Below are 276,300 nucleotides of genomic sequence, written 5' to 3' on the forward strand. Positions count from 1 at the left end.
TTTCTCATTTAGTGCTCTGAATATATCCTGCCAGTCCTTTCTGGCCTGCCAGGTCTCTGTGGATAGGTCTGTTGCCAATCTAATGTTTCTACCCTTGTAGGTTACATATCTCTTCTCCCGAGCTGCTTTCAGGATTTTCTCTTTGTCTATGAGACTCGTAAGTTTTACTATTAGATGTCAGGGTGTTGACCTATTTTTATTGATTTTGAGAGGGGTTCTCTGTGCTTCCTGGATTTTGATGCCTGTTTCCTTCCCCAAATTAGGGAAGTTCTCTGCTATAATTTGCTCCATTATACCTTCTGCCCCTCTCTCTCTTTCTTCTTCTTCTGGCATCCCAATTATTCTAATGTTGTTTCATCTTATGGTATCGCTTATCTCTCGAATTCTGCCCTCGTGATCCAGTAGTTGTTTATCTCTCTTTTTCTCAGCTTCTTTATTTTCCATCATTTCATCTTCTATATTACTGATTCTCTCTTCTGCTTCATTTATTCTAGCAGTTAGCACCCCCATTTTTGATTGCACCTCATTAATAGACTTTTTGATTTCTACTTGGTTGGATTTTAGTTCTTTTACTTCTCCAGAAAGGGTTTCTCTAATAACTTCCATATTTTTTTCAAGCCCAGCTAGTATCTTTAAAGTGATGACTCTGAACTCTAGATCTGACATCGTACTAATGTCCGTATTGAGTAGGTCCCTGGCAGTCGGTACTACCTCTTGTTCTTTTTGTTGAGGTGATTTTTTCTGTCTTGTCATTTTGTGCAGAGGAGAATAGATTAATGAGAGAACAAAATGCTAGCAGAGTAACAACGTCCCCAGAAAATATACTCTAAACAAATCAGAAAAGACCTGAAGCAGTGGGAAAAGAAAGGGAAAGAGAGAAAAAAGAAAAAGAAAAAGATAAAGATAAAAACAAAAACAAACAAAACAAAACAACAACAACAACAAAAAAACCAGAATGTGATCAAATATGATCAGGCTGGTATATAGATCAGTGCCACACACTAGATTTGGGGTGTATTTTGGTCTTTTAGAAGAAAGTGCCTCCCAAAATTTTAAAGAAAGAAAAACTTATATATGTACAAAAATAAGGGTTGATATGATGAAGGGATGGAATATGATTGTAAAGATGGAAATTATAAAAAATTTTATAAAAGGAATTGATAAGAAGTTGTTTGAAAAAAGAAAGAAGAGGATTTAAAAAAAGAAAAAAGAAAAAAAAAGGGAAAGGATGTGATCAGGCAGGGGAATAGAAAACACCATATACTAGAGATTTAGGGTATATTTTAATCTGTTAGAAGAAACTATCTCAAAATTTTAAAGAGAGAACAACTTATATATATATATAAGCCAAAAATACGGGTAACTACTATGAAGGGATAGAATATGACTCTAAAAATGAAAAATAAAAATATTTTTTTTTAAAAAAGGGATTGATAAGATGTTGGTTGAAAAAGGGAAAAAGAAAAATTCAAAAAGAAAAAAAAAGAAAAAAAGACAGTTAAAAAAAAATTAACTTTGAAAGACTACAGAATCATGGTAAAAAAGCCATGAATTCTATGTGCAGTATTCCCCTAGCGCTGGAGTTCTGACGTTCTCATTGATCAGTAAACTTGGTCTTGGCTGGCTGTTCTCACTGATCTTCTGGGGAGGGGCCTGTTGCCGTGGTTTCCAAATGTCTCTGCCGGAGGCGGAATTGCCCCGCCCTTGCCCCCTCCCGGCTAAGTAATCTGCTTGGGTTTGCTCTCCGGGGCTTTTGTTCCCTGCGAGCTTTCCGTACAGCTTTGGAGGCGGAGAGTGAAAATGGCGGCCTCCCAATCTCTGCCCCGGAGGGGCTGAGAACTCGGGGCCCCGCTTCTCAGTGAGCCCCCAGAGAAAAGCCGTCAGTCACTCCCGTCTCCCCGGTCTCCGGCTATACTCCGTGCTCACCGGCCTGTGACCACGCGTTTCTATCTCTGGCACCCGACCCCGGGTGGAGTCTCCAAACCCAGCAGATCCCTGCGATGCACTCCCGCGTGGCTCCTCCCGGGGGAGGAAGGTGAGTCTCCCCGGATCTGCCGCTTGTTGGGTCCCTGCTGGAGGAGCAGTGGCCCGACTGTGCCGCGGATCACGGTTTACAGCAACTCCGAGCTGAGAGCCCGCGCCTGGGCTCCGCCTCTGCAGCCGGCTTCCCTGCTCCGTTACCTGGGAGCTCTGCCACACTCAGGCACCCCAGGTCTTTCTGTGACCCCGAGGGTCCTGAGACCACACTGTCCCAGAGGGTTCCACCCCCCGCTTAGCCACCAGAGTGACGTCCCTCGGCGGAGTGACTTTTAAAAGTTCCGGTTTTGTGCTCTGCGGCTCTATCACTTGCCAGAAGCGGCCGCCGGAGGCCCCTCCCCCGCCGTCTATCCTCCCGAATATCGCCTCGGATTCCCTTCTCCGCACGTCCTACATTCCAGAAAGTGGTCGCTTTTCTGTTCAGAGAGTTGTTGCTATTCTTTTCTTCGATCTCCTGTTGAGTTTGTAGGTGTTCAGAATGGTTTGATCCCTATCCAGCTGAATTCCTGAGAGGAGACGAAATCCAGGTCTCCTACTCCTCCGCCATCTTGCTCCGCCCCCCCCCCTTTTTTTTTTTGAGAGAGAGAGCAATTGTGGCTGGTGGGGAGAGGAACAGAAGCTCCACGTTCCACACAGAGGCCGACTCAGGGCTCAATCTCACCACCCCGCGATCATGACCTGAGCTGAAATCAAGAGTCAGACGCTTAACCGCTTAACCGATGGAGCCACCCAGGTGCCCTGTGTTTAACATTTCATAGCTGGAACAGGGCAGTATGATAATGAGGTCCAAGGACATGGTTTCAGATTGCTAAATTAGATTAGAGGGGAAGAGTGTTGGCATAGGGATGTCAAGTCAACTGAGCAGCCAAGTTGTTGGATGTACTGTCCGTGTGGCCAAGGAAGATCCCTATGAGAAGAATGAGAGGAACAGGGGGAAACTGGTGCCAAAGTCTTCAGTGAATTAGGGCAGCTTTGGAGGATGACTAAAAATGATGATTGTGGATGGGACGGTAAATGTAGGGCTGAATGGTATAAACCTTGAAGGACAGATGGTATTTGAGAGCAGGAGTCAAGATCTTGAAGGAGCAAGAATGCCAACTCCACCTCAAGGCCCTGAGAGATTCTGGGATACATGAGATGGAGCAGAAGGGCTTCTCTTCTAGAAGGCTGCCATGAAGAGCCAGACCCCAGTTAGGACTCGTACTCATACTAGATTGAGATGTGGCATTTATGACTTAACATTATAATATAAGCATCGTCATGACCTTAACATCTCTATGACATCCAGTTTAGTGAATATTCATAACTGGCTTTGGTCATTTGCCCTATTGTTTGTTATTTGGGTTGCTTCCAATTTTCCTTATTATAAACAATGAAGTAATGAGCATATTTATGACTCAGGTTTTTCAGCACTTATGAATGTTTCATTTAGATAGTTTCCTAAAAAGGGACTTCCTACCTTAAAGCATATGAACATTTTCCCAGCTCTTGATGCTCATGGTTCCATACTCATCTTGGATTTTCTCTGCTCCAGCCCTGGCACCAAGCATTTCTCCAAGAATTCCTGGTTCCTTTAAGTAGAAATTAGTATTCACATGTCAAGATCTGGGCACTGGATATGTTCATTGAACCGGCATGTCACTGTCATCAGGCCCTCTCGGTGGACAAACACAGAGAATATATCGAGGGCCTAAGTGTCTGTGCATGCAATATACGTATACATATGCACACACACACAGATGCTATTTCTCATCTGTAGGGGTGGTCACAGGAGTCCTGGAGAGTCTGCCTGCCCTCCAGGGGACATCCTCTTCCAGGTGCAAGCAGGATCATGTGGAGAGTGACCAGGTATGGAAGGGCTGGGCTGCTCAAGCATATCAGATGCCTCTACTCTAGGCCTTCAGGACTCCCTGGGGAAAACCAACAGCACCACCACCAAATGAACTATTTCAAACAGCGGCATTACAACCCAGTTGCCTCAGTCAGTGTCTGCTGAAGGCGTAGGTTATGTACGCACGCTGGCGGAACGTAGCAGAGTGATGTTTATTCTTAGATCTACTTTCTCTATTCTTTGGGCATTGAAATGTCCTTTCTTCTATGAAACAAGGTGATGATAGATGGTAGCATTCCTAAATCACCTTCTATTGTTGAATTTTAAACTTTCTAGTCCACAAAATAAAAAAAAGAAATCTAGGAGTGAGTTGGCCATCCTTTCTAACCTGTGAGAAGCCTGCCTTGGGCCTCAACAAAGAGAGAAGTCTGTTCTGGTGGGAGTGGGCTGCCTCTGAAGGATTCTAGAGGGGACAAGAAAGGGGACATGTTCAGGTCTGGAATTTGGAACAGGCACTCCGCAGGCTTCAGTTTGTGAAAAGTGAATGGTGAGAGAAGATCCTAGAGACAGGGAAAGCCCTCCCCTCACTTCCGTAGAGTGATGGGCACGAGCAAGGAGAGCCTGAAGAAATGCAAAGGTCAAAGAGAATGGACATGCAGGAAGAGGGACCTCTTTAGTTTAGAGGCTCACTTTCTAAGAAGAGTTTGAGCACATCTTTTCCCTAAACTGCTGGAGCTTCTTTGCTATTGTTTTTTCCCATAATTTCAGTAAAATAAAGAGTCTGCCCTTCAGGGCAATCTTTCTAAGAATGGTAGAGAAAAGGGTACAGTTTTTTTTCCCTAAAAAATTTTTCTTCTGCTGCTAGCCAGACGAGTCTATTTTGGCGAGTCATCCATTGGTAATAGCTGCTTTCTCCATTCTGTATTCACGTATCAACTGTATCTGAACTCTAGTAATTATCAGGTGTCTTCTTTGAATCCTCAGTGTCTCCCATCTGGCCCTAATGCACACCGCACCTTAGTAACTACCTGACATGACTGGATTAAGAATGAATGGTGAAGATTTGTACAGAAGGGAAAATCATTCTTCCCAAAGGGCTTCTAAACCAAGGGTTGAGAAAAAAACAGACAGATGCACATAGCCAAAGCGAGAGCTGAGGCTTTCATACTCCTGCCCCTGTGAAATCCATCTGATGATAGCATCTGTGAGGAGGTTGCGATGCTAAATGAGGACCTACTAAGAGTGTTCAGCCACAGTAGGGATGCAAATGTCTACTGAATCAGCTGGAACTCCGCCCCCCCTTGTCTTCTAGTGTATTCCTATTGCCAGATTTGAGGAGACAATCTTTACTTCCCTGTCCTTGGTATATACTAGTCTTTCCTGGAAGACTAAGTCTGGTCAGGAACAAACGGTCTTGTGGGACAATCGGCAGGTGTGCGCTCTGCATCAAAGGGGCAAGAGCTCTCCTGTACCCCTGACTGGTCTTGTCGAGCTGGCAGACACTGAGCTTCCCCAGTTAGTCCTTCTTCCCCAGATGGATGTGGGGCTCGAGTCCGGGACCCTAGAATCATGACCTGAGCCAAAGGCAGGCACTTAACCGACCATGCCCCCCAGGCGCCCCCGGACTCACACTTTCTACGCCGGGAAAGAAACATTCGTCTCACCTGGTGTCACTTCCTCATCACAGCTTCCCAAGGGTCCTCTGGGCTTTTCCAGGTCTGCATATTGTGTGATCCTCAAGGTGAAAGCAGCTTTGTCACCAGGATAGCAAGTGAGCAACCTAAAAGGAGGAATGGAGGGGCCTATAACATAGTGATTAGCAGAGGGGGCTCTGGAGACCGACTGCCCAGGTTCAAATCCCAGCGCCACCTCTAGTCAGCTGCATGACCTTGAAGAGGAGACTTACTCCGCAACCTCAGTTTCCTCATCTGTAAAATGGGAGTAACAACAATGGTGTCCACTTCACAGGATGGTGGTGAGGAATAATTCAGATATTCCAACTCAAACGCTTGGCATGATGCCTAGCACCGGATGACAGTGAGGACTGTCCCTGTGTGAGCTCATCACCGCTGCCCTGCACGCAGCCGCCCTCCCTCTCACCTCTGGAATGGTTGTCACCAGTAACTCCCTTGAAGAACGGTTGTGAGAACCGGGTGGAGAATATACATCAAGTACCAAGAACTGTGCGTGGCAGAAAGTAGATTAATTCCCAGCCCTTCTCCCCCCAACATGCCTTCCTAATTCCCCTGAAAGCTCTCAGCACAGCCAGTTCTTACCAACACAGCGCCTCGGAATCGATGAGCAGCAGAAGAGGTTCAGGCAAAAACCACCTCATTTCTTTTCCCTTCTTCTTTGCAGTAGGGGAGGTGCTTTAGTATTTTCCTCTCACATTTCTCTATCCAAGTAGCACAGAGTCTCTTTGCAGTCCCTTAGGAGGGATAATGCAAATTCCAATGAAATGTCATGAGCCCAGGGCAGCACAATCCTTTTTCTGAATGCAAACAGACCACATGGCAGAGACTGGCTTATGGCTCTTAGGGACTTTGTGGACTTGTAGTTTTTTATTTCTTTTATTTCAAACCCATAGGCTCACAGAGTTGTGGCAAATTCACTGTCCAGAGAATGCTCTGCCAGTTTGTAATAACAAAACTGTACCTGATGTTATCTGCACAACCTCAGGAATCTCGTGCCAAGGTCAGAAGTGTGAAATGGAACTCACCTTTTGAATGACTTTTCTTTAACTTCCATGGTTCAATAGTTGGTGAATCTAATGATTTACTATTTAAAAACAAAAACCAAAAAACACCTCCCCCACTGCCCCTCTCTTGACAAATGCTGCCTCCTTCTATATTCTGTAGTTGAATCATTTTGTGGACAATGTCCGTGAAGCCCTAGGAATGGGAAGGTACAAGTCATTCATTTCCTCACAGCATATCTATTTCATTCAGCCTTAAAACACAGGCTGGGATTACTTCCTGACATAGTAAAGATCTCCCAGTGGAACAAGGAACTAGAGAACATTTATGGTCTGCATAACTCCTGGTGACCTCAAAGGAGTCAGGTGGAATGGAATAGGATGCTGCTTTTCAAATGTAATGTGATTCCTATTCATTTCTCAATTAGTCCATGGAATATGTGCATTAAGAAATGTCACAGCCATGTAGTGCTCTCTAGCCTCTTGGTTACATATTTCTTAATTGTTCACATAACCGTATATTTTACATTACAGCTGAAGAATTAATGCCATTTAATTTCTTTAGTAGAGAAAGAAAATCAGCAAAAATTAACTGATAGTTCTGCGAACTTCTTTATTTTTTAAATTAATTTTTTAAATTTAATTTTAGAATTTTTGAATTAAAAAAGTTTTTTTTCAGTTCTGCAAACTTCTTATGGTCAAGGCTAAGATCTGCTTTGGGTGTTTATTAATTCTTTGTTTTTTTTTTTAAAGATTTTATTTATTTATTTGACAGAGACAGAGATAGCGAGAGCAGGAACACAAGCAGCGGGAGGGGGAGAGGGAGAAGCAGGCTTCCCCCCGAGGAGGGAGCCTGATGTGGGACTCGATCCCAGGACCCTGGGATCATGACCTGAGCCGAAGGCAGACGCTTAACGACTGAGCCACCCAGGCGCCCGGGTGTTTATTAATTCTTAAAAGTCTGCTAGTTTTCCCCTAAGGATGAGTGAAATGTATGTTTTTTTTCCCATCTCATAGCAGGGAGCAAGACCTAGACATTTCTTAGGTACCATTTTAATTGATCATTGAACACCTTGCTCCCACTGTGATTCCTCCTGGACTCAGATGGTCTTCCTGTCTCCTGCCCACTCACAGACCCCATCCTGGCCTCTGGTCTTACTCTCACACCACTCAACACTTTGTGGACTAGCCATTCTGACCTTCTTGATGTCTCCCTGTTAGATCCATTGTCCTGCCTCATGTCAGACTCAGGGTCCACTTTGTGTTTGTGAATGCTGTGCATCTTGTGAATAGAAATACTTGATGATCTCAGTTGGACTGGTCATAGAAGCACTAATGCAATCACACTGACAAATGACCAAAAAGAAACTGAAAGCTGAATTGCTCCACCACACAGAGCCTGTGTCCATAGAGAAGAAGATAATCTGAAGAAGAGCTCAATGCCTAGAGGGTGAAGGTGTCTCCTGTGGCTAAGAGTGAGGGCTCTGGAGCACACCTGAGGGGCGTTAAATCCTAGCTCCATCCCCTTACTTGCAACTTTGGGCAAATTACTTGGGTAACCTTGATTGTAGAGATAAACATGGATAGCCAACCTCACAGGGCATTGAGTAAGATTATCCATGTAAAATGCTTAGAGTATATTTAAGTCTATAGTATACACTTAATAAATGTACACTTCCTGGTGTATCATCAAATTAATATTATTATATATTGCTTTTAATTTATTTCTCTTTGATAGCAGACCTTAATTAGACACCTATCTGCCATTAATTCTATTCATTCATTCATTCATTCATTTATCAAAGGTTTATTAAGCATCTACTGTGTGCCAGACACTCTCTTTTAGGTGACAGAGATAGAGATCCCTGATGTGAAATTTATATTCTAGTGGGGTGGGGGACAGACAAGAAACAGTAATAAACCTAATAAATATCATATAATATAAATTATATAATGTATATATATATTTACATATTGTGTATATATATGATTTATATAAACACTACAGGAGAAGGAAAATTTGAGCAGAGAAAGGGAGCTCAGGAATCCTGGGGAGGATGGGGGGCAGTTGTGATCGGTAGGGGCCTCAATGAGAAGGTGATGCTCCAGCTAGAACTTGAAGGGGGAGAAGGAATTGGCCATGAGCCTATGTGGGGGAAGAGCATCCAGGCAGGGGAACACCTGGACAGAGGCCATGAGTGTGAGTGTGCTCAGCATGTGCAAGTCCAGCCGGGAGGCCCGGGGTGTAGGAGTGGAGGGAGAAAGGGGCAGCTGAAGCTTTAGCAGAGTGCAAAGGGGGGCATTGTAGGGTTTTGAGCAGAGAAGGGGCTAGGTTCTCATCCACCGACAGGGCAGGGGTAGGCAGCCCAGTTCTTCACTTCCAGCCAATGTGAACTTTTCCCACTAGGCTTGATCGGTCTAAAAGGCCTCCACATCTTTACCAAGATTTTGTCTTAACCACAGACTCACGTGGGTCAAGTATCTCTGTTGTACCTTCATGTGATTAGACTTCTGATAAGACAAACCCTAAGTAAAATAATTAACCTTTAGATAGATCAACAAGTCACAGTTCACGAATTTTCTGAACGCTGCTGCCTCTTGTGGTTCCGTCCACATGCAGTTTTTAGCAGTATCAAATACATCATCGCAGAGACCTATATATGCACAGTCAGAGCACAGTTACTTGTAACATTGTTTCTGAGTTAGTTAACAGAGGATTCTGTTGATACCTTTCCCCCTCTGTGTTCTACATAGTTCTTGAAAATGCTTTCAAGACTCTCTTTGCTGATCTGATACTATGTGAGATCATGTCTCAGTTGTATGATAGAATTTCCTCTGGAGCAGATATTAAGCTTCATCTAGTGCACAGTAATACAGTTATAAACTCAATCAAGGTTTATTTAGATCGGATTTCCTCATTTAGTTTTTAATCTATTAAGTACTGGGAATTTGTGCTTGGTTTTTGTGTTCATGAAAACTCAGATGAGGAATGCTGCATTAAAACAATGAGAAGTTTCCATTAACACACTGTGTTCTGCTGAAATCTACTTCACAAAGAAAAAGTAGAAAAATAGGATAAAAGATATAATTGTTATGAATGACACTACCACTGCTTTTCAGTGACTTTTTATCATTTTGGTCAATGGAGCATTGAAGTTTGCCTGGAAGCAGAGCTGAAGTTAAGAATTTAAAATAATTGAAAGTTGGATAGGTGTAGTGATCAGCTTAATGTCCACGGGAGTATCTGGGTGGAGGGACTGAAGGCACCGGATCTGAATTTATTATCTTCTAGAACAGTTTACTATTTATTATCAGGAATACAGTGTAGGCTACTAGAAAGAACAACGTAATATAGCAGGTAGTCAATATGTATAGGGATCAACTTGAAAATTAAAGGCCTCTCTAGACACCGTGTAGCAGGGGCTGCCACCTGAAATGCCTTCAGGGGAGTGGCAGGAAACGGGAGGGAGCAAGAGAAACCTACCAGCCTCAGAGGACAATGGCAACTGACAGCCGTGTGTCTGGGACGCAGTAGGGAGTGGTGAGGACATTGGTAAATTGGAGAGAACATGCTCCATCTAAATGGGTCCACCACTTCTCAGCCAATTCCTGCCACACGAAAACAAAAGCCCGGTGTTGCCAGATCTTCTGATTTTGTAAGAGGAGCCAGAAATTCTGATTTTTAGGCATCAGATTTCTCAATTTTTTAGATGTTGGCAGCTAGTTAAAAAGAAGAAAAACAAACTGTGTCAGTCTAACAAAACGTGCCTGCAGGCCACATTCCGTCCATAGTCTGCCTCTCTGTCACATCTCCATGTACATTTCAGACGGTGGAACGGAGAAGTAGAGGAACCCTTTATATTTGTGCTGGGGTTCCAGAAGCCTCATTCCTCACCACCCTCTGTCTAGAAATCACCTCATCACAAACAGCTTTTGTCAGACAGAGTATTCGATTGTTGCTATTAGCAACAGTGGCTGTTATTGGAATCACAATTACTCTAAAGTGGCTAGAAATGTACTAATAACATATAAATATATAAAATGTATATATTTGTTTCCCAGACATGTTAATACTTTTATATTATTTTGCAAAAATAATTATAAGTCATATAGGAATAAATCTATAAGCAGTTGAAGTTCAGAAATCTGAGGCACAGAACAATTAAATATACTACTCAGGGTCTCACAAGGAAGGCAGTGGCAAACCTGAGGTTAAAACTCAGGTTTATTTACTCTGATTGATGAACTATTTCTCTAGTCAAGATTTATTATATTTATACACAAGGTTGTCATCAAATTTAGTATTGAATCCTACTGCAAGAAAAAATACACACCACATTCATCTGTGGAGCAGCTAAACTATATGCATGACGTACCCTCCTGGGAAAATCTGAAAAGTGTAAAGGAACTTCTGTTAGAATACAAATATGTGCATGTGTGTTCTCAAACACATTTTGAATTACTTTTTGTAGAATTAACTGTTTTCTTTTCATTTACCTGCTCCAAGACCACTGCAAGACGAAAAACATACCTGTGAAAGAAATTAATTTGAGCACACACAAAAAAGACAGGTGATGGTTATGTGTCTTTTATTTGTGACATTTGAATTCCTAAGCTCACATGAACTGATTTCATAAATATCCTTTCATTTCCTCTTGCTTTTCTAATTGATGTAATTGTATTAGTTTGTTCTTATAGTCAAATCTTTAATCACAAATGGAACTAAAATATAGTAAACATCTTTTTTCTGATGCAATTAGAAAAGATACAGGAAAATCTTAAAATTAGAACACTAAAAACTAGTAACACAGCTTAAATGTCAGATTAGAAATAGACTCTCCCCTCTAAAAGTTACAAAAATCCTTATTTATTCATCAAAAAATTCCTACCCAGAATTAATAACTTCCCAGAGGGAAACAACCTGTTAAAAGTTTTTGGCTGTTAACATACTTTTTAAAGCAGGGGAAAAAAAATCCTTCTATTTCCAAAACACTTTGTTTGGCTAATTCTAGGAGAGAATCACCTATTTTATCAAGGACCAAAATGATCCAAGCACAAATGACAACAGTATTATCCAAATGACACATCTGACTCCTTCTTGTGATTTTGCCTCTGTACACATTTCTTGAAGACATGGCTCTACTTGTCCCATGATATTTCTTTGACTCACAGTGTGATACCCATGGGGTGTGAAAGTGATAGAAGGTCAGAGACCAGAGGGAATGATGTACTTCTATCAATGACCAGATGACGACTTGGCCTACATCACCACAAAAAGATGAGAGGCGCTCCCTCCAAGTCTCTTAAAGCTATGCCAATTAAAGAAGGGATTAAAACAAAACAGCATGATCTGATGAGGCCTATTAAAGGTAGAAATGAAGGCAACTCAGGAAGATAAACCAAAATGGTTGAATATAATATAGATATGGATTTAGTGTGGACAAATAGAAAATTTATAAAGCAAGTCAGGACTTAGCAAAGCCACAATAAAGTTTGGAGAAAGCATGCGGTAATTTCTTACACATTCACTGTTGGTTACATCCGTAATGCACAGTGACATGGAAAGCCTGGGGAAGGGTTCAAATGGAGGTGCAGAAATGTTAGCAACAGGGCAACAAGTCTTCCAAGAGAATTCTGCCCCTGGGAGAGCGGAAGGGAAAGGAGGCTGAAGGCCATTTGCTAACAGTCTTCAAATACTTAACGGATATGCAAATAAGGCTCTCATTTATTATGCTGCTTCTTATCCTAGATAATCCCTGGATCTCTCTTAATGTGAGACACTAGGAAAGGTATGCTGAAACCCAAAGATTTGGCTCAGGTTAAATGGGAGGATTTCAGATGTTGTGAAGTGTTCAGTGGGGTATACCAAAGGATGCTGTGGAATGTCTATGCCTGAGGTCTTCGAGAGGAGAATGGGGTTTTCACGGGGAATGTTACTGATATGGTTTGGGAGGGTAGAAGGAATGGATTAAGAAATCTCTTGAAGTTGCTTCCACTCATCCTAGTCCTCAGAAATGAAAAAAGAGCCCAGGAAGAAAGAATTAACACCTAAGAAGCAGAATCTGACTCTAGATGAGTATTTCTCAACCTTTTTTTTTTTTTTTCCATTATCATCCTCCTAAGGAGCCCTTTAAGATATTTCATTCTTAATCATCCTCCTGAAATTTTAATACCACATAGAAACTTTATACCTACTATGGCCCTTTGAAGGGCCACAACCCACTGTAATATCTAAGATTCCTCCCCCCCCCCAAACACACACACAAAACCCCACAATTTTTGCACCCTTGAACAATCACCTTCAATGAGAATACATGCTCTCTAAAATAAACCATGGGTCTGAACAGGAAGTCATTGAGGATGGGAGCAAAAAAAAAAAAAATTATACATATTTCAACTCTGGCTACAGGGACCATACAAATTCTCATTAGCCAGCATACTAATGTAGTGCCCCCTTCCTCCTTCCCCATCCCTCTGTTAAATGGGAAGTTATGAATCCTTTATCATTGCTATATCATTTAACTGCAATGGTAATAATCTTTTGGAGATCCTACACCTCTTTGAGAGTATTAAGAAAAGAACGCACATTTGCATAGCCTCAAACTCTATAATATGTGTGCATGCTGAATTTCAGAGCTTCCTAATGAATTATTTACCTTTATAATAAATGGATCAGGCCGACAACACCTGAACCCACTGGTCAACCTTCATATCATGAAAAGAGACAACTAGACATTATATGCTTCCTGATAAATGCAATAGGAAGGAAACATCGCTTATGTAGTATTTTTCCTTAAAAAAATATGTTTAACTGAGTCTAATAAAGAGGAAACAACCAGAAAAAAAAAAAATCCATATTGTGGAACATTCTACAGAAAACCAGCCTGAAATCCTTAATAACGTCAGTGTCATCATACGCACACACACACACACACACACACCCCATCACCACCACCACCACACCAAACACATACCTAACAGGAGAACTCTAACCCATTAACTAAAGAGAATGACAGCAAATGCCATGTGTGATTCCTAATTGGATCCTGGATAAACAACCACAACAAAAAACTATAAACATTTTGGGGGCAATTGAGAAAGTATTTTAAGGTTTTATGATGTCTGCAACGTATTTTGAAATGGTTCAGCAATAAGAATGTATATTTACAGAGAAAGAGAAAATATATGGGAAAAGTCAACAATTAAAAAAATGTTAACAACTGATGCATGTAAGTGAAGGGGACATGGATGTTCATTGTAATCTTTTCTTTTTGAAATTTCCACTTTGAAACGTCTTGAAATAAAAAAGACAGTGGATACATGTATTACCCAACTAAAAAAAAAAAAAAAAAAATAGTGGGAAATAAAGGAGGAGGAAGCAGGAGGTGAGGCTCAGACCCAGAGAGTTGGAGGTGCCTGAGCCACTGCCAAGAGCTCAGATCGCCCCTCTTTGCAATGAGAGGTACTTAGGATGTCGTCAGGTCAAAGAGATAAAAATTACCTGTGATAATTTTCTTTAGAATTTGCCAAACAAAGTTCTGCAGGAATAGGAATACTCTAATTAAAAAATAAGAGTAGTTTGCCGGCACTGATCCTAGAAGAGTTGATGAATGCAATTAGAAATATAACCAGGAGGAAACTGTGCCAAGAAGTTTAAAAAATATTTGGACTTTTAAATTGAATGGGAATTTAATATGCACAGTCAACAGAAAAGAACCTTAAAAAGAATTAATAACAAATGTCTTCAGAGTCCAGCATCCTGCTTGATTAGGCATCACTGACATGCAGGAACATGGTCAACTTTTTAATGCAAAAATCCTGTGGTTTTTCCATGGCAGCAGAGTTTCAGAGTTCCTCCCAGGGCATGGGCTCCACGATCTCATCTCTCTGTCCCTCTGCTTGACATCCCCACACAGCACTTACTGCGTATTGCATAGGTTGGGAAGAGGGGGTCTTATTTCTTTGTTCTCTGGATCCTTAGGACAGTCAGATATTCTTTCAGCCCAAAATGATGCTGAGAAGAATCTTTGCCTATCTTGTTCTCTCAGAGTTACTTAGGAAGCCAAAAAAGGGGAGAGGGTATGTTTGTTGGTGACCAGAGCACAACACGATGGAAAGAGGTAGCAGCATTTGGATTCCATGAGACGACTTGGACAAGATGGGAAGCAAAGGTGGCTTTGCCGGGTCAGGGCAGGATGCCACAGCGCCCAGACAGTCAGCCCTTTCTTTGGACAAAGAAAGATTTCATGTTCTCTAGGCTCTTGTAGCAGCCACGAATGGCTTTAACGCATTAAATATAATGAAACAAGATCAGGGTTGTTTAGTTATTCTTTAATTGGTGTTACATTAAAATACACTAATACATTCTTATCTACTTCCCTCCACCAACTGCTACTTTGTCAAATTCAAAGGATCACTGGGAGTATCATCAGCCCTTCATTACAGGCTCTCGGGACCACCACCAGGTCTGTGGATGAAGCAGAGAAGGCAACGTTTCTGCAACTAAGACTCACTTGGGTTTCAAAAGGCAGGATGTAACACAGACTGTGCTATTTTGTTGACTGGAATGGGAAAACCGGGAAGGAATGGAAGAAGGAAGTTAGCTCCAGTTCCACTGTTACCTTGGCAACGGTGGCACAATCATAGGGACAGAAATTAATTTGTGCCACAACACAATCCGACCGGGGGGGGGGGCTGGCGTGTAAAGGAAGAGAAACAAAACAGGGGCTGGACGAAGGAGCTCAGAGGGCCAGCTGGGAAGGCTACGAGCCAATGAGCCAGCTGGCTGAGTTATGTGCACCAAATAACCAATTGCACTTCTGTTTTTTTGTTTTTTTTTTTTTTTCACTGAAATTTTAGTATTATGTGGAGACAGCCACAACTCCCTCCCCTTTGGTCAAGAACAAACGCTGCACTAATCTATCTGGCTCAGGGCTTCGGCTGATCATTCTTGGTCATTTACAATTTCCTTTTCTTCCACTCTTCTGGGAAACAGGAAGAAAATATCTTGAAAAGAAGAGACAAGAAATGGTGTGGTTGTAAAAAAAAAAAAAAAAGCACATTCTGTTTGGAGTTAACTGGTAACTTGTCAGCTTTCTGCTCGCGACCGGTCTCCTCCCTGTAGTTAAGGTTTGTTCGGGGTCATGGAGTGGTCCCTGAAAGAAATCTGCCTCTCAGGGAAAACGTGTTGAGGCTGCGGGGTGGGTCTCAGATCTCTTGTGGCTACACGGCCCTGCATGAAGTTAAACCACAGAATCAGATCAGGGCGGGAGGTCTGAAAGGAAGGCTTGTTATAGAAAAACTCGCTGCTCATCCAGAGTTCCAAAATTCACCCGGTACTTAGAAAACACGTGACAGAAAAGTCGGCCAGTTGACAAGACAGAAGTGGAAAAGTACAAGTGTCTCAGTCTCAAAACCTGAATTCCAGTAAAGCTTAGGTGGCAGGTCACAGGCAGAGCTGCGACATGCATGGAAGTGCAGAGGCTTCCTCGGGGCGACTCAGAGCCAGAAGGGGCCAGGGGGCAGTCCTTCTTGCATGCTGTGGTCGGACAGGTCCACAGGTCATGGCTAGCAGCACTCAGAGGGTTAAGAGCACACGGGGTGAGTGGGGAACGTCTCTCAGGAATCACCGTTGTCTCCACCTCTCCTGCTCCTGGAAGTAGGCGTGCCATTTCAGCCAGGGAGGTCTCCCTGCTCAGCACTCCAGAAGCAAAGAGCTTTCCTCTGTCTTCCAAAGATAAGGTGGGGCGTCAGTGACACATCCTGCTCGTCATCTCTTTCTGGAAAGCAGGGAGAGAAGGCTGGTTAGGAGTAACTAGAAGCAATGACTTGTTGAAGGATTCTAAAAATACCCTCAGAACCTCTGGAGCCTTTGACCAAGGAACTGCAAGCACGGTCCATGGATAAGGCTCAGCATGCAAATGTGCTCCATTTGGTCTGCAGGTCTGTTTTTTTGTTTTGTTTTGTTTTGATCAAGCAATGTTAAAAACAACAACAACAACCACCCAAAAACACTTGGCTAACTTGCCGAAACTCCAGGTTGTTTATTTTTTTGGAAAAATCGCAAGAGTTGGAGCCACTGGACAGCTGGAGTTGAAGAACAGCTGTCCTCTTCAGATGGAGAATGTGCTCTTCAGTTGGCCCCAGCCCCCATTACTCCCAGTTGTCTCCCCAACAGGAGCCAACTATCACTTATTGATTGATATGATCATTGGATTTAGACTGCTATTTTTCTTATAGAATAGTTTCTCTTTACCTACGTTTCAAAGATGGAAAAATGAAGGACAGCCTAAGTGGGTATAAGGCAAGGGAAGTGGGAGGGAGGACTTTTCTGAATGGGCATGAACAATATACCAATGTGTCTGACATGCTCCCACCTGGCCTTTCCCTCAACTCCATCACCTGCCTGGCTCCTGTGGGCATTTGCAGATCCCAAATGTACCATCTTTTCTCTTTCTCTGGACCGCTGCAGAGGTGAGACCCTTGCCTGTGGCCTGCTCCTCCCTGCCCCCCTGAACTTAGCTAATTGCCATTCCTTTTCCCAGCTCAGGCAAGATGACTTGCAAGGTGCCTGGAAGGCCTCCTGTTGCTCCTGCCCCCACCACTGTGGAGTCTGCCACTTCTTCCACTGGTGCTGGCCTCTAGTCCTGCTTACAGTGAGCCGGTTTGTACATCTGCATGTGTGTGTGTGCATGCGCGCATGGACCGAGGGCATATCTGCAGGCCCTACTGGATGGAGGGCTACTGCATGTCAAGAAAAGAAACACTCATGGGCTCACCATATGTGCACTCGTCTGTCTCCCCCGCCCCAACACAGTGCCTGGCACAGGACGGCCACTCCACTTTCAGCTCCAAAAATGGCCTGGAGAGCAGGCCAGAAGGAGCCATGTGCCATGCAGCATCTGGGAGGACACGCTTAACAGCACTTGATGTAAATGAATGAGCTGCTTTCAAGTCCCACCTCCTGCAGAACTGATGGTAGGTGCCCCCTCTCTCACATGCTCACCCCGGATCACCCCAGCCTAGAGAATAGAAAACATCGGAGTAAAATGAGTTTGAGAACAGGAGCGTCCCGGTGCTTGGAGACTCTATTAGAAAACCATACCAACGCACTGGTTAAAGAAATGTCAGAATATACACAGCATATTCTAGGCACTTTTGCATCCTTATAATATTATTAAGCACAGGCAATCACATGCAGGTACATACAGTGAAACACAAACTGACCACTTCCTTCTACTTGTGACTTGTCCTATGTACCAGGTACCTGGGAGATGAGGTTGCTGTTTGCAAGGAGCTACACTCCATCAGAGAGAAAGAAATGTAGATCACATGCTAAAAGACAAGGACATAAATGCAAATATTTGGAGGAAGGGAGACCATGAGGCATGGTAGCTCCAAATTCTGGCCACAGTTAGAGCCCACTTCTGCCCTCACTACCTATCTGTGTGACTGCCTTGAGTCTTTGGGTCTTAGCAGACATGCCTTTTCTTTAGGGATCCCCTCCCTAAGCTCTGACATAGGGCATATCCCTCTTTCCTGCCTTTCACAGGACCCTTCTTCACAACTGGAATAGCCTATTATTTCTTTCTTTCCTGCCTCCTGGATTCATCCCATGTCAGATCCTATAATATCCACAAAGGAAGGGGCTGTGTCTGCTCTATTCCTAGTGCCTGGCAACTGATATTCAATAGATGTTTGTTTAATGAAGCAATGAATGGGCTCTCAGTCTCCTCATCTGTAAAATGGAACTGTGAGATGACCTGAGAAGGTGACCGGGAAGGTTAAAAGTATTAAGATATACCTGGACTTGATACACATTAATTCCTTCTCCTCAAAAGCAAACACATGGCAATAATCACTTCATGCCAGAGCAAGAAAGGGCTTGAGAAGACTTCCCTGATAATATATCCACTTAGATGGACCCCAAAATTTAAAGGAGGACCCTGATGATGAGGCGGGGAGAAGGGGACTAGATAGCTGGGGCGGGGGTGGGGGGCGGCGGGGAGAGTGGCCGAGGTGGAGCCCTCCGTGGTCTGGTGTTGCTGCGGCTGGAGAAGAGAGGCCAGGCCGGGAGGGCGTGGGGGTAGGGAGACAGGTAAATGCACAACTGCCCAAATATGGACCCATGCAACTGGTGTGAGGACTGGAAAGACATGATGACAATCTTAAAATGAATTTGCTGTCCCTTTGATAAGCTTCCAAAAGTTCTTGTGCTTTTGGTTAACCTTTGGTGACAAAGATGGGGAAAGTAAGGTGGGAAAGCAAATGTGCACATGTGTGTATTTGAGTTAGTAAGAGAGACAATTGGCAGTGGGGAGATCACAGACTGAACACAATTTGGCCTTATAACTAATTCCGTCACTATTCGCAATGGGTTAATACTTTTGGAAAGAAAGGAACTAGCATTTGTGAAGCACCTATGAGGTGCCAGGTGCTTGGCGGAGGTGTTACATCATCGCATCTGTAAAACTCTAAGAGAAGGAACTGTGACCCCATTTGACAGCAGAGGAATCCAGGCTTCAGAGCAGAAGGGATTTGCTCGAGAACAGGGAAGCTGCAGAGCCCGACCAGTAATAGTTACTTCCACCCAACAAAGCGCAGCTCTCCCTTAGTCCCAGGGTCCCTCGAAGCTCTGCAGATATTACACCCTGTAACTCTTACACTAACCCTGTGAAATGAGACTGGTTGTGCTCACTGAAACAGGCTCAGAGACAGACAGTGTCTTCTAAAAGTCACACAGTGAGTGGCAGGGGTGGGACTTAAACTCAGGTCTAACTGAAGGCAAAGGGCAGCTCTTTCCACTTACACCATGTGATTTGTGGTTTAAAAGCCCCTGAGACATTCTTAGGAAGATACACTCCGATGACACTGATATTAATTGACATATATTCATTATAAATGGTTGCAGTCATTCCTGGATTTTCAAAATGTCGAAGGTATTTTCTCATTACTCAGACAGATGGGACTTGGAATTACAGGTGCACTGGGTAAATACTAAAACAGTTATGCCACTAGAAATATGGAAGAGTTAAACACACACACACACACACAAGGGAACACTTTGATAGAGGACATGGTACTTATCTAAAGCCACTGAGTTAGTCTGTGAAAAGCCAGGACTGGTGCTTTCCTCACTCCAAATGCTTTCTCGCCTCCAAATGAAAGAGAAAAACTGTTTACGGGGATGTCTCCTAACATTCTTATAGGGAAAGAATGGTTGAAATAGCAGACCAGGAATTCCCAGATCCTTCCCTGAGGAAGAACAACTCAGAGCCACCCTTCAAAGCTGTATTCTAGCACTTTCCCACTGGGTGGTGCAAATGAGCTGGTTAAGAAATAACTGGCCAAACCAAAAAACTGGCCAATATTGGCTTCCAAAGCGTTCATCATCATCAAAGCCCTCCCAAAGGCATCTAGCAGAACCAAACACATTCCTTCCTATCGCGGAGAGGGGCCTGAACAACATCTACCCAGGTTGTTTTTTAAGAATGAATTTGCTAGGGCGCCTGGGTGGCTCAGTTGGTTAAGCAACTGCCTTTGGCTCAGGTCACGATCCCAGGGTCCTGGGACAGAGTCCCGGATCAGGCTCCCTGCTCCATAGGGAGTCTGCTTCTCCCTCTCCCTCTGCCTGCCACTCCCCCTGCTTGTACTTTCTCTCTCTCTCTGTCAAATAAATAAATAATCTTGGGCGCCTGGGTGGCTCAGTTGGTTAAGCGACTGCCTTCGGCTCAGGTCATGATCCTGGAGTCCTGGGATCGAGTCCCACATCGGGCTCCCTGCTCAGCGGGGAGTCTGCTTCTCCCTCTGACCCTCCCCACTCCCATGCTCTCTCTATCTCATTCTCTCTCTCAAATAAATAAATAAAATCTTTAAAAAAAAATAAATTAATTAAAAAAAAATCTTAAAAAAAAAAAAGAATGAATTTGCCATTATAGGAGTGGTCTAAATGCATCATGCACTAAGGCAGACTGCTAAAGAACTCCAAAAGGTGCTTGAAAAGCTTCTGCAGAGGTGATGAGAATTTTCTGAGAAAGGTTCATAGGGACTGTATTTGGCTGTCTAGGAAGATGTTTTTAAGCACCTGGATTTAAAAAAAAAATCCACCCTTCAGGAAAGAGGAAAGCTGGGTTTTGGCTGGCTCACTCAGTATTCTTTGCTTTAATGTAAGGAAGTAATTGATTTTGTAAAGTCCCTGGTTCCCCACTGTCAACAGAACACATTCCATACTCCAGGGCCTGGCAAACAAAGCTTTTCATAACAGAGACTCATGCCCTCTGCTCATCTCCTGTTGAACCCCCACCCACCCACTCATACACCACACCCACCAGGCAAACTGGACTCTTCCCCTGTTCCCAACAGGACATGGTCTATCCAGGTTTCTAGTAGTTTTTCTAGCTGTTTCTTCTATCTGGGAAATGCTTTCTGCTCTTCTGTGCCTGGTAAATATTGACATCTTTCAAGATCCAACTGTCAGCTCCCAGAAAGGGTTCATTAGCAAACTGCTTGGTTTCCCCCATTGCACACCCATATCGTATCACTTTCTACCAGCAGTGGAATTCATCATTTCATTTTTGCCTGAATATGAGAAGACCCTTACAACTTTGTTGTATATTAGTGTATGACGAGAAATATTTTGGTCAAGTCATTGAATAGTACATATGATTTGATATAATTATTCGGGGAAAAAATACAAGCAAAATATGAGTCCACTGTGATGAGTTTATCTCTGGGTGAATGAAATGATGTATGTGTTCTCTTCCTGCTATTTGCCCTTGGCATATCCTCTTGGATTCTGAGATATTTTTAATACACATGTAATTTTTTTTCTAAGAAAATAAGCTCCAGTAATTTAAAAAAAACAACAAAAATAGAAGTAGACCAAACCTCCAAATTGAAATCATATTTAGTTTTAAAAATAAAGTTAAAATGACTTTTGGCTACTTTTCTATGGAATGGGGGTGGTGGCTGAAATCAGCATATCTGCATAAGATATTCAAGCTCTTCGGTTCTAATCTCAACACTTTCAAACTGAAATAGAGGTATCTCTTAGCCATTGCAACAAGTGTTTGATATCTGTAGGATAAACCTGCATGAACTCTAAAAGTCTAAACTTATTCTTATCTGTCAGTTTACCCATTTTTAGAACTGGTAGTGGAGGACAGGGAGTAGGTGGACACAAAGAGAAGTAAAATGACTTATTCTAGGTCATGCAAATAATTTCTGACCCAGCCGTGACTACCAGAGTCCAACTGACTCTTAGCTTACTGTATATCCCATCACACATTTTTTTTTAAAGATTTTATTTATTTATTTGAGAGAGAGAATGAGAGAGAGAGAGAGAGCATGAGAGGGGGAGGGTCAGAGGGAGAAGCAGACTCCCCGCCGAGCAGAGAGCCCGATGCGGGACTCGATCCCGGGACTCCAGAATCATGACCTGAGCCGAAGGCAGTCGCTTAACCAACTGAGCCACCCAGGCGCCCCCCCATCACACATTTTAATGATCTATTTTTCACATAAAATAAAGGGAAAACATTGATGAATACTAGGTGTCGGTCATCATGCTAGCATGGCAATTTTACTAAGTTAACATCAGAAACCAGAAAACAAGCTCCAAAAAATGGTGGCATGATCACAGAATCACGGACTACTGTTGAAGCCGGGAGGACACTTGGGTATTGTCTAGTCTAAGACCTTCACTTCAGAGACTGAAAACCCAGATTGTGAGAGATGTGACTAGCCTGAGGTGGCGCAAATAATTAGCGGCAGAGCTAGCACCCCTGGCCTGTGGGCTCTGGACACTTGGTGTGGATCTGAGAGAGGCAATTTGTGCAAACAAGGATGTCTCAGAGTTGGCTCAGTGTGCTTCAGGTAAAATCCAGCCTGCGTTACTGGCTTTCCCTAACTGATACTCCTTCAACAGCTCTGCACAGTTTTCAAACTAAGTCCCCAACCCTAGCGTTCAACGCTCTTCTTGATCTGGACCCCCCAACCTCTCTGCCACCCTGTCACTCCCCAGCTCTCCTTCTCTCCTGCTGAACCCATGGCATCCAGAATCCTCTCGTGTATCTGCTTTTGTTCATTCCTCTTTTCCCAGAACACCTTTCTCCCAACTCCAGCATCCTTCAAGGCTCTTGTGCAGTGTGGCCTCTTCTGGGACACCTTCTCCCACCTCCCTCCCTACCCTGACCCCAAGGAGTCTTCGGTGCTCCTCTTCTGGTTTCCTGTGGTGCCCGCCGCACCCTTCACCATTGTTCTGTGACAGTTTATTCCTTCCCTGGCTCCAGTACAGGGCTGCCACTGAAGAGATGAACCACATCTTGGGTCTGTTTGGACCCTGGTGCACCAGCCCTGACACATAGCAGATGCTGGCAAAATGTTTGTTAATTAGACTAAAATCCAATGAAGAAAAAAAAAAGACTAGGTCTACAAACCCAGTAAAACGAGTGGTGGAGGGAAAAATGTGTTGAGTACCTACCATGGTAGAGGCACTTAGGTTTATTTTGTGGACTTCTTTTCAAAACTCTGTGAAGTAGGCATTGCTTTTTCTATTATACGGATGAGGAAAAGGAGGCTCAGAGAATTGATGTAACTTGCCCACGTTCACATAGTGAACAAGCGGGAGAATCAGGATTTGCACCCGGGTGGACTCAAGAACAAAAATAAGCCAAAAAACTAAAAACATACTGTTTCCATTACTCTGCTGGGGTGAGAAATAAAAGTAGCGAGGCCTTTTGTTTTTCTAGCGTTTTAGTGTATATTAGGGCGAGAGGTGCTATAACAACAGCATCCTGAAGCCTATGGTTTTAAATTCCCCAACTCTGCTAATTCTGAGAAACAAGAAGGAGAAAGAGGAGGAAGAAATGTTGAAAATAGAGAAATAACTGAGGAAGAAGAGGAGCACAAAGAGATGAAAGGAAGGTGGGCGTAGAAGCTCCAAAGTTCCAAAGTGTGGTAAGAAGAGCACACTGGGCTAAAAACTTTCTGGAATGACCTTTATGTAACCCCCCTCTTCCGCCCGCCCCCGTTGGCCACCATTAAAAACCCAACGGCTTAAAACGGGGTGGTTTGAAGTACACGACTTAGTGTTAGATTTGGCCCTAAAAGGGCAGTAAATTGCCTTCAGTTAAGAGCGCTCGGGCGCGCGCGCACACACACACACACACGCGCGCACGCAAGCACACTGGTGCACACATACTCACGCGCAAACGCGCGCACGGATGCAGTTGCCCTTTTCAGTAACGGAGTTTCATCGACACATTTAAAAGGCAATATGTTAAGGTAATGGTTGCTGAAAGAGCACCAAAGAGGAACGGCGAGTCCACCTGGGTGAAGCATCTCTGGGGCTCTGTACCGATTATTGCTCGCGGGCTCACCGCCCACCGCCCAGCAGCCTGGCCTCAGCCCCCCAGGGCCCCGCCCCGGGCTGGCGCGTGGCTGCGCCCCGCCTCTCATCAGCCCCCAGTCTCCTCTCAGACAGACTTGGGAACATGGGTTTGAATGCAGCATGAAGTACAGGGACAGCATTTCTGGCTGGGCTGGAGGGTGAGGGTATGGGGAACATACCGGGAAGAATTTCCTTCAACGAGGCTGGGCCTTCTGCAGGTGTTGGCCCGGTCAGAAAGCAAGCTTTCTGCGGGGCCTTTCATCCTACACGTGCCATTTTTTTAGACTTGAAAACCTCCAGGTTGTATCCACATTATCCATTTGCTTCTTTTGTTATTGGCTATTTTTTTCTTCCCGTACAAAGTGGGTGCTTTGAGAATGTTAACCATCCTGAAAATTCTATTTTTCTCAGGAGTCTTGCCCCTTTCCCTCCTCCGTTCCAAACAACTGTGCTGGTGGTGTCTGCGCCAAGATTTCACCAGAACCACCACAATCTCCCTGCCTCTCTAGGGTCCTCAGCTCCTGCCAACACCCATTTCCGGCAGGTCATGTTGCTACACTGGAGGTCAAGCAGATTATGTGCAATTTCCTTATCTCCAGATCTAACCCACTGGTAGCAAAAGCAAGTCCCTTTGGGACTGGCAGCTTTCCTGGAGGAACAGGGAGAGTGAGTACCAAAGTCAGCTAGACTGCGTGGGTCAGCCTGAGGTCATTTCCGACTGTATACAGGGACAAGGACTCAGTGAGGTTTCTTCCGGCACCAAGACGCTACGAGGAAGAATTCCAGGAATGGGCAGGTGCGGCTCTCCAGGCTGTCGATTCAGAAGAGGAAGGGGTATTGTGCTAAGGCATTAGATTGTAAGAATCAACCTCAGCTGTTGTCTCCGAATCATCCAGTTTGAAGGACTCAGAATCGCCTGTGATATGACAGTGCCCTGTGATTCCAGTGTGCAGGACACGCTCTAATCCCCCCAGGTATCATCAGCACCGCCGATGCACCGTTGATCTCCAACCAGGTAAAGTCCCAGCAAGTTAAAGAGACTGCACATATCTCGGATCTACCTCCTCCTTCTCTCCTGCCTTGCACACACCTTGCTTCTGGCTGTTTCTGTATCTTTGTACACTTGTTTCTTCTGCATGGAGAGCCCCATGCCCTTCTCCTGCCCAGAACACTCTTGTTGACTTTTCGTGCTCTTATTACCAGTCTGTGAGGGTTATACGCTGCCTCAATGGGAGACAGAGTGATTCAGAGAAAGGGACCAGGACTCAGGGAAAGGAAAGAGAGAAAGAGGATCTCGGTGGCTCTAAAGCTGGTTGCTGAGAATGTGGTCTAGCAGCTAGCTCTCCCTCAGACGGGGGTGCAGTGCAGTTCTGCTCTGAAGGGCAGTGTCAAGGGGGAGCCCAGGAAAAACAGCAGGCTGCTTGCTGAAGGGACATCTCCGGACCAAGAGAGAAGAAAGAAAAACAAGCAAATGCAAAATACCCCAATCTATTCTGCCGCCCATCCCCTGTGGGAAAGCTGGACTGTTGACAGGGGGGCGGTGGACAGCAGCTCCTACCTGCCCTCGGGGCACAGGGAGGCTGCGGTGTCTCAGGACCACAGCCCTTGAGCCCACCTTAGAGAATCTCTGTGACACCCTCCCCCTGACCTCTCCTGCTCCAAGCACTTGTTTCACCCAGAGCCTTTGAAGCAGGTGGATGCAGCTTCTCTCCAGGGTCCTGTAGGCAGGGAGCTTGTGTTCAGGAGGGCAGCTTCTGACCAGGGAGTGAAGAGCAGCTGCCGCCTTGCACAACGATCAAGCATTGGGCCTAAACATTTTCTTAAAACTTTTTCTTAACATAGTTGTGTCTCTTTAATCGAACTGGGAGAAAGAATTCCAGCGGGAGGCTGATACCAGACACCTTAAATTATTTTTGGAACAAGTCTTCATACATAATAACTAACTTAATGAATGAATGAATGAATGAATGAGTGTGAGGTCACAAAAGATGGAGTGAACAAGATGGGGCAATGATGTTAAGAGCCTCAATGAGTCAATAATATTGTGTTCCTAACAGAGTAGTATCTATCACTTCCTGCACCCTTTCTATGCCGGACGCTGTGCTCAATGTTGGCTGGACACTCATTATTTCATTCAGTCCTTACAGCAGTCTTAGTGGTATTATCTTCGTCTTACAGATGAGGGAACTGAGGTCAAGTACTTTGGTCAAAGTCACATTGCTAGTAATGAGGGTAGCCAAGGTGGAAACTTGAAAACCTGTCTTCCTAACCAGTTACACACCACAAGGCCTTGTGCTGAACAGATCTTCCTGCATACCTGCAAATACTTTGAGCTGAGTCTATTTGAGTCAGGGGGCACACAAAGCCAGCACTGACCCTGGAACAGGGACGTGGCTGGGAGAACCATTCATGGGAGGCCCACATTCAGGGCCCTGCTAGCATCCCAAAGTCTGAATTCTTGTCAGGGTGGGCAGGCAGGGCTACAGAATTTTTAAAAGAATTCTCCCAGTTCAAAGTGTACATGGGATCCAACCAGCACACAGGAATTAAAAATGTTCTTTCTGCTTTCTTTTAGGAATGTGGGTGGCAAATAAGCCAAAAGAAATAAAAATAGAAACAGGGCAGGCCAGACCTCCCTAAACAGGAAAGAACAATATTTATTTGATTAATTCTGTTCCTAAATAGCAGTCCACATTACCGACATGGAGGGCGTTCCCAAATGGAGGGGTGTGTGTGTGTGTGTGCGCACACACACACATATATGCACGCCTCCAAGTACATGTATACATATGTATGGATAGATAAACACACAGACCTGCCACCCACAGAGAATATTTATTCATATGATATAAGAATCAAACTGCTCTTCTTTTCCCAAATCCTGCAAGCATTAAAAATAAGTCGCTTTATGTAAACATACTCTCAGTCTCTTGATTTATACTGATTCTCATAAAGGCAGAGCTGCACATTTTTGAAACTCTCTCATTTAACCACAGGAGATGGGTTACGGACACACTCCATATGGGGAGACAGGCTGCCTTAGCAGGCATCATGAAAGCAGGCGCATGAATCAAAATGTTTCATCATCACTGCATTTCTCCAGATCTCCTCACCAAAGCCCCGCAGGGCCCCCTTCTGCTCCTCCATGCATTTGAACATCTTGAGTTATTCTGGAGATGGAGTGACCATGTTCTCCCCATGCCATCCTTCTTGCTGGTGCACCATGAGCTCCTGACCATGACAGTGCGTGCGTGCATCCAGCCTGATTCCTGCTCAAAGTGATGCCCCGTATAACCCAATGAAGCACAGTCCTGGCCTCTCTGGCTGGCAGTTGCCCCTCCCTCCTCCTTCCCCTCTCTGCCAGCCCACGTCCTCCACAGCCTGGCTTGAGGACCACACCGCTACAAAAGGTCTGACCCCCTCCCTCCCACACCCTGCATGTGTCAGGACAGCTGGACTGATTTCTGGCAGATGCTCCTCGTGCCCCTGGTTCTGGGATGAGCGAAGGGTGGCTGAATGCACCCACGCCCTAGGAGGGCTGTGACAGACTTCAAAATGGCCCAGTGGCCACCTATCAGGTTGCAGCTCTTTGAAGACTGGATGTGGGCGGTGGACAGGGTAAGGAATTCCCTTGTTTGCTTCTGTCACTTGGCCTTTTCATGGGGGGGGAGGGGGGAGGGGAGGCTGGCTGGTGAGGCCCTTCAGTCTAGGTTAGGCTGCTGCAGGCACAGACTCATGAGTTCTGAGAGAAGCTTAATGGGCCCAACTCTTACAGACATTCAAGAAGCCCTAAAGAAACAGGACTTGTCATTTTGGGTGTGCCCTGAACTTTCAGGGCATGGGTCCCTGAAGAAAGAATTTACCTCCCCCAGGAAAACAAAGAATTCATAGAAGTCATTCAGCTGAGCTGACTTCACCACAGGACAGAGCCTGCCATCACTTAATAAGACCTCTATTGTGTGTCTGATGAAAACACAGGGAGATTTTCTTCCTCAGGGAGCCTATAATTTAGGAAGTTTGTAGCGTCTTAGCAGTCCCATTCCTTCAGAAGGAACAAAATATTAGGTTAATGAAATAAATGGACATGAAACAAACCAAATCTTCATTTTAGCAAAATAAGACTGCTTGCTAGGAGTTAGACTAGCACCAGCTAAAACACGGGCTCAAACTCCTGAGAGCTTTAGGGGCTGATCTTGGTGTCCCGACTCTGTCCCACTTTGTCACTGACTCTCATCTCTATGGGGAGGCCACTATGCTTCCCCCATAGAGAAACTGAAGCTTGCAGAGGTTGGTGGCCTGCCCATGGTTAATACCTGGCAGAGCGAGTATTTGCCTGACATCTATCATTTGGATCTCCTCAATGGGCCTCAGAATCCCATTTTTTCCTTTACATCAGGGAACTGGAAACCACAGCGCACAGGTCAGATCCAGTCCACACCTGTTTTGTATGGCCCATAAACTAAGGATAGTTTTTACATGTTTAAGTAGTTGGAAAAAAAAAAAAAGAAGAAGACCATTCCATGACACAGGAACATTCTACGAGGCTCGAATTTCAACGTCCATCAGTAAAGTTGTACTGGGATGACAGAGTCACGCCCATTCATGTCTGCATTGTCTCTAGCTGCTTTCCCGCTCCAAAGGCAGAGGTGAGCAGTTGTGACAGAGACCATTTAAGGCCCACAAGCTAAAATGTTTGGTGTCTGGAGCTTTTCAGAAACAGTTTGCTGCACCCTGAGGATACCACGGCCAGTGTGACTCTGTAGGATTAAGGCCCATGGGATTATAAATGGGTCCCCAAGCTACCAGGCTTGTAAAGTTGACCTAGCCATAAAGAGTCCAATGTTTTTCCTGCTGTGGGCGAGCAGTGATGCTCCATCAGGAAGAAAACACAGGTAGTAAAGCAAGAATAAACTCTGCACGTTGGAACGCCTGGGTGGCTCAGTCGGTTACGCATCTGCCTTCGGCTCAGGTCATGATCCCAGGGTCCTGGGATCGAGTCCCGCATCGGGCTCCCTGCTCCGCGGGGTGCCTGCTTCTCCCTCTGCCTCTGCCTCTCTCTCTCTCTGTCTCTCATGAATAAATAAATAATATCTTTAAAAAAAAAAAAAGAATAAACTCTGCACGTGCCTGCAGCCTCTTAGAACAGAACTGGTATGGCTTTCAGAGTATGGGAGGAGACAAGCTCCTTTCTTTTTGTAGTCTCCGATTCCCAATTAATGAACCATGAAAACAACATGGATTTTACCTAAAGGGAATGTGCTTCAGAGAGCTAAAGCAATTTTTACATGTGAGGGCTCCTTCCTCACTCGTTTGGCTGATACTTTAGGACAAAGCTGCAATTTTATACGTTTTAGCAATAGAGGTGATTATCGTTCTACTGTTGGCACATGGTGTTTTGCTCTCAAGATAAGAGGGAAATTGTCTAATGTATTGAAGGTGGGGAGCAGTTCTGCCTCAGCTGAAGAGAAATAAAAGCAGATGCCCCTTTTCTTGGCATACTTTTTGTTCCCTTTCCTGGCCTCAGTTGCACACCCTAAAGACCTGGCTCATATGTGAAAATAAAAGAAGATAAAATAAAAACCATACCTATCAAGATGAAGAGAATTCTGGAAATGGATGGTTGTGTGGGTTGCACAACAATGTGAGTGTACTTTCTGCCACCAAACTGCATACTTAAAATAGTTAAGATGGCAAATTCTACATTATGTGTATTTTACCACAATTTAAAACAAAACAACAAAAATCCCATAGCTATCAATTTTGGAAAAAAGCATTTCAAAAGCTTCAAGGAAGAAAATTTTTATATACAATCCCATTAGCAAAGTGGAAAAAAAATCCACAGAGAAGGGGTTTTGAAAGATTTGAAGATTTATTGGAAAAAATGAGCATTGGTGTGTAGTTTGCGTGTGTGTGTGCTTGTGCGCATATGTATGTACATGCGTACACTTACGCTTGTGCGTGTGCTTTCAAGAACACACTCAGTCCAACTCATTAAATCCCCTCTATCATTGCTGTCGGTATTGGAAACAAAAAATGTTTAGAATTCTTTCATCTGGAATCATCTATTCATACAAAATGCCAAGCACCCTTGCACCAACAACAGAAACCAAAATAATGAGTAACCGTCTGAGAACCTCTTAGGACTCTAACATCTTACAGCAGTGACACCAAGGGGAAAACTACACCTGTGAGTACCTAGTAAGATTCCTCTGCAGTAGATGCACAAAGACTGCTGTCACCATCCAAGAAAGGGCAAGTTCCAAATAAAGCGAAAACCACATCAGAAACCTTATATTAAAAATGGAATTTAGATATGAACGGGAGTGCCAACTTTCATGAAAAGTCTGCCTCTTCAATCGTGAGGCCATACAACTAAAACCAACCTAGGTGGGATGTGGTCAAATACCTTATTTGACTCCTGTCCATTTACCTGTGTTTTTCAAAGAGTAGGAAGATAAAATCCCTCGAGTGTGTGCTGTGAGCGCTCGGTACCGTCTGCCAGCTCCCCAGAGCAGGGCTGGTGCGCGGCGGGGTTCCCAAAGGCTCTACTGTTGAGAGTGAATGTATATAATAACAACAGCTGATTTAGAGCCCGGGCCTGGCAGTGACGGGGTCAACAATCTAAATGCCAACTGGAGATGACACTGGTCGTGTCGGGTGAAGCCAGAGACAAAGGAACAGATGTGCTCTGTGTCTCCTGGTGCCCGAGACACCACAGTCGCTGCGGACCAGTGATGGCGATGGGGCACGGAACAGCATGGTATGAAGCTGACGCCAACGCAACCCAATGACCACTGTCGTGTCGCCTTCATCCGAACTGGGGACACCCCCCAACGCGCATGCACACATACACAGCAGTGCTGCATTTCGTATGCTTCGAAATTCTGGGCTTTCAAAATAGCGGAAAATTCTACAAACAACACTTAACGTGCAGACACTGTGGACGTGTTGCCAGATTGTAATGGGCCAGACCCGGTCCTGCCCACCACAGGCTCTATATAAGGCAGGAGTGCGAAATGATGGCTCTTGGGCAAATCGCACTCCTAGAAAGAATGGGTTAGGCTTGTAAGTTTAAAAAAATGAAGTGAAATGAAATAAATAAAATAAAGTGTAAGAACTGCTCTAATCAGTCGCCACCATTTAAAATTCTGAAGGGTTCCCCTAAAATGTTGGAGTTCCTATTTCTTTTGATTTGGAAACTCTGGCTCCCAACTCCCCCAGTGAAACCGTTATCTAGAGTTGCATGGAGGTGGCTCCCAGAGCTTCCTATTTCTTACTACCTGCTTGCTAACTCACATCTGCTACCTGCCTGGCCTCTGTAGGCTTTGGGTTTGGGTCATCTGACTTACAGACATTACATTTCTTAAGGCAGGCAACATGCCTTTTTAGTTGCCCTAGCACTTAGCACCAGCTCTTTACACACTCTCATGTTGTTTGAGTCACTAAACAGAGCACATTCCATGTGTTCAGAGAGCTGACGTGATCTGACCAGGCCCTCACAGCCAGATGCTGTTTTATCCAAGGGTTAGAACCTTAGGAAATCTCCTAGCTGCTACAGATCATCAGAAATCATTTGAATTAGTGTGTCCCTGAACAAAAATCTGCCCCAGCAGAGGCCATGTCTGGGTTTTGGGGTCAGACTGCCTGTGTTCAAATCCTGACTCCACAGGGCTGTGTGACATTGGACAAATTACTTCACCACCTTGTCTGATTTTCCTCTTCTCTAAAATGGAGATTAAAACAGTATTTATCTCAGAATTATGTGCAGATTAAATGAGGTAACACATAAACCCATTTTCCACAGCACCTGGTCCACAGCTTTATTAAAAAAATTTCCCTATCCTCAGATTACTATATTCTCAGAAGCTGAACATACCAAATTTTAAAAGTATATCATTATTACAGGCCATTTAAAGTTCTTCCTATGCTGAAATACTTTAATAAGACATAGACATAAATCTCTACTATAAATCTGTTTCAAAAAATTTACTATTATAAATAAATGAAGTAAAAAAAAAGGCAGTGGGCAATCTATGTCATTCTGGATCTACAATGTGGCAGAACTGGAAGGAAATCAGAATCTTCCCTAATCCAGTGGATTTACAACATATTTTAGTAGCAGAAACCATTTCTTCTAATGCAATCTGACACAAAAGCCACTAATGAAAAAATATGGCAAATCTGGTTGAAGAGGAGGTGAGGGCCCAGCCCCCATGGGGGGCTGTTGCTAAGGATGACCAATTTGGGCTAAGCTCCCTCATTTTACCAGTGGGAAAACTAAGACTGTTGGTATCTCCACACGGATAGGAGGGCTCACGTTAAGGACCAAGACTAACCTGTTACTGTATCCCCAGAGCCTAGCCATGTGCCTGGAACACAGGGCCCTGGCAGCTCTGAGGTTTGTGTGATGGGGACTCTGATACATGTGAGGGGCCATGCTGAAGTGGTGAGGTCTGGAAGGGATGGGCTTCTAGGGTGTGGTGATGATTGCTGCCAGCAAAGTAACACCATCATGGTTTAGACAGGGTATGGGGTGTAGGGTTGACTCGGGGGGTAAGGGACAGAGTGGAGAGAACTGAGCCTGAACTTAAGCAAATAAAAGTAGTGGGGCTAGATGCCATCTACAAGATCAAGATGAGGGGGCCACTCTTCAGCCTAGGCATCCTGTTGGACTCCAATTCAGCCCAGAAATTGGGGAATAGATGGTATTAGTTTCAAAGTGTGATGCCTGGACCGCTTACATCAACATTACCTGGGAGCTTATTAAAAATGCAGATTCATGAGTCCCATCCCAGAACTACTGAGTCAAAAATTCCAGTGGTAGAACCCATGCATTTATCCTCCCCAAGCTCCCCAGATGTTGTGTGGGAAAAGTCTGGGAAGCACCATACTCGATCTCACTGGGGCTCACCAATGGTGTCTCATGAGGGCCATCTAGAGAGCTGTACTTTGCGTGGGCCCTACCCTTGGAGATTCTGATTTAATAGGCCTGGGACGGGACTGAGGGCTGAGATGCTTTCTGAAATCTCCCCTGGTGATAATGAGGCAGAATGGTTTACAACCATTCATAACTGATTGCCAGAGGGAAGGGAGAGCCACCTGTCTCTGTGACATAAATTATTCCTGTTATTATATAACCAATGAAAATGCAGATATTCTAATTGGCCCTTAGGGATAAGTCACTACTTTCCCTTTCAGTTTGTCTTGTTAACCACCCAGGCAGCTGGGAGACAAGAGTTTTCAGCAAAGACCTATCAAATCACTGTTCTTGTGAATACTGAGGTTGTTGTAAAAATATATTGAATGCATTTACCAAGCATACTTTAAAAATAAAGTTTATTGAGGTATATTTGGTCTTATAAAATGCTTCTACTTAAATGTACAATTCGATGAACTTTGATAGGGATACGCTCCCAGGTAACCACCACATTAAGATATGGAACATTTCCATCACCTCTGGAAATTCCTTCCTGCCCCTTTGCAGTCAATCCCCTACCCACCCCCCCGCACCTCCCCCCGAACCCCCGCACCCTGCAACTATCCATCTGCTTTCTCACACTGTCCATTAGTTTAGACTGCTCTAGAATTCGATGTGAACGGGATCAAACAGTCTGTACTTTTCATGTCTGGTTTCTTTTGCTCAGCACAATGTTTTTAAGGTTTCTCTCTACCATGAATTATATTATTTGTTGTTTCTTCTCTGTTTCAAAGGGAAGCGCACAGGGATTCTGGGCACTACTTCAGGAGAAAGGGCAAGTTTCAGGAGTGATGGAGGGCATATTACTGAGACAACGGGCTCGCTGTCTTCCTCAAGGAGCTTGGCTAGGAAGGGGAGGACGGGGCTACTGCTCTGAGATAATGGTCACGGGAGTTTTCAAGGAGGCAGGTGATTTCTGGAGGAATGAGTGCTCTGGGGGAGTAGCAGACCTGAGCAGCAGGATGTGGGAAATGAAAGAAGAAAGGGAAATGGACAGGCCAAAGGCAATATCACCCGTTAAAAAATTTGGTCTCTGTAGTGATTTAAAAATATACTAGAAAGTCTTTGATATTTCTTTCTTTGAGAAATAGAGATTAATTCCCTCTCCTAAGTATGGGCTGGACTGAGTGACTCACTTCTAAGGAAGAGAAAATGGTGGAAGGGGTGACTTATCACCTCTGATACTGGCCCTTAACAATATGCTGGCTTCCACCTTGGTTGCCCTCTTTGCTTCAGGGAGCAGTTAGCACGGAACCAACGTCGTGTAGAGGGAGGGAGGTCTCTCTGAGGAAGGGACAATGAAGCTGCAACTTGCAGGCTGAGCAGGACTCAGGAGGACATGGAGGCTGGGGGCTCACAGGGATCTCTGGGCTGGCAGTGAGAGGACACGGCCCATTCAAGGAACTCTAGGAAGTTCTCTTTGGAGTAGTCTGCATTTCTCTTTCTTCATCCAGACCTACCTGTATGCCTTTATTTTTATTTATTGGTTCAGGTATATTCAGATTCACAATGTAAATAGGAATCTGTTAGCATTAACAGCGTGGCACTAATATTGATTCATATTATGTTCTACTACTACACTATGGCCTAACTGGCTTTGTTGGTAGCCGATACCTCTGAACTTTATGCATAAAATTATTTCACAGGAAGAGGTGTTCCTAAGACCACACAAGTCCCTAGGATAGGGATTGCCCATGCTCTTATCCTCATGCTTTTATGTGGTGGAACAGGCGGGTGGTGAGAGAAGACATACTGTTACATATCAATAAATAAAACCTTCCTGCATTCAAATCCCAATACTCATTTGGTATCTTTTGGAGCCAAAGAATCTAGTCTTCTCTGACCGGGAAATTTGAATTAGTCTAGACCACACATAGCAGCCAAAATTTGGCAGTCTTATCTATGGGAATCAAGCCATACTGACTATTCCCATTTTCATATAAATGCTCACAGGGATGAATTAAATCCTACTGTGACTGGCATTCGGCAGCCATTTCCAATTCGGCAGACACAGTGAAGTGTAATTATGATTTGGTGCCCCAGAGATCAACAGCACTCCTGAGATACTGAGCTGCTCTCTGACATGGACAGTCTGACATTGGACCTAGGGAGGAACAGTGAACATATGATTTTGAATTTTATCTGTTTTTCATCTGTAAACCAGGAGAGGAGTGGCCTAACCAGTACACACGTGGCTTTTGAGCACTTGAAATATGGCTAGGAAGATGAAGAAACTAATTTTTATTTTAATTAATTTAACTTGAAGCAGTCACAAGTAGTTAGTGGCTACTGTACTGGATGGTGCAGCTCTAAGTAATGGATCGAAGGGTATGCTACTTTAAAATCATGAGTTTCTTAAAGAATGGAGATGTATCTTACCTACTGTCACTCTAGCACTCAGCACAGTGTCTGTGATATAGGTTTTTAAAAAATGCTTATTAACAGACTCAGCAGACAGACGAGAACGAGCTCATTATAGAGAAGGTAGATTATATAAGACTGCATAGTTAGTATTTCCCAAAGGGTATTTCAAAGCTTTAGATACACAAAAAGCTCTGTAGAGAAAGGATTCCCTGATCAAATAAATCTGCACGTTGCATGCTTTTCTTGGAGGGTGAGGATGCACGTTAGGGTATTAAAGACACCAGAATGGCTTTATTGACTCACTGTGTTCCCAAATTATTTGAATATGGAGCTCCCCTTTCACATAACACCTTTTGACATCCCTTAGAACTAGCACTTTGGGAGATGCTGCAGTAATGACAGGGCAGGAGGGAAACTTCCAATGAATTCCTTGAAAGCAGGGACCCTGATTTTCAGCACATGTTCAGCATGTAATAAATGTTTACCCTGAGTGGTCTAGAAATGACTCTCTGTTAAAAATCAGAGGCAGTTGAAAACCATCCCCATTCAATGCTACCTAGAGCAATCTACATATTTAATGCAATCCCTATCAAAATACCATCAACTTTTTTCAAAGAAATGGAACAAATAATCCTAAAATTTGTATGGAGCCAGAAAAGACCCTGAATAGCCAGAATAATGTTGAAAAAGAAAAGCAAAGCTGGTGGCATCACAATTCCGGACTTCAAGCTCTATTACAAGGCTGTAATCATCAAGACAGTATGGTACCGGCACAAAAACAGACACATAGATCAATGGAACAGAACAGAGAGCCCAGAAGTGGACCCTCAACTCTATGGTCAACTAATCTTCGACAGAGTAGGAAAGAATGTCCAATGGAAAAGACAGTTTCTTCAACAAATGGTATTGGGAAAATTGGACAGCCACATGCAGAAGAATGAAACTGGACCATTTCCTTACACCACACACAAAAATAGACTCAAAATGGATATAAGACCTAAATGTGAGATAGGAAATCCATCAAAATCCTAAAGGAGAACACAGGCAGCAACCTCTTCGACCTCAGCCGCAGCAACTTCTTCCCAGAAACATCACCAAAGGCAAGGGAAGCAAGGGCAAAAATAAACTAATGGGACTTCATCAAGATAAAAAGCTTTTGTACAGCAAAGGAAACAGTCAACAAAACCAAAAGACAGCCGACAGAATGGGATAAGATATTTGCAAATGACATATCAGATAAAGGGCTAGTATCCAAAATCTATAAAGACCTTATCAAACTCAACACCCAAAGAACCAATAATCCAATCAAGAAATGGGCAGAAGACATGAACAGACATTTTTCCAAAGAAGACATCCAAATGGCCAACAGACACATGAAAAAACATCACTTGGCATCCGGCAAATCCAAATCAAAACCTCAATGAGATACCACCTCACACCAGTCAGAATGGCTAAAATTAACAAGTCAGGAAAAGACAGATGTTGGTGAGGATGCAGAGAAAGGGGAACCCTCCTACACTGTTGGTGGGACTGCAAGCTGGTGCAACCACTCTGGAGAACAGTATGGAGGTTCCTCAAAAAGTTGAAAATAGAGCTACCATACGATCCAGCCATTGCACTACTGGGTATTTACCCCAAAGATACAAATGTAGGGATCCAAAGGGGCACATGCACCCTGATGTTTATAGCAGCAATGTCCACAATAGCCAAACTATGGAAAGAGCCTAGATGTCCATCAACAGATGAATGGATAAAGAAGATGTGGTATATATATACAATGGAATATTACACAGCCATCAGAAAACGAAATCTTGCCATTTGCAACACCATGGATGGAACTAGAGGGTATTATGCTAAGTGAAATAAGTCAGTCAGAGAAAGACAATTATCATATGATCTCACTGATATGTGGAATTTGAGAAACAAGGCAGAGGATCATAGGGGAAGGGAGGGAAAAATAAAACAAGAAGAAAACAGAGAGGGAGACAAACCATAAGAGACTCTTAATCCCAGGAAAGAAAGTGGGTTGCTGGAGTGGAGTTGGGGTGGGAGGGACGGGGTAGCTGCGTGATGGATATCGATGAGGGTATGTGCTATGATAAGTGCTGTGAACTGTGTAAGACTGATGAATCACAAACCTGTACCCTGAAACAAATAATAAATTATATGTTAATTAAAAAAAAAAAATTCCCACTCAGCCAAGATGAAGAGAGAGGGCAGAGTGTGACTTATAAGTGCAGGCATTCTTAGGTTGCTGTAGAGGGCATACCTGTAGAAGTGGAAAGTAATCTGACATGTAAGCATTACACAGAAGTATGTAATGGCAAACTGGAACAGAAATAATGAGTTATGAAATATACACACATATATATACATATATACACACATATATACTGATCTCTATGCACAAAATGGAGCTCAAACTCATGACCCCAAGATCAAGAGTCACATGCTCTACTGAGCCAGCCAGGAGCCCCAGGAAATATACTAATAGTGTTTTTAAAACTGTGTACTTTAAAAATTAAACCACAGGGACACCTGGGTGGCTCAGCCGGTTGAGCATCTGCCTTCGGCTCAGGTCATGATCCCAGGGTCCTGGGATTGAGTCCTGCATCAGGCTCCCTGCTCAGCGGGGAGCCTGCTTCTCCCTCTGCCTGCCACTCCCCCTGCTTGTGCTCTCTCTCTGACAAATAAATAAAATCTAAAAAAAAAAAAAAAAAGTTAAACCACAACTGGGAATTCATTGTGATTAGAATATCAACCTCCATATAAAGGAATCAATCCAGAGATACAGGGTGGTTTAAAACAGGATGGCGCATGGGTTCCTGGGGACAGAAGAAGAGAATGGTCCTGTCTGAGGGAAAAAAAAAAGATAATACAAGAATCTGATTGAGACCAGGACGTTGTTAGTTACTTAGTTACTTCCTTAGTTACGTCTGGTTTTGGGCTTTGCTAATACTTTAGCAAGAAGGGATTGGAATTAACTCTAGATCCACGTGATAATTTCAGCTGAAAATTATTTGTAGTTATTATACATACACATATGCTTTAGTTTAATAAAGTATATATAGACCATTCCATGGTCGAGAATAATCTTCTTTTCAATGATTCCCTTTTGTTCTCTTTTAAAACTTGGAAGTTAAAAAAACTCAATCTTTTCAGATCGAATTGAGTAGAGGAATCCGGGCGGGAAAAACTCCAACCAAAACCTTTCGTCAAGGTCACAGAACCCTTTGCAGTGAAGTGCCTGTACCCTCAGGGCTGGATATGTTACATGTACATAATCCGCAGACTTCATCATGTGCTTTGGAATCACTGAGATCTGCTCCCCTTAAAACAGAGGCTTCAAAATGAAACATGCATACATATTGTAAAGATAACATCACCTCAGTGTCTACAAAGATGCTTAACTCCCTATTCCAGGAGGGCCCACTCCATATCCAGGGAAAGTCCACACTAATTGTGTAATCCACCTTCAAGTACAGTCACCAAGCAGTCTGCACCCCCACCAGCTTGCTCCTTTGAGCATTTCCGTCACAGCAGCTCTGTGAAGAGAGAGCAGAGTGAAGAGTATGCTCAGAGCCGTTGGTCCTGGGCACACAGGTCACTGTGAGCAGCTTTGGTCTTTGGTAAGGCCTTTGAAATCACAAGATCTGATTTTCCTGATTATTTTAAAAGTGATAACACGTTTGTGATAGAAAACCTGAAAAACCCCCAAAAGTACATATATATATATATATATATATATATATATATATATATATAAAGAAGCATTACCCATTAATTCCACCAAGAGAGAACGGCTCTTAATACTTCTTGCCACACTTCCTTTCTCAACTATGGTTAGATGATTCTAGTGGACATACTAACAGACAGACACACGGTTAGAGTGATTTTCCAATACATTTTTGAATCTTGTTTCTATTTACTCAGTATTATCTGCTGACAGTTTTCACATGGACATCATCTTCCACTGTGATTGAGCACATTTTAGGCCCTGAAATAAACCAGACCACATCTGATCCCAAACCCAACCAAAACCAAGACCAAAAACGAAAACAAAAGAAACTCAAAAAACTAAAACCAGTCCTCCTCCCACAAACCGGAAGCAAAAGCTCTCTGGACATCAGGAAAGGATGAATAAATAAAACTGACAAAGACATGTGGCTGATTTTGCCACATTCCAGTAACTCAGCACAAGGCAGTTATTGAAAATAACCCCACATTTCTTTGCTATTTTCTAAATTGACACTTTAGAGCATGTCTGCCAAGGCTCTTAAAATGGCCCCTGGCTGGCACTCTCACTCAGCTGTGGGCATTTGGGTTGCCCTGAGCAACCACTCCCAGCTGATGCCACACTGGACACACACACACACACACGCCAGTCATGTCATCTAAACCGACGAAGTCCCAGGAAAGCAAACTCCAGCTAGGGTCTGTGCTGGTGTGTACCCCATCTGCTGGCATGGGGGGCTTTAACTCATGGAGGCCTCACTAAGCAAGAAGCCACCTTGGACCAAAGATGACAAGGCTGAGGACATGCCACGTCAGAGATCATCATCTCAGCACTCAAGCTGGGGGGACTCCTGATATGGGCTCTTTGACATAGGGGAAAACTGAGGACCACAGACATTACATGCCTCGCTCAGGGCTGGACGACCACTGTGGTGACATAACAGTGGGAGCAACACGGTAGCAAAGGCTGAACTGCAAGACTCACAGGCTGAAGCCCTCTCTTCTTCAATGCCTGTGCCCACGTCCGAGAATTTGGGCTGCAAGTCAAGGAAACTGACTGATAAGAAGCATCCCAGAGGACTTTGCACAGATAATTTTTGTAAGAAAGGGTCATTTCAAAAGCCCCCAGTGGCTCTTCTGGGAGCAGCTCTGGCTCATGGGAGAGTCCCTGCTTCTTTTCACAGCCCTGATCCAATCTTGCCATTACAGGCCAACCTTGGCTACTGCACTCACCCGAGCATCTCCAAGGGGAGTGCAAGCATGACCTGGCCACCTCTTAGGGGAATAGAAGGTCAGCATATGCTTGGGCCTAGATGAGTTGTGGTGAGGACTTTATGGAACAAGGCTTTCCAACTCTTTGGTCTCCAAAGTACCCTGGTCCTACGGTATCCATTGTTTTGGCGGCGGGCGGGGGGGGGCGGTGCGGTTTGGAGCTAAAGCCTAAAATCATTAGGTGCATGAACCTCAATCGTTAGCCAACTGGGGGAGGAGTGGGAGCTTTGGTGCGACAGAATGGCAGTAATGGCAGGGAGGGATGGAGGAGAATGTGGTTTAGATATGGAGAAACTGCCAACCACACTTGTTTGAAGTAAAGGGAATATGCTTGAACATGCTAAGAACTCAGTGATGGGTGTTGGACCATGGAGGAGGACCGAGGAGTGAGAATGAACAGGGTTTCTTTTCTTTCTGTGAGGCCCTCCACTATGAGGAGTTTCATCTCCTTCTCATCTCCCTCTTTCCATCTTCTCTCTTCCGTCCCCCATGTAGCCGGGGTGGGTGTGGCAGGGGCCCAGGTGGAGACACGGAGGGAAAACTCAAAATCTGGAGACATATCACAAAGATGAGGTCTTGCCCAAAGTTTGCTCAATGGATCATGATCTTTATGAGATGTCAGTGAGTGATAACCAAAGAAAAAAAGATTTCAGGGGGCCAAATGTGGTTAAATTAGGTGGGCTACACAAAACTGAACCAGTTTCTTTATTTCATTGACTTCTCAAAGTCTTTAATCTGCAATTATACACTGTGTGGGTCTTCAGGGCTGGAGATGATGTAGCATTTTATAAACTCTCTTGACCAAGGGAAGGAAGTCTGTTTTCATTGAGCATTACTTAGGACCAACTTTTTTTTTTAGTTGACAGATAATGTCACATTAGTTTCAGGTGTACAACACAGTGATTGTCAAGTTTATATGTTACGCTATGCTCACTCACCATCTGCACCACACAGCGCTATTATAATAGCATTGACTATATTCCCTATGCTGTGCCTTTTATTCCCATGACTTATTCATTCCAGGACTGACATTTTGAGGCACACTCTTCGCCAATACTGATGCTTAAGATTTTTCTTCTTTGCTTTACTTCCCCACCTCACTGAGCTAGCCTCCCATCCTAGAGAAGAGATGAAGGGCTAAAAATAGTAATTGTCACATCTGAAAGTAACTGTCATGTAGCATCTTGCCCCTCAGAATGTGGTCTGGGAACCAGCCGCACTGACATCACCTGAGATCAAATTTGCACGCTCAATCCCATTCCAGGTGTACTGAATTGGAATCTACAGTTTGGCAACATGCCCAGGTGATTCATACGCACATTATAGTTTGAGATGAAGATGGAGGGTGCTTGGTAGTAGGCAGTAACCTCAGTAATTCTGATTTGGCATATCTGTGGTGAGGCCCAGGGAAGCACATTTTAAAATATCAGCTCCAGAAGATTCTGATGCAGCTGGTGTGTGGACCCCTATTAAGAAACATTGATTTGATCGAAGAGCTTCTACAGCCCAAGTGACCTGCTTATAAGGTAAAAGGGCAGCACTGTGATAACATTTGGTTTCCCAGCGGCACTTCTGCAAGGTAGGTCTACCAATCACCTTCATCCTTAGAAATAAGGAAATAACAACCTGGAGACAGGAGAAGGCCCTGGACCAAGGTCACCCAGGGGTCAGCAGGTGCATGAGGGCAAGCAAGCCCCCTCCTGCCTTTCCTCCCCACCTCCCCCAGCCTCTCTCCTCCTCCCTCATCAGCTCTTTATTCAGCAGCGACTGCACTGCTAACAGCCCTCTCTGAGTCTGCTTTTGTGTTTAATGAAAGGCCAACAAAACACTGCTGGTTATTTGTGCTTGCTAATGATAATTCTGATTAGCTCAATTCTGTCAGCTGACTCCCAGGCTGCCAGGGGCCCACAGCAGCCTGCTTATTCAATCAGGGCCTGGCCCATTTTCTAATTACTACCATCATCTGGGCTCGTTTCTCCAACTGTGAATTTGCTTGAGTTCAACTCATCTTCAGCTGTTGCATTTACATGAGAAATGGCTCATCTGTCACGTCTGTGTCTGTGCTCCAGTCCCCCCTCCCTGTTGGAGACCAGATGAAATGAGTTCTCAGGCTGCTGCTGACCAGCAGGTCCCGGTGGGAGCCATGAGGCAAGCCCTCATCACTGGGTTGGCCAGAGTGACCTCTTCCCAGCTTCTGAATTCCAAATTGTATTCCCACTCTGAGGCCTGAAAGGGTGACCCACTGTCCCAGTTTGCCAGGGACCGAGAATTTTCCCAGGACATGAGACTTTTAGTGCCAAATCAGGGAGGGTTAGTCACCTGGACATAGTAGTATGAGAGCGTTCAACAACCCCCAGGTGATTTAGTTGGAATCTGAAACAGAACTGCCTGGAAGCTGGGGTCCCATTTTTCTCTGTCAGGCCTAAGACTGATGATGCATCCCTTCACAGCTCTGTGCCTAATTTTGCTTTTAATTTCTACCGCTAATCCAATAGGATGAAGCTTTATTTCCAACAGTGAATAAATGGAAGTCTGCTGGCATGTTCTAAGATGAGGTGGCTCCAAGGGAGGAATGACTGGTGTGTTATCCCTTTGAATGGAGGCACATCATCCCCAAAATACTCTTCCTAATCCAAAACACATTAAACATTTAGAATGTACTTGGCAACTTGGGCATGCGAGCCTTATATCCTGTAAACTCCCAGCCCTCAAAGAGCTGACCATCCCATGAGAGACACCAATACAAATACGATAAGCTCTGTTACAACGCTACCTAGGGGATCACTAAGATGGCAAGAGGTCACGGGAGCTGGGAAGGGAGAATTGGGGTACTTCTGCTTCCTATATGCCAGCTACTTAATATTCATTATCTCATTGAACAGCCAACATCTTTTTTCTTTTTATTTTTTTTTTAAAGATTTTATTTATTTATTTGAGAGAGAGAATGAGAGAGAGCACATGAGAGGGGGGAGGGTCAGAGGGAGAAGCAGACTCCCTGCCGAGCAGGGAGCCCGATGTGGGACTCGATCCAGGGACTCCAGGATCATGACCTGAGCCGAAGGCAGTCGCTTAACCAACTGAGCCACCCAGGCACCCGAACAGCCAACATTTCTTAAGCACTTACCATGTGACTAATCCATTTAATTTTTACAACAATTCAAGTATTATACCCATTCTATGAATGAGGAAAATGAGGCTTGGAAAAACCAACCATCTCGCTCAAGACTGCAAGTTAGTAAATGAAGAGTTTGAAGCCAGAGAGCCTGAGTCTTATTTTGAAGCACGGAGGCTGAATCTCCTATCCTGGTGGTGTGCTGGATTCTCCACACCACCAGGGTGCTGGACACTCAGTCAACATCAGACAAAAGCTACAGGGTAGGCGCTGGGAACCGAGGCGGGTGGCTGTGCGTGGAGGGAGCGTGGCAGAGAGGAACAGAAGGTGGCGTGGCTGCGTTCTACATTCCAAGGCATGAGAGCAGGAATGTCCCACTGGAGGTGTGGGAACTCGGGAAATGCTGACATCCTGAAGGAAACTGGCAGGTCACATGCTGCCCTTCTGGCCCTTTGCTGCCTTCAATTCTAACGAATGAACGCCTGACTTCTTTATCATCCTTCCAGGGCAGAAGATGAGTGTGTCATGATTTTACATTTTTTAGGCTGCATGTAAATTTTTTTTTTTTTTTTTTTTGAGAGAGAGAGACAGAAACCGAGACAGAGGTACAGAGAGAGAGCAAGAGTGGGGAGGAGAAGGAGAAGCAGGCTCCCTGACGTGGGGCTCGATCCCAAGACCCTGACACCATGACCTGGGCCGAAGGCAGACACTTAACCGAATGAGACACCCAGGCACACCTGCATCTGTAAATTCTTGAAAGCATCTTTCTTATGCCTTGGAACATCTGCATAACTTATGTTGCATATATACGGAATTTGATATATGCAAATCAAGGAAAAATGTGTTGATTTGACATACTATGGCTGGTTTTTTTTTTTTTTTTTAAGATTTTATTTATTTATTTGAGAGAGAGAGTCAGAGAGAGAAAGAGCACAAGAGGGGGGAGCGGGAGAGGGAGAAGCAGACTCCCCGCTGAGCAGGGACTCGATCCCAGGACTCCAGGATCATGCGGGACTCGATCCCAGGACTCCAGGATCATGACCTGAGCCGAAGGCAGTCGCTTAACCAACTGAGCCACCCAGGCACCCTATGGCTGGTTTTAATATGTTCATTGCTACAGTCCACTTAGAAGTTAGGTATTCTGCGGTGCCTGGGTGGTTCAGGCGGTTAAGCGTCTGACTCTTGGTTTCAGCTCAGGTCATGATCTCAGGGTTCTGAGATGGAGCCCCAGGTCAGGATCTGTGCTCAGCATGGAGTCTCCCTCTGCTCTTCCCCCCTATACTTGCTCTCTCTCTCTCTCTCTAAAATAAAATCTTAAAAAAAAAGAAGTTAGGTATTGTAGCACTATCAACTACTGAAAGTGCTCATTTCAGTAATAACAATCCACAAATCCAGTATTTTTAATGGACACTGGACTGTGCTAAGTATCCAGAGCCTGACATTATATAGTTATTGTCCTCAAAAACATCCTCAATCTCTTTCTGTTACTTCATAGGTTTTGGTTTGTGTAAAATGAACACATAATTTCAGATAATTCAGCATGGAAAACACGTGTTAATATGTAAAAGCATTAAAATTAATCACCCTGCAATTACAATTAAGAAAACAGAAAGGTAGGAAGGACACTGTTTCAAGCCAGACTTAAATAAAAGGTTCTAGGGGAAAAACTGTTGTTACCCTTCTTGCTCACTTCCACTGTTAATAATTCTTGGTTAATCCAGTCAGTTTCTCCCCATGCCTCCAAAGAGGCTTTCATCTGGAGTCCTGGGCTGTTCGGGGCCTTTCTGTGACTCTAGTCTTCCAGCCAGCTCCTGGCACTGCTAGGCGTTAGAATCCATGGGGCTTTTCTCCAGTGACAGAAAAAACTGGGAGTATTTTGATGGCAAAGAAAGGCCTTCTCTACTGGCTCATGCTCAGCTTTGTCTTACAATGGCCTTTATTAAAGCTTCTGGACGTAAAGAAGAAATTGACTTTCGGCTCTATCCGATGTTTCTGCTCCTTTAGCTCAGTGAAACCGAAACAGTGAGTGCTTAGGAGAGCCTCTTCCTTCGCGTGGAACCTTGGGGAAGGTAATTCCCCTCATGGTTTCTCCACCCTCTTCATTTCCATGGCCCCTAGTCACTCTTTCCTTTGTCCTTGACATTTTCTAAAATTAGCTTTATCAACTCTTTCCAGTCTTTGAACTCCCTTGAGCTGTTTGCACAACCTTTTCTTCTTGTAGTGACTGTTAACCCACACTTGCCTTTAAGCAGGACAGAGTAGGAGAAATCAACCAGGAAGTATTTCAGCTTCTATCCACACTGTTTGTCCAACTGAATTCAGAGACAACTTGGTTCCTGCCCCCCAATAACTTTCTAGAAAACTGTTGTGAAAGAAAATGAAAACAAGCACTTCCTTAGCCAGTGAGATAACTTATTTGTGCCCAGAAAGTCTTGCTTTGTTCCAGAACGCTTAGTGATGCAAACAAAAATATTTTTTACATGTACTCTCATAGCACAATAATAGATTTCAAGTTGAGAAACTCTAATGGTGATATATAAATTTCTTTGCCAGATACAGGTACTGTGCCATATTAAGCATGCCTTTTTCCTTCTTTTGTATTTTGATTTTTTTTTTAAGCATTTGGAGTCAAGCACTTAGATCTTTTAGCCGAATTTCCAATCTTTTTTTTTTTAAAGATAGTATTTATTTATTTGTCAGGGAGACAGAGGGAGAGAAAGAGCTCACACAAGCATGGGGAGTGACATGTAGAGAGAGAAGCAGGCTTCCCACTGAGCAGGGAGTCTGATGTGGGGCTCGATCCCAGGACCCTGGGATCATACCTGGAGCTAAAGGCAGACACTTAACCGACTGAGCCACCCAGGTGTCCTTTATTTTGATTCTTTAACATCATGAACTTGCTGACCCTGGAGGGACTGGCCCTAGATGTAGTAAACAACTCACCCTCCAGCTGTTTACTCCCCAGTCAATACAAACTAATCAATCCAGAGCTCATCCATCCTCTATGCCTCTCACCCTTAGGGCTACTATTGCCCCCCCCATCACCCTAGGTCCAGGTACCACACAATTAAGACAGCCCCTAATCCCCAAAGCCTCCTGAAATGATTCAAATTAGTCAATTCAATTCTAATCCTGCTTAGTTCGACTCACCTGTTCCTTCCCAGAGAAACCACAATAAAGGCTTTTGCCCACATTTTCCCTTCTCCCTCTGCCTCTGACCAGCCTTGGTGGCTACCCACGTGCCCCCCCCCTCCTTCCCCATGACACGGTGTGCCCCCTTCTCTTCGGATCCATGAGTATAATAATCTATCTTTTCAATGGCAGTTGTTTTCCTGATCTTTTGGCCTCACCATACATAAGTAACAATAAAACCTCGATTTAAAAAACACATACATAAAGAGAAAGGAAGACGGACTAGCAAAAGACCACAGCCTGGCCTCTGCTTTGCTCATTATTCAAATGGACTTGGATGAAAGTTAGTTGCCCTGTCAGTTATATTTAGCAAAACTGCCACTTTTAGTGTTCCAAGAAAAAAGAATGATTTTAGTATAAAGCACTGTATTATACTGGTTAAGAAAGTACTCAGTAGAGCCGACTAGAAACAGCTGTGATGAGGACATCCACATTAAGCCACTACATGTTACAAAAGATGCTGGGAGTTTTAAGGGTCCTTGGCTTCTAGAGCACAGATTGAGTCCAACTGTAAAAACACCTTATGGAGCAAATACAAGGAGCCCCCATTCACCTAAACAATCATGGTAAAGTTTTTTTAAATCAAATGTTCTGGATTTTAAATATATCCCATTAAAACTGCATCATGGGAGATTCAGTACGAAAAGCAAAGTCCCTGAGATACTGTACTCTCATCTGGGGCTTACTTCTGTCTCTAGCTCTGGAGTCAAAGCTACTCCAAGGCAGTTTTGCTTAACTTTGCATGCCCAGCAGCGGACACACAGTGGGTGCTAAATATATGGTTCCCGAGTGAAAGAATGTTTCTCATTATCTTTAAACAGATGATGTAAGAGATCACAGATGCTCATTTAAGGGATTATGTAAATCGGTGTCTGGTTTTGGAGCTGAGAATGAAAGCTACTCCCTCTGGCCCAAACCATCACGATCCCACTACATTTTGCCACCGCTCGGAGAGAAATGTAAGACCCTATGTGGTGATGGCAGTGGACATCCTGGCGTCTTCTGACCCTTACGCCCACCTCTCCCTCCTGGCTAACGGCCCCCGACGAGTGAGCCCTTTGCGTGGGCCTGACAGTGTGCTGTGACCAATGGCTGAGCTCCTGGGGGCCGCTTGGGTGGCAGCCCTGCTCAGCGACACTCACCAAAGGCTCTAGCTCCTTGCGGTCGATGAGGTTCATCTCTGTGACGAAGTAATAGAAGTGCTTGTAGCAGGTGTTGACGTGGGCCTCCGCACCCATCACAATGACCCGGTCAAAGTGGTGGATGTAGACGTGGACGAAGACGCGGAAAAGGCGGCACAGGATCTTCTTGCAGATCTGAAGGAAGTTCTTTGGGAAGGGAACACCTAAAGAAGTCAAAAAAAGAAGAGAGAGAACAAAGCCGTGATGGGAAAGCTCCAGAAGCCCGGGAGCGCACGTGAGAGGCTGGAGAACCGTCCTGCAGCGAGCCTCCAGGCCAGCCTGCAGATGCCTGGCTCTGCGTGGGCAGCTGCATCAGACACGCCTAAAAAAAGTGGCTAATGATGCTGTTATGTTTAAATACCAACAATGACCAGGAAGAGACCAAAAAAATTAATGAAGAAGGCCAGGTTTGTTTCTTTGGTTATATATATATGCATATATATTCATATGTATTTGGTTTTATTTACATATAAATATTTGCTTTTATTTATATATAAATATTAAATATTGATTTTTACATAGAAATGTGTGTTCTCCCTTCTTGCTCCCCACCCTCCCCTTTATAGAGCACAAGAAGGTTCATTTTCCTCTTACATCTAATCTAAGAGAACTAGAGGGAGACGGGTGCTCCCTGACAGAGTAACAGGGGGCCGCGGGGACGGCAGCAAATCGGAAAGCACCTTCTCCTCAAAGGGAGTAGGGGTGGCAAAACTCCAGCCAACAGTGGCCCGACGGGACAGAGGCCCAGGGCTCTTAGAACTTCTGATTTTTCAAGATAATTCAGGAATCTGGAGTTCTATGTGAACTTGCTACATTTTTTAAACATGAGCGATGAATCTAAAGTTTTAAAAAAATACCAGTGGTCAAAACAAGACATCCTTCTAGCTTAATGTGGCATACAGGCTGCCCGTGTGCAAATTCTGATCCAAATTCCTCCAGAGATTCACTGTTTCCAGGGTGGGCAAATGCAACAACCTCCACAGACAGTGGACATTACACTTATCCCCACTTCATCTCCTCGAGGAAGGTAAGAGTGGGTTATGGGGCCAGAGGGGGCACCTTAAGTGGTAACATGTTGTAAGTTAAACAGACTTTGAATTCCTGCTCTGCAACTTATCCAGCTGTATGACCATGGCCGAGAGATTTAACCTCTGGGAGCTTCAGTTCTTCCATATGTAAATAAAAATTCCAACAGTTGGGAGGATTAGACACAGATAAAAATTCCAGTGGTTGTGAGGATTAGCAGTGGTGCCCAGGCAACTCTGGTTTCTCATCTATAAAAGAAGGGTCATAATAAGGCCTTCCTTGCATGAGTAGGAGGGTGTTAACACGAGTAAAATCCCTCGACAGTGCCTCGAACAGAGGAAGAGCTCACTAAATAGGAAGGACCCTCCTTCTCTCTGCACTGTAAGGTCTGCAGCATTTAGCTGTTGTTATAAGGAATGTATTACCTTTATCAAGAAAAGGTAGACATGGCTACAACCTTTCAACAGAATTGCAGAGTGTGCTTAGGGTGGGCTCCTGGTCCCTGACCATCCCTCCACAGGGTCCCAGTGGCAGCTGTCTGGTGAGATACTCTGTAATGGGATCACCTGGGACCCGAGGGCACGATGAGAGAGACAGAACATGACTGGCAAATGGCAGGCGCAAGAGCTGCCTCCCTGGGGCCCGGCACTGATACCGACTTTTCTTCGAACACAAAGTGGGACCTATCAAATGAACCCAGGGAGAGACTCGGGCACAGCGTGGCAGCTGTCTGGGCAACAGATGCTGGGATTTGGGGATGGAGGTGAGGTAACGCTGGGGAGTGGGGAGCCCCTCGCAGAGATTATGGGTGGTTTTCTATGCTGAGGAAGGGCCAGCAAAAAGCTGCCAGGCTGGGGAAGGGTCTGGAGTCTTCAGAGAAGCCCAAGTCCCAGAGGTGATGGAATCTCCCTCTAAGCGTGTTCCCATCAGAAGGGGAGCCCTGTAACCCACACAGTGACAACACCAAGGGTTGACATGTTTCCTTTACAACCTATCTGCAAAGTGGGCTTTACTACTCAGATGTCACAGATGACTAACACTGAAACTCTGAAGCACAGATTAACTTGCCCCAGGCTATTTAGTCAAAAAGGGGCAGGGCTGGGAAGTGGACCAAGTCAGCCTGGTTCTCAACACCAAAAGATCTGGTTATGTTTGGAGTGTAACACTCTTTCTCTGCCAAGGATAGAGGCACAGCTCGATGGCTAAGTGTAACGAGGCATCCAAAGGTTACTCTTGGTGGTACAGAAATAGGATTTAAAAAAAAAAAAAAAGTGGTGGGAAGTGAGAGAAGTCTGAAAAAAGTCTATGTCCTTGGCAGTCAAAGATTCAAGGTGATAAGAGGTCAGCCCATACACTCCGCTGCCTTCAAGGAGATATGTGTTTTCTCTGTTCATGCCTTAGGAACCTGGGACTAATAGAAAAGGCCAACATTTACTGAGCACTTACTATGTTCCAGGGACTAAGCCAAGAGCTTTACATGGATTAGCTGATTGAATTCTGACAAGGCTTGAAGGCAGGTACTATTATTGTTTCCATCGCAAAGATGGGAAAACAGACTTGGGAAAATTAAGTAGCTGCCCAAGGTCACCCGGCTGGCAAATAGTAGGGGAGGGGCCTGGAGCCAGGTCTGTCCAACTCCAAAGCCCAGGACCACCTTGAAAACCTGAGATGCTCCTCTGGGGCTCTGCACACACCCCCAGCTCTGTGGCCCTTCCTTTATGTGTGGTCTGAGCCCCCGTGGTGGGTTTACCTTTCACTCCCCCTGCCTCCAACTCACCAGCTGCCAGGGAACACGGGGAGTCTCAGCTGTACCACTTCACCTGCTTGATCAACCCCACACCCCACACACTGACTGCAGGCAAGGCAGTCTCGGGCACATTGAGGATGTTCATGGCAATTGCTAGGTCCCTCTAGATGGTCCCCCATTTGCATCTTTCCCCCATCCCTGTTCTGCTCAGCTCTGAACTCTTGGCTCTCCCTTCCATCCCGTACCTGGTCTCTGGCCGTGCCTTTGTCCTAGAACTTGGCTTGCCTCTTGTCTCTCCCTTTTGGACCACGGCTAGAAATGATCATTAGAGTAGTGGAGAGGAGTGGCTTTGAGATTCTGGAAGACCTAGTTTTAAAGTCCTCGTCCTACAATTTATTTGCTGTACAGGCAGGTTACTTCATCACTCTTCTGCATTGTAAAATCGATAAAAACATTGGCTTTGTAGTGTCCTTATACTAGTATCTGTACTGAAACGGTCCTTAGTGGGAACTGTCAGACTAAACTCTACTTTTGTTATTTCTCACCTGAACTCCTCCGGTAGGTAAAACCCAGGCTCAGCATCTCTTGACTCTAGCTGCAAAGTTGGATCAGACTCTTCCACCATTCCCTCTCTTACATGTAATTCATTCTTCAAAAGTGAACATTGCAAATGGTTCGAGTTAGGATGTGCTCAGCATGCACCAGTCACCTCAGGCCAACTCTGGAAGCTGAGAAGTCCTGGGCTGGGAGTTCTAGGGAGCCCAGGAACCCCAGCGGGCTCTCGGCTGAACCAGAGAGAAAATCCCAGCTCACAGAGCATGGGGTTGAGAATAAGAAAGCTTGGGGTGCCTGGGTGGCTCTGTCGGTTGAGTGTCTGCCTTCGGCTTAGGTCATGATCTCAGGGTCCTGGGATCGAGCCCCATGTCCAGCTTCCTGCTCAGAGGGGAGTCTGCTTCTCCCTCTCCCTCTGCCTGCAGCTCCCCCTGCTTGTGCTCTCTCTCTCTCAAATAAATAAATAAAATCTTAAAAAAAAAAAAAAAAGGATTAGAAAGCTACATAGAAGTTGGGAAATTCATTCAATATCATCTATGGGTTCAGGGGCCATTTCTGTGTATTTTAGCTCTTTTCTCCCCTTCTCTTCTGCCTTCCAGGTGTTCAGATTTGTGTGTGTGTCCATGTGTATATATGTGTGCATGTGTATGTATGTGTGTATATGTATCTGCATATATGTGTGTTTGTGTGTGTATACGTGTGCATGTGTATGTACATGTGCATGTATGTATATGTATGTGTATATATGTATCTGTATATGTGTGCGTGTTTGTGTGTATGTATATGTATGTGTATGTATGTGCGCATGTGTCGGTGCGTATGTATATGCATGTATATGTGTGTGTTTGTATGTATGTGTATGCATGTGTATATATGTGTATATGTGTGTTGTATGTGTATGAATGTGTGTACATTATGCATATGTCTATGTCGCATGCGTGTCTGTGTGTGTGTTTTAAATAAACCTTCAGAAGGTGGGAAGTAGAAGAGATCACTCCTTTGGAGGTAAAGAACTGGATGTCCACCCCTTTGGTGGACTCTGGAACTATCTTGCCCTGTGTAACTGGCTACATGGCAGCAAGATAAGGCAAGACTCGGCCCTGCTGATCAACTCCCTTCCTTGACAGTCCTCAGAGGGACCAGCTCATGAAATTGGATAAGTCTGAGGGTTTTTGTCTCCGTGGTGCTAAGAAGTATCCAATCTTCATTAAATAGCCAAAGGAAAGGGAGCCCTGAGTGATGCGTGATTTGCAGTGTGTCCCAGAACACTCTGAGCAGCGGTATTATAGCTGCAGTTTTATTTTTTTGTTTTAAGATTTATTTATTTATTTAGAGAGAGAAATCCTCCAGCAGACTCCCTGCTGGGCATGGAGCCCAATGCGGGACTCCATCTCAGGACCCTGAGATCCTCACCTGAGCTGAAATCAAGCGTCGGACACCTAATGGACTGAGCCACCCAGGTGCGCCTGGCAGTTTTGTTCTTTTTTTTTTAAGTAACGGAGGCTTAGCTGAGTTAAAGTATTTGCCCCTAGCCCCACAGCTAAAGGGAAGTAATGGTTTGGCTCTAAAAGTCAGGTTTTTTTCTTCTGCATCCTGTTACTATGGGCTCCATGGTGGTAGGGAACAGACCAGCATTTTATGACCTGCACTTAGCCCAGGACCTGGCTTATAGAAGGAGCTTGAAAAATATGTGTTTGCTGGCTTTAAATGGCTACAGTACAGCAGTAGGAAGAATGACAGGCTAATGAATCATCACAAATGGATGCTGGGCTTTTACAATGATGGCCTGCACCTGAGGGAACGGTATGCTGGCTGGATCTGGGCAAAGGGCAGTCTACGTGGACACGTGGCCCCACTGACCCAGCTCAGGACCACATCCAGTGTCCTGCCCCTCTGCTTCTCTTGTGTTTGTGAGATATTATGGACCCTCCACTTTTGTATTTCCCAAGACATGTTTTAAAACTCACTAATTTGGGAGAGCCTTGGCTAAAAAAAGAGGGTCATGAGATCAAATGTATTTGCAAAAATTCTGCTTTCATAGAGGTTTACAGTGTATCTCTGCATGGGAAAGGACCTGAGAGTTCCTGTAGCAAAAAGTCCTATTTTACCCTGAACCCCTCTTTCCCCCCTCATAATATCTATCGGTTTAAAACACAGAGCCTGTAACAAAAGCCTGGCTTTTGTTTCTATCTCACTCTACCTCCTACTCACAATGCAGTCATATGCAAATGGTTAGTCCCTCTAAGCCTCAATTCCGCCCCCCTCCCCCCCGTAGAAAGAAAAGAGGTTGATGTCATCTGTAGCTCCTGAGGTTGTTATGAGGATTAAATAAATGTATAAAAGGCTTTGCTTAATGCCTTGTGGACAGTAAGCACTCTCTTGTGAACTGTTACTTTTAGTATCCCATGGACCCAATGCTCTTCAGAAAATACTTTGGGATTAAATTCCTCCTGCATATTTATTTTTCAGGAGGGCACTTTGGGTATTAACACATCAGTTCTGAACTTACAAAGAACTCAGAGTGGCTATGTTCTGCCTTACGTTATTTTCTACAAGGTTCTCATACTTACATCTTGTCTAATTGTAAGTTCCCTGAACAAAGGGATGGTTTTATATTTTGAGTCTGCCTTTAAAAGTACCTGGCACAGGGCTAGGTAGGGAGTAGTCATCCATCAGAATTGAATCATAAAAGAGCAGTGATCTTATTTAGTCAAGATGTCAGTCTATCTATCATCTCCTCTTTGGGGCAGGGAAAAAGGCTCCAGCAGAAATGATAGCCTTTTGCCAGGATCTTGATATGGTCCTGGCATGGGAAGCTGCACACTGCTTTTGGTGAAAAGGAAGGAGAGCTCTGTGATAAGAACATTTTGATCTTACCTACGGGGTGGGAAGAAAAAACCTGAAACTCCTCTTTTCTTATCATTAAAACCTCCCTTCTTTGCCTTTCAACGTATTTTTTTTTCAGGTGGTGATCATTAATTTTCAGTTACCGTGCTCAATTAGAAAGTTAATGGCAGACAGTATTAACCAGTAGCTCTAACTGAAGTAGACTGCACGTCTGAAGTGTCTGGAGTTAAACTTTGACTAGTCTTATAATAATTGAGACAAACCATGTGACCATAATCCCAAATAGATGTGCACTGATTGATATAGAAAACAACCTTTGATCGGAAGGTCTTCAAGTGATTTGCAATCACTAATTGAGTCTCAGGGCACCCCGGGCCACATCCCATGACTCTCAGATTCAAGCTGGAAAATTTCATACTTTAAGTTGTTCCAAAATGAGAAGATGTGTTCAGAAGAGTGTTCTCCAAAGAGGTGATAGACAAACAGACAGACAGACAGACACACACACACCTTTGGATCTGGATGGTCTTGGGTTATGTGATGGAGCTTGGTCTCTGCAAATGGGTCAGTAATGAAATGAAGTTGGTGAACCTAAAACAGGGCCAGGCTGAGCTCAGATGCCAGAGTGAGCTGAGGCAAAATGCCTGGGCAGAGGTCAGAATCCCAAACCAATCACTCATAGGTGGTTCCAGTAGCAATTTGCCCAACCATTAGACTCAAAGCAAGGCTAGAGTTTGCTGGACGATCGGGCCAAGGAGGAAGCTAAGCCAGAGAGTTGGGATGAAGGCAGAGGGTGAGGTGAGCCTGCAGGGCCCGGACTCTCATGAAGGCCTGACAGGCAGTGCCCAGCTCTGCCTCCGCTGTTCAGGAAGACGTGGTGCTCGGCAGGGAGTCAGCATCTGACAGGGCCCTGCAGAGTTTATGAATGTGCCTAACCACAACTTTCTGATCTCCAAGCCACATTCAGTACCAGCACTAAATCGAGCATGGAATATACTAATTTCTCTGGGGCCCCATGTGGATTTGCCTTTTATCTCTGACTTAGTAAATCTCCTTTCTCCCAAACAAAATTAATAAAAAATTCCAGTAATTTCTGAGCTTCAATCCGTTTTCTTTCTTCTTTCCTCCTCTTCCCTCCCTTGCACTAGGCAGATGCCCCATTCAATCCTTCCTTTGCGGACACCCCTGAAAGAAAATAAGCTGTCTAAACGGCTTATGTTTCCTTTTTTACCCTGTTATGGGAGCTGCAAAGGGAAAGAGTCCCTCAGAGAATGCAGAAATGCTTGGGATGATGGGGCCACAGACTGGAGACAAAGGTCCCAAACTCAAACAAGAGCTGGGGGTAGTTTCTGTGTTCACTGAAATGCATTCCTGTTCTCATCATCTTCTCTCTTTTCTGTGGAAGAGAAGGCCCAATGTCTGGTGCAGGATCACACCGGGTTGGACCCGGACCACGGAGGTAGAGAGAGTAAGGGCTAGGCAGTGGTCTCCAGCGACACCAGACAACTGCCCTCAAACACCCCAGGTCCCACAAGTAGTCGGCAGGTGTTCCAGCCTGTCCTTTACCTAGTTAATGCCTCTACTTTCTTAAGAGCTCTGCCCAGGTTGTCTGACATCTGCGATCTGCTCCTGAAACTTTCTGAGCACACAGCCCAGATGGTAATTCCACACAGCTCTGTGGGAATCCCTGACCCAGGGCCAGCCCATCTCCTAGACTGTACCCTCCCTGATGGTCCTCATGGCTGATCCTCAGTGCCTACCATGGAGCCTGGAGCAGGCTGGGTGTGTAACCAATGCTTACACGTGCTGGATGGAGGGCTGGGCTCTTAGGCCACATGCTGACCCTGAAATCAAAGCTCAGAAAGGCAAGGGGACTGACTGGCCTGGGATTTACAGCGAGTTTGTGATGAAAAGGGACCTGCATCCCAGCCTCTCGGATTCCAGAGCCTGTGCTCTTTTTACTCTTGCTAGAATACTTGACAGGCTGTTCTCACGGCTCCTTCCATCCCTCTTCAATCCTACTGGCAGAGTTGGGGAAGCAAAGCTTGTTAAAAGATGAAGGTGGACAAGGGAGGTTTGGCTCTCACTTCCCCAAACGCATGTGTCATCCAGGGTTAAGGAGAGTGGTTAAGCGTCTGGCCCTGGTGTCCATCATACTTGGGTTCACACTCTAGCTGTGGACCATCCGCATTGCTTGTTCTTGAGGAATCGTGCTAAGTTCCAAGAGGCTCGTTTCCCGATCTGAGAAATGGGGATAATGATACCGAGGCCTCTGTGAGATGGTGATTTTAAACACAAGCATAGTACCAGGAGGCACCCAGGGGGCACTCAGTTAAGTAACAGCCAATGTTACTGTGGTTAGGAAGTTTGGGCTCTTCCTCATCGAAGCCGAGGGTGCGGAGAAGGGCAAATGAAACAGGAAAGAGCAAGTTACCTTTTCTTTGAAAGGGCAAACTCTCCTGAAAAGTGGATTTGGGGAGATATCCTGAGAGTTGTCCGAGGAGTTTCCACATGACACAAAATGAAACCTAGTAACGTTCTGGCCAATCCTTTTGGGACCCCTGATGGCACACGAATAACACCCAGAAATGCCCACATTTCTCCTTATAACAGTCGCTCCTGTCTGAGGGCATCTGTGTTGTCCTTTATGCCTTTGGAGTCCAGTAACTGAGGAGAGCACCTATGAAACTCCCTGTGCAAGTCATAAAATTCACTCATTCTCAATAGTTCATGAATAAAAACAACATCCCACACACGTGGGAAAAGAAAACAGACCTCCTCTGGCAGCGTGGCTGAGAACATACCATTTCCAAAACACTTGCAAAACAAAATGCAATTGGATCATGAGGAAAACAATGAAGAAAAAACTCATAACACAGATCTGTTTCTTAAAAATACACATCTTCCTCGTCTTTGCTGACTCTGCTGCCCATCCCATCCACATTCTCCTGCCTCCTGCAAAATGCATATACATATATATATATACATATATATATATATATATATATATATGTATATATATATACATAGAAGCCTCATGCTTTTGCTGATGAAAAGTCAGCTGCAGAGGACTGATTCCTCTAAGCAGATGTTTTGTGTTATCTCAGTGCGTTCCTCAAGAAAGTGTCTGTTCATCATGCCAAGGAAAACAATCCCGTGTAGCAAGACTTTGTTCCTCTGCCTAAAAAAAAGGAAAAAAAAGCCCCCAAACAAGCTGACAGCTGCAAATGGTTAGAAATAAAGTGGCTACTACTCTGTTCTCCACCTCCCTCTGCCCTTCGCCAGAGCCCGCTGTGTTGCCCTCTGACCTATAATCACAGTGTGGGACTGAAGGAAGAGAGACGAGCATGGGATAATCCGCTCTAAACAGACTGTTAATTCTTTCAGACGTGCCATTTGCCGGGCAGAGGAAGTGCTGTTTCAGCCACCCAAAGGAGCGGCTGTAAATACAATGTGCCTGCCTGTCTCACTTCCCTCTGCTCCCCAATGTCACTTCTCTGGGGCTGGAGGCTGTTCCTCACCTGCCCCTCCGTCCGCAGGATGTCTGCCCTCACCCTCTGCTGGCATGGCACGGAGGAGGAAGGAGACTGAGAAAGACCCAGCAAAACCCGAAGAAGATACTCATTCACTCTGGGTTGGCAATAAGAGCCATAAAAAAACAAAAACAAACCGTAGCTAGTTCAGACGTGCTGAGTTTGCTGAAAGGCACATGGGCCAAATGAGATGGGAGTGAGCCGAGAACAAGATGTTAATGAACTTCAAGAACAAGATGTTAATGAACTTCGTTAGTGCTAGAGACTGAGACTGAGATGCCTGCCCTTGGATCAGAGCCCCAGTCAGAATCTGAAAATGACTCAGCCTCCTTGTCATGGATGATACGTTGTGGGTGTCTTCACAAGTAAAACTTTTCTCTAGCCACCGGCAGAATCTTTCTCCCATTATGGGAAGGGCAGTTAATACCAAATCTTGTCGGAATAGTTTCCAGCCTATAATTTTCTCTCCATCCCCACTGCCACTTCCCTAGCTCAAGCCACCATCATCTCCTGCCTGGTGCTGGAGTTTCCCCCCAGCTCTACTCTTGGATTTTTCCAGTCTCCACCTGGCAGGCAGATGATCTTCCTAATATGCAAATCTAACCAGCACATCCATCTTTCTGCATTAAACTCTAAAGCAGCTTCCCACCGTTTTAAGGTAAAATCAGAGCTATTTAACACAGCAGGCAAGACTCCCTATGGCTCCAACCATGCGTATCTCTCCATCATCACTTCTGGAGCCTCCTAATTTATATATGATACTCCAGCCCTCTGAAGCTAAGATCCTCTTGGGCTCACTTCTGGGAGATGCCACATACTGAAGAGTTGGCAGCTGGAAACCCTCTTCCTCAGCTTCCCCTTTTTGTCTGGCTAACTCCCATTTGTTATTCAAGGCTCAACTACGTTTTCACTTCCTCTAGGATATCCTCCTTGGATATCCACGTGTTAGGCACATCATGACACCCTATACTTCTCCCATGACAATACTTATTACATTGTATTGTAATTGTCCATTTTTTGGTCTCCCACTAGAATGAAAATTTTGTCATATCAGGGAATGTCCTTTTACCTTTCTTGTTCACAGTTATTCCTGGCATCAAATGCATACCAGAACATGGTGGTCTCAATGAGTATCTGTAGAGTGAATACATGAACAAATGACCATGTCAAGTGGGGGTGGTGAAGACTTTGCCTGCTTGGGTTGCCCGTGCTTTTCCCATCCCCAAACAGTGGCCCTGAGTCACAGCCTGAAAACTCTCATTCTGAGGAAAGTTTCCCCAGGGAATTGCTATAGGCCCACGTTTAACCTTGTCATGCCCAAAGCTATAAGTAGTAGTGAAAGTTGATACTTTGGGGCGCCTGGGTGGCTCAGGCAGTTAAGCGTCTGCCTTCAGCTCAGGTCATGATCTCAGGGTCCCGGGATTGAGCGGAGTCAGGCTCCCTGCTCAGTGGGGAGTCTGCTTCTCCCTCTTCCTCTGCCTCTTCCCTGGCTTGTGTGTGCTCTCGCTCTCTCTCTCAAATAAAATAAAATCTTAAAAAAAAAAAAAAAGAAAGTTGATACTTTTATCTCTTCATACTTGGCAGATCGCAGAGAGAAATTCATTTTAACAGGTTTTCACTCATACTGCGAAAGAAGCACCTCCTCAAATCATATTGTCTGTTTGTATTGAAGTGCCTATTTTCATCTAAATAGAAAGGTGTTGAACAGGTAGCTTTCCACCTTAGCACAGTTGGAAATAAGCTAGGAATGACTCACAAATACTCCTGAGATACATGATGGGGGCAGACAGGAGAGAGGGAAAAGACAGCAAAGTAACGGATCCTTTTTGGAAAGGGCGGCAGATCCAGACAGAATGATGACTGGAACCCAATTTGAGGGGTGCTTTTTTGCAGAGCCAAAAGGGAGCAGTGACCAGGAGGAAATTAATTTGAGGCAGGGGTGTAGATGTTGGAGGTATCTTCTCCAGACAGAAAGAGTCTAAGAAAAGGAAACTTGCCAAGGAAGTTCAGGGCAGACTGCATGCAAAGACCCATGGAGACTGAAGCTGAGGGAAAAATGGCAGGTGGATGCAAATGACTCTTCACACCTGAGCTGGAGGGGTTAGTTAAGGCAGGGACTGAGCAAGAAACGGTGAGTCATTGTAATTGCATGTAAGCCACCAATGGGTGGCTCAGTGGGGTAAGTGTCTGACTTCAGCTCATGTCATGATCTTGGAGTCCCCCACTGGGCTTTGGGCTCCGCACTCAGCAGGGAGTCTGCTTGTCCCTTTCCCCCCGACTAGTGCTTTCTCTCTCTCTCTCTCAAATAAATAAATAAATAAATAAAATCTTAAAAAAAAAAAAGAAAAAGACCCAATGAGGGTAACATAGTGACATAGGGATGAAACCGGAAATACAGCTCTAATATTTGATCTCTGGGATGGAAGTTCAGCTAAATTCACAGACTAAGCTGTGCATCTGTAAATTACCTACTTGAACACGGTCTGAACCAGGAATCACAAAATCAAATGCCTTCACGGGTCAGAAAGAAATAGAAGAGTCAAGTCAGCTGGGTGTAATACAGCAGGGAGCGGTGTGTACTGTGACAACCTGAGAGCACTTTCTGCGGGACAGGAAAAGAGCCCCTCTGCCTGGGCTGATCACTATTGAGCAGGAATGTGGGTCTGGGACGGCCAGACCTTCTAGTAGTCTAGATTCCAGTCTGAAGTCTGTTCACAGTTAAATGTTGATGATGAATTAAAAAACACTGGGTGCCTGGGTGGCTCAGATGGTTAAGTGTCTGCCTTCGGCTCAGGTCATGGTCCCAGGGTCCTGGGATTGAGTCCCGCATCGGGCTCCCTGCTCCTTGGGAGCCTACTTCTCCCTCTGCCTCTCTCTCTCTCTCTCTCACTCTCTCTCTCTGTCTCTCATGAATAAATAAAAATAATTTTAAAAAAATCTTAAAAAAATAAAAAACATTAAAAATGTTCAACATTTTATTTATTAATGTAATTTAGCTTCACATAGTTAACTCAGCTTGGAAAAGCTGACTTTCCATAAGATGACAGCTTAATTTTTAAAAGTTTACATTAAAAAATTTTAAATGCCCTCGTAGCTAACGAGTACACACAACACCCAGATCTTAGTTTCTAATACCATTCTTCAGTAAAAGGAATCAGGGCTCCTGGGAGAAATGGCTGACTCTAGGGCTGAGGCAGGGGATATAAAAGATGGCCTGCCAGAAAGAAAAGATGTCCTTCATAAAATCACAACCTTGGGTGGGGGGGTGTCCAAGGGACACTGGAGGCAACGTAAAGCTCCCGAACCACGAAAGCTGGAACTGGAGCAACAAAATAAATGCAAGAATACTGGATGATAACCCAAAGTATAAAATAAATATCCGTAAGTCCAGACTGGTATAAACAAATGATTGAATAAATAAATGGAAAATGGACAAATGTCGCATGCAGTGGAATTCCAAATAATTTATGTAGACACTTCCCAGCAAGAGGTAGAACCCCTTTCCCGCTGTTAACTGGGGGGTATGCGAGGTGACTTTCTCGTGAGTGAGTACAGTATGGAAAAGGAGGTAGAAAGAACAACTTCATGGAGAAAACTGGCAAGCACTACAGTGGCCAGGTGATCGAGGTTAACCCCAGCAATGGTAAGTCATTGGCATGGCGTATATCTTTGATATGATGTGATGCAAATGTCACTTGACTCCTGTAGTCTTCCTCTCAAGAACACATAACCCCTGTCTAACCAAGAGAAAAACATCAGGCAAGCCCAAACTGAGGGAGATTCTACAAAATATTTGACAAATACTGCCCCAAATTGTCAAAGTCATCAAAAACAAGAAAAGTTTGAGAAAGCATCATAGCGCAGAGGAGCATGAAGAGATACAATGGCTAAATGTATTGTGGTATCCTGGATGGAATCCAGGAACAGAAAAGGGGCATGAGGGAAAGTCTCATAACATCTGAATACTGTGTGTTTCGTTGACAGTTGGTACTGATGTGAGTTCCTTAGTTGCGACACATGTATTATAGCTATAAATATAAATGTAATGCAAGATGTTTACCAACATGAGAAGCTGTAGGAGGGATATATGGGTACTCTCTGTACTATCTTTGCAACTTTTGGGTAAATCTAAAACGCTTCTAACTAAAATTTTACTTATATAAAAAATACCACTCTGTGGGCCAAAAATATTTGCTTGGGCCCAGGGACCATGAGTTTTTACCCTTTGGTTCATGCACTGACATTTCTATATTTACTGATGAAACTCTGATCAGAATTGGCTACATAATTTGCAGAGCCCCTTGTTCAAAAATTATTAAGAATTTCAAGATGGTGACAGCAGAGTGTTAAACCAAGCCCAGGGCTCTCCTGAGGGCAAGTTCCATGTGACTGTACATGACCCACGCCTGGGAAGCAGGCGGTCTCTGATACACTGCATGGTCTCATCAGAGTTGTCCAGTTAGTAGTCAGATAAAACTCCCACATACACTCTTTATTTGTTCACTAACCAATTTATATAACTAACAAACATTTATTTATTTGGGGATGTGCTATAGAGATTCAGCAATGAGCCAGAGTTAAATTGGACCGATAAATCTTAAGATCACCTTATAGCTACTTGAATCTAGGAATCGACCTCCCCCAGGCAGACAGCTCTGAGATTCATCCCCTCATCCTCTTGATTTTCTCCTTTTCTCCCATCTCAACTTCAATTCTACTTACTACAATGGGACTTCTGAAGAAAGTGGATTTTAAAAATTCTAATATTAAATATGAAAAGCATTGAAAAGTTTCAATGACTTGGCTCCGAAGAGAAACTTACATTTCTTGAGCACCTAATGGCACCAGGTATTAACATATGTTAATAACACTGATTACTCTAAACAAATCAACAAACCCATGAGTTGTTTCCCCCACTTTGCAGATGAGAAAATGGGAAGCTAAGAGAGGTTGAGTCACTTGCCCAAGAGACAAATGATAGGTGGTAGAGCTGGAATTTCAATCCAGATCCATCCCACTCCAAAGCACACACATTTCTCAAATGAAACACCCTCTACCCCTCCAAAACCAAGGCAGTTCCATTAAAATTATTTTTTAAATTAACTTCATCTTCCAGAAAATACCTCTTAACAGTTAGTTTCAAAAACCCTCAACTGAAATAAATTACTGTGAGGTCATTAACCAGTTTCAAGGTCCTTAATAAAACACGACTTTTGAGGAGAAGAGTCTGAGAGTTCAGGAAATTTGTCTTTTGGAATTTGGTGGAGGTGGGTGGGAAAAGCAGGAAAAAGACACAGGGACTCAAGCAATTGCCTCTTTAGGCTTTGAGATTCTAAAGCAGAGGTAAAGAAACTGATGCTGCAGGCCAACACCAGCCAGCCGGCATGTTTTCTTTGGACTACACAGTATGTTTGAAATGCTGCCAACATTTAGAAATTGGGAACTATAATACAAAGATCAAGAATTCTGGCTTCTCTTGGAAAAACTCAGAAGACCTGGCATAACGGAACTGAAATTCCCTCATGGCAATAAGCTAAGTGCTGTCTGCTTCCTGTAACTGGGAGATGCTATATTCACCTGCACAACCCCATTCATTTCATTTATTTATTGTCCCAGCCTGGACCCTTTAAAGAAAACATAGCATGTGGTTGCAGATTTCGCTGCAGTAAATGGTAGGCACTTCTGGCTGGGTGCCCTTCCTCGGGACAGGTCCTCTGCCCTTCAGGGAGAAGGGACTCTTTCCACCAAGGGGTCACCCCAGAATGGTGCCCACTGGCTCTGATTTGGGCCACCAGTCCCACCTCTTGTGGAAGCAAGTGGCTTTGTTTTGTATGGCCAGGTGAGGCTATATCTATTGGCTATATAGGAAAATGATTACCCTAGTGACACTGTCCCTGAGTACGTAATATTTTCAGATTCCTTCTTACCGAGCCTCTCTGTAGTGAAACTGTTCTCTTTCTAGTGCCCCATTTGACACATATGTGCAGAGGGCACCATGTGCTTGTTTTCTGAAGGCAACTCCAGGAGGAGCATCAACAGATAGACTCCTAGGTTAATGAAGGCCATGGGCTAGGTGTTTTGCAACACAGGAGTTTCCTCTCTGTCTTTTCTTTGTTAACATCGATCGGTGGTCCTCAAATTACATAGACTTGATTTTCCCACTGCCTGCATATTTGCATGGTATACATAGACATTTGCTAAACGCCCTTCTTGGCACATTTGGTCTATTCTACATTAACGAACTACAGCGATGCTTTGGTGATGTCACACAGAAGCACTGTCAGCCAGCTTACTCATTGAAGAGGACGATGTCCTACCGCCACCCCACCCCCATGCTGGAGTCCCAGCAGGGCCACCTTGCAGAGCACATGGCCCCTTGCCCAGCACTCCCTCTCCTAAGTTCTGAATTTCCTGGGCTGGAACACATTAGCACCCTTTGAAATGGTTAGCAATTTTACATGTTTCCTAGTTTTGTGAAAAAACTTCTGACTTATAAACCTATGTTTTATTTATCAGACAGGTATTTGGGAATATATATTTATAAAAGTAGGTCACTGCCTAGGTTCTTTGGTCTAATCATAAAAGTAATAATGTTTAAAATTAGAAAATGCTGTCAAGTATAAATATCATTATCACTGATAATCCCACCAAGGAATAACCACTGATAATATTTTGGTGTGTTACCTTCCAGTCTTTTTTCTTTGCATATCTATATGTATGTGTATGTATGTATGTATGCATATGGTATATTGTTTTTTAAAAATAAGATTAAAATCATATAATACATTGTATCCTTTTTACACTTAACATTTTATCATGAATACACATTAAATATTCTTTGAGCAATGAATTGTCACAGATTCAACGATTATGAGGACAAAATAATGCTTGGGTGACTCTCCTTGAGTATATCTTCAGCAATTAGTCTCTGACAATTTTGCCTGGTTGGATTCTTAGGAATGGGTTGAATCCCATAGTTTGTATATATTTTTAGTTTACATATATATTTTTTGAAAGATTTTATTTATTTATTTGTGAAAGAGAGAGTGAGAGAGCACAAGCAAGGGGAGCGGCAGAGGGAGAGGGAGAAGCACAGCAGGGGCCCAGACGCGGGGCTCGATCCCAGGACCCTGGGATCATGACCTGAGCCAAAGGCAGACAATTAACTGACTGAGCCACCTAGGCGCCCCTCCCATAATTTATATTAATAGTTCACGCACATTTTACACTTTACTCTAGAGTAGATCCACTTGTTTTATAGAGAATATTAACTTTTCTGTAAATCTTGAAATAAAATTAATGGGCTCTATTTATCCTGCAGTATTGGCATTCCCTGGCATACCAGTGAATTCCTCGGCGGTGTGAACAGCTCAGTTGGAGAAACCCTGACGTAGGACCGAAGAACTAGGGCCGTAGACAGTAATTAGTAGTCTTCCTTTGAGTATAGCAGTGGTTCTCTCAACCCTGTCTACACATTAGAATTATTAGAATTATCTGGGAAGCATATTACAAAAAAAAAAAAGGTAACGTCCTACACTAGAGCAACTGAATCTGAAATTCTCCAGATGATTCTAATGTGTAGAGCTAGTCTAGAGCAGTGGTTCTCCAAGTGTGGTCTTTGGACAAGCAGTACCTGCAATATCGGGGAACTTATTAGAAACGCAAATTCCTAGACCCCAACCCACAGGCACTGAATCTGACTCTTTGGGACTAGGGCCCAGCAATCAGTGCATTTTAAGATGCACTCCAGATAATTATGATCCATGTTAAAGTTTAAAGACCATTGGCCTAGAGTATTCCTTGTGCATATTCCTGGCCCAGAAATATAGCCTGCTTAACCCAGCAGGGAAGCTTATTGAAGAGTCACAGAATCTGGTGTCGGGCAGAGTTCAAGTCTCTTGTCTGCCACTGACTAGCCACACGATCTTGGGCAAGGGAATTAGCCCCTCTAAGGCTCAGTTTCACCATGAAGGACATGGGGATAATTTTACACCTACCTCATTGGGTTACTGTGAGGATTAAGTGGAAAAAAAATAATGAAAGGTATTTTGCAAAATAGGTAGAGCTGGATAAATATTTGCTATTACCATTACCCATCAGAGATACCATTATTAGTGGTCAGGAGGCCGGGAAGGAAGCTTCGGAGGTGGAGGAAGCCAAGTGATCTGGTGGCTGGAACATCCAAAACAGATGTTTGTTCCCTGACTCTTCTCTAGTACAGGTTTGGATTTAGACTGCACCTGCCGTTGGCATGAACAGATGAGTCTCCCAGGATGAGACAATAAATCATTCTCTCAGGAGCTGTCTTCAAACTGTGGAAGTACTGAAAATATATAGCTAGAGACACAGGCTTGGTCATCTGGATGTGAGAACTGTCAGGGGTGGGAGGAGGGGGAGAAGGAGTGGGAAGCCTTTTTTACTCAACCAATATTCTCAAACAGGGGCCATAAGAAGCACCTGGAGGGCTCATTAAAACACAGATTGCCGGGGGTGGGGGGGGGTGGGGGGGGTGGGGAGGAGCACCTGGGTGGCTCAGTTGGTTAAGCATCTGCCTTTGGCTCAGGTCATGATCTCGGGGTCCTGGGATCAAGCCCCATGCTGAGCTCTCTGCTCAGTGGGGAGTCTGCTTCTCTCGCCCCCTCTGCCCCTCCCCCTGCTTGTGCACGCTCTCTTTCTCTCTCAAGTAAATAGATAGAATCTTTAAAAAAATAAATAAAACACAGACTGCTGGGCTGAGCCCCAGCGTTTCTGTGTGTTTGGGGTGGGGTCTGGGTTTTGTACTTCTATCAAATTCCCAGGTGTTGTTCACATTGCTGGTCAGACCACACTTCTCATGCTAAATTGAAACTTCATGAAACTGAAAGGCAACGCTGAACTGTGATTTATGAGTTTAAGAAAGGAAGAAATGTTCTCCAAGACATTTGCATTTCCTCTGTAAAATCCAAATGCCTTTTGATGTGCTATTTAGATTTGCCTCTGAACAGGACTGGCCAATGTGACAGATGTGCTGATGGTCACGTTTTCATTTGAACCCCAGGTCCTGTGCAGGGTAATGGAGAGGTGGAGTGATGGGCGGTTGCAGCCCTTAGGCTGCTCCCACAGGTGGCAGTGGTGGGGTGGGATACCAATCATTCCCAGTTGCACCTCCTCCTCCTCCGAAGCCAACCCATACCGATCACTTAGTACCTACTCAGCGTTTGTATACACAATGTCATCTAATTCCTCCCACAATCCTATGATGTAGGTATTATTTGTATCCCAATGTTACAGATGAAGGAGCTGAGCTCAAAGAGGTTAAACAAGTGTTCTGAAGACCTGTGGCTAGTAATAAGGATCTTCAGAAATTAGACCTCAAAATCTTTGTCTTTCTCTTTCTGACCCACACAGTGGGTAGAGGAGTCCCAGGCTTGTAGACTGAAAAGACATGTGCATGGCTGAGAACAGGGAAGGCATTGTTGGCATGTGGTCACCCTGTATCTGAGCCGGGGTGGGGTGGAGATAGTGGGATGGACTCTGCATCTGGGTGTAGGTAAAAGGGGTGTGGCCCATATTCCTGTTCACCAGCAAGCTCTGGTCCCACCATCTGGACCAACTGTACAGGAGGGAGAGTTGGCCTCACCCCATCCAGTTCCCTGATAATCACCCTCAAGGATGTGGCAAGGATGATGACATCCATCCCCAGTCCTGGCCCCAGCCCCAAAGGGACGCAGTCAGGATTTAGACCCAGAAGCATCAGAACTTGAGGTCAGCCCAGTGGAATGACCATGGGGATGGGGATTTCTGTGGCAGTCTGTTCATGCCTCTGGCTCACTCTTTGGCTTTCTGGTCCAACCACCCAACCGCTGCCAGTTTTGCTTCGTTCCCTGACCCAGAACCACACCTGGGGGGTACTATATGTATCTTTGGGTATAATATAACTGGGCAAAGGCAGAGCCTGGACATGTGACTGAAGTGATTAGAGAAATTGAGGTCTTATCACACGGGGAGGCTAAGAGAAGACTGGAAAGACAAGGGTTCAAATACTGAAAGGCTGTCATTTGGAAGACAGAGAGGGAAAAGGAAACAGCAAGCCATTTGCCCAGGGCCACAAAGCTGATAGGCACTGGAGTGGAATTCAAGCCCATTTCTTTCTGACTTCCAAGTCTGTTCTCTTTCCACTACTCTCTTCCGCCTCCTTAAGGCCAGAGGCAATCCCTTCCTTGTTTAGGTCAATGCAAAGACAAACTTTTGCCAGAAGTGTCCGAAAGTGGGATGCACTGCTTCAGGTGATGGTGAGCTTCCCACGCAGGGAAGTGTTCAAATAGAGGCCACATGCTAGTGTTGTTGGTGAGGGAATCCAGGCAAGAGAAGATGGTTTCCGGCACTGGCTACGCATGACAATCACCTCCATTTGTTAATAGGACAAATTCCCAGCCCCACTTCGGATCTGCCCTAAGAATAGGTAATTTTTCAAAGCACATCCAGGGATTCTAAAGAAGCCTTCGGGAACTGTTAGGGTCTCCTTCACCTCTGAGATCCTGACTGTAGAGATTCTGGTGTAAGAAGCCAGCTGTGGGGTGTCGGTGCTGATGTTAACAGTGGCAACAACACTAGTTAACTGCTGAGTGTTCACTCTGGGCCAGGACCTGTTCATGACATCACTAAGTCCTCACAACCATCCCACTGGGCAGACACCACTGTCATCCCCATTTCATGAGGAATCAGGCAGAGACAGATTAACTTCCCTGCCCAAAGTCACACCACAAGGAGTTGGAGGAGCCAGGCTGTGCATCCACGCAGGCTGGCTCTAGATCTTTACTCCCAACCGTAGGAGAAGGCACCAAATGGGACCGTCTCCAAAGCCATCCAGCCCAGGGCAGGTTCTGAATGAAACCTACCAGCAGTTAATCGCCCAAGTATCAAAAACTGCACAGTACAGGAAACATCAGGAGTGAAACAGACTCAGACCTTGAAATGACCATAAGAACTAAGCTGCAAAGCTCTTGAGGTATAAAGTCTAGACCTTTCTTTAGTCTAAATGTATTACATTGGGTTTTTTAAAATTTAAACTTTTCAACACAGAACAAAGGGCATCCAAGTAATTCCTACTGCTGTTCCTTCACTTCAAAACAAAACAAAACTTGCTCCTTAAAAGTGGTTTTATTCTGTCACGGAACGTTCAAACACAATGGCGTAAATATATTGACACAATGGTTAAAACATTAACCCCAGTGAAACTCCTGATGTGTTAATTCAACAGAACCTGCCCATGCCTCTCTGGGAAGAGCTGGGTTACCCCCTGCTTACAGGGTGTGTTCAGATCCTTGCCCCTCCCCCACCATGGGTCAAGGGGCCCCCACCAGGAGTGAAGCTTTAGTGCAGAGACTTTCTCAACCAAATACGTTCTTCTTTCCTCTTTTGGGCCAATCCCAAGGTTCAGGAGAGCAGAGTGCAGAAAGAGATGGGAACTCACCGGGGACTTTCCAGGCAAATGCCCTGAGAAACTAATCCTCTCATTAAAGTTGATTCTGGTGCAGACTGTAGGAGGACAGGAGCTGGGTCCTCTGGCTGCCACTCCCTCTCCCCTCTGGCATTGTCAATCACCCTTGTTCTTGCTTCCAGCCCAGGGCTCTTGAACTATTCCTGCTATTTAATAATCCTCTCTCTCTCAAAGTTGCTAATCCCTTGCGAGATTGGTTAAAACTCCCAAGAGAGAGTTGGAACGGCCTGAATGGGATCGAGCAGTCAGAGATGTCTGGGCTTTCTCCCCTGCTGCCTAGGGAAAGTTTAATTGAAGCTGGGGGGTGGGAAGAGGTGTAGCCAATGTCACCCTGAAATTATCTGGGGAATACCAATTCACACCACCTCTCACCAGACTAAGATGCGGGTGACCTTCGGAGGAACTTGATTAAGCTCTGTAGGGTTTCAGGCTCCTCAGCTGACAAACAGGAGGTGTGGTTGAGATCAGCCTGTCTCGAACTCTTCACCACTGGCACTGAGGTGTTTCCAAGTTGGGAGGAACAAGGGATCTCTTCTTCCACCTAACTATCCCTTTTGACATTCACGTTCTGTGCAGAATTTCACTTGACAAAATTAAAGTTTGAAAATTCCTGGCCTGGGTGATTTCAACGGTTCCTTCCAGACATTCTCCGTCCACAGAAACAGGCAGCTGTCTCCTCTGGGTGTTGCCACCTCAACCCATGCTGATCCGGAAATTGTTGAAGGGTTCACACCTCTTCCCTGGAGTCCTCGGCTACAAATCTGTCTCTGCCAAATGACTGAGGAGCTGCCTCCATCTTCTGCACATCCTCAGATCAGACGGGACCCTCAGTGTCCCTGGAATTCTGCCAAGGGCCTATGCAAACAAAGCCAGTTGCAGATGGCAGGGGTCTGGGAGGAACGGCCACCTCAGGCATCACACCCAGGCTGGGCCCCTCATGGCACTGCCTGGTTTGTAATGGAATTAAAGACTGCTTCCTTTCGGGTGTTGCTCTGGGATTTCCACGTCCGTGAGAAGGTACTATTAAATTGGCAAGAGGTGGGCATAACCTGATAGAAGCAGGTGTTCTCAATCTGGAGCCTTGGCGTCTGAAAGCACTGAATTCATAATTCTGACTTCCCTTCATTCTAGCTTATTTCACGTTTCTGGGCCTCAGCCCTTTCCCAGGTCAAACAGGTGATGAAGTGACATCATGTGTGTTGATAGCGCAGCATGGGGCCTGACACTGTAAATGTTATTATCTTTTCTTGCTGCCACTTTGCACTAAGTAAACACCTGGATTGTCTTAAAATGTGATGAGTCATAAAAGGAGCCAAAAAAGTGAAGGGGCTCAAAGTTACCCAGCTGTGTGGATACCCCCTGCTTTAGATAGCAAATCCATTCTCCGTCTACAAGGGCTTCTCTGCCTGAATTCCCAGTCTCCCCATAACACACCAAGCAGATTCAACTGTTCCTAGTTATTCTCATGCTCTGACTCATTCTTTACACCTAGAAACTGGAAAGTATGTGCACTGTTCAGAAGATCGAGGCCAATCCTCCCCCAACTCCTCCACCCTCCCTCCCAACTCCTCCACCCCCACTCTTGTGGCTTAGGGCAGAAAAAACCACCTAATAAATCATGCTGATTCACACAAATAGCTCCTTAGCTCCTACCTGGGCTGAGAAAAGACAAGACCAAGAATTCTATGGACCTTGCCTTCCCGGGACATAATAAAAACCTGGTAAGCGTGGACCAGTAGACATGTGGTTCTCTAGTGTACTGTGAGAGATGAAAGATACTCAGGGGCCACTCAGGATGTTACTCCCTACAGAGCAGAACTGGCAGAAACACCGTGCTTACTGCACTTCTCCCAGGGATGTGAAATTAGCTCCCCTCCCCCATCCTGTTGAAAGCCCCACAGCAGTATCCGAACCTCCAACACTTCCATGACCTTTATGTGTAAAACGTATAAACCATTAAATAAGGAAAACCTCATTAAGCAAGAAGGTACTGGGGGGAGGGGAGAACAAATTGATTCAGAAGAGAGAACAGATGTGGAGGGAGAAGAAGGTGTTCACCAATATATACCTACCACAGGCCAGGCACCATTCAGGTTCTTTCTAAGAAAGGTAGGAAGGTGAAGCAGCAAGAGCATGGATGTGGGACCCAGCCTGCCCGCATTCGCATCCTGGCACATGATCACTTGGACAAGTTATATAGTCTCTCTGCGTCTTGAAGGTAATAACAAAGCCTCACTCACAGCATTCCCTAAGGATGACACAAATTCCTATGGGCTGGTGCTCTCACAACACAACCTGGTGCAGAGGAAATGCTAAAGAACCTGCTGTTATCCATAAGGTTCCTCATTTAATCTCTCCAAGTCATTCTGATCTTTGTGAGGCAGGCAAGGTCCAAGTTTTATAGCTCTTCTGAAGAAACCTGGACACAATTTATCTAGGGTCACATGGGCAGTAAGTGGAAGTTTGGTAATTCAGACTCCGCCTCAAATAATTCCAAGTCAGTTAGATAAGTAAACACTGATTCATGAAGGTTCCATGAGAGAGGGCCAAATAACTTGTCAAAGGAGCTGACAGACTAGGTTGTGGGGTAGCTCCTGAAGCAAGTCTAGAAGGGCCAGCAGGCTTTTTATATGTGGAGGTGGGTGTAGAAGGGTACCTATCTGTGGAAACATATTATTTTCCTTTTAAATCAGGACAGAGCAACTCTGTGAACCCAGTGAGCCAGTGCCTTTAAAGAGTGTCTGGGAAATACATACATACATACATTTCCTGCTAAGGTGCTAGCAGACTGCATTCTTAATTTGTTATTTATACTGTACTCTACCCAAAACTTAGTGGGCATCTAATAAATGGTTGTGATCACCCTTAATGACTATTCTATGTTGGCATGAGGTTGAATTGCATTATCTAGCATTCCTCAAAGTTTGCTGTCATATGGCTAGATGTTCCTTAAAAAAAAAAAAAAAAAAATTTTAAAGATATCAGAGTTAAGTAAAATGCTGTTTACTGTGGCTCTTTCCAGGAAATTTCCTGGTGTATATAAGCATCATCAAGGTTCTGAGAAATTCTACAGCAAAGAAATCTGCTTCCTTTTAATGCTGTATTTCCTAAGCCTACTTGGCCACAGAACACTTTTCTATGTAATAGAAACTTCGGGAAATGTTGAAATGACCTGATTAAATTTTGACTTCCCTGCAAGCAAAGGATAATTAACCCCATTTTTGAGGTAAGAAATAGAAACCCAGCCAGTAGGTGGAGGAGCCACCGCTAGACACCCAAGTCTCTGCCTCCAAAATAAGAACGCTCGCATTTCCAAAACACTGAGCTATAAAAGCTACCATCACAGGCACTATGTCTTTTGCTTTTCATTTTTAAATGTATAGGTAAAACTAAATGTTAGTAGAATTAAGTGACTTGGCCAAAATCACAGAGGTCCTTAGGAGTGCACAAGGCATGAAGCCTAAATTCACTAACTTTTAAAAATCTATGAACGGAGAAACAAGCTACCATGGTTTGTCATGACTGGTCTGAGGGCACACCTGCCTGAGCTAAGACCCAGCCCAGTAGCTGACCTCTCCTCGCATTTACGGTGAGCCGCAGGAATGCAACTGAGGAGATACTGTTATTTCAGAGCTCAAAAGCTCAAACAATCTTAGCCCATTCACACTGGCAACAAGCTGGCACACCCCTCCCTGGACTGATGAAAACAAAAATCTGGCCACTTGGCGATTATAATCACTCTCATTAAAATGACTGTTCAGCAGCAACTCCTATTCTTCCAGAGGAAACAGGAAACAATGGTGGGGGCAGATGTGCATAGTAGGATCGGGACATGCCCGCAGCGGTGCTCTCTCCATCAGGACCTCCCCCTGACGGTTGTCTGGCAGAGCTGCGTGTCGGACAGAAGCAACCCCCAGGCTTGCCAAGTGCCTCCCAGTGCAGCCCACCCGCTGTTCTGCCAGTAAAGTAGTAGCATCTGATACAGAAGGGAGTCATCCTGGCCACATGGCACCAGCCCGGACCTGGGAAGGTGAGCCTGGTTCTCAGCCAGCAACCCACCCCCGCCCCTCTGCCAGGAACCCAGATCATGTCTCACCAATTACAAAGGTTGCTCAGGGAGTCCCTGTAGAGGGGAACTGAGATGAGCATTTGGAGACCATTAAGGCATGGAGATAGGGATCTTACCCTAGAAATCAGCATCAAGCCCAAACTGTGTAATTCCCGCGGCACAGCCCACCACAGGGCAGGAAACAGGACTACCAGAAGAGAAGGGAGAAAAAGGAGAATCTACAGGTTATGTTTTCCTGAAGACGTTTTTTAGCTGCGTTTCCTCCATACTCCCCTGAATGCTTACACTCACAGACCATTTTTTAAAGCAAAGCAGGACATACAAAAGAACAGTGACTATGTTTCCCAATTCATATCAACTCAGTAAGAAATGGATTCAGCACTCCCAGAGCATCAGACCCTGTGCTAGGCACCGTGAGATGGTCACAACAGAGTGACAAGAAGATAAAGAAGGTAAAACAGGACCAACCAGTGGTTTTGAAACTGTATTGTGCAGGTGTTACAATGGTGCCTAAGGGGCTGCAATGGGGTGTGGGGTGGTGACAGGCTGAGAGCGTGGGGTTCTCTCCAGCTCACTGCCCTCTCTCTCATCCACTCTCCCCACCAACCTCTGCAGCTCCACTCTGACCTGCTCTCTAGGTCTCTGCAGGGAGAGCTGTTGGGAGACTTAATCTTGGTATCTTGAAATCCCTCAGGAATATTTGAAGGTACTTTCTGCAGGACTGGTCTGGGAACAGAACTCTTATTGAGCATGCAAACACAGAGGCCAATATTGATTGCCCTAATGTGTTCTGGCAGAGGAAACACACTTGGAGCAAACTGTTTGCCGAGAGCTTTACAGCGTGTCCCAGCGCTGGACAGGCCTGGCACGGCCTCAAGCACCAACTTGCTCCCTTTGACAGTTGGCTGTGGCAGTTGCTGAGATAAGCCCCAGAGCACCCTGAGGTTTGGATGCTTCTGGTGCCAACCATGATGGTGAAGGGTGCCTCCGGGCCTCATGCACAGGAGTGAAGACGTTTCTCAAACACATTCCCCACGGACATGTTTGGGGAGGCTTTCAACCTCGTAAGCTCTGGACACCTAGATTGCTGCACAGAGATGTGCAAGACGCCAGGGACAGTCCATCCTGGGACCGTGTCTCCTTAGGCATATGCTGTTCACAGGCAGGAGGCAGCAGGAAAAGACGGTGGGTGCCCCGGATTGTGTGCAAAGTTCAAGTCCTGGTTCCCCCCACTGCTTTACTTGTGACCTGGAGCAGGCGAATGACTCCTCTCTTTAAGTTTGTATTTTCTCATCTGTGAATCAGGGGGCAGTATGGTTCCTATCTCACAGGCTGGAGGGGTTAAATTAGCCACATGAAGTGGTGAGCATCTTAGGTAGGTACCCTATATATCTCAGTCATTTTTAGTATTTTAACATTATCATTGACACATCTGAGAGGAACAACTCCATAAAGCCCAAGGAAATGTCCTGTTAAAGCAATAACCCATTTGACGGTCTGGATCTGGAAGGAAGGCTAGTCAAAAACAAAAACCAAAAACCAAAAAAAACAAAAAACAAAAACCCACACAAAAACCCACCAAAAAACAAAACAAACAACAAAACAACAAAAACCAACAACAACAACAAAACAAAAACAAAAAAACCTAAAGCAGACTGAAGGAACTGCTATGTTGATGGCAATTCTCTATCTTTTCAAGAACAGCACGAAGAAATTTTTTTTTTCAGATGCAAAACGTGTAAGTACAAGAAACTTCTCTTCTTGGAGAAATTCACCAGATGGAAGCTCTTTTCGCAGGAATTTCAAAATCTATAAATGTAGCACAAACAGGGTCAGGTGTAACCCTGTATTGGTTGTCATCACATTCTTGACGGCCCTTAAGGCCCAGTCAGCCTGAGTTCAGTGATATTTTATTAGCTACAGGAATTGCATTTCAGAACATGTTTTGAAGGAAAATGTCATGAGCTTATCTTTCCAGGGGCCAAGGCAGCAATCAAAGAATCAGCTCATGACTCATGTTATATCCCTCATCCAAGCACATTTCCCACTGCAATCTCCTGGCTGATGGAGGGGTTTGGGGAAAGGTGTGAGCGTTCATCCCTCCTAAATCATGTGAACTCAGCACACCTTTAATTTCACAGCTGTCTGCCGCTGCCACAGCAATGGAAATTTTGTTTGTATTGGCTTTTCCATGCAATCTGGAAATAGCAAAATGTGGCAGAAATAGCAAATTTGGGGTACCAAAAATGTTACAAACCCATGAAAATTAATACATATGACTTAATGAAATCTGTGGCCTTAATGTGTGTTTGCTAAGAAAATGAAACTTAGGTGCCTCCTTTAAACAGAATGAAAGGGGGAAAATGCATGAATAAATGAATGATTGTTTACTTAAAATATGTGTCGTCAATGCAAATCACAATTTCTAAGATACTTTCAATTATGGGAATTTGCTACTGAAGAGACTTGAGGATTAAAGGTGCTACATCTTAGCAGGCAGATCATTTTTCCCTCCTTTGAAAACACAGTGAAGTTAGGAGGATGGAAGTGGGGGGAGGGGCAGACTGCCTGGTTCTGAACCCAGCTGTTAGTTAACTGTGTGACCTTGGGTAAGTCTCTACAGCTCCCTTTCCCCATCCGTAAAATGGGGATGATAATACTATCAAAGTCATGGTGTTGCTGTAAGGATTAAGTGAGTTAATATTTTTTAAATATTTAAATCTGTGTTATGGCACATTTCTGTATAAATATTAGCAGCTGCTATTATTATTACTATTATTACCATTATCATCATCATGCTTATCATCACATTCTCCCATTCTTCCTCCTACGGGCTGCCCTAAAGTTCCTTATATCAGCAACATTAACAGGAGCATTTTAAGGCGAGAGATGTCCTCTCCAGAAAATCATTATAGCATCTCCTTAATCACTGGCCTGTGTTAACATTTCAGACTGATTAAAAGTCACCTTGAAAGGGAGTTCTGAGAAGCTGGGATAGAAAGCAGGAATATTAAATGAGGAGTAGTTTGTCTTGTAGCAAGGGGTACCGTGCAGGGTTAACATGTTAGGCTATTTTGCTCCCCTGGGGGACATTTGGCAATGGTTGCAGGCATTTATGGGTTGTTACAATTAGGAGGGGGAGGGGCTACCGGCATCTGATAGGTAGATGCAGCTAAACATTTTACAAGGCTCAGGACGGTGGCCCCTGCCCACTCCCAGCAAAGAATCATCCAACCAAATGTCAGCAGTGCCAAAGGTTAGAAGCCCCATGTTAGGGTAGAGCTTGGAAAGAAAAGCAGTCTGGCCTCACAGGAGCTTCCACTTTCAGATGGATATAGTGTTAACCGCCAGCTACCCAAGAGCTAGTCTGGTTTCTAAAGGTGCCTGGCCTACTTGAAAACAACTTTTGGGGATGCCACTCCCAGAGAAGCAGTAGCAATTTATTACCGAGCACGCCCGATTCCCAGAGAGAGAAGACTAAAGAGCCGGTCCCAAGCACCCATACAGTTTTCCTTTTAGCCCTGAGGAGGTTACTGCCTTCAATATTTCCAATTCATGCCCTGAAGCTTCTGTACATGCTAGTGCTGAGTCACCTGGAGATGGTTCTTCAAATTTAACATGTCTGAAACATGCCCAACAAATTCCTTTCCTCTTCTTCCCAAACGTGCCCATCTCCCCTACCTCAGGAAATGCCTTGACCATCTTACCTGCTTCTCAAGCCCCAAACCCAGGCAACACCCTCCCCCTCTCTTCCCCTCACACTCACATTCAATCCTCAGGCAGGTCCTTTTGCTGCCACCAACTAAACAAACCTTGAATGCTTCCTCTCTTCTCCACTGCCACTGCCCTTGCCTGACCCCTGTCCATAACTTCCTAAACTGCCCCCCCCATTGTTAATCTTGATAATCTCCAATTAATTCTCCACACAGTGACCTAACTCATTATTTAAAAAATAATAATTAAAGGCTATGGCTCTTGACATCCTTTGTTGGATTCTCACTAATGCTTCAAATAAAATTCAAACCCTTTACTATGGCCTGAAAAAGTCTTCTATCAGGGGGTCTCAAAGAGTGGCCCCAGACCCGAAGCATCCGTGTATACACATTCCCAGGCCCCACCCCAGACCTACTGGGTCTCCAGGTGTGAGGTCCGTCAATCTGGGTGTTAACAAGCTCCCGGGGTGATGGTGATGGACGCTGGTTCGAGAATCAGTGCTTTGTGTGATCTGGCTCTCCTCTTTTCTGATTCTACTCCAGTCAAAGGGGCTTCAATTCCTTGACCATGCCGAGGTCTTTTCTTCTACTTCAGGTCCTTACATAGTCTGCTCCTGCTGCCTGGAATTTCCCACCTCTCTTCTCATCCCCCTTCTCAGATCCTTCCTCTGACCACTGTCATGTACATTTCTGCCTCCACCTTAAATTCTCTGATAGTTTTCTTCATAGCGCTCTCTATCACCAGCTGTTTTCTCTCTTTTTGTTCTGGCTTACTTGTTATTCTCTGGCTCCTGCACTAGTCTGTAACCTCCATGAGCCCAGGGCCATGTCTTGTTTGTTACTGTATATGTAATGAATACTACAGTGCTCGGGACGTAGTAGATGATCACTCCAGAGGGCCTGAGTGCATTATCACCCTACGGTAGAGCACAGGGAGACCCAATGTGTGGCATCGGCCCCCACCTCACAATTTGAATGAGGCAGACATAGCCATTTGACCTCCACAGTCCTTCCCCCTTACACCTGGCTATGGCTTCAGACTTTGTTATGACACTTCACTCCAAGCATCCACAAAACAAAACAAAACAAACAGACAAAAAAAAATCAAAGTTGTTACTTGCAGTGGACGTGGAAGAAACATGTTCATCAATTTTCTAAATAGTATTTCAGTAATGTAATTGTTAATATTATTTATGTGTCTGACATTGTGCTAATATTTCACAAGCCTTATCTTATTTATAAACCCTATGTAGAATATCTAATAATGATGCCCACTTACAGGTGAAAAAACTGAGTTGCAACATAATGCCACCTGCCCACGTTCCCACGGTAAATGGCCAAGAGGGGATCTAAACCCAGGTGGCCTAGTTGTGGCGCCTGAGCTCATTGCTGAATCTTTTCACTACAGTGAGAATAACAGGTGGTATGCAGGTCCTCAGTGAGAAGCGATAGCAGAGCACCTTGCCCAGGTGGAGATGCCAGAGGGAATCCTGGAGGAGTTTTGAGGCATGAGTGAGTCAAAAGCACAAAAAAGCAAAGAAGCAGGGAAGCAGGGGCATGAACCCTTTACTCACATCTACTTCTTTCTTTTTTTAAAATTTTATTTTATTATTATTATTTTTTTAGAGAGGGAGAGAGAGGAGGGGGGAGGGGCAGAGAGAGAGAATCTTATGCAGGTTTCACGTCCAGCATGGGGCCTCCACTCAGAGCTCCATCTCATGACTCTGAGACTATGACCTGAGCCGAAATCAAGAGTCAGATGCTTAACCGACTGAGCCACCAGGTGCCCCCACACCTACTTCTTTCTTAAGAGAGGTCTTACTTGGGAAGAGGGGAGCTTTGGTAAAATGACGTGTAGCTGAGCAGTATTCTATTTAGAGGTTATACTGCTGGCTGCTCTCATCTTGGGCACTTCTTCAATGATGATCTTCTTTGTGGATATTGGCAGCATAGCTGATCTCTGTGAAGTTTATTGGTATAAATGAAGGCTGGAGTGTAGTGGCAGGGCTGAAAAGATCTCCAGAGAAAGGCCTTTCAAGTTATACTTAGGCCCCAGCTAATCTGATTTGTGTTTCCTGGGCCAGTAATCCCCATATGCAATGACTTAGGTTATTGTTGGAAGTGTACTGTTCGTGTGGAAAATGTGATGGCAGAAAATGTTTGGAAACCATAAATTATTAAAGTATTTTAATAAAAGTAAGCATTTATACTAAATATCCTCTCTGACTGTGATCCAAAAGAAAAAAAAAAAAGTGTTTCTCAGTTTATTTGCACTAAAGGGAAATCTGCATGGAGGCAGGAATTATAGCCCAGCCTTCACTTCCACGGCAACTGACTGATGTCACATACAGGATGGAGACCTTCCTGACAGGGTCAGGATTCGGCTGGGAGGTACTGCATCTTGAATCAAGTGTAAAACTGATTTGAAATTTAGGAAATATTTTTTAAGATTAATTTTACTTAAATTGATTTTGGAAGGAAGTGGTTAAAGCAAATCAGGAGGTTGTTTTCTAATATTTTAACCAGAAATGGATGTAGAAATCTCATATAATTCACAAAATTGAGCTTGACATGATGCCATGCCTCCATGGAAAGAACAAAGAATTCTCAATGTGGAGAAGAGATCATCTCATGTGAGATCCAAGGCCCTTATATGACAGTTTCTGGAAGTATCATTCCCAGATGAGCAGTAGCAGCATCCCCTCAAAGGGGTCCTAAAAAGCCAGATTTGGGGTCCTGCCCAGAACTACTGAATCAGTCTCTGAGGGCAGGGCTCTGGAATCTGAAGTTTTAGTGTTTCCCAGAGAATTTTTAATTGAAACCATTTTTTTGGTAGAATCTGAACAAAGCAACAAGGAAATGTGCCTTTATCCGATCTAGAAGCAGGTAATTCCTGAGCATCATTACAGCTTAATGAAAAATTTAGACCATAATCACATACTAGGCCCGTAGGTTATGAGGAGTATCAGAGAGTGCAAACAGGGGCATTTAAGACATTTGCATGTGTTCTGAGGGAAGCAAAACAATGTCATACAGTAATACTAGACTTCTGGGTTTCAAAATTCAGCACAATTTAAAAAATACTGGGCAAAAGGATCAACATAAGCTGTCTCCTTTACTTTGCCAACAAGGGCAAATAAAAATGCCTCTCTGGTTCTATCATTTCATAAAAAGAAATGGCTTTTTTTTTTTTTAAAGAAGTGACATTTTTAACACCAAAAAAGAAATAAGCAGAAAAGACTCTCAGAATAAAAAACAGTCCTCTACACAGAATACCCTGGAAAATAAGTACAAATCTTTTGATCTGATGTCTGTACTTTCCTCCACCTCATTTTGTCACAGGGAGCACTTACTCCAGCACTGGTACCTGGGAACCTTTCACGTAGCGGAGAGACCAGGGTTTTGTAAAGTCAAAAGTCAGTTCTACGCTTTGCCCCTTGCTAGCTGTATGCTTTCAGCATCACTTGCATGACTGATTCATCTCAGCTTCCTCATCTATAAAACAAAGGTAATCATCAATCATGGTAACCATTAATGGCCTAACACGGATCGATGAACTGTCACACAGAACAGACTCTAAAGATGTCCTCTTTCCCTGGTTTTCCCTTCTTAGGCTTTACGATCTACTAATCTCCTAAGAATCTTGTTGGATGTGAGCTGAAGACTTGCTTCCAACAAAAAGGAGGAAAAGGGGCTGCTTAATTAATGGTCCCCCAGCCGTTTTTTTTGAGCTTCTTTTCTCTTTCTCTGGATTCTGATGGAGTTTTGCATGAGGCAGATCCTTGGTATCTGGCTGTTGCCAACTCTCTGAAATGGAGGTCCCCTGCCTAGTTTGTCATAAAACAAGGAGTATAAGTAAATTCCTGTCACACATGTTTACAACGCTGTCTAGGTTCTTTTTTGCTTTTTCTGTTATACCTATATATGAGTAACTTGTTTCCCAAAAGTAAAAGTAGGCCAGGTGATTATTTGTAAAGGGTGAAGAGGCTGGGGGGTGCGGGGGGAAGGAGGGGAGGGGAGCTGCTGTATTGCACAGCTCCAGGATACCACGCACACAGCAGTCTATGTGAATGGGGTCCTGTTGCTAATCGTGTCCCAACAAGTCATACAAAATGATGGACCCGGGTGGAGGGAGGCACACAGATATATACTGTTTCATGAACAGAGCCTATGCGTGGGCTTTCAGAGAACTTAGTAAGATAATTTCATAGCTAACACTTTTTGAGTCTTATGTCAAGCATTATGCTAAGCACTTTCTATGCATCATCATATTTTCTCCCTCACGATAACCCTACAATTATTATCCATCCCCACTTTCTATACGAGGAAACCAAGAATTAAGTGGTCACACACTCAAGATCACCCAGCTGGTCAATGGCAGGGGCAGCATTTGAACCTAGATCTGTGGTAACCTACAGCCTAAACTCAATACCCGTTGGCCAAAGTAGAAGAAAGTAGAGAACAGAGATCTTGTTCAACACTTATAAACTTTAAAGGAGGCCTGTCTTCTCTTCTTTCATTCCTCTTAAAAAGGCAGTTGACCAGCTCTGGCTTATGTTTTACCTCTGTAAAGGCAGAAAACAAAAGTATTTTGGAATAACTCATTCCTCAATTCCTAGAGCAATGATATTTCTGTTTTCCCAGGGGTAGGAGGCTCTCATATTTGAGGCTCTCGCCGAATAAGCTGGTTGTTGTATTTCCTAAAGAGATGACCTCCCTTTCTTCAAGCAGTAATCACTCATGCCCTGCTGAACTGGACAGAAAGTGGTAGCCAAATATCCTGTCGTCAAGCCTCCTCCAAGGCAACTCTGATGAGTGGTTATTTTGGAAGTGGCTCTAATCTGTCACGTTATGCAGCTTTGCTAAGACTCACTTTATTAGCTACCACCAAGAGCTAATAAAACATGTCAGGAAGTCTCTGTAAGCTGTAAAAACATTTCCAAAGGTCACTGCCGACACTCCGGACTTCAATGACTTTTTAAAGGAAAAGAAAACAGAGGCAGAGGCCCAGAGTTTCAAAAGACAGAACTACCAAAAGCAGTGGCCCCAAATGGGTGGTAAAGGGCGGCAACGCCATATTACACCAGCCATTGAATAAACTCTGTCCAGAGGATGTCTTGAAGAAAAGGTCCAAAAGCCACAGAAGGGTGGTGGGGACAGTGGTGAGGAAGAAAAGCAGGATATACCATACTGTCATATGAGGATACTTCATTTTTCTTGGTTATTTAAGTTTGGTGTTGGGGGGAGGCGTCTAATAGTCACACTTACTCACAACAGACTCCTTTATAAACAATGGTGTAGGTGACAGAGAAGGGATTGATTTCCGATAACCTACAGCACGTGAGGCATTTTTTCTTAACACATGACTTTTTTCCATTTTAAAAGTAAGCACACTTTTTAATAAATAGTAGTAAAACATAAAAAAGGAGAAGTAATCCTGTCACCTTAAAAGCAGGGAAGAGAGTTTCAGGTTTTGTGTTTCAGGAGCCGTACTTTATCATGTGGGATGTCCCATGACAAATGACTAGAGCCCGTGGTTCTACTAGCTTGAAAACATAATCATTGAGATTTCCAATCACCACTGATCAACAGGTCCAGGCCCAGAAGATGCAATAACATTTTTATCCTGGTTTAGGGTAAAAATTTTAGACTTGAAATCTGAACTTGTGGGGGAAAGAAGTGATCGATCCATGGAGTAAGTCAGGATGGCACCTTGTAGAAGCTCAGCAGGAAAAGACCGCTGATAAACTGGTATGCTCCAGACCAAGACAGGCAAGTTCTGTCCTGCTTTGGAGCAGTCCCCAGCCAGCTCTAGCGCAGACTGCACATGGCTGTCCTTAAAACTTAAAGGCAGGCCGCAGCAGGGAGTGAGCGGGATTCCATCCCTACGCATTTCAGCGCTCAGTGAACTAATCACTAACTGGAGATCCTGTAGGGTTCAGCTGAGTCAAATAAATTCCTTTCATCTTACTGTTTTCTTTTTCCTCTTCTATTTGCTAAGACAGGCAACACAGAGCAGTAACGAGAGCCCTAGACCCTGGAGCTGAACGGAGCAGGGCTGAGTCCCTGCTCTGCCCTGCCTGCTTCCTAACTCCAAGCTAGTTCTCTTGCTCCCTTCTGCAGCATCTCACCAATGAAGATAACAATAGGACTAGCCCCAGAGAACACTTGGAGGATTAAATCACCTTATAAAGCTCTCAGCAAAAAGCTTCGCACCTAGTGAGCATTCAGTAAGTGAGGAATTCACAACACTGTGTTGCTGGACTGGGAGCTCTTTGAGGACGGGGTCATGTCTCCTCCTTCAGATCCCCGGCCAGAGGTGCCTGGGTACCACCCCACGGCGGGGGGGTAGGGGTCTCTATGTATGCCCAAGAATAAATTAATTTGGTTTGATTTCTTTCACTTTCCTTCCCTGGTACCTTCTCCCTATTCTTTTTCCCTCCTTCTCCAAAATAGTAAGCCACATTTTTTCTTCCTTCAAAAGATGTATCATCGACAGTGGGTTAAGGCTATCCAATTTTCTTCTTACTCTTTTACTTGTTTAGGAATATTTATCTTTCTTGTATTATTTTTGATAGTCAGTTTTCCTTTTCCCCTTCCTTTTTCATCACTTTCCTCCCTGGGAGAACTGCTTTCCCTTCTGTTACTGGGGTTCTGGTGAGTTTGCCAGTCTGTTATCCTCCCTACCCAAACCTACCCACCCCAATTCATATATACCCAGAATCCTCACTTGACTCAGAGACCTACTCTGTAATAAACCCCTTTCCCCACCCAGGTTAGTCAGAGTCAGTTTCTGTTGCTGGCAACCAAAGGGCCCTAATTGATCCCTACCTATTTTTTTTCCTTCCTTTCTAGTCATGTTTCCTTCCTACTGCATGGGTGGTTTCCCATATGTCTCCTTGACCATCTACCACCAATCTCCTTCCTCACTGAACATGGCAGAATTTACTCCATTCTGTGAATAAAGATGAGCCACCCCTCTACTCACAGGTCAGCCTTCCTCTTAACTAGCAGCACAATGGCTTCCATGAAATTCAGTTACCTTCAAGGCAACCTGATATTTTGCTGAACAAAATGTTAATGTCAGCATCCTAAGTGCCCTAAGACTTGGCTATCATAGGCTTAAAATGGTAATGCGTGAGAAGAAGTAGCTACCATCTGCTTTAACTCTATTTGTGTGACTGTAGGGACAAAGGAAGAGACTTTTAATGACTTGTGCAAGGCCAAATGGCCAGACAGAGGTCAGATTAGAATGCAGTCTCCTGATACTTGGGTAAGGTGTTTTCACCATCTTACTGGGCTGCTTACAAGGAAATACTATTTTGGACCCAATCCAAGCAAATTTACTTTGTGAAGTAGAAAAGCCTCTGTCATAGACTGGTAACATCTACAAGACAGTCTCATAATAAAGAGATGTAAGAATTGTTCAAAGTAAAAAGAGGTCAGGGAAGAAAGAAATACATGAAGAAGGGAGAGGGGTGTTAAGGAAAAATGCCTGATATCACTTCATAGGGAGGTGCTGGGATCCTCCAAAACAAAATCATTCCAAGGCTGTCGCTAGCCAACACATACTGAACGTAACACATATTGAAATTACACATATTGCACATAAAAATGTGCAGTGAATTGTTTTAAATTTGAAGGTTCCCCACACAAAAAAAATAAGCATTGGATAACTGACCCAAAGCAATGAACCCATAAAAGAGTTCTTTATTTTAAATTAATATAAAAATATTTAATTTTCTTTTATCCCCAAGAAACAAAAAATCAGTTTCTTAAAACCCCCTGAGTGACTGAGTGAAGGCAATGGGAAAGGAGATATACAGGCTTTGGGAATGCATTGCATACTTCATGTATAGTTCTCCAAAATTTTTTGTTAGATAACACTATATAAATATCAGATCCCCAAGTATGAACACCAAAGGCATATGGCAATGATATGTACCTTTAAAATTCTCTGATCTAAAAATCTGCTTTATAGCAGATATTTTCTAGACAGAGATGTTGGTCGTCATAGCATCTGGCATATTACATTAGCTTTAAAAATGAATGAAATTAGATCTGCACACCTGACTTTAACCACATAATTAAACATGTTTATAAGGCAGTTGCAATTGACAAAAGGTGGGCAGATACAATTTTCTCAATTTTTTTTTTTTTTTAACAGAGAACTTTTAGATTGAGGGCATTGAGGAACAGTACTTAACTGTTAAATACATAAAGCAGGGTGGTCAAATATATGGCTTACATGTCACCATGCTCCCACCACGTTTCCAAAGCAGACATGGCTGATTCCCCACAGCGCTCTTTTCAACTTAGGCCAGTCTCAGAATCTTCTCAACTCAATACAACAAACAGCCATAACGAACAGATAAACACAAAGAAACCCCATTACCATTCCTCTATTAAATGATCCTGGTACTCATGCTGCTTATCCAATGACTAGAATTTCCATGGTTCTACTGGTTAGCAAGTTCATTAAGTATGTGGTTCTCCATAATGAAGAACAGTTCTTGGTTACAAGTAGGTCTAAAAATTTGCAAAATGCATGGGTCATCCATTTTCCCTGGCTCTCAAGAATATATAGATGGGTGCTGAGGATCCCTGTACATTTCAAAGATCCACTCTAGCACTTTCCTTAACATCTCACTCAACTCCACCTCTGTAATTGAAGTAAAAATGCCATCAAGTAAGAGACAGTAGTATTTTTTTCACATTTTCCATCTCAAAAAATGGATTTCTTTTCCTCTATTGAAGACATAGGCCCTGGTCTCTTCAATTTCATATCCTCCCCCAAAGTAAAAATAAAACCCATAGGCAGGCCTAGGATGAGACTTATGACTATGAGTCTTAGAGAAGTGCCGCCCGACACCATCACTGCAAAAAAGGTCAAGATTGATAATATAGTTGATCCTTGAAACACAAGTTTGAACTACATGGGTGCACTAACATGTGGATTGTTTTAGATAAAGACAGTAGAGTACTGTAAATGTATTTTCTCTTACGATTTTTTAAATAACATTTTTTCTCTAGCTTACTTTATTTAAGAATATAGTATATAATACACATATAAAGTATGTGTTAATTGGCTGTTTATGTTCTCAGTAAGGCTTCCGGTCAAGAGTAGGCCATTAGTAGTTAAGTTTTCTGGGAGTCAAAAGTTACATGAGGATTTTCTACTGTGTGTGGTGGGGAGGGGTAAGGACAGCACCCCTCACCCCCACATTGTTCAAGGGTCAACTGTATTAACAATCTCATTTAATTCAAGGCTTTTCTTCCATTGAACCACAGCCTTTTTATAGCTAATACTTACATTAGGAAGAATAACCAAATAAATGCAAGTCATTAGGATCTCCACTGATTATTATATAAAGCAATACATTACAAGGGAATACACCAATAATGCCTCAGTATTTTGAAGTTACCACTAATTCTGATTACTTCCTCTTCTTGCTCTGATGAGTGTAAGTTTGTGAAATTTGACTGTATCTCTTTCCTTATTACAATATTCTTTTTAAAAAGTTTATAGAACACTCAGGAAATAATAATTAATGATAATAATAATGATAATAACTGAACTCCCTCCTGAGAACTGCTTTTTTGATTAGGTATTTTGTAATTTATAATTATAGTAATTTTTCATGTGCAAAATAAGTGCTTCAAAAATACTTGATAGTTCATGAAATTAACTTGCTCTTTTAGAGCAGATGAACTGTCTTCCCAACAAGTGCACGTTAGACCAGAGTTTCTCTACCTCAACACCATTCACATTTGGGCTGGATACTTGTAGTGAGAAGTTGTCCTATGCATTGTAGGGTATTTAGTAGTATTCACCTGATAGATGCCAGGAGCACCCTCCCACATGTGACAACTAAAAAATGTCTATACACATTGCCAAATGTCTAGAATCCCTGGGGTACAGAATCACTTCCCAGTTGAAAACTCCTACTTCAGGTCACTCATCTAGTGCTCACTGACCTCTTCCCTCTTCTGATAAATGATGCAAAGATAAATTTTATGGCATACCTCCTCCCTATTCAAAAGGCCACCCTTCCAAGCTATCTCAGTAGAAATTAAATCAATTTTGCCTTTAATCACATAGCATCCCTGGGAGGAGCTCATGTGTTATCTTCAATCCACTGTTGAGAAACAGAATCCAATGCCACAGAGTAAAAGATACAGTGTGTCTCCTGAAATGTAACACCTTCTCATCCTCACTCCCACCCTGGGCGGAGAGATCATCAACTCACCTCTTGTCTTCTTCCTTCAGGGAAATCAACTTTGCACTGGAGGGTTTCAGAGCTCAGAGCAAGAACTAACTAACAGAAAATATCTCCTAGGTAACTCTGGGCAAGTTATGGCATCTCTTAGAACCTCAGTTTTCCTATTCATGAAAACCAAGATAATTCCCACTTCTTCAAGTTGTTGCTTGGAACTGAAGAAAATAGTATATACATAAAACATTTAGCACAGAGTCTAGGATACAGAAGATGTGCACAATGAGTATTGTGGGTCTTTCAGTCCCTCTACATGGGGAATCTCAAACTAGGGCCACCGCACAGTCTAATCTGGAAGTCGTGACGGAGACCAGAAGAGCCATGTGGAAAAGCAAGCACATCAGAGAGGCAGAAAACATCTTTGAAACAGAAATATTCACTGTGTAATACTGCTGAGTCTCTCTACAAATACATAGTTACATATAATTAAATACCCTGATGCCTTTTTAAAGTGGTGTATGATCTGAATTGCCAAAAAGAGACACCTGTGACTGGTGTGACAAACTGTGCACACAGTACATAAAATTTCCCTTGCTTCCACCCCACCATCCACATGCCCTGCTGCCAGTGGGTTGAACCACGTGCAACCGCTGATATTCAACTATTTTTCACCTGCAAAATGGCAATTTCTTGGGGGTCAATCTATCCTTTGGGGGAAAACAGACTGTTTCAAATATCCGAAAGGTTCTCAAGTAGGGGTCAAATAAATTATTCTTAGTTATAGGTGGAAAATTCTGAAGAAGCCAAGCCCACATGAGATGTGCTCTCATTATGTGTGAAAATTCTATTTTTTTCCCATCTTTTTTTCATAAACTCAGGATGCAAATTTACAGTGCTCCCAAGAGGCTCTAGCAAAAGAGGCAGGTAGGTGCTTGATCCTAAATCCCAGCAGCACTCTGAATTAATAATCACAGGGAGAAGGAATAACTCATCTGAAAATGCTAATAGGCTATTATTAACTAAAAGAGAGGCATATGTATGCCACAATGGGGGCAGGACAAGGGACAAGGACATGTAGCACAAAATGGCAGATGGAAATGCAATGAGGCTATTATATTATAGGTTTGGGCATCCCCCTCCCCCATCCCCAGCTCACTCCTGCCTGGTTGCCCTCCTAGGGAGCAGAAAGGACTAGGAAGTGGGAGGTAGAGCTCCAGGGACTTGGCTGAGAGAGACAAGCCACTGGATGGCTGTTTTATTTTATTTTTTTTAATTTTTAAAAAATTTGTTTTACTTATTCATTTGAGAGAGAGCACAGGCAGCGGGGAGAGGCAGAGGGAGAGGAAGAAGCACGCTCCCCACTGAGCCGGGAGCCCGATGCCCTGGCCACCCTCCCATTAATACAAATCTTGAAAAAGGTCTTGCACACCTCTCTGAACCCTTCCACTGGTCACAAGGACAGAGCGATCAAAACTCCCAGATCTGCCTAGTCATCCTAATTCTCTTCCCAAGCCTCAGCCTCCCCTCTGACTACCAACAGATCCCCACCTTGATCTCTTATTAGAACTGAAATTGAATATGCTCCCTAAACGAAATCACATCCTCCCGTCCCTTCCTATTCATGAATCGTCTCTCTCAGTGCTGTCACTATTCCCTCCATCTCTTAAAAAGGAAACCCTTCCAATCAGGCTCATGGCTCTTTGTCATTCTCCTTCTACATATTTAAATAATTTTGCTTCAGAAGTGTGTCTCAGGCCCAACTTCTCCTATGGGGCCTGCAGCCAGGGCCCTGGATCAGGTACATGCTTCTCCTGTGGACTTACCACTGCCGACTGCCTGCCTTCCCTGCTCCTCATCTTCCCTCATACCAGTCTCTCCTCCAAATTGCCTCCAAAGCCCTCATCCTGAAAAACTAGCTTGAAAACCTTTCCACTGGTTGGACATTGCCCACAACGCATTTCCTTGGCACTTAACTAAATGAGAACAATACATATAAATGGATTACTTTGGCCCTGGTAGAGAATAACGAATAATACTTACTATAATTATTAATTGCATTGTTAATTATATATTCAGCTCTTCAAAATTCTGGCTCCAATCTCACCTTATTCCTGCCATTCACCCAAAACACCCACTTTTTCAACTGCACTGACTTTCTCCTGGTTCCATGAACTCCACAGGCCATTTTATTTTATTTTATTTAAGATTTTATTTATTTATTTGACAGAGAGAGATATAGCGAGAGAGGGAACACAAGCAGGGGGAGTGGCAGAGGGAGAACAGGCTTCCCGTGGAGCAGGGAGCCTGATGTAGGGCTCGATCCCAGGACCCTGGGATCATGACCTGAGCCGAAGGCAGTCACGTAATGACTGAGCCACCCAGGCGCCCCCCCACAGGCCATTTTATAACTCACTGCCTTTGCACATTCCGTTCCCTTTTCCTGGAGTACCTGCCTCCCTCATTCGCTCCCCAACTGCCAGGCAAACAGTTACTCACCTTTCAAGTCTCTGCTCAAAAATCACCTCCTGGGTGAAACCTTCTCCAATGTACTCAGGTGAAAATAGTCATTTCCTTCTCAGGGACCATTTTTATATTTCTGCTATTGTAGCTCCCATATTTTATGGTGGCTTACTTGTTTGCTGTTCTCTCCATGTTACACTGTGAACACCTCCAGAATAGGTACTTTGTCACTCACTTTCATCTACCCAGTATCTAGCACAGAGCCTGGGTTAGAGAAGGCCCGGGGAATGGTGGGTGAAAGGGATGGCCAGTGGCCTGAGCATAACAATGGTTCTAGTGTTACATTAAATGTACACAGATAATTACTTACATAGGGCAGTTTTTCTTATATGCGTTCCTTTCTTTTAGCCTTTCTTTAAGGAGACAATAAAATATCTAGCTTAGTCGTCTGTGGAGAGGGCAGAAGTATCTGAGACCCAGAAGCAGGACATCAGGGCTTCCTCTGTTCCCTTTAGTTGGGCACAAATTGCTTCACGTGCTTTGAGAACTTGTGTTTTGAACTATCCATTGCAAAGAACAGAGCCCTAAGGAAGCAATTTAAATAGGTGAGGGATTTGCTGTGTTAAAACATGGCAGCCAAGAGCAGCCAGTGAAGTACGGCAATGGAGCTGGGTGAGGGAACCCAAGGGTGGGGACCGGTGCTTGTCTTCTTTCACCGGCCATGGAGTCTCATTGCTCTCCACCTGGAGCTAGTCTCCTGTGAGACTTTACTCTCCATTTGACAATGCATGTGAGCCCAAAATGGCAGCCTCAGCCTGGCCCCCATGACTTTTCAACTCAAGGGCTCTAACAATCTTCCTCTGGGCCTTAGTACTGTTCAATCAGTTCAACAAGGAGGCCATTAGGCTGAGGTGGCTCTAATCCCTTTTTTTTTAAGATTTTATTTATTTATTTGTTAGAAAGAGAGAGCGTGGGCAAGAGAGAGTGAGCGAGAGTACAAGCAGGGGTAGCTGCAGGCAGAGGGAGAAGCAGGCTCCCTGCTGAGCAAGGAGTCCAATGCGGGACTCGATCCCAGAGCACTGGGATCATGACCTGAGCTGAAGGCAGCCACTTAACTGACTGAGCCACCCAGGCGTCCCAGCTCTAATCCCTTTGAAGCCTATGGAAGCAAACCAAGTCCTAAGCCTGAAATGCCGCAAGGTTAAGAAATCAAAACCTAAGGACGACCCATCACACATAGCCAACTAAGCTTTCCCAAATACGGCAAATGCTTAAGCTATAACCAGTCAAATAATGTCCTTGCTTTGCTTCCACCTTTTCTCTGTTAAAATCTTTCCCCTAGCTCCTGCCAGTGGAGAGCTGCTAACTACTTCCAATTTGGCGCTGGGCCTGATCCAAATGGATTTTTACTCCAATAAACTCTTAAAAATCCTAATACGCCTCAGGTTACCTTTAACGGTAGAAAGATCCTAAGAGAGGCGCTCTAGTTGGCCTAGCTCCCCTTTTAGGTAGCACCCAAGTCACAAGGCACAGGTCGACCTACTGGGTGGGGTCACTTGAACAGATGCCTTCTCATCTGGGTCTGTGAGCAAGGACTGGTGACGGGAGAAGGGTCACAGGCAGCATAGTCACTTCCAAAGGTATACCTCCCCTCTAATCCCCCCACCCCCCAACACCTGCCAAGAAACTTGCCCTACCCCTTTCCACCTCACCCTTTGTTCCTGGCAACTTTGCTAGCCGGCCAACATCAATGCCGTTGGACAGGGCACATTTAGATGCCCAAAAGGTAAATCCTCTTAATATAGTAATGAGGAGTTAAAACCATTAAAGGACCATCAAAGCAAGGAAAGCAAAAGAAAAACACACAGGTAAGCCAAAAGCTGGAAACATATGGTGAATTTTGCAATCTATCTGATAGGAGATTTTGAAACACAGCAACCACAATCCCAGAGGCTAAACTTCACTCCATCCATTATTCCACATAACAGGTGAGCCCTCTGCTCTACCAATTTCCCTGCTCCTGTCCACTGGCCTGGCACACAATGTGCAGACGTTTCTGGACCACAGAGAAGAGCACACAGAAGCTAGAGTCAGACAGAGTTCTGCCAATTAGTATTTGTGACCAAGAGAATTTCGTCCAACCTGTCTTTATATCAGTTTCCCATCTATAAAATGGAAATAATAAAAGCTACTTTGCAGGGTTCTTGTGGATGTTAATCGTGATACTTTTAAAGCACATCCTCCCATGCCTGCCATATAGGGAGCAATAGATAAACAGCATTAGGTCGTATCATATGAAGTCGACCTCTGGGCAGGTCAAATAATACTACATGCTCCCCCTGTCAGAGAAATTATCACTTTTTATCATTATCTCATATTGATATGTTTCTGTCATTAAACTATGAGCTCCCTGAGGCTGTGGACTCTGCCTATCCTGCTTCCCACATAAGGCCTGGCATAGCACTTGGCAGACAGTGGGTGTTTCATCTATATTTTTTGAGTGAATGAATGTTGACAATGATGGTAATGGTGGCTACCTCTTCTGGAACAATACGGTCCTTGATTCCACTGCCCGGCATACAGGAGGGACACCATAATGTCTGTTGAAGGAATGAATGAGTGAACAAGTAAATGCATTTCAGGCTTATACCTACAAATTCCAAAGAGACTATCAAGTCAATAAAAACTGCTGTGAAGCTGGGTGTTGGTCAGTGTCATCACAAAACATATAGCAGCTTGCTTTCATTTTCACATTTCCAGCAGGCTCTTTGGTATTATGTGGACACTCTCAGCATTCACGTGGCCCCATGGGCCCCCCAGGAAAACGAGAAAGGCAAAGTGCTGAACTGCAGCCTGACAAGCCAGGAAAGGTTCGGATTGTTGTGTGCAGCTTCCAGAAGGCTGCTGGCTTTAGTCTGCCCAGAAACAGCCAGCAGCTTGCAATTGTACCATAAGCCTCTGGATGGAAGAAGATCCTCCCAAGACACCGTGTGTGGCTCATGCTACTTAATGCAGCTTTTGTCCAAAGGACCTGCTTAATTGATTCCCTGCATCTCTGATCAAATGTTCGATCTTCCCTAGAGAAAACAAGTTAGAAGGGAGAATATTTCCGTGGGGTGGGGGGGGAGAAGAAGAAGATCTGGTATCTTGCCCTGGTGACCACCAGAACAGGAGAAGGGCTGGATTGATCAAGAAGAAAGAAAGAAAAAGCTTCAGCAAAAAAGGAAGACTTGGGGAAGCTAGGTGGTGCAATAGATTAAGCCTCCAACTTTTGGTTTCAGCTCAGGTCATGATATCAGGGTCGTGAGGTCGAACCCCACATTGGGCTCCATGCTCAATGTGGAGTTTGCTTGAGATTCTCTCTGCCCCTCCCACTCGTGTGCTCTCTCACTCATTCTTTCTCTAAGATAAATCTTCAGAAGGAAAAGGAAGACTTTACTCAGCCATATATTTATCTTTAAAACTTCTAATAATGGCCAGTTTATGTCTCTGGATTTTAGAGGAGAGGAATGTTCTTTCTGGTCTTGACAACAAATAAAGGAGAAACAAAGTATAAAAGGTAGAATGTAAATTACATTTAAAAGAAAACCAGTCATTTTCAATTATTTAACCTTCAGGAAACCACAAATATGCAAGCATGGGGAGAGGGAAGAAGAAAAGAATGGCTGAGGTTCAAGAGAGAAACACACCAATGTTATCCCCAAAGATCTCCCACACTGCTTACTGCCTGGCCCCCTCTTTGTGTTATCTGCCAGGTCTGGGAAAGGCCGAAGTGCCCTGCACTTCACCATGTGAATTTCAAAAAAAAAAAAAAAAGTGCTTAGAGCAGAACATCAGGGAACCATTCCCAGACAAGGCTGAGGATTGCTGCCATTTCTCACGACGATTCGGGAGCTGGTCTTTTCAACTCAAGCTACTGTTTACAGAAGCGTTACCACAGGATTATAATTATAGGTTTTGTTTAGCTATAAAGAGGGTCTGAATCCTCCATCAAAGGATGAGGAAACAACTCACTCAGAGGTGTGGAGTGAATCTTTCACACTCACTGTTGGATGGAATTCCAGTGGTCTGCATGGATTCAGGCCAAAACGTGGGCCCTTGAGATATGGGGAGCTCTGAGCTCATGGTGGGCAAGAGAGCCCATGCTCTACCCTGCCTTTCCCACTTCGTGGAGAAGTGCTGGAGGTGCGGGAAGCAAGAAAGTCCTATGCTCCCACCAGGCCAGCTCCCACCCAGGTTGACTTCCCTCTGCTCTGAACACTGGTCATTCTCATTTCTCCTGCAGAGCATGAAACCTGAAGTGCCCAGATTCATGGAGGGGTCCTGTCCTGGCAATGGGAATGTGGGGCAAGGTTTCAGGGACTATCTCTGGCATGGACTCTGAGAAACAAACTGAGGGTTCTAGAGGGGAGGGGGGATGGGTTAGCCTGGAGATGGGTATTAAAGAGGGCACGTATTGAATGGAGCACTGGGTGTTATATGCAAACAATGAATCACGGAACACTACATGAAAAACTAATGCTGTGGGGGAAAAAAAAAAAAAAAGACAATGGGATCCTTGGAATGCCCATTTGCTCCCAATACTGCTTCCGTTCAACTTCTTTGGTCTTTTCTCTCTATTTTGGCCCTGATCCTAAAACTTGGACTTCACATTCTTTGACAACCCATCACATCACTGGCTCTCAAGACCTAAGCTCTGGTCTTGCCTACCTCAGGTGGTACCTTCCCAGGGTCCTCCCAGGCCTCTTCATTTCTAGAGGCTCTTTCTGTGCACTGAGCCTCGTACCCGGAGCACCTCGTACCTGGAGCTCACCAGTGCCTCAGGGTATCCTGCTGATCTCTGGCCAGGACTTATACAGCAGACTGGAGTCTGATCCTCTGAAAAAATGTGGTATGCACAGAGAGGATCTGTTGACCTTCTACCCCACGAAAGCTGTATAGACTAATATATTGGTGACTCAGCGGCTGGAATAATGCATGTACTACTTCTGAAACGTCCCAGCAGGCTCTGTCGAGTTGATAAAACAGGCAAACCACACTGGGGGTAAAAGTAAAAATTACCCTCCTCCTAAGAGAAATCTGCTTGACACAAGCCAGCATCCATTTACTGGACACATAACAGACCGGACTGGGACTTAGTGTCCAGCCTGCCCGAATTCCCAAGAATCTCCATTTCTGCACCCAAATGGGAGATGCACTTTCTATCAACACCTGAGCAAGAGAGGAAATCCCTAGCTTTGTCCTCCTTTAGTCTACTTTCTCCTGGACCTTGGGCATTAACATTCCATTAACATTTGGTTACCTGGAGCTTCATTTTCCCAGTGCATTATTACATATCTTGAAGGAATGTGGTAGTTGTAGCTACAAAACCCACCATCAATCACTGGTCATTAATCTCCATTGACTGTTGCTCTTGCTGGGACCTCTTCTAGTTTAAGTTCCTGCTGGCTGGGCCCACTGAGAGCATGCCTCCTGGTTCTCCTGCTTCTGCCTCTGGTCCCCCAGTATCCTTGCTAGGGAGGGCATTTGCTCCGGGGAGCTCTGAGCTTTGTGGATTTTGCAGCACTTCCCCTTTCTTCCTGTTACAAAGCTCTGGCTTAGCATGAAAGCCACCTGGCAGAGGACACTATCTTTTTTCCCAAATCATGGTTGAGGAAATGGAGACAAGTTATCAACTTAAGCCAGGCCACATAGCTAGTAAGAGCTGGAGCTAGAATTTATCCATTCAACAGACAGTATTAGGTTCTTATTATGTGCCAGTTACTGTCTTAGGGATTGGGGATTCCATGTTAGTAAACAAAACAGCCTAAAATTCCTTCCCTCATGGAGCTGATTTCCTCCTGAGGTTTAAACTCAAAGCTGTTTGAGCTCAGAAGTGGAGTCCAAGAATGGTTAAATTATGGGACACCAGAGGGAGTCACTACCACCCAGAAAGACTTGCTTTCAAATGTTTGATCGTAACCACAATGAGATACCACTTCACACCCATTAGGATGGCTTGCATCAAAGAACAGAAAATAACTGGTGTTGGCAAGTTGTGAAGGAATCGGAACCCTGGCATGCTGTTGGTGAGAATGTAAAAGGATGCCAATCACTGTGGACGAGAGTTTGGCAGTTCCTTAACAAGTTAAACACGGAATTATCATATGACCCTGCAATTCCATTTCTAGGTATCTACCTAAAGGAATTGAAAGCAGGGACGTGAACAGATATTTGTACACAAGTGTTCACGGCAGCGTTAATTCGCAGTAGACAAAAGGTGGAAATAACCCAAATGCCCATCTGCAGATGAATGGATAAACAAAATGTGGTCTATATACACAAGGGAATATTATTCAGCTTTAAACATTATTTAGAATGAGATTTTGATACTGGCTACAACATAGATAGAACTTAAAAACATTACACCAGTGATAAGCCAGCTACAATAGAATTATTCAATGGAAATTGTATAGTTTTATTTATACGAGGTACCTAAAATAGGCAAACTCATAGAGGCACAAAACAGAAGTTACCAGGGGCTGGGGGAAAGGAAGAATGGGGAGCTGGTGTTAATGGGTACACAGTTTATGTTTGGGGTGATTAAAAGTTCTGGAGATGGACAGTGGCGATGGGTGAACGATACTGTGAAAGCACAACATAGTGAATTCACTGAATTTAACACTTAAAAATAGTGAAAGTGGTAAATTTTATGTTATGTGTATTTTACCACAATACAAGAAATAGTTTGATTTTTTTTTTTTTTTTAAGTTTGATCATAAAGGAAATCAACCCAAGGACAAGAAGCCAGCAGATAATTACTGAGGGCTCTCAGGGTCTGGAGCTCATGCCTAATTCTTCTGTCATTTGATTTCAAAGTGAAAAAACAAAGTGAACAGTATGAAATCTGTGCCTGGGAAAGAAAGTGTGGGGTTGGAAGGAAGGATACTATTGCGGTAGAGGAATCCAGCTCTCTCCTGGTCCCAGAGAAGGCTCAAAATTTCTAGGAAGGAGCATCTAGATGGTGAATCACTGCCCTCTAATTATCCATCAAAGGGCTTGCAGATTTGTACCAACCTTTTGGGATTATAGTGTGGGGATCAGAAGCCAGTGTGAGGCCTCGAATGGGCAAGGCAACCGAGGAGCAAGACAGCCTTCATCAGAGCAAACACTCTGCCTATTTTTAGACTTTTAAATTGTCTGTGTGTATTTCCTTGTTGATCTTTCTCAGGATTTGGCAGAGCTTGAAAATTTGAAGCAGGCCAATTCTACTAAATGAACCAACAAAAGGGGTTTTGATTCACACATGAGGCATGACAAATGTAAATAAGTAAGTAAATAAATACCAGGGAGTGATGAAACGGCAAAGTGCAGGGAAGGCTTTAGGGCAGTGAAACCATTCCGTAGGCTATAGTGGGTTCATGATATTATGCATTTGTCAAAACGCACAGCACCTTAACACAAAGTGACCCGTAACGTAAACTATGGACTTCAGTTAATAATAATGTATCAGTTTTGGTCCTTCAATTGTAACAAGTGTACGCAGGATAAACTATGAGGGGAAAAGGGACATATGAGAAGTCTGCATTATCTGCTTAATTTCCTGTAAGCCTAAAACTGCTCTAAAAAAATAAAGCCTATTAATTTAGAAAAAAAAGAGGATGCTTATTGGCCCCAAATCATTTATTACTGGTGCTGTTTTTATGTAGTCTCACAAAGTAAAATGAAACAATTCAGGTAGTATGTGGCAGGATAATATAGGGCAAAAGTTATAAAAAAAAAATTCAGCTTTGTCTTGACATCTGCCCTTATGATAAAAAATAAAATAAAGAGTAGCAGCATAACTATCCATATCCAATGCAGTGGCTGTAGAGGTAACTCAAAATTCCAGGGGGCAGAGGGGTGCAGTCGGTTAAGTGTCCAATTCATGGTTTCAGCTCAGGTCGTGATCTCAGGGTCATGAGATCGAGACCCGTGTTGGGCTCTGAGCTCAGTGCAGTGTTTGCTCCAGATTCTCTCTCTCTCTCCCCCTGCTCTCTCTCTCTCTCTCTCTCTCTCTCCCTCTCCCTCTTCCTCAATAAATAAATAAATCTTTAAAAAAAATTCCAGGGGCACCTGGGTGGCTCAGTCATTAAGCATCTGCCTTCGGCTCAGGTCATGATCCCAGGGTCCTGGGATCGAGCCCTGCATTGAGCCCTGCATCGAGCCCTGCATCGAGCCCTGCATCGGGCTCCCTGCTCGGCGGGAAGCCTGCTTCTCCCTTTCCTCCCCGCATGTGCTCTCACTATCTCTATCTCCCTCTCTCAAATAAATAAATAAAATCTTTTAAAAAATTAAAAAAAAAAATTCCAGGGGGGCGCAGACAGGCTGCTTAGCTGTTACCTTCCTCACCTGGAGATTCTCTTCCAGAGCAACATCTGAAAAACTCCTAGATGATTTCTAATAAGGGACGTGGTAGGGTTCCATGATGAAGCCCTCATCCTTTCAGATACAAAAGGGTTACAACTGGGGCTCCTGGCTGGCTCAGTCAAGCATATGCTTCCAGCTTGGGTCATGATCCCAGGGTCCTGGGGGATCCAGCCCCTCATCGGGCTCCCTGCTCAGTGGGGAGTCTGCTTCTCCCTTTCCCACTCCCCCTGCTTGTGTTCCCTCTGTCAAATAAATAAATAAAATCTTTAAAAAAGGGGGGGTTACAATCATACAACAACCCACTCTTTTTTTTTTTAAAGATTTTATTTATTTATTTGACAGAGAGAGACACAGCGAGAGAAGGAACACAAGCAGGGCGAGTGGGAGAGGGAGAAGCGGGCTTCCCGCGGAGCAAGGAGCCCGATGTGGGACTCGATCCCAGGACCCTGGGATCATGACCTGAGCCGAAGGCAGACGCTTAACAACTGAGCCACCCAGGCGCACCAACTACCCACTCTTAACATGTATTCTTTTTCTATACTTCAGTGCCATGAGGAAACATTCAGCACTAAACACCAGAAGCCGGTTTTCTTTTTGTTTCTGTAGTTGTTAGGGTGTTTTTTCTTTTTCTTCCCTTCCCTCTCTTGCCTTCTTCTCTTCAAAATTAAAGTACCAAGTTTGACTTTCCCCACCAAAGCAAGGCTTCTGGATTTACAGCTGTAAATCAAAAAGAAGCCAACATTCTTATTTCTATCATAGGAAGAGGATGATGACAATCAGTGCCGAGGGTTTATGCAGCATGGTCTCAGGAAAGGACCCCAGTGAGGGTTACAGCTTTAGACCAGTTAGCTTAGCTTATTACAGTCAGTCACTAAGTCATCAGCTCATGCCTCTATGTCCCAGTTTAATTCTGATGACTCATGCACATCCCATTGCTGTATACACCCCATGGCAGCCCTATCTATTGAGATATCACCCCCCTCCCAGGGCTATGGCTAATTGGATGATGAGTGGACGAAGCTGGACCATCCACTCAGATGGATTCTCCTTTGAAAGGCTTCCTTTAAAGAGTTAGCTTCAGCCATGTGTAGGGCAGGAGAGCACAGAGCCATTTAACCAAGTAGGAAGAGCACAAAACCACCCAACCTTGGTAGAGCCTAGAATAGCAGTCCATAGTGGGGTAAGAAGGAAGTCACGGAATAGGAGTAGAATCCTGCCATATTTCCCTTGCTCCATTCCCCTGAGGCAAACTGTCCAATGATAAATCTTAGTACCACAAGGAAGTAGGGGGCAGAGGGTAGAAGAAGGAGTCTTCCTTTTGGAATCTTATTATTAACTTGGATTGGATTCATTCTCATTACTGAATTGGGGCTTTAATGTGATTTAAAGTGATGTAGAATTGTTACTACCTAAGAGTGACTGGAAGGACCTGAAATAATTTTTCTAGGAACAAAGGGAGGACCACCACACTGCAGGCATTTTTTTAAACAGACAGTAGGAGGCAAAGCATAAAGTTACATTCTGGTTGCAACACCAGATATACCCACTAGTGGACCAGTTATGTACATGGCTAGGTTTGTTTCAAAAACTTCCTCTCAGCTATTTTGAAGAGAATGGATTGGAGAGGGGGCAAGAATGAAGTACAGAGACTTAAAATTGGGGGTGCTGTGGTAATGGCAAAGAAAGAAATGGGGAAGTCTGACATGCATTAGAGGGTACAAGCAATAGTATTTAAGGCTAGACTGAAAATATAGGTAAGGAAGAAGGATGCAAGGATTTTTCTAGGTTTCTGGCTTGAGCAATTGAGTAGGAGATGATGGCCGAATTGTGAGCTGGAGAGCCCTGCGGGAGTAGCAGGTTTGGCACACGGAGGGGCCCTGGGGTAGAGGGGAGAGTAATAAATCCAAGCCTTAGCAAGTTCCTGAGGCTATTTTAAAACAGTCTTCCAAAGAGCTCTGGTTTCTTTGAGGTATCTCAATGAACAGAAGGCAAATGCTGGAATCTGAGATGTATTTTGAAAACTGACATATGCATTGGCTGGAGTCAAGCTTTCATTTAGCTTGGGAGCAACAAAGTATCCCATGACATCTCCACACTATGCCTAGCCCTATAAATGTGGAGTGGGTTCTGATGGAGAAATACATATGATCGCTCTCACTGCTGCTTCCCAAGGGGAGGTCTTGCTTTTCAAAGCACCGCATGTTTGCCTACTCTTGTCAACAGATTCCAACTTCTACAGGTACCATTAAATGGCTTCAGAAGACCCTGGAGCACGATGTGAATAACCCTATCCCTGGCAAGAGGCAGCAAAACTGCACATTCATTTCCCAGTGTTCAGAGCAGAAACATCTGTCTAAAGCCACAAGGCCTTGGTGGACGCAAGCAGCTGCAGACCCTTGGGGCTCATTCATCTTGACACCAGATTGTTACAGATGTTTGCAGCTGCTGAGAGCCTGTTCCGAAACTCATGGCCTCCATTCAACTAGGGCTGGGCAGCAGGATGACCCTGAGGATTCCCCACATAAGGCAAGACCCACCTCCTGCCTCAGCAAAGCTAATATGGGGATTAGGTTTAAAATGTCAGAGTCTTGAACGAAAGGCAGTTTTTCTTGGCTCCTGCTACTGAGGTTATACTCCCTATGGCCCTGGATTTGGTGATAAAGAACCGGTTACAGATGGTGTAATTTTCAAAGTGCTGCCTCAACTACTGAAATCAGCAACGTAAACACGAAATGACTCGGTCACAAGTTCTTTCCTCCCAATAAGTCAAATGTATGTAGGCCTTCCGAGCAGCTGTTTGTTAAGAATTGCTGTTCAGATCTTCAACATTTTTAACCAAAGTGAGGAAGAAATCCTTCAAGACAGCTTAGCCAAACTGTATGGTTTTAAAGTCTGTTGGAATGAAGGAATTTTTATAAGATGGCTTTACGTGTGCACACCATGTGTAAAGACAAAATACCATTTTTTTCTCAAATATAAGCTAAAAGCGAAATTTTACTATTTGTGTTCAGAAAAGTCATTAAAAATTATGACTCAATGCCAATTCCCTAGGTTTGAAAATCGTCCTAAGATTATGTTAACGTTAGGAGAAGTGAGGTGAATGGTATAGGGGAAATCCATGTACTCTTTTCTGCAACTTATCTCTAAGTCTAAAATTACTTCAAATTATAAAATAAAAATTAAAAAAAAAAAGAAAGGACAGGGTTGTATGGTCTCTGGGTTTTCCCATTTATGACTTCTCTCCCCAAAAGCATTATTTCCCACTGATGAAAAAACTTAGCTGATCAATTCTGGATGGGATCATGAAACAATCAATGAGGTAGGTGCTTACATTTTATATCAGTCTAAGCTTTGTAGTAATTGATCCAACAGGCTAGGAATGCAGCAGCTAACTCTGTGAGAAAGATCCTCATTCTTCACTTTCAAATGGAAAAGGTCCTGGCTGATTCAAATGGATTTGGCTCTAGATCTGAAAACCACTGTGTCATCCAGGGACGACCAAACAGATGTCTGTCTACTTTCCTGAAGTGCTGCCTTGCTGAGGAAATCACAATTTCATCACATCTGGTTCTACACTGCAACATTAGTGGATTCTATGGCTCATCTAGATTTTAATGTGGGGTTTCATGCACCTACTATCTTTAGCTAACTCATGCAGACAATAGGATTAGATATGCTTTTCATACGCTGTCACCTCTGAGTCATCTATATTCAAACTTTGCCGATATTTGGACTTACAAATATGTGTTTATCCTCTTATTTTATGACAAAAAGGTATTTTGGTTGGTACACTATTCTGGTTGATACTATTGTGTAGCACATATTAGTGTTATTGAACTCTGAATAATTAGAACTTAATAAACTATACTTGTGGGAGACAAAATTAAGTATTCCTTTGAAGGACAAGATTTTATTAAAGGTATGGTTAAACATCAGTTGGAAAGAGCAATCCAGTAAGTAGCATATCCCAAAAAAAAAAAAATTCTTCTTGAATTTGAACACGAGCAAATTTCGTGAAATGGCAAGAGTAGAGGGACCTCAGAGAACATCTGGTCTAGTTATGTTTTGGGATTTTAGGAAGTTTAAAATGACTGGTGCTTAATTTGGGGTTGGGGTGGGGTGCTGGCCTACTTTGGCAATCTGATAAAGCTATAGCGATCCTACCTAGAGAATGCATTATTAACTACTTTAGATATAATTTGAAGGGTTTGATGGAACCCCTGGAGGTTTCTTTTCTTTATTTTTATAAAACAAAACAGAAGAAAGGCACCACCATAGATCTGTAAATGTGTTTATGGTTGCTTGAAGAGACAAGGGAAAAACTGAAGAAAGATATACACTAAACCGTTATCTTTAGTTACGTCTGGAGTTTGGAACTGTGGTGGGTTAGGGGGTGAAAGACTCTTGATTCTATTGTGACTTGAGACACTCAGTATTGCTTAAATTATTAGTGCCAGGATGCATTAAGACAAAAGTCTGAAATAAATGAGAAAGGGAGAGAGGGAGAGAGGGTGAAGGAGACAGAGACAGAGACCCCTTCTTTAAGTGAAATGATTCAGTTAGGTTGGGGCAACATGATTGCAGCTCTTCTGCTCAGAGCCTCCTGTCCCTGGCTCCAGGAATCAGTAGTTGTCTTCTCTGGGATTTTTTTTTTTTTAAGATTTTTTTTTTTTTAATTTATTTGAGAGAGAGAGAATGAGATAGAGAGAGCATGAGATGGGGGAGGGTCAGAGGGAGAAGCAGACTCCCCGCTGAGCGGGGAGCCCGATGCGGGACTCGATCCCAGGACTCCAGGATCATGACCTGAGCTGAAGGCAGTTGCTTAACCAACTGAGCCACCCAGACGCCCTTTTTAAGATTTTATTTATTTATTTGACAGCGAGAGAGGGAACACAAGCAGGGGGAGTGGGAGGGGGAGAAGCAGGCTTCCCGTCGAGCAGGGAGCCCGATGCGGGGCTCAATCCCAGGACCCTGGGATCATGACCTGAGCCGGAGGCAGACGCTTAACCGACTGAGCCACCCAGGCGCCCCTTCTCTGGGATTTTTAGGAACACCCTCTAAGCCTCTAAACTCCTGCTCAGTGTCCCCAGGGTAGAAGAAAGAAGCCAGTACTTTGGACTAGAATAGTGAAGGGATGGTGAAGGGAGTCGATGTTTACTGAGCTCCTGCCAAGCACTTTACATATAGGATCTCTTATGATCCTTGTCCACAACCCCCTGGGGTGAGAAAATAGGAAGGGCAACAATATACATCACCGACCCAGAGCTTGACAACAATAATAATTTTATCTGTACTGTGAGCCTTTCGTATACGTGCAGGATACCCTTGCACTCAACTCTTCTTCAGCGGGAAGAGAGGTACTCTCACCCCCATTTTACAGATGAGGGGTGGAGGCTTGCAGTCAAAGAGCTACCTGAGAGTAGCAGAAATCAACTCAAATCTTTTTTTTTTTTAACTCAAATCTTTTTGCTCACATGAAGTACTCCTCTCAAACCACCATGTTCTCTAGCACAGCAGCTAGAATGGTTTTTTTAGAAGTCGAGGTAGATTACTTCATGTCTCTGCTCAAAACCCTTCACTGGCTCTCCGTTTCCCTCAGAATAAAATCCAAAAACCTGACTGTGGTCTTACAGAATGTGACTACCTTCAATCATCCCCATTTTCCCACTGCAGCCACACTGGCCTGCTTGCTGTTCCTAGAACATTCCAAACATGGTCCCTCCTCAGGGCCTTGGTATTTGCTCGTTTCCCTGTCTGAAGCGAACGTTCCCCAAGATGTCCAGGGACTCCATCCCTCATGCCATTCAGGTGTTGCCCCAGTATCACTTTCTTAGAGTGGCTTTTCTGTCCTTGTGGTATGGAACAGCACTCCGTCACCCTCCAGTTACTGTTCTTCGCTTATCACCCCCTCACATCTCATACATGTGATTATAGTCTGCCTCCCACTGCCACTCAAATAGAAGCTCAATGAGAGTGAGGGCTGGGTCTTTGCTATCCTCTGCTGTATACCCCATAAAAGTCAAAACAGCGCCTGGAACTTGATAGGGGCTCAACCCATATTTGCTGAGTGAGCAAACGAGTAAATGCAAGAGTAAGCGAAGGAATGTTGCCTCCCTTCAGGGCACTAAGTTCCAAAAGGAAAATAATGAGGACTAAATATTCAGTTCAGCTTACAAATCTAGGGCTGGGGCACCTGAGGGGCTCAGTCAGTTAAGTGTCCAACTCTTGATTTCAGCTCAGGTCATGATCTCAGGGTGCTGGGATGGAGCCCCGCGTCGGCTCTGTGCTCAGCGGGGACTCCACATGAGAGTCTCTCTGTCCCTCTCCCTCTGCCCCTCCCCACTTCTCTCTCTCTCTCTCAAATAAATAAATAAATCTTTAAAACAAAAACAAAAAACAAATCTAGGGCTCATCATGCTTTCCAAAGAGATGGCTGGCTGAGCCATTTACACTTGAGCTTTCATTTCCCAGCATTTCCTGAGTTCATTCATTTAATCTTCCATGCATTAAAATAAATCAAGCACCGGCCATCTCATGCATAAATTAAATTCAGCCCGACTTTATTACCTACTTTCAGAGGAGACTTTCACAACAGAGGCATTTGGTGAATGTGAAATATGCTGAACACCTATCTTGGTGTCATTTCTTTAATTCTGCTGACGTAGTCTGACCTAGGTTAACATCAGGCCCCCTGAAGAAACGAAAGCTATTAGTGGAATGTAACCAAGGCGTCATATTTAATAAAGACAGCTGAAGACAGATTTTATCGTTCTGTTTTCACGCCTTTGCAATATGTAGTTTTATGCCTTGCCAAAAATTTCAGGGGAGTGATGTACTTCATAAGCTTTTTGTATGAGGATCCTTGTGAGATCAGCTTCTAATGAATATTAATGGCTTTGAAAAGCTCATATCTGGACGAGATAATTCAAAGACTGGTTGAAGCATGTATACCACTAATTGTACTTTGTCTGTAAATTGCAGTTACAGAAACAATTTGTCAGGAAACACTGTATTGTGATTTTTAAAAATTATTAAATGTCCTTATAAAATGTTAAAAGATACGCCTTGAAAATCAGTTTTCTATGTCCTGAGTTTGTAGACAGAAAAAAGATGGAGTTGTATAGATGTCAGGTCTTGATAGGGTCAGGAAAAAAAGGCTGTCAATTGTCACCTGCAGAGAAGTAGTATAAGTCATCCTAACAATACTAAAGAAGCATGAAATCTAAAAATACTAAAGTTGAGGTTTTGCTTGTGTTCTGCATAGAGAACCAGAAAGAGCATGACCTGGGGAGTCAGGATGCCTGCATGCCATGCCATCCAACAAACATCACTGGGGCTGATTATGTTTCAGGCACTGACCATGCCTGTGACTTTGGGTCATTTTACTACATTGGGCTTCAGTTTCCTCATCTGTAAATCAGGCATAAATCCTGCCCTGCTGACTTACATCACAGTTAGGAAAATCAAGGGTGAAGAATAAATGACTAAGCATTACAACTCTTCTGGCTATTAATATTATTGCAAATAAATGCAAAAATTTCACCTGTTCTGTAGACATCTTTGGCCCCACACATAAGACAGTAAAAGTAATAACTATTGTTAAGAAACTTGTCCATGATTACATCATTTCATGTCCCAAGCAAGCAACTACTGGTGTAACTGTTGTTCTAAGACACCCTCACCTCTACTGAGACCCTGATCATTGGACAATGTATGAAGGATTCAGTAGGAGTTTTTAAAGAGGAAAGACAATAAAGTTGGATTTATTATTATTTGATTTCTGTTCTTCTCTTTAGAAAGCATAATGCTTGTACCATCACATGTGTAATAACTTGTTTAATATCTGTCCTTACCACAAGACTAGAAGATACATGAATTGTTCATCTGTTCAAACACAGTGCCTTCACATGGTAGACACTAAATACCCGCAAGTAAGTCTTTGTTAATTGAATAAGAGTCTAACTCAGACTCGATGCTTGTAACAGAAAAGTATCAAATATTTATCCAGAACTTATTATATGCCAGGTACTTTCTAAGTGATTTTGCATATATTAACTCATTCAATCCTCAAACCACTGTAGTAAATAAGTGCCAGTATGCTCACTTTACAAGTGAAAAAACAAGGACACAGGGAGGTTGAGCAACTTTCTGAAGGATATATAGCTAGTAAGTGGTAGAACTAGGACACGAATCTGGAAGGTTGGCTCCAGAGTCCGTACCCTTTAATCCCTGCCCTAATGCAGGGTGGGTATCTATGTACTGTGTACATGTCCATTGCCCCAGCGTCCTGACAGATAATCATCACTCAAATTGACTTAGCCTCTTGACATCCCCCATGCTTGTGTATATGCTGTTAGATAACAAGGAAAATGGGAAAAGGACATTTGCAGATGTTTCTGTGGTTTCTTAAAGACACGAAGATTAAAGATAATGCACTTAGAAGAAAAAGGATTTGGCTGCTTTAGAGGCTCATCCCAAATAGTCATGACCAAGTGAAGCCAGGCCCAAGGCCTACTGGCCAGGGAAAGAGAGCTAATGTGGGTGAAGCTCAAACTGAAGGTCCAAAGAAATACTGAGGAACAGGGTAGTTTGCCTCATTTCAAATCAGGATGACTTTTTGCTATCCTTCTCCCATTTTGCTTCATTTCTCATAATTCTTAGGTAAATCAAACCCCACAACTGTGGGGAAGATCAACTCTGAACGATTCCTGTCACTGTCAAACCCAGTGAAGGAACCCCAGGGGCTGGTCACAAAGTGCACAGGGACCACTAGGCTTCTCAGTTAACAGGACTGCTGGTCGGAAGCCTGGCAGCTCTGCAGAGCCTGAGAGCAGAAGACCACTGTAAAGAGACTCTACAAAAGGAAATTCTGATGACGGGCTAATAGAAAAGTGTGATGTGTGTTGGCTACCAAGCAAGTAATATATCAGACTGGAAAGCCAATCTGTGAATTGACACATACATATCAAGTTCCTACCACCTGCCATAGATTGGGGCTCCAGAGTTATAACTGGTATATCAATGGCAGCCATCCTCGTGCCCCTAAGAACCAGAGTTCTAGACCTTCCTAGACCTCCCAGGCCTGCTTCCACCCCCTTCTCAAGGCAGCTTCACTTATGCCCTGGGCTTCTATAAGATATGCCTATAATCCTTTAAATAAATTTCTTGCCCACCACCCCCAATTTATTGTTTGTTCGCTTAAACGACTTTTATAGTTAGCTTTGGTCAAAGAAAAACCCTATTCAAAGTCACTGGGGACAGATTTAGTAGTAGAATTTAGGACTTTTCAGAATTTAGAATAACAACATACTGGTAAAGATACTGCTTATCACATAACACCCCCAGCAGGGCCAAGGGCAATACCTTGGAATCAAACACATTAATATCTTTGTGGCAAAACCTAAGAATGCTCATATAAAGTTAAGTAAAAATATAAGTAACCTCATGCCGGATGAAAACACTTGTAGCTTTTAGACCTTTTCTGGGCTCTGGGATGGCTGATAATAGATTATAGACCCATATTTATAACCCAAAGTCCAAAACAGCGGGCCTTACAAAACTGGATGTGCTCGGGGTGGGTGGATGGAAGACAGAGTTTGGGGGACCCATCAGAAAGCCTGAGGGCCCTTCCATCAGTCCTCTCCTCATTTCATTCCTCTTTTTCCTAGGACCCCCCCCCCCAAGGTATTTCCAAACAATGTATTTCAAGCATACATTTTACCACGCATTCATCAATCAAATCACAAACAGCTCAAAATGTGAGGCTAGAAAAGTCACAGAATTAAGTAAGGAAGAGTGGTAACTGCCTTGTCTATTAGACAACACAGTGCTGATTCACATAGCAGAAGAAGGGCAATCTGCTTCTCTATGAAAAAAAAAATAGAGCACCTGGGTGGCTCAGTCAGTTAAGGGTCTGCCTTCCGCTCAGGTCATGATCTCAGGGTCCTGGGATCAAGCCCCGCATCAGGCTCCCTGCTCAGTGGGGATTCTGCTTCTCCCCCTACCCCCCCCCCCCCCCCCCCCGGCTTGTGCTCTCTCTCTCTCTCTCTCTCTTTCTCTCTCTCACAAAAATAAATAAAATCTTTAAAAAACAAAAAAAGAAAAAAATAGTCCAATATTTACTCAATGCTTCCCATAGCAAATGGTGCTAAGCCTTCAAATATAAGGTCTCATTCTAGCCTCTCCGTAAATTTTAGGGGGTAGGTGCTATTATTATCCCCATCTTATCTATGAGGACACAAAGACTTAGTAAGGTTAAGTAACTTGTCAGTAAGTGGCAACAGTGGGATTCCAACCTCTACTGTGTTGATAATGGAGCGCACACTCTTGATCTGTTTAACTTGGTATAAATAAAGTCATCCACACTGAGTGGTACTCAAGCCCAATTTTCTCAGTTATAAGCATCACTTAGGAAGGAAAGAAGGGCGATAGGTTTTGTGGTTGTTTTGTTTTCCTTCTTGCTAGGCATGAACGGGACAGGACGGTGCTTGTGTTGAGAGGTGGGGAGCAGTCTTGGAGAGCACAGCTTTTTAAGCCCTTACTGGTTGAGATACCAAATATATTGGCCAAGCTCATGCACACAGAGGTCCAGGCAGGTGCCCAGGCTGCTGAGGAGCGAATCTCTCATTCGGGCACTAATTGCACTCCTGTGGGGATTTGTGAAGCTGACTTGAGAATGTCAATGCCATCGCCTGTCACGGAGCTCTAGTTCATGTCTAGGCAACAGCTGCTGCTTCTTCAAAAGAAGTCCAGGCTCAGCTGAATTCTGATCTCAGAGTCCTACGTGACACTCTCGCCCTCCACCACCTCAGAATTCAAGGGGAAAATGAGCTGCTCCAGGTTCCCCAGGACTCATTTTCCCAGCTTGCATGATTTCCTCTTCTGCAGCCTCCTACTGCCCAGACAGGGAGGCCTGGCTTCAATCAGAATCATCTCCCCTCCCCCACGAGTGCTTTGAAAGCAAGCGCTCAGAGTTCATTACAAGCAGAGAGAGGTGGAAGAGAATGGAATGGGCAAGGACACTTGATTTTTCTTGCAGAACCCCATGCCTGTGTAGGCAAGACGGAATTTGCAAGCACACACTGGATTACCCTAGGTGCCAAATTCAGCAGAGGGCAGCCAAGTTTGCCAAGAGCAAAGGCAGAGTGAGTGCTACATGCCCCCCTAAAAGCAGATGTAGACATTCCAGGGCAGCGGGTGCAGAAAGCCTCCAAGGCTTGACTTCTTACCCATCTGCAGTGGAGTTCGGGGCCTGAGGCAGCCCTAAGACACGGCTGCTTCCATTTTTTTCCCCCACCCCAGATCTAGTGCTAAGCCTCCTTACTACAATCCATACAGATTATGTTCCACAAAAGGAGAAATTTCAGTAACTGATACGGCACCAATGGGCAAGCATCCCAAAAGAGTATCTGGTTATCTCCTAGGGAAAAGGAAATGCCAGTGAGCGTGAACCACTTCACCTGCCAGACCATTCCCATGTGGCCAACATCAAACATTCCTTTGGAGTGACCAGTCTGAAGAGAAATGTCTGCACAGACAAGCATAATCTTTTCATAGCCAGCCACCTCTATGCCCCAGTCACTCTGTTGGTGACTTAATGTCAACCCAGGTGGTCATGCCTTTAAGTAACTAGGTGTGTAAAAGCTGCCACCGAAATCTCAGATTCCTAACTAACTTGAGATGTGGATTTATTCCAGTTTGTTGGCTCTTCTCCTCCCCCACCCTCAAGTTCAAATGCATAAAAGGAATGAACAGAAGAGTAAAGATTCTGTTCATATTTTTTGCTTCGTCTTTGATCTAGCTGGAATCTACATTTCAAAGTGGGCTGGCAAATGAATGCCACTGGTTCAGTCTACCTGTCCAAACTTATTTCCCATCATATCCTTCAGGAATGCTTACAAGGTTGCCCTACCCACTCCTCTGCTTCTTTGTTTTCCTCCTGGGTAGGCTCTCCTATGGGCTCTCCAACCCAGCCCACCTGGCCCCACCTGGCCTGTTAGTTGGTTATCATACCTGTGGGCATGGCTCCCTAATCTGAGCTGAGTCTACTATTTCTGGCTCCACTGAGTGGTGTCCCAACCTACCTCCTCCATCTCCAGCTTGGTCCAGCATAGTAGCTCCCAGGGCACAATCCCTCTTCTAATAGCAGCCACAGCAAACTGAATGTTTGGTCTATATCATTATTATGGGCTCTTCATGCATTGTGAAAGGGAATATGATGGTGAAAAAAATAATGTCCTTGTGATCAAGAAGCTCACCGTCTCATAAGTCTGTGCTTCTCACACTTTGACGTGCATATGGGCTACCTGGGGATGTTGTTAAAACAAACATTCTATTCCAGCAATCTGATCCTGGGTTGGGTCCAAGATTCTGCATATTTTACAATTTCTCATGCAATCCCATTGTAAATCATACTTGGAGTACAAGGTAGTAGGAAAATGGATGGGCAGGTAGATGGGATGCCCTCATGAGCACCTCTAACTTGGTCAGCAATATCACAGCCAAGACCCAGAGGCTGAGTAAGAGTTGGCCAGAAAAAGATGGGTTTGGTCCGTGTGGAAGAATGAGTGGTGCCAGAGGCAAAGGGTAAAATAAAGTAAAAATGTTGAATTTCTATCACTGAAGTCCCAAAGCCTGAACAGAAGGAAGCAGACAAGCATAAGCAATCCATCAAAGGTGACAGCATTAGGATCTAAAATGTCTAGATGGTAGGTGCCAGGGCTCCCCACTCTGTTAAAGAGTCCCATGCTCCAAGACTGGCACAAATGCAGCAACTCGAGGGGACCACGTGGGCTGGGACAAGGGGCATCTCAGTGATAACCAGTGTAGATAAAGGACTGGCTGAGCTGCCTTTGACATGAGGTCAAGTTCTAGAAGCTCTGCCAAACTCTAAGGAGGGAGAGAAAGCCTCAGCAATGTCTGGGGCTGGGTTTCCCACCACCTGGTAGAAAAAAGACTGTTCTCAGATATAAGTTAAATTAAGGAAAATAAACATGACATTCCATTCTCAGTCAGGTTTGTGTTCTTGATTCATACATATTTCAGAAGCTTAAAGAATTCAAAATGGGTTAATCTGGTGGTGACACCCAAAGGGAAACACTCCAGCTTTAGATCCATACTATGGATGCCAGGGCACCAAGGGAAAGAACCAGAGTAACACTCTGAGTGCTTCTCACCAACTCTGGGAACATCGTTGTTATACTCACTTCAAAGAACGGGTCTTGGTTAGGTTTAGGACTTCAGAATAATGTTGTAAGATGAACCACTTGGAAAGCCCAATTAGATACAGCAGTCAACCCACCCCCACAATGCACATTCCCACAATGAAGTGTGTGATGTTTGGAAATACCCCCATGGGAGGGGATGGTATATGCAGAATGAGTAATGGTGTCTCACAGCAGACATCAGCTGAGACCTGATCTCTGAAGTCATAGGAAAGGAGAATTGGGGGCGGGGGGAGGACTCTCTCCTAAAAATATTCTAATCCCATTCAGAGCAATTTCTCAGAGACCAAGAAACAGTTAAGAGAAAAATATATCTTAAAACTATTAAAATAAGCAAAGGAAATATTCTCGGGAGCTAGAACATTATTCATTTTCTCAGTTTGCTGTGGCAGTTTGTTAGCAGGAAAATTAGAGGATGGACCAGGCACCAGAGTCAGGAACCCGAGTAAAGGAGTACGCAGCTGGATGCTGTGGCTGATGCATGGATGGGAAGCTTGAGCCAACTACCAATGGTGGAAGGGTACCCAGTTTCAAGGTGATGTTCAAGGTCATGAGTCTGAAGTTTCATAAGCATGAGTTTCAAGGTTACCATTCAAGGAATAAGCACAATCACCAGATAAAAGCATACATGACCTCCCTAAAGGTTACTGTGAAAGCAGGTATCAGGGAGAAGTAAGAATGTGTTAAGGCTTGGGGCGCCTGGGTGGCTCAGTCTGTTAAGTGCCTGACCCTTGATCTCAGCTCAGGTCTTGATCTCAGGGTTGTGAGTTCAAGTCCCACATCGGGGACCATGATGGGCATAGAGCTTACTTTAAAAAAAAAAAAAAAAAAAAGGAATGTGTTAAGGCTTAAGCGTCTAAGATAGTGTCTGAGACAGAAAGATCAGTGTTTACAGCCCAGAAGTGAATGCAACAAAGCTCTCTGGGGTCCCTTTGCTGCAACAGAGTGCCCCGACGGGCCCCACGGATGGCAACTGCTTTGTAGGAGCTTCCCAGGGTATTTCCTTAAACTACACTGCCTGATCAACTTTTCTGAATAAATAAGGAGACATTGCTACTCCCTGACCAGGTACTTTCACCATCCACCTCTTCGGCCAGACACACCTTCTCGGGGTAAATGGGGAAGGCTGGAGAAGTTACTGAGACCATGAGGGGCTGGCACCTGAGCCTCCAACCTCTTCCTTCCTTTTTAAGCAGGCAGGCTCTCTCAGTCTGTGACTCCCTCCTGACTCCCAACAAGAAGAAAGGCAGGCCCTCAAGGAAAATTGTGACAAATGCTTATGAAGCAATGGTTTGCAAACTGTGTTCCTTGAAGCTTTAGGGTTCCATTTCATGAGCGAGGCAGGTACTTCACCTTAAGTGGGGGGGGGGGGTCTCTCAGCCTTTCATCTACCACTGTAGCCAATGTAGATCCAATTTTACTCATTTTGTTTCCAGTTCTATACCTTTGTTTGTTTGAAAAACATACAGAAAGGTTTAAAACCAGGAAAATGGTGTGTCTGTACCAAAAACATCACACTGTATTTTTTATAGTTAAAACAACTTGAGAGTTGAAGCCAAGATAAAAGCAGAGTGTGGCCAGGTGGGATTCAAAGGAGACAGGAAATTCCTGAGAGAGGTCATCATAAAACACAAAAGCTCATTGGGCCAATTATTAAGTGAGGGTTTCTGTGGTAGTTGTTTTTAAGTATTTTCTGTGAAAGTAGGCACAACAATGCCTGCTTCTTACCACCATGTTAACCTTCTGAACCCTCCCTTTCAGAACATTAACCGCATGGATTCTGTTCCACATTTTGTGAAGCTGCCATCCTGCCTGCCAGAAAAAAAATTTCCCAGTCAAGGATCAGATTTCACCTGAGACTCTTAAGCCCCAAGAATTTGGCCACTGCTAATTTAGCCAATTCCTTAAACAGGTTCCTCCACTTGTAAATCACTGGGATTTTGTGCATTGCTAGAAAAACTGACTTCTGCAATTGGGGGAAAGTTCAACTTTTTCTTTCTTTCTTTTTTTAAGAGAGAAAGTTCCATTTTTTTTTTTAAAGATTTTATTTATTTATTTGACAGAGAGAAAGATAGCGAGAGCAGGAACACAAGCAGGGGGAGTGGGAGGGGGAGAAGCAGGCCTCCCGCTGAGCAGGGAGCCCGATGCGGGACTCGATCCCAGGACCCTGGGATCACGACCTGAGCTGAAGGCAGACGCTTAACGACTGAGCCACCCAGGCGCCCAGAGAAAGTTCCATTTTTAAAAATGGTTTTCCACCCCTGAAAGGACATTCTCTGTATTCCCAAAGGAGGAGATGCACATCACCCTACAATTAAAAAATAAGCAAACAAATCCCATGAATCACAACCAAAGAATCAAAAGTTAAACAAACAACAGTATATTCCTCACTTCACTAAAGATGTGTGGTTTTACTTTGGTTGTTAAATCGAACTCCCGATCTGCTTTCCAACAGGCCTAGGGACTCAAAAACCACATCTGAAAGGAGATCCAAGAAAGAAAATGGAGACAGGGTATCTTCTCGGCTGTTCCTTCCCCATTCTTCACAGAATTCAGAGGGCACCAAACCTCATCAAGATGAGAGCCTCAAGCACTTTCTAGAAAGACAAGACTTCCCTTGGGAGGGAGAGCTTGACCTTGAGTGGCAATAGGAGCTAACTACTATGGAGAGAACATGAGAACTTGGATGTAAATCTTCCCTGCAAAGCAAAGTACAGCATGGATGAGTGACAGCCACACAACTCCTGAGTCTCCACTCCCCTTCACCTTCTTTGGCTTCCCTTTCTAATCTGCCTTTAAAGTGTGGGGTCAGGGTGACGGGGGAGGTGTAAAGCTGGGAATCTGGTCATTCTCAAATGCAAAACTCCTGAGGCAGCCCCAAGGGAAGAAGAGAAAGAACATTTTTTTTTTTCCAAATGACACCAAGCGGCCTTAAGTAAATTTATTTGTTCAGAAAAGGTCGGTAAAGTCGTGCTTTTCCCATTGAAAACTGTACACAACGCATCAACACGAGGCATAAACACAGCTCCATGTACTAAGAGATAAATAAATATGCTAAAAATTCCCCCGAACTCTCTAGAGTACCAGGCTGATATATCACACAGAATAGATGAGCTAAAAGTTTTTGGACATCACAGTGCAGGGCAGTTTAGAGCAGAGCTAAAAAAAACTTTTTAGGGCTGGAATGAACCAAGCACCAGCCTGGAAAAAAAAGGTAACATTAGAAAACAGGCCAGCATCAATTAGGTAACGCACTTCACAAAAGCAAAAGACATCAGGCAAACAGCTACCATTTTCAGAAAAATAAAGCAGCAATGCTAAGAGAGAAACTAATTACAAAGAGGAAGGCAGCCTATTATTAAAATGGCCACAGAAAGTAGATCCATGGTTTCACTCCCAGACATTTCTAGAAAACTTATTTTGATCACCCAGCCAGATAGGAGCTCTCCTTCTTTTACTATTCTGGCTATTCTGTAAGATTTCTTTTCTTTTTTCTTTTCTTTTCTTCTTTTCCTTTCTTTTCTCTCTCTCTCTTTCTTTCTTTCTTTTCTTTTTCTTTCTTTTCCTCTCTTTCTTTCTTTCTTTTCCTTCCTTCCTTCCTTCCAACCTTTCTTTCTGTAAACTCAATTTCCTTCCCTGGGTAGTTGGAATAGTAATAACTCCATCATAGGATTATTGCCATGTGAGTTATTAGAATAATCAGTACACTAAAAAGTTCCATTTTGTGTTGTCATATTGGTAAAACTTTTATGTTTTAGTCTTTCTTCACTTTGAGATGCTAAGCTCAAGGAGTGGGAGCACTTTTTGCTCTTCTTTCTGTACCTTGCAATGCACTACCCCTTGCCCAGTACATGGCGGATATGCATTCACTAAGTCTCTCTTGATCTGAACTGAACTCCAGCCAGGGTTGCATACTCCTGACCCTTGTCAGTCATGCCTGCAGCGCGGGTTCTGTCGTCGACAATCCTTCTCCGTAACAGCTTGTTAGCACTTGAGAGGACCCTGGAAGTCTTCTAGTTTGATACCTTCCTATCCAAAAACAGTGTTGGGAAAAATGGACGGTTCCCAGCTTGTAAATCAGGGTGGGTTCAACTCTAAGCTATGCATTAATTAGTTAGTGCCCCTAGAGGGTATTCTTTCTCTGCCCCCTTGATTCTATGCCTTCTTATGCAGGGAAAGGGGGTATCAAAGTAAGGCGTCAGGATGAGGTGAGGTAGGAAGAGGAGAAAAAAAGCTGTTTTCCAACCTCAGCTAAAAACACAAAAACATTTCCCAATTACACTGAATACTTGGATTCGTCCAGGAACAAGAGAATGATGCTAAAATAATCAGTCCAGGGACATCCTCTTCTCTTGAGAATATTCTCTTTCCTTTAAGAAAAATCAACATTTTCCTCTGAGGAAATTTTTTAAAAAATGAGGTTTGCTGATTTTCAACTAGGAATCCTCCCCCAAATTTTAAATCAGAAATTGCTCCAGTCCCTAGCTCCCCTCTTTTTCAGCTCCAAACACATTTCCACCCACATCTGTCCCATGCCATAGCTCTTACCTTCGCCCACCTTGAGCAGGAAGATGATTTTAGACTAAGAGGCTCCTGTGAATGAAGCCACAAGGAGGTGAAATTGTTGTCAGATGAGGTACAAACCTCACTTACCGTCACACAAATCAGAGACACAAAAAGTCTCTGAGATAAACCAATCTCGTGTCTTCTGCCTTAAAAAGAGAGGTGTTTCTCTCACTTTTTCATCCTGCCAAGGATACCAAAAATGAGCCTGCAAAGCCCCATCTCCACCCTTCCAGTTAATCAAGTCTGAAAAATTCCTGCAAGCAAAACAACGGAGGGAGGTTGTGCTGTGAATCGTCAAGGACTTTAGAATCCCTGTGATTTATAGGTGAGAATGAAGCCTTTCCGTGCGTGGGGAAGGTGCATGGGATTCGTAATTTACGGTTTAGGAATTGCAGGCTATGGCAGTAAACCTGCTCAGCTACTCAATCACCCATTAGAGGGTGACCTCTAACGGAGCTTGCGGAGGGCAAGCAGCCTTTTCTCCGCGGGTCAGAGTTCCTGGCTTACCCAAGGGCCTTTGCACTGAACAAAAGAGAAAACCACTTGAGTGAGCATAGTGAAGCGGGCAATTTGGCGGAAGGGAATGAGGGCAGGAGGGGCAGTGCAGCATCACGAGGGGAGAAATGGAACTGAGAAGTCAAGACGCACAGTGCTCATTCACCCTCTCTGGAGACGCAAGGCGGCTTCCTGTCTCTCACTCCTCCCTCTGCAGGCATACGTTCTCTGCTTTGGAACTGGGAAGCGGAGCTGGCTAGGCTGTTTGGCACTGATGTCGATCAGAATATCTTTAGGAGAACGGGGCTGCTTTAAAAATGTGCTCGCCTCTCTTGGAATACTGCCTGCCCCTCTCCTTCTATGGACCTGTGATATGGGTCTTTTCTGTGCTCATCTTAAACCTCTCAACATGCTACTCTTTGCAGCCCTCCTACCCTCTGCTCTGGTGACACCACTCTCCTGGTTTTCCTTACTCTGACTTCTCCAACTCCTTTACCAACATACCCCTGACTCTGCTGCCCCAGTAACTTTGGCGTGCCTAGGGCTCTATCCTAGGCCTTTTCTCTTTATACTTTAAACTCCCTCCTTAAGTGAAGCCACACCTATGGCTTCAATGCCCTTTGCATGGCCCACCTCTTTTCCGAGTCCCAGACCTGTATATCCACTAGCCCGGTGCATATTCTCACTTGGATGTCTCAGAGCACCGCAAAATCAACTCATCCAAACTTCCAGCCCCCCAGATTCCTCCTCCGAGATTCTCAGTCTCACTAAGTGGCTCTACTCAAGATGCTCAAGCCAGAAACCTAGGAGTTACCCTTTACTCCTATTCCCTGCTCTATCCCCATACATTCCATCACTGATTCTCCCGCTAAATCTCTCCAATCCACCAAATTCTCTCCACACTTGAGTTAGGGTCGCACCATCTCTTATCTGCATCACTGCAGTGGCTCCCAGCTGGTCTCCGTGCACCCATCCTCGCCCCTCCCCGATTTGTGGCCAGGGCAATCCTTTTAACGTTCAAGTCTTACATTGGCTTCTCTGCCATCAGAGGCTCCCTGCGACCGCAGAGTAAAGCCCGGAGTTCTCAGGACCTCCGTGTTCTCGTGCATGGCCTCCAAGGCCCCGCTACCCCCTGGCAACCCCCCCGCGTGTCACTCCTGCCTCACTCACTATGCAGCACTCACAACTGCCTCCTCTTATCCCTCGGAGATGCCACACTTTTCTCAGCTGGGAGCCTCCACATGGCTCTCTCCTTCCGCCCAGACCACCTCCCTCCCCCGCCTTCTCACCCTTGCTGAATCCCACTCGCCATCCAGTGTCACCTTAAAAATCACTTCTGAGCTCCCCCCCCCTTACAGACTTTGTGTGTGTGTGTGTGTATTTGTATTTCATATATTTGGCACACTGCATTTTCTTCTGCTAAACTGCCCACATTTGTAATGATTTTTTTCACTTGTTCATTCGTCAGCTTACACGGAGCACGATGCTCTAGGCACCGGGGCGGCAGCATCAACTGCGCGGGATTCCTGTGCTCACAGGGCTTCCATCCTTTGTAAAGTCTCACTCACTATTTGATTTTAAGTTCCGGGAGGAGAAGGTCATGCTTGTTTGGTTTACCATAGTATTGCAGGGCTCAGCACACCAGCACCTCTCTGGTGCGTGTGAAATATTCGGTAAATATTTGCTCACTGTCTGACTGGCCTCCCGAAGTTACGGGGCACGCAGCGAGTAAATACATGTTGAATTAGACACCTTCTTTCAGGCAATCATGTGCATTGAACAAGGTAATTTTTCAGATTCATGATGATGATTTTCATTTATCATTTGATTTTTAGTAAGGAACCACTGGTTCTCTTATTCCTGTTAACTAATATAAATGAGTAAGATAATTTCAGAATGAAAACAGTATTAAGAAAATTGGACAAGATGGTCTACTAGAGACAAACAGAAAGGATCTATGTCATATTATGTCAAATGTTTAGAGAAGTTCTCTCCAAGGAGGGGAAATCTGAGCTGAGACCTGAATGACAAGGAGCCAGCTACACAAAAATCCAGGCGGAGGGTTCTGGACATGAGGAACAGAAAGTGCAAAGGCTTGGAGGTGGGGAGGAAGAACTAGCAGGGGTGGAGGGTGGGGTTGAGAAGCTCCAAGAACACCTGGAGTCCGGTGGGCAGGGGGAAATGACGCAAGAGGAGGTCTGAGTAGCTAAGGGCCTGCTTGTGAAGGATGCAGCAGACCAAGGGAAGGATTTAGGACTTTTTTCTGGTTGTAGTGGGAAGATACTGGAGCTTTTTAAGCAGAGAATGAACATGATCTGATTTGTGATTTTTTTTTTTTTTTTTTTTAAGATTTTATTTACTTGACAGAGACACAGCGAGAGACGGAACACAAGCAGGGGAAGTGGGAGAGGGAGGGAGAAGCAGCCTTCTCGCCGAGCAGGGAGCCCGATGTGGGACTTGATCCCAGGACCCTGGGACCATGACCTGAGCCGATGGCAGACACTTAACGACTGAGCCACCCAGGCGCCCCTGATTGGTGATTTTTAATAAAATATCTTTTTGCTATGTGAAGAATGAGCTAAAGAGTGTTGTGCCCCCCTGGGTAGTAAGATCTCCCAGAATATCAAAGACTACTATAGGAAAAAAAATAAAAAGTTATTCGTTAATTTTACTCCTTTTTGCTGAGTTTCAAGCCTTTCTCAAAGCAATGGGATAACTGTCCTATTTTATTGGACATGAGCCAGTTAAGAGGCCATAGCTCTCTTATCAAATTTGTTTACTTATTTATATGAGATCTATTTATCTACTAATCATTGATGACTCTGATCCATTTCATGGGGAAAAAACAGTAGTCATTTCTGATTAAAAAAAAAAAAAATCTCCCTTCAGCTACTACAATGTGCATAACACTGTCACCAGAAGTCTTCCTTCTGAAATGCTCTGATGCATCCTACATTTGTCAAACTCATTATTTATGAGCAGTGAGCTATGCAATAGAGTGAGAACCATCCTTAGGGAAACATCTGCCTTAGATCTGAAACTGCTTATTCTCCAAGGAAAAAAGACTTCAGTTTTTGTTTTTTTTTTTAATGTCATTTAAAACAATGTGTCGAAGTATTTTTAGTCTGAAGCCTTCTTGTTAAGGCATGGAATAATGACTTCCCTGAATCCTACTGCAAACAAAAACACATCTAGAAACTATGGGAGAACAGCAATCACGTTGCTATTTCTTAAATTAAGGAGATGGACTGCTGGACGAGCTGAACGGAGCATCCTGATAAAGCCCTCCCATGCAGTATGTCAGATGCATTTTTCCTTTTCTTATTTCACTGCAGTACCACTAAGACATTGTGATGCAAGCCAGTCTACCTGTTGGAAGCCACACCCACAGACAGCAGTAGCAGTAACTGCACAGATAGTTGGGGGCACTGAGAATTCTTGTGAGGAAGGGGCTGTACCACCCGTTACAGTCACTCAGCCTTTTACCACACTTCAGTTTGGGCAGAGGCGCAGAGCATTAACCTTAGAAAAAGCCTGAGCAGTAAAGTCAGGGCACTACCAGCTAGAGGGGAGCTTGATTCAGAGCCCCGTTCCTGCCCAGCCTGGGAACCCTCACTTGCTCCCTGCTCAAAGCACGGTGCCCAGCCTGAGGTTGTGGCTGGCTTCTGAGCTTCTGCTAAGTTGGTGGGAGGAGGCCCTCTTCAGTGGCAGGAGGTTTAGGACCCGTGACAGACCCATGAGGATGAGGCAGGTGCTTGGGGCAAATTCACTAGGAGGCAACCAATAGAGCCCCAGCAGATGGCAGAGTGCTATTGCAAGAGGATAAGGGACAGGGAGAGGAACTGGGCTGGCCAGTGTTCAGCATGGAAGGGACTGGCATCAAGTAGTGCAGACCGTGTCATCAGTCTGGACACCAGAAGTGACTCCAATATGGGCACAACTGAGCAGACAGGGTGGGATGCCAGTCTTAAGGGACTGGGGTAGCAGGTAGAGCTCCAGGCAAAAATTCACTTCCTGGTCTTGGAATGCGGGATGTGGGGTTGGCCCAATAAATAAGATTAGGAGAGACCAGCCTGCCACTAAGACCTGGGAAGAAAGTCAGAGCCTCTGCTGGGTGAAATGCTCCAACTATGGGAACAGAGGGCTCTCAGGGGTGTGGAGGAGCCCCTGAGAGGTAGCCACAAGGACCGGGCAGACCAGTCTTTGTATCCCACTGATGAATACAGTACTTGGAATGCGGAGGGGCTTAATAAGTAGCTGCTGAATTAATAACCCCGAACCTCGTTCTGAAACCTAGCTTTTTCAAGAAACCTGTCCTTACAGATCTATGTAGTGTGTAATTTAAAAGGTTCACTTTGATAACATCCCCTTTCAAACTGTCTTGGAAAAGGCTACTCTATTATATCTGAAAACCTTGAGCCCTGCTCTTGGTTGTCTTTCTCCCGAGCTGACAGAGTGCCCCATGGACCTCGCTCAGAGGCCAGGTGCTGGAGAGCATGGCGGGGAGGCCAGGGAGCCGCAGGGGGTGAACCATACACCTGTGCCACCCGAAACAGCAGTGCGTCTAGTCAGCCCCATGAGTCATCACAGACTGACAAAGGCAGCCAGATTCCAGGGCTGTTCTAACACTCAATATGTTTTCGGGCTAAAAAAATTTCCCGGGCCCCGAAGTGTCCACTGTCTGAGGGGTGACTGAGAAACCACGGCTGAGAAAGTCCACCTCTGCAGGAGGTCCAGAAACCTGCCTCTGACCTCACCTGTTGGGGGGCTTGCAGCCTCTAGGGTTTTTATTTCTGGGAGCCTCAATCACGAATTGGGATGTGCAGCTTCTCCTATGGGAGAAAGACCCAGCACCTACTTTGCAGAGATACTGTATCGGCAATATTATTAGGAATCATGGTAGTTGATATTTATCACACATTTTCTACATGCCAAATCTATGTGTTATCCTAAGACCTCATAGCAACCTCATGACCTAGGTCTTCTAGCATTACAGCAGAGGAAATAGGGTTAACCAACCAAGGAGCAAAGAAGGGGAGGCAGAGGGAGGCACGGGGATTGTACATATGGTCCTGAAAATTGAAGACTGTACTATACTGGTCTGCCCAGTGATTCGGCGTGAAACCACAGGGCGCTGAATGGAGCAAGCTGGCATACCCTCGTATTCTTTTTTTTTCCTCTTCTTCTTCCTAACCAGTGAGACTTCTAATCTTTACACACACACACACACACACACAATCAACCCTCACCACACACATGAAAATCACTGAACCACCTGTCTCACCTTATTAATTAATGGGAGGTTTGTCCCATTGACATCAATGTCCCAAATTGCAGGTGACTGTGTCAAAACCCCAGCATTCAAGGCCATGACTTGAAATACCTTATTTCATCCATGCAGGATTTCTTCTGCAAAGGCCCCACGCCCTGGTATCACAGAGAAGTCAAACGTTTTGCATCTTTGAATTATCCTTTCATTTGTTTCCTCTCTCACTCAGTCTTTGAACATCTTTACATCTGTGAGTTTATGCGAAGGCATGCACGCACATGCCAAGAATGTGCATGTCCCAGTGAAAAAACACGATGGAGTCAAACAGAGCTGCTACAGGCCTCCACAGGCTGCGGGACCCCGTGCCTCTCTGAGACGGTCTCCTTATTTGGAAAACAGGCAAAACACACCTCTCTAAAAAGGCCATTCCAAGTAACTGGACTTTGTAAAGCACCTAACCTATTGTAGATGCTCAGTAAATGAGACATATCATTATTACAGCAACTGCATAAAATCAAAGCTAGGTAATGACATAATGCACTTAGAAAGGCAGATGTGAGATGTGCCTCTGACAAAGCAGTAAAACACATTTCATTTGGCATAAGATATTTTTCTAAAGATTTATTTATTTTAGAGAGAGAGCGAGAGCGTGTGCGAACATGAGTGGGAGGGGCAGAGGGAGAGGGAGAGAGAATCTCAAGCAGACTCTGTGCTGAGTGTGGAGCCCAACGTGGGGCTCGATCTCATGACCCTGAGTTCACGACCTGAGCTGAAACCAAGAGTCAGACGCCTAACTGACGGCACCACCTAGGCACCCCTGGCGTAAGGTATTTTAAAAACCCCACCTAAAAACTATTCTATCCCCAGAATCTGTCTCATCTCTGTCCATTTGCAGGTTGGAAGCACTATGGTCATGTCTATCTAAAGCTGACTAACGGCTGTCTCCAGCACAGTGTCCTTTGTCATGGGGCTCAGTTAATGCCGAATTTAATTATCTATGCTGCTGATGGAAAGAACAGGTCACAGATAATCCAAAAGAGCAAATATTTCCTAGATCATTCATCCAATTTCTTTCCCATAATAGCTTACAAGTATTACTTAGGTTTTGGCTAATGCTGGTACTCTATAAGAATATGTACCAGTTGATGGTGAGAAGACATTCAGGGCCTCTCTGATTCAGACAGAACACCATCCTGAACTTGAACACCTGTTGCAAAATATTTGCAAGGTGAATAACCGGTGGTGGTCAACCAGTCCTCACTGTATGGCACAGTAATTATTTCACAGCAATTCCATTCAAATTTTAAAATGCTGCCTAGATGCACATCAAGAACCACCAATTAAGGGTCTAGTTTGAAGTCGCTCTTTAGGTCGGTATGAACACACTGCTAAAGAAACCAGAGGGTTCGTTTTTTTCAAGAGAGTATTAGCATCTTTCTTTTGTTGGTCCTACAAAAGTCTGTGAGAGAGAACCTACCTAACTATGAACATAGGGGGAGAAAGGTCATCAGCACTGCTGGGTAAATATCACAAAGTTTATGTCCCACTGATCAATGGGACCCTAAGAACAGTGTTGGCTAACTGGTTTTACTACCATGATGTCACCAATGTCACCACTGCCACAAGGGACAGCAAACCCTCAATGAAATTTTAATTTGTGTTCATTCAACCAAAATGTCAAGTGCAAAGGACTGGCCTCCCCATTGCTCTACCTCTATCAGTGGTTTTCAAAGTACTGTATGGAACCCTGGGGGTTCTTTCATGGGGGTCCTGTCGGGTACACAAAGTCATCACATTTCAACTATTTATCTGTGACCCTGGACTTGAACATAAAACAACATATCACAATACATCGAAATGCAGAAGCAGATAGGAGAGTCCAATTGTCTTCTAAAGAGACATTAAAGAGATTTATGTGCTCTGGTAAGTGCTGTGAATTGTGCAAGACTGTTGAATCTCAGATCTGTACCTCTGAAACAAATAATGCAATATATGTTAAGAAAAAAAAAAAAAGAAGAAGAAGAAGAAGGTAGCGGGAGGGGAAGAATGAAGCGGGGGAAATCGGAGGGGTAGACGAACCATGAGAGACGATGGACTCTGAAAAACAAACAGGGTTCTAGAGGGGAGGGGGTGGGAGGATGGGTTAGCCTGGTGGTGGGTATTGAGGAGGGCACATTCTGCATGGAGCACTGGGTGTTATGCACAAACAATGAATCATGGAACACTTCATCTAAAACTAATGATGTAATGTATGGGGATTAACATAAGAATAAAAAATAAAATAAAATAAATAAATAACAATGCCACTCTTCTTACTCTATTTTTTTGTTTTGGGAAACCATTACTTCTCATGGAAAATGTTATATATGTTAATATGTGGTAAGTTTATTATTTTTTCAATGAATAAATATTTGTAAACTTTCCTACTTGTAATTTCTAATATGGTAACATTGATAGGTACAACCCATGTAAACAAAAGGCCTTTGGAATTTTCGATAATTTTTAAGACTATGAAAGTGTTCTGAGACCAAAAAGAAAGGGAAAAAAAAGAAAAAAAAATTGAGAACCACTGTTCTACATCTATCTCAAATCTTACAGCATCCCAAATCCCTGTTCCAACTTTGTCTTCCCAGAACTTATCACTGCCTAAAATTATATCATACATTTATTTGTTATTTTTCTGTTTTCTCCACAAGTCAGTCACTTGCCTATTTGTTCCCAGATCCATTCCCCACCCTTTGCAACACAGGTTCCCCAGGCTTCTGTGCCAAAGACAAGGGGGGGCACTGGGAGGAGAACAGAGCAGGGAAGAGATGCCCAGGCACTTTTCATCGCCCTCTCTTCTTTGGACTCATCTTCTTGGCTCCAGGGCTTGTGGACCAGGTCTTTGCTCTGTGCTCCCAGCTCCTGCTGAGGAGCCCTGGCTCCCAGGACCTGTAATCCCCTCCCCTCCCTTTGTCGAATCCTAGGGTCATGGTGGCTCCCACCTTTTGTTATTACTTGCTTGCTACACCATCCCAGTTTGACTGTCCAGCTCTGCCCATACTTCGGGCAGAGAGAGTCATCTCAAGTTCCTCATTTAAAATAGGGATAATAATAATAATGGTCAAGCAGAGCTTCTGTGACGATTAGAAAAAAATATCCAGAAAGAACTAAGCACTGTGTTTGGCCCAGAATAGGTAATACATGTTCGTTAATATGACTACTACTGTATTTTAAACTTTGGAATTTTACTGCCCTACAGAAAAAATGGAATCTACTGCTTTCAGCTGGTGGTCAAGTTTTGATTCTTAACTGGGATTCTAATGGATGTGGGAATTATTTTTTTTCCAAGATCACTACTATAATTATGATATGGTCAATAACTTTTCTCAATTTTTATTTCAGTTGGAAAAGGAGTGTGCAGAGAATGCTGCAGGAGAAATTCTCCTCTGTAATCAGGCATTAGAAACTGCAGTAAATCACAAGTCTCCCCTTTTTATATCACTGCAAAAAGGAAACAAAGCTCAAATTTATTCAGCACTTAACTCTCTGCCGGGAACTCATGAAGAGCTTCATGTGCATTATGACACTTAATTCTCATAACCTTACAAAGCAGATATCATCATTACTACCCCCATTTTCCAGATGAGGAAACAGGCTCAGAGAGGTTCAGGGCTTGCCAAGTCACAGAGCTCATAAAGCGAGGAACAGAGTTGAACCCGGACTGATGATGAGCCGTTCGTCCTATACTACTTTTGGAAAACAGAAATAAAATCATCAGAACACATCCCATGTGTTTTGACAGTTCCTGCCCACAGACAGTTTCCTAGGGACCTTGGTATATGTCATTAACATATTTGCTCACATTTCTCTTCAAAGACATGGGAAGACAGATGCCCTCAGCTATAGGCTTTTTCTTCCCTACTTTGGGATGGCAAAATATGGATGGTTTATATTTGATGAGGGGCCATCACAGGTAAATCCCCAATATTCAACAACTTCCTTCCCTCTGCTTCTTATAGGATCCACGGTAGGACTTCCTGCTGGGCCCAGCAACCAAGGTGATGTTGAAGGAAGTCATCCACAAGTAATTCTTGGTCGTCCCCAGATGCTGAGGCTTCACTGTGCTGCCTTGCCAAGCGTCAGCGCTCCCTCACTTCAGCCTGTCATCGCTGGCACCTTCCCGGATGACAGGACTGGGGTAAGCAACAAAACAAACACTCAGCAGTTGGCTGCAGTGTCTCCCTTAATCACTGCTCTCCACTCTTGGGATCGATCCTGGGCTGAGCGATACAGAAACACCGAAAACCTATCGCTTCTTTTGAAGAGTGATTTCTCCGTTTCCTCTGAGAACACTAACAATTCATTTTGTCTCTCCATGAAGACAAACACTTTCACTTCCAGAGGCATGCCCTGAGAATCAATGAGACACACCATTAAAGAGGTATTCACATAATAAAAGGATTCTTTGACAAGCTTTCTTTAAATATTGAACTTCCTCTGAGAAATGAAAATGTGAGCCAAGTGACAAAAAATTCCACACCTTCCTATTTTGGGGAATACATTAGTTCTCCAGGTGGCCACTTAGCGCAAAGTGTTCTGCCAAGCACTGCATCCTGTGGCGGAAACAAGAAGGTGGAATCGGCTTGGTGCGGCCCACACAGGCTATGCATGTGAAGCATCTTCTGAAGTCCTACTGTGGACCTGCTCCTGGCCCCAGCAGTCAAGGCCAAGCAGGGTTAATCTCATCCCATGCAAGTTTCCCCTTTCTTCCACTGGCTCCATGAGATGCAGCAAAAGAGGAAGGGAACATGGATGATCAACTCCACAGTCAGATGCTTGATATAATTCGTGGATTTTTATCCGAGGTTCTTTCCTTCTTCACCTCAATTCACCTGACACGTCTACTTCATCACACTGATACCGTGTGATGCTGAGGGAAGGAACGTTTAAAGCATATCCAACACTGAGCTAAGTGTTTGAAATGTAGCATGTTATTTAATACCGTCAACAATCCCATGAAGTAGCTACTGATACACGCATTTTATAGATGAAGAAACAAGCTTAGAGAGACTGAAGATTTGCTAGTAAAAGTTGATTACTGGGATTCAAAGTCATGTCTGGCAGATACTAATGCTTTTGTTCCTTTTTACCACCACCCCCCGCGCCACCCCCCCACCCCCCCCCCCCCCCCCCCCCCACTGGCTCCCTTTCCCAAGCATCCATTTTACTAGAAGAAGACTTAATGGAAAAGCTGATTATGTGAAGGAAAACATGGATAGAATTAGACTATGAATTTAGCATGAGTTATTAAAGCTAAAATGACAGAAAGGTCCTGTCTGCAGAGACCTTACAGACAACACATGTCCCTAAACCTACAAGGTATTTTAAAGGAAATGAATCACTCTCTACACATGGAGATCTAGGGCAGGCCAATAATTGGATCTCCCTTCAAAATGACATTATTTAAGTATCTATACCCTCTCTATAGGGAGGCAGAGCCCTGGTCAGGAGGGCAGAGAGGAAAGGCCTCTGGTATCAGGGCTCTGCAGATGAGCCCTGCTTAGATAAATAAACCTGTGCTCTCTGTAGAAGTCAGTTGGGAATTCCAGTACATGCTTAGGGGTCTCATCCTCACTCCAAATGGCTTGTATCACTGTTCCTTCCAACTCCATACTCTGTTCTGGGCAAGAGTTCTGGTTAAGTCACTTTTGTCCATCCCGTTGCACTTCCAGATATATTTCCACATCCCCTACAGCATGGCTCTGAGCTGGCCTGCTTCTCCATGCAGCATTGACCTCCATAGTGTAGCCTTCCCTGGCTAAGGAAGGACGCCATGTCTACACTCACTAACCAAGTTAAAGCAGCAGATGCCCCACCCCTGGCCCATTTCAGCTTGTTTTTCATCTCTGTTTTCCACTGAATATCACATATCCCTTTTGCCTTCCCAACTGATGCTGAGAAGTAACCACTTGTCATCTGAGATCTGGCTCATTAAAATTGCACAGCACAGGTAATGGAGAACTCAGTGCAGGTTGGGACAGTAGGTAATTAGCCTTCCCTTACAGGGCAGTCTCTAGGTCCTCTGAGCTCCCTGTATCTACTTCCCTTCTTCTCTGCTTCTTATCACAAGGAGGCACTCACCATTTTTCAGAGGCATCTCTTGGGATTTGTTGAGTGGGGGTGGTTATTTAACACTGTCCTCATTAACAGAGCCACCAAGTCACTGCAGTATTGGGTTAACAAGGCAGGGAATTGTGACCATCCAAAATAGACCATCAATTCTCCAGTAGCCAGTGGGGGTGTGGAAGAGTAGATTCAACTGTGTCTGCAAGTTTTCCATGAATATACAACTGAACAAACTTGGGGTCCCAGGCACCCCAGAGGAAGAACGTTCTTAAAAAGAGCAGAACCGGGGCACTTGGGTGGCTCAGTCGGTTGAGCGTCCAACTCTTGATTTCAGCTCAGGTCATGATCTCAGGGTCCTAGGAGCAAGCCCTACCTCGGACTCTACACTCAGGGAAGAGTCTGCTTGTTCCTCCCCCTGCTCACACTCTCTCTCTCTCTCTCTCTCAAATAAATAAATAAGATCTTTAAAAAAAAAGCAGAACCTTGGAGTTCCCATCAGTAAGGGCCCACTATAATTTCTATCAGACGCAGGGCCCTATTTTCACATTCCTCACTGTGACTGTTGGGTTTGTCTTAGGACTTTTCCCAGAGAGGATTTACCATCTGTAACAAGCAAGGGTAAATCAAGGATGGTATTGGTTCTGGGATACGAATGTCACAGACTTGGGATGTTGGAGTAGTTGTGACCATGGCTACAGAGTTGGGCCACCTTGGGTCTGAATCCTAGCGCTGCCTGTGTGACCCTGGCCAAGGTACTTAATCTTTCTCATCTGTGAAATTGAAATCATACTATGTGCCTTAGAGGATTGTTTTACATTTTAAATGACATAATGTAGGTAAAGTATTTAGGGTAGTACCTGTCCAAAAGATGGCAGCTTTATTATTAGAGCCCTCCCAACTAGTAAATTCTTAGAAAGCCAAACAATCTCTTAGATCCCAAAGGCAAATCATATTTCCAGGGCCTTGGGAAAACTTGCTAGCTCACAAGGCTTTCTTGGGAGCTCCATTCCTGGCACGAAGCTACCTGAGAACCTTTTCCCCATCCTCTTGAGAGATCAAATTGAGGTAACCTTGCCCAACACTGATTTTACTGAGTAGCTTGTCCCAGATGTGACCGGTAGGCTATCTCCCCTCTTCTCCACTAACCTGTACCCACCCTCTGCTGAGGTTAGCTGGTTTAACACTGGACATGGGCAGGTTCAGTACTCAATTTTCTGAAAACCAAGTGAGAAGACCCAACCAAATGGCTTTTTCCCTATAGTTAGGTGTTCATCCCCAAAACTCTAGCTCCTTAAAAAACACTGAAATTTCCCAAAGTCTTTGAGAGATGACAACCTGTAGAGAGATTATACCCCATGACAGAGCAATTCGGCAATGAAGACTGCTAACTTTTAAAAATCTTGTTGAGTCTTTTATAATGCATTTTATTGTTCTAGGATACTGTTCAGAAACTGCCCAGTGGTCTCCATGAATTTGGGTTGGTAGTTATGCAGAAATGTATGCAGAGAGAGAAAAGCAATGAACACATTTGTTTCTCAGCACCACTTAGAGGTGATTATGGCTCTGGTTGGTTGTTTCTACTCACACTGCCTCCTTTAATCCTTACAAAAGTCCTGTGAGATTGAATTACAGTTGTCAGTTTACAAACAGAAACGTGTAAGCTCAGCAATTATGTGTTTACCAACGTCACAGAACACCTCGCGAGGGCAGAGCTCCTTGAATTAATTCAAGTCTCTGCAAGTCCAATGCTAGTTCTACCACACGGTAAATACATTTTGCTGATGTATGTTCTGTCTTACCAGTGTTATACAGATTTATATCAAAACCAAAAAATGAGGGAGACCTACAATAAAAAAAAAAAGTTAAAATTTAAAGCCTAACTATAAACCCAGTTCCCTGACACCTCATGTCTGAAAAGTTCTCCCCATGGACATTTTTATAGTCTCACGTTTCCTGCCACAATATTTTGAGAGAGGATGAAACTCAGCTGTAGCCTCATGCCAAAGGGATGCGACTATTTCCACAATGCACTTGACCACTGAACAAACTACTCATTGTAGAAAACCGTACAGAGCAACCTGACATTCTGGACACTATGGAAGCTGCTCAAGGACATGAACTCTGCTTTGCTCTCTCAGTGCCTAAAATAGGGCCTGCTTCCGAGCAGGTGCTTGACAAGCAGTCACTGAATGAATGAATGAACAAACGAATGGTAGTAATAGGTCATTACAGGCTCACAAAGTGTTTTCATGAGGCTAAGTCATACCTTCCCCAATCTTGGAATGTAACATGGAAACAGTTACAGTGCCTGGACACACACTCCAGGCATTTCGGTGGTGATTTTTTAAAAAGAAGCAAACAAAACAAAATAAAACAAACAAATAAAAAAAAATCACTTCCTTAAAAGTTATAACAAAATCAGGTTTTGTAAAATTTTCTCCATCCCAGACAACCTCCTAGAACCACTGATTGAGAAATCTTTAGCCATGTGAAGGAAAATCTGCCAAATAAAGATTCATGCTATGAATGGTAGGGGGGGACAAGGGCATGGATTTTTCACTACTCTTGAACCCAAACTCTGACTTCTGAATGACTTATTAGCTGTACGACCTTGGGAAAGCCCCTGAGCTTGTTTAAATGTCAGCATCCTCAGTGGTAAAATGGAATATTTAATTAATTTAGTTATTGCAAGAATTAAGAAAGATTAACAGCTTGCTCTTAGCAAGGTCAAGAGACGTGAGTCCCCTCCCTCGCCTTTCTCGCTTTCCTTCTCTGCTCTCTCCTTCCCTGACACCCATCTATTCTAAAACCATAAAGGTAGGTGAGATCATGTAATTAATTTTTAAATGTTCTTAATCCTCCTGTTCAGAGACTTTTTAAAAACATGAGTTGGAGGAGCTCTAAGTTTTCCACTCATTTTTTCCTTAGTGTTAGAACTAAGATATTACGTCCTATTATATAACAAAAAAACAGAGAAGCTGAGGGCTAGAACATGAAAATTATTGTTAACTAGACAGGCAATAGAATAAAGAAGAAGGATGTAGCTATTTTTCTGCTGTTATCTCTAAAAGTGGTTGAAGAGATACAATGGAAGAGGAGGAGGCCTCTGCTTCTAAAGTTACTGCTGTCTTAGAAGCTTTCACAGGGACATCTGTTGACTTTTTCACAAAGGAAGCTGAAGGGGATCAACGGGGAGTGGAGGAGACTATGGTTCACGAGGGAGCCACATCTGTTTGGTATGCTCCCAACTGAGAACACTCGACTTCAAAATAGTATGGGTATCCTAGTTAAACTAGGATCCAGGAACAGATGAAAGCTTTTCTTTCCCCCCATGTTTCAATGGCAGAGATCAACAGCTGTTTATATGCTTTAATACCTAACTGAGGGTGAAGTCTTCACATCTGTCAGTATTTTCCGGTCCTATTTCCTTGGATCACAGTGGGGAGGAGGTGAAGTCTGAACCCCTCCCAATTCCCAGGCAAGAACACAGAAATATGCCTGGGATCCAAAGCCATAATGCTAAGCAGAACTCCCCATTTCTCATCTACCCAGGGTCTGCTGTTTGCAGAGAATTCTTCTTTTACTTCATCCTGACAGACATCTTGATCATTTCCATGATAATGACTCACGGCAGACAAAGATCAAAAAGATGAAAAGTAGGCTGGAATCAGGGGGAGGAAGAAGAGGAGGAAATGAATTCTAACAGAGAAAGTGGCTCCTAAAGATAAGTTTTTTTCAAAAGATAGAAACAATTTAATCCAAGGGCAAATGACAGAGGTGAGCAGGATGCTGATGAAGACCTTTAGGGTAATGGTGGATGGCAGTGGTTTTTACTGACCTCTAACATTTCACGTTGGAAAAATTAAACAGAGAAAATTAAACTCTATGAAGGCAAGGTGCAGGATATACTGAGGAGGGTGATAAAGGGATTCAGAGGTTCTGTTTAAATTTTGATCACCAGCACTACAGACATGTTGGGACTTTATAAAGATTATTTTTTCCTTCATCCTTCCATCCATCGACCTGTCTATCCATCCATTCAATAACTTGTAAGCCACCAAGACTGGACTTGGTACTGAAATATTTAAATGAATAAAAGACATTCCATAACCTTAAGAGGCTTACATTCTAATGGGTGAAAGCCTTCACAGAGGACATGGTATAAAGGATGCAGGAAAATTCACAAGTTAGAGAAGATGGGGGATTCCAGAAGGAGAAAACAAGACAGATAAAACCAGAGAGGTAAGATACAGACTGTTTTTGAGGGGGAATGAAAAGCATTCTGGGCAGTTAAAATAAACAGAGGAGTGGCAGGTGCTTAGTACAAGTGCAGATTCTTTGGTCTCATCTAAGAGATTTTGATTTAGTTGGGGGAAGGTCAAAGAATTTGCATTTTGAAAAGAAGGCCCACGTAATTCTAAAACAAACAAATGTTTGACAACTCCAACTTATATAGATTAACATTTCCCCAAAGATGCTAATGGTGCTTCATTAAAAAAAAAAAAAAAAAAGATACAGGTTCAAATTAGGAAATACTACATATTAACGTATTCCTTTCTCAGAGACTTATAATGCACATTAGCATATTAAAAGTCCTGCAGTAAAGAAATTGTTTTCATTCAGCAGTTCCCAACTTATTTTCCATGGACAAAAAAAAAAAAAAGCACAGTGCACCTCTTAAGGTCTCTCAGAACTATGTACTATGGAGCAAAGGTTGGGCAGAGCTGAAACAGAGGATTCTGACCAGGTGAGTATGTTCTGCAAGTCCACTGAATGGCTAAGGAAATGTCTGGAAAAAGACAGCAAAGTCAGTGACTCTGGGGGACATGGCGGCATCCGCTGATTTCCTCCAAGTAAAGTCTAAAACCATCTATGATGTCCTAGTTTCCAAGCCGACTGCCAGAAGCTTCCTTACTCTCAAGTAACACACCATGGCTCTGCGATGTTATTTCTGGTCATCAATTCTATGTGGTAGCCACAGCTGCCAGAGACAGCAAAAGTGCCCAGAGTTCAAAGCACCAAGGAGCAGAAGCAGAAGGCGAAAGACGAAGAGGACGTATCCTTGCCCACATTTATTTATCTTTATTGCTATCACATGTTCTGCACAGAGCATTGGCAGTTGGCGAAATTCCTCCTAGCAACAAAAGAAGCCTCTGACAGTCAATGAAAGTACAAAAAGATATGAACCTAAGAACGTCCCATCCCCCTGCGGTGCCTGTTACATGGCTGGGGGAGTTTTGGAACCCTGCCTTCTTCCTCCTGTGCTGGTGAGCCCAGGGAGTTTGCACAAGCACACACACCATCTCCTTCCTTAGCAAGGAACAGCACAGAGCAAGAGCAGGTGAGAGCTGGACAAGCAAGGCAGCAGGGTGATTCTGAGCAAATTGGTTTGCGTGCTGAATATTTCAAGATGTACATGCAATGTATACACTTTTCTCCCCCCTGGTATTAGCTTAATTACTTCCATACCCCCCCACACCCACCTCAACTTCCCATATGCCACATGGAGACACACACATCCCATCTAGAGGGGATTTCAACAATGTGTTCCAAATGCTTCTTTTATATCCCAAACCATCTCAGAGCTTTTTAATACTACTGTCCAACAGCACAAGTATTTTCTCAATCATTCCACAAATAGTTCCTGAGTGCCTACAAAGGTTCCAGGGCACCGTGTTAGATACTGGGAACACAAGAGTGGAAGTAGGAGAGTGCTCATTCCTATTGAATCTCAGGCCTAAAAAAACAAAACAAAACAAAACCTGAATTTTAAATTCAGCCTGTCAGTGCAGGGAAAATCCAATTATCAGCAGCATAAAGAAATATAAAAGGGAGATAAGGTTTGGTCCTTCCCCTTGAAGAGTTTTATGGCTCAGAGCACCAAGCAAATGAAAGCATTTGCATTTCAAGTGTCCTAGTGGGTCCAGCAGCTTACATAAGAGTCCACAGTTAACAGTACAGCCTGGAATTAATAACAAATGATCAGGAGTGGGCAGAACAGAATGCCAGGATCACTATTTCCCCAGAATGCCAACCCCTGTTTGCTTCATCCCCAAACAAGCACATGGATTTTCACACTGGGATTCCCTAACCTGAGAGACGAATACCAATAAATGCACCAGAGTTAATGAAAATTTAACTAATTAGCCAAAAAAATGAAAATTCTACCAGGATAACTGGGTGGGTTTGGAGTCTAGTCCTAAGGAAGCCAGCAAGATCAAATCTAACATCTCACCAAGGCAATGTTCCCTAACATGTGGAATGTGTACCACTGAGGCCCACAAAATAACTGTAAGTAGTTCACAAATGGTTTTTTGGTGTTTTGGTGGGTTTTTTTGTTTTGTTTTTTTAAATTTCAAGGAGGTATCTTAGATGTGGAAAAAGACACTGCTGGTATAGTGGAATTTAGGGAAATACCAATAGGTGTTCCCCAGCATTTAGAGACAGTCCTAGAAGAAGCCTCTGCAAACTTTCTGAGCTTGGGTGGGATGCAGCAAAATAAGCAAGAAGCTAGTCACGGACTTACCCACACAGGTTGGAAATATGTCCTCATTGTTGATCTGCACCTCGATCCAATCCATAAGAAGGTTCATGTACTGAGGAGCTGGGAGGGCAGTTGGCTTCTTGTACTTGAGGTCATCCTGCCACCGATACTCATATTTGGGGCCCCCCGACATCACGGGGCAGGTCTGCTCGGTGCAGAACTCACAGATGGTGCCATAGATGAGGTTGATCCGATTGAAGAAGTCCACCACGTGCACCGCCACCCAGTCGTTCTGGTCCTCCCCACTGGGCAGCTGCACAGCCGCCTTCAGATCCACGCCCGAATTGAGGGATGCCTGAGCCCGTTTGTGGAGCTCAAATCTCTGTGTGCCAGGTTCAAATTTCCTCTTGGGCCTGAAGGTCTTGTCCTTGTTGAACACCTGCTTCAAGGCTATGGACATGGTCTTCTCCTTCTCTTCCTTTTTTTTGCAGGAAGCAAAAAGGCACCTAGAACTTTTCAGGGAGAGGTCACAACCCAGCAGGGTTTTCCACTGCCAGCCCTCTGGCCCCAGGCTTGCGGTCTGCAGCTTTTAATCTCTTTTAGGCGGCCCCTTCCACCTTCCTCTTGAATAGTCTCCAAGAGAACCTCATGTTTCTTTCTAAAGGCTGAAGAGAAAAGGGTCTTATTAGTACCCAGTTTGCATGTAGGAACGACAAATGCTTAGATCTGATTTCCACCTCGCTTCTGCCAGTACCTACTTCCACCCAGGTATAAGGATATTGAGGACACGCCAAACCCCCGAGCATCTGTAATGGTGATTCAAACCACACAAATAACTCTTTTTCTTCATGGCCTTGGTCAAATCTCTGGCAACTCTTCCCTGTGTGGACATAGGCTAATGGACTCTCCAAGAGCTTAACATGAACATGTTAGTCAAGGGCCCATCCCCATCCCACATAGGCCCCTTTATAGAGCACTCCCCACTGCCTTTATTGAGTAAGCATGGAATCGCTACCCCATGCTCTTAAATATAACTGGTTGGAGCAGGGGTGGCTATCACACCATGCTGGCTAATAAGAATACCTCTCCTCGGAATTTGGGATCAGGGCCCAGCCTTTGTCAGGCATTGTTCCTGAGAAACAATGAAAACTGGGCCTCGTTGAGCCCTATTTGGACCACATGCAGTGCAGTTAAGAAAGCTGCTCTGCAGAGAGGGGAGGGAGAAGAGAAGAACAAGGAAGGAAGGAGAATAAGGAGCGGGGCGGGGGGGGGGGGGGGGAAGAGGAGGAGAGGGGAGAGGAGAAGGACAATGTCCCTGACATACAGAGAAACAGATATAAGAGCACAAGTGGCTATAGGAAGAAGACGACAAGAGAAAAAGAGAAACAGTGAGGACAGTGGTTTCTTGAGTTCCTGTTAATCTTCTAGGAATTGGTTCCAGTTATTATTATTTATTTTTTTTAAGATTTTATTTATTTATTTGACAGAGAGAGAGACAGCGAGAGAGGGAACACAAGCAGGGGGAGTGGGAGAGGGAGAAGCAGGCTTCCCGCGGAGCAGGGAGCCCGATGCGGGGCTCAATCCCAGGACCCTGGGACTATGACCTGAGCCAAAGGTCCTGCTCAGCGGGGAGCCTGCTTCTTCCTCTCCCTCTGCCCCTGCTTGTTCACACTCACTCTCTCTAGTGCGTTCTCTCTCAAATAAACAAATAAAATCTTTAGAAAAATAAATAAATCTCTTGTTTCACTTCAGCTAACTTGAGAGGGTTTTGTTTCTTTCCAAGAATCCTTAACTATGACAGCATTTATCACCCCTGTAATATTTCATCCTTTACACCTTTGATACCATACCCTAGAGTTCTGAGGCAGGGGTGTACAACAAAACTTTCTGTGATAATGCAAATGTTCTCTATCTTTGTTGTCCAATATGGTACCAACTAGCCATATGTGGCTAGTGAGTACCTGAAATGTGGCTAGTGTGACTTAAGAACTGAATTTTTCATCTTACTGAACTTGAACGAATTGAAATTCAAATAGCCACATGCAGCTAGTGGCTACCATTTTGGAAAGTGTAGCTTTGGTCTTCAGTACTCTCCTCTTTATTACCTCATTTGACCCTTACAAAATCCTGGTGTGGTTTATAGTAGATTTGTAGTAGTTATCACTATCCCTGGGTCTCTAAAAGATAAATTTACTTGCCTAACAACATCCCATAGCTAGTATGGGCATAGTTAGGATTGAAATCGAGTTTCTTGACTCCTAGTAAATATTCTTTCCACATAGCCTTATATTCTAAGAAGTGATGCCCTTCAACCTGTCTTTCCTGCTGGTTCCTGAAGTCCCTTTACCCAGACCTTCCATCCACAAATTCCCTAAAGACCACAAGTATAGATTGGCTGGAGGTAACGATTGTGTCCTGTGGCTTGGAAACAGAGAGGAGATAACTGATCCACGAGTGGATCAAGCCCTAGCAAAATGGGCCAACAGCTGCAGCCAGATTCAGAAGAGCCCATCATGGAATCTGCTACAATGAACTTGGAGCATGATCCCACTGTACTGCTCTTGCCCTACTTAGATGGGGTTTTGCTATTCCACACTCAAACATGGCATGGTGATGCATTCAACCTTAGGTCATTCAGGTAAAAACATAAAAACAAAAACACCTGAGACATGCGTACTCCCTCTCACAAGCTGTTCTTTGTCAGAACTGCTGATCATTCAGGTGAAAGCCTCCTCTGGCCACCCCCTGCAGCCCCCGTCTGCTCACTTCCTCCCTCTTATCTCACTCTCTTCCTGTTAGCTTTCCACTGAAATGCCACATCTACGAGGTGGGTTTTTTCTCCTCCGCTCATGGCGTTGAACACAAACACCCCCCACAAAGAGATCCATGTGGAAAAGCAGGTCCCGTGGCACTCTCTGCCTGAGGCCATCTGTGAAATCACACTCCGGGGTGCTTCAAACTATCACCACGAAGGACATCACCACGCAAACTCTGCAAACCCCTGGCAATCTCTCCCTGAAAAGAATACCTTCCCAAAGGCTTAGTCGGCCTGGAAAGAGGTTTGAGAAAACTGAGGGCCCTAAAAGTGCTTTTCCAAAATAAAAATATGAGCTAGAGGTTGGGAAGATAGAGAAAGGATGGTGAGGTTGGCTTTTTTTTTTTTCTTTTAAAATAGACAATACTGGGGCGCCTGGGTGGCTCAGTCAGTGAAGCATTAGACTCTTGGTTTCACCTCAGGTCATGGTCTTGGGGGTTGTGAGATCGAGTCCACCTTGGCTCTACACTCAGGACGGAGTCTGCTCAAGTTTCTGGCTCTCTCTCCTCCTCTGCCCCACCCCTCCACGTGTGTGCGCTCTCAAATAAATAAATAAATAAAATCTTAAAAAAAAAAAAACCAAAACATCGGGATGCCTGGGTGACTCAGTCGGTTAAGCGTCTGCCTTTGGCTCGTGTCATGATCCCGGGGTCCTGGGGTCGAGTTCCGCATCGGGCTCCCTGCTCAGCAGGAAGCCTGCTTCTCCCTCTCCCTCTCCCCCTGCTTGTGTTCTCTCTCTCTCTCAAATAAATAAATAAATCTTAAAAAAAAAACACACAAAAACAATGGTCCCTCTGTATCACAAATGCTTAATTGCTGACCACCCAACAGCTGCCCCTTCATGTCTCCAGCAAATAAGACTTGGCTGTTCTGTTATTCTGATAATGAGGGTGCCATCAGTTACCATGGTCCTCAGAACAATGTTCTTTCATTGCCTTATATGAGCGTCGGTATCACTTGTTTGGCTGTTTCCCCGGGGCCTGGAGTATCTGCTTGCATGGACACCAATGTGAAACCTTCCCCCATACGATGGCAGGCTCCTATGCACAGCCCCCGAAAGACCCTCTAGCACCTCTCATGACACAGAATAATCATAGCAACTCCTTGTCACAAAGCCCTGCAGTGGCTGGTACTCACAAACATTTCAGTAAATATTAAAACCCCGTATGAAGTTTAGAGATTTTTCTTCCAGAGATACTTAGATAATGAACTTGAAGATATCAATCACTTGAACTGGCTGGACATTTATTCAAAACTTTAACCAGCTTTAAAGTCACCCTTTCTTTTTGCCTCAATGTAAAAGGCTTACTGGAGGGGGAAAAAAGTCATCTTTGGAGGATTTATTTCTCCGTCACGTCCCTTAATGTGCCACTACCAGCTGCCATTTATTAAACTCTACTATACACCAGATCCTTTACGCATATTATTAACATTCTAATCCTCACGACAGTCTTGTACAGTGGATGTTTTTATGACCACTTAGCACAGAAAGAAACAGAGGCTCAACTAGATTAAATAATTTGGCAGAAATCGCAAAATTAGTAAATGGTAAGGCTGAATTTTGAACCCAGAACTCTTTGGCACTGAAACATATGTGATTTTTTTTCTTACTAAATCTGCTTTAAAGCCTCATGAACATTTTTATGTTTTCAAAGCTCCTTCACATGTAGGTTTCAAAGCTCCTCACAACAAGACTATAAAGGAAGCTAGAACAGGTGGTATTTTTATCTCCATTTTATAGATAAGGAAACAGAAACTCTATCTCCTCTAGTGCTCATCCAAATGCATTAACCATTCTGACATGCTCAAACCTGAGGATGTCTCTTCTGCTCAAACTTTTTCACCTACAATAAAGTTCTCTGGAGATGGGATAGATTGGTGGGTGGGCTCCCATGTTTAAAGACATTGGCAATCCAGGATGGATAATAACAATTTCATCATACCACTGAATGGCTGAACCAAAAGGCATCTGTGTCTTTGAGTGTCAAATGCTGTATTGGGGCAGATACCCAGAAGACTTTTGAAATGAAAAAGGGAATAGGAAATCCATCTGGCCTTACTGACCAACTCAGAGCCCCTTTAGGACCCCTGCCCATAATTTATACAGTAGGTTTATTAAATGGTTAGAGCAGTGCTTCTCAGATGTTAAGGTGGGATCTTGTTAAAATGCAGGTTCAGATCCAGTAGGTCCGGGGTGATGCCTAAGCATGTGCATTTCTAACAAGCTCCCTGGTGATGCCAAATCTACTGTCCTTGGATGACACTTTAGGTTACTAAGAGAGGTTGTTAGAAATGCAGGCACTCAGGCCTCACTCCAGACCTAGCAGATCTAAGTCTGCACTTTAACAAAATCTCAGAAGTATACGTTTGAGGAGCACAGAGTTGGAGGGCTGCCTGACTGGCTGGGTAAAGGGATGACAAATAAACTTCCATTTGTTGTTCTGTCGACAGTTTGCTTCATAAACAGTCTTCAGTGTGTGAGCGTGTGTGTGTGTGTGTGTGTGTGTGTGTTTAAGAAGAATGAGGGGAAACTCACTGTTTTGAATACAAATGCCTTGACAGATGGTGACAATGACCAGGTCTATTGATGTGGATTGATTTGGAGAGCACAGTGCCCAGAACCTAGGAGGTCTCCAGTGAATAACTTTCTATAAATGCCAGACAGAATATGGATGTTACTAATGGCGCTGCAGCCCCATGCGGAAAGCTTCTTTGGCTAATGAAAGTGGAACACTAGCAACAACGCAGTTGTTATTCTCTGTCCTTGTCCAGTCTCCAGAAAGGAAAGAACAAGTCATAAGTTTTGCCCCCTGGGCAGAAGCTATAATCCAATTTTATGTTATGAATAGCATTCCGTACAATGCTGGTTCTCAATAAATCTCTGAAGCCAATTGCTCATTCAATCAATGGACATTTACTAAAGACCTTTTATGTGCCAGACTCAAGGCTAGGCACCACGGACACAGAGCTGATGAAAACTTGGTGTCTGCCTTTGAAAAGTCCACAATGTGCTGTTTAGTTTGAGGTTAGTGTATTGGCTTTTGCTTTTTAAGCTACAAAGTTAAAGGCACCAACATGGATAGTGATGTGATTTCTTCACAGGATTACTCTAGTTAGGAAGGAAAAGGACAATAAAGAATGAAGTCTTATGGAAAGAGAAAAATGGAAACCCAAATAAACAGCATAAAATTGACAGGAGCTCCATGTGTTCTCCATATTTTCTGCTTAATAGATCAATTATAGCAATAAAACATGTGCACTATAAAAATATGCAGAGAGAATTCTGCTGGGCTGCAAGGGAATGTTGATGAGGTAACTAGGCAACCCTGGCAGGGAAAGTTCTTATTTTTCTTTTCCTATTGATGTCTTCTGCCTTATTAGTTGAAATTTCAAAGTCTCCTTTCCAGGATGAGGAAGAATTGAAGCAATTCTCCCATTCACCCTTGAGAGATCCATCTTCTCTAGTTGTGACCACCTCTAAAGAGATGTTGGTAGTACAGGAGGGTGGGTAGGACAGAGAGGAGAGAAACCAAAGCTGGTATTACTTGGGGGGAAAGAAGTTCAATATCTCATCTATGGGGTGGAGGACGCCTTCTGGCAGGATCAGCCAACAGGGCAATTCACCCCCAGGAAGCTAAGGGAAATGCCCCAGAGGTGCCCCACCATGTGGGATGTTCCATGTCATTTTCAGTGCTGGGGTCCCTGGAGCTAGGATGGTGCCCGGCACAGAGCCAACTTCACTGAATGTTTGCTGAGTGAATGAACAGAGAACACTAAATGAAGGATTCTTTGTATCAAAGTGAAACCAAAAAGTGAAAACAAACTGAACCTCCTGTACTTTAGTTATCTGAGGACTCCCACCTGCATCTGTAAGCTCACTGCCAACTCACTGAGGTCCAATATTACCAGCTGAGGTGCTGCTCTGAAGGATCCCCTCCTCAAAGATGAAGATATCTGTCCCACCTCTCTCTCAAATGGACTGCTCCTTTCCCATGTGTTACCTAAAATTCTAGCTCTTCAGAACTGAAGAATGACTAGTCTGATCTCTCATCTTCCCACCATTTTTCTCCATAGCTAAAACAGTACATGGAACTCTTCTCTAATACCCCAGAAGCCAAATAAAAGCAGGTTAGGTTTTTATTTTAGAGATGTGTGTGTGTGTGTGTGTGCATAAAATGAATATCACCTGACTTTCCCAGGCTCCAATGAAGGACAGTGCCTAAAAATGTGATTCCATCAACCTTTTGTACTGTTTTACTCCTGCCTACTCATTAAGTGCTATCTTTGCTCGCAAGACAACCCCAAATTAGAGAGATTCCTGAGAGGCAGCTTTCTTTCTTTTTTTTCCCCAACTAATCTACCTCCCCAACTTTGGGCCGCCATATCATTTCATTTTAGATTAGTTGGGAGAAACACGGTTGCCTCATTTTCATCTTCAAAGACATGCGTGATTTCCGAGCTTCTGAATGCCCATGTTATTTCTGAACCAGATGAAGTCAGGATAAGCAGGTGCAGCCCTACAGAGCCCTGCCACACGGCTCTCACACCCCATCATTTTCTGGCTCTTCAAACATCCATTCCAGTTAACACTCTCCCTGGTACACTCACTTATTTATTCAGTCACCAGTGTAGATATGCTGGCATTAAAAACGGGAGTAAACATTCTAAAGATGAAAACATCGCATGTAATCCTGTCAGACTGCAGAGACAGCGACAGCAGTGATGGATGGATGCACAGATGCTTACAGCAGAGACCCATACTGAGCCATTTCACAAACGTAGGATCTTCACCATTTGGAAGAGGACACCTGGTTCTCACAAAGCGAGAAGGGTAGAAGGATAGGAGCGGGTGGGATTTATTGGTGTGGTTTAATTCACCACATACATTGTGCTGAAGAAAAGGCAGCCTTTTTAAAAAAATGTTTTCTTAAAGGGAATAATATTCTCTTAAATATAGGCCTTCTGGAGGCCGGTAGGGATTGGCTCAGATTCTCAGTAATAAGGAAGACGGCAAATCTTTGATCCAAACTTGGACAGGTTGTATCCGATCTTGCTATGGTTTTAAAAATAAATAGTGAAAGGAAAATTATTATAAGATAAATGCTCAGCTGACCCACCGAATATTTATGAAAGATATCCTAATTATTTTATTAATTTTTTAAAGGGGAAAATGAACTTCTCCAAGTAAGTCAGTAACCACTTGCTCTATTATTTCCAAATCTTTGGACTAGCTAGAAAGTATTTTTATGGTTGGAAAAAAAAAAAAAAGACATAGGATTTGAGAACCCAATATGTAAGGCATGTAAAAACAGGGGGATGGAATGACAGAGCTGATAGAATAGCTGAAATTTAAAAACTGAGGCAGATTTTTTTAATTTTTAAAAATTAATAACTTAATTTTTAACATATAGTATAATACTAAACTGTATTTTCAGATTTTTACTCAGATTTTTTATTCATTTTCTGTCAGTTTCAGAAAGTTGTGCCTTTTTTTTTTCCTTTTTTTTTTTATTCTTATGTTAATCCCCATACATTACATCATTAGTTTTAGATGAAGTGTTCCATGATTCATTGTTTGTGCATAACACCCAGTGCTCCATGCAGAATGTGCCCTCCTCAATACCCACCACCAGGCTAACCCATCCTCCCACCTCCCTCCCCTCTAGAACCCTCAGTTTGTTTTTCAGAGTCCATCGTCTCTCATGGTTCGTCTACCCCTCCGATTTCCCCCGCTTCATTCTTCCCCTCCCGCTACCTTCTTCTTCTTCTTCTTTTTTTTTTTCTTAACATATATTGCATTATTTGTTTCAGAGGTACAGATCTGAGATTCAGCAGTCTTGCACAATTCACAGCGCTTAGAAAGTTGTGCCTTTTAAGTAAGTCTTCTATTATATCTGTTTGTTGAATTTATTGACATCAAGTTTCATAATATTCCCTTATTATTCTTTTAATGTCTGTAAGATTTGCAGCAATAACCCTACTTTGAATTCAAATATTGCTAATTTGTATTATGCTTCTGCTATGGACTGAATGTGTGCCCCAAAAATTCATACGTAAAGCTCTAACCCCCAGTGTGATGGTATTAGGAGGTGTGGCCTTTGGGAGGTAATTGGGATCAGATGAGATCACGGGGGTGGAGCCCAATGGAGGAATCAGTACCCTTTATATGAAGAGGAAGAAACCCCAGAGCTTACTCTCTCTGCTACCTGAGGACAAGAGAAAAAAGGCAGCTCTCTACAAGCCAAGAAGAGGGAGAGCTCTTACCAGAACTTAACCATGTTGGCATGGATTTCCAGCCTCCAGAACTGTGAAAAATAAATGTCTGTTGTCTAACCCAAAAAAAGAAAAAATTAAGGCAAGTAAAAAATGTATTTTTACTTTTTAAAGCACAGGTGTATACCAGCTGGTGTGATGTCACTCAGAACCTCTGTCGGATACTGGGATAAAGGTCACTGTCAATTACCATTTCCTTCTTTCTCTTTGAGACAGAGTATGACAATTCTTTCTTGGGAGAGTCCTGCTTTAAAGGAAAAATGCTCAAATTCAAGGAAGTTTGTTCCTGTAACTGTCAACAGACTTATTTACTCTTAGCCAGTCTAAGTGAATTTGAGTCTCAGGATCTGGAAAATTTTTATCCCTGGTTCTATGGGAACTTTTGTATGACATCTGGAACCACTGCAAGAGATCTGTGAAGGGGGGGTAGAGAGAACAAAATGGGCTAGAAGATTGGAAACTGGAAATTACAGTTCTAATTTTCAAAAGAATACTATTTTAAGCTTAGAGAGATGGGTAAAATTGACACCAACAGCAGGCAAGATTTAGAGCAATATAACCCAGTAGCTAAGAGCGCAGCATCTACAGGGTTGCTGTGATAATTCAAGAGGGTATATGTAAAATGTTTGGAACACAATAGGCACTGAATAATCTGGTCTGCTATCATCATTATCACCCTTTGAGTCATATTATGAGGCAAGTTTTTTAACAGAGTCAGATTCTTGAGAGGCCAAACAGCCACTGAAATCTTACAATGCTTAAAATTCTATTCAACCTGATTATGTAACCGTAACAAAAACTAACATTTACTTATTTTGCAATCTATTTTAACTTTTATAACAACCCCATGAGTCAGGTATTATTACTATCCCCCACATTTTGCACTTAGAGAAACCTGAGACACAGCAAGATTAAAACTTTGTCCTAGGTTGTAGAATTTGTAAGTAGCCAAGCTGATTCCAAAACTCTAACCTTAATTAAGACTCCCTCTTTAGACCGTTGGGTAGTTCACAACAAAAACAAACAAAAACAGAGGAACTTCTAGGGCCTATCTAAGGAGGTTAGGGAAAGGGATGGGAGAAACAAAGACTTAGCCCTATGTACCTGGTCATGTGCCACTCCCAGAGACATGTATTTCTTGAACCCTGGTTTCAAGAGAAGATCTGGATCCAGAAGCTGGCAATGATTCTAACTGGCTATGTCTTTGGACCAGACACCTTTGACGGGCCTCAGTTTTGTCTTTAAAGATAATGGTGCTTATCTCTCAAGATTATTGTGAAAATTAAAGAGATACCACCTATGAAAGCACTCCATCAACGGAAAACCATTATGCAGTTATTGACATGGGGACAAAGGGAGCTACAACTTTTGACAGAACATGAAGAAATTACATGAGTAATGGAAAATGGTTCCATTCAGTGCAAATATGTGTTTATGAGTAAGAAACAGGGTGAGGGAAGGGGGACAATGGGAGCCCTGCATAAAGAGGAAACAAAGAAATCAAATGCTTCCTTCTTGCTTAATTTGGATAGACTTCTAATTCTCAGGCAAAAAGAAATAGTAACTAAGTGATCTGATGATGAGTCAATATTCCCCAACATTTATAATGTACTTAGCTTAATATTGTAAGAGAGTTCCAGTATTTTTGCATATAATAAAATCTAGTGCAATATTACTTCATTAATGTGGATATATCAGGGCAAATTGTGTCCCCCACGCCCTCTCACTAATCCTTCAAACACTTTTTAGAATGGAGTATAAAAGTTTCTCATTTAAAACTTCAAAATGCTTTACATTACTATAAACATATTAGATTATAACTCAGCTGTGACCTCTGCTAGAGTGATCCTGCTCGAAGATTCAAACAGCACCCCCAGAAACTCTCAAGAGAGAAAAGACAACCATCTACCTGGGAGCTTTTCAATTTGCCTAGGTGAAAACAGATGGGTGAACAGGATAAGGCAGAGATAAAACTGAGACAAATAATTAATGATACCATCCTCTCTACACTCCTGAACATTCCACAGCAACTGAAAAAGAGGTTTGAAATAAAATGGAATCACACAAGGATTGTGAAGGATACGGCCACCTGGAGGACTGTGCCAGACTCTACCTCTAGAGTCAGAAAGATATGGTCCTGAGTCCAAACTCTGCTTCTTAACTAGTTACCCTCCTCAATTAAACACTATCTCTTTGTGCTTCAATTTCTTCTTTGGATAAATGAGAGCACTAATACCAATACCATAGTGTGTTTGGGGTTAAGTGAGATAATGTAGTAAAAGCTGGGCAAATGTCAATTATTATACTTATTAATCTAGATTTCTCATATTATTGGCTTTCTGGTGGCTTCATGGGCAATAGGGATCCCAACCATAACCTGGTCTCTTCTTTATATACCTGGTCTCTTCTTTAACTTCTTGTAAGACCTGAGCACCTGACCCTAAAATGTATAAAATCTTGGAACATTTTGGAGGAGAGTTCTGTTTCCCCACTTCTGGGTTTTTGTTTTTTTTTTAAGATTTATTTATTTGAGAAAGAAAGAGACAGAGAGGTGGGGGATGAAGGGCAGAGGGAGAGAGGGTCTTAAGCAGTCTCCACACTGGGCTTGGGGCTCAATCTCACGACCCTGAGATCATGACCTGAGTCAAAACCAAGAGTTGGACGCTCAACCGACTGCACTACCCAGGTGCACCACCCCCCCATTTCTGGATTTTATAAGGAAGAATTTTTCCTAAGTAAACAACTGGCCTTTCTCTTTTTATTAATGTTGCCCTGGGGGGAGTGACGGAGTAATTAGCTTAACTGGGTAAATTTGAGAAAATTCAACTGGGTGTGCTCAACTGGCGCAGCCTTACCTCTTGGGAGCTGCCTGCCTTCAAGGAGTGTGCTATTTGCTCTTTCCCCAATTTTCTGAATGGAGGAAGCCGCTTCTCTCCAACACAACATGGGAAAAGGTAGGTAAGTCTGGGCTTTAGATTTAATGGGCTCATTTGGTTAATAGACCTAGAGCTTTGTCTTCCAGTTGGCTTCCGTAAGCAATAAAGCTGATGTCTGTTTTTGTTGCTGTTTCAATTGAATTCTTCTGCCACCATGTAGAGAAGAGTGGTATTTGTTTATTGGGAGCCCTTTTGGAGACCCCAACATTACATTGTACAGCCTGGTTTGCAAAGGTAGCTGTTTTTCAGTAGAGACTCATTGTGACATCAATTCAAGGAGAGCCCCATACAGGATATCACTTAAAATTTATCTGTGCCTATATATAAGGCATGCATAGTCTTCTCAAAAGTTTCCTCAGACAAGAGAGAGGACCCAGTCACAGGGAGCCTCTGTCCCAGTTACTGCCCAGCTGCAGGCATAGAGAGTGAGACGGTTCAGAACAGAGTCCCCCCCCCCCCCCCGTCAGTGAGGTGGTTCCAAACCTTCCCCCACCGTCCATGAGCACTAGGCTTCACAGTTCCATGCTGTATGTGGCTACTGTTCAGGAACATATCACCAGTGTTCTCCATAGGGAATCTAGAAACTTCTACCCAGATAAAGCCTCTTTTTTGCCAAATACATTTTCTCAAACTTCTCTCTGGGTTAACTTTAACTTCTGGTATAAAGTAAGGGGAGAGAGGTGGAGGAAGAAGGAAGGCAGAAGGAAGAGAGGCCAATTATCCCTGTCCTGTGAAGTCTGCATCTTGTAAACACATACCCCGTGACCTCACACTATGCTGTATTTCTGAGCTCGTGTGTCTGGCCCCTCTGTCAGCTTGTGAGGGCCGAATCATACCCTAAGCTTGACTGCAGTGCCAGTACCTAAGGCAGAACCCAGCACAAATAGGAACTCACTAGTTTTCTGGTTAAACTATGTATCTAAACTATTGCTAATCAAATACTATACAGATAAACAGTTCCTTCTCCAGCTGAGAGGGCCATACTCCCGGAATCATGATGAGAAATAATCAACAAAAGAAACCTTTTCAGAAAACAGAGATGCTTCACACAAAGGTCAACAGTAGCCACTGGACATGTGGTTTCCCAGGCCAATCTGAACAGCTCACGCGTTTTCATTTTCCAGCATTCATTAAAATATCAGCTCCTTTGTTAGGAGCTTATGTCCAGCCTTAAAAGAATGTTAAAAAAAAACTCAGAGTAGATCTTTGTCAAGATCTTTGCATGGTGCTACAAAAGTCTCTATCTGGGTGCTTTGTTTAAAAAAAAAAAAAAGGTTTAAAATATGCCTCAAAGGAAAAACAATGCAGAAGAGGTCAATCAGCTTGGGGAATTTTTTTTCTACTATAAGAAGAAAATGTATCCTATCACCTTCTTTAGTGCAAACTCTGCTTTTGTGACTTTGGTGTTTAACCCCAAGCTTCTGCTTCTGCTGCATCCATCTTTGTCCTCTCTGTATCCATCCCTGGGATGTAGCCTCAGGCATTGTGGCCCCTACCCTGTGTCCCTTAATCATCCTGCACAGTGCCAAGAAATTCTTTTTCCTCAAGCATGATCCTGCTACCCACCCTATGTGTATGTTGGGAGGCCTATGAGCAAGATCACTGCTGATAGGATTTTATAGCAGGAAGAACCCTCGAAAATCACTTAATTCAATTCAACCTCTTAATGTATTAAATACAAAACCAGAAACAGACATGTCTATTGCCCAGAAAAGTGAGCTGAGGCCCACAATTAGGACAGGCTGAGGCTGAAAGCAAAGTCTCAATCCCAGTGCCTATGTTCTTTGCACAAAGCCATGAGTCTCTTCAATGGTTAAGCAAACCTGACACCTAAGTGGCCTTCAAAGGGACCCCAACTTAACTATCTCTTTTGATACTTCAACACAAACCATATATATGTATATGTATATATATATATATATATTTTTTTTTTTTTTTAAATCCTCCTGGTGGTTTTTAAGGCTTTTATTTTTTTAAGCAACACAGTCCATTTCTCCTAAATAAAGCCGTACATGGTACCCAATTATAGAAAAATAAGTAAAAATTCTCTCTTCTGTGGATGAAACAGGGAGAAGGACCCTCACTCTTAGTCTACCCTCTCCCAACAGCCACAGAAACCTCTCTGAGGACCTTCAGGCTTGGCTCTATCAATTAGACAACACACCAGACCCCTATGCCCACTGCACTGTCAGTGACAGAATCTCTGCCCTGGCCTTTCCTTGGCTGGCCTGCTGCCATCATCCTTCAGCCTTCAAGGCCTGGCCAGCTGTCACCAACTCCTGACCATACTATTAGGAAGTGACCCTGTATCCCCCTTGCTACAATGCTCTGAATTTTTAACCCTTCTTCTGTACCAAAACAGTCGGAATCATTCATTATTCTCATGCTCCCCCCCTTCCAACCCCCCTGTAGTCAGGGCCCACCCGCCCATCTGGCAGCCCTGTGGTTCCATCAAACCAGACTTTAAACACAAGCTGCCACTTAGGTGAAGATTCAGCCCACCTCTTCGCCTTCCCTCCTGACCCTTCCCTAATCTGGCTTGGTTTCTACTCATTCTTTTTAAGCTCCTTGGAACCCTTGCTTCTCAACAAATATTTATGGGTTTCACTTGCTCTGCTTGAGTTGACAGGCTTCCCCTAGCACTACCTCCCATTTGTTCTTTTTCCTTTCATTACCCATCCCCCACCTTGAGCTCTGGGAACTCTGGTAGATGTTGAGTAGCTGCTGAAGAAAATAATTCGACACCTACTCACCCAGCACCATCTGTCCACTGACTATCAAGCTCCCCCCAGGACCTACTAGGGACCCTCAGAAATGATAGAAAACCAAAATCACCTGGGTGTTTACTTAAAATGCAGACCCCCAGGTCCCACCCCTCACCTTCAGCTGTACTGACTCTGATGCATCCCAACATTAAGAACTCCCTAAGTCAGGGAGGCCAAGCCTATCCGGGAGTCCCTGGGCCAATACGCATTTACTGAGGGGAATGGGCAGGACAGAAATGTGGCCTTCTGGAACGCTGAATGTCCAGCAGGAAGGATGACAGAAGAAGTCCTTAGGAAGAACGAGGGCTGACCTGAATCACACTGGGGATTGGGAGTGTGGCCCTCCCCGACTGGCCAATCAGCTACATCACTGATGGGGCACCTGGTTCTGTTAACCACCCCCTGCATCCCAGGCCTGTTGGCCACTGTATTATACAGGCTGGTGGTTAAGTAAATGAGTCTGAGATCAGCCGGCCTGGGTTTGACTCCCACATCTATCATTTTCAGAACTGTGGACTCCTGAGCTTATGAAACCTCACCAAACTTCAGTTTCCTCTTTTATAAAAGGGAGATAAAATGATCTATCACATAGTATTCCTGAGAGAGTTAAATGACTTTATCCACATACAGAATTTGAGAGAGCACCAGGCACAAGGTAAGTTTGTAATAAGCACTGGCTTTTAATTCTTATCATTAACAATGCTTTCTCGGGGCGCCTGGGTGGCTTAGTCGTTAAGTGTCTGCCTTCGGCTCAGGTCATGATCCCAGGGTCCTGGGATTGAGCCCGTCGGGCTCCCTGCTCCCCGGGAAGCCTGCTTCTCCCTCTCCCACTCCCCCTGCTTGTGTTCCCTCTCTCACTGTGTCTCTCTCTGTCAAATTAATAAATAAAACATTAAAAAAACAAAACAAAACAAAACAAACAATGCTTTCTTGAACGCACTCATTTATGTGTGTCCTGTCCCTTCTGGACAGGGAACTCTGTAGGCTTTCTGCTTTCCCTCTCCTAGAAAAACACTCCTAGTAGATTATGCCTGGCAGGATGTGACAGTGATGGAGTAAGACAGTGGGTGAAGAGAGGTCTGGCATCCTGGAAGTACTCAGTAATCGTCCATGATGATTGAAAAGGTTGACCCACCTTGGCCATGCCCTGGTAGCCAGGAACAGCAGGAACTTTCCCTCATCAGAGTAATATTCTGCACCTCCCTCCAGCCACTAGGCAGAGGAGACTTGCAGGAGGGCAGGAGCCTGACTTAGCAGGCTTCTCCAGGGACCACAAGGAGCTGGCCAGAAAACTTGTGTTGATTAGACATTTATGCTTCTTATTTTATGATGGGCATTTGAACTCTCTCACAGCAGTGCCAGAAAAACTCATCCTGAGTCAATGGGTGCTTTTTTAATACCAAATATCTTAATTCTGATTTTCTTATGTAACCACAGTGTGCAGACGTGCCAAAAATGTTAAAAATAGAAGACAACCAAAAATCCAAGAGAAAAATCTTCTCCTAGCTTCTAAATCAACCTTGCATGGAAACAGTTACCGCACCAAAGTGGGACGGGGGTTATTTTTTTCTTTCATTTAGGGGAGTGGTTTTTTTTTTTTCCTGTTTTATTCTTTGGGTAGTTTTATTTATTTTCCCCACACTATTCTTTAATGACAAGTGAGGGTGACCCACTCTTCTTAAAAACAATAAAAGCTACAGGGGAAAAAAAAAAAGGCCTAAAAAGCTTCCAAAGGCGTTGGGGACTTTTGCCCAGAGAAGCGTACTCTCCAGTCAAACGGTCGGTGGAAAACAACCATGGCTGCAGGCACTGGGCTGAGCCAAACCCCTGTGGTGAGGACTCGCTTTATTTCTGGTCCAAACAAAATCCAGGAAGCCACATCCACTGACTTCTTTTTCATTTAAGATTCTGCATTCATTAATACATCTTGTTGAGACAGCCTCCATTAGAGATTTCCTCTTTGCTCTAAGAAAAAGGAGGAAGAACAGACACAGTGACCATTCCTAGGAAAACAGCATCAGCCCAGCAAGAGATCAAAACAGGTGCTTTCTACTATCTCCTACTCTCTTTCCCCGAAACTGCATTTTATTCTTTAGAAGAAAAGAAAAAAAGGCAGCTCCCTGAGCTTATACAGTGTTTGATTTTATGTAAGTGCCAGATGACTCAAATTCCTTTTGGAAGAAGGTGGTGTAAGAATCTATAAAAACTCTAATAAGCATAACCACAAACATTTCTTCCACCAACTTTAGTCAATTAAAAAAAAAAAATTCAAAGGCTTAATATAGTTGAAGACTGAAAAACAAGAGTTCCACAAAGACAAGGCTGTCATATTTTTAAAAAGATGAAAAAAAGCTAACAGTCACTTTAGCACATCTCAAACGCAGATCTTTATATAACTGATCAAGATACAACCATTTGCAAATATTTATATTTCAGATCACAAGATGGTTCTTCCCCCACTCCAGAGATTGTGAGTGACTGTAGAGTGAGCTGATCCTCATTTGGTCTCCCCTAATTTGCCCTAACCCAGCGTGGCTTCTAGAAAAAGACAAAACCCAACAGACCAAGCCGGTGGAGACAGGAGCCCTGATTTATTTCAGCTTTGAAGGGCCACTGCACTTGCATTCTCTTTTCAGCAGGGAATGCAGCCCACACCACTGGGCTCACTGTCCTGTATAAAATACACGTTCTTCTCATCTAGTGGAGTAATCTTGTGAAACGTGAGCACGACCTTGCACAAGCGCCAGGGGGAGGGCAGAAGGGGAAGGCGGGGTCATGCTGGGAAACGGAGTCACTTCACCTTCGTAAGCCTAGCTCGCTTGCTCAGCACCAGGCACACAGGAGGGCCCAGACAGGAAGGAGGCAGGGCCTTGACCTTCAAGATTTTCAGGAAGCAAAGCTTTCCACACTGGCATCACAAGCAGAGATGGAGTCGCTGCCCTGACAGTGAGGTCCCTAAACTGATCCACATCAGAGGGAACCCCGTGGCTTCTGGGGGCAACACGGGGACCAGAAGTGGAAAGTGGGGGCAGAGTGCAGGGGGATTCCAGACCTTTCTCCACCCAAAGGGCTAGCCACAAACTGGGAAATCAGATGATGGCCCCATCAAGATGATCCCTCAACATCATCAGAGTTCCTGCACTTTCTCCAGCTCTGCCCCTAACCCCATTTTGATCACAAGAAGAAGGTATCTTGGCATTCATTTGGGAAGATGCCAACATAGCCTGAGCTTTCCAACTGGGCACCTGACCTATTGCAGCCACAGACACTTGGAACACCAACTGTTTCATTTTTATAATAGTCTGGTTTTAGGATGTATTTGATTTTATAAATTGTGTGGGAGGGAGACAAAGTAATTCTGATGATGATCTGCATTTCCTCTGACCATATCCTAGTATACGTAAGAGGGTCCTTATAAGTAAAGGTGCTTTCTAATAAAGAAATACATGTACACCTCATTATTCCATGGCCTACCAGAAACTTCTGAGGAGTGAGGGTTTAGAAGAAATGATTCAAGTGGAGTTTCCCTAGACCTCATCAGCCCAACCTACCTCTCTCTGCTTTTACTTTTTAATCCCTCTCACCAAGCTGGCTGAAAAAAACCTCACCCAAGCCAGGAAACAAGCGAAGGCAATGACGTTTTTTTTAATGGCACAACCCAGGTCAGCATACCCTAGACTAGTTGCCATGATGACGAGGATGGTGTATGCCTGCTGGTTAGAACCCTCCTATCCTTTCTGTTATGAGACACACAGTTATTTCCTGTTCTGAGAAATTTTGGAGGGGCAAGAAAAGGAAGACAGGAAGGGAAGAGATGTTTATGAAAAAGCTGGCAAAGGCTCTTTGAGGATCTACAATCTCTCTTTTGTAGGCAATAGCAAATAGTCCTATCAAAATGAACCTTGAAATCTGGAGTGAAGCTTTTGAAAATAAATCTCATGTCCTACTTGAATTTTTAAAATATGCATAATGTTTCCCTCAGCAAATCACCCATAACAATCTATCAAAAGATAAATATAGTGGACTATTATGGCAAGCAGATTTTTTTTTTTAAAGACTTGATTTATTTCAGACAAAGATAGAGAGAGAAAGGGAGAGAGCATGAGCAGAGAAGTTCTCTGCAGAGGGAGAAGCAGACTCTCTGCTGCGCAGGGAGCCTGACATGGATCTCAATCCCAGGACCCTGGGGATCATGACCTGAGCCGAAGGCAGATGCTTAACCAACTGAGCCACCCAGGCGCCCCTGGCAAGGAGATTTTTAAAAGGGCCCCTAACGATCTCTGCCTCCTGGTATCTATGTCCCTTGAATAATCCTTTCCACCTGAGTGAGGGCTGGACCTCGTGACTTAGTTCTAGAGAATAAGATTTAGCAAGAGAGATGGGGAGCACTTCTGATTTTGGGTTATAAAAGACTGACTTCTATCTTGCTTGCATATTCTTTCACTCTCTCTTGCTTGCTCACTTTGATGAAGCCATGTTGTGAGCTCTTCTTTGGGGAAGTCCACATGGCAATGAATTGAAGGTGTCTTCCAGTCAATAGTCAGTAAAGAATGAAGGCCCTCAGGCCAATAGTCCACCAGCAACCGATTCCTGCCAACAGCCACTGAGTAAGCTCAGAAGGAGATCCTTCCACATTCCACCCTTCAGATGACCGCATCCCCAGACTACACCCTGGTTACAACTTTGTGAGAGATCCTGAATTAGAGAACCCATATAAGCTGTGCCTTGATTCCTGACCCAGAGAAACTGTGAGATAATACATGTTGTTTTTAAGCCACCAAATTTTGGGGTATTTTGTTATGCAGCAAGAGTAAATAATGTGGCTTTTAATCATCAGTATTTGTAATTGCACGCGAAAGGGGAAAACAGTCCAGAAGTCATTCAGAGGGAGCTACTTCAATCAAGAGTGGCATATCCATACAAGAAACATTAGGCAGCCCTCAAAATATAATGAGGTCAAAATTTCTACATTGAAATGGGAAGATTAGTTCACAAAAATTAAAAAGCAAGTTGCAAACAATGTGAGACTTCTAAAACATGTCAGATATCCGAACTTTCACTTCATCAAATTTGAACTCCAGGCAAGCTTCTTACCCACTGTTCCCATCTCAGAAAATAGCAACTGTAGTTATCTAGTTGCTGTAGGCAAACAAACAAAAGCAAAAGACAAAATATACGCAAAGAGATAAAGAAGAGAGATTGTTCTGACTCTCCTCTTTTATAGAGTTTGCCTTCAAATTGCCACCACATCCCACACTTCTCACCACCCCCCAGTTACTCCTTCCATCCACGCCACCATCCACTCTATCTTGCACAGAAGCATAGGACCTGATTCGGTGCCCTGCCGTATTTCACAAATGCAAATGGTATCAGGCCACTCCCCTCTCTAAACTGTAGTCTTCTCACTACAGTTGGAATAACACTGTTTGCTGGTTCGCAAAGACATAATCTACAGCTCTGGTCTCTGGATACTTTTCCTTCCTCTACAATTCTTTCTCTCACTTACCTGCTTTATCCACATTGGCCTCCTTGATGTTTCTCTAACACACCTAGTTCACTCTCATTTCAGGGCTGTATCAGGTTGCTCAGGCTACCAGAACAACGTACCACAGATTGAATGGCTGAAATAGCATAAATGTATTGTCTCATGGTTTTGGAGGCTAGAAGTGTAAAGTCAAGGTGTTAGCAGGGGTGTACTCCTTTTGAAGGAGCTAAGCAAGGATCTACTCTAGGCCTCTCTCCTTGCTTCTGGTGGTTTGCTGGCAATCTTCAGTGTTCTTGGGCCTGCAGACCTATCACCCCAGTCTCTGACTTTATCCTCACATAGTGTTCTTGCTGTGTGTGTGTGTGTGTCTAAACTTCCCCTTTTTAAGAGGACACCAGTCTTAATGGATTAGGGGTCCATCCTACTCCAGTATGACCTCATCTTATGTGATTATAACTGAAATGACCCTATTTCCAAATTAGGTCACATTCTGAGGTACTAGGGCTTAGGACTTCTATAGATGAATTTGGGAGAGACACAATTCAACTCATAACAAGACCCTTTGCAATCACTGTTCCCTCTTTCTGGAAAGCTCTCTACCCAGAGTGGTTGCCATAAGGATGTGCCCCGCATAAGGAGCATAATTGGCCAGGAGTTACAGCTTCTGTGCTCTGAAATTCATCTGTGCATTTATGCCAAAGTCATGCTTCCCACAAGTGACTCCTAGTCAGTGACTGAGCATGGCAAGGATACCAAGGCAAGCCTGTTCCTGGGAGATGAAAATTCACCTGACAGGTTATCGTTGGCTCAAGAACTCTCCAACAGTCTTACCAAACACTCTAGAGTGCTTCCACTCCACCTTCCTCCCTCCCCTCTCTTCTTTACCTGGGATCAGACTTGCGTCACAATCTGAGGGCTCTCCCAGGCTCCCACCAGCTCCCTCCCCATTTTCGCTTGCAGCTGAGGCAGAGCACTCAAAAGGGCCCTGTACTTTGTTGAATGCTCTGTTGTAGCTAACTTGAAATTCTTAATATGGTATTTATGAAGAAGGGGACCCATGTTTCATTTTGTGCTGAACACTGTTTGGTTCACAGGGGTTGCCTTAATAAATCTCTTGCACAGCTAACCCATGACTTGGTTCTGCTTCTTGGGGGACCCAGGTGGATACCCCAGATATCAGCATGACTCTTTACCACCTCATATGGTCAGATGTCATCTCCTCAGAGAGGCTTCCTTTGCCATCCTAAGTAAAGCACACTTGACCCCACCCAGTCTCTCTTTCCCATTATCCTGCTTTAGTTTTCTTCATAGCTCCATCTGATTTTGCTGTACCTTTTTATTTATTGTTTGTTTTGTCTTTCCCTTGAGAAAGTAAACTAGAAAGGGACAAAGACTTTTTGTTTGTTTATCATTGTGCCCCAGTACCTATAACAAAGCCAGGTACATGATAGGTAGTCAATAATTAGTTTGTGAATAAATTAATTTATATAAAAAAATAAATGTCATACTGAACTCACCCAGCTCCTTCTTCAGTTCTAAACATATATAAAATATAACCCAGTGTGAACCTCTTGAGAATGTACTTCACAGACCTAGACAATATAACTGTTTTTGTTTTTATTTAAAAGACAGGCCACAAGTGAGGACAGAATCCAAAGCCAAAGCAGTAAGCATGACAGCAAATGCTGCAGTCACCCAGAGGTGAGCTGAATCTGGATACAGCTGCTTAGGAGCCTGGAGCTAGGATTTTAATGCCCAGTTAAGGACAGGTGATGTGGCCCTGGGCCTGTGCAAGGTAGGAGGAAATACCTGAAAATAGGGCTAGAAAAAAACTACCACTGCTCCTCAGTAGCTCAGGGAAGAGGCAAGTAAGTCTGTATTCTGCCCCTGTCTCCTGGTAAAAAAAATATATAATTAAAAAACAAGACAGCAAGTCTGTGGCATGCACAACTGTGTGGCCTAAATTTACATTGTTTATATTGTGCAAGAATCCAGAGCTACTAAATCACCATAAAAATGTTCCTAGGACCAGAGAAATCTCTGTGGAAGTAAACTCAAATTGCTCTCTGGAAATATTTTCGTAACTCAGGACTCACAGGACTCCCTCAGATTAAACAATTCCTGTTGAACAAATGAGACAAAGAAACAAACCTGTCAGAGGGAGAGGCCACAGGCACAATAAGCAGAAGAATTAGCACTCCAAGAGCTATGGTAATAGAATAACCTGATGGGTCTATAAACTAATTATGTTTAAAGTATTTTTTAAATAAAAGAAGGAATTAAAACTACCAGGAAAAAATCAACCTCTATGAAAAAAGAAAGGCCAGATTTTGGGGGAAAAAAAAAAAAAAAGAAGTGAATAGAATTCTAAATATTAAAAATGCAATGTTAAGTTGCATATTAGAAACAGCTGAAAAGAGAATTAGTATCATGGAAGATGGCCCTGAAGAAATTAATCATAAAGTAGCAGAGATAGAAAAATATGAAGGAGAGCTTGTAAGACATGGAAAGTAGGTTGAGAAAATAAAATATACATTTAATTGGAGTTCCAGGAGGAAGGAGCAGGAGATTGTGAGAGAAGCAATATTGAAACAATAATGGCTGAAAATTTAACAGAATTAAAGTAATGTCTATGCTATTCATTTGAAACATCACAAGTCCCAAGCAGGATTCAAAAGAAACACACACACACACACACACACACACGACACACTGTAGTAAAATGCAGAATACTAGAGCCAAACAGAAAGCTGTGAAAGCAACCACAGAGAAAAAGACAGGTTACCAACCTAATAATGTCAATCAGATTAGCAGCAGACTTTTAATCAGTGCCAGAAGTGCCAGAAGATAATGGAATAATACATTCAAAGTGGTAGGAGAAAATCACTGTCAAACTAATACTCTATCCCTAACTAAGTTACTGCTCAAATATGGGGCTGAAATAAAGACATATTCATACAAAAAAGGAAGAGAATATCCAATTCACAGACGCTCCCTAAAAAAAATTAAACAATAACAATATATTTCAATATGAAGTAAAATAAACTGAGAAAAAAGATAAACAATGATGAGTAAAGAAGTTAATAAACATGGTAGTAAATTTATAAACACCCCTACTGTTTAATTTTTTTTTTTTTTTTAGATTAAGGAGTAGAGGAGTTATAAACAACTTGGAACTAAAATATTAGGTACAGTAACATGGAAGGAGAATTACATTAAAGTATTCTAAGGTTCTTGTGTTGTTTGATATGAGGATAGTGATTCTGAATAATTTTTTTAAAATTTAAAGCTAAGCACACATATTATAATTTTAGGGGAAATGAGGATGGGGATGAGGGAGAAAAAAAGGAATGTATAACTTCCAAAGTAGTAAAGAAGAGACAAAGAGAAAAAAGAATACCCAAATGAGACCTTTACAGACAAATAAAACCAGAAAGAATGTGCCATTAGCAGATATTCATTAAAGGAAACTAAAAGAATGTAGTCCAGGTAAAAGACAACTGATCATAGATGTAATACATATAAGTGGAGATAGAAGAAGGAATTGGGAAGATATGAAAAGCTGTAAATAGACGATCCCATGATATAAGAATTAAAAGGACAGAAAATGGTAAATATAGAGGCAAATCAATACAAACATTGATTCTTTTTAAAAAATAAAGGAAACAATGCCTTGTGGGCTTAAAAAATACACACATTTTTTTTAGCATGGGAGTTGGTGGGTCATACATGGGAAGGGTTTTGTTCAGAGGAAGGTAAAGATACTGAGCACTTTAGAATTTGGCAAGGTAAAGATACCTGCTAGGTTAAACACTAAAAGAGTAAAAAGTCAATATAACTTTCAGAGTGGTACAGAAGAAAAAGTGGAGTGAGACAACAAACCTAATAAACCCAGAAGAAGACAAAAAAGGAGAGAAGAAACATAGAAACTGTGGGACAAATAAAAAGCACAAAAGACTTTGGCAAACATGAATGAAAATACATGAGTAATGGTAACAAAAGTAAATCTACCAAATGCTCCAGCTAAAAGATGGTAACAAGTTCAAATGCCTCCTGGGGCAGGTTAGGTGACATAAATGAGTAAACAGCAGGTATAGGAAAGCAAAGCTCAAATGAAATGGTAACTGATGACTTCTCGGGGTCAGGGAGACAATAGGGTGCAGTGGGGTCTGGGGTAAACTGGTGAGCATATCTGTCTAAAGAAGGCAGCTCTCACAGATTGTTGCCATGTGCAAATACAAATCCAGTGTCCTGTAGATCAACCTTCCAACAAAGCTGGAAATTCAGTTTTGTGGCAAATCTGATTTTTAAACATAGGCTACTAATCTTTTTAAAAGCAAACTGAAAAGCAAAAGGGTAAGAAAATGCTATCCATCCACTGGATGGAAGGAAGAAAGATAAAGAGGCAAAAAGCATGGTGAATAAAATGCAAAAACAGAAACAGAAAACAAAAGAAAAAAAGAACAACCCTTGCAAACCCTTGAACATGAATGGAAGTGATGGCTTATACTCAAACGCCACCGTGATCCCCACCCTGTAATTTCCACCCTGTTCAACCTTATCATTTGGCTGAAGAGACGTAACATTAAAGGATGGGAAAAACACTGAATAATCCAAACATAAAGTACATGGAGCCCAGTGGTCACTCAAAACTCAAAATAATGTCTGGATGTTTGTTCTATCAGTTCTGCTTATAGCAAGTCTCCTTTGGGGCTTCCTGGATACCTGGGCTTCTCTAGCTGTTAATAAAAAACAGTGATGTTAGGGCGCCTGGGTGGCTCAGTTGGTTAAGCGACTGCTTTCGGCTCAGGTCATGATCCTGGAGTCCCTGGATCGAGTCCCGCATCGGGCTCCCTGCTCGGCAGGGAGCCTGCTTCTCCCTCTGACCCTCCCCTCTCTCATGTGCTCTCTCTCTCTCATTCTCTCTGTCTCAAATAAATAAATAAAATCTTAAAAAAAAACAAAAAAAAAAAACAGTGATGTTAAAAAATGCCTGAAAGGGGGCGCCGGGGGGCTCAGTCATTAAGCGTCTGCCTTAGGCTCAGGTCACGATCCCAGAGTCCTGGGATCGAGTCCCGCATCGGGCTTCCTGCTCCGCGGGAAGCCTGCTTCTCCCTCTCCCACTCCCCCTGCTTGTGTTCCCTCTCTCGCTGTTTCTCTCTGTGTCAAATAAATACATAAAATCTTAAAAAAAAGAAAAAGAAAAAAAAAATGCCTGAAAGGACAGAGAGGAGGAAGTCGAGAAAGGAAAAGAAGAGCCAGCAATATTCACCTTCTGTTACTCTGAGTCTACTATTTGAGCCAGGTCCTGGAATGCCAGTCTTTCCCACGGCCTATGAGGGGAGGTCCCACGTATTCAAGCATGGCTTCCAAGGCCTTTCAGCCCAGGTCCGTCTGAGCCGCTGCCTTCACACCTTCACCCAGGCCAGTGCCCCTGCCAGGATGCCTTTACTTCCCCCTCCACACTTCAGACCAAATACACTCCCAAGGGAAGTATTCTCTGAAGGTTGCTTGAGGTTCCAGACACAATCCCTATACGAGGAATGTACCACATGACTATTTTTAAACTTAGCTGGGCTCTGCAAAAACATGTGTAATGAGGCAAAGAAAACTGGGCTCATGATAATTCCAGAAGGCACGAGGGGTAAGTGGGCTGGCCTCATGGGGCTGCTGCAGGCCAAGGATGCAACCATGATGGGGCCTGGACTCTTTTTTTTTTTTTCCTAGAGGGTCTTGCCCTGTGAACAGGCCTCCTGCCAAAGCTGTCTTACCCACTGCAAAGCAGAGTTTCAGTGCCTATGGTCTAATCTCCTTACGGGGTGTACATAACGATTTGAAGGCTTAAAAGAGATTACTGTCTCCAGAATACAAAGAGAAAAACACAAAAATTAGCATATATAATGTTTATATCTTTAATTATTAAATCTAGTATTCAAAGATATTTTATTCTATGTGAAAACAATTGGTAGGTTAAATTTTCTCCCTTTTTAAGAACACGTGACTGAAGGACTCCTGAAAATATCAAAGCCAATCGGGCGCCTGGGTGGCTCAGTTGGTTAAGCGACTGCCTTCGGCTCAGGTCATGATCCTGGAGTCCCGGATCGAGTCCCACATCGGGCTCCCTGCTCAGCAGGGAGTCTGCCTCTCCCTCTAACCCTCCTCCCTCTCATGCTCTGTCTCTCATTCTCTCTCTCGCAAATAAATAAAAATCTAAAAAAAATAAAAAAATATATATCAAAGCCAATCAAAATTGAATGAGTAACTTAGAGTCAATTTCAAAAGCAACTTATAAAAATGCTTTTCATTTCTTGCAGTAAAAGTTATATTTAATGTGGGGTGTGGGTGCATTGGATATGTTCGGTATGCATGTGGACAGAAGAAAGTCATAAAGACCGGGACCTGTGTTCAGCTGGAGGGGACAGGGACAGCTGGTGGAACCTGACGTGGTGCAGGGGGACAAGGCAGAGGGCTGGTTGTGGCTGAGGTGGTCCCTCCTCTGCTCCCCACCTCTCAAGAAATCATTAAAAAAATGAAAGACCCGGGAAAATGTTGATTTCCGCTGGATTTCTTGTAGATATGGCAAGAGGCTAATACTTGGAGTCCAGGTTGGATTCAGGAGCAGGGGTAGAGAAACAAAAGCTGGGCCAGAGCAGGGATGAGGGGAGCAGAGAAGCAAAAGAGTAGCCAGAGCAGGGGTGAGGGGCCATGTTGAACTTGCAGTGCCAGGAACTGGGGTTTGGACTAAGTTCTACCTAAGTCTTTGAGGGACAGGGATGCCCCAAGTGAGAGATGTTACTTGCATTTCATAACATATGCTTTTCTAAAAATGCACAACCTGTCAGGATCGTCTGGGGCTAAGGATGGGTGAAAATAGAAGTGATCAGAGTCCTTCATAAGGGCTTCCTTCAGAGAAAAACATTAGTTAAGGAGATGAGGGGGAAGGGCTAGTCAAGAGCTCTTCAGAAGACCTTGATCCTCCCAGGGTTTCCTCGAAAGTCTGCTGCCTATCAGGTAGGTGGGGGTGAGAAGGTAGTCTCTGTGCTTCTAGTTATAATGGACCAATATTAAAACAACAAAAGAAACAAAACAGAAACCTGGGCGGGACAGGAAACCATAGGAAGTGCACATTTCTCCCTGCACAAAGCTGATGGGTGGGAAGCCGTAAGCAGAGAGTAGACTAAAGTACATTATTCTGAGCTTATTTCTACTTTAAATAAAAAAGTAGTTAACCTACTTTAGCTTACTTTTTTATTACAAAGTTAGCCTCCAATTTGGAAGTCACTCTAACCCGTCCACATTAAAGGGTTACCGTGAAGTCTCCACGGGCAGCGGTCCCAGGATGGTTCCCTTCTATTTGCTCCAGATGTTATCCCTGCTGCACTGGAGATGTGCTCATCTCCATAGCCCTGCACCTGCCCCATGGACTCACAGGTTGCACATAACTCCTCTGCTCCACCTGCCCATCTCTCATCTCTTTTTCTCTCTCTTTCACACACACACACACACACACACACACACCCTCCCTCAGGAATCCACACAATCCTGGGCTTTTCTGTAGGGGCTCATATCCAGGCATCAGGCTCAGCAGGGTATGAGGCAGCAAATACATCCACACAACCAGGTCCAGGTCCTCACCTTGGATAAGCGAGCCTTGGACTCTGACACATTCAGTGACAGTGACCATTATACCTCAGTTAATGGAAATGCTGACAACACATCAACTACCCTGGAAAACTGGCCTTGCCACTATTTTTAAACAGACCACTCATCTAAGGTCTAAGCCAGCACTTCCCATTGCCAGGTAGACAGTTTCAACAGGATGTCTCACTGGCATCCAACCTAAATACTGATAAAATATTAATAACAATAAGGGTTACAGCAAATACTCCTATATATCACTTACTCTATACTATTAACTATTGCTAACCATGTAAGTACAAACTTGTTGAGCTGATACTCAAGACTCTTTACAATAAGAGGGTAAAAAAAAAAAAACAACTACATTTAATTTATTCAATCAATATTTCTTGAGCGCCTGCTATGTCAGGCTGGATTTGCTCTAGTGAACAGACATGATTCTTATCTTAATGGAGCTTAGAGTCTGGTGAGGGAGAAGCATTAAACACACACACAGCATAGAGTTACAAATGGTCTACGTGCTAAGAATAATAAGAGCAAGTGTTGTAAGTATAGACAATGGGCAAGGGCTAGTTTGGATGGTGGGCCTGGGGTTCTGGTTCAGATTCAGTGCCCCACTAAACATCATGGAGGCGATGAATAGAAATAATTTCTGGTATCTTGGGCAGTCATGTCCCAAATGAAGAGAAGCATAACTGGATCAAGCAAAATGGACCCTGGTCCTGTGGCATCCAAGAGTCAGGGTTTCTATTTGATTATAACTTTTACCTGGCATCCAAGGCCCCACATTCTGACTATAACCTAATTTTCCAGCTTTATGTTAGTCTTGCTCTTCTAGAGGTGAGGAGCAAAAGCCACCCAGGTTAGTGTAGGGGGAGGAGTGGTGCTTTTAAGAATGTGAAGGCAGTGGGGTTCCTGGGTAGCTCAGTCCGTTGAGCGTCCGACTTGATTTCGGCTCAGGTCATGGTCTCAGGGTCCTGGATCAAGCCCTGCGTCAGGTTCCACGCTCAGCATGGAATTTGCTCCAGATTCTCTTTCTCCCCCCACTAGAGCTCTTTCTCTAAAATAAATAAAATCTTAAAAAGAAAAGAATGTAAAGGCAATAAGGAAAACATGACTTTTGTGTGGATCTAAACAGGAGCTAAAGTAGGATTTGGCCTTGTGTAAACTGGAGTGACAGCCAAGGTGGCTAAGAGTCCTCAGTGTTGGGAGACAATTCTCCATGGTGTTTCTACAAGTCTTATACCAGACTATCTTTCCTGGGACGTTGCCTTAGCAAACAGCCTAGCACACTAGAGATAGCATCCCTCTCCAGATCACAGGGCACATTTGTTTCCTGATTAGCATAGTAAAGACAGGGAAAATCCCCAACCCAAAGATCTGTTTGCATTCTAGGGTAATAAATATAACGGCACTGTTTCTGGAAAGGAGGATTGGCAGGTCCCCCTATAAACTGAGAGTTTCCTAAGCTCAGTGTGGCTCACTGTGAAACAGAACCCTGTGTGCTCAGTACCCACCTGGGCCCATGTCCACATCTACCCATGGGACTTGGAGGGGAGGGGAGAACTGATGTGAACATAAAGCTCATACTGCTTGGCGTATCATGAGTAATAATCTCTCTAGATGCATTTGGGCTCACTGGTCTGGTCCATCAATCAATTACCTTCCCACTCTCAGCTGGTCATTTGACCTGTAGGAGCAGGGGTTGGTGATTGTCACTCTTGTGTCTGCTGTTAAAATGACTCAACTATTTCCACAGGTTCTCCATGTATCTCTTTCTCACTCCAATGCTATGTATCTTTTTCTCTGCCTTTTAGTTTGGTTTCTGTCTTCTCTTAGGTTGGTTCACTCATGACCTCTTTTGTGCAGGCTCTAACTTTTTTTACTGCTCTCTGCTCATCTCTACTTCCAGATGAGAGAAATGTCCTATTGAGCCAACTTGTCTCAGACTGGACAGATTTCTAAGCCAGGTCAGTCCATAGGCCTGTCAATACGCACAGTGGCTTCCTTTGAGTTCGGTGCAGATTATTTACCTGCTGTCTCCCAGCCTCACACGGGCCCTCCTATACTTTGCTCTATATTGCCCCTGGGGCTGGAAGTCTGCAAATGCTTTTCTCAACCTCCCTTACCAAATGGTTTCTTATCCTATTGTGGGAGGGATGGGAGGCAGAAGAGGGAGAATATCCAGTGGAATAAAGACAAAATCTTCCTGCGTTTAGCTCAACAGTGTGGCAGCTGCTGGAGCAGCAGAGTCAGGTGATTTAGAAATCTAACCTCCGCAGATAGCAAGGTACACTACAGACGTAACTTTTTACACAGAGATTCAAGATTGGCGTCACGTCTGTCGAGGGTTCATGATGCACCCATTGAGTAGCCCTGACTTAATCACACGGGACACTCCTTTGCATACACAACAGAACACCATGACATGTGGTTGGCTCACAGGGGGATATGTGGCTTACGGGACACACATTTCAAGGCTGCCAGTGACGGCTTATCTCGTGCCAGGGCCAAGAGTGCTAGTGGAGAATTATAACCATCCCATGGCAGGGGCTCAAAATTGTTCCTACTTATTCTGGAAGGATGGGTAATTTGTACAGACTGTAAGGGTGAGACATGATGTTTCAAATGATCATGTCTGGTGGGGATTTTAGATAACTTCGGTTCCCATCCTCATTTTGGAAAATTTGGATGTTGCCACTGGGTTTTCTTTCCAGTCGTTTTGGGCTCGTTTTTCAGCTTTTCTCTGCTGTTTCATACTCACACGTTATCTTTTTGCCCTAGCACAGCCTTTTGTCGACAGTATTCCCTTTTACTTCTCCTGGGCCGTCCCTCTCTTTCACTTGTGGTTTTCTCCCCTTGTCATTTAAGAATTCTCAGCTATGCACAGAAATCCAACCGAAGCCTTTTGTGTGGGGGATTCCCAGGCAGTTCTGAAAGCAGTAGATGCCTCTGCAAAGGCTTCTGTCAGACCTTAGACCTATACCCAACAGCTGCTAATCCTGGGCTCTCATGCTTAAAGGCAGTAAAATGGACTTAAGTCAAAAACAAGTGTGGTGGGGTTAACTCATCTTGAACTCAAGCCACTTTTGCCTTGAAACTTTCCCCAAAACACTAAGCTCATTGCTCTTATCATGGGAAGAGAGGAAGACTATGTTGCTGGCACAGAAGACTATGTTGCTTACATTGGAGGTAGTGAGGCGTGCATTTCCCTAATCAGCAGATAAATGCAAACTCTGTCTATATGGGTGGGGTGGGGGTTGCAAGGTGGTGTTCAGGGTGCCAGAGCTGCACGTGAAAAACAAATTTCCCTAGCTGGGAATAGGCCCCTGGAAAGGGAACCACCACACCTGATAAGAAAAGAATCTACTTCCTTTTTGTCCAGGAAGGCATTTAGTCTGCTATCATACGAGTAATGTCTACCTCTCAAAGAATACACAGACTAGATTCTCTACACTCGAAACACACTGATGCATCTATAAAACAGTCACATACGTTTTAAAAAGACCCAAAAATCTGTTTTATGTTGCTTATGGATTCAGTCATATATATAGTACAAAAAAAATGCAAGGGATCAATGCTTACCAACTGCAAGATAGTTGTTACCTCTGGAGATGAAAGGAGTAGGAAAGAAGGGGTGTATAGCTCTAGGTATATCTGTAATGTTTTATTTCTTTAATAAAAAAGAGATCTAAAGCTTATGCAACAAACTGTTTACCTCTGCAAGATCTAGGTAGTGTGTATTTCTGTTTGTGGTATAAATAAAACATGAGAAGTGGGGACTAAACAGTGGGATTCCCCACGTTATGCTCTTCCCTTTAAGTCTTGGAAGGTGAGGTCGGTAGACAAATGTATTAGAGAACAAAATCAAAAACAGACACACAACTGTTTCAAAAATTATTTGGGAGTAATATCACCCATCCTCCATACTGAGTTGAGTAGCCCTGACTTAATCACATGGGACTTAATCACACGAGTGATCTTTTTAAAGCACAAATCTGATCAAGGCCCATGCTCAGAGTCCTTAAGGGCTCTCCATTGCCTTCATAACATAACCGAAGTGCTTCACCGCAGCCTAGAGGACCCACCCTGACCTGGACTCAACGCCACCACACTCACCCCTTTGAACTCAATACTCAACTCAGAATATACCTCTTAGGTGCTCCAGGAGCACCATTCTCTGGCTGCTAGGCCTTTGAGCATGCTGCACCCTGTCTGCCTTGAGCTCTGTCCTCCTTTGACCCTCCCTGACCCCTGTTCTTGGCTCTCTCCTACTCATCTTTCAGATTCGAGATTAGACCCCTCTCCAGGAAGCTATACTTGTCCCTGAGTTAGGGATCCTCTCTCTGTACCCCCCATATCATAACTCTTATCACAATGGATAAGATGAACATCTGCCAACCACCTGGTTGTTTCTCGCCGCGCCCCCCCCCCCCCCCCGAGAGGGAGCTCCCTGTCAGGAGGGACTATATTTTGCTGTCCTCTGGATGCCTAGCACATGGTGTAATGCCTGGCACCCAGAACCTTCAGTAAATATGTGTTTATGAGTGGGAGAGTGGATAGTCAGTGGATAAATCAATGAATCTAGAAATGGGACTAACCAACTCTCCTAGTCACTTCTAGTCCAATGTCAAGGGACCCAAAAATCGGTTTATTTTCTGACAAACATAAAAAACTTAGTGAAAATTTTCAACCAGTCTTTGATTTCTTAAAATCATCACTTTTTAGTTAATTTTTTTTTGTTTTTAAAGATTTATTTATTTATTTGAGAGAGCGAGAATGAGAGAGAGAGAGAGAGTACATGAGAGGGGGGAGGGTTAGAGGGAGAAGCAGGCTCCTCGCCGAGCAGGGAGCCCAATGCGGGACTCGATCCAGGGACTCCAGGATCATGACCTGAGCCGAAGGCAGTCGCTTAACCAACTGAGCCACCCAGGCGCCCCCACTTTTTAGTTAATTAATCAAATCTAGCAGGCCAGGTTAAAAACCAGCACAGGATTATTCAAAGCAAGGATTATTCAAACCTGGTAAAGATTGGGCAAAGAATACAGTAACATTTTATGAATTTATTATAATAATCAGCTCCCAGTGATTATTGATTCTTTAAAGTATAATAAGACATTAGGACTGATAGCATACTGAGAAAGCTCAAAAGAGGTAATTTGCTTCTTTTGCCCACCATTGTGAAATGGCAATATGGCCAAACATTTTACTCCACTGACACATTTCCCCTCTGCACTGTACACACAAAATATCACCTAGCTGGGTGTCTGCAGACCTGGTCCCCTTGTTTAAGGTCTTTGTCTAAATGTCGAATTCCATGGCGCTGCTTTAATACCATATGGTCCAACTCCCTTACTCTAGATGAGGAAACTGAGGCCCATGCCTTCAATGAACAAACAGGTAAAGAAGGCCTACTCTCCATCAGTAGGTCCTGGGGAAAGAAAGATGAATGAGAGACAGCCCCTGCCCTGAAGGTGCTCATGGTTTAGCAAGGGAGGTTTAGCCCTACACACACACAAACATACACACAATCACAATGACATATTAGAAGATTATCTTGAGTGTTTGTAGAATTATGAGTTTGCTCATAATGGAAAAAGCCACTAATAGTATTTAAGAGAGAGGCTCAAGAAAAGCTTCTCATAGGAGATGAGATTTGAACTTGGTCATTTAAAGAGGAGTAGGAGTTTGCCTGGTGGGAGACAAGAAAGGGCATTCAGGGTAGAAGAAACAGTGTATGCAAAGGCATGTAGTGGGAAAGGGCTTGATCAGGCTAGTATAACTTGGGGGATGGCAGTAAGGAGTGGGACAGGAAGTCTAAAGAGATTACATGATTTGCCCAAAGGTGCCACAGGGCAATAGCTCCAGGGCCCACCTAACCAGGTGTTTTGACTCTCCATCCAGTACTCTTTTCACTAGAATTCGATGCCTTTATTTCCAATGACATGTAACCATGTGAAAGTAGAATCATTTTTTATAAATGCCTTCAGATGCTAGGGGCACAATGGGAACTTCAAGGGGAGGCCACTTGGAAGCAAAGAAAAGCAAATTAGTAGGTGGACTGACAGGTATGTACTCATTGCTATTTTGTTCATTGTTTTCTGGCTGTTTTATAGTTTTTCTCTGTTCCTTTCTTCTCTTGCTCTCTTTCCTTGTGGTCTGATGAGTTTCTTTAGTGTTATGTTTAGTTAGATTCTTTTCCTACTATCTCTTGTGCATCTACTATAGGATTTTGCTTTGTGGTTACCATGAGGCTTACACAGAATGGCCTATATATATGTATATATATATTCTATTCACAATCTTTTTAAAGTTGCTAGCAACTTAAGTTTGAAAACATTCTAAAACTATTTTTATACTTCCCATGTGATGTTTTTGATGTCACATTTTACATTTTTAATTTTGTGTATCCCTTAACTGATTATTGTAGTTATCATTATTTTTACTACTTTTGTCTTTTAACCTTCATACTAGCTTTATAAGTGATTAATCCACTACATTCCCTATATATTTACCTTTACCAGTGAGATTTATGCTTTCATGTTTTCCTGTTACTAATTAATGCTCTTTCTTTTTAGCTTAAAGAAGTCCTTCAACATTTCTTGAAAGGTTAAGTTAGTGGTGATGAACTCCTTTAGCTTTTGGTAGTCTAGAAAACTCAATCTCTCCTTCAATTCTGAGTGATAGCCTTGCTGGGTAGAGTATTCTTGATTAGAAATTTTTTCCTTTCAGCACTTTGAATATGTCATGTTACTCCCTTCTGGCCTGCAAAGTTTCTGCTAAGAAGTCAGCAGATAATCTTATGGGGTTTCCCTTGTACATAACAAGTTGTTTTTCTCTTGCTGCTTTCAAGATTCTCTCTTTAACTCTTTACCTTTTAATTATAGTGTGTCTTGGTGTGGATCTTTTTGGGTTTATCTTATTTGGAACTCTCTGTGCTCCCTGGACCAGGATTTATGTTTCCTTCCTCAGGTTAGAAGTTTTTAGCCATTATTTTTCCAAATAAGTTTTCTGCCCTTTTCTCTCTCTTCTCCTCTGGGATCCCTATAATGGGAATATTATTACCCTTGATGGTGTCCCATGGGTCCCTTAAGCTATCCTCACTTTTTTAAAATTCTTTTTTCTTTGGTGGGCTCTGTCTGGGTAAGTTCTACTGCCCTGTCTTCTGGATCACTGATCTGGAAGGTAGATTAGAACTACAACAACAACTAGAACCAAAAGATTATTTATCAAAGCCCCAAATAGCACATCATATAGCCATTTTTTTTAAATTTAGAAAATAAAGTATACCAGGACAAAGGAAAATCAAAATAAAAGTAATAATAATTGCAAAAAAGTGTTCCTAGTACTTTACACTTCTAAAATCTTTTATATATTATTTCATCACAAGAATAAGATAACTATATAGAATGAAAAAAATTAATATGTATTCCATAACTAGAAAGAACAAGATACATTATTTTTTAAAGATTTATTTACTTTTTTTTAGAGAGCAAGAGAGAGCACGAGTGGGAGGGGTGGAGGGAGAGGGAGAGAGAATCTCAAGCCGACTCCATGCTGAGTGTGGAGCCCAATGCGAGGCTTAATCGCATGACCCTGAGATCATGACCCAAGCTAGAACTAAGAGTCAGATGCTTAACTGACTGCACCACCCAGGCCCCCCAAGATATAGTATTTATAACTGTTCATTTGAGGTTATCACTGAGTCAAAATACAAAATAGATGCCTTCATGCAGAGGGATTTGGCACCAATTCCACATTAACCAGAAGGTTAGAAAAACAGAAAATGAAGTATATTTACGCTATTTATTAAGGTAGATAATCTTTTCCTTTCAAGTGATAGGGTCTTTGAAGTTGTGCAAGAGAGCAAAGGAATAGGCATGGAGAAATGAGTGCAGCATACTTTAATTTTTTTAGTTTTTGTTATTGTTCTTTTTTTTTTAGCTGCCATCAATGTAATATAGACTGTTATGTGCAGAATATGTTACATACAAACCTGATGGTAACCAAAAATCAAAAACCAGTAATAGATATGCAAAGAATAAAGAGAAAGGTATATCATTAAGAAAAGCCAACAAACCATGAGAGCAAGAAAATAAAGGATCAGAGAAAATCTATAGAAACAACAACAAAACAAGGAACAAAATGGCAATAAATACATATCTATCAATAATTACTTTGAATGTAAATTGACTAAACACTCCAATAAAAAGACGTAAGGTGCCAGAGTGGATAAAAAAAAGCAAAAAACAAAAACCAAGATCCATCTATATGCTGCCTACAAAAGACTCATTTCAGACCTAAAGTCACCTGCAGATTGAAAGTGAGGGGATGGAGAAACATTTATCATGCAAATGGATGTCAAAAGAAAGCCAGGGTAGCAATACTTATATGGGACAAAATAGACTTTAAAACAAAGACTGTAACAAGAGACAAAGAAGGGTACTATGTCATAATAAAGGGGACAATCCATAAATATTTATGCACCCAATATGGGAGCACCCAAATACATAAAATAATAACAAACATAAAGGAAATAATTGATAGTAATATAGTAATAGTAAGGGACTTTAACACCCCACTTACATTGATGGACAGTCATCCAAACAGAAAATCAACAAGGAAACAGTGGCTTTGAATGACACCCTGGATCAGATGGATTTAACAGACATAATCAGAACATTCCATCCTAAAACCTGAGCAGGAAACACATTCTTTTCAAGTACACATAAAACATTCTCCAGAAGAGATCACGTATTAGGCCACAAAACAAGTCTCAACAAATTTAAAAAAAATCAGTCATACCATGTATCTTTTCTGACCACAATGCTATGAAACTAGAAATCAACCACAAGAAAAAATCTGAAAAGACCAAAAATACACGGAGGTTAAATAACATGTTACTAAACAATGAATGGATCAACCAAGATATCAAGGAAGAAATAAAAAATTACATGGGAACCAATGAAAATGAAAACACAATGATCTAAAACCTTTGGGATGTAGCAAAAGTGATCCTAAGAGAGAAGTCTATAGCAATACAGGCCTACCTCAAGAAGCAAGACAAATCTCAAATAAACAAAAGAGCTAGAAAAAGAACAATAAACCAAAACCTAAAACCAGCAAAAGGAAGGAAATAATAAAGATTAGAGCAGAAAGAAATGATATAGAAACTGAAAAAACAAAACAAATCAGAACAGATCAATGAAACCAGGAGCTGGTTCTTTGTAAAGATCAGCAAAATTGATAAACCTCTAGCCAGACTCATTAAAAAAAAGGGAGAGGGAAAGAGAGAGAGAGCGGACCTAAATAAATAAAATCACTAAGAAAGAGAAGAAGTAACAACCAACAACAGAGAAATACAAACAATTATGGCAGATTATTATGAATCTGGCATACCAACAAAATGGACAACCTAGAAGAAATGGATAAATTTCTAGAAACATATAATCCACTAAAACTAAAGCAGGTAGAAATAAAAAAATTTGAATAGATCAATTACCAGCAGTGAAATTGAGTCAGTAATCAAAAAACTCCCAACAAACAGAAGTCCAGGACCAGATGGCTTCACAGATGATTTCTACCAAACATTTAAAAAAGAATTAATACCTATTCTTCTCAAACTATTCCAAAAAAATAGAAGAGGAAGGAAAACTTCCAAATTCATTCTATGAGGCCAGTAGCACCATGATAACACAACCAGATAAAGACACCACAAAAAAGAACTACAGGTCAATATTTCTCATGAATATAGATGCAAAAATCCTCAACAACAATTAGCAAACCGAATCCAACGATACATTTAAAAAACCATATATTGCAATTAAGTGGAATTTATTCCCGGAATATAAGTGTTGTTCAATATTCACAAAACAATCAACATGAAACATCACATCAATAAGAGAAAGGATAAAAACCATATGATCATTTCAACAGATGCAGAAAAAGCATTTGGCAAAGTTCAACTCCATTCATGATAAAAACCCTCTGCAAAGTAGGTCTAGAGGGAACATACCTCAACATAATAAAGGCCTTATATGAAAAACACAACCAACATCATGCTCAGTGGTAAAAAACTGAGAGCTTTTCCCTTAAGGTCAGGAACAAGACAAGGATGTCCACTCTCATTATCTTTATTCAACATAGTACTGGAAGTCCTAGCCACAGCAGTTATACAACATAAAGAAATAAAAGGCATCCATATTGGTGAGGAAGAAGTAAAACTCTCTCTATTTGCAGATGACATGACACTATATAGACTAAAGACTCCCCCCCCCCCGCCAAAAAACTGCTAGAACTGGTCAATGAATTCAGTGAAGCTGAAGGATACAAAATCAATGTACAGAAAAGTGTTGCATTCCCACACACTAATAATGAAGCCAAAGAAAGTGAAGTTAAGAAAACAGTCCTGGGATACCTGGGTGGCTCAATTGTTAAGCGTCTGCCTTCAGCTCAGGTCATGATCCCAGGGTCCTGGGATCGAGCCCCGCATTGGGCTCCCTGCTCTGTGGGAAGCCTGCTTCTCCCTCTCCCACTCCCCCTGCTTGTGTTCCCTCTCTCGCTGTGTTTCTCTCTGTCAAATAAATAAATAAAATCTTTTAAAAAAAAGAAAAAGGGGGCACCTGGGTGGCTCAGTCGTTAAGCGTCTGCCTTCGGCTCAGGTCATGATCTCAGGGTCCTGGGATCGAGCCCCGCATCGGGCTCCCTGCTCCGTGGGAAGCCTGCTTCTCCCTCTCCCACTCCCCCTGCTTGTTGTGTTCCCTCTCTCGCTGTGTCTTTCTCTGTCAAATGAATAAATAAAATCTTTAAAAAAAAAAAAAAAAAGAAAAAGAAGAACAGTCCCATTTGCAGTTGCACCAAAAACAATAAAATATCTAGGAATAAACTTTGCCAAAGAATGAAAGACATGTACTCTGAAAACTATAAAACACTGTTGAAAAAATTCAAGATGATGCAAAGAAATATACATTCCATGCTCATGGATTGAGAGGACAAATATTGTTAAAATGTCTATACTACCCAAAGAAATCTTCAGATTTAATGTAATCCCTATCAAAATACCAACAGCATTTTTCACAGAACTAGAACAAACAATCCTAAAATTTGTATGGAACCATAAAAGACCTCAAATAGCCAAAGCAATCTTGAAAAAGAACAAAACTGAGGGTGCCTGGGTGGCTCAGTTGATTAAGTGTCTGCCTTTGGCTCGGGTCATGATCTCAGGGTCCTGGAATTGAGTCCTGTGTCGGTCTCTCTGCTCAGTGGAGAGTCTGCTTCTCCCTCTCTCCCTGACCCTCCTTCCCACTTGTGCTCTCTCTCTCACTCTCTGTCTCAAATACATAAATAAAAATTTTTTTTTAAAGATTTTATTTATTTGACAGAGAGAGACACAGCGAGAGAGGGAACACAAGCAGGGAGAGTGGGAGAGGGAGAAGCAGGTTTCCCGCCGAGCAGGGAGTCTGATGCGGGGCTTGATCCCAGGACCCTGGGATCATGACCTGAGCCAAAGGCAGATGCTCAACGACTGAGCCACCCAGGCACCCCCAATAAATAAAATCTTAAAAAAAAAAAGAACAAAAGTGAAGGTATCACAATTCCAGATTTCAAATTATATTACAAAGCAGTAGCAATTAAAACAGTATGGTACTGGCATAAATTAAAAATAGAGACAAAGATAGAATAGAATAGAAAATCCAGAAATAAGCCCACAAGTATATGGTATATGGCCATCTCTCCAAAACAAACATACAAATGGCCAACAGACACATGAAAAGATGTTCAACATCGCTCATCATCAGGGAAATGCAAATCAAAACTATAAGAAGATATCGCCTCACACCCGTCAGAATGGCCAAAACCAGTAACACAAGAAACAAGTGTTAGTGAGGATGTGGAGAAAAAAGAATCCTCTTGCACTGTTGGTGGGAATGCAAACTGGTGCAGCCACTCTGGAAAACAGTATGGAGGTTCCTCAGAATATGAAAAATAGAACTACCTCATGATCCAGTAATCACACTACTGGGTATTTACCCAAAAAACACCAAAACACTAACTCAAAGGGATACATGCACCCCTATGTTTACTGCAGCATTATTTATAACAACCAAACTATGGAAGTAGCCCATGTGTCCATCAATAGGTGAATGGATAAAGAAGATGTGATAGATATATATATATATATATATATATATATATATATATATATATCACATCTTATATCACAATATATATATATATATATATTGCAATATTATTCAGCCATAAAAAATAATGAAATCTTGCCATTTGCAACAACATGGATAGAGCTAGAGAGTATGATGCTAAGCGAAATAAGTCAGTCAGAGAAAGACAAATACCATATGATCTCACTCATACGTGGAATTTAAGAAATAAAACAAATGAACTTAGAAAAAAAGAGAGAGACACACACACACATCAAGAAACAGACTCTTAACTACAGAGAACAAATTGATTGTTACCAGAGAGGAGGTGGGTGGAGGGATGGATGAAATAGGTGATAGGGATTTAAGAGTACACTTATCATGATGAAAAAATAAATAAAATAATAATAATAATAGAAATGAGTGCAGCATGCTTTTACAACATTGTAGGTGCTGCAATAATTTTGCCAGCATAAGGCATATTTTCTGTCCAAAAAGAGTCACTATCACTCAACTTAGTTTTGGAGAATAGAAAAAAAGATGTATATCAGGATAAACTACTCTTTTTCAATAATCTAGATCAGAAAGGTAATTCCTTACAGATTAATATAGGCATTTTCACATTTTAAAAGCACCTTTTATTTTGCATCACTACCTTTATAGGTATAGCTCTTAAACTCCAGTCTGACCTAGCTAAACTGAAATAGTCTCATCTTCCCCTGCTCAAATTGAGAATCCTTGTAGTGAAGAAAAATAAATTTTGCAAGTGAGATTGGAGAGCAGAGAGAGGGATGTCCATGACATATTAGAAGCAAATAGCAGAGTATTTTTTGTAAAACTGAAAACCCTGCATATGCACATGAGTGTGAGGAAGGAGAAAGGTGTGGAACAATGCAAGCCCATCTGTGGAGAAAGTGGGAGGAAGGAAGTGGGAAGGAAAATTAAAGGAGAGATTATTAACTTGTCTTCATATATCCTCATAATGTTCACACTTATTACAATGATTGTAAAATGTTACACTTTTCCTTTCATTGAATAGAAAAAAACTTGAAAAGAAAAGCAGATCCCACGAATTAAAAAAATCTTTTAAAAGTTGATCCAAAAAGCATTCCCTGAGTAAAATACATCCCATTGCAAAGAAACAGTCTCTTAAGGCCCAGGTTCCTGACAGGTCATCTGCCAGCCAATTATTGCCCAAATGATCCCCCGTGGGGTCTACCTGAAGATTTGCAGAGAAGTAATTCATCTAACAACTAAAACTGTAAATAAGCAGACCAGTGGGATTCAACCACTGACCAAAACTGCCTTCAGGACCTGGCAGCTGCCCAGGGCTTCATGCTAGCAAGTTTAGAGCAATTATTAATTATATTTGGGGCAGAAAATAAGTAACTCCACTTTTAGAGCTGGTTGGGCTTGGTGGACTAAATTTCCATCATGAAACTGACAGATAAAAGGGAACAGTGTAAAGCAAGCATTCAGGGATAGGTCTCCAGCACTGGGGAGTCTGTGCAGGTACTGCAGGGACGGGAGCAAGGCTTCGGAAGCAAGCAGTCCTGGGTTTATATTCTGGCTCAGCTATTACTTGCTGCCTGGCCTAGCACACATCCCTTAAGCTCTGTGAGCTTCTGTTTTCCAATGTACGAAATGGGGATAAGTATTTTTTTCTTGAGGTTATACAAAGAAATGAGTAAGATCATATATTTGAGTCATTGAGGAGCCACACTGCCAAGCAATAGACACATCAAAAGGGAGCTATTATTACTCAATTATTCCAACACTCATTGATGAAGAGTGCATGCTCTCTGCTCACCCTTGTAAGAGCATATACTGGTAATGGTACCTCTCTGATTTACAGAGGGGGAGTTCTAATCACGTCACAAAATTTGGATCTTGTTAAAATGCAAATCAGGATTCAACAGGTCTGCATGGGGTCTGAGATGGCTGCGTTTCTAACAAACTGCCTGTGAGACAGAAGGTGCCATAATTGGAGCAGACAGGCTCTAGAAAAAACCAGAAATTAAAATAAGATGAATGAAGCTGAGGGAGACACAGCAGACTTTGAGGCAGGGCTAGCTGTTCCATCCCTGTGCCTGCACACACCAGGCGCACTTGGCTGGTAGCGCTCACCGCACTATTAGAATTCTTCTCTCTGTGCCACTGAGCTGTGATCTCCTTGAGGGCAAGAAGCGCAACCAGCCCAACCTTAACAGCTCCAGGTGTCTGCTGCACTCACTCAATTCAGGTATGTGTTAATATGTGAATGAAGGAATGGATATATGAATGTGGTGAATGAATAAAATTCAGGGAAATTACTATTGGTTGATGTATAAAAATCTAAGTGGGTTTGAACTTCATTTTTATTAATTACTGGACCAGCTTCATATATTATTAGTGTTGTTGGTGTTAAGTACTTTATTGAGCTTGATATTCAAGCAAAAGAACCATCAGGAAAGGGCGCCTGGGTGGCTCAGTTTGTTAAGCGACTGCCTTCTGCTCAGGTCATGATCCCAGGGTCCTGCGATTGAGTCCCACATCGGGCTCCCCCTGCTCTGTGGGGAACCTGCTTCTCCCTCTGCCTCTGCTTGCCACTCCCCCTGCTTGTGCTCTCTCTCTCTCTGTCAAATAAATAAATAAAATCTTTAAAAAAAAAAAAAGAACCATCAGGAAAGATTAATCTTGGACATTCACTCTAGACATAAAACATTTCAGAGTTCCCTTTACTGTAACACAAAAACAAAGATCCAGAGCTTTCTTCTTTCATGGAAGGTCTCCTGTCCTTAGGAGACCAGTAGCTACAGTTCCCAGGACCTCAATGGGACATGTCTTACAAAACAATCATGCTGGCAACATATTATAATCATTAGTATAGATTCTCTTCTAAGGCATGTAACAGCTTTATCCCTCTATACTACTCCAATTTATAGATTTCCTAAGTGATTAAGAATCACTAAAGACAAACAAAAAACCTTCACTGCTTTTATGACAAAATATAGTGAATTTTCCAACTGGGGTTTCACACTGGCATCAGGTTGTACAATCAAGTCATGTAATCTTTACATGGTTAGTCTTACTGCATGGACAACAGGAGGTTACATTTGCCAAGCTGGCTACTATAACAACCACCAGTTTTACTGCTAGGAATTAGAGACCTTGTTAAAATCAGAGGGACCACTGAAAATTTAAGTTTCATTAGACAACACCAGGAAGCATCTGTCCATATTTGACCTATTTATGCAACATGATTCTTTTGACCAGAGCCTTAAGTTCTAATTCAGTTGGTCAGGTCAGGGCTTGTGTTCCTAAAGCTCTTTGGTTGCAAGTCGGGACACTGCATATAGACAGTACAGTATCTACTTCTAAACCTCTCCAGATATGTTTAAAATTTTAGCTCTGTAGCCTAAATATTTAAAAATATGGGTGTGGTTAGCTGTGCTTCATCTTCTCAAGAGAATAATAGGACTCCAATAAATATGGTGCATTACATTTATAAGAGGAGGAACTATAATTGGATGTGCTTTAAAATTTAGCTCTGACTAAAGTCACCCCAGGTAGTCACAACATATTAGTGTTTGTCAGTAAAGGAATTTACCTGTTCTGAACTGCATCCTTCTCAGCAAAGTGGCCTACAAAACACACTCTCCCTGGGCTTCTGGAAAACTTTAAAATCATTCTTTAATTAATATTTTCAGCACCCCTATGGCCTCATTATGCTGTCATTATTAAGTATTTTATTTTCTTGGTCCCAAGAGTTCTCAAAGCAAATACATGTTCCCCAACTGACTTTTATGTTTTCTTACAGAAGCGTTGGTCTTCCATTCATGATATAAAACAAATGTTAATTAGGATGATGGTTAAGATGGCCTAGTCTTTTTCCAAACATTTTCCTATAAACCAAGAAACTTAAATGGTTGTCTTTTCCACAGAGTAAAAATATCTGGGTTAAAAAAAAAAATCTAGGTAAAAGCAGCCAAAGAATATTGAGAGCAGCTTCCCAAAAAGACATCCTCAGAAAAGTTCCCTATTTAGAGCTCTCATAAAATGCCATTGGGAGGTTTATTCAGTTCCTTCAACCTTCCTAGGGGTCACCATAAAGCCCAGTTATACCTTTTGACCCACAAATTACCTCTGGGAATTTTTTCAAAGGATAAATCATAGATGTGCACAAAGCTTGGATGTGAAAAACCTATCTTACTAAAAATAGATCAATCATGGAGTACCCATAAATGTAATTCTACAGATTTATTTTAAAAGCTTTAATACAATAGCTAAAGATATGGAAATATTTATGACTTAGTATTACACTTCAACAAGTAGATGATAAAAGAGCATGTCTACAATTATCTCAATTTCCTAAAAAGTATACATACGTGTTTGACTGAAAAGAAACTCAAAAGTTAACAATACTTAGATGGTAGGATAGGGTAATTTTAAATTTTGAACTTTTGTAGTTTTCTTTTCTTTTTTTTTTTGGATGAATCAATTCAATATTTATTTACTGATTTTATTTTTAATTTTCCCCAAAGTTTCATACAGTTAAGATGTCTTTAAATCTTTTTTAAAATTTTTTTATTATGTTAATCCCCCTACATTACATCATTAGTTTTAGATGTAGTGTTCCATGATTCATTGTTTGTGCATAACACCCAGTGCTCCACGCAGAATGTGCCCTCCTCAATACCCACCAACAGGCTAACCCATCCTCCCACCCCCCTCCCCTCTAGAACCCTCAGTTTGTTTTTCAGAGTCCATCGTCTCTCATGGTTCGTCTACCCCTCCAATTTCCCCCCCTTCATTCTTCCCCTCCTCCTATCTTCTTCTTCTTTTTTTTTTTCTTAACATATATTGCATTATTTGTTTCAGAGGTACAGATCTGAGAGTCAACAGTCTTGCACAATTCACAGCGCTTACCATAGCACATACCCTCCCCAGTGTCTATTACCCAGTCACCCCCTCCCTCCCACCCCCCACCACTCCAGCAACCCTCAGAAATTGCTTATTTCCTAAGAAGTTCTTAACCCTGCGATTAAGAATTCCTCATATCAGTGAGGTCATATGATACATTTCTTTCTGTCTGACTTATTTCGCTCAACATAATACCCTCCAGTTCCATCCACGTTGTTGCAAATGGCAAGATCTCATTCCTTTTGATGGCTGCATAATATTCCATTGTATATATATATACCACATCTTCTTTATCCATTCATCTGTCGATAGACATCTTGGCTCTTTCCACAGTTTGGCTATTGTGGACATTGCTGCTATAAACATCGGGGTGCACATACCCTTTCGGATCTCTACTTTTGTATCTTTGGGGTAAATACCCAGTAGTGCAATTGCTGGATCATATGGTAGCTCTATTTTCAACTTTTTGAGGTGTAGTTTTATTTTTTATACTAAATATGTATTCCTTGGGTAATTAGAATATAAAATGTTTTCCTCATTTTTTTCTCTTATGACATGAATATAGATAGCATTCATACATGTGGAACTAAATAATCACCAGATTAGTAGGAAATAAACAAAAATAAATAAAGACCAATGAACATAACTTACTATGGAGATTTGGCATTAACTTGTTATATTTAAATAAATTCCTCCCAGGAGACTCTCTACCAAACATCTCCAGTTTCTACTAGCTGATCTTTTTTCTGAAACAGTTCAATGATTCTTAGAAATCCAAATGAAAATCCCAGACAGACAAGGAAATAAAATGTGCAAAGGAAGTTAGCCTTGGCCGTGTGCAGAGAGGTGGAAACCATGAATATGAATGGATGGAGGTTTAGGACAACGGTATAATGAAAGAGGGAAATACTATTCAGATGACAGCTGCCAGCTCCGTTCCCCGACTGTCACTCCCCTGCTGCCCACCCCCTCCCCCCTTACTCCCCTCCCCTGCCTTTATTCCCAGCCCAGGAACATTGTAGAGCTTGTAGCCTTCCTGGTGTTCTCACACTCCAAAAGCACAGAGGATAAAAGGCCACTGTGTTGAAAGCTTGTGCCTCATAGAGTAACAACAGTGCTAAAAGTGCTTAAGAATACGTTGTTACTTTTCATATCAATCACAGAGTTGGCCAAGCTACTCTCCAATCTACTGGGAGGTACAGGGTGAGCATTGTTTAATTGGCTTTGGGAATCTTATGAGCTGTGCTAGACCATTAATTAGAGGAGTTGCTAGAGTAAGCGTGTGATATATGTATGTTGGGAGGGAAGGGCTGGTTATGCCACAGTCTTGGTAAACCATTTGCAAATGCATCTTTGGACAAACCCGTAGAAAAAAGTTAGAACTAACTTCTTAGGAAATAAGCAGTACCCTAAGTCTTCCTGCAGGTATCTAATCTCTTTGAATACAAATACCACTTAATGATGCCTAAATTATTTATTCTCAATGCCAGAATTTTCCTATCTAGGCCAAGGGAGAAAACTGTGATTTGTAGAATCAGGGCCTCATACTCAAATGTGTTGAGCTGTCAGGCAGAGAGGAAGAGACAAATATTGCTGGGGCACACGTACCATTTAAGGGGGGCAGTTACCCAGCGCTGGCAGCTGTTGCTTATGTGGGGATAAAACCTAGCATTGCTGGATTTTCTGATTTTTATTCTCTTTTTTTTTTAAGATTTATTTATTTATCTTAGAGAGCACGCAGGAACAGGAGGGGCGGCGGGGAGAGACAGAGAAATTCAAGCAGACTCGCCCTGAGCACAGAGCCCCTCAGGGTGGGCGTTCGGGGGCTTGATCTCAAGACTCTGAGATCACGACCTGAGCAGAAAACAAGAATCAGTAGCTTAACCGACTGCGCCACACAGGCGCCCCTGATTTTTCAAAAGTAACTGGCAATCTTAATTTTTATGTGAAGTCTCTGTGTTTCTAGAGGTTGACAACTAAAAAGAAAAATCGGTGCTTTCTATGAACAAATAAAACATCTCTGAGGGCCAAAATAGACTACCAGGATGTAACCCTCTGATTCAAAGAATAAAATCTTAAATAGGACTTTTAAAGTGCATGTTACTAAATTTATCTGTATATGCATCAATTACCATCCAGAAAATGGACTAGAAAAGAATCATGAATTTAAATTCTAAACTGACCAATTTACCCTAATCAAGTTCCTAAATTCATTTGGGGTGTTTTTCCTCCTTTTATTAAAATATGAGTAATGTACTAGAGTTTTACAATTTAAAGATTTTATTGGAAAAAAATAAAGATTTTACTTGAGGATTTAAACAGGCAAATGCACTTATTTTTACAACTCAGACCTACTGCTAATAATTTATTTCTTTTATGTGTGAAAAGGCTAAGAAACAAAGCAAAATCACATCTAAGCCAGGAGATGAGGCTGGAACCCAAGAACCCTGTCTCCTTATGATTCAACAATCAAATAAAAACCTTCTCTAAAGTATGACTAAGAAAGCAAGCCTATTAACAAGTCAGGCTTATGAAACAAGTAATCATGTAAACGAGTCACTATTCTAATAGTTCCAGCAAGATGAACTCAGGGTCCTCATTTAAAGTACATGGAAAGGAAATGTGTCAGGTTAAGACATCTTTATCTAATAACTGGAATATTAATCACATTTAATCCAATGTACATTTTCAGATGAGTAACTCCACCATTCACTGTCCAACTTAATAAACAGTTGTCGAGGATAGACACTTTAATACTTACTAATTTGCTTTCCATCCATGCCATTTCTCATTAGAATGGCAACATCTGGTTTGTGAGGGAAATGAGTCATATTATGCCACTATCCTACCTTCCAAGGGACAAGTTAAAGCAGGAAATGAATGGCTTTTTTTGTGTGTGTGTTTGTCGGTACAGGAAAACAGTGTATTCTAACACTGAAGGATTTCAACTTGGGGGCATAATTTTTTTTTAGATATTGTTTACAACTTTTAGGCCTGTCTTAGACAGAATTATAATTTTACCATTCAGTTTCAGTTTGAACTGATTCACAATATACAGATATCTCTAAATGTTTGCATTTTTCACCTAAAAATCAACCTTTTAATTAGTCTTATACAGACAATCTCAACTTAGATTTCTGTCATTTACACCTAACAACTGCATCTTGTTCTTAAATGCTGTGGCATTCTTGACTAGACCTCAGAACTATTGAAAACTTCCAAATAATGATTTAAAAAATCCCCATTAAAGTGAGATTACCAGAAACCAGAAATCCAGACCTGAGGTGCCAAAGTCACTTTAAATGAGTCTGTTTCACCTTCTGTAGTTTCTTTCTATGTCTCAAGTTCCTGGTACTGGGAAAACTATGACTTTCTACCTATAAGGTATCTTGTTTTTTTGTTTTTTTTTTTTTTTAAGATTTTATTTATTTATTTGAGACAGAGAGCATGAGAGGGAGGAGGGTCAGAGGGAAAAGCAGACTCCCTGCCGAGCAGGGAGCCCGATGCGGGACTCGATCCCGGGACTCCAGGATCATGACCTGAGCCGAAGGCAGTCGCTTAACCAACTGAGCCACCCAGGCGCCCCTATAAGGTATCTTGTGATAAACACAAAGTTCCTTTGCAAAGCTGCCTTATTATGCAATTTAAATTACAGAAAGCACAAACAGGTGTCCTTTCTGAACAGATGAAAAGAGTCTTCATTTAAAACTCCAATTACGGGGCGCCTGGGTGGCTCAGTTGGTTAAGCGACTGCCTTCGGCTCAGGTCATGATCCTGGAGTCCCGCATCGGGCTCCCTGCTCGGCAGGGAGTCTGCTTCTCCCTCTGACCCTCCTCCCTCTCATGCTCTCTGTCTCTCATTCTCTCTCTCTCAAATAAATAAATAAAATCTTTAAAAAAAAAAAAAACTCCAATTACAGCAATACGATCTAAAAAAAAAATACTTTTTTAATGCTATTTATGAGATGAGGACTCCATGTTAAGCAAAGTAATATACTTCTAGCAAAGGAAAGTGTCAGAGAATTGGTATTTTGGGGCAGTCTTTGTTTTTTGCTTGACAAAAACAGACGTTGCTGGTCAAAAGGAAAATTTAAAATTACAGTTTACATTTTACCTCTAGATAGTCCTTGATGCTCTTTCAGGGAAAGCACACCCTCAACAAAAAGAACAAGGACCCTGACCGTTTGTCTTTCACTCTTCTGCCACCAGTTCAGCTCTCTTATTTTTTCCAAACACATGAAATCCCTCTCCCTACCAATCAGGTAGATCTTCGGTTTCTAGACATCATTCGCTAAGCATAGTACTATAAGCTCTATTGTCATGGCTTCATTGCCTGCTATTAGATCAAATGAGATGAGAGAATTCTCCATTTGAAACCAAAACAAACTTTATATCAACTGGTCCAGACACATAGGACCTAGAACTAAACTGATAGAGTCACCACCGATCTGTGTCTCCTACACAATATCAACATCAGAGAATATTTACACAGTCTAATTCCTCTATCTCTTCCTCATCCAAACCCCGGTTTTGGGATTTAGTTATTCTTCACTATTCCCCTAAAGTCTAGAGACTAGAGAGGCGCCTGGATGGCTCAGTCGTTAAGCATCTGCCTTCGGCTCGGGTCATGATCTCAGGGTCCTGGGATCGAGCCGCATCGGGCTCCCTGCTCAGCGGGAAGTCTGCTTCTCCCTCTCCCTCTGCCCCTCCCCCCCAACATGAGCTTGCGAGTGCGCGCGCTCTCACTCTCTCTCCCCTTCTCTCAGAACAGAATCTTTTTTTAAAAAACTTTAAAAAAAAAAAAAGTCTAGGGACTAGACAATTATCTCTTTATCATCCTACATTCAAAACGTTACCTCTGAATAACTCAAAAACTGTAATATATCCCATCCTGGGTTAAAGGTAAGCATTGGGTATCATTTAAAACAAACAAACAAACAAAAACATCCTTCAGCCAACTGAGGACTGTTGGTGGAAACTCTAGTCCCCAAATGGCCAAATACCAAGGCGGCTCCCTGCCCCTCTCCCCTCTGCAGGTGCCAAGTCAGGGCAGCTATCAGTCAGTCAGCCAGGGGCTCCTCCTGCCCTCAGCATCTTTCCTAACTCAGACTCTCCAGGCAGCTACCTCAACACATCAGACTGGGTTCTCCAGATAAACAGCCTGTGTCAAGGAGCCTCCCAATGCTCAGTCCCCCCAGGATGTCAAAACTAAATAGGCAGGGGCATCTTCAGTCTCTCTAATGAGAATATCCCATGAAGTGTGCACTGATCTTTTTTTTATCTGGCATTCAGCCTAAGCATTGAGATCAGCGATTATAAAACAGACTGTCAGCCCTTTGTGACAAAGTCCTCTATTATTGCCCTGATCATCTCCCTACTGACTTCAGGGATCTGCCAACCCCTCCTTTGGCGGGGGGGGTCCTCAAAACCTTAAGTGTGAGTTGATCAATCACTTCAGCAAATGAGAGATATTGACCCTCCTGCTTCCCAGTTCAGGGAGTGGGAGCCAGACGCCAGGCACCCAGTTCTTTATGACTAAAGTGCTTGGGTAACCAAACTGCAGAGGAGCTGACATCTGTGTGGGGTCTAAGAACCAAAAGGAAAAAGGAGGACGGGGCTGGAGGGGCAGGGAGTCAAACAAAAAAAAAACAAAACTTCACCTCTTCGTTATATCTATATTTTACTAGAGGAAAAACTGACTACAAAATGTCAAACCTAGCAACTTTCTATTTCAAGTTTTTGTTATTTCCTCCCTCTGTTCCAATTCAAAGTCCAAGTACCCTAAAATGCCAAGACAAGACCAAGGCACAAGACCTTCAACTTCTCTCAAAGTAACAAGTTGTCAGAAGCGAAAATGCAAGTGGAGGCCAATCCAGGCCCAGGAGGCCTTTACTCTGTTCTTTACTCTGGGAAGGGGGACGTTCTGGCCTAGAAGGTGGTGGCCCTGTCTTCCTCCTCCAGCAACCTGTTAGCTCTCCTGTGCATCTGTCTCTTCTTCTGCTTACTTTGCCCCAGATTCTGACTTGAGGCTTGCTAGAAATAGTGCTCAGGCCCCTCTAAAGTTTGGCTGTCTGATGGCACCAGAATCATAGAATAATCGTTGTAGTGGACCCTGTAACGTGCTGCCCAGATCCCTTTAGGACTGGAGCATTTATTGCCGGGAGTACTGGAGCTTGCCAACTCTCAGGTGAGAGCCTCTCCGGGAATTACACGCAAAGAGAGCCCCCTCTCTGGAGGGAGTTTATCTACTGCGGTTTGGGCAGCCCACATCCAATGACTGGCTGATGGAACAAGGTACAAATGGTGCTGCACTATCCTTTGCTCAATTTCTTTTCTTTCTCTTTCACTTTCTTTTTCTTTCTTTCTTTCTTTGAGAGAGCAGGGGGAGTGGGGTGGAGAGGCAGAGGGGGAGAGAGAGAGAGAATCCCAAGCAGGCTCCATACCCAGTGCAGAGCCCCACACAGGACTCAATCTCAGGACCCTGCTATCATGACCTGAGCCAAAATCATGAGTCAGACGCTTAACCAGCTGAGCCACCCAGGTGCCCCTCCTTTGCTCAACTTCAAATTCATACATAGTTAACGGACATACCTAACCCTTGCATCAGCCAGATTCAGACTTTGGTATTCAGTGGATTCATGAGGGCATGGCTGCCCACCAGTCCAGTTATGACAATTATACTGTAGGATTTACGGCATAATCTAAATACATGCAGTCCTCATTTTTGTATGGCTCTAATAGGCATGTATTTCAATGACCATGGTTTGGTTAAGTAACACCAGTCCAATAACAACCACGTTCAGATTTCAGTTACCGCAGAATGTTATATTAGTAAGTACTTGAAGTACAAACTGGGTAGGTAGCTCTTCAGTGCACAAATAACAGGTACACATCACTGACCACAGTAGCAGCACTTCTTTCGGAGCTTCTTGATGATTGGTCACTGCCTATCTAAGCAGAACTGAGACACCTAAACAATATGTCACTTCACATACTTTGTGTGTGTGAGTCAGTAAGCTGACTGGAGTGATGTTGGGCCCCTCGGGAGCAGGGAGCTGGAGGAAGAACAGCCAGAAAGCAGGATCCCCTTGGCCAGATAGTGCTAAGTAGCAGGCCTCCCTGTCAAGTGTCAGTGTTGTAAAAGAGTACCAGGGTATGTTATCCATGCACCTTCAAGCACAGGAAAGGTGAGACCAATTACCATGTAGTGGTTGCCAGTGGCTGCTATAATAAATTACCTAAATAAATTACCACAAACTTAGTGGCTTAAAACAACAAAAATGTATTACTTTACAGTTTGCAGGTCAGAAGTCTAAAATGGGGGTGCCTGGATAGCTCAGTTAAGTGTCTGCCTTTGGCTCAGGTCATGATCTCAGGGTCCTGGGATCCAGCCCTGCATCCAGCTCCCTGCTCATCAGGGAGCCTGCTTCTCCCTCCCTCTCCCTCTGCTGCTCCCCCTGCTTGTGCTCTCTCATGCAGGCGCTCTCTCTCATAAATAAAATAAAAATCTTAAAAAAAAAAAAAAAAGTCTAAAATGGGTGGCAGGGCTGTGTTCCTTCTGGAAGCTCTAGGGGAGAATCCATTTCTTTGCCTTTTCCAGTTTCTAGAGGCTGCCTACATTCCCTGACTCATGGCCCCTCTGCTTCTGCCCTTGCATCTCCTCAGACCCTCACCCACCTGCCTCCCTCTGATTACACTGGGCCCACCCTAATACTCTAGGATGATGGCCTATCTCAGTACCTTTAAGCTAACCACATGTGCAAAGTCCCTTCTGACATGTAAGGTAACATATTCATAGGTTCTAGGGATTTGAATGTGGACATCTTTGGAGGGTCATTATTTTCCCTACCATACCCCATCAGGTTCTTCCAAATGACTGTGCTCTCCTAGATAGTGAGCCCCATTTGGCTGCTGGCTAAAGCAAAACTGCCTGCAAACACCTGTGTCTGGATCCTCTGGGAAGGGCAAGAACAAAGAAATGATTTAGCCTGGTATTTCTGTTCCTGAATCAGCTTTGCCCAAGTGTCTGCTCAAGCCTCTAATGTACATTCTACACCAAAAATTATCACTTTCCAGTAAGTTTGTGGAGTACAGAATTCAACTTTCCCTCCTTGGACACTCACAATTCATGCTGGCATTTCAAAGGTCTGGAGGAGTCCCCCAGGAAAGAAACTTACTTTTCACGTAACATTTCATGGAACACTTAGGGAATAATGCACTACATTGTCCTCCAACTCTGTTCAATGCCACGGAAATAGCTCTGCAAGGCGTCTCCACACCTCTCCAGCTCCTCTTAAGAGCCTAATGCTTGAAGCCATGCTTCCTGCCATAAGGGAGTAGTCCTTCTCTTGCACAGCCGTCAGGTGAACTTTGGCAAACCCAGAACCCTCTTACTGACTCACACACACAAAGTATGTGAAGTGACATATTGTTTAGGTGTCTCAGTTCTGCCTGGAGACTCATTTCCTGAGAGCTAGGTGGGTTTCCCCCCCCACCCCACCCCCCCTTATTCTTCCTTTTCCCTCTCCTTGACTCTGGCTCTTAAAACTCAAGGGGGAAAAATGAGCAGGAAATGGTGTGTCACCAAATATACTTATGGGTTTCACTGTAGTCTTTCTCAGAAATAGCTGGAAGCTTGGGAGATAGCACAGAATCTCAGAAGAATACTTAGAGATCACTCACCAGACTTCCTTCTGGAATCCTGGCATCTTCCTTCAGTAACCCTAATTAAGAGGCTCTTCATTTATGTTTCATACATTTTACGACCATCAACTATCTACTCACCTGAAAAGAATCCTTTGCACTAGAGTCCTGGAAGACCAGGCAATGTGCCTCTTCTGTATGCCTGAAATGCCTTCTCTCATCTATCTACATCTTCCATAATAATAATAGTAAATATTTATAGAATGTTTACCACAGGGTAAGCACTATGCCAGCCCTTTTAATTATGTCATCTTATTTCATCTTGACCACAATCCCATGAGGTAATATTGCTACTTTATAGACAAACAAAGCACAAAACCATTAACTGAGTTTTTACTGTATTTACTGATACTATTTACTGAGGGTTTTCCATATATCAGACACTAAAGTGGGCTAAGCACTTTACATTTTTATCATGTCTATGAGGAGGTGTTAAGGTTCCTCTTTCGCCGATAAAGAAACCGAGGCTTCCACGAGGTAAGACATCCCCCCACGGTCACACAGCTAGTAAGAGGTAGAACTGGGATCCAAAGCTACGAGTATCTTCTATTTATCCTTCACTGCCTCCTCCCTGTTGTCTTTCCAGCCAGAGGGGTCCTCTGTATATCTGCGAATTCACAGAGCATTTATTCATCACCCCAGTCTTGTTACTTGTCATATTCTTCACAGAGCTTAAGTTCTCCTAACTGGGCATCTCTTAATCTACTTTGCATTCCTTAGCATGCCACTCGTAACACAGGATCTATAAATATAAACTGGTTTAGAGTAAGTCAGCTTACAGCAACCAAGACTCGCAAAATAAACAAAACAAACAAACAGTTTTTTGATGAAGAGTTTCCAGGTCTCGGTTGATTGCTTCATTGTTTCAGGAAGCAGCTACACAATGGCATTCAGGACAGGGGATGACACTGAATGGTTGGTCCCCTGGTGCTTGTTTGAGCAGCCACCATGGCTGTTCCGCCAAGTCCCCTCGGATTTACTGGTGAGGCCAAGGCTGAAAGAATCTGTCAGAGTCAGCTCCAGCTTCTGGAAAGTGTCTGACACACAGCAGGAACTCAACAAATATCTTTTGAATAATGACCAGTTACAAAGTCACGTGGTACAGATTCAGCATTTAGAAATGATCATCTCCTTTCACCTCTGAAATGATTCTTAGATATCATTCATCTAGAACATGATATACTCAAGACATTTATTTTCACCTAAATAATAGATTACCTTCAATAATAAAAATAAAAAATAACTTTAACAAAACTGATCATAAAAACACATTATTTTATTTAAATGTTAAATGTATAGGAATATGTATTTGTCCTGTGTACACATAGGAAATATACCAGGAGACACTCTCAGAGATTTAAGTCTCAAGCGAAACCTGAGAAATTTAAGCCTCAACCACAACCAAAGTCCAATTAAGTAAATTATTTATTTTGTTGTCCAAAGTATAAGGGACCTAACCAAGTTTAAGGCCATCAAGTTAAAGATGTAATGCCAAATAAGATTATTTACTGGTTCTCAAAAAACTGTCCGGTTAATGCGGTAAAGACCTTATAAGTAGATGGATAATCAATGGCACTTCTGGAAAACTGCCTTTGGTGATCACAGCTGTCGACCTGGGCCCAAATGCATCCCGAATAACTTACTAAAAACATCTCTCCAATCAGTCTTCTCTCCAACTCCACTGCTCCTACTTTTTCTACGCCACCACAGCTCTTACCTGGCGTACCGAAATATCTACTCTCAACCTGGGTTCCTTGCTTCCACTCTTGCTCCTTTTCCAAATGGTTCCCCCCAAGGGGTGCCCAAAGCAATCTCTCCAAAGCACAAGTCATATCACACCACTCTCTGGCTTAAAATTCTTTCATGTGTCTTCACTGGTCTTAGGATAGAATTGGAACTCTTGCCCACCCCATCTCAACCTATCCAAGTACCAATCTCCCCATTCCCTTCATTCCAACCCAACTAATCTCCTTTGAGTTCCTTGAATATCTCCAATTCTTTTCCATCAAGGCTTTTGAACTTCCAGTTCTCTCTGCCTGAAATGCTCTCCCTCCAGCTCTTTACATGACTGATTTTTCTTCATCCTTCAAGTCTCAGCTTAGTTATCACCTCCCCCACTTACCCTCTTGTCCTGTTTATTTCCTTCATAGCACTTTTAATACCCTATAATTTTATTCTCTATTGTCTGGAAATCTAGACACTCTATGAGGACATGAACTTTTCTTTTTTCTTTTTTATTACCTTGTTTCAGGCATCATATCCTCAGAGATGGGTGGATGAATGGATGGAAAATATAAGCAACAGATAATTTCAACATTCTTTGTCCCATGGATCATTCTTGAGAAACTGTATTATCACATTTGTCAATAAGTGTTACTGTCCTGTCCTGGCAGGCATGGTTATAAGGCAATCCCAATTTCTGCTCTCTTAACTGTGTGTCCCCTGGGAACATAAAGCAGTTTTAGTTCTGGGGCCATCCAATCAGCCCCTTCTACACAGTGAGTCTTACTATTAAGTGAAAAATACCCAAGTTTGCAAAACTGATCAACCCAAACGGATATGTCCTAATATTTCATTATCCGTGGTCTCACACAAGGCTGTCCTGGCTTTGAATTTTAGCTATCCAACTTCTGAAGAAGCTCTTTCAGGAGAAACAGAAGTCACCTCAGTGCAGAGTAAAACTACAAGCCACTTCCTGGATTCCCATATCTAGGACTATCACCCTTAGAGGAATGGAGCAAATCAAACCGACGACTATATGGAAATCCAGTGCACACTTCACTTTGGTTTATGGCACTGGGTCAATCGGACAGAATAGCTTGTTTTCTCAGTTCCGACTAACTGGAGGAGAGTTGTGCCTACAAATACATTTCCCAGATGTTCCTCTGTACATATAATAGGAAATATAGAATTGGATCTGGGCAGGGGCTCTGGAAATGTCAGGGCAGTCTCTCCACACTGAATGTCCCTGAGAATGCCAACCTTCTCAAGTGACCACACTTTTCCCCACTTTGAGTCATGGTGAAGAACTGCTATCCCAATCCAGCTGAACTGAAGAACTCCATTCTGTAACTCAACATGAGAAAACTCAATAAGCCCCCGCAGAATGCCTGCCAGGGAACTGCACATGAGCAATGTGACATCTGCCTACGCAGAGGGAGGTTATAAGAATCACCCCTGCAAGGCATGTGGTGGTAGTCACTCCTGTAAGGCAGTTGCTGGGGTCTTTACCCAGGAAATTCCATAGTGCTCTCTTCTTGAAGGCCCACAGGAGAAATGCCTCCCAGGACTCAGTACCAAGAAAAGCTTTGTTTCCACTAAGGATTTAGCTTTGCTGATGGTTTGTTTTATCTTTTGGACACTGTGGTTACTTTAACAAATCACATTTCCTCTTTGCTTCTAGAAAGCCCAGGGACGGATTTGCAACCCTCTTCAATAATGACACTGGACATTATGACATGCATTCTTATGTTCCAACTGTACCACTGACTTCATCTTGTTTTCTTACACGTTTTCCCTCAACTCTGATTTCTTTAAATACTCTGTATTCTCTTGTATTGTATATATTTTACAAGCTGCTTCAAATCCTTTTGGGAATGAAATAAGGCTATTAATGCATAGATACACACAGTGGATTTTATGCCAAACCTGTTACAACCCTAGATCCTGTAAAAACACAATATGGCCTCAGACCTGGGCTTGAATCCTGATTCTGTAGGTTTCTAGCTATGTGATCTCGGGCAGATCCCTTAATAGTTCCAAGCTTCCATTTCCTCCTCATTAAATTAAGGGTAATATGGATGCCTGAGTGGCTCAGTCGTTAAGCGTCTGCCTTCCGCTCGGGTCGTGATCCCAGGGTCGCGAATCAGGCTCCTTGCTCAGCAGGAAGCCTGCTTCTCGCTCTGCCACTCCCCCTGCTTGTGCTCACTCTCTCCCTCTCTCTCTCTGACAAATAAATAAATCTTAAAAATAAATAAATTAATTAAGGATAATAACATCTGCATTGTACCGTGGGTATGAGAAATAATGATAATTTATATGAACAGGCGATACTTAGTAACCGCAAAATAAATAGTGTCTTCTATTATTTTTTTTTTTAAGATTTTTTATTTATTTATTTGAGAGAGAGAATGAGAGAGAGAGAGAGCACATGAGAGGGGGGAGGGTCAGAGGGAGAAGCAGACCCCCTGCCGAGCAAGGAGCCCGATATGGGACTCGATCCCGGGACTCCAGGATCATGATCTGAGCGGAAGGCAGTCGCTTAACCAGCTGAGCCACCCAGGCGCCCTAGTGTCTCCTATTATTAATAACAACTACGTAGACTGCTACCAAAAAATACATAAAGGCAATGTCTGGAAGACACAGGGACACAGACACATGGAGGATGTCATGTGACTATGCAGGCGAGACTGGAGTGATGTACCTAACAAGCCAAGGACCACCAAGAATTATCAGCAATCACTAGAAGCTAGAAGAGGCAAAAGAAGATTCTTTCCTAGAAGGTTTGGAGGAAAAATGCCATGATGACACTTTGATTTTGGACTTCCAGACTCCAGAACTGTGAGAGAATAAATTTCTTATTTTATGCCAGGTTGTTTGTGGAAATTTATTATGGCAGTCATAGGACACCAATACATCCCCCAACTTCTATAGCCCCAAGTAGTAGAAGTGAAGTAATCAAACCAGGTTTCAATCTAGCTGACATCTGCCAAGGTCTCACAGATACTTACCTGGCTTAAATGAATTAATTCCCCTCTCTGACCTTCAAATAGCTCATCTATAACATGGGATTAGGTCTAGATCAATGACGGCAAATACAGTGTAATTGGGAATGGCTGCCTACGAGTGCTGTGTTGAGAAGGATTATGCGGAGTCATCTGGACAAAGAGGCAGAGACAGTCAAAATACTCCATCTTCATTCTCTTCACGCCTCTGTCACCATCCTTGTCAGTTTCCTCTTCCACTACCCCCTCTTTAAACACAGGCAATGCTTAGGTACTCACTCACACGTCTCTTCCTACCTTACATGTTCTCCTTAGACAAACCAACTGATTCTTATGGTCTTAAATGATCACCTATAGTTTCTGCTAATCATTTCAAATCTCTCTCTCCCACCTAGATCGGTCTCCTGTCCTCATTTAGTCCCACACATCCAACTGCTGGATGAACATCTCCACTTGGCTAACCCATAGACAACTCCAAACAACTCACCTATAACAAAACCCACCAGTTGCTCCCCGAAGCCTGCTCCTCTCATATGCTACCTCTATGTTGGTGGCACAACCACATGCCTAGTTAGAAAACTGGGCTTTTGGGCACCTGGGTGGCTCAGTTGGTTAAGCGACTGCCTTCGGCTCAGGTCATGGTCCCGGAGTCCTGGGATCGAGTCCCACATCGGGCTCCCGGCTCAGCGGGGAGCCTGCTTCTCCCTCTGACCCTCTCCCCTCTCATGCTGTTTCTCTCTCTCTCTCAAATAAATAAATAAATAAAATCTTTAAAAAAAAAAAAAGAAAGAAAACTGGGCTTTTTCCTGGTCCAGTTCCACTTCCTCAGCCTCCCACTCCAAATCACTTATCAAGACCTGCCAGTCTTACCTCCTAGATAATTCCCTTCCATACCTACTATCATTGTCCTAATTCAAACTTCCATCAGTTCTTGCCTTTCAAGATTCAGCTCAGGACTCACTGCCTCCAGGAACCTCTGCAAGGACAAGGACTACATCTGGCTTTTCTGCCCCTGTATTCTTAGAATCTGTCACTGTGACTAACACTGTAGGCAATGGATGATGACGATGACGACAACAATGATGATGGTGTGTATCATTTACTGATCACTTACTATGTACAAGGCACCATTCTCAGTAATTTATATCTCCACAACCACCTAACGGGGTTCTCATTATCCCTATTTACAGATGAAGTATAGAAAGTTTAAGGAACTTGCTCAAAGCTATACAGTTCTACAAAGAGGTTGCTGAACTGATCTGAAATTCAATTTAAATTAAGATAAAGTCATAAGGTAAAATAGTGAAACATACACCTATTTGTTCAATAAATATTTATTGAACATATACTATGTGTTAAGCACTGGAGATATAAGTAAATGAATACATAAACACATTAATTTCAGCCATAGGGGAAATCTCTCAGAAAACTCATTCCAAGCCACTTCTCCAGGCCTGAAGTGACCCAGGAATCTGGGAAACCAGTCATTATCTACAGAATTCTAAATAACCTTGAGAAATACTAGGGGTGGCAGACTTAACTCAGGGTTTCCTCCTTTGCTAATTCACCCCTCTGACCCCAATGGTCTATCTCTAAGTGTCCTTCCAACCCCACATTCTATTATTTAGATTCTGTACTTCACAGGCTACCAAGGGGCAGGGGTCTTGGCAAGAAGAGATCCTTTCCCACACCCCCTGGCTCCAGTAGATTATTCCCGGACACTACCCCCAAACCCAAGCATTGCTTGGACCCTAAAGAAATCCTAAAAATTGGGGCATGTGATTCTTCTGTCAGTCTAAGAAAAGTCCACTTAAATTTTCCCATAATAATGCCTTTCTTTGTTATTCATAAATGTCAGGAAACCTATGACTGCATGCAAGCTGACAGTAATTAAAATAAGACCCTGTCCTCTCTGCAATGGCAACTACTTTTAAATATTTATCCAAGATAGGGGCACCTGGGTGGCTCAGTCAGTTAATTACCTGATTTTGGATTTTGGCTCATGTCATGTTCTCAAGGTCCTGGGGTCAAGCCCCATGTCAAGCCCCATGTTGAGGCCCATCTTGAGCCCCACACTGAGCCCCACATCAGGCTCTGTGCTAAGGAGGAATTTTGCTTGAGTGTTCTTTCTCTCCCCCTCCCTGTTTGCTCATTCTCTCTCTCACTCTCTCAAATAAATAAATAAATAAATAAATAAATCTTTTAAATAAATAAATAAATATTTATCCCAGACAAGAGGACATGTCTGGGAAGAAACAGCAAAAGTGGAGTGAGTGACAGATGATCAACATGTTAGGCTCACCTTGGTTTGAAACTTGCCTTTTCATGGAGAGCAATAAATCCTACCAGAGAATACTAAATGCTCCGGAGCTGAATCACAGCAAACCTGTCTAGACTGAAATGTCTCATCTCCATTTTGTCAAACACATTGTGTATTGCCTATTATTGTTCACCTTGTAATCCATATGGACTTTACACAGTTCTATCAACAACAGGGCAGCCCCTGACCACATATAAATGATCTCAAGACATGCTAGAGAAATAAGAGCAGATATCATGGAAATATCATTAGCTATGGCAACACACTAATGACAGATGGAGCAGTTGTAACAGACAAATTTTGTGATAAAAACATTTCCTTACACTGTCATTCTTTTCAATTTTTTTTGATATTTTGAGATATACTCACATGGCATGACTTTTGCAGAACAGAGGCAAGACCTATGACTGATCATCCAATAATGCTTCAGATCAGAGCAATTTGTATGTATGTGTGTGTACACATGTGCATGCACCCATGTAATATTTTTAGTATGACCGGTGCCCCTTGGGAGTGTGGTGCGCACAGTTTTTAGGGAAATGCACACAAGTAAAGCCAGCACAAAATTAGGCAACTGAATGCACCTCTGCATGAGGTGAGCAGCTGGCAGAGGAATAGTTTCCTATAAAGGGCTTCCTGAGTTCTACTCTAAGAGGTCAATGGGAGTTTGTATGGTGGACAGGGATACCAGGTAAAATAATGGGACACCCAGTTAAATTTGGATTTGGGGTACATGGGTGTTCCGTATTTTTATTTGCAAAATCAGGCAAAGATAAGAATTTTTAAAAAGCTGGGGCGCCTGGGTGGCTCAGTTGTTAAGCGTCTGCCTTCGGCTCAGGTCATGATCCCGGGGTCTTGGGATCGAGCCCCACATCGGGCTCCCTGCTCGGAGGGAAGCCTGCTTCTCCCTCTCCCACTCCCCCTGCTTGTGTTCCCTCTCTCGCTGTGTCTCTCTGTCAAATAAATAAACAAAATTTAAAAAAAAAAAAAAAGAAAAGAATTTTTAAAAAGCTAACAGTGGAAGATATGCTTGTCAGTCATCTTTCCTTCTTTATCATGAATCTTGTCACCATCAGCATCAATTAACATTTACAGCACATGGGGATGAGGTCCATGCTGTAGGGAAGACCTATGAATTACTCCTGCTACCTAACACACTCAGAATGTGCCTGCTTCTTCAATAATGGACTCCTTGAGACCATGGACTACACCTTATTCCTCCATCCTCAAGACCTGCCCAGTGATTGGCATGTGGTACTAGCTAAAAATACAGTTTTGAGGGATGCCTGGGTGGCTCAGTTGGTTAAGCATCTGCCTTCGGCTCAGGTCTTGATCCCAGGGTCCTGGGATAGAGTCCCTTATAGGGCTCTTTGCTCAAAGGGGAGCCTGCTTCTCTCTCTCCCTGCTTCTCCCTCTGCCTGCAACCCCCCCCCCGCTTGTGCTCTCCCTCTCTCTCTCTGACAGATAAAAAATAAAAATCTTTAAAATAAATAAAAATAAAAAATAAAAATACAGTTTTGAATAAATGATGTGATATGGAACGACTATAAAGGGAGGAAATTTGGGCTGAGCAGGATAAAATGACAAAACTGTACATGGCAGAAAATAGAGGGACCTTCAAGATGGTTGACAACAGCCAAATCTGCAGCCACCTCCCTCACCTACGAGCAGAACCTTGTAGCATAGTAATTCAATTGAACAAACTAGGAGTTTGGTTAGTAAGGTTGAACTGTCTCAAATAAGCGCAAAGTAGTCTAATCATTCTAAGTGGGTAGGGGAGGGAGAAGTATACAAAGATGGGAAATCAACACTTAAACAATTATGCACTTTAAAAAGCCATAATGAAGGGGGACAAAGCATTTAAAAGCCCCCAAGAGGGACAAGCAGTTCTGCCTAGGACAAGGTAACAAGTTTTAGATAGAAGAAGTTATATGAGCTATGGCCTTCAGAGATGCTTTGCACTTTATAGACTCTGTGTGTATGTTTAATAATATATGTATATATATATATAAGCATATATATTTTTATTGAAAAGTTACAAAAATGGTACACTGAACTCCCACATACTTTATGTTATTCTATGGAATGAGAACTGAGTCTTGGGGTAAATTCACATTTCCTTTGAAAGTATCCTAGAATGGAAATGTTTAAGCAAATAAAGCAGTACATATTGGTCACATTGCAAACGCATGTTTTTCTAGTCAGAGAAAGTATTTGTAGCATGTGCACTTCTAGATTTTTTTCTGCACATATATGCACACGTAGGTATTTCACAAATATGCTATCAGACTCTATATAGTATCCATGTCAGCTTGGTTTTAAACTACAAAGTGAATTTATCCAAGTGACCAAATATATTCCCACAACATAATATTTAATGCTTGCAAAGAAATTTTCTACTGATGAATTAGTTAACCACCTATCTACTACTGAACATTTAAGTTGTTTTCCATTTTTTTTCTGTGATAAACTTCCTGACAGCTAAGTCTTTAAAGATGTCCATCATTATTTCTTGGGGATAAATTCCTAGAGGAAGAACTGTTGAGTCAAAGACCATGTACATTTTTAAGACTTTTGATACATATCATCATTTTGCTCTCTAGGAAGGTTTCGTCAATTTATAATGTTATAATTATAAAATATTAACGGGCTCATTTTCCAAATTATTTTTCCAGGTTAGTCACCTCATAAAATCTGCAAAATCAGAATTTAGAGAGCACACACATAGAGTAATATAGGTAGTAAGTACTTCTATGATAGGTATCAGAGGCATGTGTAATGTTAGGCAGCCATGGGAAGCACTAGTTTAGGTTTAACTAAAGGAAAGGATAGTTGGAGAGTATCAACATTTTCTAATGACAACAGAAAACCAAGCCAGCTTATAGTAAGTGCCATGTTCAATTGACCAACTCTGTTTTTCATCTTCTTTGAAACCCAGAAAAGTAAAATAGAGAGAAAATATCCAAATAGAGAAGCTTAATTTAACAAGATCAGAGAAAACTAAGCTATGTTATATTCTGGTGGTCTTGCAGTCAAATAATTAAAGTCATGTGGCCAATGTCTATGATTAACTCAATGAGAGAAGATGTTTGGCTACATGGCCAGATACAAAAAAAAATAAAAAAAAAAAATAATGATGATAATTTCTTTAATGGATGGCTCTCTTACGTAATAGTGTTGAATAAGTGGTATAGAGTCAGAACTTTCAGTTCTTTCTGAAATACTGTTATCAATCTTGTTATGACAATCCTATAGTACTGGGATGGGTCATCCAGACAACTAAGGTAATGCAATGGTAAAGCTTTGCTCACTTTAAAGAAAAAGATTAGCATTTCCAAAGTCAGTGTAGTCACCCAAAGTCAAAACAAACCTCAGAGGCAAAGGAAAGGGGCTGAAACCCTGAGAAACATAAAATGAGGAATGAGAAAACTCCTCCCCACTGAAGATTATTCAGGTGTATAAAGGCACATGAAGGAGTACTTAAGACCTAAAACATCACTGTCAACCTTGAGTCTGGTGGATTTTTTAGCTTGGGGAAAAAAAAATGAGCACTAAGCCTGACTTGTTTAGGACGTGTTTGTGGCCTGCATGCCTTGTGGGTCTGCTCATCACTGGCATCCTCTCCCTGGACTGTAACTTGCTGCATTTTCATCTGAAGAAAGTCACCTGGCAAAATCTGAGACTTCTGAGCAGTACGAGCAGTTCATTTCCTGTAGAGTGCCTACAAGAAACCACAGCTTTTGAGTTGCGCCAAGAGATCCTATCACATACCCAGCCTGTGAAAAGGTACATCAAGGAGGCCTTCTATGAAATGTCCATACAGGCCTTCAACATCTTCAGTCAGCACACCTTCAAATCCACTTGGGAAAAGGACTATCTGAAACAAATCCAAATTGGACTCTATCAGCAGCTGCAGTACTTGGAACAATGCTTGGAGGAAGAGGGGAAAGAAAAGGAAGACTCCAAAGAGATGGAAGAGAACGGAATGAACTGGTCAGGAGCTATGGTCTCCCAGCTGAGCAACCTAGAACTGAGGAGATATTTCAATAGGATAGACAACTTCTTGAAAGAAAAGAAATACAGTCACTGTGCCTGGGAAATCATCCGAGTGGAAATCAGAAGATGTTTCTACTACTTTCAGAAATTTGCAGTACTACTCAGGAAGAAATAAGGTATATTTTTAGAATTAAAATTCCTTTTCTCTCCAACATCTCCTTCTCCTTCTCTTCTTTTTAAGAATTATTGGGCTATCCTATAAGCCTGCCCACTGTTGGAGTGGCAGTGATTTAGGTAATGTTTACTGTCTCTAAAGTTGGCCTTGAGACATCCGCTACATCCACATTTCTAAGAGGTGATGCCAATCGTCCTCTGGGTACCAATAGTCTTGTTAGAAAGTTCTGAAGATAGTTTTAAAGGAGTAAGATCCTCTCCATGTTCGACTCTTTTCTTCCTCTTCCCTTTTGCTATTTTGTACTTGTTTTGCTCTACCGCCTTTGAACTTCACCAAGCCAATGTAGAGGATATGAATGAGAGAATGTTGCAAAATGAAACACCTCGGTGATTTAACTGTCATGCTGCCAAGGCTGTTTATTCTATAAAAGTTGAGCATGTTAAAGGAGCTTATACAAGCTTTCATAGAGTTAAAACCCTCCCTTTCTCTCCCCACTCAAAAAAAAAAAAGTGAAATTTTTGTCCTCTTTGCTTTTCAGTTTGGTTTGTTTGAAATGATATAGTTTGTAGGATGGAATTTTATTTTTTTAAGAGAATGAAGATACTCAATGATATCAGATGGTTGAATTAGATTGGCCATTAAGTTCTCACTCAAACCTTTGAGAGACAATGATTCTAAGGTAGAAAACACAGTTCATTCGTACTGCATACTATTTGATTTCTACATCCAACGGCATGGAAAATGCTGCAGAAAAATATATCTGCCTTTCATTGTTTTTCCGTACTTTTTATTATTATTTTTTCCTTTTCAAAGATTTTATTTATTCATTTGAGACACAGAGATACAGAGAGAGAGAGATCATGAGCAGGGGGAGAAGTAGAGGGAGAGGGAGAAGCAGGCTTCCTGCTGAGCCAGGAGCTAGAAGCAGGGCTTGATCCCAGGACCCTGGGATCACCACCTGAGCGGAAGGCAGACACTTAACCATCTGAGCCCCTTTTCCGTATTTTTTAAATGCCTGAGATGAAGTACCTGCAGTCATATTTCACATTGATTTTCACATTGGATTTTCCCAAATAGAAGACCACTTTCTGTCTGTTAAGTAAACTAGTTATAATAATACATGACACTTTAATATAGTTTATCTTTTTAGAAATTATTTGTATCCAGATTACCTAGATTATTTACTTAAATTTTCTTGTGTGATCCTTCATCTGTATTAATCCATCATCCAGCTGAAATTAATTTTTTTTCTTCCTCTCTCTCCTCCCCATTTCAGAATCCTGTACCTTCAAGCAAGAATTAACATAGAGATTTGTGGCTACACAAATGCAAATGCACAAAAGTACCTGGTTCCACCCTTGGGAAACCTCTCCTGCTATACTGTTTCAAAAGCAAGCTCCTGAACGGTTTAGATTCAAAGTTCATTCAGTACAGGACTCAAATGGTAAAGCCAGAGAGTCTTATAAAACTGAGGCAAATTTCCAGCAAAAGTTAAAAGTTGTGGATTATGGTATCCTGGTTATCAGTGGAACAAATGCAAATAAAATGAGTTAGTAAAATCCATTTAGTAAAAACAGCTCATCAAGAGTTGTTCTAAATGGAAAAAAAAAAAAAAGGCACCATAAACTGTAAAGATGTTGGGGCATGCAAGCTACTAAGCAGAAAGTATACACTTGGTATTTTCCAAGAATTTCTCTAACAATGCTTTTGCATAGTCTCCCTAATAACTCTACCAAGATCATGTCAGTTCTTTCAGTAATTTATGGCTGCAGTCTTGCCAAATATTTGCTATGCTAGAGGGAAGAGAATTGGCACTTCGAGTCAATAAAGATTGTCGGATTACAAGGGCAGGGTCAGAAGTCAGAACAGCATGCTTTTATTAAGAGCACCTCTAGTTAGAAAAAGGAGAACACTCCCACTGAAAAAAAATAGGTTAAGGACATAAACTGGCATCATCATAAAGGAAGAAATACTAAAGACAACAGGAAAAATGTTTAATCTCATTTGTGGTTAAAGAAATACAAAAGAAGACAAGAGCGTACCTCCTATCCATCTGGCAGAAATGAAAAAGAGTGATTATAATATAGAATGTGAGTGGGGTGCGGGATACAGGAAGAAAAAATCCTCTTGTATATTGTTAGACAGCAGGTAAAGTGGCATGACTTCCCTAGAGGACGATATGGCAATCTTAAATATCCTAAAAAATGCATTAACTCCTTCAACCTGGCTATACTAAGCTCCAGAAATTTATCCAAGGAAATCATTGGATAAGAGCGTTCACTGGAGGCTTATTTATAATACACCCCCTTCCTTTTGTCTTCATTTTTACCTCTCTGTATTTTCTACTTTTTCTACGATGATTCCGGGGAAGGGAGGTTAATTCTAAAATTAAAGAAACTGTACAAGCTCATCTTCCACTACAATTACCCTATTTTCCATACTGGGGGTAGACTGGGACAAACACTGCCCTTTCACTTGGTTAATGATGCCTTTGGGCACTTCTTGAGCAACCCAGGTCTGCCTTGTTGCTTCTCTCCTGCTGCTAAATTTCAAAGGAATCCTTCCTTAGCCATCATTTTCATAATGAGACGTTTGTAAAGTGCCTTCCAGTGCTTCAAAGATTTTGCTTTTTTTCTTTTGTTGGTGCCACTGGTAATAATCCAGAAATTGCCAAAGTGCTCTGTGTCCACCTTCCTTAGTAGTCATTGTTTTTCTATTTATTGAATGGAAGTCAAATTTCTGTTAGTCAGGTAAAGGGAAAACTCCTAGAACTGTGCAGAACTGTGCAGAGCTCCCACTTAAAATGCTTGAGTGGGCACCTAGGTCACAAGCATTCCGATGGAAGCTTGCTTCCTCCCTCCCCAGGCTTGGGGAAGGGATCAAAAGGTAGACGGTAAAAAGAGTGTTTAACTGTGCTTCCTTGGAGTAGGGACGATTGGGCCTCCATCAGAAAAAGCTGGTAACACCACTATAGTAAACCTGAGCATGTAGAGGTTCTAACAGGTGCACAGGCTTGGCCTCCCCTCACAGGCAAAACGACTGTCGGGGCACCGGACGGGAACCCTGCCTTCTCAGAGTAGCTACTTTGCTTTTGCCCTTCTTCTTCTTCTTCTTTTTAAATCCACACTCACTAAGAAGAAGCACGATGTGTAAGCATCTAACTTGTGAGGGAAGGCACAGAAACAGGGTCACCTGTAATCTAACAGGCGCACCCCCAGGGGGAACTGGGAGGCAGTCCCAAGCCACTGGTTCACAAGGACTTGTTGGCGGGAACTCTGCCCCCACGGCGTCTATGCGGTATCCTGCGATTTGCTTTTTCTAAATGCTGACAGGAGACCCGGGATTTAAACTTGGAGCCCTACCCCAAGTCAAAATTGCACGTTCAATCTGGAGGGAGCCACCTAACCACTACTTCTAGGCAAAGTCTTGAGGCTTCTTGGGTTACTTCCTTTTCCACTCTCGGCTGTTCCCCAGCCCTTGGAAACTCGCAGAGCCCAGAACCTCGGCTTTCTGCCTACCAAAAGTGCCCTGATCCCGTCCCGCGGCCCTGGAAGCGGCCCAGCCACAGGCCCTCGGGCGGAGATTTAAATCCACTGGAGCCACCCAAAGCACCCTGGCGGAGGGCGGAAGGTCGCTTTCACTCTCGGGAGAGCAGCACTTCTCTCCGGCTGCGCCCTTCGCGGCGCGTCTGGGATCAGATCTGAGAAACGCGCCCCCGGCCCCAGGCAGCCGAGGAGGCGGGGAAGCAGCAACTTTGCCTCCGCCCTCTAACCGCAGGGCCTGGGTGCGGCGGCCGCGCCGGGGTCGGGCTCCTCGCCTTCCCCGGTGGGGATCCCGGGCGGGAGCCGGCCGTGTGGCCGGCGGGGGGCGGGGGGAGTGCGGGGAGGACCCCGGGGGCGTCCTTCTCTCCGCGAGCCCCGCCAGATGTTGCAAAGGCAAACAATAGGGGAGACGCGGAGAAACAAAAGGCCATTCGTCACAATCTCCACGGGCTCTGTGGCGTGGTCCCTGCGGGGAGGACATCTGGGAGGCGGTCAGGAAGGTGGGTGAAGGGGGAGCCTGAGGGGCTTGGGGGTCTCCGGTACTCACTTGCCAGGCACCAGAGGTCGGCCCTTTTCCATTCCGAGAGGCGTCCCAAGGCCGGGAGGACAATCAAAGGGAAGTTGAGGGATTTTCACCTTCCTCGGCGCAGGGGGAGGGAGGGGCTGGCTTCCAGATGTTTGACAGTTGTTGGCCCAAGGGGTCAGCAGGGTTTTGTCCGTCCTTCACCCACGCGCTCCCTCCCCGAAGCTCCGACGGTGCCCGGGGCGAGCGGGCCGGCGGAGCGGGCTTCCCCAGCGGAGCCCGCGTCGAGCCTCCGCACACGCCCTGAGCGCCGTGCTCCCGCCCAGGCGCACTTTCGCAAAAGTTTGTCTTCCCGCCACCCGCAGCCCGACCCGCACGCGGCAGTCACCCGCGATTCGGGACAGCTCCGGGGCGCACTTGTGCCCCGCGGGGAGATGCATTTTACTGATAGAGCTTTCACAGTCAAGGCCCCGGAGCCCGGGCTGGGGACTGGACTCTCGTTCCCGCCCGAGAAGGGCGCGCGAGGAGCCGGCCTGAGCCGAGGCGCGGGCAGGGGTCTGACGCGGATCCCAGCCCCGGAGCCACCGCCCGCCCCCCACCCCATCCCACCCCCCGCTGCGCCAGCCCCCAGGTGCGCCCCGCACCCGGGCCCGCCCGGGCGCCACTGGGGGCGAGCAGCTGCCGGGCGGCGCCACTTCGCCTCGCCCCGCGCGGGCTCTCACTCACCGTGGGCTTTTACCTTCAGCCCGCGGCCCTGTCGGTCAGCCGCAGCCGGCGCCAGAGGAAGAGGGTGAGCCGAGGGCCGGACGCGCGACGGTTGCGGATCCACGCGGCGGGCGCGGGGCGAGCGGCGAGGGGCCAGCACGCGCGGTCTACAGAAGCGCGCGGGCGAGCGAGAGCGGGGCTCGAGCTCCAGCTGCCGCCGCTCCGAAGTAGCCCCCACACTCGCCCAGCGCGCGGCTATCTCGCGGGGCGCCGAGCGGGGACCCCTGGTGGCCGCCCGCGGAATGGCAGCTCCGTGGGGAAGAGAAGTCAGGTCGCCTGGAGACTCCTCTTGCCTCCTGCAGAGGTGGGGAATGGGCGGTCTACGCGGGCTCCGCGCCCTGCGGAAAAGACCCGGACCCTCTCACGAGGGCGGAGAGGAAGATAACGCATCCGAAAGGACGCGTTCTGGGTCCACACACAGCCAAGGCACCTAGAAAGGGGGAAATCACCTTCTCCAAGATTTTCTGACTTGTTGAAAAAGACTATATTGGAAAATACTGACAGAGGGGAGCATTAATCATTGGAAAATACTGAGATTCTGGCGGATTTACTAGAACAACCTGGGAGTAGTGGAATGAGCATAGCCTTGGAAGCCCAGGCACACCCTGCGACTTTCTACTGTGTGATTTTGGTCTATGACCTCTAAACCAGTATTTTCCTCTGTAAATTGGGAGAGCATTATCTACCTTGCTGGATGGTTTTAAGGGTAAACTAAACATGGAAAGTATTCTTAATAGTAGGAGTCACTAGATGTAAGCTTCCTAAGGAAAATAATGTCTTCCACATCTTTTTATTCCTCTATAGCACCTTAATACATATCGATTGAAGAGTACCAAATGACTAAGGATTGCATTTTACAATTCTGACTACACACTTTAAAGAGGTATGGATAGATATTTTTTCCCAAAGATTTTATTTATTTATTTATTTGAGAAAGCGTGTGTGTACAAGCAGGGGCGGGGGTGGATGGGTGGGAAGGGCAGAGGGAGAAGCGGACTCCCTGCTGAGCAGGGAGCCCAACAAACGGCTTGATCCGGAGGCAGACGCTCAACCCACTGAGCCACCCAGACACCAGGAAGTATGGAAATATATTAAGTAGAAATTAAGACACGTGAGGGGTTAACATCCTCCGCCCAAAAGTGGTTTCCACCACTACTAAATGAGAACCTCTAAAACCACACACATCTTCTGCAATATCAAGTCATTTCTGATATTGTAAGAAATATTTAATAAATAGCCAAATAGTCATGGTCTAATGATCTTAACACTGGATTAAATGATTTCATTTAATTCTATGTCACTTGGGCAATGCAAAGATAGTGGAGATTGTGAATATGAAACTCAAACATGAGGGGGGAAAATAGTCAGATACAAATATACAGCCATTTAGCAATGATTCTCTACATTATTGAGTAATGCAATTTCATTTCCAAACTGCCTCAAACCCTAGTCACTGCTTTTAGAGCTCCTTTTGTCCTTTTGACCTCATGGCAATCAGAATGTTGGTCATCATCCAGAACAACCAGGATGGAAGTATCTCTGAATTACCCCAGTTTACCTTTAATGGTCCTTCCCTTTAACTCGCTAGTCCCTAATTGGGAAGTCTGTTGTCTGCCTAACAATTCCCATGGCAGGATCTTTTCTGTCCTGTCAAGAGAGGAAAAATAAGGTTTCTTGGCTCAGAAACTGAAGCAGAACATTGAGATCCAACTTCTGCCCTTGGAGATAGGACTCACTCGCCAGGCTACAGATGAGCAGAGCATGTGCAGGTGAAGAGGGCATTCAATTCTAATCAATAAACATTAATGGAACCATCTCTCCCTCTCTCCTTGCATTTCAGCTTTGCCTGTGGGAAGAGAGGACTTTCATCCCACTTCCAGCCCCTTAGTGGCTTCTTCCCTGGGGAGGAATGGTAAATCTTGTGATTGGGACGGAGCCATCAATATTTCCTGGATAATTTCTATCAGGGAAGCGGGGTCAGTGTGGCGAATGGTACCTCAGCTCTTGCCAACTCTCTGGCCCAGCTTCTCTGCCCATGACCTCGTGGGCTGGAGAAGGGTGGCTCCACCTTCACAATGTGCTCTGAAGGGCCAGCATTTAGATTCAAGCCCTCCTTGGTCCTCCTGTGTCTTTGTCTGGTGGGGCTACTACAACAAAGCTTGGGGGCTTCCCCACAACAGAAAGGTATTTCTCATAGTTCTGGAGGCTGAGAAGTCTAAGATCAAGATGCCAGCAGGTTCAGTGTTTGGTGAGGGCTTGCTTTCTCATAGGCAGCTTTTCACTGTGTCCTCACAAAGCAGAAGCGGGCAGGGAGCTTTCTCAGGCCTCTTTTATAAAGACACTAATCCTGTTCATAAGGCATCGGCCCTCATGACTGATCACCTCCCAGAAGCTCCACCTCCCAAAACCATCACACTGGGGTATAGGATTCAGCAGATGAATTTGGGGAGGACACAAACATTCCATCTGTAGTGTCCTGGGCTACCCCTCATTCTCCAGTCCAGCTTTTATCAGAGCTCTGCATAGGTGTTATACAGCAAACGGGCTCCATCATGAATTGAACAAGACACTGTTTCCCACTGGCTATTATTCCTTATGGTGTACGGTTCTTGGCTTGTAGGGAAAAGCAATCTGAAGGGAAAGACTAGGGGAAGGGAAGGATTCGGGTACCAAGGGTCCACCCAACATACACCCATCCTCTCCCTCAAATTTGCTCCACTGCTGTCTTCCCCATCCTGGTGAATGGCCTCTCCAACCTTTCATTGGCTTAAAGCCCCAAATCACAGGATCATCTTTGACTTTTCTCCTTTTCTGTTCCACTTCTAATCTATCAGCAAATCTCATTGGTTTTACCTTCAAAAGATATCCAAATGCTGATAGACCTCTTTCCACCACCTCAGTCCAAGCCACAAATACCTGTAGCTAGTATTACTGCAATAACCTTCTATCTGGCCCCCCTGCTTCCACCTTGCCACCCCCCCATGTATGCTATTCTCAGTAAAGCAGCCAATGTGATTCCAGTAAAAGTGGTATCATATTTTGTCAACTGGCTACTCCAGATCCTCCTTGGGCTCCTCTTTCAACTCTGCTTAAAATTATTATCACCTTCCCCTTCTAACACTCCCTATCCATAGTCCCTGCTCCAATTTTCTCAGAATTTATTGCCATCTGATATACAATATATATATTGTCATCTGATATGCTATATATATATAGTATATTTCTTCATAGAATTTATTGCCATCTGATATACAATACATACATATATATATACTGTGTGTGTGTATATACACACACACAAAATATCCCTGTATTTGTTTTCTGTTTTTTGCCCATGTTAATTTTCTATGGCTGCCATAACAAAGTACCACAAACTTAATGACGTACAATAAAATTTATTATATTCTGGGGGTTAGATGTTCAACACAGGTCTCATGGGTGTCAGCAGGGCTGTGTTCCTCTTTGAAGTCTATAGAGGAGAGAGAATCAGTTTCCCTGTTTTTACTGATTTCTAGAGGCTGCCCACATACCTCAGCCTGTGGTTCCATTTCTCCATCGCCCAAACCGGCAACAGCAGTCAAGATCTCATTTTCTTCATTCTGACCTTTGTGCTTTCCTCTTCCACTTCCCTCTTCCACTTATAAATCCCTTGGGATTACACCGAGCCCATCCAAATAATCCAGGATTATTTCCCTATGTTAAATTCAGCTGATTAGTGACCTTAATTCTGTCTGCAACTCCAATTCCTACTTGCCATGTAATGTAACATGATCACAGGTTATGGAGATAAACATGTGGACCTTTGGGGGGGGCCGTTATTCTGTCTTCCACAGTCTCACTCTTTCTACTAGAATGTAAATTCTACATGACATGGGTTTTTATCTATTTTGTCTATTACTCTATCCTCGGACTAGCTCAATAAATGTATAGATGCTCACTATGGACTGAATTATATCCCACCTCCCTCTGCCCCCAAATGCATATGTGGAACCCCTAACCCTCAATGTGATGGTATTTGGAGATGGAGCCTTTAAGAGGTAGTTAGGGTTATTGCTTCTGGCCTTTTGGTTAGATGAAGTGTTAAGGGTAGTGCCCTCATGATGAGATTAGTGACTTTATAAGGAGAAACAATAAAAGAGCGATTGTTGTCTCTCTGCCATGTGAGGACATGGGTGAGAAGGAGGCCATCTGTAAGCCAACAAGACTCTCACCAGGAACCACACTGGCCAGCATCATGATCTTGGACTTCCCAGTCCCCAAAACTATGAGAAATAAATGTGTGTTGTTTAAGCCATCCAGTCTATGGTATTTTGTTATACCACCTGAACATGCTAATATGGCCCTCAAATATGTGTTGACTTAATTAATGAAGAAAACTCATTATAGGCATTGCAAATATTTAACATCTGTTAAGCACCTACAATACATCAGGTACTTGCTAAGTACTTTACATGGAATGTCTCATTTAATTCTCACAAGGTCCCTATGCAGGAAATACAGGTGAAGAAATTATAGACCAGAAAGATAAGGGAACTTACCCAAGGACATGCAGCTAGTACATCATGTAGGCAGGTTTTAGACTTGGCAGTGTAGCTTAAACCCATAGCTGGAATCTCACACTCCCCTGCCACTATCATGCAGCAATAGGCTGCCTGGGATCTTGCCCTCAAGATGCTTATAACCTGTTAGAGAAATACGACTAGCAATAATACAAGGGAGACTGTGGGGGAGGGGAAGGTATAGAAGAGACCAATACATTTCTGTGGAGCATGGAGACAAGATTAATTCTGGATGGAGTTGACTGTGGAGAGCTTCAAGGAGGATGTGGCATTTGAGCTGGACTTAAAGATGGTGACATTGGGGTGCCTGGGTGGCTCAGTCAGTTAAGCGTCTGTCTTCAGCTCAAGTCATGATCCCCGAGTCCTGGGATCAAGCCCTGCATCGGGCTCCCTGCTCAGCGGGAAGTCTGCTTCTCCCTCTGCCCCTCCCCCTGTTTGTATTCTCTCTCTCACTCTCTCTGCTCCTCTCTCAAATAAATAAATAAAATATTTTTAAAATATATTTTTGAGTTTTGTTTTTTTTTAAGATTTTATTTATTTATTTGAGACAAAGAGAGCACGGAGGGAGAGGAAGAAGCAGACCCCCGCTGAGCAGGGAGCCCGATATGGGGCTCAATCCCAGGACCCTGGGATCATGACCTGAGCCGAGGGCAGATGCTTAACCGGCTGAACCACCCAGGTGCCCCAATAAATAAAATCTTTAAAAAAATCAAAACAAATAAATAAATAAAGATGGTGGACATCGTTGGAGTTAGAAAAGTTCTTTCAGGTACAGAAAACCTGTAAAGATAGGTAGAAAAATGCTAGATGTGTCCTGGAAACCAAGATTAATCTAGTTGGTATGGGGACTCTGTGCAGTTAGATGATAAGGGCTGGGATCCCGAATGCTAGGCTAGAGATCAAAGGAAATGTAATGATTTTCATTAAGTTATTAATGGAGAAAGTTTACCTGAAGGAGCTGCCAAAGCAATGTCTGAAGCTGTAACTCAAAAGGCAGTAAGTAGAAGACAAAAGTGAACTTCTTGCTGATAAAATGTTTTGAGAGGCTGCTCTGTTTGCCACATTATAAAAGGGCAATCATGATCTGTCATTCTAGGTCCAGAGCACAGCCTCATATATCATAGACCCAAGAGGTTCTAAAGTGAGCAAAAATAGATAATGAAAGCAACTAGGTTATTCCTGACCTTTGGACAAGTATAATTTTCGCCATTTCCATTTCCTAGGTGAAATAACTAAGGCTGGAAGAATTGACTTGCCCCAGATTACACAACTAATAAGACTGGGATGTTGATTTTAGGTCTCATGACCATTGCTGCTGTGTGTCCCCATATAGCAGTGGAAAAGGCCCCAAGGGTGTGCCTGTCCAAGATAAAGTTGTCAGATTTCAAGCTGTTGCAGATAAATCTCTCCAGGTAGTTATGGAATAAGTCTAAGGAAATAGGATGGAAGCACTTATGATTCTCACTTCCAAGCTCTTCCAGGGAAAAGAGAGAAGACAGGATCATCTGAAAGATGCATTTTGGGGCGCCTGAGTGGCTTAGTAGGTTAAGTGTCTGCCTTCGACTCAGATCATGACCCCAGGATCCTGGGATTGAGTCCCGAGTCAGGCTCCCTGCTCAGTGGGAGAGCCTGCTTCTCCTTCTCCCTCTGTTTCCCAGCTCGTGCTCTTGTTCTCACTCTCTCTTTAGCTCAAATAAATAAATAAAATCTTTTTTAAAAAAATGAAAGATGCATTTTAGGGAGACAAGGTGGCATAGTAATTAACAGAATGGGCTTCAGAGTCTGAAAGACCCATATTAGCTGTGTCATTTTATAAAATGGGGTAAATAATATAAAATGGGGTAAATATAAAATAATATAAGGTAAATAAATAATCAGTCAAGGGATGCATGTAATGTGCTTAGCATAGTGCTTGTCACATAGTATGTGCTCTGGAAACTCCATCTCTTTTTCTTTCCAGCACATAGTTCTCACATCACCCTCACATACCTCCTCCCTCAGGAGGGCAAGAGACCCTAGCCCTCAGCTGTGTGACATTCCACACTCAATCTAGAAGCCTTACTGTCCCTTGGGTCATCTCCTAGAATTGGGAGCAAAAAGAATATTTCTGGGTAGTTTGGTATAGTATTAATAACATTCACATTCTTTACCCAAGTCAGTGCAAATTACTTTCTACCATTTTCAGTTCATGCTTTATGCATTTCCTGTAAGAGGAAAGCCATGCTGGTCTTCAATGGTGTATGGGGAAAAATCCCAGAAAGATTCTGTTGCCAAACCATCTCATTAGAGCTTCCACTGAGAGGGCACCATGAGAGCAAAAGGATATCATAAGAGCGTCACCATAGTAACATCATAACACATTGCAAAAGAGTAAAGTGGAGAAAACATGTTTGCGCAGTCATTGACAAACATAGACTCACAATCATGTTGCTCTGGAGAGCAGTGCTCACCCAAATTAGATTTGTGAGAGGTTATTCCTATTAATTTGGTAGTCTGATTACCCATTGGCATTGTGTGCTAGCCATAATTATTACAGGCAGCTTACTAACAAAGAGCAGACATTCCCAGAGTCCCTCTTTTCATACCATGCAATGAGAGTTAACACAGCTAACTGTCTACTTAACGAATCTTGAACAGTAAGGCACACTTCCTCCTTACCTACTTTGATTTTGCTTTCAAAACCCTGACTGATCATAATCCTGGAGAGATTGTCTCAATGTTGTATGGGGCATCTCTGGGTCCTGGAAATGAATGTGCATGTGTCCCCCAGGCACTGAAATAATGAAGAGATGTGTGTGTGTGTACAAAAGATATGTATAATATGTGAATATATATGGTATAAAGATATTTATATAAATCTTTTATACATATCTAGGACATATATATGTAAAACTTTTTAAGCAATTTCAAGTCATGACAAGAACCCACGTGTTAAAGCATGTTTCCTGCTAGCATAATTCTTACCGTTTATAATGACTATTGTAGATGTCTATAATCATTTCCTCTGAAATCCACATTCTATCAATCCCATTTTGTGGAAGTGGAACTGAGTCATATAACAGTCACAGGGTTTGAGGGCTGGGAAAACCTGTGACACAGTTCAAAATTGTCCCAGTGCAGCTAAACAAGATGGTACGCTTTGGAATCATTATGGACAATTGCCTGCCTTCCGTTCTATAGGAGCAGAGTGAATGTTCTTTCCCAAGTTATTTTTTTAATTAGTTTTATTTAAATGAGATTGTGATCTTTCTTCCTGCTCTTTGGAGCTATCTCTTTTTATTTTTCTTTTTTTTTTTTTTCCTGTGTTTTTCATAGTGATCCAGTGTCCCTTCAGATCTCCCTACCAGACGGTGTTTTTTCAGGTTTTGTTTGTTTTTTAAATCATTTGAATCTTGAATAAGTGACTCTTCCCCAGAGAGAAGCACAGTGTTTTTGTTCTGGGCCTGACACACACCAGGTATAGTACACTTGTGGTCTGCCTCAGACTCTGAATAATGGAGAAGAATTGTCCTCTAGGAATTGTCCTAAAATAGGTCAGTAGATATGAGCTAAGGAGAGTTAGTTGCCAGGAGAATTGGACTCTAAGGTAGTCTCATGTAAAGACAGCATAGATCCCCCAAATCAATTTAAGAGTGAGTCTTTCTAAGATGGGGAATCAGACCACTGTGTGCTAAATGGGCTTAAGAAGTTGTGTTCTCAAAGTGATGCATACAGAAGACAGAAGACAGGTGCAAAGGAAGACAGAAGAGGCTGGTGTGTCACAGATGCTTCCAACTTGATTGTGCCCCCTCCCCGCCAAATAGGAAAATAAGGAGGCTCTCACATGGACTTTCTCTTGAAGGGGAAAAAAAAACACAGCTTTACCATCTTTGTGATCAGTGTTCATGACCATGGCTAATAAGTCACTCCTTAACTCCGAACTGCCATGTTTGGCAAAAGAAACAACAAAAAAAGTCTTTTGTGCCTTCTCAACTATCCTTGAATATCTGTGGAAAGAAATGAAAGAAGTAAGCTGTTTTCTTGTCTGACTGAAGGTGGCTGTTAATGAACAAGGAGTGTCTCCAAACCACCACCTTGCCCTCCTGGCATAAAAAATAAACAAGATTCTCCTTTTCACATCATAATTAAGGCAAGACACAAAAATGAGGGATCACTTGTCCTGACCTACTTTAGCTTCCAGCTGTTTTACCTACTCAGGACCCCATTTCCTCAAGATTCCAATTAGACTGGATACATTGCTCAATATTAATTTCCTCCCAAGATGCTGCTTCACCATTTGGAAAGCCCCTTGGGTTGAATAATTATTGAATTTCTAAATGGCCTCCGGCCAGTTTCAGATACAATAGTGTTTCATGTCTAGTAATATGAAAGACTTGCCTTGGATATTGAACAGCCCTGATGATGCTTTTCTGAGGAAAAACACCTCTCTGAAAGGTTTTTAGAAAAGTTTCAGTTACAATTTTTCCCAAGTCATATTGCCTAATGCTCAGCAGAGTCTCTGCAGAGATGAATGGATAATTTCCTTCCTTCCTTTTATTTATTCTTTCTTTTTACCCTCCCTCTATCCCTCCCTCTTCCCTTCCTCCTTTCTTTCTCTTCCCTTTTGTGACTTTGTACCAAAGAGGATTTAGGTACACTCATTAAGGTAACTCATTAAGATTTCTACCCAGTGTCCCAGAAGAACAAGTCTCCTTTTCTATAAAATTGCATTACACTTTCATTCCTTTTCCTTGCCTATTTGCTTTCCTGTGTTCTTTTCTGTTTATCTCAGCAGTTGCTGAGCTGGGTTTCCAGTTGAAGTTGCTGTTCATTGCTGCTCAAACTGTAGTCAGCCTCAAAAACCAAAAGGAAAGCACAAGTGAAGAGTTGCAAGGACCCTTACGCCCTTTGCCTTGGTGGCTAGGACAGCCCTATGGCATTTACTGGAGATGGATGGCAGAGGACTTATATTTATCAAGCACCTGTAATGTGCTAGGAACTGTGCTGGGCATTTTCACATGTTAGCTCACCAAATACTTACAATGACCGTGGATGGTAGATATGAACACCTTCAATTTTAGACATTAGGAAACTTGTCCAGGACTCACACGGGCTGCCTATGGTACTCTCAGTCCCAACTTGGTATCACCTTGTATCCATCAGCTCTGCAAGAACTGAAATTAGTGTTTAGGGATGAGGTTTGGTATAGAAAACATCCCTGGTGCCCCCGGTTCTAGTGCCCTTACGGTGGCTGGTTTCCCAGATCTCAAGCACACATCAGGCATCATTTTACTGTCTGCCTCAAGATTCTCCACAGCTGCGGGAGCTTGCCCAGCCCTGGAGTGAGCACAGTAGCTGTGCTGCAGGGAGGCTAGGTCAAACCCCTAGGGTCAACCAACAGGGAATGAGAGCCAGCGAATAAACGCTCCAGCCTCTTATCCTTGAGATGGACAATTATGGGAGGCATTCTTTACATGACTTAGAGATCCCAGCCTAAAGGGGCCAGTTGACCATTCACCCTTAGGTTGGCTTTTCCTCCTTCTTGTCCCAGGCATCCTGCTCTCACTCCTGCTTCCTGGACTTACCTCCCAAATAAACTAATTGCACTCAAGTCCTTGTCTCAGGCTCTGTTTTGGGGGGAATCCAAAGCAATATTTGGGTTTCTGGTAGACTGGAAATGAAGACCACCTTGTGTGCTGACCAATACAGCAGAAGGTTATTGTCGTGAGTCCTATAGGAAAGTAAGCCAGAGTAAACCAGAGAGAGACCCTGAGGCAGAGAACACAATTACAAGCCCGGAACTCTAAAAAATTTTCCCTTAAGTAGGACTCTAAGAAAATATATGCGAAGTGTTCATTAAACATGCCTGGAAGGAAATGCATCAAGACATGAACTGTTTTTCTCTTGTGAGTAAATCTTCAATGGAAGTTCCCCTGATCTTCCTCAGTTCTCTTATTTATGTCTTGACTGCCCCCTGGGGAATCTCAATTCCTGTCACTGGAGGTAAAGACCATTTTTTCCTGCTTCTCAAACTGGGTAGAATAATACACGTAGCCATCATTCTCTACCTGGAAGGCAGCACAGCATGTTACCTCAGAATAAGCTGTGGGGTAATAGAGGCAGGTCAAGTTCCAATCAGCTGGCTGGCTGACTTAGTGTATCAGTCAGATTTTGCTACAGAAACAATCCTGCAAGTTCAGTGGCTTAGAACTGCAAAGATTAATGTCTTGCTCGTGCAACACACTCATCTTGCGTTGATGGGGGTGGGAGAGGGGGCTCTGCTCCCTCCTGTATCCCCCACTGAAGGACCAAGGCTGTGGAGCAGCCACTTTCCAGAGTGTTAATAGTCACCGTGGCGGAGTGAAAGAAGGCAAAGCTCATACAGGCTCTCCAACCTTCTGTCTGGAAACAGTGCATGTTGCTTGCTCAAATTTCACTGGTTAAAGAGAGTTGTGTGGTCATGCCTGGGTTCACGGAAAGAGAAAGTACAACTTAACTTCCAGGTGAGAAAAGAGAGAGAGGAAAGCAGAATATTTGTGAAAAATATCTATCAGGTTTGGACAATCACTTAACCTATGCTTCAGTGTTCTCACGTACATGGGGATGTGCACTTCATGAGGTCATGGTGAGGGTTAAATGCAAAATTGCTCATAAAGCACCTGGCACATAGCCATGACTCAATATACGCTGCTAATTTGACCATGAGTCTTGGTACACCTGAAATATGATGTTCAGGTTTATCCCAGTATTTCCCACATCTCTGTGATTAAATAATAGCAAGTTTTTCTTAATGCTTTTCCATAAGTTGCATTTTCTAGTTTTTAAAAATGATCCCTGTGCCTTTTCTCTGAATTTCTCTAAGTTCTGTCCATTCTAAGATATGGATTCTAGCACATTGCTCCCCATATAGAAAGGACCAGATTGCCACCAGGCAATGAGACAATACTTTGTTTTGAAGGAGAGCTAACAAATATAAAATGAGAATCACTGTATTTATTATTTGTAACAAGTTATTATTCTTGTGCAGATAAACTCAGCGTAAGTTCATTGGAACAGTATGGGTCTCATCAGAAAGAACATATTATTATTATGCTCGAAAGACTATGGCTGGGTATGAAGTTATAATAACTTCATGGTCTGGGCTCCTTTGGCCAAGCATGTTATTACAGTTTCAGTGGGTCCATTATCCTGTCAACAGAACACTAGTAAAACTCGCAGGGGCTGCCTCTGATTTCACGAGAGTGAACAGACTCTGGTTTTCCCTGGAGAAGGCAGGGGCTTGGTAGGATCCGAGCAAGGGCCTGAGGCATAAGCTGTAGCCCCCTGTCCCTCATCACTTTAGCTTTGGGCTGGAAAGCCAGCATTTTGAGGTTGTGAGACTTTCTCATTGTCCTTGGGCTGGATCACTGCACACCCCCCTCATCTTGTTCTCACATAATGGTCATGGACTCCTAGTTTTATAAGGTGTTCTTTATTTTGACAGAATTTGGGCCAGAAACTTTCTGTTCAATGAGTGGCTCAGCGCATGTGGACCCTGGGGTTGTTTACGTTTTCAGGACCTGCTATTGAGAAACTCTAAAGAAGTTTATTTTACAGAGCTGGTTTGTTTTTGCCAGAATGAACTCATTTGCTCAAGTTATTTTTAAAATGTGCTCTTTCTTAGCTTCTTAGAGAAGCTTTAGTCTCTTGATTGTGTGGGTCTGGGTCAGAAAAAAACTGCCGATCCATTGATAGAAGCCCGAGAAAATGTCTAGTCAAACTGGATCAAAGGAGGTTCTCAGCTTGGACAGAACAGCCTCTACACCCTGAAAGCTGGGTTAAAATACTGTGTGGGGCTGGTCCCAGGACCTGAAATGCTTGATGCTTCTAGAACCAAGTAGGCCATGCAAATGAGTCTCAAACTGCTCCTACAGGTGTGTGTGGGCGGGGACACCACAAAGGGATATTCATCCAGGAGAACACCCACTGCAGGCAATTGGAAACACCACATAGTCCAGCAGCAGAGAGGCTGCCAGAGACCGTTCATAGAGGCACAAACCCTCTACCTCATCCGAGCCAAATGGACTGACTCATCAAACTACCTTGCAAACTTTTTATTTCACAATTGGTTTTTTAAAAACAACTCTTTGTTTTTTAAATAAAGATTTTATTTATTTACTTGTTTGAGAGAGAGAGAGAACATGCACGTGCAAGCAGGGGGATGGGCAGAGGGGGAGGGAGAGAGAATCTCAAGCAGACTCCTCACTGAGCTCGGAGCCCAATGTGGGGCTCGATCTCATGACCCTGAGATCACAACCTGAGCTGAAATCAAGAGTCAGACGCTTGACCGACTGCACCACCCAGGCACCCCTAAAAACAACTCTTAAGGACATATATTCTCACCTTTCAGGGAATTAGAAAGCCCTTTGTGAATCTGATGAAGGCGATGGACCCACTACCCAGAAAAATGCACATACATACAAACTTGCTTAAAATGTTGGTAGTATCATTGGGATAGCATCCAAGAACTGCCAAGGGAGTCCATACATCCCCTTGCTTCAGAATTTGAGTGAACTTTAAACCTGAGATTAATGGTATGTGGATAGTGTTCATTCTTTTGGAACTTATTAAGTTCCTGTTTCATGGCAGGCACTGTGTTGGAAGCTGGGGATGCAAGGATGTATAAGACAAGGACCAGCCTTGTGAAGCTCAGTCTAATGGGAGACAAACAAATCCATAATAATGATGCATAATAATGAGTTAAGTGATGTGCTAGAACTCCAAGCAGAGAAACCTACCAGAGTCCTGAGCATAAGGTAATTAATTCAACATAATAATTTAATAAGCATAGTGTGTGCCAGGCAATTGGGAAAGAGCTAGTGCAGACATGATCCTTGCCTCAACCATAGGTGAATCCAGACTGGCAAGTAAAGTTCATTCAGGGGAAGGGGTGCATATGCCAGGCATTGGGACCAATGCATTCTCCAGCCGAGGATGGGAGCAAGGTGAGTTAGGGAACTACATATAGCTTGTCTGGGGATGAAGAGAGGGTGAGGAGTGAGGGCAAAGGGAGGAGAGACTCACTGGGTCAGATCCCAGAGGCCCTGTGCTCCATGGGGTACGGGCCTTATGTTGTGTCCAAGGTTTATCACTGAGGGTTTTTTTAAGCAAGTGAGTGAGATCAAGGAAGAGATTCTATTAGAAAGATCACTCTGCCTTCTGTGGAGAAATGGATGATCCGGGGTGGGGATGTGGGAAGGGGAGGGTGGGGTCTGCGTGAAAAGACCACAAGGGGGGAAGCTGATGAGTTAATGTGAACGAGAAAGGAGAGGTCCTGGTAGTGACAGCGGCGATGGAGTGGGTAGAGTGGAAGAACAGCATGCAGCTCTGGATAGTACCTCACGTGCACTCTTCCATGCCCTAGAATGACCTTCTCCTCAGGCGATGCTCTCTGTTCTGTGCAAGGAGGTAGTGCTGGGTTCTCGCTAGTAAAACAACCTTGCTACTAAAGTGGTATCTCCTGGAATCTCGGCTGTGAGGTGCGGTGTAATAATCAGATATGGGAACTCTACATTCAATTGCTTAATGTTGAGGATAATGATGGTAACAATGATAACACATTGTTAACATGTTGATAACACAACTTAATTTTATTGATCACTTTTTCTGTGCCCGTTGCCCTTTCAAGCATTCTGCGTGTATTAACCCACTCATTCTTCAAACAACTGAGAGTGAACATCTGTTCCAGTTTGCATCTTAGGACCTCCCTAGTCCAGCCTGGAAGCTTCCTATATAATTCCATTCATGTGAAACTCTACAACAGCAAAACTAATCTATTGTGACAGCGTATCAGTGGCTACCCTGGACCTAATCTATTCTCGTGCCTATTGACTAGATGAGGATATTGAAGCAGGACAGAGGGGTTAAATACCTTGTCCAAGGTCACATAGCGTCACATAGCCATGAAGTGGGAAAACAGGGATTTGAGCATTGGAAGTCTTGGCTCCAGGACCCACATGCCTATCAACTCTACTCTCTGCCTACAATGACAGAAATCTGGTCTTTCTCCATAAAATACAGTATGAGCATTAAGATAGACTTTTTTGATTTGTCCTGAACATTCTAAACAATCACAATAAAAAGTTTTTCACATCACTCATGTCTCCAGAAACATATTAGGAGACGTACATGAAGCAAAATGCTGGGTGTGAATGTTTTTGCAGATTCAGGCTCCAAAGAACAGAAAAGCAGAAAAAACAAACAATGGTGTTTTTAAACAATGAATGTTGTTTTCCTCTAACCATAAGGGAGTTTTAAAACTTGACAAATCCATTCAGCATTCAAAGCACTCCACATTCCCCACCCACAAGCAAATGCCAGAAGGTGCCAATTTGAGCCAACTCTGAGCTCAGGAATGATTTTCTAAATAATGGATCAGATTTCTTGAATGTCCACACTCCACAAATGGATACGTACTATTGTCCTAATTGGTCTGATGAAAACTACTCAGCCATCTATCAAGCTATTAATTTAAAAAGAACATTTCAGCAAGAGATGAGATAGTAAGGCAGAAATGCAGAAACAGCAAATGAAGGTTATTACTACTTTGTGAAGGTTGAAAATCACTGCCTTCGGTCTTTGAAATTTTAGAGCTACGTTGTGCATAGGCTCAATTTTAATGAAGGACTTGGGAGAAAAATGTTTCTGATCATATAAAGAAAGCAATTTCCTTAATTTACAGGGACGGATTCTCTTTGGAGAGGACAAAGAAAATCATATTTCATATGCTTATTACATTTATTGAACTAACATTTTTTGGGAAGCATGCCCTGTGCCTGATACCATGCTATGCACTGAGATACAAAAATGAAAAAGATAAAGATCTTGTTCTGTAGCCTAGTCATGAAGACAGAGAAGCAAAGGAATAGTGTAATAGATCCAACAAAGGAAGAATGGACTAGCAAGTGAGAAGTGAGGTTAGAGTTGAAGAGGAACTGTGTTGAAAAGATTTTGGATTTAATTTTTAAGTGATGCAGAGTTGTTAAACAGAAGTGATCATGAGATTGTACAAGGATCATGCTGTTATCAATGTGAAGAATCATTGTAGCAATGGGTTGTTATCAATGTGAAGAGACATCCAAGGCAGGTTGAGTTCCCCCTTTTTTTTTTTTTAGTTTATTGGATTTTGATAAATGTTTACCCCTACTTAACCATCACCCCAGTCAAGATAATGAACATTTTTATCACTCCCAAGAGTTCCCTTGAGCCCTTTGCAGTAAAATGTCATCCACTTTTGGTCCAAGGCAGCCACTGATAAGCTGTCACAATAGGTTAGTTTTGCCTGTTTAGTTTCACATGAATGGAATGATGTAGTAAGTACTTTCAGGCTGGGACTACGAAGGTCCTAAGATGCAAAATGGAACAGATATTCACTCTCAGTTTCATGCTAGTGTTGACCCTACAATGTACCCTGTATGTTTCTTTTGCTCAGCGTACTGTTTTTGAGATTTTGTTATGTATTTCAGTAGTGTGTTCCTTTTTTTCATTTTTTTTTAAGATTTTATTTGTGTTTGAGAGAGAGCATGCACGAGCAGGGGGAATGGCAGAGGGAGAAGCAGGCTCCCCGCAGAGCAGGGAGCCCGATGCTGGACTTGATCCCAGGACCCCAGGATCATGACCTGAGCTGAAGGTAGACGTTTAACCGACGAGCCACCCAGGGATCTCACTAGTTCATTCCTTTTTATTCCCGTGTACTTACTGTTATATAATTTGTTTATCCATTCTTTCATTGATGGGACATTTGGACTCTTTCCATTTTGGTACTTTTATGAATAAAGCTTCTATGAACAGTTGTGTGGAAGTAGTTTTGTGGACATGTTTCCCTTTTTCTTGGGGTAATATTTAGGAGTGGAATTGCTGGATCATATGGCAAGTATGTACTGAACTTGACAAGACTGCCAAACTATTTTCCAAAGTGGTTTTAATACTTTATACTCTTATCAGCAATGTATGAGAATTCCAGTTGCTCCACAGCCTCACCAATACTTATGAACCTTTATTTTAACTAGCCATTCTTAGCTGTGCAGTGATATCCACTGCAGTGCTAATAGTCATCCCCTGATGATTACTATTGGGCATGATTTTATGTGATGATTGGTCATTAATGCATTTGTGTGAAATATGTTAAAATCTTTTGCCCATTAAAAACATTGGGTTGTCTTCTGGGTTGTCATCTTAATAATAAGTAGTTCTTCTTATATTCTGGATACAAGATCTAGGTCAGATCTATGCATTGTATATATCTTCTCCAACATAGCTTGTCTGAGTTCCACTATTCATAAAAATCATTCCACAACTATACCTCCCTTTCTGCTTTCCAATCCACTTCCCCTTGTCCCCCAAACACATATGATTTAGAAATCATCTAATCCTTTACAAGTGCTAGTTTCCAAATAGTAATTCCATTGTGATCAGAGAATATACTTTGTATGACTTGAATCCTTTTAATTTATTGAGACTTGTTTAATGGCCCAGAATATGGTCTATCTTTGTATGTGTTCCCTGTGCTCTTGAAAAGAATGTGTGTAATCTACTGTGGAGTACTGCTGTGTTCTATAAATGTCACACCAAATTGGTTGACAGTCTTGTTCAAGTCTTTTATATCCTTGCTGATTTGGATATAGATTTTTTCTTAAGTCCTTCAATATGCACAATCTAGCTCTAATATTTGTCTTTTTGTTCCATGAAGCATTGAAAGAGGGATCTTCAGATCTCCAATATAATTGTAGATTGGTCTACTTCTCCTTACAGTTCTTGCTTTGTGTATTTTGAAACTGTTACTAGGTAAACAAACACTTAGGGTTGTTATGTCCTCTTGCTGAACTGACCTCTTTAGCATTACAAAATGGTCTTTATCTCTGGTAATATATTTTGCTCTGAAATCTGCTTTTCTGTTATTAACACAGTCACTCCTGCTCTCATTTTATTAGTGTTGGCATGGTGTATCTTTTCCATCCTTTTCATCTGTTTGTCCTTTATTTTTAAGATGTGTCTTGTTGGTAGCATATAGTTGGGTCTTGTTTTTCTATCCAATAGGACACTTTATACCTTTTGATTTAGAATATTTACACTTAAATCCCCTTAAAAGATAATTAAGTAAAAATCATAACAACAAAGTATGGAGCTTACAGCATATGTAGAAGTAAAGTGTGAGGCCACAATAGCCCAAAAGTGAGAAGGGAGAAATGGAAGTCTACTATTATAGAGTTCTTCAACTTTTTGTCGAGTAGTAGATCACTTGAATGTAGACTGAGAAGGTAAAGATGTATATATAGTATGGTATAGATCTTTATATACATCTGTGTGTGTGTGTGTGTGTAGTCTACTAAACTAGCAATCACTGAAAAACAGAGTGACAATAAGTCAACAAAAGATAAAATGGAATCATAAAAATACTCAGAAAAAGAAAAAAAAACCCCTAGAGAACAAATAGAAAATGACTAGCAAGATGATAGATTTAACCTAAACCGTATCAATAATCACATTAAATGTAAAATGTTCTAAAATACCCTGGTTAAAAGGTGGTGATTTTCAGATTGGATAAAAAAGCAGGTATGAAGCTCTGGTCAGGTTGTGGTGTAAGCACTTTAGACAGTCTCATTAAATCCTCTCTTAACAATCGTGAGGTATCATCATGCCCTCCTTTCAGATATTTAAAACATGAGCCTCAGGTTAAGTAACTTCTCCAAGCGACCCAGCAGGAGATCACACCTGGGTGCAGCAGAGGACCAGTAGGCCGATAGTACCTGCTTCCTTGCCTTGCCTTGCCTTCATTTCAACAACACTGGGTACCTACTACATGGAGGAACTGTACGAGGTGCTGTGCTGCATGGCAACTACTATACTTCCTGGGATGAAATCCAACCTCACTAGCTGAGTGACCATGGGCTGCACATTATAGTTCTTTACGCTTTAGTTTCCTCACCTGTAGAGTGGAAATAATAATACTGGCTTCATCGTGTTGCAATGTTGGATTGGGAAAGTCCAGGGGGCTATGTATTAATTGGGGGTACTTTAGGCTATACTCTGCCGATCATAGGAGAAACGTCAATTCAAAACCAAAACAGTGTTACATAAGAGTAACAATCACTACTCTCCTGTTTAACCGGCAGCATTACAGAAACAGACCACAGCCATCACTATCTCACTTGTACTTTACAGCATTATATGAAGTGTTGGTTTCTTCTGTAAGAATCTTAGCGTGTGATGAATCAGTCTTCTTTTAAAGAAACCTTTCAACTCAACTATTATATTTATGAATTACATTTTTTTTACCTGGAGTAAAAATGGCAATCTTTTTTTTTTTTTTTTAATATTTTATTTATTTATTTGACAGAGAGAGACACAGCGAGAGAGGGAACACAAGCAGGGGGAGTGGGAGAGGGAGAAGCAGGCTTCCCACGGAGCAGGGAGCCCGATGCAGGGCTCCATCCCAGGACCCCGGGATCACGACCTGAGCCGAAGGCAGACGCCTAACCGACTGAGCCACTCAGGCGCCCCTAAAATGCTGTGTCTTAATACAACTTAACACATAGGTAAGTTTTTTATTTTATTTTATTTTTTTAATATTTTATTTATTTGACAGAGAGAGACACAGCGAGAGAGGGAACACAAGCAGGGGGAGCGGGAGAGGGAGAAGCAGGCTCCCCGCCGAGCAGGAAACCTGATGCGGGGCTCGATCCCAGGACCCTGGGATCACGACCTGAGCCGAAGGCAGACGTTTAACGACTGAGCCACCCAGGCGCCCCATGACCAATTTTCTAAGTGAAAGTACCTGGAAAGGTACATGGCATACACAAAACAAATTTAGAGGCGGGCAAGTCAGCAATGCTCTTGCCTTTTTAAGGCCATGATTTTTTTTTTAAAGATTTTATTTATTTGACACAGAGAGAGAAACAGCAACAGAGGGAACATAAGCAGGGGGAGTGGGAGAGAGAGAAGCAGGCTCGCCACCGAGCAGGGAGCCCGATGCGGGACTCAATCCCAGGACCCTGGGATCATGACCTGAGCCGAAGACAGATGCTTAACGACTGAGCCACCCAGGTGCCCCCAAAATGGCAATCTTATTTGTTTTCCAGATTATAAGGTTTAGATTCCTTACACTTTCATCTTGGACACCTATACTGGATACCTGGAAGAAATAACTTCAGCTCAGGTTATAATAATATTTTATAACAGAAATTTAAAAAAATGACCCAAGCACTAGCTTACATTTGAAATATTAATATATAAATTTAAAAATCAAATTGCAATCCTGTCAGTTAAGCATTAAATTAAAAAAGTAATAAAAGCAACCAGCATTATAAAGAAAAAATTCCAGGCATTATAAAAAACTTCAAATACATTTTTTTTCAAAAAAAAAAAAAAAGTAAAAAAACTTTAGATATAACATAGACTGTCAGTCTTTCATTCTCATTACACTGCTTTTCTGAACAAATAATTGCTGAGACAAAATTTCAAAGATATTTTATTCAAAATTCTCCATCCAAGAGAAAAGATATATAACAATGTTTACACATGCTTTAATAACTTATTTCACTGTACAACTTGCATTCTATATCACAGTACAATAAACCAGCAAAAGAAGATAATCAGTCAGTACTCTTTAATAATCTCACATAGAAAACACTGAGTAAGGCGTACAACAAGGTACTACCTGTAAATTCTTTCATGACTGAGCCAGAGCGCCAGTCATCCAGTACCATTTGTTTCTATATATCAGGTTGTCTATACCTTTCTGATCAGTGATGTGAAAGGCAATTAGGACCTTTCCGAAAAGAACATGTTGGTTTTGGTTCAATTTGGTAAGCAACAGCAGAGGGACTCTGTCACGTTTATCCCTTTCTTATAAACATTTTTCCCTTTTGTGTAACTTCCACAGTTTTAAATAAAAATATTTTAGCTGCTTGTACATACTATTATGTCAAAACTGTTCTAGCACAGAATTATATTAATCACTTATTTTATAGCTAGCAAAATGGTCCAAACGCATTAAGGAAACAAAAGAAATTGATCACTTAGTTTTGCCAAAGTTGCACCTAGTAAAATAGCACATCAGTAAAGTTTCTCCTGCTTTCCTCACAAGATGCAGGCAAAGAGACCTGCCAGCAACTTCAAAAATATGGGCAGAAATATAAGAAGAAAAGGACAAGATACTATTCTCTGTTCCTGAAAAAAGATCTTACTAGTTAGTATATTCTCTATTGCATTTTATAACCTTGGGAGTCACAACTGCCAAATCAGGGTGAGAATCTACAAGAGGAAAACAAGATAAAAATGGCTGACTAGTGTAATCTGAACTTCTTCCAAGTCATTATATTTTTCAAGAAAAAAAAAAGGCACAGGAGGTACACATTTCAATTCGGCTCAAAAATAATAAAAATTAATTTAAATAGTTGGCAATAACTACTAAAACATAAAATCCAATCTCCTCTATTTTCTTTGACAGAGCTCAACACACAAATACACAAACAAACAAACACCCTGACTGTGGTTCACCATCAGGACTACATGTATTGCATGACGTTTTTACACAGACTGAACTCTAAGGACTACTAAGTCTATCAAGTATGATCTAATAATTAATTTGAATTAAGCATCTGCTTGATCAATATATTCTTTCTAAAACTTAACCTATGTTCAAGGAACACCAAGAGATGAAAAGTCAACTAGTATTTATCTGTGAAAACTAACTCAGATTTCACTTTGATACATGTAAACCATGAACTGTAAGTTACAAAAACAGTAGTTGTGGTCAAGTTTTATTCTGTTATTATATCTTTAAAAGAGAGCAGTAACATTTACTATAACTGTAAACCTAAGTTTGTATCCCAAGATAGCACATCTAGGAAAAGATGCATCCATTGTAACGATGCACCTGACATCCCCTTATAGACTTGTAACAACTGTAGTGTAACTAACTTTAACTGCACTGCCAAATAGGACTCTAGGGCATGACCCGAGGGAATGATGTCTCCTATACCACCGAGCTACTTTAGCAGCAATCATGATTGTGACAAAATATACTTCACAAGTTACACATTCAAAAAGTCATTAGAACATCTCGTTCTTGTACACTAGTATAGAAAGGTCTTCCAAAGATAAACGAGTGTAGGCCTGGTTTAATTTTCTCGGCTAGAGCCATTATTATGTTAAGGTCGCCCTCTGCTGTTAAATCAAGGTCTATCTTCAGGTTCCGTAGAGATTTAAAGGGCTTTTTCCCCTTCTGCCTATAAATAATGAAGAAAAAAAGTTTTTATATATAAAAATATAGAAAACGTCTAAAAGGAACAAAACAAAACACAATGCACACAGGTTTTTATTCCATGTGGTTTTACTTACGTATCATCTTCTATATATTTTATTAGCGTCAAGGCTTTTCTGTGAAGGACGAGTAGAAACTGTGCAAGGAAAGTACTCCTGAGAGATAAACCAGGTTTCAAATGAAAGACCTAGAGGAAAATGAAGTATTTTAATAAATAATCTGCTCCAATTCTTCTTATACAGCATGTTTCCATCACAGCGTTGACAATGTCTGGCAGATAACACACATTAGAGCAGTTCTCCACAACCATTTGCCTGGATGACCCTAATAGACAGGAAGTAGAGTCTAAAGTAATCACGTTTTTCTGAAGTCTTCTATTTTATCTTTGAAAATGAACTCAAATTTTGCATTCTATCTCAGAATATATCCCTATTTACTTTATTATTAACAATCATGATGTAGGGGCGCCTGGGTGGCTCAGTTGGTTAAGTGGCTGCCTTCGGCTTGGGTCATGGTCCCAGGGTCCTGGGATCGAGCCCCATGTCAGACTCCCTGCTCAGCAGGGAGTTGGCTTCTCCCTCTGCACCTCCCCCTGCTTGCGCACACGCTCTCTCAAATAAATAAACAAAATATTAAAAAAAAAATCATGATGTAATTTACTTCTATTTGTATTATCTAACTTTTTCTGCCCACATCTCCAAATAAAATTGAAGCTCCCAGAAGTCGAGCCATGCTTACAGACTATGGATTTGAGATATTCTTCTCTCTCTACTGTTGGGGGTAAGGGTACATGTGTAGTGGTAAAATGATTTTATTCAGCTCGAGAAGCATGGAATTAATTGCATGACTATGAATTATCCTTGAAGTATGCAATACGTCACAGACTACACAGACCTGGATCTAAAATTTTGAGTTAATCTAAGGACCTCATTATTTCAAAGTTACTTCTATGATAGTGTTTCCTGGTCTGGTCCCCAGGATGATACTATGACAAAGCTGTTATATTAAGAAATAAGTCCCATATAATCTATAATTTTCTTCAAATGTTAACTAAGTAGATATTTTTCAAAATAATGAGACAATAAAGATGTTATTATTTCAGTAGAAGTATACTAAGTTTTAAAGACATTTTGGCTCAATTAAGGCAAATAGAAAATATTCTCCTTTCCCCAAGAGAGTGATAGGTTAGTGGTTGGAGTTAAAACATTAATTATTATTATACTGCATCTTTCACTGTTAATATATAGGCTACACCCACTAACAATTCAAAAGAAACACTATGTAGACACTTTAGAAAGATCTGAAACATTACAAAGAGATAATGACTTAAAAAAGTAACGACTTAACTCTATGATGCTACATATATAGCACAGGCAATGTAGTATACACTAAAAAAGAAAACATATCATATCATTCATTTTGATAATCTCAGGTTTAACATTTACCTGATCCAGGAAGGCTTTTACTAGAGTGTCTCTGTGTAAGACATCTTGAAAAATATTCCTATGAAGAAAACAGTCCAAACATTGAAAAGGCTACTTTCCAAAATCCCTCACTCCAGCCAATAAATTAAATTTTTAGAAATGGAATATTATATATAAACATATTTATAAAAATTATATATATATAAAAATATATTTGGAGATACAAAAATATTTATTTTAACTCAAGGATACATTTGTGTATTACTGGAGTTTGTCAAGCCACTATGTAATTATTTTTCTCTTAAAGATATAAACATCCCCAAGAAGGGTATGTAAGTCCCTATCAATTATTTTTGTACCCTCACCTTATAAAAAAAATGTCGAGAGCCTTAGAAAATTAATAAATACGACTGCCAATTCCTGCCATCTCAAAATAAAACAGCAAGAAAAATAAACACATACCACCACCACCAAAACCCAGAACAAAATAAAAGGTTAACTTTATGTTATAGTAACTTGTAATAAGCTGTTGAGGAAGAAAAAGGTAAAAGGGTAAATGCTAAGGAAAATTCAAGTGGGATTAAGGAACATCTTGACCACTGAGCTGCATCAACAAACTTACCACCAAGCAAGTAACATGAACCAACTTTAGGAAAGAGTTACCTACCTAGGCAATGATCAGAGTAAGAAGTTAAGACATAATACACACTAGAGATAATGTATCTCTAACACAGCATAAGGTAAGCAATTTTTCACTGAAAATGGTAGGGATCATCACTGAACTTACAAGAAAGGCAAACAAAGAGAGATGTGTGCATAGAGAAATAGGAAAGTACTTAAAATTTCCTACTTTAGGAGATGGGTGTACCAAATTACAGAAGAAGGAAACTCAGAAGGAAAAAAAAAAAAAAGTCAGCCCTGCATGATTACTAGTCGGCAGCACCCCTTTTCAAACTGACTGTCTCTGTCATAGGTGAATCAGATGAAGCAAAGTGTTAAAAAAGGATATTTCCAGTGACTCATTTTTCATGTAATGGCAGTGAGTGAAATTATTTTTAGAAGTTAAAATTAAAAATATCTTAAAAGTAAATAATACTGCTTAAAGAAAACTAAAAAGTAAAATATATCTGTAATATGTAAAAGTTAATATACAATCTAATGGCAGAATATTATTTTTGGACAATTTCGTGTTCAGAAAATTTACTTGGGAGTTGTAAATAAATTTTAAAAATTCATGATGTTATTTTTTTAATCATCAGTAAAATAAGACTAGCTGGCTAATCAAAGTCTGTCAGATCAGTGAAGCAATCAAAACATAACTGGCTAAAATGAGTAAGAAATGTTAGAAGCATACACATACCTCCTCTAAAAAAATAAAAATAAAATTACTGGATGATAAATCCATTCTAAAGTTCACTAAATTCCCCCCCAAAAAAGCTCTGAAGTAACCAAAAAAAGGAGAAAATACTAAATAATTCAGGAAAGAAGAAAATGCTTGAAAGCACAGATTAGTTTTGAGAATTCCTACACATGTACCACAATTACCAATACTTAAAAAATTAGTCACCTGGAATTCCCGTTTTGACTAATTCATTTTCTAAACCAATTTCCTTAAAACTTTCTATGGAACCCACAAAAACAGTGGACAACTGGAAAAAGATGGGTCCTAATGATGCCATCTTTCTGGACTTAGAGACACATGAGGCTGGGGACCCCTTGGACATGGGGCTCCTTTTCTATGCTTTCGGTCAATAAGTTCTGTGTGACTATTGGTGCTCCACATGTCCCCTGGCTCAGCTCCAAATGTTTCTTAGAATTACAGGACAGGGCTGCTTGCTCCAATTTTACTGCTGCTTTATACGCCCAAACATGGATTATCACAAAAATAACATTTATTGAGCATATTATATGTGCTGGGCACTCTAAATTGATTAAAGAGAACCATCAGACTATACCGCATTTCTTCTCCTGATTTAGAACTTAAGTATTTTCTTGGGGTTTTATAATTCGGGTTTATAATCTTTCCCCCTCTAATTGGGTCCACTTTCAACATTTTATCATTACTTTTTCTCTTTTTAATTTACTGATCATACTTTATGAATAAAAAATGAAAAACAATATAAAATGCAAATAAAAGAATGCTCTATACATGTATTTTCACAGTTCTGCTGTATATTATATTCACATATCAAGAAAAAAAAAAGAATTACTTCTTTGGTTTAGTTAATAAGCCTTTTGATGACTCTTATACACTAGACTGTAGGCCCAACCTTATTAGCACCCATTATTGTGCGTAGGGCCTCAATGTATATTTAAGTAAATACTTGAATATTTACTTTTAGGGACTAATTTAACCTATCTATGCAAAACACAATTATATTAAGAAAAGTAGACATTTAAGAAAAAAAAATAAGGCAGGGGTGCCTGGGTGGCTCAGTCCTTAGGCGTCTGCCTCCAGCTCAGGTCATGATCCCGGGGTCCTGGGATCGAGCCCCGCATCGGGCTCCCTGCTCCGTGGGAAGCCTGCTTCTCCCTCTCCCTCTCCCCTGCTTGTGTTCCCTCTCTCTCTGTGTCTCTCTCTGTCGAAGAAATAAATAAAATCTTTAAATAAAAAAAGCGCATGATTAACCAAATTATTTCTTCAAGCATAATTCTCGTAGTAATATTTCCTTCCTTTCAAACATAGGCTTGTTTTGTTTTTACTCATAAAAGATATAATTTCATAATACTGTTTAACAATAATATCATTACATACAAATCTGGAGTGAAGCTTTCGTCTGTACAGATGATAGTGTCCTGAGCCATGTCTTCTTCTGAAGTGGCTCTCCAGAATGCTGTCAGCTCGGATCTCATGTACCTGCGCTGATTATAAATATGTTCATGACACGGTGGCATCTGCTTGACAGTATTGACATCCACATCTATGTGTGTGGTGGGGTAGGGAGCATACATGACTTGCCGGAAGGGGAGCACAAAGCTTCCCGTTGAATCCTGTCATAACGAAAAGAAAATTTATTGTCTTACATGCCAAAAGATACGAAGAATTATTTTTATTTATTTATTTATTTATTTTTTAAAAAGATTTTATTTATTTATTCATGAGAGACAGAGAGAGAGAGAGAGAGGCAGAGGGAGAAGCAGGCTCCCTGCTGAGCAGGGAGCCTGATGCGGGACTCGATCCCAGGACGCTGGGATCATGACCTGAGCCGAAGGCAGACGCTAAACCATCTGAGCCACCCAGGCGCCCCCAAAAAATTATTTTTTAATTAGAAAAACTGGCTTTTGCAAATCCATCTCTAGAAGTTTATCCTAGGAAATGAGTCATGATCGTGTACAAAGTCTTAGTGATGTGTGCACTACAGACTGGTTTAAATAGTAAAATGCTAGAAAATAAGCTAAGCAGGGGCGCCTGGGTGGCTCAGTCGTTAAGCGTCTGCCTTCGGCTCAGGTCATGATCCCGGGGTCCTGGGATCGAGCCCCGCATCGGGCTCCCTGCTCCGCGGGAAGCCTGCTTCTCCCTCTCCCACTCCCCCTACTTGTGTTCCCTCTCTCGCTGTGTCTCTCTCTGTCAAATAAATAAAAAAAATCTTAAAAAAAAAAAAAAAATAAGCTAAGCAGCCAAAAAGATAAGTGATTAAATAACAATGGTTTTTTGTCTAGCTGCTAAAAATTGATTTGCTGAAGTTTATGTGCTGATATAGAAAGATGTTCATAATATATTGTGGAATATGGAGGTTAAAACATGTGGAGGGGGCAGGGAGTTATGTCAAAGATACATACAGAAGAATAAAAAGAAGAGCAAGGTATATGCCAAATATTAACAGTGGTTATTCACTGGATTATGAGACTACTACTTACATATTCTTTTAAATCTCAACGGATATGTATTTTTATAAGTAAAAAATGTACGTCTTCCCAGGTATTGTCAATTGGGCAGTAAATGCCATGTAAGAATTATCTACTGGGTCCAAAGCATTGTGGTATAGATTATGAACACAATACAGAGGCTATTTTCAGTTTTTTACCCTTATAATGCTGTAATAACACCTTTATAAGTAAATCTTTCTCCTTATATAACTGTTTCCCTAGGATGGATTTCCAGAAGCAGAGATAGTAGGTTAAGTCTTTGAACATTTTTAAGGCTCCTGACATATAATGGTAAAGTATTTTCTGAAAGGCTCAACAATTTATACGTGTATGGAAAAGTGTTAACAAATATTTTTTCATTATAGTTTCAAGTTTTCCTCTATGTATCTGGTATAGGTCCTTTTCAGGGATAAAAATTACATAATTAAGTAAGAGGGTGCTGAGGAAATAAAAGTACTAAGTACCTTATTATGTCTTTGATAAAAAGAGATTCTAATTTTCATATTTGTGCAGTTCAAATTGGAAATGAGTTTCCCTTAAGTAGTTTCTGTATTTAAATATTATCCTGAGCTCAGAGCATGCACACTATTGAAAATGCAAAAGCTGAATATAGTTTTTATTTGCAACAATTTTTAATATATTTTCTTTCATTTTGCTATGCCTAGATCCTCAAGAAAGCATTCACTGTGAGAGAATCACATAACCATTAGGAAATCTACTTCTTCACATCTTTGACTATAATTGAAATATCAATGATAGATTCAGTAAAGTATCTTCCCTGTAATTACTGAAAATAATTGCTAATTTACATTTATCTGCTTTGCTCCTTGAAAAGAGGACTCAATTAGTCAGAGAAACACAAATACCATATGATTTCACCCGTATGTGGAATTTAAGAAACAAAATAAACAACCCCCCAAAAAATCCAGACAAACCTAAAAACAGACTCTTAACCACAGAGAACAAACTGATGGTTACTAGAGAGGAGGTGGTGGGAGGGGTGTAAGACAGGGAGTGAGGATTAAAGAGTACACTAATCATGATGAGCACTGAGTAATGTATAGAATTGTTAGATCACACCTGAAACTAATATAGTACTGTATGTTAACTATACTAGAATTAAAAAGAAAAAGCAGACTCAAGTAAATAAAAAATGTAAAATAATTTAAAAATACACATATGTGAATATGTATATATATGAATTGTTCAAATTCTATATACACTTTGTGAAGACAGGAAGCAATTTAAAATTTTCTTTCAATAAATGAATACAGCACATAAACAAAAAATGCTAATGAAAATTCAAATTCTTGGGGCGCCTGGGTGGCTTAGTCATTAAGCATCTGCCTTTGGCTCAGGTCATGGTCCCAGGGTCCTGGGTTTGAGCCCCGCATCGGGCTCCCTGCTCGGCGGGAAGCCTGCTTCTCCCTCTCTCACTCCCCCTGCTTGTGTTCCCTCTCTCGCTATTTCTTTGTCAAATAAATAAAAATAAAATCTTAAAAAAAAAAAAAGAAAATTCAAATTCTTTTCAGTCAAAAAAAAAAAGGTACCCATTTAGATATGCAACTTGAATAAATAATCCTGAGGTCAGAGAGGCAGCTATAGGAAACAAAGAGAAACACACAAAAAGAGACTCTATGATGTCTCATTGATGCTAACTATAAATCTGTAAGACATATACTCTAAGCTCAGACTTGTGTATAGGTCAGCTCCTTGGCATATAACATGAGATGTCCTACATGCTAATACTCAAAATATATTTATAAAGAGTGTCAAAAATGATTTTAAAAAGTTGCTTTCACTTGTGACAAATGGAAACTATACCTTTAGCAGGCCTTGTACAAAGAGCCCTGACTCGTATTTAAATGATGATTCTGCATCACATAATCTGGAACATTTTCTCTCTGCTGGAGTCAGAAAAAGGCATAACGTTCTCACTATCTGTAAAAGAAAATATTTTAGCATTAAAATAAACTAAAGGCCACTGGTTTGCTTATGAAAGAAATTTGAATAGAAACTTCAACCACTATTGTCAATAAAGTACATCCTAAGAAAGTATTCCTTAGTCACCTTCAGGAGTCCATGGGACATCACAGTTGTTGCTTAAAATAGGAATTGTGTGGTCAAGTAAGTTTGGGAAATGCTGGTAAACGTACTGTATATTTCAAAACCTTTAGTGTTTGAATACATATTGTGACCAGGTGATTGATATGATATGCATACTTTATTCAACATATTTGATCACGGAATCCTTATTTCACTAAGAACTAATGACTTAATTATTGATTGTATCTCCACCCAGGGGCAACTATTTTTCAAATAAGCAAACAATTCTGGACAAGAAAACTAAAAGCAGTTAAATTAGGCAGAATTATGGCCTCTGTTGAATAGTGAAATTCCATTATAATGAATATTAGGAGTATCCAAATGCTTCAATAGAATGAGAATTAATTCTATTAAATTTGAGGGGCGCCTGGGTGGCTCAGTTGTTAAGCATCTGCCTTTGGCTCAGGTCATGGTCCTGGGGTCCTGGGATCGAGCCCCGCATCGGGCTCCCTGCTCCTCGGGAAGCCTGCTTCTCCCTCTCCCACTCTCCCTGCTTGTGTTCCTTCTCTGGCTGTGTCTCTCTCTGTCAAATAAATAAATAAAATCTTAAAAAAAAAATTCTATCAAATTTGACTTAAAATAAGCAAGTTATTGGTTGGGGCTTAGAAATCTATGATTCTAACAGGATTTGATCTATAGCTCTATCAGGAAAATAAAAAGCCAAGTAAGTATGTTCAGACAGTTTTCACATTAAAGTAGTGACTTTAAAGTAGTAGGCTTTCAATATAGAGTGATGGCAACCTTTTTCATACTAAAAAAATAAAAGAGAAGCAATTATGCCAGAAGAGGATGTGGGATGAAAAAAGTGTTTTAAAAACAGAGAGCCCCAACCACAGAGCCTTCTTCTTCCAGAAAGCTACTGGGAAGTCCTTCTGTGAAATCTGAAGGTTCTGGGTGACACAGATGGAAACCTACCTTCTTGGGGTAACAAATATAACAATAAATTGCTAGATCAATATAGTAAGAGGTACACTAACCTCTCATAAATGGATGTATGAAAAATATAATTTTGGTAAATGAAGGGTCAGGCAAAGCATACAGGGTAGAGAAAAAAATACAAATATATTTGTCAAGGAAATAATCATTCCTAACATAGTTCCTGTGTAAAACATAAACAGAAAAATCAGGTTTACTTAAATTGATAGATATGTGCAACTTATCTCTTTCTAATTAACAGTCAGTGAAGAAAAGTGCAAAATCCCTTAGTTTTTGCCTAATGCTTGGAAAGATAACTTCATTAAGTCTTTATTAACTCATGTAGCACTGAAGGAAGTGGTCACAAATGTTACTGAATAAAACATAACTTCCACTGACCACTCTGTAGCAACAGGTCCCTAAAAAAAATAGATTCAGGAGGAAAAGCAAGATAACAAATCAAGATGAAAAACCAGATAACATTTTTTTGAAATTAGTATCAAAAGTACATGGTTATTGGGCCGCCTGGATGGCTGAGTGGGTTAAGTGTCTGCCTTCGGCTCAGGTCAGGTCCTGGGATCCAGCCCCGCCTCTGGCTCTCTGCTCAGCGGGGAATCTGCTTCTCTCTCCCTCTGCCCCTCCCCCTGCTTGTGCTCTCCCTCACTCTGTCAAATGAAAAAATAAAATCTTAAAAAAAAAAAAGTACATGGTTATTGCCCTATTTATTAAAAGTGACATCAGAAAACAGAAGACAAATAATTTTTAAAAATACCTTATTTTAAGAAATTCTCAAAACCATTTACATAATACTGAGAACTGTATAATATTTATGAGTTATCAAAATGAAACGGATTAATGATTTCCTATTTAGCAGTTTACTTCAACTTATTTTTGTCACAGGGTGTCACACAGTAATTTGGCCAGATTCTATTACCTCCTTATAATATTAGATTGTTTTGACTGCAAGCTAACTTTTAAATTAGAATCCATGACATGTTAGCACCATTAAGAAGTCAGATGATTGGCTGGGTCATAAAATAAATTACCTTATTTACTTTTTCGGCACTGCTACCTACTACGACAGAACAGCCACAGGTTTGCAAGTGTGAGCTGATGGCACTGCAAGGTGAAGAAAAAAGATGAAAAACACTGCCAGTAAAACAATGTCACAAACCAAAAGAAAACAAAAAAAGGGCAAGTGAACTTCAAACAACTTAGACTAGCTTTACATGATGAATGCCAAAGCTGCAAGAGAAATGCCATCCCTTGTTTCCCAGAGTACTTTACATTTTCCTCAGGCCTTTCACAGAGATTCTCCCATTTGAAACTAAACCCAGTTAGTAAAATATTACCAGTTTATAAAGAATGAAACTGAGGTGTAGAGAGGTTAAGATTTATTTAAAATCAAATGGGATTAAAAATAATGATATGAATGGCTGACAGCAGATTCAGCACTAAAGTGCTTCTGAATCAAGCTATGTTAAGGCTTCTAGGTTAAAAACACTCACGCCTCTGAGAGTCTCTGAGGAAAAGACTATGGACATAAAAAGCAAGTATTTTATCCTTTCACTTCTCATTGAAAAAAATAAAATTTCACAATAATCTGCAATCGTAAAGAAATCGTAAAGAAACTAAGGGAAAAGATGAGTTTATACATGCAGAGAGAGCACTTAGTATAGGGACTGACTCATAGGCACCTGATAAATTTTGGCTGTTATTATTGTTATTACATTTTCCTTTGAAGAAACAAAAAAAGAAAATGTCAGCTATTATGTGCTTGTTTGTTCCAGGCACTGTTTTATATACTTAATATGATTTATCTCACTCAATTCTTACAACAAATCATATGAAGTAGGTACTATTATTATTCCTATTTTACAGATGAGGAAATGGGGGCACAGAGACTTCAGGTATCTTGCCCAGGTTTACACAGCAATAACCCAGGAAGTCTGGTTTTAGAGCCCACACTCTTTAAGTACTAAAATCTGCTGAAAGATGGAAAGGATCAATAAAAATACAAATAATTTTCTTTTCTAGGTCTAAAAAACTTAAGTCCATCCAAATGAAACTTAATTTGTAAGGGTTCTGTGATATTGTGATTTTAAGAAATATATATATTTGGTCTTAATCCACAGCTCCTGGCTCAGTTTCCAAAACACTTGGAATTTCCTAAGTGTAGGAAATGATAGAGATGCCTTTTGTTATGTTAATGTGGCGATTTTTGGGGGGAAAGCATCTAAGGATGGGAGCTGATTACTAATGGAGCCAACCACGTGATAAGGGTTAGAACTTTTAGTCCCTCCCCGACCTCTGGGGAGGGGCGAGGGGCTGGAGGTTATCCACGGGCCAATGATTTAATCAATCATGCCCATGTAATGAAGCATCCATAAAAACCCAAAAGGAGTTTGGAGAGCTTCTGTGTTAGTGTACATGAGATTTGGGGAGAGTGGTATTTGGAGATAGTATGGAAGTTATTCACCCTTTCCCCAGACCTTGTCCTATGCATCTCTTCCATCTGGATGTTCATCTGTATCTTAGATTCTATCCTTTATAATAATCAAGTAAATAAAATGTTTGAGTTCTGTGAGCCGCTCTAGCAAATTAATGGAACCCAAGGAGGGGGCTGTAGGAACCTGATTTATAGACAATTGGTAAGAAGTCCAGGAACAACCTGGACTTGTTACTGGTGTCTGAAGTCCAAGGAGGCTGTGACGTCCAATCTGTTGCCAGTCAGACTGGTGTCCGGGGGCAGGGGAGACGCAGTCTTGTGGGACTGAACCCTTAATTTATGATATCTGACACTCTCCAGGCAGAGAGTGTAAGAACTGAATTAAACTGTAGGACACCCACTTGGTATCTAGAGCATTGTTTGTTCGTGGGGGGAAGCCCCCACCAACACTGGAAATGGGTCTAAGAACCCCCTTCAGTTCTTTGTTTCAGCTTTAATGAGAAGTAAAATAAGAAACCAGAACCAAACAAGAGACCAAGATTTCCTGCCTGGGCACTATGGACACTCGACTTCTTTAAATATTAAAAAGAGTAACATCAAATATATCACAGACATGTAATAAATGAAAAAAATAACACAAAGCTAAGTAATAGTTTAAATATGCAACACTGTTCCTAGAATAATTTGGGTAGCTAGTCTCTTATTGTTTTCATCCTTCCAAATCATGTCATAGGTGAGCCTAAGATTTCTATCTGCTTTATCCATCTCTTACAAAAAGAAACAAAATCCTTACTTGAGAAGAAAGCCTTCATGACAACTGTCACCAATATCATCATCATTGAGAACTGTGTCAGCTATCTAAAACACACCACAAAAAAACAAACAAACAAAAAAACCAAAGTTATTCTGGCTATAATGTAGCATTGAAATAACACTCTTAAATACACAAGTTTTCCGAAGTCTAAGTTCAATATGACACATTGTCCTCATTTCTAAGCATCAAGAATCCAATAAAACAACCTCTGGGCACTTCTATAAACTTTCAGAAGAACAAATGTGAAAACCCGTCAGGCAAGTTAAGCAACAATCTTGACAAGAACAACTTCCTCTTCTGGGCTATCAGAATCAGGAGACAAATCTTAATGACAAAGAAAGAAACAAGAATAGTTTCCTAAAGATTTCTCTACACATGCAGAGTGTGTAATTCAAAATGTCAACAAATGATAAAGAAAACTAGATTAGTGAATGTAAATAAACTTGTGCAAACCACCACTTATTGGTATACTGCTTTGTTACAAAAAGTATTACATTCAATACTGATTGCTTCTATAAGGTCTGGAATTCTCCTACTTTTAAGAAATACAGAAGTGGTGAAATAAACTAAATAAATGTAATTCTGCCACAACTATCAATGACCAAAAAAACCTCTGTTTGGCTATAAAACTCAGGGTTTTATGTGTGTTTGCTAAAGTGGCTAATACTTCATATGAATAGTATATATGACAAAAAATGGATACTACTAAAATTAGAATACTACTAATATACCTACTAGTAATATAACTCAAGGGAAGTGATAAGAGGGTATCCTTATTCCTATTTAATAATACAAGTAAGAACTTACATCTATTTCTTCAGGAACGCTGTGTGATTTCATAGATGAAAGCAGTTCCATTACAGGAATTACTTCGCCAGTAAGCATTGGAATAATACTCTGACCCTGTACAAAAAAGCAAAATGAAGTGAAGAAAATCACACAATGAAGGTATCCCTGGCTTTCTGAAAGTTTGAGTTGTATCACTTTGCTTTTATGAAAGACCTACATTAGTACCTGTTTTCAGTAACCAAAAGAAATCTGAAGAGGATTTCTGCTTCTACAAAAAAAAAAAAAAAGGTGAGAAGCTAAAACAGTGTCGAGCATGGGAGGTGGCGCATAGTGCAAGAGTGGCCTGGCCAAGCTCCCGCCCGAACTCCACTCAGCATCTCAGCACCGAGCTGCCTTAGCTTTGGACTTTGTGAGCATCTGTGCTTTAGCTCGATTTATTTTGTCCATCCATCAGTAGGATGTGTTCTAAGGTATCAGAGATGCCTAAGAGGGATTATTTTTTGGGTCTGGGAACACTCAAAAACTTTTCCATATACTAACCATGAGAGACTATGGACTCTGAGAAACAAACTGAGGGTTCTAGAGGGGAGGGGGGCATGGGTTAGCCTGGAGATGGGTATTAAAGAGGGCACGTTCTGCATGGAGCACTGGGTGTTATACGCAAACAATGAAAACACTGCATCAAATAAATAAATAAATAAATAGAAAAAACAATCAAAAAGAGTCATTGGAGACATCTTTGTACTTCAAGAATGACCATTTTTCTTTGTGAATTGAGCTTTTCAGTACTCTAGTTTCAGATCTCTAGGAACAATTTGTGAAAATAAAAAACTGCCCCACATCTTTAAAGGTTTTCTTTTTATTCCAGTGATATTTGGGGGAGGCAACTGATGTTACACTCACATAAAATAACATAAAAAACAGTAAATGCCCACTAGAATGTCACTTGGCTTTAATAAATCAAGATGCAATGTACATTAAATATATGAATAAATTTAGATGTTCATTGTAGCATTAATTAATTAAATACACTGACCAACAACAAAAAACTTTTCCATATAAATTAATGGTAACTGCTTCTTTATGGCCATTTCAGTGTATAAAAGATTTTACAGGAATGCTCCGTTTTTGGATAGCAGGGAAAACTTGTATAGGATAAATGGGGCAATAAAAAAATAAGAACTGAAAGCAAGGAATGACATCCTTTGATAGAAATACCTGATAACTTGTTAAAACACCCCCCCCAAACATGTCTACTACTCCAAAACGTTTCTAAAGGATGTACAAACTATTTAAAACTAATTTTCATTCTTCCAGGAATGATTTTATTTAGAGTGGAATCATTGGCTTATGATTTACCAATCCATGCAATAATTAAATTATCACGCCAAATTTAGAAAGGATTTCCTTTGATATTTATTTGAGATATGAAAAACTCTTGTTAATTAAAGGTCATTGATGCATTTTATATTTAAAAATGAGGAAAACCAACCATAAAAAGACTTATGGTCAGCAAATAACTCAGTAGTAAAGCTTGAGTCAATGTTCAACCTGTACATTCACAATAAGGTTTAGTACCCAAATGCAAATCAAACTCATCACATATATTTTAAGAATCAATAAAAAGACATCAAAAATGTAATTTTGAAATTTGTAGTTTCTAGATGAAACTGAAACCTCAATATAGAACATCACAAGTGTAGAGTGTCTCAATGATGGGTGATCTCTCATTTATTCATTATCATCACCCCTGCCCCCACATTTTTGAACCATCCTGAATATGTAAACTTTTATTTTTATTTTTTATTTTTTTATTTTTAAAGATTTTATTTATTTATTTGACAGAGAAAGAGAGAGAGAGTTCACAAGCAGGGGGAGAGGCAGAGGCAGGGGGAGAGGCAGAGGAAGAGGGAGAAGCAGACTTCCCGCTGAGCAGGGAGCCCGATGTGGGGCTCGATCCCAGGACCCTGGGATCATGACCTGAGCCGAAGGCAGCCACTAAACCGACTGAGCCACCCAGGCACCCCCTGAATATGTAAACTTTTAGAGAGATGAAACTGTCACATATCTGTTAATTTTTTAGCTAAACGTGTTTTTAAAATCACATATTAAGAACAGTAACAGTTTTTTTCCTCACTCATCTCTCATGAAACTATTTTATTCAAACTTTTCACATAGGTCTTTAAATCTCAGTCATTCCTGGAGTCATTTTTTGAGTGACTATAGCCAGTTTTTCAGAAACTTGGGAATTTAAGTATGATGCTGTCTGTGGCAATTTTGAGCTAAGACATAAGCCTCCTTGCATCATATAGAAGGTTTTATTATTTTAAAAAATTCATCCTGTAGTAACCTCCAAACATAACCACTCACTGTTTCCGCTTTTTAAAAGAATTTTTAAAATGCTTGTTTACAATTACAATCAACACATGCAATTCAACAAGAATAATGACTAGCTATATAGCTATTTCCTTGTAAAGTGATTTTATCAGATGATAGCTATAAGCATCCAAAACTTGCAGTGAATGAAGTCAGTGATTGATTCCAGACTAATGTATCATCCCCAAATAATATTTATTTGTTCAAAATAAAGTCATTTTAAGCACATGATGTGAGATATGCAAGGATTCAACTATCAGGCAGCTTCTCTGCAGAAAGGATAACTGTAGAAAAATATCTTCCCTTAGGTTTAGGCATATATATAGTGCCATAAACTGTATCTCAGGTATTTATTGTAACGGAATGCATATCCTCATCAAAGCTTAACAAGAGAAATCGTACAAGCCTGAATACAGAAGAAACTCAAAAGAAAATCCCTCAAGTATCTTTTCCTCCTGTGACTTCTCTAACTTGAACTTCTTAGCAGGAGAATGTTTCCCCTTTAAAAACATCCAGTTTGTCTAAATATATAGAAGGAAGAGGATAACATTTTCAAGAAGAGCCCTTAAAACAGAAATAAATTAAAAGTTAATAGTGGTAAACTTTTTAAGTACAGGTTTCTGGTTTGGAAAAAAAAAAATCCCAGGAAAAGCAGAATTTTATTGGGTCTTAAATTTCTTTATCTTGAGGTAACTCTACTAACTACTCCATAACTAGTAGGTACATCTAGAGGTTGGTAAAAGTCTCCCCAATGCTTGCATTCTGCCCATTGACCACCAAGTAAAGGCCAAGCTTCTCTGGGTAAAGGGAAACATTTTCTTGTAAGTGTTAGACCTTTCCCCAGGATTACCTCCTCTGGCCTGGAGAGTTATTTGCAAAAATACAGATATAGTAACAATTTTGTAAAGGAGATCATTTTATAGGGTTTTCTATTTTCCTGGTTTAAGTCCTGTATATTCACAAATTTTTAGAAAAGTTATTGTTTAAAGTACTATTTTGTCTTAGGCACGCTAAAGGAGAACCAGAGTAAAGACAACCCAGTCATCCTTAGACTAGAGTTCAACACAAGGAACACTGAGAGTGGCCAGAGGTAATGGGAGTAAAAGCAAAGAACCCTTTCTCCCTTGGAGATTCCCCTTCAGAACATCTCTGCCCTGCACTGAAATGGTTTACATTTAACTTCCACAAGGGAAACCATATCCATGCAATCATGCATCTCAAATACTGGTGCCTGTGCCCTAGGCAGATTCAAAGACATGGGATAACCATGGCATGTTTCCCTACAGACTTCATATAATCAGAAATGTGAGGACTATCACCGGCAAATTCGAATATTAAATAGATAGGAAATAAAATATAAATTGCATGAGTGTTAAAAATACAGCATGAGACTTCAAATAAATATTATGCTTAGAACTAATCTTAGATATCTTAGAGGGGTATACTCACTTCTCTCCCGTTATAACTACTTCTGGGGAAATGTTTAAGAAGCAATACCTTTTTTTTTTTTTAAAGATTTTTATTTATTTATTTGAGAAAGAGAGAATGAGAGAGACAGCACATGAGAGGGGGGAGGGTCAGAGGGAGAAGCAGAGTCCCTGCTGAGCAGGGAGCCCGATGCGGGACTGGATCCAGGGACTCCAGGATCATGACCTGAGCCAAGGGCAGTCGCTTAACCAACTGAGCCACCCAGGCGCCCAGAAGCAATACCTTAAAGAAAATCTCATATAAAACTTAAAATTTTTACTATGAACAAGTTATTCAAAACTTAGTCTGTGCAAACAGAAAAAAAAAAAAAGGTAGCAAAATAGCTATTATTCTTCACTTATTTAACTCTTCAGGTCTAAGATATGGAAATTTTCATTCAATTTATTCCATATATTTCCGTAAAGGCTCTGTTCATTTTCATACTCACTCTGTCAAAATAGTACGGTACGGCTTCAAGGCCTTAAGAAAAGTAGCCCTCAGCCTTATACAGATGCATGTCATGAGCTTAGTGGTGTTTGATAGTATGCAGTCTGTATCTTACCTGATCTTCCATTCTTTCTGTGCCTTCTAAGATTATTTTCTGCACATTTTCTTGCCTTTCCTGAGCAAGAGAAAATTCATTAAAATTAACAAAACATTTTGATATTTGTTTATTTTTCACAATACAGTTAAATGGCAGACATGCTGTTGTGTAGTTCAGTTCATGGGAAAAATACTTTCCACCTTAGGGCAGAAATAAAAAGGGAGGGGGCAGGAAATTAATCCAACAAATCCATTCTCTTATAAACAATACAAAATAAAATAAAAACACCCTTTTCTCTGCAGATAAAAAAAAAGATAACTTACTAGAAAACAGTCAATGCAACATCTGCATAATTTCACACAGGAAACTAATGGTTTGTACTTTTCAAATTAAGTAAGATCAAGTTGTATGTATCTGGGGCTTCCTGACTTTTAAATGATTTTCATAAACATTTAAAATAAGAAAACATAGTATGCAAACAGTAAAACACTCTTCTTTTCAAAGATACTATTACTTTTTACCAGGGGTAAAAGCCTTATAAAATTAAGAACGCTTTAACAGACTTACATATTAGTATCAAAACTGTAAAGCAGAAAGGAGAGTTAAATTTGTTCTTCAGGTCTGCCAAAAGTATATGAAAATATAAATATCACTATGGGGCGCCTAGGTGGCTCAGATGGTTAAGCGTCTGCCTTCGGCTCAGGTCATGATCTCAGGGTCCTGGGATCGAGTCCCGCATCGGGCTCCCTGCTCCTTGGGAGCCTGCTTCTCCCTCTGCCTCTCTCTCTCTCTCTCTCTCTGTCTCTCATGAATAAATAAATAAAATCTTTAAAATAAATAAATAAATAAGTATCACTAAATATTAAATTACAGGATTTAGGGGATGACAGTAATTTCCTCTGGCTGGATCCGCAAAATTAAAAGGAACATCTCCTGGAAACCGTTTGGTGCAACCTCCTCATTTTACAAATTTCAGAACTTGGCAAAGAAGTAAAAGAGACCAAAGGCTACAAGGCTTATGAAACACTTGTTTTGAACTGCTTGTACCTACACACAGTATTAAGTGAAAAACAGGGTCATACAATGCAAAAAGAGAAAAGGTTTTACAGTTAAAGGTTCCCAAGACAAACCTAGACTCTAAAGCTTACTACGATGTTCTCAATTCCTCTAAGCTTTAGCTTTTATTTGTAACACAGAACTATCATTTCCAAAAAAAAAAAAAAAGGAACTATCATTTCCACCTTCAAGGGTTATTATGAAGATCACTGACATCAGACTACTGAACTAATAGGGCAGATGCAAATAATAGCTACTGTTTGAAGTTAACTGCATATCATTTCTAAGTATTAGATATAAATGCATCAGAAGATAAACTTTCAGTGGCTAGGTTAGCATGATTAATAAGCTCAAAAACCACTCACCTTGTGCATCCATATCCTTCCTTTCCTGATAATGTGTGTTAATCTATCAACACACACTCTGTGAAGTGGGAGGTAGAAGCTAAGTTCTGTCTGTGGAAGTATAATTGATAGGCCATATGTGCTCCTATCTCCATTCCAGTTTCCATCAAAGATTAATGAAACAATAATTACTCCTTTTTCAGACAAGACAAAAAACTTCACATCTATAGCCCCACTCTCTGCATTTCGGAGAATTTCTCCATTTAAGGTGTGGTTGGCAAGAAAAGTTATTTCTCCATCACTGAGTAGTAGCTGTTCTGTCTTTGGAGCCCAAATGTGTCTGACTCTAGGACCAAGAATATTGTCCCAGTAAGCAAAGGTAGCTGCTAATAAAGGCGATTCACCACTTAGAGCAATCTCTGTCTTGGCAACAGCCGGAGATGGCGGTGGACAGAGATTCGACATCACTGCATCCCAACTACCACATTATCCAAATGCTCCAGGGATATCTAAACAATAACATACAAAACCAATGATTAGGTTCAGCAATTTTAAAGTCATACATCAGATATTCAAATGACTTAGGCCTATGTGGTTTTCTCTTCAGTCAAAAAAGATTTAGAAGCATGTCCCCTACTAGGATAGACATTCGACTAGCATGGCAGGTGCACATCAAATGCTTGCTAATACGATGATAACCTTATGATGCATAATAATTTGTCACCTATATTCAGGGAATGCACTTAGAAATTCAAAATAATAATGACCTAAAAAAGGGTCTTTGAACATTAATATGAAATATCATATGCTAAAGCTCATAGAATAGACCCTCACTGTCCCCAAATATCCAATCTATGTCCAATTCTAATGATTGGATATTTGGTTCCTAAACCACAACAACAAAGAGGAGCAAATTTGAAAAGGGAGGGCTCAGCTAGAGACCACCACACTTGTTGTGGGTTTAACAGTGTCCTGCCCACCCCCCAAATATATATTTATGTCCTAACCCTTTGTATTTATGAAGGTGACCTTATTTGAAAATAGGTATATTCAGGGCACCTGGGTGGCTCAGTCGGTTAAGTGTCTGCCTTCGGCTCAGGTCATGATCCCAAGGTCCTGGGATCGAGTCCCACATCTGGCTCCCTGCTGGGCGGAGAGCCTACTTCTCTCTCTGCCTGCCACTCCCCCTGCTTGTGCTCTCCCTCTCTCTCTGTCAAATAAATAAATAAAATCTTTAAAAAAAAATAGGTATATTCAAATTAAGATGGGGTCACACTGGATTAGGGTGGATCCTAATCCAATGATTGGTGTCCTTAAGAGAGAAAGATTTAGAAACACATGGACAAAGAGGAAACAGGGCTATGTAAAGACAGAGGTAGGAATTAAGAGCTACATGATTACAAGCCAAGGAATCCAAAGATTGCTGGTAACTACTATGAGTTAAGGGGCAAGGAATTTTCTTCCCTATAGCCTTCAAAGGAGCATGTCCCTATAGACACCTTATTTTGGACTTCTGGCTTCCAAAACTGTGAGAGAATAAATTTTTGTTGATTTACATCACCCAGTTTGTGGTACTTTGTTACAGCAGTCCTAGGAAACTAGTAAAGACACCTGTCAGTACAGGTCGCCTGGGTGGCTCAGTCAGTTAAGCGTCTGCCTTTGGCTTAGGTCATGATCCCAGAGTCCTGGGATCAAGCCCTACATCAGGCTCCCTGCTCAGCGGGGAGCCTGTTTCTCCATCTGCCCCTCCCCACTCTCATGCTCTCTTTCTTAAATAAATAAAATCTTTAAAAAAAAAAGACACCTGTCAGTAGAAATACCTTAAAGCTGTTAAAAGGGAAAAAAAAGAAAAAGAGAAAGAAAGAAAGACAAAAGATTGCAAAAAAACAAAAACGAGCAAACAGTACCTTTATTCTCAACAAGCTCTCTGGGTTTCAGGGCACTAAAGCCTAATACTGGTGTTTAAAATAAAATTGAAACATCAAGATGAAGATAAATATATTTAATATGCTACTTAAATTTAAGAAAGCAGTGTAGCAGTACATTGAGTTCATTACTAAGAGTTCTATACTAAATGGCTAAACTAAAAAAGCTTCGGTTATTTAGAACATGTAAACAAAGTGACTGGATAGATACTGGTCAAGCCTCTCACTCTGCTGGGAAAATAGATACAGAGAGAAAAGCTAACTGCCCAAGGTCAGAGTCAGGCAAGAATCAAGGTCTCCTATATATCTTAACCCACTGAAATCTAACACTCTAAAGGTATTATACTCTCTGTGATAGTGTAAAATGAATCATTCTTGCCTAATATTAAAATTGAGGGGTGCCAGGTTGGCTCAGTCAGTGAAGCATGTGAATCTTGATCTTGGGGTTGGGGGTTCGAGCCCCATGTTGGGTGTAGAGATTAAAAATAAAATCTTTTTAAAAAATTGAATACGTGTATTGAAAGACCTAAAGTGAAAAGAACCATAACAATTACATTTAAGCAAGTCTAAAACTGTGGAATCTACTCATCATAATGATAAAGGACAGCAATTAATAGGTGAATTATGATACACCTATCTTTGCCTATAGGATTGCTTTGGGAGGCAACTTTTGATCTATAACTACAATTCATTTACTTAAAGAATTTTACCTATATCTTGTCAAGAGAGTTCAGACTGCTGAAAAGAAGTGGCTTCTATTTTTAGAGTATTAGATGAGCATTTTTATCATGCATATCAAGAATAGGTATACAGAACTTGGCAAACACTTTATGCACGTGTTGAAATGATTTAACATAAAGGCACTAAATGTATGTATTTTTAGTTCAGTAATTCATTTAGGGAATATTTAATTTTTAATGTGTTATATCAACTTAACAGTCTTAAAAGACTATACTGGACATAAACTGTCTAGCGTATTTAAAATATCCACTGTTTTGGATAAAATTTAAACAGTTTACAATGATAGAATACAGGAATGTAATCTGAATTCAAACTGTAATGATGCTATTGTCATCATTAATAACAAACTGAGGGCCAAGGAGATGAGTTAACACACAGCCACAAAATTATATTGTAACGTTTTCCTTTTGTTCTTCCTTTTTGGATAAAAAAGGTGAATAATCATAAGAACAATATTTTAACTCAAACATTTCATCATTATGCTGAAAATGAAAGCATTTCCTAAAACCGAACCGAGCCCCAGGGCAAAATCTGCTTGGATTATGAGAAAATTTTTACCTGACTGTGAAAATTAAACTATTACAGAACCATTAATTACATTTATACTCATTGCTATTATCATTAGAAAGAAAACAAAAGACAAGAATCATGTTGAATTGTTTGGCTTAAAATCCTGCCAAAATTAGTAATTTTGAGAAATGAAATGCTACAGAGAAGTGTAATTAAGAGAGCTGTAAAAATAATTTTACTAACACTTAAAGTCATCATCTTTGGTGAGGAAACTCCATATATATAAATGTGGCTGAAAAAAATCAGGTCAAAACCAACAGTCGTTTATCTATATATCTACATGTAGTTGGCTACTCCAGAAGGTTATCAAAGATTAGCCTTAAGAATCTTTTGAGGGAAGCCAGGATCCAAATTGGGTGACACGGTGGCTTTCCACTCCTGTAAACAAAGAATAGGGCTCATGAGGATGTACCCAATATACTTTCTGAAAATAATCCAACATATGCAAACATAAAGATCATATTGATTACCATCTCTTAAAACTGTTAGCAGAGTAGTAGGTTCTAAGCTTTGCTTTTTCTTAAACCTTTGCTAAAAACCAGCCATCTCTTCTCCCACTGGTATCTAGAAAGTTGATTGGTCCACTGCTGTTGTAAATCAGAATTCTACCATCATAAGGCTCACACTTCTTATAATCATGCTTTCTGTTTATTTTCTCCCAGCCCTAAAAGCAGCAGAGTCGTAAGCCAGCCCACTTTCCAAAAACAGACGCTGCCCAGGCCAGCTTTAATGACAGTGAACTGTTAACACCCGACTGTTTGTGACACTTTCTAAATTTTTATCAGGCAAGATTCGCAAATGAAATTTATATCACTGTCAGGCTATCTCTCACAGATCCAAGTTTCTCACATAATAGGCAGGCTAACCCACACTACTCTTTAGAACTACTTAATTAACATAGAGCCCAAGGGCAGGCTTGAAAGATAGGAGTCCTCATTGTTTTTTGTTTTTACTTTTTTCTCCGAAAGCAAATTTTGGACTGCTAACAGAGCTAAATAAAGAGACTATTTTATCAACGTTATAAAGAGAGAAAAAAAATCTTTAGCACCTATGTAACTTTCCTGGAGCAGGTTAGTGCTGGCTTTGTGCACAATAAGCAATGTGGTCCAGAATTTCTCTCACTTTTGTTGTGGATGCATAAAGAGTAGTCAATCATGAGGCGATTTCCAACTAATTCAGGGCTTTCCAGAGTAGCAGGGTTTGGCTGAGGTAGTGGTCAAAGGTATCTGTGTCACATAACACCATCATATTTCAAGTGTTCCGACTCCACATTATTAATCATCCATATATTCTAGCTTCTGTAAGCTTCCCGTAAGTTTTCTGAAGTCTGATAAAGATGGTATCAAACAGTATTTTTCAAATTAAAAGTACAAATTAAATGTAATGCCAGAGGTGTTGTGTTCCTTTGCTTTTTTTTTTAAATTATGTTATGTTAATCACCATACATTACATCATTAGTTTTTGATGTTCCCCTTGCTTTTCATCACAGGTGAGGGATGGGAACAGTTTGTACTGGAATTTATCCACTGGCCACAACCACTGTTACTTTTCTAGGGCCTAGCAATCTCCATTGTTTCTGAAAGGGTCGTCTCTCTTGAGCAAGTGCATGACTTCCCACTGTCTCCTGAATACAGTAGCCTGGTGGAGTAGGGGGTGAATCAGATGCCGTGTGGGCGTATTAGACATGTAATCAGTGTCCTTCTTTCTGCAGCAGATACTATCAGTCAAGTGATGCTCAAGTCATAATGGTCACTTCCTTTAAGTAAGTCTGTGTAACCTCGGAGCTGTGAAGCAAGCAAGTCATGACCCACACAGTGGGAGCACAACCCAGTCTAGAATTGCCCCTCAAATTCACAGGGAATCAGCAATCTCTAGAAACTTGTATTCAAATTGTGCAGGCATATGGTATCTCCCCCGTGCCACCCCACCCCGCTTTATCTCCTCTCCGACCCGGACTTGGCGTTCACCGCACACCACCCGTCCTCTGGCCTTCCCCAGAGCCAGGCCTCTCTGTGCTCGAGTCGCTTTCCCTCGAACCCGCGGCGCAGGTGGTCCGACGGGTCCGTTTGGGTCTCACACCGGATCCCCGGAAAGCGGCCGGCTCGTGGACTGCGCGCGGGAAAGAGGGCCAGAGGCCCCGGTCCCCAGCCCCTGGTCTCCGTGCCGCCGCAGCCGGGAAGCCGGGGGCCCGGATGGAGGCAACTCTACTAGTCACCAGCTGGAAAACCCGATGCCGGGTTTCGGTCTGGGACGACAAGCCGAGCCCTGGGGAGAGCTGCTGCCACCGCCCCCGCCCTCGCGCGGTCCCTGTACCCCAACCCCAAACAGTCGCCGGCCCGCCGGCTTCTCACTCACCCTACTCGCCACCTCCTGCGACCCAGCCACCGCGGGCGCAGGGACCGCAACCGCAGCCCGGCCACCGCCCCGCCCCTGGCCCCGCCCCTGGCCCCGCCCCTGTCCCCGCCCCTGTCCCCACCCCACCCCTGGCCCCGCCCCCGATCCGGGGCCCTCGCGCGCGTCCAGACCGCGAACCCACTTCACGCAACGGTTGTTTCCCGCCTGGTGCTCTTCTTCTGGGTGAATTTTACCTAATCTTTCGCCCATCACCTTCAACGAATACTATCAGAGTAACGGGAGGGGAGAAAAGGTGAGGAAAACAAAAGCATCCACCGCCTAAGCACACACCTCCTGCTCTCTCTGGACCCCGCCCCCGAAGGGAAGCAACCGGCAGCAGTGATGGTTGACGCGTCAAGCGCCATCTTTCACGTGGGCGGAAGGAGTTGCTGTGTAGTTTTCGTTTCCTCGTGCGACGCCGTAGGTTCGTTTTGGAGTTTTCGATTTGCGATTACGAGAACGCGCGAGGCCTGTGGAAGGGGGCGGGCCAAACTTGCTCCATCCCTTTGTTCTTTGACGTGCTTCGTGAAAATGTTGAGTAAGGTGTTAGCCGAGATAGTGCTGTTTTTAGTGGGGAAGGCTGCCCGCCGCGAGCAAGCCCAGTTGGTATTTGTGAATGGTTTTGTTTGTGCTTGGCAGGTAGTGGGCGCTCAACAAGTGTGTGTTGAATTAATGGATTTATTTTTTCCTAATGACACAATTAAGTGGGCTGTGACTCCACCCCAGGTCTGGTTAGGTAATTTCCTTTTTTAACAATACGTAGTCACCACAAGTTGTCTTCTTCACATGTAAACATTTTCGTAAGCTTGATTTTCACACTTCCCAATGTCATGTTTGCTAGTTGCGCAGTGTAGGTGCACGAATTGGGTTTTTAAGCCTTTGATAATGTACCATTGTATATGATGTGCTGTATGGTTTTTAAAAATGAAAAATGTTAAGTGCCATTCATCTGTAGCATGAATATATACACTTGCAGACCAAAAGGCTAATTAACTCGAGGTTTTTAAAAATAAATCATACAGCACATCTTTATCATTCACTAAGGAAGAAAAGGAAGAATACACAAATGACTCCCTCAAACCTCTTCCCTCTGCAGAATTAGACCCCTTACCCAGTCAGTGCTGTATATGCTTATAGCACCAAATAACTACCATTTATCTAGTGCCTATTGTGTGTCTGGTACTGTGCTCCTTAGTCTAGGTAAAGAATTGTGTTAAATTCTCCTAACATATCTAGGGTATAGATGTCGTCATCCGGTTTTGTGCAGTTTCAGAGCCCACTGAGACCTGAGGACGTTAGGCTGGTACTAAGTTGATGACAGCTCTTCTCAGGAAACACCTATAGGAGATAATACCAACAAACCCAGTTTAGAGTAAAATTGAGATTCGGGTTAAGTGCTTGGGAAAGGAATATAGTGCCCAAAACAGTTTTTCGTACTTCAAAATTTTGCCTGTATTCAAAATAGTTTCCTTAGTCTCCAACAGGTTTTGGGTTTTGTGCGATATCAACTTTAGAACAACTGTGCTTTCTAAATTCTGCATGACCATTAGAAATAAGATATATAATTAAAGTGGCTCTGTACACGTGATGTATTGTGGCTAGTGGATGTGAATTTTTCCCCATCTTTTAGGCATTGTGTAGCAGTAGCTGGTATGTCTTTCAGTGGATCAGAGCAAAAATATCAATAGGGAAAAAGTAATTATGACTTAATACTGTGATCCATAGTACTTATATGGTATAACATTTTACATTTGAAGGTGTGAAATAGGACAGATATCCTTTTTTCAGGGAACCAAAGAGAAAATGATACTAAATACATAGTAATGTGATCTATATTAGCAGCACCAAAGGATGGCTTGGGAGGCCTTTAACCCTTATCTCCTCTAAACTCGGTTAATCAGCCCAAATAAACCACCCCAAATAACTTGCCATCTAGTGAAAGTGAAATTGTGCTATTGAGGGCGCCTGGGTGGCTCAGTTGGTTGAGCGACTGCCTTCGGCTCAGGTCATGATCCTGGAGTCCCGGGATCGAGTCCCACATTGGGCTCCCTGCTCAGCAGGGGGTCTGCTTCTCCCTCTGACGCTCTTCCCTCTTGTGCTGTCTCTCATTCTCTCTCTCAAATAAATAAAATCTTAAAAAAAAAAAAAAATTGTGCTATTGAAATATTTCTTCAAGTAAGATTCCTAGTCCTCCCATTTCCAACCAGAATCCCCAGACTATCTTTAGAAATTTTTGAGCTATCCACCTATCCACATATTAATGAACAATCATACAAAAAGTGTCTACAACCAGGGGAGCAGTGAATAGTTAAGAGGTTGGGCTATGGAATCAGAGCTAGTGTAAGTATTGTCTTCGCCTTTGATTAGTTGTGAGACTTCAGGCAGCATGTGACTTATTTTGCCTCAGTTTCCTTAGCTACAAAGTGGCAAGCAGAATAATTTCTCATGGGGTTGTTGTGAGGCTGAGCTGAGATCAAGTAAGCTAAGGATTTAGACTAGCACATTCAAGAAATGGTGGCTCTAATCTCAATTTTAGTAACCATGCAAGGATAACAGAAAAAATAAGAAACATCAGATAAATCTCTTAAACTGTGTACATATTTATAATTTTAATAAATAGAATACCAGAACCCAGGGAACATTATTGATATATAACAAATGTCAGTTACTGTCAGGAAGCCTTCTCCCCATCCATTCTTTATTAATGTATTTCAGGAATGTCTTCTGTGCTGCTTGAGTTGAGGACTTGTTGATTACCTCCCATTTACCAGGATTACAGCAAATTAGATTTAACTGTGACTGGCATGCGAACTATCTGACGTCGGACATGGATGAGGAATATTGCTATATAAACCATAGTGAGTTTAATTTCTTTTAAGTAATGAGATTTTATGTGGTTGCCTTAATCATTGTATGCACTTTATGGTACATTACCTTTTGGTTGGAATATGAATGAGCCAACACCCAACTGAGGTACTTGTAGCAGGAATCTTGATTATTGGATATATTAAGTTGGTTCTTTGAGCCAGTGTGATATAAATGGTTTAGAAAGCCCTAGTGGGTCCATGTCTGTTCTAATGATGCAGTGTAGGCAACACTCCTGTGAGAGAACATTATGATCTCATGTATATTTTCAGCTCCTTCTGGGATTCACCATTCTTTAAAAAATAAGCTTCTCAGTGAGAGGAATCACATCCTCCACCAGGTATTAACCTCTGTTTCTTCCTCCCTGCTGGCACTCTGTACCTCACAAGCAATAGTTGTGAATGATCTAAGGCCTAAGATAAAGAGTCCCCAGGGAGAAGAAATTCCTAGCCAATTAGAGCATCATAAGATGCACAACAAGAAAGAGAACAACAAGTAGGAAGACAGGCCTACCAATTTCTTAAATCTTAGACAAGATCCTTAGGCAGTTTCTTACAGAGGAAGGCAGACTTTGAAGTTACATCTTGTTAAGTTTGTCATAATTCGATGGAATTTAGATGCAATGGGTAGTGCAGAGTGATAGTTTTGGTGCTGTCCTGCTAGAATGCAAGAGTGACAGTGGACCAGTAGCATTCAACCACAGTGACTCCTATAGCCACACACTTCCCAGGCCCGTTTCACAAGGTCTCCCTGAGCCCGTCTGCCTGTGGTTCCCCGCCCCAGGCAGCTCTCAGCATTTTCTCGTTTATACTTGTACTTGACTACACTTCCTAGTGTGTTGTTTTTAAAAGTGGTTTCTCTAGTTATTTCATGTGTGACTTCTGCCTCTACCCAGGGTGCTGTGCTTACAATTTCATCTTCTATCTCCTTTGTTTTCGGCACATTATCAGGTGATTAGTACATGCCAGCTGGCTGATTGAAACTTTATTCCAACTCCTTGGAATTGTTATCCTTCGGCCAGGCCCCTATCTTGTGAGGGCTTCTTTTGAAAATAGCTTTTGACTTTATGAGTCAGAATCACTGTGTTTAAGGTTCAGGGTCACTTTGATTTAAAGTGGGTGAGGAGGGGCACCTGGGCGGCTCAGCCAGGTAAGTGTCTGCCTTCAGCTCAGGTCATGATCCCAGGGTCCTGGGTTCGAGCCCCGCATCAGGCTCCCTGCTCAGCGGGGAGTCTGCCTCTCCCTCTCCCTCTGCCTGCAGCTCCCCCTGCTGTGCTCTCTCTCTGTCAAATAAATAAATAAAATCTTAAAAAAAAAAAAAGAAAAAAAGTGGGGGAGGAGCTCCTGTGTTTTTGTCATCAGTGTCATCTTTCCTACTCCCTCCCTCCACACTATTTCTTTAACCCAAAAAAGAAATAGAAAACCATAACTGTCCTTGGGGCAATCTCAGGTCACCTAGTTTTAAAATGTTTGACATCTGTTTTTTTTTTTTTTTTTAATTGAAATACAGTTGACATACAATGTTAAATTAGTTTTAGGAGTATAATATAGTGATTCGACGTTTTGTATAGTACTTGTTACTGACCACGATAAGTGTAGTCACCATCTGTCACCAGACAGTTATTACAATATTATTGACTGTATTCCTATGCTGTACTTCTCGTCTCTGTGACTTATTTGTTTTATAGCTGGAAATTTGTACTCTTAATCTGACATCTGTGGGGTTTTGACATCTACCCTTTTTCTTCTTCAAAATTATCTTGACAAAACTGACCCTTTCTTTTCCATGTGACTATAAGGACCAACTGGCCTCTACCACAAATAAGCTTTGTGATATTTTTATTGGAGTTTCATTGAATTTATAGGCCAATTTATTGTCTTTCCATTTGTAAGGATGGCATATTTTTCTACTTACAACTTCTCATATTTTTTTTTTTTAAAGATTTTATTCATTTATTTGACAGAGAGAGACACAGCGAGAGAGGGAACACAAGTGGGGAAGAGGGAGAAGTAGGCTTCCCGCTGAGCAGGGAGCCTGATGCGGGGCTCGATCCCAGGACCCCGGGATCATGACCTGAGCCGAAGGCAGACGCCCAACGACTGAGCCACCCAGGCGCCCCTCATATATTTTTTAATTAGGTTTTATAATTTTTAAAAATGATTTGATTTATTTATTTGACACAGGGAGAGAAAGAGAGAGGGAGAGAGCAAGCATAAGCAGGGGGAACAGCAGGCAGGGGAGAAGCAGGTTCCCTGCTGAGCAGGGAGCCCCACATGGGGCTCGATCCCAGAACCCTGGGATCATGACCTGAGCCGAAGGCAGACACTTAACCGACTGGGCCATCCAGGTGCCCCTTAGGTTTTATAATTTTTGTGTAAAAGACACTTCACATATTTTTTGAGATTTTTCCCAAGTTGTATTTTAATTGTGTTGCTATTACAAATTGTTTCTTCTGAAAATGACATTTTAAATTATTTGTTGCTAGTGTTTAGTATCACTAGTTTTCTATGTTTATCTTGTGTTTGGCAGTCTTGCTAACAGTTCTCACTGGTTGTAAATAATTAAAAACAACAAAACAAAGAAATAAGCTCAAAACAAAAAGGTACTAATCATTCCACTCTCATGTACAACTTTCAGTAGCTGCCTCTTTCCCAGAGTGTGCAGGGTCCTTAGCATGACTAACGGCTCTCCACAATCTGGCTTGAGCTGAATTTTCAAGGCCTCATTCTTACTGCCCTTTCCACTAATTTCTTGCAGATCTATGAGTGTTTACTGCTTTGTGACCACTCACCTAGTTCTCTTGGCCTGGAATGCCCTTACCCCTCCAATTCTGTGAGGAAATCTTATTAATGGCAGCCACATGCTGCCTCCTCCAGGAAGTCTCCTTGGATTTCCCTAGTTGGAATCAATGTGACATTCTGTTGTATACCCTTAACCTCCACACCTCCGCTGTAAAAATCAAACTCTCTGTATTTACACTTTACAGTTTTAGGGTAAATAATCGTGTAATACTGAAATTAGAATCTATTTGTACACTTACCACAGTGAGCACTGAGTAATGTATGGAATTGTTGAATCACTATATTGTACACCTGAAACTATCACAACACTGTATGTTAACTACACTGGGATTAAAGTAAAAAACTTAACAATAAAGAAATTAGAAACTATTAGAGATGGTGGCAACAACATGATGTACTGTTTAAAGGGATCAGCTTTGGAGTCAGGCCAATCTTAGATTTGAATCCTGGCTCAGCTACTTTGTATCCTTGGGCAAGTTACTTACTATCTTTGAGCTTCAATTTCCTCCTCTAGAAAATGGAATTGCTTTGAGGATTAAATGATAATGCACATAAAATGTTTACTCTGATACCTGCCCCATGGTAATTGCTCATTCAGGTTAGCCACTATTATCACATGGTAGATGCTCAGTGGTGTTTGTTGAATAAGGATGATCCTAATGCCTGGTTTACAGATGAAGAAGAGATTGAGAGGGCAAGAACGGAGAAGCTTTCTCAAGGTCATACCTTTAGTTTGGGGCAGATCTGTAACTAACACCTTTTTGTGCTAGCAACCAGGTGAGAACTCTCTCCCTTTTATAAACATAAAGTAAATATAGTCTTTGTCCTTTTAATCTAAAAAGCTTCCTGAGGGCCTCATCTTACTCACCTGTGTACCCCTTCCCTCTAGGCATAGTGCCTTGCTTATGTTAGATTCTCAGTAAATGTTGAGTGCAATTTAATTTAAGAAAGTTCCCATCAGAATCAAGAATAAATTAAGAAAATTCTTTCCCATTCGGTACAGAGATTTGACTTTGCAGAAATTTGCTAAGCTCCAAATGTGGCACATGATCAAGAGAGATCCTGATAAGGAAAAGCTTAATTTGAATATTATGTTTGTAGGTGACAAAAATAACAGGCCACTTAAGCATCAAGATTTCTAGATAGAGTAAACATTTCATATACTTCCAAAGGAGGAGGATAAGAAATTCAGACACATTATTTTTAACCTGCAGTTTTACCCATGGCATTAATTATGAGCTTAAATTTGATTATGAAAGATAAAAAGTATTGCCTTTATAGAAGTAATGGAATTTGATGAATTGTTAATCATGAAGGTTAATTAGTTCTTTGTGAGAGCAAGCAACTGAGTCACAGGTAGTAAGTTTGTTTTCAAAAATATAAGGAGGGATGGATTATCATGTCATTGTTTTTCATCTGAAAATATGTAGAGAGATATTCATCTTTTTAGTAGCTTGCTTGGGAAATTACAGGATGTCTTTTTTCCCATAATTAAGATTTTGCACTTCTTCATATAAATTATAAAGTTACAGACATGCATAAATAATTTAGTGTAGGACAATAAACTAGACGGATAGATGAGAGGTAAGTTATTATTATCAAATCATAGTATTAGTTCTCTCAAAATTTATTTTCCTCTTCAGAAATGACTCATTATTTGCTTGCCCGTATTCCATGTGCAGGGATGTAAAAGAGAAATAGTGCTGGAACATTGCTGATCACATCTCAAAACTCTCACTTGCTTTTACCAAATCGTGTTTTAAGAAAGAATGAAAATACTGCATGGGAAATGACATAAAGATCTCATTCTAAAGCACTTTTTCCACTAATGAACTATACATTATAAGCTAGAAGATGTGTACATTTCTTTTCCGAACATGGGGAAAAAAGAAAAGAAAAACAAGTGGTCCCTTTGATGAATAGCAAATACCTAATACCCTTCTGGTGTTGCTACACCAAGATCCATTTATCTCCCACATTTCTTAACTGTGTTTACAAACTGCTTGTGTATTCAAGTTGAATTAAAAGAAAGCAAAATCCAAATGAAGAAAAAAAGAAAGAACAAAGTAAAGTTGAAGTCCCGATCATTTTCATGCCTACATATTGTCATGGTGGGAAAAAAACATGGTAAAAAGTCGAGTTCAGATTCGTACTTGCTCGAGGGCAGCTTGTGTACTGTCCAGCTCGGTCTGCCAAGTGCTTGTTAAAATTAATTATCATTCAGCAGCTTTCTCTCTCTAAGTAGAACTCCCAGAAAATATGCTTGGAGTGGAGAAATGCAAATTGGTTTATGAGGTAATTTTATACTCTAGGGACAGATTTTTTTTTTTTTTCCATTTCACATTACTTCCCTGTTGGAAAAGGTTCATTATTATTTATATAGCAGAACAAGCCCCAAAGCCAATCCATTTCCAACCTCATTGTCACTTTCTGCATTCCAAACATTACTAAATTCCCAAATGAGTAGGCTAATTCTTTCCTCAGAGAGCCATAAAACTTGCTCGGGGTATTACTAACTTAGGTGACAGCACTTTATTCAAAGTAAGTCTTATTCTCCAGGAATGTGTTCAAAGACCTCATTTCTCTGTGGCCGTAAGTCTGGTGGGAGAGAAGTAGGCTTGTTTCTTGATTATCCCTTCTGAATTGTTTCTTTGAGCACCTTGGACCTATAATAATGGGAGCTACTGAAATACTTCAGAGTGCATGCTTAGAAGACAGTCATTCTATTTATTTTGCATTTAAGATGCACTTCTGAAAACATTATTTTTCAAGTGAATTTGGTCAACTAGATGACGAAATAGTACATGCAAGGTATATGTTATAATATTCCTATTTTACAATTAATCAAAATATTGTTACCTAATTAATTTCAATGCAAACCTGATCAGGGCTTTTTTAGAACCAAACAGCAACAACAACAAAACATTATTTACTCCCCTCCCCCACCCCACCCCACCCCCATACCCTGACTCCAAACTAATGTAAGGAGGGTGATTCTTCTGGAGTGACTAGTTTAACTTCTGTGAGATGAGTTTGTCTTGTGTGCAGGGTTCCGAGGCTAGCAGTAGAACCAGTGGGTTGAGGATAGATTGTCCATCTCAACATAAGAACTTCCTGGAAGAGTTGCATCAAGATGACAGTGGTAGAGAGTTCCCCTCCTGGGAAGCATTCAGGGGCGAGCTAAGCTGTGCCAAAGTGGCCATTCAGGTAATAGATGGACAGTACAATCCTGAGAGGTGACAAATGACTCCTTCAAGGTTGTGTTCCCTCTTTTAATTGCGGGAGCTGGAAGAGCATTTACAAAGTGAAACCCCTTTGTAAGTGTAGATCAGGAACAGAAACTTACAATTCCTCTCTTGATTCTGGCCAACCTATGCAGAGAAAATGTCTGTGAAAGCTGTCAGAGAGAAAAGTTTCCTGGGATGATGTAAAATTTTAAATTGGAAAGGAATAAAATGAAGAAGTGAGACTTTTTAAATTTTGAGTTTCAATCCAACTCTTAATTCCGTGTAGTAATTCTGTTTTGAGGAAGGACTAAGATGACCAGGAAGAACTAATTTTGCAGTGTTTGTCACTTTTTGAAAGTTGAGTAGAAATGATGGGGCATGGCCTTCTTATCTCCTCACCCCCCCCACCCCCACTTCTGAAAAATCAGAATCAGGACGGTTCTGAAAAAAGCTTTTTCTACAGAAGAACTTTTGTGAAAAAGATTTAATTTATATGATACCCAAGACACATTTCAAGTTCTGCTTCCTCTGAAGCCTTTCTGGACCAGTTCGGCCAATGGGGTTTCCCTGGTCTGATCTAGAACATTTTTCCTTTGGTATTTAGTTAGCACTGTTTGCACTGTGGATAGTTATCTTTTTATCCATATGTATTTTGTCTCACCTAAGATCATTTTCATGGTAGGCCCTGAGGGAAAGCAGAATCAGAGATGGGACCCTTACTCCAATATAACTTATAAACCATGAATTCTCTTCCTCCCCCACCTCCTACCACAAGTGCAACGCATCATGTCTAGCACATAGATGCTTATAAATATTCATTGTAGCTAGTTTGAAAATGTTACTATAGTGCTGAACACCAGGCTTTCTACATAGCAGGTAATCAATCAATAAATCGAAGTTAATTTTATGAATGGATAACGCATTCACATGTTAAAAAATCCTAATGATACTAAAATTAATACACTGGCAAGTCTAGCTCCATCCGCTATATTCCTCCTGCCCTTTGTAGGAAACCACTTTCTTCTATTTATTTTTTGTGTCTATCTGGTATCTCTTTATGAAAATGCAGGAAAATATAAATACATATCCATATTACCTTCCTTTCTTAGATAAGATTCTCATACTCTGTGGCCAGTTTTGTACTTTTTTCATTCAACCATCTGTTTGCCTTCTATGTCAGTGGGTAGAGGTCTTCCTGGTTCTTTTGTAAGAGCTGCAGAACATTCCATTCTGTGGCTGAACTGTAGTTATATAACCAGTCACCTTTAGATGGACATGTGAATTGCTTCCCGGTTGATGCTATTACAAACAATTTTGTAATGAATAACATACGTGATTTTCTGAGTGCACAGGTGTACCCTTCAGATAAATTCCCAGAAGCAGGATTGCTAGGATAAATCCAATTATAGGTTTTTAAATATATCCCCAAATTTCCCTCCATAGGTGTTACATTATTTTACTCCCCTGGTAGTGAATGAAGAGCCCATATTTCCCACAAATTTGCCAACCAGATGTTTAATTAAACTTGGATGTTTGAAGATGTGCTAGGTGAAATATTGTAACTTAGTGTGGCATATTGTTGCATTGCTTTTATTGTGATCACAATTGAAATCTTTTCATATGTTTCAGGATCATTTGTATTTCCTTTTTCCCCCTGTTTTATATTTTGCGCATTTTTTCTATTGGATTTTTGGTCTACACGTGTGTGTGTGTTTTTTTTTTTTTAATTTCTAGCAACTTACTGCATCCTGTAGAGATTAGATTAGCCCTTTGTCTATAGAATTAGTTGTAATTGACTTCCTAGTATTTTATTTGGTTTTTGATTTTGACACACAGTTTTTTTTTTAGTATTATTTTTTGTAGCTGTATTGGTTGATATTTTTTATTTGTTTTATGACACCTAAATTGTGAGTCATAGTTGGAAAGGCCTTCCCTACTCTAAGTTTATAAAAAATTCTCCATATTTCTTAAAGTTCTTTCATGTTTTGTTTTAAATGTTTGATCCATGTGGAGTTTATCCTGGTGTATAGTGTGAATTGGGGATCCAACTTCCATCTTTTTTTTCCTAGAAAGTCATCCAGTAGTTCTTTGTTTTTTTGTTTGTCTTTGTTTTTGTTTTTAAAAGATTTTATTTATTCATCTGACAGAGAGAGTCACAGCAAGAGAGGGAACACAAGCAGGGGGAGTGGGAGAGGGAGAAGCAGGTTTCCTGCTGAGCAGGGAGCCCGATGTGGGGCTCGATTCCAGGACCCTGAGATCACGACCCGAGCCGAAGGCAGATGCTTTAACGACTGAGCCACCCAGGCACCCCCAGTAGTTATTCTTTGAAGGGGAGCCAGTTTTGCTACCCCAAAATATGCCACTTTGGTATATAGATTATCTTGAGCTGAAGTCAATCAAGACCCAGCAGACTAAGAAAAACTTTGACCTCTTCCTCAGCTATCTAAAAGAATTTAAGGGGGGCCTGGCCCAGAAAGATAGCTATTACCAGAGATAGATTTTTATCTGAATAACCTATCTGTCTGGCAGGGCAAACATCTAATTACCCAACATCTGCTCTTCTTATTGTTCTGTGAATTACCCTTCTCCCTTTTGAAGTCTCAGGCCCCTACCTGATCTCTCAGCTCAGGATGGCATATAAGCCTCAACTGCCCGGTTTGCCCTTGAGTCTCATATCTTTGTGGCTCCTATACATACAAAATTAAATTTGTTTTTGTTCTGTTAATCTGTCTATGTCAATTTAATTATTAGATCAGCCAAAGAACCTAGAGGGAAGAAGGGAAAATTTTTCTATCCCTATGCCGTAAATATGGATTAATTGTAAGTGGCCGTGACCACCTTAATAGCCAACCCAGTAGATTGATTTGGTTAATCTAGAGAACAACTGATCACATCAGCAACAACAGGAACAATGAACAGGAACAATGAACAAACACAAAAGTAAAAAAACCAAAATAACAGATTCCTTGAGTTTATCCTTAGCCTTTATTTGATCTTCATGAAGTAGTTTAAAAAGAGTTCTGTTACACCTTGGTCATAACTATGATATGCCTGGCCCTGTGCTAGGTGCTTAGAGTGTGTTACCTCTCATCTGGCCAGTCCAAGTCAGGTCGGTTTTATTAACCTCGTTAGACCTGTGACAAATTGAGCCTCAGAGAAGTGAAGCAGTTTGCTTAGGGCCCATTACTAAAGAGTGTTGGAGTAGAGTTTTGATCCAGGCATAAGGTTATAAAGTCAAAGGTCTTTATATTTTCAAAAGACAGTGAACTCCATTGTTTGAGATATCTGTAAGGGAAATAAGGACACCTGATAAGAAAATGATGTATTTGTCAGACACATGCAAAACCACAATCTGCCTTGCTTCTGCTTAGCAATGCCATTGCATTCAATTGTAAACCAAAAATGACTATATACAGAGTGCACTGTAGTGCCTTGTAAAAATTACTTTCCTAATGCAGAGAAGTAAAGAGCAAAGACATTTAAGCTTGTCACATATCTTTCTGGCTTTCTGCTGATTTTTAGGTAAGATTACTTGACTATGAAGCCTTCATTAAAAACTGAAGATCTAGTCTATACAAAAGTGAAATAATTTTTCCATCACCAGGAGTACCCGGGTAATCCAAGTCACACATTGACTGTGTTGAGGATGAATATGAAAAGTAGAATAATGTTTATGATCAGATAACTTGCTAGTTTATTGACACAAAAAGGGCCCATATACTCAGCTTTGTGTCTCAGTTTTTGTGTTTTATTAGATTCTTTCTTTGATAGTTGAATTGTTCATGTATTTTTATAATGCATAAAGCTATGTTTTAACATAAACCTAAAATAAAAATGCATTATTTTCAAAATTATCTGTTAATCCTGCAGTCTCCGGGGCCTGTCCATTATGCTCTGGTATGCCAGGTAATGGGGCATCCGTGGCCGTGAACACACAGGCAGGAAGATCCCGGGGCTAGGTATCAAATCTGTGATAAGCTGTCCATGACTGTGTTGCCAGGCTAGGAGGTGAAGCCACAACTGGGAAGACTAAGGTCTTAGCCAGGCCGAATGGGAGGGGCATCCAGTGAGCAATCTGACCAAGGAGCCAAGGGAACACAAATAGGACCTCACGTGTGAGGTACAGACACTGCTCACCAAGAAGCAGGCAGATTATTTCAGATGTTTTAGAAGTTAAATCTGAGAACAGTTCACTTTAGCCTTTAAGATGTACATTAATAGTATTTTGCAACTTGCTGTTCTCCATGCAACATTTGTATTTTTGAGATATATCAGGTTAATACTACATATTGCTTGGGGGTAGATAGAAAGTAAAAGAAAAATCATGCATGGCCCAGATGCACACCAACTTTGGAAGCAGAGGGGCTAGGGATACAGAGAGCGGGAGAAGAGCTTTCAGTAGGTGGTTGTATTATTCTCTGTGCTTTTCCATGTATTTGGAATATTTTATATCTTTCTTAATTTTTATTTTTTATTGTGGTAAAATATCCGTAACAAAATTTACCTTTGTTAAGTGTATATAACAGTATCATTAAGTCTATTCACATTGTTGTGCAGCCAATCTCCAGGATCTTTTCATCTTGTAAAACTGCAGTTCTGTACTCAATAAACCACAACTTCCCACTTCCTCTTCTTCCCAGCTCTGGCAACCACCATTCGACTTTCTGTTTCTATTCATTTCATTACTCTAGATACCACTTAAAGTATTTATCTTTTCATGACTGGCTTATTTTACTTAGCCTCATGTCTCTAAGGTTCATGTATGTTGTAGCATGTAGACTTTCTTTCCTTTTGAAGATTGAATAGTACTCCATTGTATGTATAAACCACATTTTGTGTATCCATTCGTCCATTGATGGACACTTGTGTTGTTTCCACTTTAGAGCTACTGTGAATAATGCTATTAACATGGCTGTACAAATATCTCCTTGAGACCCTGCTTTCAACTCTCCTGGGTATATACCAGAAGTGGAATTGCTAGATCATATGGTAATTCTGTTTCCAATTTTTTTTTTTTTTAAGGAACTGCCAAACTGTTTTCTAAGATGACTGCTTCATGTACATTCCGACAAATAGTGGACAAACGTTCCAAATTCTCTGTATTTTTGCCAATGCTTGTTATTTTCTGTTTTTTTGGGGGGGGTTGTCTTGTTTTTCTGGGGGGATAGTAGCTATTCTGATGGATGTGAGGTGATATCTCATTGTTTGCATTTGCATTTCCCTGCTGATTATGTATCTTTTTGAAAGATTCTATGTTGTGGATGCAGGTAAGGGAGATGAGTGGGACTGGGAGTAGTGTTGAGGAGGGGTTGGGAAAGACATGGGCCCAGTCAAGCAGGGAGAGAGGAGAGAAAAAGGCTGAACCCTTCCAGGTACCCAGCAGATGCAGAGGTTTCTGTGACTGATAAGGACCAGAGTGAGTTGAGTGAGCAAAGAAATGGGGCAGTGACTGGAGGTGTGCCTGAGATAAATGAGATAAGAATGATGCAGATACAGGAAAGGCAAAGGAAGCACCATAATTCCTGGTAATTAGTTATATTTTCAGTAAAACTGAGTTGAAAGACATTACTTGGTAACTGCCAGGAATAGTTAGGCTCCTTTCACCAGTCAGAAACTAGTTATCATCTACTCTAAGGTATTTGAATCGACCAGACTTCTAGAATGATTCATTCAGTGAAATAGTTTAGACATAAAAAAAGTTCAAGTGTGTATCTTGTCTGTCAGAGGGGTCTGTGTATGAGGAGAGCAGGGGCAATGACTTGTCTCTGGTGTACTCTGTCTCTTGTGTTCCCCTGGGGAGATATTCTACCACTTGCCACCCAGAGAAAAAATAAATGCCTAGAATTTACCAAAGGATGAGTATTTTTCAGTCAGTAGGGAATTGCATGCTTCCTGATGAGCAGTGTCTCCAAGGGCATATTTGGGAGTTGTATTAGTTTCCTAGGGCTGCTATAACAAATTACCACAAACTGGATGACTTATAGTAACGGAACTTTATTTTCTCACAGTTCTGGAGGCCAGAAGCCCAAAATCAGGGTGTTGGCAGGGCTGTACTCTCTCCAAAGGCTCTAGGGGACAGTCCTTTCTTGCCTCTTCCAGCTTTGGGTGGTTATTGGCATTCCTTTGCTTCCTTGGCTCCTGGCCACATTACTCCAACCTCTGCCCCTCCAATCTCACACTGCCTTCTCTGTTTCTGTCTTTAGGACATTTGTCAAAGAATTTAGGGTCCACTTGCATAATACAGGATAACCTCATTTCAAGATCCTTAATTTAATTACATTTGCAAAGACCCTTTTCTCAAATAGAGTGACATTCATAGCTTCTAGAGATTTGGACATGGATGTACCTTTTGCAGGGGCATTATTCAGCAGGAGTACAAAAGCCTTCATGAGGAATACCAGCCCTTACCCTCTGACCTAAATCTACCCTGGGAGTGGGAAGAGATGTTGGGGCCTCCATGCTTTCATTTGCTCTTTAACAGGCACCACCCAGAGTCAGTGATGGAGCAAAGTTGGCATGTGAGTCAGTTTAATGTCCCATACATATTGTTCATTAGAATTTTGGACAAATGTTTTGAGTGCTCCCATTTTCGGCTGGTTCCCAGGGACATAGTCCTCTCTTGCTTCATCCTTTTCTCATCTCTATCCAAAGCTGTACCCATTCATGGAGTCCTGCCTGTTTGGTGGTGGGGGCAGGAAGAGGGTAGATTGAGTCTCAGTCCTCAGTAACCTGGATAACCTGAGATAGAGGAATCCAGCATCCGTACCCTAAAACTATCCTGTTGGAACTGCTTACTGAAAGAGGTTGTTTTTACTTGTGGGTGTCTCCTGAACAGGATAATTCCAGGACCAGATATGTGTGTTAGGACAGCAAGTCTACAATTTTACAGAAACTATTTCACTTCAATAGAAACATCTTTATACCAACACAAGATCGATATTTCTGAATTTCATGTTTAGTGTTATTCTTTGAGAATGACCAGAAATTGTTATTTATATAGAGACATATTCTATTCTGATAATGCTAGAGAGCAGATAATGACTTGGGAGAACATCAAGATTAATGCTCCTAGGGTCAACATTTACCATGTAGTCAATGTAATATTAAAGCCCCTAGTGCAGTTTACCTGAAGGCAGAATAAATCCCCCCTCTTTTTTTCTGGGCAACAAATATAGGAAATCCTGTATCTTTTGCATTTATTTTGTAAACTTCTTTTTCATTCGTGGAGCATAGCACATATACAGAAGAATGCACAATTCATAGGTGCACAGCTCAGTGAATTATCACAAAGTAAACACACCTGTGTAATCACCAGCCAGGTCAGGAAAAAGTACATTGTCAGCCTCCCTGCCCCAGAAGGGACCTTGAGACCCCTTTTCTATCACTGCTCCCTCCCTTCTCACCAAAGCCATTGTTTTGACTATTAACAAGATGAGTTTTGCCTTCATTGGAATTTTATGTTGCATATGTTATTTAAGCTTTTTTTAAATCAAAGCATCTGGAAACCATTCCTTTCATGACATCCCATCTCAGAGGCAGAATAATTGTTTCTTTGTAGGTAAGTCTTTGTTGGGAAGATGAATAGCTAACCCCATAAATCATTATCATAAAAACTTATTTGTAATTTACATGAGAAGCCAGCATGAAGAGTAACATCATGACCTTGTGATCTAACACATGTGCACAAATGGAATTATTAAAAAAAGATAAATGAGCACTGGAATTTTCAATTTATGAATTATCTGGTTTTCTTTGCTCTGAACTTTCTCTCTTGATAGTAAGGTGACTCTAACCTTTGGGACACAGTAGCATTCTTTTGATGATTTTTCATTTTTTTTTTCCTTTCTACCACTTGGTCTCTTGTTCAAATGCATTTTCCCAAACAATGTGTTTCAGTGTTTAATGGTTTTAAAAAAGAAATGACTTCAAAGCCAATAATATATAGAGAGGCTTATGTTTGGTGACACACTTCTAAAATTATGACCGATCCTAATTCCCACTAAAACATGTGAGCATTGTATTTACCCAATTCCAAGGGGAAATCAGGTGGAAGATGCAATGAAGAAGGAAAAAGAAAGACCACACTGAATGTACAGTCAGGTGCCAGGTACAATCTAATTTCAGAAATGTTGAAATATGTCGGGGGGGGGTGGATCTTAGAGTTCAGGAACCATATTAGTGCCATTTGCTAATGATCTCCATAGATGATATTGGCTAGGGGTGATTTGATATTGTTAGAGTTTTCTCTAAAAATAAAAAGTGGAAAAAAATCAGGAAGTCACTCTGGAAATTTATATTGCTGTCCATCAGCTACTTCTGGAGGTCGGAACAGGTTACCCTTTAGAGGTAATGGGGACATTTGTGCATCATGTCATTTCAGGAGTTCTACAGAAACTACATGCCCTCAAAGCATTGGTCCCATGCCACCTTAAAAAACCAACTTTTGGGTCATTCTTTGAGTACTGTTTATATAAGATATCTGGAAAAGGAAACCAGTTCCTGGGGTTCCCCACTTGCTTTCCCCTCGTCCATCTGCATGCCTTAATTGTATATGTTAGCCAGTTGTCACTATTACAAGCACAGATCCTGACCTTACAGGAATAACATGCAAAGCAGACACCTCTATATTTGCTGACTGCAAACTCAGTTTACTGAGAATAGACAACTCCTTCACAGGCGTGTGAGTGTTTCATTAACATAGATAGAGTTTCCCAAGAGTGTAGAATAGGAAGCCCAATAGGCCAGTAAGCTCCTTCTTCACCCTGTACGTCGAGGTTTGAGTACACCTCTTTTGTGTGAGCTTTAAGGAGTGATCAGTAAAAAATCACTATTTCAAGTTGTTTCACTTTGACTCACTAGTAAGTGGATGTATTTAACACAGTGCCATTTGCCGTATTCTTGTAAATATCTGAGATTACTTTCTTATATTTTTCTTTAAATCAGTGTTAGTTTTTGAAATGTAATTTATTTTAAAGGAAGATTTTATATCACTTCTGTAAATAGAAAACCACTATCACTTCTATAAATAAAAGGTAAATGTTAAATAAGTGCATACCTTAATTTTTTAAATTTTTAAAAATTTTTCAGAGAGAGCATGCAAGGGGGAGGTAGAGTAGGGGCAGAGGGAGAGGGGGAGAGAGAATCTCAAGCAGGCCCCATTCCCAGTGTGGAAATGCAGGACTCGATCCCACGACCCTGAAACCATAACCCAAGCCGAAATCAAGAGTCGGATGCCCCACCGACTGAGCTGCCCAGGCAACTCAAATAAGTGCATACCATTAAAACCACCTCCCACGTGGGGAAATGACTTAGAAGAGTAAATCTGGGACTTAGAACCAGAGGATCAGAGTTCTCATCTCTGTTCTGCTACTCTGGTTTGGGGAAAGTCGCTTCTTTGCATCCCAGTTTCCTCCACAGAAGGAAGGGGTGGTGGGGGGGGGGAATGATAATAATGCCACGGCAAAGGGTTATCATAGGGATTAGAAATGACACTTACGGGGCGCCTGGGTGGCTCAGTCCTTAAGCGTCGGCCTGCGGCTCAGGTCATGGTCCCGGGGCCCTGGGATCGAGCCCCGCGTCGGGCTCCCTGCTCGGCGGGAAGCCTGCTTCTCCCTCTCCCACTCCCCCTGCTTGTGTTCCCTCTCTCGCTGTCTCTCTCGCTGTCAAATAAATAAATAAAATCTTAAAAAAAAAAAAGAAATGGCACTTATAATATCTGGCACGATTTAAGTGTAGGGACTCAGAAGTTGACAATTATTTTTATAATTATATCCTTAGGGGTGCCGGGGTGGCTCAGTCGTTAAGCATCTGCCTTCGGCTCAGGTCATGATCCCAGGGTCCTGGGATCGAGCCCCACGTCAGGCTCCCTGTTCGGTGGGGAGCCTGCTTCTCCCTCTCCCACTGCCTCTGCTTGTGTTCCCTTTCTTGCTGTGTCTCTCTCTGTCAAATAAATAAATAAAATCTTTAAAAATATATTATAATTATATCCTTAGTATATCAGAATTTATCTTTGCTCTCCTCTGAAGCTTTGCCTGCCTGCCTGCCTTTCTCCCAAGTGACATTGGATAAATCAAGTTACAAAGGAAAATCGTGGTTCCTTTCACTTTTAAGCCTAAAGTCAAGCAAGTATGGCACTCGGAGTTCACCTTAAGTGCAAATGCCTGTTCATCAGGAGTTGGTGCCTCGTTCCCTTTATTGACAGGGTTGTGATAGCAGTGCTGTGATTGAGTAATGCTGGCTGTGGGCCCCGAACATGGGAGGCCACTGGGCTGGTACTGCTTATTGGACATTAGCTCCTGCCTCCTCTCCACCACGCCCTCTTAGCTTGCCCGAATCTGCCTCTTGCAAGGTGCCTCCAGTTCAGGGTGGACTTCTTCCTCAAAAGAGCCCCTCAGAGTCACTTCAAGTAAATTATACTCATTAAGTCAGTTTTCCATCCTAAAATAGTCACCTCAAATGAAGGCCCTCTCAGGCTCTTCTGATTCTATCACCTCTTTCTCACTCCCTCAGAATAACTCACCTTCCAGTCCAACTAATTCTTGTGAGAGAGGAAAAGAGCTGTCAGTGTAATTGGGGCTGTTCTATCCCTTCCCTTGCTCTGTGATCTGTCTTAAAGGTTTAGCAGGTACAACCCCAAGGAGGCTGGGTGAAGGCAAAATGTGTGAGGCCTGTGTGGTTGGCCTGTGCTCTGGTTGGTGCTGATGTCCCCACAGCAGCTTGCTGGATGCTCATTTACTCAGCTCTGCAAATAGTCTTGGCACAGGGAAGTGCTACCTATAGTGACATCGTGGAAAATCATAGTGCATAAAAGACTTTATAATACTTCCCTTTTTTTTCCAGCTCACACTCTGGAGTGAACCAGTAAACAAATAATTAAAACAGGAGCAAAATTATTCTTCTGGAGTTTAAGGCTCTGTCCTACTAGGAAAAGAATACTGTGGAAGGAAACTTGATGAAAAATACTTAGTGGAACTTTTAAATGATGTTTTGATGCCAACGGATTCTAAAAGCCTGACATCAACATTTCTAATATTTGTCCATTACTGTTTAATACAGTAGGTTAAGTGTGGCTTCAGGGAGCTCGGAATTGTTCACTTCCAAGGAATGAGCAGGATGCTCATTATTTCTCTTATTACTTCTCCTTTAATATTTGTATTGCTCGTATCATCCGCTGACTACTCCTTGGTAATTTTTATTACTAACAAACCCATAACCTGATGGGCTTCTCTGGAAATAGAGGGTATTGTGAAGTCACTCAGGATATAGATATGGTGCTGATGGGATCAATTAAAATGAATCGTAGCCCAGGGAAAGGTGCTTTGTGGAGCATCACAATGTGACAAAGATGAGTTTAAAAATAATCGCTTGTTTTATGATCACATTTCACAATCGTGTTCACCCAGATATTTGTGACAGTCACATTCCGGACCAACATAAAGAGTGAGATAGAGGAAGACTGGCAAACATTATGATTTAAAGGGAATTGATGTTTATCGGTGAACACTTCATCATTTCCAAGGGCTTTCAAGAAAAGACAGCTTCTTTTATAGATAACGAAAGGGGACTGTTAATTCAGATGGCATCATCTGAAAGTCTTTCTGAGCCTCTTACTTACTTTACTTTCCATTCTCTTCTTTCCCCCCAATTAGAAATCATAACATCTCTGTGTGATAGCACTTGAAAATGACACCCCCCCCAAACACACAAACACAAAAACAAAAAACAAACTTTGACTAAAGGGCAAGGTTTATTGGATATGTGAGAATGTGCTGTTATTTCATGTTGAATTGGCTCTTGTGGTATTAGTTTGTGATATTATTTGGGAATCTGAATTTAACGATGATGTAAGAACCTTCTAATATGATGAGAGGTTTACATTACTCACTGCTAGAGTTTTCTTCTTTAATTTCAGCTTTTATCCAAAATTTCCCTTACTCAAATCCTTTTAAAGGTTGCCTTACTTCTGAGGTACTCTAAACCTCTGCCTGGCTTTAAAGACTCAATCTCTTTGTACTCCTTCTGTCTTCCTCTTCCTCCATCCTCATCAAGTTGTTCTCTGTAATTCCCCCAAACTGTATCTTCTCCTCCCTCTGTTCCCTTTTTTACCTTCTCTCTTCACTTTCATCCCATCAAAACCCATTTCCCAGATTTGACATGCCTTTTATTCTCTCTGCCTCTCCAAGTTCAGCAAGACCTATTCAAGGTCCATTTCTTCCAGGGGACCCAGATTACTCCATTCTCTACTAAGCTCCCATTCATCTGAAATACAGTTTTTTAAAAAAAGATTTTATTTATTTGAGAGAGAAAAAGAGCGAGCACGAGTGGAGGGGCAGAGGGAGGGGAGAAGCCGACTCCCCACTGAGCACGGAGCCTGATGCAGGACTCGATCCCAGGACCCTGGGATCATGACCTGTCCCAAAGGCAGGCGCTTAACCACCTGGGCCACCCAGGTGCCCGTGAAATACAGTTTTTTAAAGCCATGTTCTCTGACAGAAATAAAATACAAAAGCATATGTGTAATTTTATATTTTCTAGAAACAGGTAAAATGAATTTTAATGATATATTTTATTTCATTTGTTATTTCCAAAATATTTTCATTTCTAGTCACTTTAAAATTATTCATGAGATATTTTTATTTTGTTCTAGGGCTTAGAAATCTAGTTTATAGGGGGCGGAGCAAGATGGCGGAGGAGTAGGAGACCTGGATTCGGTCTCCTCTCAGGAATTCAGCTGGATAGGGATCAAACCATTCTGAACACCTACAAACTCAACAGGAGATCGAAGAAAAGAAGAGCAACAACTCTCTCATCAGAAAAGCGACCACTTTCTGGAAGGTAGGACATGCGGAGAAGTGAATCCGAGGAGATATTCGGGAGAATAGACGGCGGGGGAGGGGCCTCCGTCAGCCACTTCTGGCAAGTGATAGAGCCGCGGAGCACAAAATCGGAACTTTTAGAACTCTGCTCCGCTGAGGGACGTCACTCTGGTGGCTAAGCGGGGGGTGGAACCCTCCGGGACAGTGTGGTCTCAGGACCCTCGGGGTCACAGAAAGACCGGGGGTGCCTAGGTGTGGCAGAGCTCCCAGGTATCGGAGTGGGGAAGCCGGCTGCAGAGGCGGAGCCCAGGCGCGGGCTCTCAGCTCGGGGTTGCCATAAACCATGATCCGCAGCACAGTTGGGCCCCTGCTCCTCCAGCAGGGACCCAACAAGCGGCAGATCCGGGGAGACTCACCTTCCTCCCCCGGGAGGAGCCGCGCGGGAGTGCACCGCAGGGATCTGCTGGATTTGGAGACTCCACCCGGGGTCGGGTGCCAGAGATAGAAACGCATGGTCACAGGCCGGGTGAGCACGGAGTGCGGCCGGAGACCGGGGAGACGGGAGTGACTGACAGCTTTTCTCTGGGGGCTCACTGAGGAGCGGACCCCGAGTTCTTGGCTCCTCCGGGGCGGAGATTGGGAGGCCGCCATTTTCACTCTCTTCCTCCAAAGTGGTATGGAAAGCTCGCAGGAACAAAAGCTCTGGAGAGCAACCCGAGCAGATTACTTAGCCCGGACCGGGCAAGGGTGGGGCAATTCTGCCTCCAGCAAAGACATTTGGAAACCACGGCAACAGGCCCCTCCCCCAGAAGATCAGCGAGAACAGCCAGCCAAGACCAAGTTTACTGATCAATGAGAACGGCAGAACTCCAGCGCTAGGGGAATACTGCACATAGAATTCATGGCTTTTTTACCATGATTCTTTAGTCTTTCAAAGTTAATTTTTTTTTAACTGTCTTTTTTTTCTTTTTCTTTTCTTTTTTTTTTGAATTTTTCTTTTTCCCTTTTTCAACCAACATCTTATCAATCCCTTTTTAAAAAACATTTTTATTTTTCATTTTTAGAGTCATATTCTATCCCTTCATAGTAGTTACCCGTATTTTTGGCATATATATATAAGTTGTTCTCTCTTTAAAATTTTGAGATAGTTTCTTCTAGCAGATCAAAGTATACCCTATATCTCTAGTATATGGTTTTTTCTACTCCCCTGCCTGATCACATTCTCTCCCTTTTTTTTTCTTTTTTCTTTTTTTAAATCCTCTTCTTTCTTTTTTCAAACAACTTCTTATCAATTCCTTTTATAAAATTTTTTATAATTTCCATCTTTACAGTCATATTCCATCCCTTCATCATATCAACCCTTATTTTTGTACATATATGTTTTTCTTTCTTTAAAATTTTGGGAGGCACTTTCTTCTAACAGACCAAAATACACCCAAAACTAGTGTGTGGCACTGATCTATATACCAGCCTGATCATATTTGATCACATTCTGTTTTTTTTTGTTGTTGTTGTTTTGTTTTGTTTGTTTTTGTTTGTTTTTATCTTTACCTTTTTTTCTTTTTTCTCTCTTTCCCTTTCTTTTCCCACTGCTTCAGGTCTTTCCTGATTTGTTTAGAGTATATTTTCTGGGGACATTGTTACTCTGCTAGCATTTGTTCTCTCATTAATCTGTTCTCCTCTGCACAAAATGACAAGACGGAAAAAATCACCTCAACAATAAAAACAAGAGGTAGTACCGACTGCCAGGGACCTACTCAATACGGACATTAGTACAATGTCAGATCTAGAGTTCAGAATCATCACTTTAAAGATACTAGCTGGGCTTGAAAAAAATATGGAAGTTATTAGAGAAACCCTTTCTGGAGAAGTAAAAGAACTAAAATCTAACCAAGTAGAAATCAAAAAGCTATTAATGAGGTGCAATCAAATATGGGGGCGCTAACTGCTAGGATAAATGAGGCAGAAGAGAGAATCAGTGATATAGAAGACCAAATGATGGAAAATAAAGAAGCTGAGAAAAAGAGAGATAAACAACTACTGGATCACGAGGGCAGCATTCTAGAGATAAGCGATACCATAAGACGAAACAACATTAGAATAATTGGGATCCCAGAAGAAGAAGAAAGAGAGAGAGGGGCAGAAGGTATAATGGAGCAAATTATAGCAGAGAACTTCCCTAATTTGGGGAAGGAAACAGGCATGAAAATCCAGGAAGCACAGAGAACCCCTCTCAAAATCAATAAAAATAGGTCAACACCCCGACATCTAATAGTAAAACTTAACGAGTCTCATAGACAAAGAGAAAATCCTGAAAGCAGCTCGGGAGAAGAGATATGTAACCTACAATGGTAGAAACATTAGATTGGCAACAGACCTATCCACAGAGACCTGGCAGGCCAGAAAGGACATATTCAGAGCACTAAATGAGAAAAATATGCAGCCAAGAATACTATATCCAGCTCGGCTGTCACTGAAAATGGAAGGAGAGATAAAAAGCTTCCAGGACAAACAAAAACTAAAGGAATTTGCAAACACAAAACCAGCCCTACAAGAAATCTTGAAAGGGGTCCTCTAAGCAAAGAGAGACCCTAAAAGCAACATAGACCAGAAAGGAACACAGACAATATACGGTAACAGTCACTTTACAGGCAATACAATGCATTGCACTAAATTCCTATCTTTCAATAGTTACCCTGAATGTAAATGGGCTCAATGCCCCAATCAAAAGACACAGGCTATCAGACTGGATTAAAAAACAAGACCCATCGATACGCTGTCTGCAAGAGACTCATTTTAGAACCAAAGACACCCCCAGATTGAAAGTGAGGGGATGGAAAACCATTTACCATGCTAATGGACACCAAAAGAAAGCTGGGGTGGCAATCCTTCTATCAGACAAATTAGATTTTAAACCAAAGACTGTAATAAGAGATGAGGAAGGACATTATATCCTACTTAAAGGCTCTATCCAACAAGAAGATCTAACAACTGTAAATATCTATGCCCCTAACATAGGAGCAGCCAATTATGTAAGGCAATTAATAACAAAAGCAAAGAAACACATCGACAACAATACAATAATAGTGGGGGACTTTAACACCCCCCTCACTGAAATGGACAGATCGTCTAAAAAAGATCAACAAGGAAATAAAGACTTTAAATGACACACTGGACCAAATGGACTTCACAGACATATTCAGAATGTTCCATCCCAAAGCAACAGAATACACGTTCTTCTCTAGTGCCCATGGAACATTCTCCAGAATAGATCACATCCTAGGTCATAAATCAGGTCTCAACTGGTACCAAAAGATTGGGATCATTCCCTGCCTATTTTCAGACCACAATGCTTTGAAACTAGAACTCAATCACAAGAGTAAAGTTGGAAAGAACTCAAATACATGGAGGCTAAAGAGCATCCTACTGAAGAATGAATGGGTCAACCAGGAAATTAAAGAATTAAAAAAATACATGGAAACCAATGAAAATGAAAACTGTTCAAAATCTTTGGGATGCAGCAAAGGCAGTCCTGAGAGGAAAGTATATAGCAATACAAGCCTTTCTCAAGAAATAAGAAAGGTCTCAAGTACACAACCTAACCCTACACCTAAAGGAGCTGGAGAAAGAACAGCAAATAAAGCCTAAACCCAGCAGGAGAAGAGAAATCATAAAGATCAGAGCAGAAATCAATGAAATAGAAACTAAAAGAACAGTAGAACAGATCAACGAAACTAGGAGCTGGTTCTTTGAAAGAATTAACAAGATTGATAAACCCCTGGCCAGACGTATCAAAAAGAGAAGAGAAAGGACCCAAATCAACAAAATCATGAATGAAAGAGGAGAGATCACAACCAACACCAAAGAAATACAAACAATTATAAGAACATATTATGAGCAACTCTATGCCAGCAAATTAGATAACCTGGAAGAAATGGATGCATTCCTAGAGATGTATCAACTACCAAAACTGAACCAGGAGAAATAGAAAACCTGAACAGACCTATAACCACTAAGGAAATTGAAGCAGTCATCAAAAATCTCCCAAAAAACAAAAGCCCAGGGCCAGATGGCTTCCCAGGGGAATTCTACCAAACATTTCAAGAAGAATTAATACCTATTCTTCTGAAAGTGTTCCAAAAAACAGAAATGGAAGGAAAACTTCCAAACTCATTTTATGAGGCCAGCATTACCTTGGTCCCAAAACCAGACAAAGACCCCATCCAAAAGGAGATTTACAGACCAATATCCCTGATGAACATGGACGCAAAAATTCTCACCAAAATACTAGCCAATAGGATCCAACAGTACATTAAAAGGATTATTCACCACGACCAAGTGGGATTTATCCCTGGGCTGCAAGGTTGGTTCAACATCCGCAAATCAATCAACGTGATACAATACATTAACAAAAGAAAGAACAAGAATCATATGATCCTCTCAATAGATGCAGAAAAAGCTTTTGACGAAGTATAGCATCCTTTCTTGATCAAAACTCTTCAGAGTATAGGCATAGAGGGTACATACCTCAATATCATAAAAGCCATCTATGAAAAACCTACAGCGAATATCATTCTCAATGGGGAAAAACTGAGAGCTTTCCCCCTTAGGTCAGGAACGCGGCAGGGATGTCCACTATCACCACTGCTATTCAACATAGTATTGGAAGTCCTAGCCACAGCAATCAGACAACAAAAAGAAATAAAAGGCATCCAAATTGGCAAAGAAGAAGTCAAATTCTCAGTTTTTGCAGATGATATGATACTTTAGAGAGCCCAGAAATGGACCCTCAACTCTATGGTCAACTCATATTTGACAAAGCAGGAAAGAATGTCCAATGGAAAAAAGACAGTCTCTTCAACAAATGGTGTTGGGAAAATTGGATAGCCACATGCAGAAGAATGATATGAGGAATTCTTAATTGCAGGAAACAAACTGAGGGTTGCTGGAGTGGGGGGTGGGGTGGGAGGGATGGGGTGACTGGGTGATAGACAGTGGGGAGGGTATGTGCTCTAGTAAGCGCTGTGAATTCTGCAAGACTGTTGAATCTCAGATCTGTACCTCTGAAACAAATAATGCAATATATGTTAAGAAAAAAAAAAGAAAAAGAAGGTAGCGGGAGGGGAAGAATGAAGCGGGGGAAATCGGAGGGGTAGAGGAACCATGAGAGACGATGGACTCTGAAAAACAAACTGAGGGTTCTAGAGGGGAGGGGGGTGGGAGGATGGGTTAGCCTGTTGGTGGGTATTGAGGAGGGCACATTCTGCATGGAGCACTGGGTGTTATGC

At 42.3% G+C, this 276,300-nt stretch overlaps 4 protein-coding genes across 4 annotated transcripts in view; 1 reads left to right on the forward strand and 3 right to left on the reverse strand.

The window, feature by feature from the left end:
- The window catches only part of EQTN (equatorin), a 29,742-nt gene extending 23,126 nt beyond the window's left edge, over positions 1–6,616 (reverse strand). Inside the window, 2 exon segments of the mRNA XM_021681048.1 lie at positions 5,533–5,648; positions 6,588–6,616. Coding sequence (XP_021536723.1) covers positions 5,533–5,648; positions 6,588–6,616 — 145 coding nt within the window.
- Positions 6,617–16,095: 9,479 nt separating this feature from the next.
- On the reverse strand, positions 16,096–134,564 carry MOB3B (MOB kinase activator 3B). Its single transcript, XM_044920612.1, has 3 exons — positions 134,004–134,564; positions 47,744–47,946; positions 16,096–16,342 (listed from the first exon to the last, which is right to left on the reverse strand). Exons 1-3 carry the CDS (start codon positions 134,419–134,421, stop codon positions 16,313–16,315), a joined length of 651 nt encoding a protein of 216 aa, XP_044776547.1. The 5' UTR covers positions 134,422–134,564; the 3' UTR covers positions 16,096–16,312.
- A 63,662-nt stretch (positions 134,565–198,226) lies between these two features.
- On the forward strand, positions 198,227–198,853 carry IFNK (interferon kappa). The gene has a single exon (XM_021681035.2). The coding sequence runs from the start codon at positions 198,227–198,229 to the stop codon at positions 198,851–198,853; it is 627 nt and encodes a 208-aa protein (XP_021536710.1).
- Positions 198,854–223,716: 24,863 nt separating this feature from the next.
- C9orf72 (C9orf72-SMCR8 complex subunit) lies at positions 223,717–249,313 on the reverse strand. The gene is made up of 12 exons (XM_021681036.2): positions 249,266–249,313; positions 247,094–247,288; positions 243,696–244,183; positions 242,293–242,352; positions 237,906–238,001; positions 237,078–237,142; positions 234,882–234,954; positions 232,639–232,755; positions 229,703–229,938; positions 226,969–227,026; positions 225,601–225,710; positions 223,717–225,488 (listed from the first exon to the last, which is right to left on the reverse strand). The coding sequence occupies exons 3-12, from the start codon at positions 244,137–244,139 to the stop codon at positions 225,302–225,304; spliced, it is 1,446 nt and encodes a 481-aa protein (XP_021536711.1). The 5' UTR covers positions 244,140–244,183; positions 247,094–247,288; positions 249,266–249,313; the 3' UTR covers positions 223,717–225,301.
- Positions 249,314–276,300: the final 26,987 nt, after the last annotated feature.

The sequence above is a fragment of the Neomonachus schauinslandi genome, chromosome 13, assembly GCF_002201575.2.
Source record: "Neomonachus schauinslandi chromosome 13, ASM220157v2, whole genome shotgun sequence".
In the NCBI taxonomy this organism is placed as follows: Eukaryota; Metazoa; Chordata; class Mammalia; order Carnivora; family Phocidae; genus Neomonachus; species Neomonachus schauinslandi.

Excerpts from the sequence above, each read along its gene's own strand:
- MOB3B (XM_044920612.1), bottom strand. The coding sequence starts at position 134,421 with ATGTCCATAGCCTTGAAGCAGGTGTTCAACAAGGACAAGACCTTCAGG. Across the intron at positions 47,947-134,003 it reads CATATTTCCAACCTGTGTGG|GTGTTCCCTTCCCAAAGAAC; the intron begins GTAAGTCCGTGA and ends TGACTTCTTTAG. Across the intron at positions 16,343-47,743 it reads GCAAGGAGCTAGAGCCTTTG|AAAGAGATGACGAGCAGGAT; the intron begins GTGAGTGTCGCT and ends CCTGCTTTCCAG.
- IFNK (XM_021681035.2), top strand. The coding sequence starts at position 198,227 with ATGAGCACTAAGCCTGACTTGTTTAGGACGTGTTTGTGGCCTGCATGC.
- C9orf72 (XM_021681036.2), bottom strand. The coding sequence starts at position 244,139 with ATGTCGAATCTCTGTCCACCGCCATCTCCGGCTGTTGCCAAGACAGAG. Across the intron at positions 227,027-229,702 it reads GAAAGCTTCACTCCAGATTT|GAATATTTTTCAAGATGTCT; the intron begins GTATGTAATGAT and ends TTTTCTTCATAG. Across the intron at positions 225,489-225,600 it reads AAATATATAGAAGATGATAC|GCAGAAGGGGAAAAAGCCCT; the intron begins GTAAGTAAAACC and ends CATTATTTATAG.